The sequence below is a fragment of the Lissotriton vulgaris genome, chromosome 7 (assembly GCF_964263255.1).
Source record: "Lissotriton vulgaris chromosome 7, aLisVul1.2, whole genome shotgun sequence".
Taxonomy (NCBI): Eukaryota; Metazoa; Chordata; class Amphibia; order Caudata; family Salamandridae; genus Lissotriton; species Lissotriton vulgaris.
In genome coordinates, this window is record NC_141695.1 from 196,881,361 (window position 1) to 197,125,153 (window position 243,793).

At 46.1% G+C, this 243,793-nt stretch overlaps 1 protein-coding gene across 1 annotated transcript; it reads left to right on the plus strand.

Annotated features, from left to right (window-relative positions):
* The first annotated feature begins 66,617 nt into the window (after positions 1-66,617).
* LOC147701178 (claudin domain-containing protein 2-like) lies at positions 66,618-238,414 on the plus strand. Its single transcript, XM_086929933.1, has 6 exons — positions 66,618-66,791; positions 185,024-185,231; positions 188,856-188,891; positions 191,439-191,588; positions 219,112-219,240; positions 236,715-238,414. The coding sequence occupies exons 2-6, from the start codon at positions 185,066-185,068 to the stop codon at positions 236,741-236,743; spliced, it is 510 nt and encodes a 169-aa protein (XP_086786059.1). The 5' UTR covers positions 66,618-66,791; positions 185,024-185,065; the 3' UTR covers positions 236,744-238,414.
* The last annotated feature ends 5,379 nt before the right edge of the window (positions 238,415-243,793 follow it).

Sequence of the window (243,793 nt, forward strand, 5' to 3'; positions counted from 1 at the left end):
TTATGCCCAGGGTTACTCAGTGGTGCATGGGCCTAGTCTTTCTGTGGGGTATCATGAATTTGAACATGATTGAGGGCATGGATGGGATTGGATTGTGGTGTTTTTTGTGTGTTTTTCGATTTTGTGGCTATTGTTGGGGCCTTTTGCCGAGGGGTACTCAGTGGTGCATGGACTGAGTCGTTCTGTGGGGTCTCTTTATTATAAACATCATGGAAGACATGGATGGCATTGGATTGTGGTGATTTTTGTGTGTTTTTCGATTTTTTGGCTGTTGTTGGGGCCTTTTGCCCAGGGGTACTCAGTGGTGCATGGACTGAGTCGTTCTGTGGGGTCTCTTTAATGTAAACATCATGGAGGGCATGGATGGCATTGGATTGCGGTGATTTTTGTGTGTTTTTCGATATTTTGGGGTGTTGATGGGGCATGGCCATGTGGGTGGGGGCCATTTTGAGGCCTGGTCCAGGCAGGGCCTGGCCATGTGGGTGGGGGTCTAGGGGCCATTTTGAAGCCAGGCAGTGTGCTTTGTTGTGTCATAGGCCTGCTCCTAGTCTGCCATGCTTTCATCCATTATGCCCAGGGGTACTCTGTCAGTGGTGCATTTTATTGGTATTTCCATTTTGGGGGGTGCGTATAATAAAAATGCTACTTGCAATCTATTAATTGAAGCGCTACATATGCAACGTTTATTTAACTGATGTTCCTCTGGCCTCGTTTTCTTTTAGGTGAAGAAAGGCGAATCATCAGCCTCATCGTTCCTCATCAGTGCCAGGAACAAGTCCTGCTGCGGTGTGGGCAGCACAACGTCACGTGTGGCCACAGACAACTCTGCAACTTGTGCAACTGCGGCCTGCTGTTCTGCCATCTGAAGAAGACGGCCCCGAAAAAAAGTTGCCAGTAGCTCATCTAGCAAGAAAGTTGCCAGTAAGGAGCAGAAGAAGCAAGTGGCACCACTTACCAAGGAGACTGGTGTGCCGACCGCCGCATTTTTGGGGGAAAAAAAAAAACTGCAGCTGCAGTGGGGTCTGCTGGGGACCAAGCTGGGAGCAGCACCTCCGCTCCATTGGGCTCAGTTTCACCACCACCACGCCGACTTAGGTCCAAGCCCTTGAGTGCTGCAGATCAAAAGGGGGTGGTGATGGACGGAGCATCTGAATCAATCAAACACTCACACCCAGTCAAAAGATCTGGGTTTAATCCATCACCATTCTTTAGCCCACTCTGCCACCCCAGTTCAGACATGGCTATATGCAAATCAGTCTGACCCTGTGCCTCATGGGAACAGTGCAGCCCGAACTGCCAAGCCATGTCTTCCCTGGACCGGAAACAAGCTTCCGAGGACCGGTTTCTGGCATTCCAGCCGTCTTCAGCCCGGCTTGCTTGAATCCAGTGGCAAAGTCCAGGGAAGACATGGCTTGGCACTTCGGGCTGGACTGTTCCCATGAGGCACAGGGGCAGACTGATTTGCATATAGCCATGTCTGAACTGGGTTGGCAGAGTGGGCTAAAGAACGGTGATGGATTAAACCCAGATCTTCTGACTGGGTGTGAGTGTTTGATTGATTCAGATGCTCTGTCCATCACCACCCCCTTTTGTACCGCTCTTGGCCACCATAAGTGTGGCAGGGTATGCTCAGACTTGAGTCCCTTGCTCACTTTGCCACTGGATTCAAGCAAGCCGGGCTGAAGACAGCTGGAATGCCAGAAACCGGTCCTCTCAAGCTTGTTTCCGGTCCAGGGAAGACATGGCTTGGCAGTTCGGCTGGACTGTTCCCATGAGGCACAGGGTCAGACCGATTTGCATATAGCCATGTCTGAACTGGGGTGGCAGAGTGGGCTAAAGAACGGTGATGGGTTAAACCCAGATCTTTGGCTGGGTGTGAGTGTTTGATTGATTCAGATGCTCCGTCCATCACCACCCCCTTTTGTACCACTTTTGGCCGCCATAAGTGTGGCAGGGTATGCTCAGACGTGAGTCCCTTGCTCACTTTGCCACTGGATTCAAGCAAGCCGGGCTGAAGATGGCTGGAATGCCAGAAACCGGTCCTCGGAAGCTTGTTTCCGGTCCAGGGAAGACATCGTTTGGCAGTTCGGGCTGGTCTGTTCCCATGAGGCACAGGGTCAGACTAATTTGCATATAGCCATGTCTGAACTGGGGTGGCGGAGTGGGCTAAAGAACGGTGATGGATTAAACCCAGATCTTTTGACTGGGTGTGAGTGTTTGATTGATTCAGATGCTCTGTCCATCACCACCCCCTTTTGTACTGCTTTTGGCCGCCATAAGTGTGGCAGGGTATGCTCAGACGTGAGTCCCTTGCTCACTTTGCCACTGGATTCAAGCAAGCCGGGCTGAAGACGGCTGGAATGCCAGAAACCGGTCCTCGGAAGCTTGTTTCCGGTACAGGGAAGACATGGCTTGGCAGTTCGGGCTGGACTGTTCCCATGAGGCACAGGGTCAGACCGATTTGCATATAGCCATGTCTGAACTGGGGTTGCAGAGTTGGCTAAAGAACGGTGATGGATTAAACCCAGATCTTTTGACTGGGTGTGAGTGTTTGATTGATTCAGATGCTCCGTCCATCACCACCCCCTTTTGTACCACTTTTGGCCGCCATAAGTGTGGCAGGGTATGCTCAGACGTGAGTCCCTTGCTCACTTTGCCACTGGATTCAAGCAAGCCGGGCTGAAGACGGCTGGACTGCCAGAAACCGGTCCTCGGAAGCTTGTTTCCGGTCCAGGGAAGACATGGCTTGGCAGTTTGGGCTGGACTGTTCCCATGAGGCACAGGGTCAGACTGATTTGCATATAGCCATGTCTGAACTGGGGTGGCAGAGTGGGCTAAAGAACGGTGATGGATTAAACCCAGATCTTTTGACTGGGTGTGAGTGTTTGATTGATTCAGATGCTCCGTCCATCACTACCCCCTTTTGTACCGCTTTTGGCCGCCATAAGTGTGGCAGGGTATGCTCAGACATGAGTCCCTTGCTCACTTTGCCACTGGATTCAAGCGAGCCGGGCTGAAGATGGCTGGAATGCCAGAAACCGGTCCTCCGAAGGTTGTTTCCGGTCCAGGGAAGACATGGCTTGGCAGTTCGGGCTGGACTGTTCCCATGAGGCACAGGGTCAGACTGATTTGCATATAGCCATGTCTGAACTGGGGTGGCAGAGTGGGCTAAAGAACGGTGATGGATTAAACCTAGATCTTTTGACTGGGTGTGAGTGTTTGATTGATTCAGATGCTCCGTCCATCACCACCCCCTTTTGTACTGCTTGAGTGCTGCAGAGGCAGCCAGTATAGTTGTTCAATCACCATCGACCAGTGATGTTGGCTCATCACAAGAAAGTAGCAGCATCCCTCGATCAACACAGGTTGTTGTAACTCATCTGACGAGTGTTCAACAACCACAGCCGCTACAACAACAACATGTGCAATTACAAGCCCACGTACATGTGGAAGGAGAGGCGGCGCAAGGAAAGGCGCAAGCAGAGGTGCATGGAGAGGCACAAGTGCCCACAATAGTTGTTCCTCCCGAAGTAGGGGCAAGTCAGGAAATCAACATTCAAGCCTAGGCATCATTTGAGGAAGCCACTCCTCCTGATCATTCATTGTCTTCCAGATCCCTAGCAAGGAAAAGATCAAGGATGGTGTCTACATCTTCTTCAATCCCCCTTCCTTCTGATGATATGGATGAAAATTGGGAACCACCACTGCCGTCTGAGAGTGAGGCACACCATGATCTGACAAAGGTAACTAAGGGTAAAAGGAAGGTCCCAGAAAGTCTCATAGTTATGGAGTGTGATGATGACGCTGAACAAGAAGTTGCAAAAAACACAGTTGATAGACAGAATGCAGAACAATGTCTTACATTCACCCCAGTACAAAGATCTGGGCCTAAATCAATCGGTTTTTTGTACTCCACACCACCCTCGGTCAGACAATGGCTATATGCAAATCAGCCTTAACCCTGTGCCTCATGGGAACAGACCAGCCCGAACTACCAAGCCATGTCTTTCCTAGACCGGAATCAAGCATCCAAGGACCGGTTTCTGGCTATCAGCCTTCTTCAGCCTGAATAGCTTGACTCCAGTGATGTGGAGAGCCTGGGGCTCACGTCTGAGCATACCCAGCCCACTCGGGGTGAAAATTGCAAAAAACACAGTTGATGGACAGAATGCAGAACAATGTCTTACATTCACCCCAGTACAAAGATCTGGGCGTAAATCCATCGGTTTTTTGCACTCCACACCACCCTAGGTCAGACAATGGCTATATGCAAATCAGCCTTGACCCTGTGCCTCATGGGAACAGTCCAGCCCGAACTACCAAGCCATGTCTTTCCTAGACCGGAATCAAGCATCCAAGGACCAGTTTCTGCATATCAGCCTTCTTCAACCTGGATAGCTTGACTCCAGTGATGTGGAGAGCCAGGGACTCACGTCTGAGCATACCCAGCCCACTCGGGGTGAAAATTGCAAAAAACACAGTTGATGGACAGAATGCAGAACAATGTCTTACATTCACCCCAGTACAAAGATCTGGGCCTAAATGCATCGGTTTTTTTTGCATTCCACACCACCCTAGGTCAGACAATGGCTATATGCAAATCAACCTTGACCCTGTGCCTCATGTGAACAGTCCAGCCTGAACTACCAAGTAATGTCTTTCCTAGACCGGAATCAAGCATCCAAGGACCAGTTTCTGGCTATCAGCCTTGTTCAGCCTGGATAGCTCGACTCCAGTGATGTGGAGAGCCTGGGACTCACGTCTGAGCATATCACATATGGCCATTGTCTGCCCTACGGTGGTGTGGAGTGCAGAAAAACGATGGATTTAGGCCTAGATCTTTGTACTGGGGTGAATGTAAGACATTGTTCTGCATTCTGTCCATCAACTGTGTTTTTTGCAATTTTCACCCGAGTGGGCTGGGTATGCTCAGACGTGAGTCCCAGGCTCTCCACATCACTGGAGTCAAGCTACCCAGGCTGAAGAAGGCTGATAGCCAGAAACCGGTCCTTGGATGCTTGATTCCGGTCAAGGAAAGACATGGCTTGGTAGTTCGGGCTGGACTGTTCCCATGAGGCACAGGGCCAAGGCTGATTTGCATATAGCCATTGTCTGACCAAGGGTAGTGTGGAGTGCAAAAAAACGATGGATTTAGGCCCAGATCTTTGTACTGGGGTGAATGTAAGACATTGTTCTGCATTCTGTCCATCAACTGTGTTTTTTTGCAATTTTCACCCCGAGTGGGCTGGGTATGCTCAGACGTGAGTCCCAGGCTCTCTACATCACTGGAGTAAAGCTATCCAGGCTGAAGCAGGCTGATAGCCAGAAACCGGTCCTTGGATGCTTGATTCCGGTCTAGGAAAGACATGGCTTGGTAGTTCGGGCTGGACTGTTCCCATGAGGCACAGGGTCAAGGCTGATTTGCATTTAGCCATTGTCTGACCTAGGGTGGTGTGGAGTGCAAAAAAACGATGGATTTAGGCCCAGACCTTTGTACTGGGGTGAATGTAAGACATTGTTCTGCATTCTGTCCATCAACTGTGTTTTTTGCAATGTTCACCCCGAGTGGGCTGGGTATGCTCAGACGTGAGTCCCAGGCTCTCCAAATCACTGGAGTCAAGCTATCCAGGCTGAAGAAGGCTGATAGCCAGAAACCGGTCCTTGGATGCTTGATTCCGGTCTAGGAAAGACATGGCTTGGTAGTTCGGGCTGGACTGTTCCCATGAGGCACAGGGTCAAGGCTGATTTGCATATAGCCATTGTCTGACCTAGGGTGGTGTGGAGTGCAAAAAAACGATGGATTTAGGCCCAGACCTTTGTACTGGGGTGAATGTAAGACATTGTTCTGCATTCTGTCCATCAACTGTGTTTTTTGCAATATTCACCCCGAGTGGGCTGGGTATGCTCAGACGTGAGTCCCAGGCTCTCCAAATCACTGGAGTCAAGCTATCCAGGCTGAAGAAGGCTGGTAGCCAGAAACCGGTCCTTGGATGCTTGATTCCGGTCTAGGAAAGACATGGCTTGGTAGTTCGGGCTGGACTGTTCCCATGAGGCACAGGGTCAAGGCTGATTTGCATATAGCCATTGTCTGACCTAGGGTGGTGTGGAGAGCAAAAAAACGATGGATTTAGGCCCAGATCTTTGTACTGGGGTGAATGTAAGACATTGTTCTGCATTCTGTCCATCAACTGCGTTTTTTGCAATTTTCACCCCGAGTGGGCTGGTTATGCTCAGACGTGAGTCCCAGGCTCTCCACATCACTGGAGTCAAGCTATCCAGGTTGAAGAAGGCTGATAGCCAGAAACCGGTCCTTAGATGCTTGATTCTGGTCTAGGAAAGACATGGCTTGGTAGTTCGGGCTGGACTGTTCCCATGAGGCACAGGGTCAAAGCTGATTTGCATATAGCCATTGTCTGACCTAGGGTGGTGTGGAGTGCAAAAAAACGATGGATTTAGGCCCAGATCTTTGTACTGGGGTGAATGTAAGACATTGTTCTGCATTCTGTCCATCAACTGTGTTTTTTGCAATTTTCACCCCGAGTGGGCTGGGTATGCTCAGACGTGAGTCCCAGGCTCTCCACATCACTGGAGTCAAGCTATCCAGGCTGAAGAAGGCTGATAGCCAGAAACCGGTCCTTGGATGCTTGATTCCGGTCTAGGAAAGACATGGTTTGGTAGTTCGGGCTGGACTGTTCCCATGAGGCACAGGGTCAAGGCTGATTTGCATATAGCCATTGTCTGACCTAGGGTGGTGTGGAGTGCAAAAAAACGATGGATTTAGGCCCAGATCTTTGTACTGGGGTGAATGTAAGACATTGTTCTGCATTCTGTCCATCAACTGTGTTTTTTGCAATTTTCACCCCGAGTGGGCAGGGTATGCTCAGACGTGAGTCCCTGGCTCTCCATATCACTGAAGTCAAGCTATCCAGGCTGAAGAAGGCTGATAGCCAGAAACCGGTCCTTGGATGCTTGATTCCGGTCTAGGAAAGACATGGCTTGGTTGTTCGGGCTGGACTGTTCCCATGAGGCACAGGGTCAAGGCTGATTTGCATATAGTCATTGTCTGACCTAGGGTGGTGTGGAGAGCAAAAAAACGATGGATTTAGGCCCAGATCTTTGTACTGGGGTGAATGTAAGACATTGTTCTGCATTCTGTCCATCAACTGTGTTTTTTGCAATTTTCACCCCGAGTGGGCTGGGTATGCTCAGACGTGAGTCCCGGGCGCCCCACATCACTGGAGTCAAGCTATCCAGGCTGAAGAAGGCTGATAGCCAGAAACCGGTCCTTGGATGCTTGATTCCGGTCTAGGAAAGACATGGCCTGGTAGTTCGGGCTGGACTGTTCCCATGAGGCACAGGGTCAAGGCTGATTTGCATATAGCCATTGTCTGACCTAGGGTGGTGTGGAGTGCCAAAAAACGATGGATTTAGGCACAGATCTTTGTACTGGGGTGAATGTAAGACATTGTTCTGCATTCTGTCCATCAACTGTGTTTTTTGCAATTTTCACCCCGAGTGGGCTTGGTATGCTCAGACATTGAGTCCCAGGCTCTCCACATCACTGGAGTCAAGCTATCCAAGCTGAAGAAGGCTGATAGCCAGAAAACGGTCCTTGGATGCTTGATTCCGGTCTAGGAAAGACATGGCTTGGTAGTTCGGCTGGACTGTTCCCATGAGGCACAGGGCCAAGGCTGATTTGCATATAGCCATTGTCTGACCTAGGGTGGTGCGGATTGCAAAAAAATGATGGATTCAGGCACAGATCTTTGTACTGGGGTGAATGTAAGACATTTTTCTGCATTCTGTCCATCAACTGTGTTTACTGCAATTTTCACCCAGAGTGGGCTTTGTATGCTCAGACGTGAGTCCCAGGCTCTCCATATCACTGGAATCAAGCTATCCAGGCTGAAGAAGGCTGATAGCCAGAAACCGGTCCTTGGATGCTTGATTCCGGTCTAGGAAAGACATGGCTTGGTAGTTCGGGCTGGACTGTTCCCATGAGGCACAGGGTCAAGGCTGATTTGCATATAGCCATTGTCTGACCTAGGGTGGTGTGGAGTGCAAAAAACGATGGATTTAGGCCCAGACCTTTGTACTGGGGTGAATGTAAGACATTGTTCTGCATTCTGTCCATCAATTGTGTTTTTTGCAATTTTCACCCCGAGCGGGCTGGGTATGCTCAGACGTGAGTCCCAGGCTCTCCACATCACTGGAGTCAAGCTATCCAGGCTGAAGAAGGCTGATAGCCAGAAACCGGTCCTTGGATGCTTGATTCAGGTCTAGGAAAGACATGGCTTGGTAGTTCGGGCTGGACTGTTCCCATGAGGCACAGGGTCAAGGCTGATTTGCATATATCCATTGTCTGACCTAGGGTGGTGTGGAGTGCAAAAAAACTATGGATTTAGGCCCAGATCTTTGTACTGGGGTGAATGTAAGACATTGTTCTGCATTCTGTCCATCAACTGTGTTTTTTGCAATTTTCACCCCGAGTGGGCTGGGTATGCTCAGACGTGAGTCTCAGGCTCTCCACATCACTGGAGTCAAGCTATCCAGGCTGAAGAAGGCTGATAGCCAGAAACCGGTCCTTGGATGCTTGATTCCGGTCTAGGAAAGACATGGCTTGGTAGTTCGGGCTGGACTGTTCCCATGAGGCACAGGGTCAAGGCTGATTTGCATATAGCCATTGTCTGACCTAGGGTGGTGTGGAGTGCAAAAAACGATGGATTTAGGCCCAGATCTTTGTACTGGGGTGAATGTAAGACAGTGTTCTGCATTCTGTCCATCAACTGTGTTTTTTGCAATTTTCACCCCGAGTGGGATGGGTATGCTCAGACGTGAGTCCCAGGCTCTCCACATCACTGGAGTCAAGCTATCCAGGCTGAAGAAGGCTGATAGCCAGAAACCGGTCCTTGGTTGCTTGATTCCGGTCTAGGAAAGACATGGCTTGGTAGTTCGAGCTGGACTGTTCCCAGGAGGCACAGGGTCAAGGCTGATTTGCATATAGCCATTGTCTGACCTAGGGTGGTGTGGAGTGCAAAAAATCGATGGATTTAGGCCCAGATCTTTGTACTGGGGTGAAATTAAGACATTGTTCTGCATTCTGTACATCAACTGTGTTTTTTGCAATTTTCACCCCGAGTGGGCTGGGTATGCTCAGACGTGAGTCCCAGGCTCTCCACATCACTGGAGTCAAGCTATCCAGGCTGAAGAAGGCTGATAGCCAGAAACCGGTCCTTCGATGCTTGATTCCGGTCTAGGAAAGACATGGCTTGGTAGTTCGGGCTGGACTGTTCCCATGAGGCACAGGGTCAAGTCTGATTTGCATATAGCCATTGTCTGACCTAGGGTGGTGTGGAGTGCAAAAAAACTATGGATTTAGGCCCAGATCTTTGTACTGGGGTGAATGTAAGACATTGTTCTGCATTCTGTCCATCAACTGTGTTTTTTGCAATTTTCACCCCGAGTGGGCTGGGTATGCTCAGATGTGAGTCCCAGGCTCTCCACATCACTGGAGTCAAGCTATCCAGGCTGAAGAAGGCTGATAGCCAGAAACCGGTCCTTGGATGCTTGATTCTGGTCTAGGAAAGACATGACTTGGTAGTTCGGGCTGGACTGTTCCCATGAGGCACAGGGTCAAGGCTGATTTGCATATAGCCATTGTCTGACCTAGGGTGGTGTGGAGTGCAAAAAAATGATGGATTTAGGCCCAGGTCTTTGTACTGGGGTGAATGTAAGACATTGTTCTGCATTCTGTCCATCAACTGTGTTTTTTGCAATTTTCACCCCGAGTGGGCTGGGTATGCTCAGACGTGAGCCCCAGGCTCTCCACATCACTGGAGTCAAGCTATCCAGGCTGAAGAAGGCTGATAGCCAGAAACCGGTCCTTGGATGCTTGATTCCGGTCTAGGAAAGACATGGTTTGGTAGTTCGGGCTGGACTGTTCCCATGAGGCACAGGGTCAAGGCTGATTTGCATATAGCCATTGTCTGACCTAGGGTGGTGTGGAGTGCAAAAAAACGATGGATTTAGGCCCAGATCTTTGTACTGGTGTGAATGTAAGACATTGTTCTGCATTCTGTCCATCAACTGTGTTTTTTGCAATTTTCACCCCGAGTGGGCTGGGTATGCTCAGACGTGAGTCCCAGGCTCTCCATATCACTGGAGTCAAGCTATCCAGGCTTAAGAAGGCGGCTGATAGCCAGAAACCGGTCCTTGGATGCTTGATTCTGGTCTAGGAAAGACATGGCTTGGTAGTTCGGGCTGGACTGTTCCCATGAGGCACAGGGTCAAGGCTGATTTGCATATAGCCATTGTCTGACCTAGGGTGGTGTGGAGAGCAAAAAAACGATGGATTTACGCCCAGATCTTTGTACTGGGGTGAATGTAAGACATTGTTCTGCATTCTGTCCATCAACTGAGTTTTTAGCAATTTTCACCCGAGTGGGCTGGGTATGCTCAGACGTGAGTCCCAGGCGCCCCACATCACTGGAGTCAAGCTATCCAGGATGAAGAAGGCTGATAGCAAGAAAACGGTCCTTGGATGCTTGATTCCGGTCTATGAAAGACATGGCTTGGTAGTTCGGGCTGGACTGTTCCCATGAGGCACAGGGTCAAGTCTGATTTGCATATAGCCATTGTCTGGCCTAGGGTGGTGTGGAGTGCAAAAAAACGATGGATTTAGGCACAGATCTTTGTACTGGGGTAAATGTAAGACATTGTTCTGCATTCTGTCCATCAACTGTGTTTTTTGCAATTTTCACCCCGAGTGGGCTGGGTATGCTCAGACATTGAGTCCCAGGCTCTCCACATCACTGGAGCCAAGCTATCCAAGCTGAAGAAGGCTGATAGCCAGAAAACGGTCCTTGGATGCTTGATTCAGGTCGAGGAAAGACATGGCTTGGTATTTCGGGCTGGACTGTTCCCATGAGGCACAGGGTCAAGGCTGATTTGCATATAGCCATTGTCTGACCTAGGGTGGTGTGGAGTGCAAAAAAACAATGGATCTAGGCCCAGATCTTTGTACTGGTGTGAATGTAAGACATTGTTCTGCATTCTGTCCATCAACTGTGTTTTTTGCAATTTTCACCCCGAGTGGGCTGGGTATGCTCAGACGTGAGTCCCGGGCGCCCCACATCACTGGAGTCAAGCTATCCAGGCTGAAGAAGGCTGATAGCCAGAAACCGGTCCTTGGATGCTTGATTCCGGTCTAGGAAAGACATGGCTTGGTAGTTCGGGCTGGACTGTTCCCATGAGGCACAGGGTCAAGGCTGATTTGCATATAGCCATTGTCTGACCTAGGGTGGTGTGGAGTGCCAAAAAACGATGGATTTAGGCACAGATCTTTGTACTGGGGTGAATGTAAGACATTGTTCTGCATTCTGTCCATCAACTGTGTTTTTTGCAATTTTCACCCCGAGTGGGCTTGGTATGCTCAGACATTGAGTCCCAGGCTCTCCACATCACTGGAGTCAAGCTATCCAAGCTGAAGAAGGCTGATAGCCAGAAAACGGTCCTTGGATGCTTGATTCCGGTCTAGGAAAGACATGGCTTGGTAGTTCGGGCTGGACTGTTCCCATGAGGCACAGGGCCAAGGCTGATTTGCATATAGCCATTGTCTGACCTAGGGTGGTGCGGATTGCAAAAAAACGATGGATTCAGGCACAGATCTTTGTACTGGGGTGAATGTAAGACATTTTTCTGCATTCTGTCCATCAACTGTGTTTACTGCAATTTTCACCCAGAGTGGGCTTTGTATGCTCAGACGTGAGTCCCAGGCTCTCCATATCACTGGAATCAAGCTATCCAGGCTGAAGAAGGCTGATAGCCAGAAACCAGTCCTTGGATGCTTGATTCCGGTCTAGGAAAGACATGGCTTGGTAGTTCGGGCTGGACTGTTCCCATGAGGCACAGGGTCAAGGCTGATTTGCATATAGCCATTGTCTGACCTAGGGTGGTGTGGAGTGCAAAAAACGATGGATTTAGGCCCAGACCTTTGTACTGGGGTGAATGTAAGACATTGTTCTGCATTCTGTCCATCAATTGTGTTTTTTGCAATTTTCACCCCGAGCGGGCTGGGTATGCTCAGACGTGAGTCCCAGGCTCTCCACATCACTGGAGTCAAGCTATCCAGGCTGAAGAAGTCTGATAGCCAGAAACCGGTCCTTGGATGCTTGATTCAGGTCTAGGAAAGACATGGCTTGGTAGTTCGGGCTGGACTGTTCCCATGAGGCACAGGGTCAAGGCTGATTTGCATATATCCATTGTCTGACCTAGGGTGGTGTGGAGTGCAAAAAAACTATGGATTTAGGCCCAGATCTTTGTACTGGGGTGAATGTAAGACATTGTTCTGCATTCTGTCCATCAACTGTGTTTTTTGCAATTTTCACCCCGAGTGGGCTGGGTATGCTCAGACGTGAGTCTCAGGCTCTCCACATCACTGGAGTCAAGCTATCCAGGCTGAAGAAGGCTGATAGCCAGAAACCGGTCCTTGGATGCTTGATTCCGGTCTAGGAAAGACATGGCTTGGTAGTTCGGGCTGGACTGTTCCCATGAGGCACAGGGTCAAGGCTGATTTGCATATAGCCATTGTCTGACCTAGGGTGGTGTGGAGTGCAAAAAACGATGGATTTAGGCCCAGATCTTTGTACTGGGGTGAATGTAAGACAGTGTTCTGCATTCTGTCCATCAACTGTGTTTTTTGCAATTTTCACCCCGAGTGGGATGGGTATGCTCAGACGTGAGTCCCAGGCTCTCCACATCACTGGAGTCAAGCTATCCAGGTTGAAGAAGGCTGATAGCCAGAAACCGGTCCTTCGATGCTTGATTCCGGTCTAGGAAAGACATGGCTTGGTAGTTCGGGCTGGACTGTTCCCATGAGGCACAGGGTCAAGTCTGATTTGCATATAGCCATTGTCTGACCTAGGGTGGTGTGGAGTGCAAAAAAACTATGGATTTAGGCCCAGATCTTTGTACTGGGGTGAATGTAAGACATTGTTCTGCATTCTGTCCATCAACTGTGTTTTTTGCAATTTTCACCCCGAGTGGGCTGGGTATGCTCAGATGTGAGTCCCAGGCTCTCCACATCACTGGAGTCAAGCTATCCAGGCTGAAGAAGGCTGATAGCCAGAAACCGGTCCTTGGATGCTTGATTCTGGTCTAGGAAAGACATGACTTGGTAGTTCGGGCTGGACTGTTCCCATGAGGCACAGGGTCAAGGCTGATTTGCATATAGCCATTGTCTGACCTAGGGTGGTGTGGAGTGCAAAAAAACGATGGATTTAGGCCCAGATCTTTGTACTGGGGTGAATGTAAGACATTGTTCTGCATTCTGTCCATCAACTGTGTTTTTTGCAATTTTCACCCCGAGTGGGCTGGGTATGCTCAGACGTGAGCCCCAGGCTCTCCACATCACTGGAGTCAAGCTATCCAGGCTGAAGAAGGCTGATAGCCAGAAACCGGTCCTTGGATGCTTGATTCCGGTCTAGGAAAGACATGGTTTGGTAGTTCGGGCTGGACTGTTCCCATGAGGCACAGGGTCAAGGCTGATTTGCATATAGCCATTGTCTGACCTAGGGTGGTGTGGAGTGCAAAAAAACGATGGATTTAGGCCCAGATCTTTGTACTGGTGTGAATGTAAGACATTGTTCTGCATTCTGTCCATCAACTGTGTTTTTTGCAATTTTCACCCCGAGTGGGCTGGGTATGCTCAGACGTGAGTCCCAGGCTCTCCATATCACTGGAGTCAAGCTATCCAGGCTTAAGAAGGCGGCTGATAGCCAGAAACCGGTCCTTGGATGCTTGATTCCGGTCTAGGAAAGACATGGCTTGGTAGTTCGGGCTGGACTGTTCCCATGAGGCACAGGGTCAAGGCTGATTTGCATATAGCCATTGTCTGACCTAGGGTGGTGTGGAGAGCAAAAAAACGATGGATTTACGCCCAGATCTTTGTACTGGGGTGAATGTAAGACATTGTTCTGCATTCTGTCCATCAACTGAGTTTTTAGCAATTTTCACCCGAGTGGGCTGGGTATGCTCAGACGTGAGTCCCAGGCGCCCCACATCACTGGAGTCAAGCTATCCAGGATGAAGAAGCCTGATAGCAAGAAAACAGTCCTTGGATGCTTGATTCCGGTCTAGGAAAGACATGGCTTGGTAGTTCGGGCTGGACTGTTCCCATGAGGCACAGGGTCAAGGCTGATTTGCATATAGCCATTGTCTGGCCTAGGGTGGTGTGGAGTGCAAAAAAACGATGGATTTAGGCACAGATCTTTGTACTGGGGTAAATGTAAGACATTGTTCTGCATTCTGTCCATCAACTGTGTTTTTTGCAATTTTCACCCCGAGTGGGCTGGGTATGCTCAGACATTGAGTCCCAGGCTCTCCACATCACTGGAGCCAAGCTATCCAAGCTGAAGAAGGCTGATAGGCAGAAAACGGTCCTTGGATGCTTGATTCAGGTCGAGGAAAGACATGGCTTGGTAGTCCGGGCTGGACTGTTCCCATGAGGCACAGGGTCAAGGCTGATTTGCATATAGCCATTGTCTGACCTAGGGTGGTGTGGAGTGCAAAAAAACAATGGATCTAGGCCCAGATCTTTGTACTGGTGTGAATGTAAGACATTGTTCTGCATTCTGTCCATCAACTGTGTTTTTTGCAATTTTCACCCCGAGTGGGCTGGGTATGCTCAGACGTGAGTGCCAGGCTCTCCATATCACTGGAGTCAAGCTATCCAGGCTGAAGAAGGCTGATAGCCAGAAACCGGTCCTTGGATGCTTGATTCCGGTCTAGGAAAGACATGGCTTGGTTGTTCGGGCTGGACTGTTCCCATGAGGCACAGGGTCAAGGCTGATTTGCATATAGCCATTGTCTGACCTAGGGTGGTGTGGAGTGCAAAAAAACAATGGATTTAGGCCCAGATCTTTTTACTGGGGTGAATGTAAGACATTGTTCTGCATTCTGTCCATCAACTGTGTTTTTTGCATTTTTCTCCCGAGTGGGCTGGGTATGCTCAGACGTGAGTCCCAGGCACCCCACATCACTGGAGTCAAGCTATCCAGGCTGAAGAAGGCTGATAGCCAGAAACCGGTCCTTGGATGCTTGATTCCGGTCTAGGAAAGACATGGCTTGTTAGTTCGGGCTGGACTGTTCCCATGAGGCACAGGGTCAAGGCTGATTTGCATATAGCCATTGTCTGACCTAGGGTGGTGTGGAGTGCAAAAAACGATGGATTTAGGCCCAGATCTTTGTACTGGGGTGAATGTAAGACAGTGTTCTGCATTCTGTCCATCAACTGTGTTTTTTGCAATTTTCACCCCGAGTGGGATGGGTATGCTCAGACGTGAGTCCCAGGCTCTCCACATCACTGGAGTCAAGCTATCCAGGTTGAAGAAGGCTGATAGCCAGAAACCGGTCCTTCGATGCTTGATTCCGGTCTAGGAAAGACATGGCTTGGTAGTTCGGGCTGGACTGTTCCCATGAGGCACAGGGTCAAGTCTGATTTGCATATAGCCATTGTCTGACCTAGGGTGGTGTGGAGTGCAAAAAAACGATGGATTTAGGCCCAGATCTTTGTACTGGGGTGAATGTAAGACATTGTTCTGCATTCTGTCCATCAACTGTGTTTTTTGCAATTTTCACCCCGAGTGGGCTGGGTATGCTCAGACGTGAGCCCCAGGCTCTCCACATCACTGGAGTCAAGCTATCCAGGCTGAAGAAGGCTGATAGCCAGAAACCGGTCCTTGGATGCTTGATTCCGGTCTAGGAAAGACATGGTTTGGTAGTTCGGGCTGGACTGTTCCCATGAGGCACAGGGTCAAGGCTGATTTGCATATAGCCATTGTCTGACCTAGGGTGGTGTGGAGTGCAAAAAAACGATGGATTTAGGCCCAGATCTTTGTACTGGTGTGAATGTAAGACATTGTTCTGCATTCTGTCCATCAACTGTGTTTTTTGCAATTTTCACCCCGAGTGGGCTGGGTATGCTCAGACGTGAGTCCCAGGCTCTCCATATCACTGGAGTCAAGCTATCCAGGCTTAAGAAGGCGGCTGATAGCCAGAAACCGGTCCTTGGATGCTTGATTCCGGTCTAGGAAAGACATGGCTTGGTAGTTCGGGCTGGACTGTTCCCATGAGGCACAGGGTCAAGGCTGATTTGCATATAGCCATTGTCTGACCTAGGGTGGTGTGGAGAGCAAAAAAACGATGGATTTACGCCCAGATCTTTGTACTGGGGTGAATGTAAGACATTGTTCTGCATTCTGTCCATCAACTGAGTTTTTAGCAATTTTCACCCGAGTGGGCTGGGTATGCTCAGACGTGAGTCCCAGGCGCCCCACATCACTGGAGTCAAGCTATCCAGGATGAAGAAGCCTGATAGCAAGAAAACAGTCCTTGGATGCTTGATTCCGGTCTAGGAAAGACATGGCTTGGTAGTTCGGGCTGGACTGTTCCCATGAGGCACAGGGTCAAGGCTGATTTGCATATAGCCATTGTCTGGCCTAGGGTGGTGTGGAGTGCAAAAAAACGATGGATTTAGGCACAGATCTTTGTACTGGGGTAAATGTAAGACATTGTTCTGCATTCTGTCCATCAACTGTGTTTTTTGCAATTTTCACCCCGAGTGGGCTGGGTATGCTCAGACATTGAGTCCCAGGCTCTCCACATCACTGGAGCCAAGCTATCCAAGCTGAAGAAGGCTGATAGGCAGAAAACGGTCCTTGGATGCTTGATTCAGGTCGAGGAAAGACATGGCTTGGTAGTCCGGGCTGGACTGTTCCCATGAGGCACAGGGTCAAGGCTGATTTGCATATAGCCATTGTCTGACCTAGGGTGGTGTGGAGTGCAAAAAAACAATGGATCTAGGCCCAGATCTTTGTACTGGTGTGAATGTAAGACATTGTTCTGCATTCTGTCCATCAACTGTGTTTTTTGCAATTTTCACCCCGAGTGGGCTGGGTATGCTCAGACGTGAGTGCCAGGCTCTCCATATCACTGGAGTCAAGCTATCCAGGCTGAAGAAGGCTGATAGCCAGAAACCGGTCCTTGGATGCTTGATTCCGGTCTAGGAAAGACATGGCTTGGTTGTTCGGGCTGGACTGTTCCCATGAGGCACAGGGTCAAGGCTGATTTGCATATAGCCATTGTCTGACCTAGGGTGGTGTGGAGTGCAAAAAAACAATGGATTTAGGCCCAGATCTTTTTACTGGGGTGAATGTAAGACATTGTTCTGCATTCTGTCCATCAACTGTGTTTTTTGCATTTTTCTCCCGAGTGGGCTGGGTATGCTCAGACGTGAGTCCCAGGCACCCCACATCACTGGAGTCAAGCTATCCAGGCTGAAGAAGGCTGATAGCCAGAAACCGGTCCTTGGATGCTTGATTCCGGTCTAGGAAAGACATGGCTTGTTAGTTCGGGCTGGACTGTTCCCATGAGGCACAGGGTCAAGGCTGATTTGCATATAGCCAGTGTCTGACCTAGGGTGGTGTGGAGTGCAAAAAAACGATGGATTTAGGCCCATATCTTTGTACTGGGGTGAATGTAAGACATTGTTCTGCATTCTGTCCATCAACTGTGTTTTTTGCAGCTGAACAACAAGTGGCGTATACTCCTGCTGATGAAGCCTCTCACAACGACGACGCAGTCATCATACACGTCACTCCAGCCTCAGCGGGCATGCAGCAAACAGACATTTTTACCCTATCCCGAAATGCTGCTGAGCGTGATGTTGGCGACGTGTCAATGGGACCACCACCAATGCAGTTAACTAGTACACCACCACCTACAGCTTCCATATTCTCTCGTCAGAAGGGACCTCCATCCACCTCGACCTCCATTGCCTCAATTAGTGGTGCTGCAAGTGCACAACGTCGTAATTTTCGGCAACACACATCCTCCACTTCATCTGGCATTAGCATTCCCAGTATCGCCTCCTCCGCCCCACACAGACATTTGAAGTCCGCAGTTTGGGACATCTTTAGTGTTAGCCCAACAAGGGAAAACATAGCCATTTGTACCATTTGTAAGGTTCGAGTTAGTCGTGGTAAGCTTGGTACCAACTATGGTATCGGAGGCCAGAGAGGTCATCTTGAGAGACACTACACTGTCAAATGGCATGCGCACCTAAGGGAGATCAAGGCAGCCCGAATTGCAAGTCAACAAATTGTATCCGTTGATGTTTCATCTGATGATGACGAGGAGGAAGAAGCGTCAAACATTTCTTCAGTTACACCCAGTACCCCTGTCAGCAGCACACCCCCTGCAAGATATATGAGCCACACAAAAAGTGGGAGAGAGTGAGACACCAATGCGAAAAAGTTCATCATCACTGAGCGTAACTGGGTCAAAGAAGTCATCATCATCCCGTAAAATGGTCCAGCCCACCATTAGAAGCATGTTGTTTTCAGATGTGCCATTTGAACGCAACCACCCAACGGCGCGTCTGTATAACACTAAGCTGGCTAAAATGCTAGCGCTGGACCTTCTCCCTTTTTCTTTTGTGGAGGGGGTGGGTTTTTTGAATTAGTGGCAACGCTCTGCCCTAAATGGAAGGTTCCTAGCCGGTTCTATTTTTCCAGAGTTGCGGTTCCAGCACTACATGAAGATGTGCTGGAGGTGATTGGGGCAGCTTTGCAGAAGAGTGCTGTTCACACTATATATCTGACAACAGACATATGGACCAGTTGCCAAGCCCTTAATTACATGTGCATCACTGCACACTGGGTCTCTTTTTCAGGGGTTAAAGCAAAGGTAAACGCAGGTGTTGACACAGGCAAAGTTTATAAAGCTGCTCGGAAACATGCAACACTAGCCATGTTTGCCATGGAGAAAAATCATACAGGAGAAAACATTTTGCATGAGTTTAACACAAAGGTCTTTCAATGGCTGTCCCCAAGAAAACGCATGATTGGTTATGTTTCCACGGATAATGGCGCCACTGTAGTTAAGGCCATGGATAAGGGTAACTATTTCAGAGTGCCGTGTTTGGCGCACTGTATAAACCTGGTTGTTAAAAAATTCTTGAGTGGAGAAAGTCCAGTGTACAAGTTACTGACCACCTGCTGAAGAATGTGCACACATTTCAACCATTATTTTAAGGCCCGGAAGCAGCTGAGGTGCCTGCAACATGAACGTAAAATGCCAGTGAAAGCACTCATCCAGGAGGTGGTAACACGTTGGAACTCAACCTTCTACATGCTTCTGTATGCGCAGTATGCGGTAGTCGATCAGTATTTCTTTAAACTGGGTACACCTATGATAGACATCCGGATACAGGTGGAGCAATGGGAGCAAGTTAAAAGCCTGACAGACATGCTTCGTCCTTTTGAGGTCTACACGCGTGCAGTCAGCAGGGAGGACTGTAATTTGGGAAAAGCTATCCATTTATTGCGCATGCTAGAGTACCAACTGAACGATTCAGAAAAGGGGGTGGTTCAGAAAAGGGGGTGGTGATGAACAGAGTGTCTGAATTAAGCAGACCACTCTTACCCAGTCCAAAGATCAGGGCTTGATCCATCACCGTTATTTATCTCACTGCACCATCCCAGCTCAGAACCTGGCTATATGCAAATCAGTCTGTCCCTGGCCCAGTGCATCATGGGAACAGGGCAGACTAAACTACCAAGCCAATTCTTCACCAGAAAGGAGACAAGCTACCGGGGACCGGTTTCTGGCATTTCAGCCTTCTTCGGCCCGGCTTGCTTGAATCCTGATGGTGCAGTGAGAAAGGGACTCATGTCTGAGTATACCCTGCCACACCTATAGTGGCCAAAAACGATTCAAAAAAGGGGGTGGTGATGAACAGAGTGTCTGAATTAAGCAGACCACTCTTACCCAGTCCAAAGATCAGGGCTTGATCCATCACCGTTATTTATCTCACTGCACCATCCCAGCTCAGAACCTGGCTATATGCAAATCAGTCTGTCCCTGGCCCAGTGCATCATGGGAACAGGGCAGACTAAACTACCAAGCCAATTCTTCACCAGAAAGGAGACAAGCTACCGGGGACCGGTTTCTGGCATTTCAGCCTTCTTCGGCCCGGCTTGCTTGAATCCTGATGGTGCAGTGAGAAAGGGACTCATGTCTGAGTATACCCTGCCACACCTATAGTGGCCAAAAACGATTCAGAAAAGGGGGTGGTGATGAACAGAGTGTCTGAATTAAGCAGACCACTCTTACCCAGTCCAAAGATCAGGGCTTGATCCATCACCGTTATTTATCTCACTGCACCATCCCAGCTCAGAACCTGGCTATATGCAAATCAGTCTGTCCCTGGCCCAGTGCATCATGGGAACAGGGCAGACTAAACTACCAAGCCAATTCTTCACCAGAAAGGAGAAAAGCTACCGGGGACCGGTTTCTGGCATTTCAGCCTTCTTCGGCCCGGCTTGCTTGAATCCTGATGGTGCAGTGAGAAAGGGACTCATGTCTGAGTATACCCTGCCACACCTATAGTGGCCAAAAACGATTCAGAAAAGGGGGTGGTGATGAACAGAGTGTCTGAATTAAGCAGACCACTCTTACCCAGTCCAAAGATCAGGGCTTGATCCATCACCGTTATTTATCTCACTGCACCATCCCAGCTCAGATTCTGGCTATATGCAAATCAGTCTGTCCCTGGCCCAGTGCATCATGGGAACAGGGCAGACTAAACTACCAAGCCAATTCTTCACCAGAAAGGAGACAAGCTACCGGGGACCGGTTTCTGGCATTTCAGCCTTCTTCGGCCCGGCTTGCTTGAATCCTGATGGTGCAGTGAGAAAGGGACTCATGTCTGAGTATACCCTGCCACACCTATAGTGGCCAAAAACGATTCAGAGTACCAACTGAAGGCGGTGTCTTCTACGTTTCAAAAAGATGGAAAGCAAGAAGCATTTGAGTTGGCAGAGAAGTTATGAAAAGATCCACACAGAACAGCATTACATTTCTGCTACTATTCTGGATCCACGGTGCAAAAAGGCAGTGGCAGGCAGAGTATTCTTTCCTTTTGATGACGCAGCTGTTACAAAGTACAAACATTGGCTAGCTGTATCAGCCACTCGGTTTGAAAGAGAACGGAAGGAAATTGAAGGAAAAGGCAGTACATCAGCATCAGCAGGCCATCCGGAGTCAAAAAAATCCACTTCTGCATCTGTGACTGTGGCAGAAGTGAGTGATTTTCCCTCTCAGCCGTTAACGACACCAGCAACCGTATCATCTGCACCAGACCCAACAGTAACATTGTGTGAAGAAGAGGATTGGCTAACTCAGCTTGGATTTGCTTCTCAAAAGGTCCCAGAAAAAAGTAAGCAAAGTGGAGGAACCCTGGAGAACCTTGAGTCGATGGTGCAGGCCTATCTGACTGACTCAACAGAGGTCTATGTTCATCATGACCCATTGGCGTATTGGCATGGGAAAAGAGATGTGTGGCCAGAGATCACAACCTGGCTATAAATTACTTGTCTTGCCCACTTGCAAGCGTATCTTCTGAACGTGTTTTCAGTGCTGCTGGTGGCATTGTAACTTCCAAAAGGACCCGCCTCTCGCCCAAAAATGTTGAGAGGTTAACATGGATCAAGATGAATCAGCACCTCATTCCACCAGATTACAAAATACGAGAATGCACGCAGGAAGAAGACGAGGAGGATACCAACCTAGATGAGGGAAGTTCTTCTCTGTTAACTGACCTACTCCCCCCTGAATTCGCGGAGTTTGGGGACGAGCTATTCTTCCCTGACACCGAGCCCTGAAAATGAGTCAATGAATCACTAACTTTCTTTTTTGCCCTTATTCACTTTTATTCCTATGTGTCTGTCTTTCTTTGTTTAGCAAAATCTATATAAAAAAACTTTAATCACCTAATCACAAAAACAAGCCCATCAGCAGGACTATCTTCACTTATTTGCTTATTGATTTGAAGGTGCCGCAGTCTGCATTCCTCAGGTTCACAAGTTCACAAGAACATGCTCCTCTATCCTCCTCTCCAGACTCCTATTTCCCTCAAAGCAGATGGCTGGATTATACCTATTGAAGAAAGACTCTGCACTTGTGGGGTTCTACTTCTTCGCGGGTGTGTTGACGGGTCTGGGGCATTGCTGTGAAGGTCTAATACCGGATAAAAGTGGTTTGGAGAAAATCGGAGCAGAAAAAGTTTTTGCGCTTTTGCTCACTTGCCTGTCTTTGGGGTGCTGTTTGGGGGGCTTCCAGGTTTTTGTGGGTGGGTTTTGGGGTCTGGGAGCACTTTCCATGGTGGAAAAGGGGAATTAGGGCCTAGCTGCACAGCGCATTTGGACTGAATTGAAGGTGGGCCCATTTTTGCTTTTTGCCTGTTTGGGGGTGTTCTGCTTTTTTGCGGGTGGCTGCATGGGTCTGGGGGCATAGCTCGAAAGGTCTAATATCGGAATCAAGTGTTTTGGACCAAATCCATGGTGAAAAAGTTTTTGTGTTTTTGCTCACTTGCCTGTCTTTGGGGTGCTGTTTGGGGGGCTTCCAGGTTTGTGTGGGTGGGTTTTGGGGTCGGGGAGCACTGCTGGCACATTCTAATGTTAATTGCATTTGTTTTACAGGGAATCCATGGTGGAAAAGGGGAGTTTGGGCCTAGCTGCAGAGCGCATTTGGACTGAATTCTAAGTAGGCCCAAAGTTTTTAAGTGTGGCTTTTCCCGGGTTTTGCCTTTTGGCTTGTTGGGGGTGTTAAACTTGTTTTCGCCCGGGTTGACAGTTCTGGGACCATTGCTGGGAAGGTCTAATACCCGAAAGAAAGTGTTTTGGAGACAATCCCTGGGGAAAAGGTTTTTGCATTTTCTGAGATTTCGCTCACTATCCCGTTTTCGGGGGGCTGTTTGTGGGGGTTCCTGGTGTTTGTGGGGGGTTTGTGAGTCTTGGGGCAATGCTGGGTATGGAAACTTGTGTTTGCTTGCAAGTGGTTTGAATACAATCCATGATGGGTAAGGGGGGATTTGGGCCTACTTTACTTTCAAAGTACGTTTTGTCACCATTTTCTACTAGGCCTCGCTTTTGGAGATCTGATTGGGGGTCTTCTACATTTTTGCGACTGGGTTTAGTAAGGGTCTTGGAGCACTGCTGGGAAGGTCTAATTTTGTTCTAAAACACAGTTTACAGTACACCTAGCTTGAGGGGAAAGATCCGTTAAATTAATTTGCCCATACTTATTTATCCTTCAAAAGGAGACTCAGACAGAGTACGCACTTTCAAAAATATTGTACTGTCTATTAGGAAACTCAAAGTGTGACTTTTTGCACTACACAGCGTACATACCTTATATTTATTTGTCAGTGGTGTTCTAATATCACTTCCTGTTTTTCCATCAATAATTACAGGCCGGGTGAAGTCAGGCTTCACATTAGCGAGCCGCAATTCAGCATCTGCCAGGCAGGCAGTGGACAGGGTGTCTTCTGGTCACCAACATTGATGGACGGAGCTACAGATGGAATGGAGGAGTCCCGCTAATAAGAGGAATGGTTGGATGCATGCAACTTACCAAATTCAACAGGACAACTACAACAACATACAGATACAGTATCCGTTCTTTTCTAATTATCTTTTAAGTAATGTTATTGCTGTGAACTTCTATGAGTGTGACTCTGCATTCTTTGATCTCTACTTCTAAATTCATCCCTACAGGCATTGTATAGGATTTACTTCTGCTATTTTTCAAACCTAATTTAATGTACGAAGTGTTTCTCTGAGTGCAGAGATAGGCAAGTGAAAACGCATAATTATTACTGCAGCCCTGTACTGTCGCATTCTTTCATTCACGGTTGTCGAAAGTACTACTTACTTTTCAGTAACCATGCATGCAGTAGTGCATGCACTTCCTTTATGTCCCTTAAAAGATTTATGGATAGCTTTGTACCCAAAGATTTGTTTATCTTCAATTATTGTTTGTCCATGCTGTGCTTTTTTTTCTTCTCTCAACAAAACTTTCCCAAAAACCCCCATTCCCATCCATTTTCCAAACCCTAACCCTCTTGCCCTGGGCTGTGTGTTTTCGATTGATGTGTGACTAAATGACAGCAATAATTCCACACACTTGCTGGGGAGGATAAGGTCATAGCAACAGGCTGGGGAAGGAATCCGAGGATATATTCTTACTCAGTTTTACACAGAGTCACTATTGGCAAATGAAAGCAGATTTTCATGTGCCCCATCAACTTGATTGATCATCAAGAACATCCTCCTCCTAGACGTGGCAAATTATTACGCTGCTGTGTCCTTCACCTTCAGTACTATTTCTTGTAGTAGTAGCCAATGTCAAAGAAGTTCAACGCAAGTACTAGTTATACTTTCAATACTTTACCATTTGTTAGGCTACATTGTGGCACTGTTCTAGTGTACTGTCACCTGCTATATTCTCTATTGTACCGTTCTAATTCTACGGTAAGGACAAACAAGGTTTCATTTTCTTTTTTTTCATATGCTGCAACTGCCACTGTGTAACACCACTAGTACCACCGCAATGATGACATTTCATCCGCCCCGGATTGCCAACCTTAATCGACATTTCCTGTGCAGTCAGCCCTGTGCCTAGCCCTATTTCCAAACACAAATTACAGGTAAGATAAGCGTTTGGGGGAGGTAGTATAATGGAGTATTAGGAGAGAAGAGAGACTGACGGTAGTACTAGTAAAGTCCTAGGACTATTGAATTCACTTACTCTGTGAGAGGCTCTTAGTTTTGAAAACATTTGGGCAATTAGTAATTACTTACACAACTTGAATCAAGATGCCACTTAAGTTTCAGGAAAACAAACTTACTGTTAAACCCCCACCCACCAGCCTCAAAAGCAGTAAAAAACACATATGCTAAGATAAAGTTTAAAGTATATTTATATCCCTAATATAAATAATCTCCCATAAGACCCAACCCACCGCCCCTCCCTAACCCCAACGAATGTTCGTGAAAAGTCCAAAAAACCCAAACTCCCAATTCCCACCCCAGAAGTCTTTAAAAAAGGGGCAAGGGACAGTCTCCTCCTACTGCTGGCTGCTGTTCACTTTTCGGGCCAGATCGGCATGCTCCTTGCGGAGGGTCTCGAGCAGGGTTTTGGTGTTCAACAGCTCCTGCTCGAGGTAGGACACCCTGAGTGAAAGGCGGTGCAACCTTTTTTTGGTACTGCTGTGGGGGGCAGCTGATTTGTTTGCTGCTCGGCGGTGGCGGGTGGCTGTGGTACCCCGGCTCCGTACCGCTGGAAACCTGCTGCGCTGACTGGCTGACCCAGGGAGCGCGGAGGAGGATGCAGCTGTCCCGGTCGATGTTGTGGTCAACTGCGTGTCCCCCTCCTCCTGGGCCACCAGCCGCCGATATTCGGCGACAGTCGCCTCCAGCCTCCGTAGCCGGGCCCTTTTAGCCAGCTCCTTCCGTGTTGCTTTGGAAAGAGCATCTATATGAAGAAAGAAAGACATAGTCTGTAACCAATGCTCTTTAAGATTAACACAAAATGATTCAGCAGAAAGTTGTGTCACAGTAGAACTAGCAACTTGCAAACGCAGTACATAACTATTGTGGCCAGTATCTATCTAACCTCCCACTTCTTCATCCTTGCTCTAACATTAGTGGGAGTTTAAGGAATCAATTCTACGAGCACTATGGACTCACTCCATTAGAGTCGACTATGACAGTACACCAGTCTTCTTCTTCTTCTTCTCTCTTGTTTACCAAAATTGGTACGTTAATTTCTGCAAGCCGGCATAATGCCAGCGCAGTCAACTTGCACCCGAGAAAAACAGACCAGTCCAGTATATGCAGGTGGTGATGCTCTTACTTTTCTATTACGGGTGGCACTGAGAATATTCTGTTACAAAGGCTACTGCTTAATTAATTTAGCGTTCACCCTACAGTGCCGAATGAATACTAGAAAAGGAAAATGAAGAAGATAAATAATCTGATTATCTATCGCTGCACATGGTATGTATTTGCTTACATATGGGATGACTTTAGGTGCTTTGCTTTTTATTGAGTGAACAGTGATACATCCACACATGAATGACCGAGTTCTACAAAACTTATTAACAGAGGTAGTGCGTGGCCATCGTAATAGCCGGATATATGCTGTGCTTGCAATACAAACTACTGCTACTATTCATGGTAGTATTCGGACAAAATTAAAACTTCTTTTCCTTGCCTTCCCTACACTGGGACGGACGTGCGAGTGCGGTGTTACATGCTCTTCAAAGTAACACTTAGTTCATCCAGTGACCGTCTACTCTCTCTAGATACACATATGCTATCTAAGAGTCAGATAGTACCATGATCCATGCATCCATCCATTCAAACTATATGTCAATCATTCTTCTTCATGTCTCTCATCTGGATAAACCTTACGTTTTCTCACCGGAAAACAACCTTTTCATTTTATTTGGGAAACCGCTAGCCATACATCCGTGCTAGACTTGCATTAGAATTTCAACCAAAGGATATATTGCGCACACATACAGTTTCTGTTTCACCCACCCAGGCTGTTCTTCTTCCACCCATCCTTGCTTCATCCTTCACCCAGCCATGCATCATATTCCTTCCCAGCCACCCCGGGCACCAATCAAACACGTATCATTCTTCTTTGTCAGTCATCATTACTTTTAACTTGCTCGTCATTCCACAGTTACTTACACCCTTCTTTCGCTTTTTGTTCATCCCATCCATCAAGTTCATCTCAGATCTGATTTGGATTCTCGAAAAAAAATTCACAGCTGAGTTGAAGTAAATTTAGAGGAGGCTACTACCTAGTTGATAAAAACTTTGGGGCATATTATCAAGGGATTTATCTCCGCTTTTTTGGCTTTAAAAGCCAAGAAAGCGGAGATAAAATTATCTCCCTATCAGCAACAGGGTGCTAACACGCAAATTCGCATGTTAGCACCCTTTTTCTCTAAGCTTCCCCTTGCATCGGGGCGTTGCAGAGAAAAATAAAAGGAGAAATGTTGTTAAGCAACATTTCTCCAATTATCAAGGATTTCGCTTACCCTGTTAGTGATAAAAAAGCAGCGCTAACCGCGGTTAGCACTGCTTTTTTTACACCTGGTATTTTCCTGACTTAGCTATGATATCCTATGGAAGGTGGATATCATAGCTAAGTTTGTGAGCCCCTATTATCAAGCTAACGCCAAACTTTGAGAGATTATCGTTGGTTTTCCAGAGATAAACTCTCAATTGGCAGTTAGCGCGAGGATTTTTATCACCACTGAGATAAACCTTGCTAATAGCAAGTTATCTCTGCGATAATTTCCGGCGATGCTTAGCGTTAAAAAATTCGTTGCTAAGCATCGTTAGTGGTAAATATCGCTAAACGTTGGTAATATGCCCCTTAGTTCTAAATTTGAAAGTCTTCCTAACAGTATAGTAACTTAACTGTAGAACATATATACTACACCCGTGCAGAGAGCACACTCTGCAGTCTGCAATCTCAATAAGTAAGGAATATAGGAGCTTACCACTGCCCGCCACTACCGTGGCAACCCTCACAGCAGTTTCCTCCGGCACTTGCACCGCCTCCTCCCCAGAAGTGTCCTCCTCCACCTCTGCGCTGGCCCCGGCACCAGATGCTCCACCTACAAAGTACATTTAAGAATGTTATATGTCATAGACATACACCACTCACTAGTATTTTGTCTAGGAATGAAGAAATGTGAATACAGAAACCAATCTAATAATTTGTGACTGTCTACTCTAAAGTAAAAATGTCCCTTTTTCCAGGGAAGGGTGTTGTCTTGCTGCACTTTTTGGCACAACTGATGAATGCTTGCTTTTTAACCCCATGAGCGCTACGCGTTTTCTCGCTGTGCGCTGAGTTTTAAAAAAACCTGCGGTTCATGTCGAGCTCAGCTCGTCATGAGCGTACGACAGGCGTAACTCATGACGAGCTGAGCTCGTCATGAGCGTCGAAGGGGTTAACACGCACCATTTCTCTCATAACAGACAGAAGATTCTCTTCTAAGAACAAGAGCAAGATCAAATCATCATCACTAGGACAGAGGGATCAACGATTCAGCACCAAAAAGAAAAATTAAAGTACAAACCAGGTGAGGGCTCGGCTCGCCAACAAGAAATGTGTGAAATAAATCACTAAGCACTTTTCCATTTTTAATCAACCGTTTATGTTTTATGACAAGCTTGATTTTAATAAATGTTTTTACTTTTAATAAAGCTTTAAAACTTAAATAGACTCTGTGGTTTTTGCTCAAGAGTGACTGAGCAAAAGGTTTTGCAATTTTCAAGCATGAGTCCGTGCCTCTGACACTTCTGGACTCTGACTCCGTACTCTTGTCCTGCGTTGGATAATCATCATTGGGGATCAATCATCGATGAATTCGGGAGCTAAATGACTCTGCCACACTATTTAGTCAGTAAGGAGATTGGGGGTTCTTCAAAGTCTGATATCACTGAGGTATGTGGAAAGTCTACCTGCGCCTATTATAATTGATAAACAATGCACTATTTAGTGTCCATGATTCTGTTTGTGCAGATTTGTCCCTGCAACAGTAGTAGTATGGATTGTCCTCCTATCCAAACCAAAAGTAAAGTAGTATCTTATTCTTTCTTGGTGGTCATTCACAATTTATTGTTGGGAATTGCCAAAGCATAAACATTTAGAAGACTTGAAAAGACATTATGGGCAATCCAAGAGGACTGCACTCAGTGCATAGAGCTATTGCTAACTAGAATGGGAGTTTCGTTTAACACCTTTTGCCAAATGTGCAATCTTAGTTAGCTAGACAGACAGACTAATAAGAATAATCTAGTAATACCACAGGGAGTCATAGTAGAGGCAGGATAAGAATTTAGGTACAGTCTACAAGAAGATCAAAGACGATTTAGAAAAAATCGAATGAAGGAAAATATAGGTACTCTATATTAAAATTAAAACTTACCGGGGCCAGCAAAGGAGCCCTCGCCTGACCGATCCTGGCCTTCTACAGCAGCAGCAGCCGATACCACATCCTCCTCTGTCCTCTTGCCCTGGGGGGAGCGGATGTACAACATGAAAGAAAGAAAGACCTGAAAACCTGGATGATTGTTGTCAACCAAATCAAACATTTCAAAAGGACAATAACGAAATATGTTGGCGAAATAGCAAATAGACAACTATTCCACGGGATATATTGACCTATCTCATGTGGTCTACTACGATATTAGTATTGCTTGATTTGTAGACCGTCGACTTGGAAAGTTATGTAACTCACTAAACAAACTACTAAAAAGGTTCGCCTAGGACTGGCAGGCAGCAGTCCGCAGCACGCGAAGTGACAGACAAACTCCATGTGATGGCAGATCAGTGACAACACTAAAAAGTTTCCTACTACATTAACCAGTCATTAAAATACTCAAACTATCAATCCACCAAACACTATTTCTTCTTATTGACAGGTGTACAAAGGAAGGACTGGACTTGAGTCTGTAGGGGCAGATTTACAAGCCCCTTGCGGCTCTTTTGCTCCGTTGTTGCGTGACTTTTGTGACGCAGCGGCAGAACAAAAATAGGCGCCATGGTGCGGCGTATATTAACAACGTGACGCATATGGGAGATGCATCACGTTATAAAGCCCTGCGCCATCAGGGGCATTCCAGCACAAGGGAGGGCGCAGGAACGCATCCTAAAAGTGGCTGAGGGAAATCTACAGAATTTCAATCAGTAACTTTTAGGACAATGATGCGTCACTCAAACCCTGCGCCTGCTTGAATCAGACGTACGGCTCGACGCAGCATTGGGGAGATAGGGCACCCCAGAGCATTGCAGGAGCTGCGCCATCGTTGCGACGCAACTCCAGCAATGCGCCGCCTTCACGGCACAGATGCGTAACGCTTCGGTGACGTTTTGGGCCCATGATGCACTGCATTGTAAATACGGCGCACCATGGGTGGTGGTGGCATGGCACACAATTACTGGCGCATCCCTCCTACTTTGCAGGGATGCGCCGGTAATCGCCAATCTGCCCCTTAGTGTCTAGCATTACGCAGTTCTGTAAACTACACTCATACATAATTTCTCAGGCCAATGAAATGAACACAAAATCGAAAACAAATAAGCATAGTAGCAACGCTACTGAGAGGGAGAGCAGTGCACCTGAAATGCACAGAAGATTTTGAAATATAATTTACCTACAATGTAATCGGCAGCATTATTGCTCTTGGTAAAAAACAAAAATTTGCAAAATAATAACACACAGAGCAGGAGAAAACAGAGTAGTGATGAAATAGCTACTACTACTCACCAAGCCCGGGGATCTCGACGCCGAGCAGCTCGAGCAGGTCGCGTTCCCGGTCCAGGAGATCCGTCCAACGGTGGGTGGCCTGGTTGTAGGTGCGCCGGACCCGAGAGTGTTCATACATGGCCCGGCACACCTTCTCCCACCGCTTCCGGCGCTCCCGGAGCCCGTAGCCGCTTGTGATCTTTCCGCCTGCCATGATGGTCCTGGGGAGGCGGCGCTGTACATAGAACACTATTGCGGCCACCTCCTCTGTGCTAAAGATCTCCCGTAGCATCACAAGCTCCCCCCTCAAACGCCCGCACGGGAGCCGGGCACGGGGTGTGCGACCCTTCCCCTTCTCTGGCTGCTTCCTGGCTCCCTTTACCATGGTCTGGGCAGAAAGGAAGGTAAATAAGAAATAAGAAATAGAATAGGGAAGAAGAAAAGAAAACAGTTTCAAAAAGTAGTTTAAAATTAACCAAAAGTAGCAGAAAACACAAAAATATAGCGCTAGAAAAATAGAGGGATAGATAATAAGTAAAATAGATTAAAAAAAACTTCAAACAAGCGAAGGATGGCAGAGATTGAGAGAGGATACAGAAAGCATGCCCAGAACCATAGCAATGAATGAAAAACAAGATGGCCGCGCCCGTTCACGACCGTGTGGGTAAGTTCACGCGAGATTTCCCCCCCGAACTTGTACTAGCGAGCCGCACACTTTGCGAGATTACACATAGCGCCCGGAAACGGAAATACGTCATGCAAACAAGATGGCCACGCCCATGTATGACTGCTAGGGTAACTTTGCGTCGTTGCGCTACCAGCGGCTTGCAAAAACGCAAAAAAACACGTGAACTAACAACCCGCATTAAAACCAAATCGCATATTAGCATGAATTTGCGGCTTCTGAATTCAATCTCGTGCAAATTCGTGCCCCGCGAATCCCGCGAAATTGCAGAAAAATGATTTTTGCAAAACTGAAAGCACTCAGCAGGTGCAAAAGTTCAAGCTCATCATTAGTAACCATTCCCTGTAGTGCTTCCTGACGGGCCCCTCCAGAGTTCAGTTGCCTGAGTTAGCGAGTTAGCGTGCCCCATAAACTATATGAAATAACATTACGTATAGAGAGAGATAAAACTAGGAAAATAAGAGGTCTCTTTTGGGAGAATCTATCTAAAGGCTATGATATCCTTCTAGCAGAGAAAGACTGGCCACCAGAGTTTGTCAGGGAGTGCCCACATGGCGAAGAAATGATTATGCCTGCCTTCTCAAATCACATTCCAATTCATAAAAAATACACACTTGCTAGAAAATGGGCAGTGGCTCAAGCCCCTGCATTATATAAAAATTATGTAGGATGGGATGAGGATTCTCCTCACCATAAAATCCAGTTAAAAAATCAACCTACTGCACAGAGGCAGTATCCTGTTAAGCAAGTAGCTAAAAAACAAGTAAAAGAAATTTTAGATCAACTAGAATATCAGGGGGTGATTGAAACATGCACCTCACAAATAAACAATCCTTTGTTTCCTGTCTCCAAGCCAGACGATTCATATTGTCTAGTTTTGGACTACAGACACCTAAGCTCCTGCTGTAAAATATTTGCAGTACAAAACTCACACAGTGCAGGACTAATGAATAACATCGTGTGCAAGAAATATAAAACAACATTAGATATTTCAAATGGTTTCTTCTGTCAAAACATAGCACCTGAAAGCAGATATTTGACCGCTTTCTCCAGCATGGGGACCCAAAAACAATGTTGTCGTCTTCCACAGGGATTCAAGAATAGCCCAGGATTATTTTCAGCCAGGGTAACAGAGTTACTACAAATTTATGATGATGAGGCATTATCTTATGTCGATGACATCTATCCGTCAGACGATGACCTGGAGACTCACTTGAAAAGAGTGAACACCATAATACTTGGGTTCGCATCTGAAGGGTACAAATGTAACTTAAAAAAATTGCCCATCTAATTGTCCTATTTTTAGGATATGAATTATCAAGTGAAGGCAAAAGCCTAGCAGACAACTTCTTAGAGAAGTGTGCAGTACTCCAAGCTCCAAAAACGCTGAAAAACTTACAATCAATACTAGGTTTCCTGAATTTCGGAAGAACATACATTCTAAATTATGCAGAGAGGGTTAAACCTCTATACGAACTGATAAAACCTGCTTTAAACCAATTAATTGGACTCAAAAACACACAGAAATTTTAAGATCATTACAGACAGATATGTTAACTGAAACAAAACTGCAAACACGCGCAAACGAACGCAATCTTGTAATCCGAGTCATCCCAGGAAGATGCAGATTCACATACCTGACCTCTAATGAGGGAGAAACAGTACCAATGGCTTACAAATCACACTTGTGCACACAAGCTGAAATGAAATTCAGTTCTACTGAAAAAATTCTAACTGCGGTTCAAACTGCTGTAGCAAAAGAAAGAGCCCTAGCCCAAAGGAAGAGGATATCTGTTTTGACAACAGTATCAGCCCTTGAGGCAGTAACAATACCAGGCATTCCAAATGCTATAGCTCTAGATCCAAAATGGATACAATGGGAAAATTCTATTGCTACAGAAGACGTGAAACACGCTTTTGATCTGAAAATGAAAAAACTGGAAATTATGGAATACAAATATGAATGCCCACTGTCAGTAGAAATTCTGCCTCGCGAACAGTACACCTGTGTAATCTACACGGACAGATTTGCACAACACTACGTTGTGGAAAAACAAATTTACAATGCTGCATGCGGGATTGTTAAAGGTCGCTGGCGCTTAGGTAAATTCAGACCGATGGTCCCTAAAACTGAATCACTCAGAAACTGTACAGCTCAGCGAGCTGAAATAAGATCTCTAAAGATGGCGCTTGAAAATGCCGATCGTGAATTCCCGACACTAATAGTGTGCGATTAGCATTACTGCGTCTGGTCTTACAATGATTCCATGCAGACCTGGATAAAAAACGGTTACAAAGATGAGACAGGTGCCACAATAAAGCATAAAAAATTATGGGAACAAGTAGTTCTTTTGCGGAAAGAACTGCAAAAGACTCACGTGATACATACGCAGTTTCTTCAACGTGATGGCGTTCACGTTGCAGGGAATTCATTGGCTGACAGAGCCACAGCGGCAGACGATCACTCGGCTTCCGTAGCTACAAAAAAGTGTACAAAAAAAACAAATAGATGGCGAAATGCTGCTTGCAGTAAAAGCCTCAATGGAAGGCAATTATGCGGCGTTACCCCTAAATTATCCACTCGGCAATACATACATAATTGATGCGAACTCCGTTCGGTTTGCTCAAATCCCTGGAGTGGGGGATAGAGTAATTCCAAAAACGAACCGGAGAGTCTTCTTGATACAAGAAGCACACATGGGATTGGGTCTGAGGCATCAAGAGATCCTGAAATCTCTAATAGAATTACAATCACAATACTGGTGGCCGGGGATGAGCGTGCACATTTATAACTTTGCAATGAATTGTCAGGACTGCAACAGAGATCGCAGTTGTGAACCGGACCAGACACCTGCCCAGACACCACTATTAGACAGCATCAGGCTATCTATGCGCAGACATCCAGAAGGAAAAATGCGTTCCCATAATTATTAAGACGGGATTCATTTAGATGAGACCCCCAGAGCTCGGCTGACGCCAGAACTGTTATAAAAGATTTGCGAGTCTTCACCGGCACATACGCAATTGGCATGCTACATTCTGACCAGGGTCCTGCATTTAGCTCTCGGCTTACAAGGAGGCCATGGCCAGCATGGGCATTGCATTGCGGTATTCTAGTCCATTCCATCCCGAGGGAAATGCGGTAGTGGAGAGAAAAAAACGTGACATAAAGAAATCTATAACAGCGAGGGTATTAGGTTCGGGTGGGTCAAACATCTAATAAGTGTCCAACGTATTCTTAATAACATGCCAAGAAATTCTCTAGGAGGTTACAGTCTGTACGAACTTTTATTTGGTACTAGAATGATCATCTAGGACTTGGATTGTCAGACTTCAGTGGTGAAACAAAAAACCTTTGATATCAAAGATCGTTTGGCTGTTTTACAGGACTTGAATGAAACAAGAAAAAGTCTGAGTAACGAAAAGCTAAAGCCAACAACCACTGTAGAAAAATCACCTGTCCCAACAAGTCCTGTCTGGATTCCAAAGATTGGGGATCTGGTCAGAGAAAAGATCGCGGTGAAGAAGGAATTTGGGCCTTCTTACAGAAAAGCAGTACCTGTCGTAGCTGTCAGCGGAACAAGATCAGTTGTACTACCGCCCCTTTGCTGGTAAAAAGGAGAACAGAGTTGTATCAATCGACCTGGTGAAACCACAACTTTGTGGCCGATAATAAGTAGTAGGCCCAGTGGACTCCCAAGAAATAGCAGAAGACCAAATCTTGCTACAATCCAAGAGGTTCAAACTGAGAGACTAATCACATTTGATAAACCTGCAGTGATTAAAAAAGGACTATGCAACAAAGCCATGGAACTTGTGCCTCTTGAAACCCAAATTGCAACAGTTCATCAAGAGACACCAGTCTACAACGATGTAGCCTCGGACTATACAAATGTAACAAAAGAAAATGCAAAGATCAATGGAAATCCGGAAGCAATCCCACCAATTGACAGAACTGCATCTGGCTACTTTATCAACCTTGATGACTTTTCCGATGATCCAAGTGAACATGGAGACAAGCCAGCAACAAAAACTTTTAAAAAGGAAATCACAGAGCTCTTTCATCAACTATCTAACTTCACCATTGATTAAATTATGGATTGTGTTAGGTGTACTTTTCCTCCTGCTGTGGCTCATCTTGGTTTTAAGTTTGGGTAGATTTATTGATGGAAAATATAGTACAATGGACACAGCAAGTCAGAACATCAACTTAGTCCTGAAACCACGCAGATCCTCTCACATCGAAAAAAGAGAACTATCATCAGTGAACATCACAGCCATCCCTATACCTGGTGGTATACCATGGGACAGAACTGACTATGAAATTTATGGCCCGGTTGAGCTCTTGAAATATCCACACCAATTTAAGATTTCCTTAAGTGACTTTGTATCACCTAGTACCTTCTCTGATGATTGGGACTTTGAAAATATTAATAATATGATGTCAGATTTAGAAATGTCAGCAAAATTTACAGAACATGAATATTTACAGGGTTTGTCGAATTATGAGGAAATGTATTGTTACAATCACTTTGGGCATCATTATCTGCATAAGTCTGCAAATCCTAGAAATGTTTTCAGTTATAATCAATGGGAACATTGTCCAACTCTGCCAAAAGGCAGTTCGAAAATATTTTATGAGAAATGTTCATACTTCTCAGGGTTCAATTACACTAATCCAGAAACGTTTTATTTCAAAATGTTAAATGAGACAGGAGTGAAAAACATGTTGACAAATACTAAACTTATTTATTCTGAAACATTTTATGAAAAAATGTCTACATTTGGTTTTGAATTTTGGAAAAACAACATTGACACAAAAACCATCTGGGGTACAAAAGAATGGCATGTACAGGGTCCAGAATCATTGTTCATAGCCTGCATGATCCCATAACAAATAATGTTCCTGAATGACACAATTCAACAAACAACCTGTCTTGGTTTAGCCAAGATAAAAGATTTAAACAAGCCGTCTATCCCAAAGCCTATGCCTGATAGAAACACCACTACAGATGAGGGGTTAGACGTATCCTATATTTTAAAACAAAACAGAACACTTCCAGATTGGAACAAATGGTTGATCTGGCCCACAGACACTAATAACTGTCAAGATAGATTCCTGAACAAAATACAGGGGTTCAAACAGAACAGGCCAGACCCAAGATATTCCCAGAGACAACAGCCAGGGATAGTTACAACATCCATTGTAGGAAAACTATGCCTCGACAGGCTACAGAAATCCAAACTTCCTGAAATTAAGCAACTCTTAACTTTACCTAAGAAGGTGCTGACTTGCGAGATTTCTTACTGGGACCTCGCAAACCGCGTCAAAAACGTTTCATATACGCCGGTATATACGCAGCTTACAATGAAGCTTGGAAGATAACACAAATTGAAACTGCAGAAAAAATACGAGAAATTGATCGTATTCTTTTGGAAAAATCCCTTTTTGTAGTTGACAATGGGTTAACGACTCTGTCCTCCAGAATTTATTCACTGGACAGCATTGTATCATCTGCTATTGATATAATAGAACAGGACATGATAATGTTACAACATGGTCAATCCCAATTGCCTTCAATTGTACAGCTAGGCTGGCGTCTAATCAACATAACATCATTATTTTCTATCTTTAACCTTACTGATAGGCAAATCTCGTTGTCACAAAAAGGAGCAGATTATACGGTGCTGAGCATTGAAAAACTAGAAAGATTACCATTGACAATGTCAGACAGACCTGTCATTCAATGGATAATACATGGCACCATTACAATCCCGATAACAACTTTTCAGTTTCAATACTGCCAAAAATATATACCAGCAGGCCTGTATGAAAGGTTGGGTAAAGGATACATCAAATCGATCTGGATTTAACCTTTTACACATAAATGTTATAGTGAAGGGAAAAAAGAGGTATTTCTTAGTGGTAACAATTGTAAAAAATCACTAAGCGGTACACTTCTGTGTCAAGGTATAAACTTGCATGGAGCCTGCGAAGGTTCATCAAACAACCTTTCATGTCATCTGCACGGCACCCCTGCTACACAGATAGAGCCCTTTTTCAGACAACTTTCCAACGGTAGCTACGTTATATTAAGTGACCACAGCTGTTGTGGCATGATGCCAGGAAAACCCTGTCTCGTGAGCGTCACTTCCAGGGTCATTTGTTGTATGCAAGTATTGTATCCAAACAGCAATCCAGACATGGAGGCAGCATTATGGCCTTCTGTGAATATCTCTTCTATTCGAATTGATACTTTAAGCAGAATGACGTCTATTCTTTTACAAACAACTGTGCCTTTAACCTCGTCCAAAGAAACGTATGACCTGCAAGTTGCAAGGACAGCGGCAGAGATACATACCCTATTATCGACAAATTGCCCCGTGCATTTCGTAGAAATTTTAAGCCAAATCCTAAACATGTCAGATACCAGTGGCATGGCACATGTATTTAAGACAATTTTTTCAGGACTGTTAGCACCCTTTGAAACAGTTCTGGGCATCTTTCCGAATTTTGGGCATTCTCATTTCGGTGGCCTGCCTCTTATTTTGGGACTCGTAGCTGGAATTTTATTTTTGTTCCTTTCGCTCCGATATGGCAAGCCACGTCACAGACAAAACTCAGGCTACGATGGAAGAAACTATCCTAGCAATACGATACCGAGACCGTATCGCTAAGGTCCTCGGATTGGCTCGGCTAAGAGAACTGAATACTACCTGGTTTCTTTCATTCAGACCTATCTGGCAAAATTGCATCTTACCTGTGCTTCGATGTCTGCTATGCAGAGAAGAATGCGTGTTGGACGTCTGTCTTACACTACCATCAGCAGTACCAATGGATATCGACGCTTTGCTTTGTCCGGTAATGACTCATGCAACGTGTTGTCCCCAGCGGCTACCGATTCTGATGACGGCATTCGTTGAGACTTCACCATTACGATTAGGTGGCGGTGAAGTACGAGATGAAAGCGGCACCACACATGTACAACCTTCTGTGAACATTGCTGATCTGAACACCGATGATGGCAATGCATCGCATAGATGCACTATTTCTGATTTTTCAGCGTTAGCCCAACTTTCACCTACTTTTGTAGACTAATTTTTTGCCGGTCTAGCTAAGGTAATGTTCTCTCCTAACAACGAGAATAACAATTGAAATAGCGAGCACACAGCATTCCCTGAACTCTTAATTCGGCCTTCAGTTTTTATAAACAGCACTGCTGAAAACATTTGGAACTATTTTTTTCCCATGAAAGCGAAAGTATTTTTTCCCAATTTCCAAAATATTAGCTTTTTCTTTGGCACATGTTACTCTGCTTAAAGTACAACTATTCTTAGAGAATAGAACTTCTATTCTTAGAGACTCTAGAGACAATATTTTTGAAATCAGCCTCTAGCACATGTACGAGCTTGTATGAATATGTGATGAAATGGTCTCGACTTAAGAGCCATTTCATGAATGTAAATTTCGTGATTCATTCAGTCAACATTCTAAATGTACAAAATTTTATCTGAATGATACCACTGCTTAAAGCGTACAATATAATACTCATTTTTGTGTATCTATACCATTTCAAATGCATCTGATGTATTTTGGGGTGGGCTGGAAAACACATACATACTTATATGTTTATATATTGCTTAGTATTTAGGGCCAGATGTAGGTCGCCAAATACCGGTCGGTAACGGCCCAAAATCGGTAAAATCGGCCGTACCGACCGGTATAGCGAGAAAGAGATGCAGGTGTCAAAAAAATACTGAAACGGTAAATATCAATCGGAAAAAATCCGACTCGGAATTCTCCAAGTTCATATTTACCGAATCGTTATAAACCGATAGGAAAATTACCGAGTCGGCATACACCGAATCGGTAAATAAGGAATCGGAAAACATGCCCATCGAGATGTAGGAAAGGCCAAAAATACCGAATTCATCGAAATTCGGTATTTAGGAGCCGGTATTTACCATGGACTGAAAGGTGGTGGTAACCATGTGGATGCTATAAAAAAGGTCCCAAAATGCAACCCTCCAGTAAAAATGGCTGCACTCTATGTGATTGCGAGGAGACGAAGGCTACAGGCAGCAGGACTGAGGGTATGGCAAAGGGAGGAGCAGGTGTACAGGCAGAGGATCACTCTGTTCCAATTGACTGAGCCTGAGATACTCCAGAGGTATAGGCTGGACCCCAATACCATCATGGACCTAATAAGGGACCTCCACCCATACCTGGATCATCCAACACCCAGGGCCCACGCCATTCCTCCCCATGTCCAGGTGCTGTGCAGCATACACCTGCTTGCCTCTGGAAGCTACCAGAGTGTGATAGCTGCAGTAGGAGGTGTATCCCAGAGCTGTCTGTCCCGTTTCTTCAGGAAGTTCCTGGATGTCATGACTCAGAGAATGGGACATTACATACAGTTCCCTGACACACCTGCGGAACTTGCCAAAACTAAAACAGACTTCTATGGACTGGCTCACTTCCCGCATGTGATAGGCTGCATTGATGGCACCCACATTCCCCTATGCCCACCTGCAGCCACCGAACACATATACAGAAACCGTAAGTCTACGCACTCCATCAACGTGCAGGTGATATGCAATGCAGGGAACATCATCACCGACATAGTTGCCAAATTTCCGGGGAGCACGCACGACTCCTACATATTCCAGAACAGTGGAATATACACACGGCTACTGAATGGCGATTTTGGAGATGGTTATCTGCTAGGTAAATATGTTATACACACTCTGAAAGGGATCTCAGCTCTATGTGAAATGTGTATGAAACTAATGTACCTCTCGTTCTCTCCCAGGTGATAGTGCATATGCCCTGCGTTCCTTTGTTCTGACACTGTACCTGAACCCAACCAACAGAGCAGAAAGGTGATACAATGTGGCACACAGGTCCACCCGCAACGTTGTGGAGAGAACCTTTAGACTCCTGAAGAGCAGGTTCCGTTGCCTCCATAAAAGTGGAGGTGCGCGACAGTACACCCTGATCCTGTGTTGCAAAATAATAGTGACCTGTGCCATATTGCACAATCTTGCTACCAAGGAAGGCACAGAGGTGGAGTTGACACATCATGAGAACATAGATGAGGACCAAGAACATGCAGAGCCCCAGGCAACAGGGCCAGCCGCACTAGATGGCAGATTGAGACGGACGGAAATTACACAACGATATTTCTAGGTAAAGTATGACACACACACAGGTATACTTCAGGACATGAGTAGTTTATTCTGCACTACTTCATGATTGTCACATGAATGTACATCAATGTCACTGGCTGCACATACTCAGTTGCTGTCACTGTGTGCAGTAGAGTCAGTCTCCTGCATAGTTCAGTGCTTGCGTCCTCGCACTACATTGCGGGATTTAGGTGCCTGTCCTTCAGGTTCCCTGCTGGTGCCTGACTCTGCATGGCTGTGCCTGCTGCTCCTGCGCACCTCCTGGACAGGTGTATTGGAGCCACTCCTGCTGGTTGACCCCTCAGTCTCCTCCACACCCGTGTCACCAGCATTGCCTAGGTTTGAGGCCAACATCTGCTCCATTGCAGAGGTCACTCTACCCATGCCCCGTGTTAAGTCAGTGCAGCAGTGCTCTATTGCTTCCTGCATTGAGATGGAGCGTCTGCAGAGGAGAGCTGTGTTGGCAGCGAACCTATTCATGGCCTTGGTCTGTTGGCGCATGTACTGCCGTTCCCTGGCACGCTGGAGATGTTCCCTGTCAAGCTTGTCGGAGAGGACTCCCATGTATGTTGATATGTCAGAGATCCCTTGTGCTATCAGGCCCAGGCTAGTTGCCATTTGGATTATGCCCTTGTCCATGTTGGACATTGTGGCGCTCGTACTGCGCACCTGCCGATGCATGGCTTGCAGTGATTTGGCCTGCTGGCGTTGAACTTTCACCATCGTGCCCTCCAACCCACAGAACACGCTCTCCCCATCCTGGCCCTCCCCACCATCACGTGCCCTCCTGCCAAGGACAGTAGTGCGCGCTGAGCCTGCAGACATAGTTGGTCTTGGCCTGTCAGCCACTGGCGCACTCTTCTGGGGGACATCTTCCTCATCCTCTGAATCAGAGGTCTGCAGGATCCTCTGCGGGGGCTCCGCCTGGCTACTTTCCCCTCCCGGCATGGGCGTGTTTGTGAGGTCAGGAGAACCAAACAACAGAGGGGACATTGGGATAGGTGTAGTGGGTGGGTCTGGTGATGAGGGGTACTGGGTGGGGTCGTCTCCAACCTTCTCCTGCGCTGTGACGACTTTTCCTTTTTTCTTTCTCCCCTCTTTTAGTTGGTGCTGCCCTCTCCTTCCTCGGCGGTGCAGAACTGCGTGACGACTCTCCTGTGGATTCAAATTGACATAGGGTCAATGTTGTTGTTTGTCTGTGTGTGTTTCTTAATTAAATGGTCTGCACACCTTTGCACAGTCCACATTGCTTGTTTGGGGATGTGTGTGGCATGCCTTGCTGAGTCATGTGTGGTGTACTTTGCATCTGTGTGTACATGACTACGTCTACCATGATGCATTGCTGGCACAAAATCTGAGCTCTCCTGCTGTGTCATGTGTGTACACAGTGGGGTGCAGGGTTGGGATAGCTGGGAGTGCATGTGGGTACATGCCTCTTACCCTGTTTCTTGGTCTCCTATCCCATGGATGCATTCAGGCTACATGGTGGATGCAACTTGCTCCTCTATTGGTGTCAGTTTTGGGGCTCTGCTCCTGCCACCTCCAGTCACACCTGCATCCTTTTTCAGTGCTGCAATCTTCTTCTTGGTCACTATGCGCAGGTCATACCACCGCTTTTTGATGTCCTCAATGTCCCGGTCGGTGACTCCTATGGCATTCACTTTGCCCTGAATAGCTAGCCAGATGTTCCTCTTCACAGTCTCTGCAACATGCAGAGACTGCCTCCCAAATATTTGGCTGTAGTGGCTAACTATTTCATCCACAGCCACCTGTAGTTCCTCTGGGCTGAACTTCAGCTTCCTTTTCCTCTCACCACCATCCTTCTGTCCTTCCTGTGCCTCCATTCTGTCAGTCTGCTTGCCTGTGGATGCTCTGCTCCTCTCTAGATTTGTTTGTTCAGTTGGTTTCCACCTGCATGGGTGTGGCCACTCCCAGGTACTGGGTGGGGTGCTTCTCTCTCATTGGTTGGATTCACAGGGCCTTGGCTGTGGGGTGTGTAGGCTGTCCCTGATTGGTTGACAGGCTCACATGGCGTGTTTCAAACTCCCAAATCGGTAATTACCGATTCGGTGAATCCCATTCATTCCTGTGGGTAATTTGGCCCATAGGATTGCTTGGGTTTCACCGACTCGGATTTTATCGACTCGGTTAATTCCGATTCAGTAAATACCGATTTGGCTTACCTAGTCATACCGAATCTGTAACTTTTACTGATTTTTTAGCAACATACCATTTATTGATTCAGGAATACCGATTCGGTATGAGTCGGTATTTTTGAATCGGTAAATGGAAATTACCTACATCTGGCCCGTAGTAATGATGGATATTATACGTGGAGTGGGTGTTGTTAACGTATCTAGGACCCTAATTAAATATTTCCGATTTATGCCCTTTTGTGGTTATAACAAATCATATCCTTATAAAGGCTAAAGAATCATATCCATATTTAGTAATAGCCAATGCAGTCCAAATACGGCAAGGCTACTTCCTTAGACTCCTAGAAAGTACAACAAGTTATTTAAACAAACCAAACCTCCAGCAACCTGGGAATTCCCCATGCTTTTGTTTTGATTTGTCCTAGAACTCCTGCGAGTCCGAAAGAACGGCCAGTTCTTAGTGACATCTTTTATTGACGTCTTATGTCCAACCTTACGCCAAACATGGCACCTTCCAGGTATAAATTACCAGCGTTTGCCTTAAGCAACACACGGTGGTTTGGAGCAGAGCGGCTATCTACTTAAATGCGAGTGCCGAAGGAAGTCGTCCCTCCCATTTGACGCACTGAGAAAGACGCTGTATTTTCTCCTGCCGAGAAAATCCAGCTCCAGTGTTTCTAGTCACCCTTGCGGGTTACTGGGAGATCGAGTCCTGAGAACGAGATACAAGACCTCCTTCATTCTAAAACCAAGGTACGGAGCTGATTAGACCCTTGGAGAATTCTTTAGTCAGATTCTTGGCAAAACTAGCTTAACTTAAACTGTAACTCCCTTACTCCTTCCCACGTACTAGGCTTAGGTTAGGTTCACTGGGGTAGGCGTATTTAGAAGCACCAGTTGAGTACGTTTAGTCAACTTTTATCATTGTATGTAATTGTATATATTTTATCTGTTTTAAGTATCATATGGCTCAGAAACCATATCAATGCTTTTACAGTATTATCTTATAATACTCCTTTTACTGTACGCACTTTACTTTATAACAAGTATTGCAATTGTGGCAATTCATTTCTCTTGCATGAGAAAGAAGACTGCTTAATAAATAACACCTTTTATTGAAAACGCCCGTCTCTCTATTTCTCTGCACTCTGGTGAAACTAAGTATGCACAATTGACTGAGTGAAATAGCTATCTAATGTTTTCACACGACTCTGGAGAATACTCCTTATTCTGGGGGAGCAAAGTTGTCATGTTTATGCGGTTGTCAGAAACTAATCCCTTCTTGTCTAAATCAGGGAAGTTAACTCCTCCCTGTTCACTTGAGAATGTTTCTAGTGACCTCTGAGCTAGCTGGCATACCTAATTAGGTCTAACATATTCAGTAGAGACATAGTCGATCTCAGTCCTACGTCTAAACTGCCGTTTATGTTATTCCAATGCGCAGAGCCTATTGGGAATATAGGAACTACACTACACTATCATTGGCAGTGCTGGCAGGGGGCAATGTGTGGTGCAAGCTGTGGTGGCCTCCAGACAAGAGCCCTGGCAAATATTATTTTTTACAAATTTAGCACTGAATTATTATACTATGACTCTGGAAGTTGCCTTAAATTGGAACCTGCACTTTGCTGGCTCCGTCAATTTGGGCTCTAAGTTAGTGTGCTACTTGGGAGGCCATCTGGACCCCAATTGTGTTGCTAAATGTGTACTGATATTGTACAACTCTATGCATTTATAAAGTTGTTCAATGGTTTCAACATCACCCTATGTTCCACAAACAGGTTTACATTATTCACAATTTAAGTTTTAATATCTTTCCCTATCTTGTCACCACATAGAACACCACAAAACTACTGTGTTGACTCTTGCACTCACAAAGAACAAAATAGCCGCAAGCCGTGCTAGTCTAAAAAGATTTGTAGCCAGGGTTTGGCTGCTGGCTTGAGTTGGAAACAGAAGCAGGGGCTGCCATCAGCTTTCCCCTTCTGTGTTAGTAGATATGAGTGCCACAGGTGTGTCATCTGACACCAAAGCCCACATCACATAGATATGGCCCACTCCCGGCCCCGTCCAGTGCAAGAGGGGTCATAGTATACCCCCACCATCTTGATGCATCATGCAGTTCTCGGCATCAGTAGGGAGCACTAATAAAACTGCTTAACTAACCTTAGAGCATGAGCCTTCCTGCACAAAAACTATAATTGGTGGCATTTTCCTCTTTCTATGTGTGCCAGCACACATGGAAAGAGGAACAACGAGGAGAAATAATAATAGTTCTCCTCATTGTGCCTCTCATACACCACCTCTGGGGAGGTGTAGGATTTTGATGCATTCCCAGCTGTACAAAATGTTGTAAATCTGGGAATGTGGCAGGTTCTATGGATGTTGCGTGGGAGCACCAAAGCAACACCCATGGAACGCCCCTTTTACCCCGAGTATTGTGTGAAAGAAGTCCATATTTACAAGGCCATGAAAAGTCACACAGGCTGACTTTATGTGGTCTTGTAAATATGAGCAAGCCCATTGCGCGCCAGTGCGTCTATAAAGTGATGCACCAGTGGCACAATAGGCTCGTAAATGAGGCCCTAAGGATACAGCTCGTTGATTAACTTGGAGATAACAGAAAGCCTGCCTCTTAGCAATTTGGGGATTTAGGTGCGGAGAGAAACAGCAGAAGTACATGAGGATTATACATATAGGTATCATGGAATACTGAATACTTTGGGGGCAGATTTACAATAAGTGGCGCATCCCTGTATATTAGCAGGGATGCACCACTTATTGTGCGCCATGCCTCCGCCACCATTGATGCGCCGCATTTACAATGGGCAAAAACGGCACAGATGCGTCACACATCTGTGCCATAAAGGCGGCGCAGATGCATCACACATCTGTGCCGTAAAGGCGGTGCAGATGCGTCACACATCTGTGCCATAAAGGTGGCACATTGCTGGAGTTGCATCGCAAGCACGACGCAGCTGCGATCAGGATTCCAGGTTGATCATGAGCAGTGAAAATTTAGATGAATGGGCCTTTTAGGCATGCATTCAAGTCTCACAGGGAAACTCCTATCACTATAACTCATTAACACAGTACTCTGGTACAACAGTGAGCCATGTATGAACCCCGCTACAGTAGTTCCCTGTCAGTATGAGGTGCACTAGGTGTCCCCCCCCAATTTAGGACTAGATCCAGAACCCACCATTGTCAAAAGACCAGACCTAGGGCAATGCATGCACACTGGATTAGTGAGTGGCATTACTAAAAAAAAAAAAACAGGATCACAGGTATGCAGTTCTGGCATGCAGGGCAGGGGGAATGACTGGACATCATGCATGCAGTTGACATTCCGGTCCCAACACTGCACATCAGCTATGTTGATGTTTTGAATAGGGTTCATATTCTTGTCAGGATTGTTAACAAAAGTGTTTCAAAAGAAGCTAAAGTTGCTGCTCAGATGGTGGTAGAGTTCACATGACTAACAGACCCCAATCTGTAGTCCTTTCACAAACAGTATACTATGGGTCTGAGGCCAGGTGGCTGCAGGAGTAAAACTCATTGTTATTCGAGATTATTGAGCTTCAGTGAAAACAGGAAGATACAGTGCAGACGATGGAACAATACTGGCAATGTGGGAACTGTTCCACATTCCCTGTCGACACCTTATTTGATTACACCATGAAGCCAACAATTAGTTAATTATAAACCTCTGCAACTCCTTGGCATTATAAACTCTAAGAGGAATTGTAGCAACTATATCTTGGGTCTTAAATACTTTACATAAGGACATTTTTTTTATTTGCAAAGCAGTGAAACAGAAGTTATTGCTTACCTTGATTATACCTGAAAGTGCAGAGTCACTCCTCAGGTTTGCCCAAGTTGTATGCCTCGTGCTTTTATGTCAAAATAAAAATACCAGTGCAGACATTCTTCCCATGCATTGTTGGAACATGATATTTCTTCATCAAAATGAAATCAATGCAAGCTTATAGTACACCAGAGAGCACAGCCTTGGAAATTCTATTCAGTTTCTTGTAGTTCTGCATTCATAATGGGAAAAGTAAAACAAATGTCCCAAATGGAAAGTGGTAGGTGATTAAGACCCAGAACAAGCTAATCTCCACACCTCTCACCTAAAATAGGATTGCTGGTTATACATACACGCCTCCTTCTTGACCCTTCTCCCATGTTTGAGTTAAGGCTTGGTCAGATAACAAGCACAGGTGCAGTTTTACCAGTCTTTTGAGTTTGTGCGCTTGGTTATTCTAGTAGTCTCTAACAGGCGCGGTGCCCCGCCCCAGCCTCTGCGTTTCTGAAGTTAAGTAAACTGAATCAATTTACTTAAGTTCAGAGACACCGCTGAGGGAGAACTGACTGACAATCATGTCAGTCAGCATGACGTCAGACCGCCCACCCCCTTCAGAGTCTGAAGAGGGTGGGCGGTCTGGCGTCATGTTGACTGACATGATTCAACAGGCAGCAACACAAGTGCGCATGAGTGGGGATGGAGGGTGAATTTTTTACCCGTGCCCACTCATGCACACTTGTGTTTGCAGTTTTTTTGCGCATGCCCATTAGGAGCCCTTCGGTCTCTTAATGGGCGTGTTGGGGGCGAAGAGTAACCTGTGCCCCAAGCCAATCCTGGTGCTGCAGCAGTGCCAGGATTGGCTGCCAGTCACAACCAGTGCCATTCGTGAGCGTGAAGGCTCCAAGGGGGAGCAGAGTTGGTGTGAACCCCGACCGGCGGTGACTGAGGTACGTTTTTTTTTAGATTTAATTCCCCCCCTCCCCCGCGCGACATCCCCCCCACCCCGCGCAACATCCCCTCCTCCCCCGCGACATCCCCGCCACACGAGCCTGGACATGCAGTGGCAGAGACAAACAGGGACATGGTGTGAGAAATATGTGTGTCTGGGGCAATGGCCATCAATCTGCACTTGTATCAAGGCCGCAGCTCGGGGGAGGACGCCTGAAATACAGCATATGCTGTGGTTGAGAAAGAAACCCTCATAAGAAAGTCTGCGCTGTTTATTTATCCAGGACTCGGGTCATTGGCGCCCGAGCTATGACATTCCGCTCAGCTTTGCTGCAATATTTATCCACTTCTTGTCACCCCTTGTTATCGTGTGTAGCGGCCAGCTTTGGGACTGCACTCCCAACAACGTCCGTTTCAAAACCAAGTAACGCAGATCAGAGTGAATTCCTCCAAGATCACACAGTGTGTCAATGGAAACGCATTGCTCACAGACCCACAGCCCACGTGCATTGTTCTGACATGCAACATGGTGACGTAATCACCTGATTGCGCGCCTCTGCGTTGTCTTTGTTAGGGTAGTTTAGTGGGTTGCTGTTCCTGTTTCTATGGTCTTTGTTTGGCCGCCAGAACTGTAAGAATTAGGCTCACTCATCATGGCATCCAAGTCAGGCATTTACGTCTCACCACTTTAAAATGTCACCAGCCGCCCCTGGTCTCTAATTGTTCTCACCTAAGCATAGCAGAGTTCTGGCCATTCTTCATGCATTGCCCGGAAGAACTGGGACACACACAACATATTTGGCTTCCTTCCTCTTCCAGGAGGCGACACTCTGGCTGTGGGTGCTAATGCGCTCGAGTCATGCCTGTAGTGTTGTGACAGTATGTGTATAAGGACCCTCGGGGTTCTAGGCATACTCAGTAGAGGAAGTACGTAACTGGTTGGGAGGTGTTAAGGTATGGTTATTAATGGTTATGACATAATCAAGAGGACAGATTGAGATTGTATTGAGATTGTATGATGAGCAATAAAGACATACAATCCAGAGCTCCATGTGTGGGGTATTACTTTGCATGCTACCGGGCTGGGGAGGACATTAAGACTGGCGATGAGTGTGGGATCTGTGCCCCAAAGAAAGGAGACTTGAACTCCCTGGAAGTTTCCAAACCTACAGCAAACTTCTTCTGTGTGACACGTGCGCCTAGTTCAATGAGGAGCAGTTCAAAGTTGATGTGCGTGGAATCTAAGTCCCGCTCCAGCCAACTTACGGCTCTCAAGGAAGTTGAAGGCCCTGCAGAGGAGCCCATTCAAAAGCCCACCAGAAATCTACTGGTAAGGCCAACAGAAGAGACACTGCACCCCAGCCTAACACAGACCCATTATCCATACAAAGAGAACCGCTAAAGGAAACTATACGAGAGATGGTGATCCACATATTGGCAAAAACAGACAAACGGCTGTATGACCTTATTATCGGGCGAAACAACCCAAGTGCGGCATAACGATTGTGCTTGTCGAAGATACAGCTTCCTGTAGACACCGTAAAGGACTTCAGGATCGTGAACATTTCCAAAGGCTGCTGAAAGAAGTGTGAAGTACAGTGCAGCAAAATTTCTGAAACCACCACCGCCATTCAGCACCACTAAGAAACAAATTATTGGCGCCAGATGAACTGCCTGGATCGAGACATTTGATGATTTCATAGATGCCCTAGAAGAGGTAGATGATATGAAAAGCATAACATTTTTAAAGAACATCGCCGGTGACGGAGTAAAGGAAGCGTTGAAGAAGATATCACAAGCTGATGAAATTTCATATCCTCAAGTCAAGGAATCGTTGGCAGCCAAGTTCAGTCCAATGCCAAACATCGACTATAACAGGTACATTTTCAGTCAAGCCCAAAGGCAAGCTGTTCAAATGATAGATAATTTTGTTTGATGTACTTATCAAACATTGCACATTTTGTTAGTTTAATGATGAAGAGGAAATATGTGTTTAAGCTATCAATGGCTGTCTTTCAGATTCCTTCAGAAGACGCTAGCTGCAGTCGTCAAACAGTGGGGTTTGACGATGACCTCATATGCTGACGACACGCAGCTGGCGGTGACACTTAGTGGAGACCCTGAGGTGGAGGCTCCCAGATTCCGTGCTGGACTTGTGGCAGTAGCAAGCTGGCTTCGCACCAATTGCCTACAGTTGAATGCCACCAAAATTGAGGTGTTGGTGTTGGGGAAACACGCTGAGCTATGGGGAAACCAGTGGTGGCCACCAGAGCTGGGCGTCACTCCGATCCCAGCCTCCGGAGTGAAAAACCTAGGCATTTGGTTGGACCCTGCGCTCACTTTCACGGACCACACTAAGAAGGAGGTTGCCACGTGCTATTGCATCCTGCGGGGCATAAGGCCGGTTTTAAAGTACTTTGATCCCCCCACCCGGCAGCTCGTGGTCCAGGCATCGATTTTATCCCGGCTGGACTACGGAAGTTCGCTGATGTTAGGAGTGAATCAGGCGGAGGCCTCCAGGCTCCAAAGGGTGCAAAATGCCGCGGCCCGGGCCATTGTGGGCCTCCCCAGACATTGTTCTGTGTCAGGTACCATCTCGGCCCTACACTGGCTTCCGGTCAGACAGCGGATCAAGTTTAAAGCGCTGTGTCTGGCTTTTAAAATTCTGAAACTTTCCTCGCCGCCGGCACTTGCCAATTTACTCACTCCTTACATCCCTCTGAGATCATTAAGATCAGAGGCTCTGCATCTGGCAGGCTGCCCCCGTTTTAAATTGAGTAGAATGGGTGGCCGTTCTTTCCGGGTGCTTGCAGCAGGGTTGTGGAACTCGCTCCCGGTGCACATTCGAGCTCTCAATGATTTGTTCACCTTTAGGCGGGCGATTAAAACTTTCCTGTTTCCCGCCTATGAGTAGCCGTCCCTTTTCTTTTACTGTGTGTTATGTTATAGTGCCTGTCTAAGCGCCAGGATGCCCCTTTGCTGGGGCAGCTGTGCGCTATAAAAATATAAATAACATAACATAACATAACGCATGTTGAGAGAGACAATCAGCTTAGAGAAGGTATTCATGGCCGTCTGGGCCAAAGAACGAACAGATCAACAAGCCGATAACATGAAAGCGTGAACGGTGAAAGATGAATCAGCATTGGCTATGAATAGCAAAGACATACACAGAATAGTCACATGCAAGTCGCCGTCTTCAAAAAAAGAAAGGGTGTGTTTTCGATGTGGATTTTCATATCCGCATAAAGACAAATGTCCAGCCATGGATCAAATGTGCTAGATCTGCAGTAAGGAGAACCACTTCATAATAGTTTGCAAAGTAAAAGGAAATCTAACCATGCCACATGCCTCATTACAGACAGTGGTCCATCATTTAATATATTGCCAGTTGAGTTCAACAGCTTTTCTCCTCTGCCACGTCTTTACTCGGCAAACACAAAAGTATACACATGGGCAGCTTCTAAACCATTGCACGATCAAGGGTCATTCACAGCAGCAGCAGTATCAGTGAAAGCGCCAATTCAAGTTCTGCAAAGAGCTATGTCCAGTGCCTGCCTACTCAGCTTTGCAACTGCTGCTGCCCTGGAACTGATATCTATCAATTATAGCCTCCACATTCAATCTGAAGTTGTTATTTTTTGGCATCGGAAGGCTCCAAGCAATCAAAGTGTGACTTCACATCAATGAGGATGTTTGTCCTGTTGCCCAGCGTCAATGTAGAGTCGCTTTCCACTTGCAAAAAGCCATTGAGGAAGAACTATAAATGCTGTTGAAGCATAACATCATTGAGTGCTCCACTGGTCCTACGCGATGGGTGTCATCAATCGTGCACTTGTAGTGAGCCATACACATCTGAGTTGATATGGACCAAGCCAATAAAGCAATCAAGAGAGAAAGACATCCCAGTCAACATATTGCAGACATGACTATGCAACTGAATGGTGCCAACATTTTCACCCTCTTGACCTGAACAAGGGATATCATCAACTCCAGTTGGAAGAGAATTGCAGGCACATCATCATTTTTTTGACTCATATTGGTTTGTTCAGATATAAAAGGCTGAGTCTTGGAGTGTTGTAAGCTGCAAATATATTTCAGGATGATATACATCAAACAATTCAACCTGTCTCAAATGCTTTCAATTACAGTGATGGCATATTAGTATTTGGAGCAACACGAAAGGAGCACGATAAAGCTCTTACATAAGTGTGCCAGTTATGGGCCAATGCAGGCACATCACAATTTATTTGGCTCATAGTGGTTTGTTCAGATACAAAAGGCTGAGTCTTAGTTCAAGTTCAAGTTTAACATTTGTATAGCGCACTATTCACCCAGAGGGTCTCAAGGCGCTTGAGGGAGGGGGGTACTTACTTATCGAATATCCAAGTTTTTAGTTGTTTTCTGAAGGAGAGGTGGTTCTGTGTAAGGCAGAGGTGGGTGGGGAGAGAATTCCAGGTTTTGGCCGCTAAGTAGGAGAAGGATCTTCCCCCCATGGTGGATCTATGGATGCGTGAAATTGCGGCGAGGGCTTGATTGGACGATCGTAGTTGGCGGGTGGGGGTGTAAAAGGACAGGCATTCGGGTCCTAGGTCGTAGAGGGCTTTGTGTGCGTGGGTGAGGAGACGGAACGTTATTCTCTTGTTGACGGGGAGCCAGTGGAGGTCTTTCAGGTGACCGGAAATGTGAACTTGGCGGGGATGTCTAGTATGAGTCTGGCTGAGGCGTTTTGGATGCGGTGGAGTTTTTTCTGTAGTTTGGCTGTGGTTCCGGCATAAAGGGTGTTTCCGTAGTCCAGTCGGCTTGTGACCAGTGCGTGGGTGACCGTCTTTCTTGTTTCGGTGGGGATCCAACGGAAGATTTTTTTGAGCATAGTAGGATGTTGAAGCATGATGATGAGACGGCGTTGACTTGTCTGGTCATCGAGAGGGAGGAGTCCAGGATGAAGCCTAGGTTAAGTGCGTGGTCCGTAGGTATGGGTGCGTTTCCCAGGGCCGGTGGCCACCATGAGTCGTCCCAGGCGGAGGGGGATGAACCTAAGATGAGGACTTCCGTTTTGTCCGAGTTCAGTTTTAAACGGCTGTTCTTCATCCACTCGGCTACTTCTTTCATCCCTTCATGTAGGTTGGTTTTGGCGGTGTTTGGGTTTTTGGTGAGGGAGAGGATCAGCTGGGTGTCATCTACGTAGGAGATGATGTTGAGGTTGTGTTGGCGCGCGATGGATGCGAGGGGACTCATGTATACGTTGAAGAGGGTGGGACTGAGTGATGATCCTTGTGGTACGCCGCAGTTGACTTCAGTGGCCTCTGATCTAAAAGGGGGGAGGCGGACTCTCTGGGTTCTTCTGGCGAGGAACGAAATGATCCAGTCCAATGCTTTTCCTTGAATTCTGACGTTGCTGAGGCGTTGTATAAGGGTGCTATGACAGACTGTGTCGAAGGCTGGGGAGAGGTCAAGTAGGATGAGGGCAGCTGTTTCTCTGTTGTCCAGTAGTGTTCGAATGTCGTCTGTTGCTGCGATGAGGGCGGTCTCGTTGCTGTGTTTGGCTCGGAAGCCGGACTGTGAAGGGTCGAGGGATTTGTTGGATTCAAGGAAGGCGGCGAGCTGACTGTTGACGGCTTTCTCAATGACTTTGGCAGGGAATGGGAGGAGCGAGATGGGGCAGTAGTTCTTAAGTTCAGTGGGGTCTGCTGTGGGCTTCTTCAGAAGGGCGCTGAGTTTGGCATGTTTCCAGCTTTCCGGGAAGGTAGCGGAGTTGAGGGAGCAGTTGATGACGTCTCGGAGATAGGGTGCAATAATGGAGTCTGCTTTGTTGAAAATGTGGTGGGGACATGGGTCGGTTGGCGATCCTGAGTGGATGGAGTTCATCAGGCGGATGGTGTCTTCAGTGGTGATTGGCTTCCAGGCGCAAAGGTTGTTGGAGGGGGGTTTTAGTTCGGAGGAGGGGGGGGTGGAATGGTCTCAGGACTGGTTTTCAAAGCTGTTGTGTATGTCAGCGATTTTGTTGTGGAAGAATGAGGCTAGGGAGTCGCAGAGGTCTTGGGAGGGAGTGATGTCATTGGTGCCGGCGGTGGGGTTGGTAAATTCTTTGATGATGTTGAATAGTTCCTTGCTGTTGTGGGCCTTGTTGTCGAGTCGATCCTTGAATGCTGATTTCTTGGTGGATCGGATCAGTTGGTGGTGTTTGCGGGTGGCGTTCTTGAAGGTGGCCATGTTGTCAGTGGTTGGTTTTTTTCTCCAGGCTTTCTCGAGGGTGCGACAGAACTTCTTGGATTTCATCGTTGAACCAGGGGGCTTTTTTGCTACCTTGCTTGATTTGATGTTTTTTAAAGGGTGCTAATCCATCAGAGCTGTGGGTGATCGATTGTGTGAGGTTGGTGGCTGCAAGGTTTGGGTCCGATGATTTTGCAGTAGGGTTTTGGTGAAGCGATGTGAAGAGTTGGTCGGTGGTAATTTTGTTCCAGTTTCTGCGGGGAATTGGTTGTGGGTGGTTGTGGGTCGTAGTCTTTTTGTAGTTGAAGTGAACGCATCTGTGGTCTGTCCCATGGAGTCCTGTGGTGTGATTGAAGGAGATGTACTTGCTGGAGGAGAAGTTTGGGTCGAGCGTGTGTCCGGCGTAGTGGGTGGGGGTGTTTACCAGTTGTTTGAGTCCGAGATTGGCGAGGTTGTCCAGAAGGGTGGTGGTGTTGTTGTCGTTGTTCTTTCCAGGTGGAAGTTGAGGTCTCCCAGTAGAATATAGTCCTCGGAGGGGAGGGCGTGTGGGCTGATGAAGTCAGTGATGTCTTCGCTGAATTGTGTGCGGGGTCCTGGTGGCCTGTAGATGAGGGTTCCTCTGAGTGTGGTCTTGGGGTCGGTGTGGATCTGGAAGTGAAGGTGTTCGGCGGCTGCGAGGTTGTCGTCGGAACTGGTCGTGATGCGGATAGTGTTCTTATGGACGATGGCAATGCCTCCTCCAGTTTGGTTGATGCGGTCCTTTCGGATGATCTTGTAGCCGTCCGGGATGGCTATGGCGATGTCGGGTGCTGATGAGGTGTTCATCCAGGTTTCTGTAAGAAAGGCGACGTCCGGCGATGTGGTCTCGAGTAGGTTCCAAAGGTCAATGGCGTGTCTGTGGACCGAGCGGGTGTTGAGCAGGATGCACTTCAGGTGGTTAGTGTCGGAGCTCTGTTTGGAGTTTGTGGATTTGGTGTGGGTCTTGATGCAGTCGAACTTGCAGGAGTGGCAGGTGAAGAGTCCATGGGTGTGTCCTGGGGCGGCTTGGTGGCAGTTTGGTGGTCGGCCGGGGTTAAGGGCTGAGAGGGTTGCGGTGTTGTACGTTATGCGGGTGGAGTGGATGTAGCGGGGGCCAGGAGTTTGGGGCTAGGCGCAGTCCAGGCGCGGACGGGCATAGGCGGGCTTACCTTTGGCGCACCTTCGGCACGCACTGGGCGCGTCCGCAGCACGTGGACGCTGCGCGTGGGTGTCTCTGTCATAAGTGGAGAGTGGAGGGGGCGGAGCGAGGGAGGGTCAGCTGGGAGGCGGGAGCGGTGTGGAGATAGGTGCTGGGAGGCACAACAACAAAATGGCAGCAAAAACAAAAGCGAAACAGCACAGGCAGGGGTATCGTATTGAAGTGGGCAGAGGCACCGGCACAATCAGGCACAGATGATCTTAATGCGCAATGCGACCTTTGCAATAAGCGCTGCAATATTAAAACAGACACAAATTACAATACAAGCAAGGTGAGCTATGCAATATAGCGCTACGCTATCAATCAGGCACTATTCAATTTAAAGTTGCAATCAGTGGGAGCAGAGCACAATTTGCAATAAGCACTACGATATTAAAACAGTCATAAATTAAAATACATGCGAGGTGAGCTATGCGGTATAGCGCTACGCTAACAAAGCAAAGAGCAGAGAAGCGCTACGATACCAGGTGCCAGGGAGCGTGGGGAGTGACCGATTTTGAGTGAGTCTGGACGGTCACAGCACTCAGGCAAACGGGTCAGTCCTCTACTTTCAGTACGAGGGAGAGTCAGCTGGGAGGCGGGAGCGGGGTGGAGATAGGTGCTGGGAAGCACAACAACAAAATGGCAGCAAAAACAAAAGCGAAACAGCACAGGCAGGGGTATCGTAATGAAGTGGGCAGAGGCACTGGCACAATCAGGCACAGATGATCTTAATGCGCAATGCGACCTTTGCAATAAGCGCTAAGATATTAAAACAGTCACAAATCACAATACAAGCAAGGTGAGCTATGGGATATAGCTCTACGCTATCAATCAGGCACTATTCAAATTAAAGTTGCAATCAGTGGGAGCAGAGCACAATTTGCAATAAGCGCTACAATATTAAAACAGTCATTAATTAAAATACATGCGAGGTGAGCTATGCTGTATAGCGCTACGCTAACAAAGCAAAGAGCAGAGAAGCACTACGATACCAGGTGCCAGGGAGCCAAATGCTTTTAATTACAGTGATGGCATATTAGTATTTGGAGTGACACGAAAGGAGCACGATAAAGCTTTTACACAAGTGTGCCAATTATGGGCCAATGCTGGCCTCACTCTGAATGCAGCAAAGTGTGAGTTTCATAAAGACCAAACTCAAATTCTTTGGACATATATTTTCGGATGGGGAATGACTTCTGACCCTGATAAAGTAATAGTACTATCAGCTAACTGTACCCATCAAGATGTCACCATGCTACATTCCTTTCTATGTATGGCCAGTTATTGTACAAGGTACATTCATGATTTTCCTACTGTAATGTGCTCCATTAAAAGCGCTGACCAAACAAAATGCCCCATTCCATTGGTCCGTTGAATGTGATCAAAGTTTAAAAGGAATAAAACATGCAATTTGACCCCTAACCACACACTGAGATCACAGGGCATGCAAGCCTGGTGGGTCAGCGGGCAATCCTTGCTCAACATAATGGCCATCAGTAAGCTCAGAGACACTTTGTGGCCTATGCCAGTTGGAGTCTGTCTGACACAGAACGTGCCTATCCTCAGCCAGAGAAGGCTTTAGTGTGGGCCTGCAAACTCTTTCATTTGTTTCTGTAAGGAAAATGCTTCACCATTATCACAGACTACCAAGCCTTACTCACCATCCTAAAAAATCAAAAAGTTAAGATGCCTCTTCAAATTGAGAGGTGGGGTCTGAGACTGCGAGAATACAATTATGTAATTGTACACAAGCCACTAGCTAGTCACAGTTTGATATCTAAGACAGCTGCGGAGTACATCAACTTAATTGTGAAGTCCAGTGGGCCAGCGGCCATATTGTTGCAAATTATTGCAGCCACTAATGCTGGCACTAATGTTGATAAAAATAATCAGACTGCTGATTCAAGCTTTCTCATTAATCTGTGCGTTTATCAACCATATAATCATAAACAAAAGTGATTTGCGCATCCTTTAGCAACTCATTTCCCACTATATCACAAGTGTTTTGTGTATAAATATATATAATAAATCATAATGCAAGATAAAGAACCAATTAATGGTAATTAATCTTTCACACAGAACAATAACTAAAAACGAGAAAGATGTGCTTAAATTTGATGTATGTTTTTGTCCAGACACCACATTGACTATGCACAAAAGAGAGTTGATCTTTACAAATTTGAATGCAAATTAAAACTGGTTATGTTACGCCTGCTCAGGGAGACCCGCCACAAGCTGCGCCTGATCAGGGAGACCCGCCACAAGCTGCGCTTGCTATTGGGGACCCACCACATGCTGCGCCTGCTCAGGGAGACCCAGCACATGATGCGCTTGCTCAGGGAGACCTACCACATGCTGCGCTTGCTCAGGGAGACCCATCACAAGCTGTGCTTGCTCAGGGAGACCCACCACATGCTGCGCCTGCTCAGGGAGACCCTCCACATGCTGCGCTTGCTCAGGGAGACCTACCACATGCTGCGCTTGCTCAGGGAGACCCATCACAAGCTGTGCTTGCTCAGGGAGACCCACCACATGCTGCGCCTGCTCACGGAGACCCACCACATGCTGTGCCTGCTCAGGGAGACCCACCACATGCTGCGCCTGATCAGGGAGACCCGCCACAAGCTGCGCTTGCTATTGGAGACCCACCACATGCTGCGCCTGATCTGGGAGACCCGCCACAAGCTGCGCTTGCTATTGGAGACCCACCACATGCTGCGCCTGCTCAGGGAGACCCAGCACATGCTGCACTTGCTCAGGGACACCCGTCACAAGCTGCGCCTGCTCAGGGAGACCCACCACATGCTGCGCCTGCTCAGGGAGACCCGCCACAAGCTGCGCCTGATCAGGGAGACCCGCCACAAGCTGCGCTTGCTATTGGAGACCCACCACATGCTGCGCCTGCTCATTGAGACCCAGCACATGATGCGCCTGCTCAGGGAGACCCGCCACATGCTGTGCTTGCTCAGGGAGACCTACCACATGCTGCGCTTGCTCAGGGAGACCCATCACAAGCTGCGCTTGCTCAGGGAGACCCACCACATGCTGCGCCTGCTCACGGAGACCCACCACATGCTGTGCCTGCTCAGGGAGACCCACCACATGCTGCGCCTGATCAGGGAGACCCGCCACAAGCTGCGCTTGCTATTGGAGACCCACCACATGCTGCGCCTGATCAGGGAGACCCGCCACAAGCTGCGCTTGCTATTGGAGGCCCACTACATGCTGCGCCTGCTCAGGGAGACCCAGCACATGATGCGCCTGCTCAGGGAGACCCGCCACAAGCTGCGCCTGATCAGGGAGACCCGCCACAAGCTGCGCTTGCTATTGGGGACCCACCACATGCTGCGCCTGCTCAGGGAGACCCAGCACATGATGCGCCTGCTCAGGGAGACCCTCCACATGCTGCGCTTGCTCAGGGAGACCTACCACATGCTGCGCTTGCTCAGGGAGACCCATCACAAGCTGTGCTTGCTCAGGGAGACCCACCACATGCTGCGCCTGCTCACGGAGACCCACCACATGCTGTGCCTGCTCAGGGAGACCCACCACATGCTGCGCCTGATCAGGGAGACCCGCCACAAGCTGCGCTTGCTATTGGAGACCCACCACATGCTGCGCCTGATCTGGGAGACCCGCCACAAGCTGCGCTTGCTATTGGAGACCCACCACATGCTGCGCCTGCTCAGGGAGACCCAGCACATGCTGCACTTGCACAGGGAGACCCGTCACAAGCTGCGCCTGCTCAGGGAGACCCACCACATGCTGCGCCTGCTCAGGGAGACCCGCCACAAGCTGCGCCTGATCAGGGAGACCCGCCACAAGCTGCGCTTGCTATTGGAGACCCACCACATGCTGCGCCTGCTCATTGAGACCCAGCACATGATGCGCCTGCTCAGGGAGACCCGCCACATGCTGTGCTTGCTCAGGGAGACCTACCACATGCTGCGCTTGCTCAGGGAGACCCATCACAAGCTGCGCTTGCTCAGGGAGACCCACCACATGCTGCGCCTGCTCACGGAGACCCACCACATGCTGTGCCTGCTCAGGGAGACCCACCACATGCTGCGCCTGATCAGGGAGACCCGCCACAAGCTGCGCTTGCTATTGGAGACCCACCACATGCTGCGCCTGATCAGGGAGACCCGCCACAAGCTGCGCTTGCTATTGGAGGCCCACTACATGCTGCGCCTGCTCAGGGAGACCCAGCACATGATGCGCCTGCTCAGGGAGACCCGTCACAAGCTGCGCTTGCTCAGGGAGACCTACCACATGCTGCGCTTGCTCAGGGAGACCCATCACAAGCTGCGCCTGATCTGGGAGACCCACCACATGCTGCGCCTGCTCAGGGAGACCCGACACAAGCTGTGCCTGCTCAGGGAGACCCAGCACATGATGCGCCTGCTCAGGGAGACCCGCCACAAGCTGTGCCTGCTCAGGGAGACCCAGCACATGATGCGCCTGCTCAGGGAGACCCACCACATGCTGCGCTTGATCTGGGAGACCCACCACATGCTGCGCCTGCTCAGGGAGACCCGCCACAAGCTGTGCCTGCTCAGGGAGACCCAGCACATGATGCGCCTGCTCAGGGAGACCCGCCACAAGCTGTGCCTGCTCAGGGAGACCCAGCACATGATGCGCCTGCTCAGGGAGACCCGCAACAAGCTGCGCCTGCTCAGGGAGACCCAGCACATGATGCGCCTGCTCAGGGAGACCTGCCACAAGCTGTGCCTGCTCAGGGAGACCCACCACATGCTGCGCCTACTCAGGAAGACCCGTCACATGCTGCGCCTGCTCAGGGAGACCTACCACATGCTGCGCCTGCTCAGGGAGACCCGTCACATGCTGCGCCTGCTCAGGGAGACCTGAGATCACAGTGCATGCAAGCCCGGTGAGTCTGGGGAAAATCCTTGCTCAACATAATGGCCATCCGTAAGCTCAGAGACACTTTGTGGCCTATGCCAGTTGGAGTCTGTCTGACACAGAACGTGCCTATCCTCAGCCAGAAAAGGAGAGTCTGGCTTTAGTGTGGGCCTGCAAACTCTTTCATTTGTTTCTGTAAGGAAAATGCTTCACCATTATCACAGACTACCAAGCCTTACTCACCATCCTAAAAAATCAAAAAGTTAAGATGCCTCTTCAAATTGAGAGGTGGGGTCTGAGACTGCGAGAATACAATTATGTAATTGTACACAAGCCACTAGCTCGTCACAGTTTGATATCTAAGACAGCTGAGGAGTACATCAACTTCATTGTGAAGTCCAGTGGGCCAGCGGCCATATTGTTTGAACAAATTATTGAAGCCACTAATGCTGACACTAATGCTGATAAAAATAATCAGACTGCTGATTCAAGCTTTCCCATTGATCTGTGCGTTTATCAACCATATAATCATAAACAAAAGTGATTTGCGCATCCTTTAGCAACTCATTTCCCACTATATCACAAGTGTTTTGTGTATAAATATAGAATCATAATGCAAGATAAAGAACCAATTAATGGTAATTAATCTTTCACACAGAACAATAACTAAAAACGAGAAAGATGTGCTTAAATTTGATGTATGTTTTTGTCCAGACACCACATTGACTATGCACAAAAGAGAGTTGATCTTTACAAATTTGAATGCAAATTAAAACTGGTTATGTTACGCCTGCTCAGGGAGACCCGCCACAAGCTGCGCCTGATCAGGGAGACCCGCCACAAGCTGCGCTTGCTATTGGGGACCCACCACATGCTGCGCCTGCTCAGGGAGACCCAGCACATGATGCGCCTGCTCAGGGAGACCCTCCACATGCTGCGCTTGCTCAGGGAGACCTACCACATGCTGCGCTTGCTCAGGGAGACCCATCACAAGCTGTGCTTGCTCAGGGAGACCCACCACATGCTGCGCCTGCTCACGGAGACCCACCACATGGTGTGCCTGCTCAGGGAGACCCACCACATGCTGCGCCTGCTCAGGGAGACCCGCCACAAGCTGCGCCTGATCAGGGAGACCCGCCACAAGCTGCGCTTGCTATTGGGGACCCGCCACAAGCTGTGCCTGCTCAGGGAGACCCAGCACATGATGCGCCTGCTCAGGGAGACCCGCAACAAGCTGCGCCTGCTCAGGGAGACCCAGCACATGATGCGCCTGCTCAGGGAGACCTGCCACAAGCTGCGCCTGCTCAGGGAGACCCGTCACAAGCTGCGCCTGCTCAGGGAGACCCACCACATGCTGCGCCTGCTCAGGGAGACCCGCCACAAGCTGCGCCTGATCAGGGAGACCCGCCACAAGCTGCGCTTGCTATTGGAGACCCACCACATGCTGCGCCTGATCTGGGAGACCCGCCACAAGCTGCGCTTGCTATTGGAGACCCACCACATGCTGCGCCTGCTCAGGGAGACCCAGCACATGATGCGCCTGCTCAGGGAGACCCGTCACAAGCTGCGCTTGCTCAGGGAGACCTACCACATGCTGCACTTGCTCAGGGAGACTCGTCACAAGCTGCGCCTGCTCAGGGAGACCCACCACATGCTGCGCCTGCTCAGGGAGACCCGCCACAAGCTGCGCCTGATCAGGGAGACCCGCCACAAGCTGCGCTTGCTATTGGAGACCCACCACATGCTGCGCCTGCTCATTGAGACCCAGCACATGATGCGCCTGCTCAGGGAGACCCGCCACATGCTGTGCTTGCTCAGGGAGACCTACCACATGCTGCGCTTGCTCAGGGAGACCCATCACAAGCTGCGCTTGCTCAGGGAGACCCACCACATGCTGCGCCTGCTCACGGAGACCCACCATATGCTGTGCCTGCTCAGGGAGACCCACCACATGCTGCGCCTGATCAGGGAGACCCGCCACAAGCTGCGCTTGCTATTGGAGACCCACCACATGCTGCGCCTGATCAGGGAGACCCGCCACAAGCTGCGCTTGCTATTGGAGGCCCAACACATGCTGCGCCTGCTCAGGGAGACCCAGCACATGATGCGCCTGCTCAGGGAGACCCGTCACAAGCTGCGCTTGCTCAGGGAGACCTACCACATGCTGCGCTTGCTCAGGGAGACCCATCACAAGCTGCGCCTGATCTGGGAGACCCACCACATGCTGCGCCTGCTCAGGGAGACCCGCCACAAGCTGTGCCTGCTCAGGGAGACCCAGCACATGATGTGCCTGCTCAGGGAGACCCGCCACAAGCTGTGCCTGCTCAGGGAGACCCAGCACATGATGCGCCTGCTCAGGGAGACCCACCACATGCTGCGCTTGATCTGGGAGACCCACCACATGCTGCGCCTGCTCAGGGAGACCCGCCACAAGCTGTGCCTGCTCAGGGAGACCCAGCACATGATGCGCCTGCTCAGGGAGACCCGCAACAAGCTGCGCCTGCTCAGGGAGACCCAGCACATGATGCGCCTGCTCAGGGAGACCTGCCACAAGCTGCGCCTGCTCAGGGAGACCCACCACATGCTGCGCCTACTCAGGGAGACCCGTCACATGCTGCGCCTGCTCAGGGAGACCTACCACATGCAGCGCCTGCTCAGGGAGACCCGTCACATGCTGCGCCTGCTCAGGGAGACCTACCACATGCTGCGCTTGCTCAGGGAGACCCGCCACAAGCTGCGCTTGCTCAGGGAGACCTACCACATGCTGCGCTTGCTCAGGGAGACCCATCACAAGCTGCGCTTGCTCAGGAAGACCTACCACATGATGCGCCTGCTCAGGGAGACCCGCCACTTCCTGCGCCTGATCAGGGAGACCCACCACAAGCTGCGCCTGCTCAGGGAGACCCACCACATGCTGCGCCTGCTCAGGGAGATCCAGCACATGATGCGCCTGCTCAGGGAGACCCGCCACAAGCTGCGCCTGCTCAGGGAGACCCACCACATGCTGCGCCTGCTCAGGGAGACCCGTCACAAGCTGTGCCTGCTCAGGGAGACCTACCACATGCTGCGCCTGCTCAGGGAGACCCGTCACAAGCTGCGCTTGCTCAGGGAGTCCTACCACATGCTGTGCCTGCTCAGGGAGACCCGCCACTTCCTGCGCCTGATCAGGGAGACCCACAACAAGCTGCACCTGCTCAGGGAGACCCACCACATGCTGCGCCTGCTCAGGGAGACCCACCACATGCTGCGCCTGCTCAGGGAGACCCAGCACATGATGCGCCTGCTCAGGGAGACCCGCCACAAGCTGCGCCTGCTCAGGGAGACCCACCACATGCTGCGCCTGCTCAGGGAGACCCGTTACAAGCTGTGCCTGCTCAGGGAGACCCGCCACATGCTGCGCTTGATCTGGGAGACCCACCACATGCTGCGCCTGCTCAGGGAGACCCGCCACAAGCTGCGCCTGCTCAGGGAGACCCAGCACATGATGCGCCTGCTCAGGGAGACCCGCCACAAGCTGCGCCTGCTCAGGGAGACCCAGCACATGATGCGCCTGCTCAGGGAGACCCGCCACAAGCTGCGCCTGCTCAGGGAGACCCACCACATGCTGCGCCTGCTTAGGGAGACCCGTCACATGCTGCGCCTGCTCAGGGAGACCCACCACATGCTGCGCCTGCTCAGGAAGACCCGTCACATGCTGCGCCTGCTCACGGAGACCTACCACATGCTGCGCCTGCTCAGGGAAACCCATCACATGCTGCGCCTGCTCAGGGAGACCTACCACATGCTGTGCCTGCTCAGGGAGACCCGCCACATGCTGCGCCTGCTCAGGGAGACCTACCACATGCTGCGCCTGCTCAGGGAGACCCGTCACATGCTGCGCCTGCTCAGGGAGACCCACCACATGCTTCGCCTGCTCAGGGAAACCCGCCACTTCCTGCACCTGCTCAGGGAGACCCGCCACAAGCTGCGCTTGATCTGGGAGACCCACCACATGCTGCGCCTGCTCAGGGAGACCTGCCACAAGCTGCGCTTGATCTGAGAGACCCACCACATGCTGCGCCTGCTCAGGGAGACCCACCACATGCTGTGCCTGCTCAGGGAGACCCAGCACATGATGTGCCTGCTCAGGGAGACCCGCCACAAGCTGCGCCTGCTCAGGGAGACCCGTCACAAGCTGTGCCTGCTCAGGGAGACCCGCCACATGCTGCGCCTACTCAGGAAGACCTACCACATGCTGCGCCTGCTCATGGAGACCCGTCACATGCTGCGCCTGCTCAGGGAGACCCACCACATGCTGCGCCTGCTCAGGGAGACCCGCCACTTCCTGCGCCTGCTCAGGGAGACCCGCCACAAGCTGCGCTTGATCTGGGAGACCGGTCACATGCTGCGCCTGCTCAGGGAGACCCACCACATGCTGCGCCTGCTCAGGGCGACCCGCCACTTCCTGCGCCTGCTCAGGGAGACCCGCCACAAGCTGCGCTTGATCCGGGAGACCCACCACATGCTACGCCCACTCAGGGAGACCCGCCACATGCTGTACCTGCTCAGGGAGACCCGCCACAAGCTGCGCTTGCTCAGGGAGACCAGCCACATGCTGCGCCTGCTCAGGGAGACCCGCCACATTCTGTGTCTGCTAACCTGCCCCATTGTACTACTGCAGAGACAAGGAGCCGGCCATTCTCTGTACTTTTATAATGAGCTCCGATCTCTCTAAGGCTGAAGCAGCCTTTAAGCTCCAGTGGCCATGCCAGCCCCGGACAATGTAAGTTTATCTACAGCTGAAAAAACTGCCCTACAGCTGGCCTTTCCCCCAGGCCCCTCGGACAATGCCCGATTACCCGCCCTGCCAATCCGACACTGTGCCCACTCGCTCCTCCAGGACCCTGCCACTGTACCGAGAATGCAGTCACACAAGCGTTTATCAGTGGCATAACAGAGCAAGGCTTACTAAATGACATAACTAATATCTATAGTCCATTCCAGATCCTAATTTGTACTTTGTAATATCATAGAATATCTTTTTTCTTTCCCAATGTGTCGTAGTGATCGTTAGAGGAACCCAGATAAAATCAGTCCTTGGCTGCAGTTTCAGAACTAGGGGGCATATTATCAAGAAAGGGCCTTACATTATCGCCGCTTTTATCGGCAGGAAATTGCCGATAAAGCGGCGATAATGGGCTTGATAATATGCTCCATGAATTCCAATCGAAGCCCATGTTAGATATGACATGGGCTTCGATTGGAATTCATAGAGCATATTATCAAGCCCATTATCGCCGCTTTATCGGCAGTTTCCTGCCGATAAAAGCGGCGATAATGTAAGGCCCTATCTTGATAATATGCCCCTAGTTTCTTACACTTCAGCCAGACAGCTCATGCCACTAAGTTTGAGACCCCAGGGGCTGTGCTAACGCAAATCTGTCTCCTCAACTCTTTGTTGATGGTTCTTTTTGAGCAGCATGGGAGGTAAGGAACTCCTCTACTCATGAACTCCAAGACAAAAATGAGCAGAAACTCAGGTCCACAGCTGGATTCTGGTTAGTCTGTTTATTGTAAACTATGAAAAAGATTCAAATATATCAACCTTAGCATGATAGTATAAAAATACAAAGAGGATAGGATGAAGCCAAATCTCCAGAACCGATTCACCCTATACAACAAAAAAAACTAAAAATTTGGTTATAGCCACATAGAGCTTTCCAAGACAAAAATGTAAGTTAGGTTGCATCAATCTTCCAAAGGAAGAAACATTTCCAGCTCACTATCTGTCCCTACACTACGTAAAAGGGGAAACCTAAACTGAGCATGATTCAAAAGGAAAGCTTGAAGGTGTCAGCCATCAGAGTCCTAGGAGAAAACTCAAACTAAGGTTACCGCAATCACCGAGAGAGGTCTGTACCTCGAAGCATCTGCAAGAGAAGTGTCAGCTGTCTCTAACTTAATTAGTACAAAAGCAACCATCCAGTGCAGGCACCTCCTATAATTTGGGTACCTTTCTATCATCCCAGAGGCCTTCATCGACGCCTCTCTCCACCTCCTGCTTCACACAGTAAACTTCCCACATGCCCTTGGTGCCATCTCCCACGGGAATCCATCTCTTCTTCGTTATCTCATTCCTTCCCAGGCCTCGCTATCGACTAAACAATGAATCCTTCTCTAAACTAACAATGTCTTGTCCACCTACAGTGGGAACAGAAAAACATGCAACATTTTACAGTACAAGCAAAAACAAAGTTAAACACTAGTTGACTAGTTAAACAGTATTCAGGCCTACCATTAAGCTAGGTTAACATAATTATCGACATCATGAACAACTAATTTCCTATAAATTATTATTATAATGACAATGTAAGATTACTTCACAAACACTTTCAAAGAACACTTTGGGGCAGATTTACAAGCCCCTTGCGCCTCTATTACGCCGGCGTTGCGTCACTTTTGTGACGCAGCGGCGGCGCAAAAGGTGCGCGATGGTGCAGGATTTTTACAACATGACGCATCTGGAAGATGCGTCACGTTCTAAAGCCCTGCGTCAGAGGTAGGCGTTCTGGCAGAGGGGGTGCGCTCCGGCGCAGGAACGCCTCCTAAAAGTGACTGATTGAAATCTTCAAGATTTCACTCAGTCACTTTGGGGCCCATGCTGCGTCAAAACCCTGCGCCTGCTTGAAGCAGGCATAGGGATTGACACAGCATTGTAAGAATAGGCCCCCACTAGAGCATTGCTGGAGCTGCGTCGCGCTTGCGACGCAACTCGAGCAATGCGCATCTTTTACGGCACAGATTCCTCACGCATCTGTGCCGTTTTTGCCCCATGGTGCGCCGCATTTACAATGCGGCGCATCCATGGTGGCGGAGGCATGGCGCACAATAAGTGGCGCATCCCGCCTGATCAGCTGGGATGCGCCACTTATTGTAAATCTGCCCCTTTATACTTTAGGTGTCACTGTAAGATTCAAAGTAGTCATATATATATCTCTAACGCAAAAGAAAAATACTATAGAACAGAGAAATACCTTTACATCTTAAACACGGGCTCTTCTAGTCCTAAATCAGTCACACAGAATACACATGAGTGTGGACTGCTCATGATTATAACGCACCCATACGAAAACTACTAAAAGAAGACTTAAGCAAAACATAAGGCGTAAAAATACGCTTTCCAGATGTGTTTTGTGCCACTGCAGAGATTCTCCAATGGAGTTGAATTCGAGTAACTTGTAAAAGATTGCTATTCTTGAGATGGTGTTTATGGTCAACCTTTGTACTCAATCTGCTTTCCCTCTTTCTCCTTCCAAACAATGAAGACAGAGCAGTAAATTGATCTTAAATTGAGGTTATCTCAGTTTACAACAGAAGTTGTTATCTATTAACTCTAGAGTATGAAGCTCAGAGCGATCACGGTTCTCCTTTTCCACATCTCTTGGGATCAGTGTAGAGTGTGGTCTGCAGAAGGAGACGGATTGTTTGGACGGAGACATATTTAAAAGACCTGGATTTTCGCATAAAAGGGAATCAGATCTTCTCCATAACGAGTAAGTCTTACAAAACTGGCTGTGGATGCTTGTGAAGTAGTCATTAATTACACTAGTGTGAGTACTGGAGATAGATCAGCAGAGTTGTGGGCAGTGCAAGAAAGGGTCAGATGTGACTTTTCTTCATTCAGGGTGTGAAGGAAGCAGGATGGGGGCCTGGAGGTGACTATTGAACACACAGGGGAATTATGAAACATTGTTAAAACACATTATAAAGTTGCAGAAAGTTTTTGTAAGGTGGGCCTTCCTCAGGACAGGAAAAGTAAATAGTATTTGGCCCATGGTTTTGATGCATAGTGTCAAGAATGCGACCTCTATATTATTTTCTGGGATGGACCAATGTATTCTTTCTTGTTGCATGGCAAATTCTGCACTGTGCTGTGTTGGAACAGAAAGGTACCTAGCAATGCCTTTCTTTTCTAAATTATACCAAATGCTTTCATTTGTAATATTGCGGGTAGTCTTGGAGGAATAGAGGTGAGCGATGTTTCAGAATGAGATATAAACATGCTCACACAATAAATACAATATGTGTACACTACAGACACGAATGATGCTGCACCATGACGTTAGAAGCGCATCCCATCACAACCCATCTGCCTGTGTACAATTCTAGGTAATCACTGTGGACTCTCTTGCGGTTTTGCAGTTTAGCTCATAATTCTGCCAACTGCAAAAGTGAAAAGTAGTCCAATCTCAGCAGATTTACAAAATCATCTTTCTTGGGAGTCGGCAATGCCATTCAAATTCACAGGTAAACAAAGCAGGTGAGGAGACCCATTGGCTGTGACCATCATATTTTACACCTACTATAGCAGATGGCACAGACTACAGTGCTGATGGTTTCCTACTACTTCAGGGAATGACCAACTCGTTCAGATTTTGGACTCCCCACTCTGCAGATGTTTCTGGGTCCCTAAGCTTGCTCACCAGCAGACTGCCATGCCTGCACTCACCTTTAGCAGTCCCTCCGTGCACAAAGGGCTCTTCTCCACCGTGAATCTTAGCATGTGCAAAAACTTCAAGATACCACTTTTATCCATGATTATAAAGTGTGCCAAGAGTGTCAGGTCTTGGTTATTGTCCATGCAACCTATGTATATGTTCTGCAATGATTCATCAGTTGCTGTCAAGTCAGGTTTACAGTACATCAGCAGAATACTTCAAACAATGCTGATGCACTGAGCAATCATCAACCGTTTAGATCTCATATTTGCCTTTCTTAATGCCTTAAACCTCATTACCTAGACATATAGTTATGTCGATGTTGTTATAGGGACTGGGGGTGAATACTTAGATTGTTCAGCATTCCGTCCATCATCTGTTCTGTTTGCTGTTATAGTGATTAATGCCATGCCAGTTTCCTCCTCTGTTTTCCATATCAATCATGTATAAGAAACAATGGCACTCATCTGATGACAATATTCTTCAAGCATTTTAAGCAAATTAATTACTCAACACAATTGTTGTAGTTTTAGAGAAAAATCAGTGTTGGACTTGGTCCTTTTTATAGGGTCATCCCCAAACTTTTTGCCTTCCTCCTAGCCTTTTTTCTGACAGGGTGTTGGTGGTTTTAGGGCTCTAGGCACTTTAGCACTGCTGTCCAGTGAAAAGGGTGTGTGTTCTCTGTGTTAAATGTAGTAAGATTGGTCTACATCGGTTTGGCCTGTTTAATTTACCTATCAGTCCCTTGTAAAGTGGTGCCTCATGTACCCAGGGCTGGTAAATTAAATGCTACTGGCGAGCTTTCAGCGCTGATTGCACCACCCACCAAAGTAGCCTTTCAAACCTATCTCAGGCCTCTGCCTTTGCAGGGCCAGTGCACGTAGTGTTACTGCCGCTGTGACGTGGCTCCTAAAGTGTGTGCCATGTCCGCGACCCCCCTTTTACTGCATGTCAGTCACCCCTTAGGTAGAGCTTAATTTGTGAAGGTGCAGCACTTATTTCCCAAGATCAAGACTATACATTTCTTCACTTGCAGTTGAATTGCCTGATAACTGTTCAAAATAATTATCTGGGTGACTGCCTGGCCGTTGGCGGGGTAGAATTACACTATTTCCTCTTGTGTGATTGAGAGATCAAAGAAGTCCTAAGGTCAGAAAGAAAGAAGATGTTAATCAAAATGAAGGCCTGCGATATGCAATCTGACGGAGAGCAACACGACTGTGCCTCCTACTGGAAAAATGAAAGGTGAAGATGAGTGTACAGGACTGGCATTCCGGCAGCTTACAGAACGGTTGTAAGCCTCGCTGATATTCGATACCAGGGATGTAAAGTAAACCCCCGCAGTCTACATAGTGTGTGGGTGGGGGTCCAGGGTGAGCCCTGTAATCCTGAGGGGTCCCCTTCAAGTTGAGTGTGTAATTGCGGTATGGCTGTCTTACACTGTCTTTGTAACTGACAGTGCTGTGTGCAGTAGACTAGTAGTGCCAAGCTGCTGAAAGGCTGAAAATAAAAAACAAAAAAAGCATATTGAAAGAAACGGGGGGATGCCCCTTCAGTGACTGAATAAAACCATCCTGTCACTGTGCTCATATGAAGAGTTATGAGGATGGTCAGTTAGTGGCAGAGGAAGCACCCCTTATTTATAATACCAGCCCACTTGGGACCACCAGTTAACCGCCATCACCCGCTTGCTCTGCAAGGACACATTTTCCTTGTTTGACCAGGGCCACTGGAATCCATGAGATGCATCTGGATGTGAACCGTTAAGTAATATCAGTGCTTAGTTTGATCCGGTGGCTGCAGGTGGGTCACCAGCACTTATTTTTGGGCACCAGCACTTATTGTTCCTATCACACTTTGACCCAAGACAAGAGAGAGAAAAAAACAAAAGGGGTGACAAAGAAAAAGATTGAACAGTTACAAATAGTTGAAGCAGAGACAACAAAGAACGTGCAGGAGTGAGAGAGAGTGGCACAGAGTGTCTGGTGGTGGGATAAATGTGCATAAAGGGTGCACAGGCCTACCCGGTCTTGGTTTTTGGCACCAGAACCTTCTCCAGTGCTAGTGGCGGCTTCTGAGCAAAACTTTGAGCCCCGGCACTTAATATTTTTTACAAAATAAGCACTGCCCTATGGTAAGCTCTAGCTCGCCCTGTGGGCCGGTGCATTGTAGGTATTAGATAAGTGTGTAACATTTCCTGGTAGTGACAAACAGTTATTTTTATTCCTCACTACTGTGCGGCTGCCCTCACATAGGAATGCATTGGAGATTCCCTGATAAGTATTTCAGTGCTAATTCCTGATATGAGAGGTGCAGCGTAGTCAAGTTTGGTTTATTTGAAATTATTTTAGAAATGCCACTTTTAGAAGTTGGCATTTCTGTGTGCTATGTGTCTGCCAGCCTGATGTGAATTGCATGTCTGGCTTTTGAGTGACAGGGGCTGGTGAGGTGTGTGTGGCTCCAAGAGGGGCAAAGTGAGTCAGCGCTAGGCTGAATAGGGCATCTGCATTTAGAGTAGTCCCCTGGTCCCTGAATAGGCATGTGCCTAGCCTGTACAATGCTGGCTCTGCTCCCCTGTGGTGTGTCTGATGACAAGCCCCCACCTGACAAAGGGGGAGAGGAACCTTGTAAACAGTGCTCCAATTCCCCCTAAATCAGTTGCATCTGGTTCCCCCAAGCACTGCACGGCAGACAAAGGAGAAAGTAGTATACATGTAGGGGCTGTGACCCCATGTAGTGGTGCTGTTCCTGTACTTGCTGGGGGATTGCTGCTGCTGGGGCCCAAGAGGAACTGCCATGGGGGCTTGCCTCCCTGTTGGAGGGCCCTGTGTTCTGGCCTCCCTGGGCCCAGCTACGCCCCTTAAACGCTGAAGGACTCTTGCCCCCAGGGGAACGCTTTATATCCAATTTGCCAGCAGAGGAGAAGAGCTGGCATCGGCAGCGTGCGGCTGTGAGGGAATCCTGTGTGGTATCCCCCCGAGGTTGCTTTGGAAGCGGGTGCCCACCCCACATTCTTGTGTCTTTAGAGCGGGTGCCCACCCCGCTTTCTTCATGATTTGAAGGCGGGTGCCCACCCTGCCTTTGTGCTGTTTGCGGGAGTCTGCCCCGCTGATTTATGCTTGGAGACCGAGCGGGAGCCCACCCCACATCAGTGCCTTTGGAGAGGGTGCCCACCCCCCAATTACCTTTTTTTAACGCGGGAGCCCACCCCGCGTTTGAGGGGAAAAGCTGATGCCCACCCCGAAATGGCTTTTATCTGAAGCAGGTGCCCACCCCGCACTGTGGCACCGAAGAAGAGTCACCGCCGCGGCCAGGAAGCTAGGCTAGCTGCCGGGATGTGGGCAGGGCCAGCAACAGGAAGGGCCGGCTGGAAGAGGCGTGATGGGAGGCCAGGCTCGACGGAGATCGCACTCCATGTTGCAGGATCCCCGTTACCTGCCCCTGAACCAGAGGAAGTCCGGAGGTCAGTGTGTTCCTGAACGGGGCCCCCGTGAGTTGCTGGAGCCCTGCATGTCGCCTGAAGAAGAGACGGAGTCCCAGAGAACCCAGTGAGTGGGGCTTCAGGTTGGCACAGCGTTAGTGCCCAGTTGCTGAGCGGACCCGCAGGAGGGCCGGCCGCTCCAACGTTGCGGACGATTTTGTTCCAAGAGTCCTGGGAACGTGGGCGCATTTAGTTAGAGTCCTAGTGGGAACTCCCAATGGCACGGTGAATGCCTGTGCTAATTCCTTTGGGCCATTGTTGGGTGCTGATAATCCAAGGACCCAGTGGTGCTGATCGGGGCACATTCTCGGTGCTCATCTCTGCCACAGCTGCCCCACCTGGCAGTGGGCAGCTGCAACATTGGGACACATTGGTTTCAGGGCCCCAGGGGGGCTCAGTAGGCCCCGGGGTGCCCGCACCATTTTTCCTTAGGCAACATTTGTCTTGTAGGGCCCAGAGGGCACAGAAGTGCCAGTGCCCCCCTTTTGTTTCTCAGTTGCACCACCGAAGCGGGCAACTGCAACATTGGGGAATGTGTTGTTTAAGAAAGCCCCCGAGCGGGGCCCCAGGGTGCCATTGCCTACAGCTTTCTTCACAGCTGCACCGCAATTAGCAGCAGCTGCAATGTTTAAGCCAGCACAATTGCGCACTTTGGAGTTTGCAGCAATGGCAGCCAAGCCCTGACATTCTGGACAAAGAACGTTTAGGGCCCAGGTGAAAGGCCAGATGGCCTGGAGTCATTGTGGGTGAGATTGGTAGAGCGCCAGGCTCTGCAAAGCTACACAATGTGTTTTATGCCTAATTTGATTGTGATTGCATTATGTGATTTATGTGATGTGATTTATGCACCCTGATTTATGCCTCCAGTGATATTAGGGTTATGAGGGTATTGTATACTGTGTGTATGCTGGTGAGGCCTAATGCGTAATGTGTTAATGCTGATGTGGTTTGGGCCTAATGTGGTTATGCCTAATGTCATGCTATGATATCTTAGGAGGATGTCTAATGCTAATGTGATAATGCTGAGTTTGTTATGGTACCAGTAGTTTCTGGTAATGTTTTAGATTTACTTACCTGTTCTGATGGTTCTGACTGTGGCCTAATTGGCCTGGTCCTGTATATAATCCCCTATAAATATCGCCTAGTGCCAGCTGGCACATTGTATATGTGTGATCATGATTCTAATGTGTTTATGATAATAGAAAGGCTATTTTTTTATATAACCTTGTGTGGAGTTCCTTTTTGTGGTGTGCCTAGTGCGTTGCTGCTGTGTGTGTGTTGCGCAAACGCTTTGCACATTGCCTCTGATAAAATCCTGACTGCTCGTAGCAAGGCAGTGAGCCGGGGTTACCTTCAGCATGTAACCCCCTTTGCCCTGACTAGAGTGGTGGTTTCTGCCTGGCTTAAGTGGAAGCCTTAGCCAACCAGAAATCCCATTTCTAACAGTGAGAGACTAGCCACAACCACAAATATTTCAATAAAATCAACAAATGTAACACAGAACACAATAACAACACCGATCAGTGTTCTAAGTAATTACAAATGGAAAAGGGGAAATAACTGTCAATATGAGTCAGCTGGGTACATAAATGGTAGATGTACACAGCTATGGCCTTCAATAAATGAAACAGGATCAAGTATGGCTTTTATAATGTTGACAACGTTTCAACCTTAATGGCTACTTTCAAGATAATCATCACGACCCAGACATAAGCGAAGAATCTGTGGGTCAGGAACCTAAACCCAAAGACTTAGAAGGACTCCTAAGCCCAGTTTTTTTATGTTCAGTAGATGAAAAAGGGTACGAGAAAACTACCCCATAGTAAGTAAAGTAATAGTGTGCTGAATAATAGTGTGGAGAAGGAGAAGAAAAAGAAGATATAGCATTGTAAATTTATTTACTGACACTTATAGAGCGCGAACAATTACCCTTGGGTGTCTCGGCGCTAAATGAATAATAGTGAATCACATTGATGTCTTTCAGTAAGTGATTCTGATTCACATCAGGACAGACAGCAAGGGCAAGGCTCAAGTTTTCTGTTATGTCTCTCAAAACCCCATGGTGAAAACCATCCCAGTTATTCAGTTACACATCTGTAAGTTTCTGATATCTGTGCCCCTAAATTCATATGCCTCTGCTCTCAAAGTAAACTCATGGCCAGAGGAATAAAGGTGGACGCTACTAACGTGTAAACAACTGGCCTTTTGTCACCTACTGCCACCAGGCTCGACATACCTTCGCACAACTCCCAACTGAAAAATGAATACCTGGCCTCCTGCCAATCATCCATAACTCCCTGTGAAAATAACTAGCCTTGACCAAATCCAAATATTAAAACAAATACCTGGTCGCTTGACACATGCCCCAACCACGCTCTGCATAATTCCCCTCCCGCAAACTGATATACAGGTACCTGATTTCCTGCCACTTACCATTACCACGCTCTCTGCCATCCCACCCAATCCCTGCCAAAAGGCTGCAGGATGGCATTCAAAACAGCGCTGTGATAGCTGCTTGTCAGTGTGGGTTGACTTCTGCTCCCTGCACGGGTCTACGCTTGTCAGTGTGGGTTGAAGTCTGCTCCCAGCGTGGGTTTACGCTTATCACTGTGGTTGACTTCTGCTACCTGCGCAGGTCATCGCTAACTGCAATTCTGCTGCTGTGCTTGGGTCTCTGGAGACCTGGGCAAGTCGATGAAGCAACAGGTAAGTCAATGTTTCCCTTGTGATGTCTCAGCAGTGGGTAATAACCCCGCACTGTGCCCATTCCAGTGTACATGCACAAACCCAACCTTGTATTCCCTAATAAACAGCCAACATGCGTTGTGGTTATAGTGGTCATTGTTGGCCGCAATTTTAATAAGATTACATGCATACACCTTGCTCATAAAGTGTATGACCCCTGATCATAAATTATCAATTGTGAAATGTCATACTTTGATTCCTAAATCATATACATACTGTTTGCCGTACATTGTATGTACATCACCAGTTCATAAATGACACCGACAGTTCTTTGGTTAGTTCTTTTGTAGTCTTATCTCCTTTCTTGTCCCTTCTGGGTCATACCATTGTTGGGTTGTTTTCCACGCTCTTCGTGTGCGAGGGGTAGCTTCTTCGTGCAACGGGTTTGACTATGCCAGAACACATTGTTTTCAAGGTCACCAGCCAGTGTGCACGCGCAAAACCACCTTCATTATTTGTGGCAGGACCAAGGGAGATCTGTGCTCCTATATTCCTTCCTCTGCCAATACCCTATGTTATCCCTGCTGAAGACTGTCACTGTTTGTTTGCAAGGGCTTCTCAGTAAGGATTGGTAGGTTTCCCTAGGTAAGGCTGAAAAACCACAGCTACCCACATTGAAATCAAGCATTTGCAATGCAGTAGGTCTCACATTTGTTAAAGTTAGAGCTGTTGGCATTGAAAATGACTATGCTTTTTACTCTTGCATTTTTATTTGCAACAATAAATAGACTCCTCGCACACAACAGTACCCATTAATAATTGACCTATATGCAATAATATAGAGCAGGCTACCTGGGAATTAGAACAGCACTGGACTGTAGTTTGGCCGCACAGCTTACATTCCTGCATGCTAACAAGGGACTGTGTATTAGCTTGGGTTGCCGTTTGTGCTGTGGTGTAGAGGGTTAAATCCACTTCCACGATCCATTTCGCACAGACATAAAATGTTCGCCTACTACTAGGCATAATTAAAAGATATCTCTTATCTGGTCATGACACCCCTTAGTATAGTGATAGTGGTGAAAGTGGCGGTGAGGGCTGCATTCAAACATTTGGGGTTCAGCCCACTTTAGGCGCAGGGGGCCAGTGGTTGGCACTGACACCATACGAAGACAGGGCTGGTATGGAGAAAGACCTGAGGGTTGACATAAAAAAATACTTCAGAACTTTATTAAACAAATTGCACAGCCTGTAGGTTTAGGAGAAAGACAGGCAAGAGCGAAAAAATAGGGTTTGAGGTTGAAAGCTCAAAAGAATATATATATATATATATATATATATATATATATATATATATATATATATATATATATATATATATATATATTAACTACTGGCGGTCGCCAGTAGGTATATATAGTTAGGGTTTTTTCTCTATGGGACTTTTGAAAATTCTATGTCTAATAACTTTGGCGTTTGTGGACGGAATTGGCTGAAATTTTCAGGAAAATGGCACATTTTGTTTCTGAGCAGCCCCTGAAAATTTGGGGGGTTTCGTCAAGGGGGGGCCTAGAAAAAAGGGGGGTCCCAAAACGCGTTTTTCCCATTCATTTTTCCATAGGGCGGTTGGCCTCACTTTTAGCTCAAACGGCTGAATGGATTTGCACGAAACTTGGCAAAATTGTAGGGACTGTTAGCCCGATGTGCCTTTGCTAGGTCTCAATATATGTGTTCCAGTGGATTTTGAGAAATTAACGTTTTAAAAAACAGATATATCTGTGACAGCGTCCCGGGTAGCGCTCCGGTTCGCGTACTTTTCGCGTAACGGAACTTCGCAAAGCGAAGCTGATTGGCTCTCCGGTGTCTGTCAACATTCTAAACAGTCCGGACCGGCCGCCATCTTGTCTCTCGGTAGGATCGAGAGACAAGAGGAGGAGAAAAACGAAGGGGGAATTTAATGAAAGGGGGCAAGGTAGACCCCTCTTGACCCCCTAGGAATGATGCTGGGGTTATTAAAGGGTCCCATGGGGAAAATAAAAAAAATTTGATTTTTCGCGGTGGAAGCGCTTCCCGGTTCGCGAACCGGGTCGCGAACCGGTAGCGAAGCGGGAATTCGCCATTTTGTGTTTCGTTTTAATTAAATTACAAGATGGAGGAAAAACAATGTGGGAAATGGGTATAAGGGGGTACAGGAGACGTATCCTGACCCCCTATGTTTTCTGAGGGTGGCTGAGGATGCTCATATATGTTGATACGTGTCTTCCAGCGGCTGCGCGTGAGCGGATTTTTTTTTTATGCTGCGTGACGTCTGTTAACGTTCGATTCGAAGGAAATCAGGAAGTGTTGACCGCCATTTTGTCACTGCGAGTAAATATATTGTTCATTTCAAAGCGTTGGAACATGGAAAAGGGAGAAGGTAGAGATTGTCTTGCTGCGTAGGGTGTGCAGTAAGGCCCCGGTTGTGCTTATACTCACGGTGGGGTCTTTGAACACTTTAGCAAATGATGATCCAAGCTGAGGCAAAGGAGGGTGTCAGTCGGGGGGGAGCAATGGTGCAGTTTTCACTTTCATGTCTAAGTGTTAAAATCTGGTTTGCGATGTCAACATAATCGGCGCCACCTTGTCCTCACTCAGGCACGTACGCTCTAGCAAGCAGCAGCCATTTTGAAAGCGCTATGGCCCCTCTGCTCCTCGCCAGTCCCTAGCGCGTCTCCCTGGCGCTACGAACACCCCCCCTCTCTGACCTCCCCCGTTCTCTCTGTGGAAAATTAATCCGTATTGATAAACATTGTCTGCGCCATCTTGACTTTTTTTCAATGCCACAGTTTTGTCGTGCACGGCAGCCATTTTAGATGCCTTGACCAAACCCACTCTCTGCACGCTGCCGATCCTCAGCACGGCTCCCCACCCTCGCAAGCATCTCCCCCACGCACTGGTCACCCCCGCTCTCTCTCTCATGCATGGGCCATAAACCTCTCCCCATCTGTAGTAAGCTCTTCACAAGAATAAATCCATACATTCCTTAAAGCAACCTAGTAATAATAATTACAGTACATACTACACCATCTGCGCTGCTCTTCCCTGAGAATCACACCCCGTGTCCGCCCGACACCTCCCTTTCACCCTATTCACTACCGCACCCTCTGACACTCCTCTTCCTCTGTGTCCGATTGTCCAGGCCGGTCCCAGGCTATCACCTAGCCCTGCGGATGTAGTTTATGGCCCCAACTGTAAAGAATCTGTAAAAATCGGGTTTTTTTGCGTGGGGAGCGCCCGGTACGCTTTTGTGCAATGGGCGGTGGTAATCTAAATGATGAGGAGAGGGGGGGACGGGGGGGCAGCGTTCAAAGCACATCAGCGTGCATAAACACGAAAATGTTTTTATCTACCACGTACTTGACCTATCTCTCTGAGATGCATTCCCTTGTGTTTCGGCAATGGTAGTCTGTTCATTACATAGATCGCCCGAGGGCGGTAGTACAGACCGTGCGTAGGAAAGGGTCAAAAGCCAGGGTTATAGGAGTATGTAACAAGCGAGCCATTTAATTGAAAAAACTAAATGTGACAAACGGTTGCAGGATCAGTGAAGGTTGATTTTATAATTGAAAGTATAACAGGATCAGTTACAATAAAATCGTCCATACGCACACCATGGGCAAGTATAATGGGTAACTTACTTCGAAGCTTTATTAATAAAAAAATCAATAATGAAAAATCGACATCAATAGGGTTGTCCGTATTCCCAGTCAGTACCCTTCCCCGCCCGCCATGTGCACAAAGACCGCATACATCCCCATTACGTCAAGGCTAAGTAACTAGAACGTCATAAGGAGTTGCAAGTCGCTCCCATACTGGCGCCATTTTGGCAGAGGCCAGGCAGGTGCAGAGTATAGTTCAATGTCTCCAATAAGTAGAGGCAGGACCAGAATCCCTTTCGGCAGTTCTGGCTTCGTCATTACGAGCACTAGAAAACAAGACATTCTGGGCAAAACCACCCTTGACGCAGCTCTTTATGCTACAAGATGGTGTCTTCCATTCAGAAAATATTGTTGGCAGCATTTTGAAAGGAAAGATAAACGGCCGTTCTCCTAGTGAGTCTCACATTGTTACATTTATGAAGAATGTTGAAGAGTAGTATGTTGAAAATCTGAAGCCATCGTTCTACAAACTCCCAACCAGCCTTGGATGGAAAAATCCTGAAGAATGTACAAACTGAAAACCAGTTTTTGTCTGCATAGCATCAGCAGCAACACTTGAGTCAGCTTTGTGTGAAGCCGCCATCTTGATTCAATCATTAGCGTCCCCCTGCACACATTCAGGGACCTGGTCGTGTCTTCAGGTCAAACGGATTGTGGGACAAGATGCAGAAAGGAAGAGGAAAAAAGTTCAGCCGGACCCCGGGAGCCGACCGCCTATGTCGGGGGCGATCTTAGGCCACACTAGGGCAACAAGACTTGGGTAGGGGGCAGGAACCAAGCGCCCCCTCTCAGTCCGCGTCACCACACCGTATGTTGAAAATCTGAAGCCATCGTTCTACAAACTCTCAACCAGCCTTGGATGGAAAAATTCTGAAGAATGTACAAACTGAAAACCAGTTTTTGTCTGCATAGCATCAGCAGCAACACTTGAGTCAGCTTTATGTGAAGCCGCCATCTTGATTCAATCAATACCGTCCCCTTGCACACATTCAGGGACCAGGCCGCAGGACGTGTCTTCAGTAAGCATGGGCGAATTTTGCGGATCTCGCGTTCGCGAATTTTGCGGATTTGCGAACTCGCAATCCACAAAATCCGCGAATTCCCGCGAATTTGCAGATTTTTTTTTTTTGTGTGTTCGCAATTGTTTCTGCCAGTTCGCGAGGATTTGGTACTAGTTCGCAATTGCGAACTTACTTGTCGGCTCGCAACGGTCGCGACTATGTTGTTTCTACGTCTGGTTCATCATCACAGCCTCCCAGCACCCTCTGTTTTACCACTGGCACCCTCTCTTTGACCCATGCCACCCTCTGTTACATCAATGCCACCCTCTGGTTCATCATCACTGTAGAAGATGGGGGGGAAAAGCAAGCCCACCTGCCCTGCTTGAACTGACATGAATTAATTTGGGGTTAGTTTATTAACAACACCTGCCCTGCCCCAACTGACAATAATGAATTAGGGGCTAATTAATGTGTCACTGAAAGAATTTAAAGTTCCAGCCTGGCACCTGCTTGTCTGCGCCTTTAGCTGTAAATCAGTACCTTTGTGGCATACAGTTAAGGTCAGAGCAGGGTCACACAATAGTTGCAAGCAGGCAACCGAATTCTGGAGGGCCCCCTCAGGAAGCACTACAAAGAATCATTACAAATCATGAGGTTGACCTTTTGCACCTGCTCATTGCTTTTGCTTTTGCTGAAATCGTTTTTCGGTTTTTTTCGCGCTATTCGCGGGGCGCGGCGTCGTGCGAAACCGACCGCGGAAGCCGCCAATTCGTGCGAATGAGCATTTTATTTTTTTGAGGCTTGTTGTTTCGCGAGTTTTTTTGCAGTATTCGCGAGCCGCTTGCAGCGCAACACGCGAATTTACCCCAAGGTCGAGTACGGGCGCGGCCATTTTGTTTGCGTGACGTATTTCCGTTTCCGCCCGCTATGTATAATCTCGCGCAGTAAGCGCATTGCGAGTAGAGGTTCGCACGAGATCGCGCGGGAAATCTAGAGGTTCGCACGAGATCGCGAGGAAAATCTCGCGCGAACTTACTTTCGCGCTCGTGAACGGGCGCCGGCCATCTTGTTTTTCATTCATTTCCTGTGTCTGGGCATGGTGTTTAATCCTCTTGGTATCTTTGCCATCCTTTGCTTGTTTTCAGTTTTTTTTTTACGATTTTGCTTCTTATCTATCCCTCTCTTTTCCTAGCTGTATATTTTTGTCTTTTCTGCTATTTTTCTTTACTTTTAAACTACTTTTTTAAACTCTTTTCTTTTCCCCTATCCTATTCTTTCTTAATTTTCTACTTCTTCCTACCTTACCTGCCCAGACCATGGTCAAGCCAGGCGCCGTGAAGCTGCCCAGGCACTTGAGGGCCGCAGCGGCGGCGGGGAGTAGTGCTGGACCCAGTGGCAGGACAGCATGCGGGAGATTGAGGGGGGAGCAGGTGACGCGACGGGAGATATTCAGCCCGGAGGAAGTGGGCGCGCTGGTCTACTTCGTCCAGCGCCGCCTGCCCAGGACCATCGCGGGAGGCGGCAGGATCGCGGCCGGCGGCTACAACATGCGGGAGCGCCGGAAGCGGTGGGAGAAGGTGTGCTGGGCCATATCCCACCTCTACGGGGTCCAGCGCACCTACAGCCAGGTCACCCATCGCTGGACGGACCTCCTGGACCGCGAGCGCGACCTGCTGGACCAGCTCGGCTTGGAGATCCCCGGGCTTGGTGAGTAGTAGTAGCCATTTAATCACTCACTACTATGATGTTTTCTCCTGCTCTGTGTTGTTGTATTGCAAATATTTGTTTTTTACATGGAGCAAGCCAATAATGCCGCTGATGACGATTTCTCAGTGGCGTTGCTACTATGCTTATTTGTTTTCTATTTCGTGGTCTCATTGGCCTGAGTAACTATTATGTATGAGTGTACTTTACAGAACTGCGTAATGCTAGACACTAGGGGGCAGATTACATTTACAAGCCCCTTGCGCCACGTTTACGTTGCCTTGCGTGACGCAACAGCGGCGTAAACGTGCCGCATCCCTGCGAGTCATTTACAGCATGACGCATCTAGGGAGATGCGTCACGTTATAAAGCCATGGGCCTGCACCACAATGGGTGCGTTCCTAGTACGCAGGGTGGGCGGTCCAGTGGCTGTGCGCCTCGCAAAATTGCCTGCGTGAAATCTACAAGATTTAACGCAGGCACTTCTGCGACGCTGCTACGTCAATTCAATTCCTTATGTCTGCTCGAAGCAGGCGAAAGGACTGACACAGCATGTTAAGTATTGGGTGGCCCTGAGCATTACTGGAGTTGCATTGCGTTGGCGACGTGACTCCAGCGATGCGTCGCTCTTACGTGACGAGATGCGTCACGCAAGTGCCTACCCTTGCGCCAGGGCGCGCCGCATTGTAAATGAGGCACATCTGCCGTGTCGCAAGGGTAGTTTTGCGTGACGCATTTGATCTGGCGCATCTCTGGAGATGCGCCAGAACGCGTAAGTAAGTATGCCCCTAAGGGGCAGAATTGCAATTACCGTCGCATCCCTGCAAAGTAGCAGGGATGCGCCATTAATTGTGCGGCCCGCTACCACCACCAAACATGGTGCGGCGTATTTGCAATGCGGCGCACCATGGGCCCAAAACGTCACCGAAGCTTTACTGCTGGAGTTGCGTCGCAACGATGGCGCAGCTCCATCAATGCTCTGGGGTACCCTATCTCCCCAATGCTGGGTCAAGCCGTACGTCTGCTTCAAGCAGGTGCAGGGTTTGTGTGACGCATCATTGTCCTAAAGGTGACTGATTGATATTTTGTAGATTTCCCTCAGCCACTATTAGGATGTGTTCCAGCGCAGGAATGCCCTCCCTTGCGCCGGAACGCCCCCTGATGGCGCAGGGCTTTATAACGGGATGCATCTCCCAAATGCGTCACGTTGTTATAATATTATACGCCGCACCATGGCGCCCTTTTTTGTTTAGCTGCTGCGTCACAAAAGTCACGCAAGAACGGCGCAAAAGAGCCGCAAGGGCTTAAATCTGCCCCTTCCTTTGTACCCCTGACAATAAGAAAAATAGTGGCGGTGGATTGATAGTTTGACTATTTAAATGACTGGTAATGTAGCAGGCAACTGTTAGTGTTGTCACTGATCTGACTGAAATCACAATGGAGTTTGTCTGTCACTTTGCGTCTTGCCTGCGGACTGCTGCCTGCCAGTCCTAGGTGAACGTTTCAGTACTTTGTTTAGTGAGTTACGTGACTTTCGAAGTCACAGGTCCGCAAATAAATGAAAAGTAACCATAATCAATATAATTTTGCGGAAATATTTTGTTATTGTTCTTTTGAAATGTTTGATTTGGTTGACATTGACAAGCAACAATCATCCATGTTTTCTGTTCTTTCTTTCATGTTGTACGTCAGCTCCCCCCAGGGGCGAGAGGAGGACACAGGAGCAGCAGGCGGCGGATGCTGTTCAACAGGGCCAGGATCGGGCAGGCGAGGGCTCCTCTGCTGGCCCCAGTAAGTTTTCATTTTAGACTAGTACCTATTTTTCCTAGCGTTCCTCATTTGACTTTTTTCAAAATTGTCTTTGCTCTTCTTGTAGACTGTATATAAATTCTTATCCTGCCTCTACTATGACTCCCTGCGGTATTACTAGATTATTCTTATTAGTCTGTCTGTGTAGCTAATTAAGATTGCACGGTTGGCGAAACTCCCATGATTCTAGTCAGCAATAGCTCTATCAACTTAGTGCAGTCCTCTGGGATTGTCCATAATGTCTTTTGAAGTGTTCTATCTGGACTCATGCTTGCAAAAATTGCAAAACCTTTCGCTCAGTCACTCTAGTCTGGACCAAAAAACACAGATTGTATTTAAGTTTAAAAGCTTTATTAAAAGTAAACACATTTATTAAAATGAAGTCATAATAAAACTAAACGTTTAACTGATAATGGAAAAGTGGTTAGTGCTGACGATTAATTGAAGACATTTCTTGTGGTCGAGCCGAGCTCTCACCTGGTTTCAACTTGATCTTGTTGTTAGAAGTCCATCTTCTGTCTGTGTGGAGAAAAATGGTGCGTGTTAAAAAAACAGCCTTCATCAGTTGTGCCAAAAAGTGCAGCAAGACAACCTTCCCTGGAAAAAGGGACATTTTTTTTAACTTTAACGTAGACAGTCACAAATTACATTGTTTTCACATGTCTTCATTCCTAGACCAAAGACTAGTGAGTGCTTTATTCTAACATTCTTAAATGTACTTTGTAGGTGGAACATCTGGTGGCGGGGCCAGTGTGGAGGTGGTGGTGCTCGACACGGAGGCGGAGGGCGATTCTTCAGGGGAGGAGGCGACGGCTGTGAGAGTTGAGACGGTGGTGGTGGCGGCCAGAGGTAAGCTCTTATATATTCCTTACTTATTGAGATTGAAGACTAGCTGGGAAGGCAAGAATATGAGATGCATGGCTGGGTGAATGATGAAGCAATGATGGGTGGAAGGACAACAGCCTGGGTGGGTGACACAGAAACTGTATGTGTCCATATACCTGGATCATGCTACTATCTGACTCTTAGATAGCATATGTGTATCTAGAGCAGGGGTACTCATAGTACGGCCCGCCGGCCGGTGGTGGCCCGGCAAGCCTTCCTTGGCGGTGCGCAGACCTTGCAGACAATCACTGCTCCCCCGGCCCCCACAGAGCAGAGGCTTTTTTGTATTTCACCTGTTAGCGCCCCTGCATCTCCACTCTGACAATCACTGCTCCCCCGGCCCCCACAGAGCAGAGTGGAGATGCAAGGCCACAAAGAGGTGAAATAGAACAAAGCCTCTGCTCTGTGGGGCCGGGCAAGCAGTGATTGTCAGGGTGGAGAAGCAGGGGCGCTACAACAAACAAAGCCTCAATAATATGTTAATGGTCTTTTAAAGACCTGTTAAGTACTTTGGTGTTGTTGTCTGTGTGTGCGCGTTGAGGAAGCGGTCTCAACCCGGGCTGAAGGCTGACACAGATAGACACACACACAGTGAGATGACAGAGGGGGAGGGAGACGGAGGGCAGGAGGGAGAGAGAGATGGAGGGAGGGCAGGAGGGAGAGCAGGAGGGAGAGAGATGTATGTAAATGCTGGGTCTGGTGGCTCAGTGGATGAGGGCATCTGCTGCAGGGACCTGTGTGCAACCTCATGGTCACAAGTTATCGTTTTGCTTTAGCCCCGCCCCCTCTGACTCCGCCCCCACCAGTGCGGCCCTCGGCCCCAAACTACACTGTAAATGTAGCCCCTGAGAGAAAGTTTGTGAGTACCCATGATCTAGAGAGAGTAGACGGTCAGTGGATGAACTAAGTGTAACTTTGAAGAGCATGTAACACTGCACCCGCACGTCCGTTCCAGTGTAGGAAAGGCAAGGAAAAGAACTTTTAATTTTATCCAAATACTACCATAAATAGTAGCAGTAGTTTGTATTGCAAGCACTGCATAGATCCGGTTATTACGGTGGCCACTCCCTACCTCTCTTAATAAGTTTAGTAGTACTCAGTCATTCATGTGTGGATGTATCACTGGTCACTCAATAAAAAGCAAAGCACCTAAAGTCATCCCATATATAAGCAAAAACATCCCATGTGAAGTGATAGATAATCAGATTATTTATCTTCTTCAATTTTCCATTTCTAGTACTCATTTCCACTGTAGGGTGAAAGTTAAATTAATTAAGCAGTAGCCCTTGAGTTGTAACAGAGTATTCTCAGTGCCACCCGTAATAGAAAAGTAAGAGCTTCACCACCTGCATGTACTGGACGGGTACAGTAACGCAACGCAAGTCTAGGTCACTCCTCATGGCGTGCGTCTCTTTTTCTCGGGTGCAAGTTTACTGCGCTGGCATTATGCCGGCTTGCAGAAAATAACGTACCAATTTTCCAAAACAAGAGATAAGAAGAAGAATAAGACTGGTGTACTTTCATAGTCGACTCCAATGGAAGTCCACAGTGCTCGTAGAATTTGTTCCTTAAACTCCCACTAATGTTAGAGCAAGGATGAAGAAGTGTGAGGTTAGATAGATACTGGCCTCAATAGTTATGTAATGCGCTTGCAAGTTGATTGTTGTACTGCAACACAAATTTCTGCTGAATGATTGAGTTAATCTTAAAGAGCATTGGTTACAGACTATGTCTTTCTTTCTTCATATAGATGCTCCTTCCAAACGAACAAGGAGGAAGGAGCTGGCTAGAGCGGCCCGGCAACGGAGGATCGAGGCCACTGTTGCGGAATATCGGCGGCTGGTGGCCCTGGAGGACGAGGAAAGTGTGCAGTCGACAACAACAACAACGTCGTCTGCATCGGCCTCCGTGGCCCCACGGGCTGCCACCCAGCACAGTGGTCCACCCAGACTGAGCCGGGCTGCCAAAGGCAAACGCCACCGCCGAGCAGCAGGGCCAACAGCTGCCTCTCACAGGCATTGCACCTGCAAGGCAGTGAAGGCACGCCTGCGCCGCACTACCCTGATGGTGTCCCGCCTTCAGCAGGAGCTCGCCTTGCTCCGCGAGGAGCATGATGCCCTGGCCCAAAAAGTTAACAGCATCCACCCATAGTGTCCCTTGCCCCTTTTTTAGAGACTTTTGGGGGGTGGGAATTGGGAGTTGGGTTTTTGGGGACTTTTGAAGGACAATCGTTGGGGTTAGGGAGGGTCTTGCGGGAGATTATTTTGTTAGGGATATAAATATACTTTTTCAAACTTTATCTGAGCATACCTGTTTTTTACTGCTTGCCTGGTGGGTGGGGGTTTAACGTTGACTGTTTTCCTTACAGTTTAGTTCCATTTTCTTCCTTTAAGTGTAAATGCCCAAATGTTTTCAACACTAAGTGCCTCTCACAGACTAAGTGAAGTGAATCCAAGAGTCCTAGGACTTTAGTAGTACTACCTTCAGTCTCTCGTCTCTCGTACTAATACTCCATTATACCCCCAAACCACCAAACGCTTATCTTACCTGTAATTTGTGTTTGAAAGTAGGGCTAGACCCAGGGCTGGCTCCACGGGAAACACCGAATAAGGTTGGCAATCTTGGTCGGATAAAATTTCCTCATAGCGGTGGTACTAGTGGTGTGACACAGTGGCAGTTGCATGCCTATGAAAAAAAAGAAAATGAAATCTGGTTTGTCCTCCTGAGCAATTCAACGGTACAACTGAGAATATAGCAGGTGACAGAAGTACAGTAGAGCAGTGCCACATTGTAGCCTAACAAATGGTAAAGTATAACTACTAATTCGGTTGAAGTTCTTTCACATTAGCAATGGTTCTTTGTCAAGCAGAGTAAGAATATATCCTCGGATTTCTTCACCAGCCTGTTGCTATCACCTTATCCTCCCCAGCAAGTGTGTGGATTTATTGCTGTAATAATAATTTAGTCACACATCAATCAAAACCACACAGCCCGGGGGAAGAGGGTTAGGGTTTGAAAAATGGATGGGTACGGGGGTTTTTGGGAAAGGTTTTGGGAGACAAGAAAAAATAGCACAGCATAGACAAACAATGGCAAGGGATACTGTATCTATGTGGTTGTAGTGGTCCTGTTGGAAGTGGTAAGTAAGTTGCCTGCAGAAAAAAAATCCTCCTATTAGCGGCACTCCTCCATTGCAGCCGACGCTTCGTCCATCGATGTTGGTCACCAGAAGACACCCTGTAAAAAAAAGCACAGCATAGACAAACAATTGAACATAAACAAATCTTTGGGTACAAACCTATCCATCAATCTTTGAAAGTGCATGCACTACTGCATGCATGTCAGTGAAAAGTAAGTAGTACATTCGACAACTGTGGAAAGAGAGAATGCGACAGTACAGGGCCTGTGTGGAATTATTGATAACGATATTCAACATAAGGTCTCTGTAGCCAGATACCCGAGAGCCTTGCTGGTCACTATAAATCCATTCACAACAACACTCAATGGGGTTGGTCTGGAAGTTGTCAGGTTTACTCCCCGTGATCCAGTCGATGCAAATATGGTTCCACCTCCAAATGTCACCAACACCCAGAAGTGTAAACACAGGGTGTTCGAGCCATTAGGCGGGGGAGAAAAATAACAAACTAAAATAAAAAATGTGGGATGGGTAAAGGTAGGGTCAGCAGGGAAAGGATACCTGTAACAGAAGACAAGACAGGCATCAGTGAAGTGCTGTCCTAACATACAAGGCTACTCTCATATAGTCTCACTAAATAACCAAGGAAGTAGACAAGTACCTGAGCACCAAGAAAACATGACCTTGGATAGGAAATACTATAGCCCTTCTGCCACAATCTGTGAGGAAGGCCTAAGAAACACATAAACATATAGTTAACGAACACACTCCTGTCGCACCAAACACACTCGCGTTATACTAAGACATCAAACCCACTACTCACAACATACCACAAACATGGTAGAGGACTCAATGTACAAAGGGGGTTCCAAATAGTCAAAGCAAAGATGTATGGTCCAACAAAAAGGAAGAGGGAAACGGTAGTGTGTAGGAAGTAAGAACTACAACACTGCGCTCTCTAAGTAATGACCCAGTAGAGAATCTTTGGTGAAGGTCAAACAGAAAAACGTAGTTGCGACCACCACTGAATTCTGCCAACAACACACCCCACGGTGCACTACACAAAGAGAACTGGGGTAGCCTGTAGTTACCTCACTACATGCCCAGTTATGGAGGTCCTTTGAAATACACAGTTATACAACGGAGACGCGTAGTTGTCCTTACTACCGCGCTCCGTTTTAATAGTACAAAAACGATCCCCGATGTGAACGCTAACACGTGGTATAGACCGCCACTGTGCTCCGCCACACACAATTCAACCAAACAGGAATTCAGCAAAGGTAGAATTCTGTTAGAAAACAGTCACAGAACCTCCCTTAACAATCCGTTCAGGCAGTAATCAGCTGACCGCACGGGCGGCCGAAGAGTTTAGAGCGGCTTTACCTGAAGACGCGTGAAGTCCGTCTACCGCCAAGGACAGAACACGGAAGCGATCCCCACTGAGCCTCAGGGGGGGGGGCGGGGGGGGGGAAGGTGATAGTCCACAGGAGACACGATAGAAAAGCATGCAGAGCGTCCGCTCTCATGCCGGTGCAGAACAGAAACCAGAATAACGTGCAACAGGAAGCGCGTCTGTTCCCCAGATAAACTTCCTGCAAGTCTCCCGCCTACTCATGGGAAATGTAGTTTCATAGTACGGTAGGCGCTTAGGGGCTGCGTAACCTGACAGAAGGTATAGTAGATAGAAAAGGAGAAATTGCTTTTTTTCTAGGTGTCCCCTCACTCACCAGGGTTGCCCCTTGGTGACATGCTTCATCATTGGGGCCATCCCAGTCCTCTACGGCCTGGGGCGTGCTGCGACTTGCGAATTACGTAGGAGCACTTACAAATGACTATGTGTGGTGCAGATGTGATAGTGGAGTGGACTAAGTGATGTGTTAAGGGATCAATTTAGAAGCCTAGAGAGAGCCAAGAAATGCAGTCACAGTCAGAGAAAAAGGCAAGGGATACTGTATCTATGTGGTTGTAGTGGTCCTGTTGGAAGTGGTAAGTAAGTTGCCTGCAGAAAAAAAATCCTCCTATTAGCGGCACTCCTCCATTGCAGCCGACGCTTCGTCCATCGATGTTGGTCACCAGAAGACACCCTGTAAAAAAAAGCACAGCATAGACAAACAATTGAACATAAACAATTCTTTGGGTACAAACCTATCCATCAATCTTTGAAAGTGCATGCACTACTGCATGCATGTCAGTGAAAAGTAAGTAGTACATTCGACAACTGTGGAAGAAAGAATGCGACAGTACAGGGCCTGTGTGGAATTATTGATAACGATATTCAACATAAGGTCTCTGTAGCCAGATACCCGAGAGCCTTGCTGGTCACTATAAATCCATTCACAACAACACTCAATGGGGTTGGTCTGGAAGGTATAGTAGATAGAAAAGGAGAAATTGCTTTTTTTCTAGGTGTCCCCTCACTCACCAGGGTTGCCCCTTGGTGACATGCTTCATCATTGGGGCCATCCCAGTCCTCTACGGCCTGGGGCGTGCTGCGACTTGCGAATTACGTAGGAGCACTTACAAATGACTATGTGTGGTGCAGATGTGATAGTGGAGTGGACTAAGTGATGTGTTAAGGGATCAATGTAGAAGCCGAGAGAGAGCCAAGAAATGCAGTCACAGTCAGAGAAAAAGGCAAGGGATACTGTATCTATGTGGTTGTAGTGGTCCTGTTGGAAGTGGTAAGTAAGTTGCCTGCAGAAAAAAAATCCTCCTATTAGCGGCACTCCTCCATTGCAGCCGACGCTTCGTCCATCGATGTTGGTCACCAGAAGACACCCTGTCCACTGCCTGCCTGATGCTGAATTGTGGCTCGCTACTGTGAAGCCTGACTCCATCCTTTTTTCCCCATTGCAGAGACTGAAACCCGGCCTGTAATTATTCAACGAAAAACAGGAAGTGATATAATATTACAACACCACTGATAAATAAATATAAGGTATGTAGGCTGTGGAGTGGAAAAAGTCACAATTTGATTTTCCTAGTAGACAGTACAATATTTTTGAAAGTGCGTACTCTGAGTCACCTTTTGAAGGATAAATAAGTATGGGCAAATTAATGTAGCGGATCTTGCCCCTCAAGCTAGGTGTACTGTAAACTGTGTTTTAGAACAAAATTAGATCTTCCTAGCAGTGCTCCCACCCAGACCCTTACTAAAGCCAGTTGCAAAAATGTAGAAGACCCCCAATCAAATCTCAAAAAACGAGGCCTAGCAGAAAACTGGTGACAAAACTTACTTTGAAAGTAAAAGTAGGCCGAAGTACCCCCTTCCTAATTACCCATTACCCACCGTGGATTGCATTCAAACTACTTGCAAGCAACCAAGCAAAAGTAGCCATAGCCAGCGTCGCTCCAAGACTCGAAATCCCCCCCACTCAAACACATGCAATAGAAATACTGCTAACCCTAACGAACCCTAAGTTAAGAATAGTGGCAAAGGCTTTCTTTAACTATGCCAAATCCCCCCTTTCCCACCATGGATTTTCTTCAAATGACTTGCAACCAAAATTACACATTCTCACGAGTGCTCTAAGACCCCAGAACTCAGTTGGAAAAATGTAGAACACCCCGAAACACATGCAATCCTGCTGCTAGGGCTAACCCTAACGAACCCTAAGTTACAAAAAGTGCCAAAACTAAAGGCTTTTCCGCGCGGATTTTGTCCCAACCACTTCTACCCGGTATTAGACCTTCCCAGGAATGCCCCAAGACCCGGCAACCCACCCGCCAAGAAGCATAACACCCCCAAACAGGCCAAAAGCAAAATCTCATACTTGCAATATTTCTGGGCCTTCGGTCCAAACGCGCTGCGTAGCTAGGCCATAAGTCGGGGTTGGCACGACGGATTTCCTGAAAAGCAAATGCAATCAAGATTAGAGTGTCCCAGCAATGCTCCCAGACCACGAAACTCACCCACAAACAGACGGAACCCCCCCTAAGAGCACCTCAAAGGCAAGCAAGTCATCAAAAACACAAAGAAAATTCCGCCTGGGATTTGGTCCAAAACACTTTTATCCGGTATTAGAGCTTCCCAGCAATGGCCCCAGAGCCGTCAACCCAGGAGAAAACGAGTAGAAGACCCCCAAACAGCCAAAGAGCAAAAGTACAAAAATGGGGACTTAGTCAATTTTTCACAAATTTCCCAAATCACTCCGCGCGCGCTCTGCAGCTAGGCCCTAAGTCCCCTCTGCCACCATGGATTTGCTTCAAACCTCTTGCAAAGTAAAGTATATATAGCCAGCAGTGCTCCCAGACCACGAAACTCACACACAAACACCAGGATGCCCCCCAAACAGGCCCCCGAAAACGCTACATAGAGCAAAATGTCAGAAATAGCCAAAAAAAAAATCGGCCTGGATTTTGTCCCAACCACTTCTACCCGGTATTAGACCTTCCCAGGAATGCCCCAAGACCCGGCAACCCACCCGCCAAGAAGCATAACACCCCCAAACAGGCCAAAAGCAAAATCTCATACTTGCAATATTTCTGGGCCTTCGGTCCAAACGCGCTGCGTAGCTAGGCCATAAGTCGGGGTTGGCACGACGGATTTCCTGAAAAGCAAATGCAATCAAGATTAGAGTGTCCCAGCAATGCTCCCAGACCACGAAACTCACCCACAAACAGACGGAACCCCCCCTAAGAGCACCTCAAAGGCAAGCAAGTCATCAAAAACACAAAAAAAATTCCGCCTGGGATTTGGTCCAAAACACTTTTATCCGGTATTAGAGCTTCCCAGCAATGGCCCCAGAGCCGTCAACCCAGGAGAAAACGAGTAGAAGACCCCCAAACAGCCAAAGAGCAAAAGTACAAAAATGGGGACTTAGTCAATTTTTCACAAATTTCCCAAATCACTCCGCGCGCGCTCTGCAGCTAGGCCCTAAGTCCCCTCTGCCACCATGGATTTGCTTCAAACCTCTTGCAAAGTAAAGTATATATAGCCAGCAGTGCTCCCAGACCACGAAACTCACCCACAAACACCAGGAAGCCCCCCAAACAGGCCCCCGAAAACGCTACATAGAGCAAAATGTCAGAAATAGCCAAAAAAATAATCGGCCTGGATTTTGTCCCAACCACTTCTACCCGGTATTAGACCTTCCCAGGAATGCCCCAAGACCCGGCAACCCACCCGCCAAGAAGCATAACACCCCCAAACAGGCCAAAAGCAAAATCTCATACTTGCAATATTTCTGGGCCTTCGGTCCAAACGCGCTGCGTAGCTAGGCCATAAGTCGGGGTTGGCACGACGGATTTCCTGAAAAGCAAATGCAATCAAGATTAGAGTGTCCCAGCAATGCTCCCAGACCACGAAACTCACCCACAAACAGACGGAACCCCCCCTAAGAGCACCTCAAAGGCAAGCAAGTCATCAAAAACACAAAAAAATTTCCGCCTCGGATTTGGTCCAAACCACTTTTAGTGCTTCCCAGCAATGGCCCCAGACCCGTCAACTCACCTGCAAAGAGGTAGAACAACACCCCCACAAGTGCTGAGTCTTTCTTCATTGGGCGTAAACCAGCCCTCTGCTTTGATGGAAATAGGAGTCTGGAGGAGGAGGATAGAGGAGCATGTTCTTCTGAACTTGTGACCCTGAGGAATGCAGACTGCGGCACCTTCAAATAAATTAGCAAACAAGTGAAGACAGTTCTGCTGATGGGCTTGTTTTTGTGATTATCTGATTAAAGTTTGAATTATATTAACTGTGCACAACAAAGAAAGACAGACACACAGGAATAAAAGTGAATAAGGATGAAAAAGAAAGTTATTGATTCGTTGTCTCATTTTCAGGGCTCGAAGTCGGAATCACGGTCCAGGAATAAGAATAAGGCTTCATCATCATACTCTGCGAATTCAGGCAGGGTGAGCTCAGTGTCACCTGACAGAGTAGAAATTCCCTCATCTGTGTTGCTGGCCACCTCCTCTTCATCCGGCACGCTCTCTCGTACTCTGAAATCTGGTGGTATGAGGTGCTGATTCATCTTGATCATTGTTAACCTCTCCACATTTTTGGGCGAGAGGCGGCTCCGTTTGGGAGTTACAATCCCACCAGCCGCACTGAAAACCCGTTCAGAAGACACGCTTGCAAGTGGGCAAGACAAGTAGTTTAAAGCCAGGTTGGTGAGCTGTGGCCACAATTCTTTTTTCCCATGCCAATACGCCAATGGGTCAAAATTTACATAGACCTCTGTTGAGTCATTCAGATAGTCCTTCACCATCGACTCAAGGTCCTCATCCAAGGTTCCTCCACTTTGCTTAGCTCTTGCTGTGCCTCTGACCTTTTGAGAACCAAACCCACGCAGAGCTAGCCAATCCTCTTCAGCCTCCAATGTTTCTGTTGTCTTTCGTGCAGATGATCCGGTTGCCGGTGTCTTTAACGGCTGAGAGGTCACTTGTGCCACAGCCACAGGTGCAGAAGTGGATTGTTTTGACTGGGGATGGCCTGCTGATGTACTGCCATTTCCTTCAATTTCCAGCCGTTCTGTTTCAAACTTCTTGGCTGACAAGGCTAGCCAACGTTTGTACTTTGGAACATGTTCATCATCAAAAGGAAAGAATGCTTGGCCTGCCAGCGCCTTTTTGTAGCGTGGATCCAGAATAGTAGCACAAATGTAATGCTGTTCTGAGTGGATCTTTTTAAGACGTTCATCACCTTGTAGGAGCTCTAATAATTGCTCAGCCAGAAGCAAAGAGTCTTGGTTTTTGTCATCTTTTCCAAACACAGAACACACCTCCTTCAGTTGGTCCTCCAGCATGTACAGCAATGGGATAGCTTTTCCCAAATTAGAGTCCTCCTTGCTGACTGCACGCGTGAAGAACTCAAAAGGACGAAGCATGCGTGTCAGGCTTTCAACTATGTTCCATTGCGGCCCACCCATCCTCAGCTCCTCTATACCCTCTTTCAAGAAATATTGATCGAGTTCCGTATACTGCTCATACAGACGCTCAAGCATGTAGAAGGTTGAGTTCCAACGTGTTACCACCTCCTGGATGAGTGCTTTCACTGGCATTTGACGTTGATATAGCAGGCTCCTCAGCTGCTTCCGGGCCTTAAAAGAATGCCTGAAATGCTTGCACATTTTTCGGCAGGTCTCCAATACACTGTACGCTGCACTGCCTTTATTACCCAAGAATTTTTGGACAACCAGGTTTATACAGTGCGCCAAACACGGCACTCTGAAATAGTAACCGTCCCTCATGGCCTTAACTATATTGACGCCATTGTCCGTGGAAACATAACCAACCTTGCGTTTTAGTGGGGACAGACAGTTAAGGACCTTTGTGTTAAAGACATCCAAAATGTTTTCTGCTGTGTGACGTTTCTCCAAACCAAACATGGCTAGTGTTGCATGTTTCCGAGCACCTTTAAAAACAATGTTAGTGTCAACACCTGAGTTTAGCTTTGCTTTAGCCCCTGAAAAAGAGACCCAGTGTGCAGTGATGCACATGTAATCAGCGCCTGCGCCACTGGTCCAGTTGTCAGATGTATAGTGTGAACAGCACTCTTCTGCAAAGCTGCCCCAATCACCTTCAGAACATCTTCATGTAGTGCTGGAACCGCAACTCGGGCAAAATAGAACCGGCTAGGAACCTTCCATTTAGGGCAGAGCGCTGTCACTAATTCTAGAAAACCAACCCCTTCTACAAAAGAAAAAGGGAGAAGGTCCAGAGCTACCATTTTAGCCAGCTTAGTGTTATACAGACGGGTCATTGGGTGGTTGCGTTCATATTGCGCTTCTGTAAACAACATCTTTTTAATGTTGCCCTGGACCAAGGATTTACGGGATGATGATGATCTCTTCGACCCAGTTACGCTCGCTGATGAACTTTTCCGCATTGATGTCTCACTCTCTCCCACACTCTTAGTGTGGCTCCCATGGGGTGTGCTGCTGACAGGGGAACTGGGTGTAAGTGAAGTGTTTGAATCGTCTTCTACCTCCTCGTCATCACCAGATGAAAAAACAACGTTTTCATTGCGTGCAATTGCGGCTTCCTTGATCGTGTGTAGGTGCGCAAACCATTGGACATCGTGCGTTCTCCTAAGATGACCTCTCTGGCCTCCGGTACCATAGTTGGAACCCAACTTACCACGACTAACTCGAAGCTTACAAATGCTACAAATGGCTACGTTTTCATTTTTTGGGCAAACACTAAAGAAGTCCCAATCTGGAGACTTGAAATGTCTTCGGGGGCCGGAGGAGGCGGCGATACTGGTGGTGGTGGTCCTGCTGCTAATACCAGATGAAGTGGAGGATGTGGATTGCCGAACTTCAGTACGTTTTGCACTTTCACCACCACGAATTGAGGTCGAGGACGAGGTGGGTACCTTCTTGCGAGGAAGAAATATGGAAGCGGTAGGTTTTGGTGTACTACTTAACTCCAAATCTAATGATTCCATTTCCATTGCCTCCTCGCCGACATCATCATCACGCTCAGCAGCTTCTCGGGATAGGGTCAAAATGTCTCTTTGCTGCATGCCCAGTGGGGCTGCAGTGACCTTTGTGATGACTGGCTCGTCGTCATCGTGAGAGGCTTCATCACCAGCAGTATCTGTCACTTCTTGTTGAGCCTCATCACACTCCATAGGTTTGAGTTTTTGGACGACCTTCCTTTTACGCTTAGGTACCGGTGTCAGATCATGGTGTGCCTCACTGTCAGACCGCAGTTGTGGTTCCCAAGACAGATCACTTGCATCAGAACGAGGTGGGCTTGAAGAAGATGTAGACACCCCCCTTGATCTTTTCCTTGCTAGGGATGTGGAAGACAATGAATGATCATCAGGAGGAGTGGCTTCCAATGATACCTCGGCTTCATTGTCGATTTCCAAATGTGCCCCTACTTCGGGAGGAACAACTATTGTGGGCACTTGTGAACCTCCATGCACCTTTGCTTGCGCATCTCCTTTTGCTGCCTCTCCTTCCACATGTACTTGGGCGTGTACTTGCACATGGTGTTGTTGTTGCGGCTGTGGTTGTTCAACACTTGTCAGATGAGTTACAACAACCTGTGTTGATTCAGGGACATTGCTGCTACTTTCTTGCGATGAGCCAACATCACTGGTCGATGGTGATTGGAGAAGTACACTGACTGCCTCTGAAGCACTCAAGGGCTTTGACTTAAGTTGGCGTGGTGGTGGAGGCACTGAACCCAATGGAGCAGGGGTGCTGCTCCCAGCTTGGTCCCCAGCAGATCCTGCTGCTGCAGGCGTACTTTTTTTTTTGCTCCCAAAAAAAGTGGCGGGTGGCACACCAGCCTCCTTGGTAACTTGCTTCTTCTGCTCCTTACTAGCAACTTTCTTGCTAGAGGAGCTACGGAGAACTTTCTTTGGGGGCGGGGCCATCTTCTTCAGAGCGGGTCAGACAGCAGGCCGCAGTTGCACGAATTGTAGAGTTGTCTGAGGCCAGACGTGACGTCGCGTGACGTTATGCTGCACACACACACCGCTGCAGGACTTCTTCCTGGCACTGGTGGTTCTCTTGAGTCTTGTGCACCTAAAAAAAATGGAAGACAGAGGAACATCAGTTCAGTTATAGAGCACAAAAAAATCGAAAAACACTGCAAAATCAGCACAATCCCAATCCATCCATGCCCTCCATAATGTTTAAATTCAAGACAACCCACAGAAAGACTAGGCCCATGCAAGACTCACTACCCCTGGGCATAAATAAAGGTTGAAAAGTAGGCAAAATGGTTGGAGGCCTAACAACAAAGCCTGCATTCAAAATGGCCACTTGCCTGCCAGCACATGGCCAGTGCCTGTAGCTGCACTCAAAATGGCCACCAGCCACATGGCATGTCCCTCCCCATGAACACCCCCAAAAATCGAAAAACACTGCAAAATCAGCACAATCCCATTCCATCCATGGCCTCCATGATGTTTAAATTCAAGACAACCCACAGAAAGACTAGGCCCATGCTAGACTCAAATACCCCTGGTGAAAAGGCCACAAGTACAGGCCCAAAAAACGAAAATCACTGCAAAATCAGCACAATCCCATTCCATCCATGGCCTCCATGATGTTTAAATTCAAGACAACCCACAGAAAGACTAGGCCCATGCAAGACTCACTACCCCTGGGCATAAATAAAGGTTGAAAAGTAGGCAAAATGGTTGGAGGCCTAACAACAAAGCCTGCATTCAAAATGGCCACTTGCCTGCCAGCACATGGCCAGTGCCTGTAGCTGCACTCAAAATGGCCACCAGCCACATGGCATGTCCCTCCCCATGAACACCCCCAAAAATCGAAAAACACTGCAAAATCAGCACAATCCCATTCCATCCATGGCCTCCATGATGTTTAAATTCAAGACAGCCCACAGAAAGACTAGGCCCATGCTAGACTCAAATACCCCTGGTGAAAAGGCCACAAGTACAGGCCCAAAAAACGAAAATCACTGAAAAATCAGCACAATCCCATTCCATCCATGGCCTCCATGATGTTTAAATTCAAGACAACCCACAGAAAGACTAGGCCCATGCAAGACTCACTACCCCTGGGCATAAATAAAGGTTGAAAAGTAGGCAAAATGGTTGGAGGCCTAACAACAAAGCCTGCATTCAAAATGGCCACTTGCCTGCCAGCACATGGCCAGTGCCTGTAGCTGCACTCAAAATGGCCACCAGCCACATGGCATGTCCCTCCCCATGAACACCCCCAAAAATCGAAAAACACTGCAAAATCAGCACAATCCCATTCCATCCATGCCCTCCATGATGTTTAAATTCAAGACACCCCACAGAAAGACTAGGCCCATGCTAGACTCAAATACCCCTGGTGAAAAGGCCACAAGTACAGGCCCAAAAAACGAAAATCACTGAAAATCTGCACAATCCCATTCCATCCATGGCCTCCATGATGTTTAAATTCAAGACAACCCACAGAAAGACTAGGCCCATGCAAGACTCACTACCCCTGGGTATAAATAAAGGTTGAAAAGTAGGCAAAATGGTTGGAGGCCTAACAACAAAGCCTGCATTCAAAATGGCCACTTGCCTGCCAGCACATGGCCAGTGCCTGTAGCTGCACTCAAAATGGCCACCAGCCACATGGCATGTCCCTCCCCATGAACACCCCCAAAAATCGAAAAACACTGCAAAATCAGCACAATCCCATTCCATCCATGGCCTCCATGATGTTTAAATTCAAGACAACCCACAGAAAGACTAGGCCCATGCAAGACTCACTACCCCTGGGCATAAATAAAGGTTGAAAAGTAGGCAAAATGGTTGGAGGCCTAACAACAAAGCCTGCATTCAAAATGGCCACTTGCCTGCCAGCACATGGCCAGTGCCTGTAGCTGCACTCAAAATGGCCACCAGCCACATGGCATGTCCCTCCCCATGAACACCCCCAAAAATCGAAAAACACTGCAAAATCAGCACAATCCCATTCCATCCATGGCCTCCATGATGTTTAAATTAAAGACAGCCCACAGAAAGACTAGGCCCATGCTAGACTCAAATACCCCTGGTGAAAAGGCCACAAGTACAGGCCCAAAAAACGAAAATCACTGAAAAATCTGCACAATCCCATTCCATCCATGGCCTCCATGATGTTTAAATTCAAGACAACCCACAGAAAGACTAGGCCCATGCAAGACTCACTACCCCTGGGCATAAATAAAGGTTGAAAAGTAGGCAAAATGGTTGGAGGCCTAACAACAAAGCCTGCATTCAAAATGGCCACTTGCCTGCCAGCACATGGCCAGTGCCTGTAGCTGCACTCAAAATGGCCACCAGCCACATGGCATGTCCCTCCCCATGAACACCCCCAAAAATCGAAAAACACTGCAAAATCAGCACAATCCCATTCCATCCATGCCCTCCATGATGTTTAAATTCAAGACACCCCACAGAAAGACTAGGCCCATGCACCACTCACTACCCCTGGTCAAGGCCCCAACAACAGGTCAAAAATCGAAAAACACAGAAAAATCAGCACAATCCCATTCCATCTATGCCCTCCATGATGTTTAAGTTCAAGACAGCCCACAGAAAGACTAGGCCCATGCACCACTCACTACCCCTGGTCAAGGCCCCAACAACAGGTCAAAAATCGAAAAACACAGAAAAATCAGCACAATCCCAATTCATCTATGGCCTCCATGATGTTTAAGTTCAAGACAACCCACAGAAAGACTCAGTCCACCCACCACTGAGTACCCCTGGGCAAAAGGCCCCAAAACAGCCCAAAAATCGAAAATTCCAAAATTTTAGTTGCAGCAACTGTAATGCCCCAAACAAACTTACTTGTAAAATTTCTAATCCAACAGTGATCCAAAGAAAGTCAAAAAGGCCTCAAATCCAAAGATCCAGCAGCATCCACAAAAAGTAATCCTTCCAGCTCCAGATCCTAATGAAAAGTGACCAGGAGATGGACAAAGCACTGGGAGGAGCCTGCTGAACAGGAACAGGAAGTTGAAGACTGTGGAGCACTTCCTTCCTCCCACCCCCCTTCCCCCCTCCCCAAAATGGACTCCTCGCTAAAAAAGTGCAGGCAAATGTCAAACTAAGGAGTTATTCAAATAAAAATCATCATTTCTAGAAGGTTTATGCTGCTTGCTGGTGGATTTCTTGTGCAGAATTGCAAATTTATATTTTCGCTCGCCGCATCTCAAATCTCGCAATTGCGAAGTACCGCGAGACGTGACCTCGCCGTACTCGCGTTGACAAACTATCGCTGGCAAGCCGCGATGACGTAATCGCGCTCGCCAATTCCCGCGGGATCACACAGCAAGATCCAAAATGGCGCAGCACTCGCAAACTATCGAAAAAAACAACTCGGCAAACGATGATAAACGCCGCGCGCCGCAAAAATTGTATCACCAACGCCGCGCGCCGCCAAAAAAATCCGCTGCGTGCGAATTTGCGGATTTTGCGGGAAATTCGCAAATCTCGCGGATTGCGAATTTCCCAAAAATCCGCAAAATCCGCGAGCGTAACGGATTTTCCGCCCACACCTAGTCTTCAGGTCAAACGGATTGTGGCACAAGGCCCAGAATGGAAGAGTCACCAAAAGGCAAAAAGTTCCGCCGGACCCCGGGAGCCGGCCGCCTATGTCGGGGGCGATCTCAGGCCACACCAGGGCAACGAGACTTGGGGAGGGGGCAGGAGCCAAGCGCCCCCTCCCAGTCCGCGCCACCACACCGCCTCTCGGGGGCCTCCGTCAAGCGGTTCAGGGAGGCACCGCAGGCAGCGGTTCTTCAGATCAGTGGCTCTCACCGGCAAGGCTCCCCTCCGTCAGCAGCAATCGTTGGCGCTGTGGTCGCCGCCGGAGGCCCCGCCTAGTCAACGCCCCGGCCTCTCCATGTTGTAGGCCGCAAGAGTGGGCGCAACTCAGCTGGCCGAGCGAGACTTGGGGAGGGGGCAGGAGCCAAGCGCCCCCTCCCAGTCACTTTCTTTGCCATGGGACCTCCTTGGCTGTTCAGGTTAAAACCTCCCTGTCCCTAGCTCCTCTTCCTCTTCTTCCTCCTCTTGTTGTAGGATGATCTGAGGAGGTGGTCCTCTCTTCCTAGGAGGAGGTGGTGGTGGTGGGGATGCACCAGCTGAAGCTACAACATTTGCTATTGCTAAGTGATGAAAAAAGGTCTTCCTCTCACAAAGATGAAAGTCAGAGTGAGGAAACAAGGAGGGGTTTTCATCATTTGGGACAAAAAATTGTTCTAAACCAATGAAAAGTGTTATTTTTAGGTCACATGACCTAGCCTTACATAATTAGGAACCCAAAAGTGAAATGAACCAATGAAAAGTTTTATTAACAAGTCACATGACCTGTTATGCTTACGTTACGCGCTCCGCGCCGCTCCCCGGATCGCTTCCGGGAAGCTGCGCTTCGCGCCTCGCGCACCAGAGCACTTCCGGGTGCACTAACGCAGCGCGTCATATGACGCATTACGCGACAACCTAGGTCCAGAATATAGTAAAAACTTCTCCACCAACCAGCGGTCGGAACACAACCCCTTTCAGCAGTCCAAAAAGTTCTGTTAAATGACAACAGAAGGGACAGGCAACAAGAACCATCAGTCAAAGAGGGGAGGGCAAGTTCTTCTCTACCGGGTCACATTGGGGCTCCACCGGAACTGATCGAATTGGTAGTCTACAGTGTTTCTGGATGTTTCAGACTGAAGCTGGCGTCAGCATGAGAGCACCCCGTGGCTACGTCGTGGCCATTCCGCGAGCAATCATGGCAGTCGCTCCCCACCGGAAGTCTGCAGGAGTCGGGCCCCGGTGACTTTTGTAGAATCTTCAAGGCTGAGGGGACGCTTTTGGGAATGGGGCCCATGCCCTAGCAGTCAAGCGTCCGAGTTCCAGTGTTGCCCAGAGCCATCCTTGCAGGCCATGCCCAAGTCTGTGGAGCCGACCGCCATTTCGTGAGCTCCGTGGCAGCCGCCTGTCGCTGTACCGCAAGATTGGGTGCAATTCCGTTGGATGGTGGGTGAGACGCTGTAATAGCAAGAGCAGGCGCAATTCAGCTGGCCGAGCGAGGCACTGTGTCGCAAGAGCGGGCGCAAGTCAGCTGGTCGAGTGAAGCGCTGGGGTGTAGCTGAGAAACCTCCACCTGGGGAGGTGGGGGATGCTCGTTCGCGCCGCCTCTCCCTTCAAGTGCACCCCACGCCGTCTCCGGGCGCAGGTATATGTGATGGTTGGATCACGGTACCGCAGGACGTGTCTTCAGGTCAAACGGATTGTGGGACAAGGTGTGGAGCAGGCGCAATTCAGCTGGCCGAGGGAGGCACTGTTCCGCAAGAGCGGGTGCAAGTCAGCTGGTAGCGTGAAGCGCTGGGGTGTAGCTGAGAAACCTCCACCTGGGGAGGTGGGGGAGGCTCGTTCGCGCCGCCTCTCCCTTCTAGTGCACCCCACGCCGTCTCCTGGCGCAGGAATATGTGATGGTCGGACTAGGGCACCGCAGGACGTGTCTTCAGGTCGAACGGATTGTGGGACAAGGTCCAGAATGGAAGAGTCACCAAAAGGCAAAAAGTTCCGCTTGATCCCGGGAGCCGGACGCCTATGTCGGGGGCGATCTTAGGCCACACCAGGGCAACAAGACTTGGGGAGGGGGCAGGAGCCAAGCGCCCCCTCCGAGTCCGCGCCATCACACCGCCCCTCGGGGGCCTCCGTCAAGCGGTTCAGGGAGGCCCCGCATCACATTGTTTTCCAATGCAGTCAGGTCCACAAACAGCCCCCACTTACTTTGAGAATAGTGAAGCTGCAGCAGGTGCAAATAAGCTTCAGACAGTGTTACAAGCGCTGCTCAGAACCCTCAACTATGGCACCCAACATCCAGGACTCATGCCATTTGTGCAAGGCAGTGACATCGAAGCATCTCAGGGACCAAGCAACATACCATATCCAGAGTCCTTCCCACAGCCTCTGCCTTCCTTCTTACCTAGTTATTGTTCTTTCACTCCCACTCCAGGCTTTAAAGTCTGTGGATGGAAAACCATGAACCTACACTCACCTATGAAAATCTTACTATTGATGGTTGATTATGAGCCCCAAATACAAAGGCTTGTTTGGATCGATGTTGCAGCAGGCTGCCATGTGAATAGTTATTTAATAAAACGTTTTACCCTGTTACTTGTTGATTTTGAGCCCCAAATACAAAGGCTTGTTTGGATCGATGTTGCAGCAGGCTGCCATGTAAATAGTTATTTAATAAAACGTTTTACCCTGTTACTTTGCTGGTGTCTTGTATATATTTATAATATTTGCATAGGGTTTGTGTGGGGTGGGCGGCGGAGCCGAGCTGTCTTGCAGCCATCATGGTGTCGAGCTCAGTTCCTCTCACTAGTTTCGTATTTCTCATGAGGGGTTGTTCATAATGTTTCTATTTTAGCGATTTTAGCGAGGTCAAAAAGAGATTCCATTAGTGGCCTACTGATTTTGCTTGATTCCTTTTGTTTTTTTAACGATTTTTCACTATCTGCAAAGACTAAACAGAGTATTGCGACTCTGTGCTTGTTTGTAAATAGAGAATGAACCAAGGAGAACCAATTCCAAAACAATAAATGCTAGGATAACAATCAATCAAATGGAGAGGGAAGCAGGCACGACGGATTACAACGGGGGCAAAGGCCTGCGTTACCTACCCTTCACTATCTGCAAAGAGAGAATACTCCTAAAAGAAAAGAGGAGGGGGGGGGCAGCGTTCAAAGCACATCAGCGTGCATAAACACGAAAATGTTTTTACCTACCACATACTTGACATTTTAAAGCTTTTGATATTTGCTATTAAAAAAACATTGAAATTCACTGAAAAAAACATAGGTTATAGACCATATATAGTTAGGAATTAGCATTTACAAAACCTTGAAAATTCACTGAAAAAACCATGGGTTATAGACCATATATATTTAGGAATTAGCATTTACAAAACCTTATTTTACTCACACAAAACCATTGAAATTTCATGTATAGTTAGTTGCACTAACTATATATCGCGCACCCGCAATCCACTGCTGATCATGTCACATATTACATCATTCATGACATGATCAGTGACATCACTGATGACATCACTGATGACATCTCAAATGACATCACTGATGACATCACCGATGACATCACTGATGGCATCTCAAATGACATCACTGATGACATCACTGATGACATCTCATTTGACATTACTGATCTCATCACTGATGACATCATTCATGTGATAATATGGTGAACCTCTTCAGTCTCTAATATAATCTTAGATACACTCAGAGTAAACAGACACTCACAGACTGTCACTCATCCATGCAGTTACTCACACTGTGGTAAATTTTAATTACCTGTGCTTAATTTATGCGGTAAAGTTCAATAAGAATAACTCAGTCAAAATAAGAAGGCAGAGTCCGTGGTATCTGAGGTTTAAAAGTGGGGTTTATTCCTTAAAAAGGAATTGGTTCGAACCAATGGTAGCATGACCCATCGCCACGAGGGTTCAGGGTAGAAATTGCAATGGACATGTACAATGATTTATTAACAAGAAATCGTATATATAGTCATTACATACAGTACATTGAATGCAGAAGGCGTAACAGCTGAGAGAAACGAGATAAGAACAGAAATACGTAACAGAAGGCGTGCACTAGGGCGTACACGGAGGTGTGTGCAAGAAACGCCACATAAAGGTGTCATAAGTGGGTGGATCCCTGGAAGGATCCTGCAGAGTCAGCAAAAACATGTGGCAGGGATGCGCGCGCAGCAGCATGACGTATGATTGACGTGGAACTGGAGGGTGAAGGGAACTTGACATTTAGCCCTACAGTGGAGACAGAAGTCTGGAGTGTCAGAACAACCTAATCCCAAATCATATCTAATATCTTGTGTTTGAGGAACTGTATTATCTAGAAGGAAAGGTCTCTTGGGCAGAGGCTATTCTATACTGACTGCTAATGCGTGCATATGCGACTACGTGTCTACAGGAGATGTGAGGGGCCATGGGCCTACCATGGTAACGGAAGCTATGAATTACTTGTATGGAGACAGAGAGGCCGGGCCCTTTGCTCTGCAGCTGGGAAGGATGTTTACCTAAACTGCTAGACAGGAATGTATTTTTCCAGGAGCGGAGCAGATAACTTGAAGGCTGAATACGGTCTTGGCAAGCAAGGCTGGCCGAGCCTGGCACAGCTCGCCGCGCAGGGAGTAGGTCAAGGGTCAGGAAGCAGCAGGCTGCGGCTTTCAGAGGCAGAAGACAGGAAGAGGCTCGATGGCAGAAATCAGGGCCTAACTCGCCAGAGCTAGAAATCATGAAAGTGCACCACATAAAGACGTTGGCAAGGCACACTTAGGAACGGAATATCTGACCCATTCATGGTGGATCTGAAAGAGGACATGTTAACGTTGGACGCAAACGTATTTGCGTCTTCATAGCTGGTTGTGGAGGGAACTTACATGTACTAGAAGCATGTACATGGAGCCGTTGGGGTCTACGATAGGGGACACAATTGATCATAAAAATTCATATTACCTCATTCCCTCCTTGTCCCCTACGGACCCTTCATGATATATCAAACCTCATTAATCTATCAATCTGTTCATGTAACATCATTTGCTCTTCTTTCTTCTTATGGCGTTTTGAATGAGGACTTGAATGGGGAATACATGATGTGGCGCACAAGCCGCAAATCGCTGGCCCACATTGCAGACATAGGCAACAACTGAATACTATGAGAAGGCCAATACCTAGGAAGGATAGGACCTTCCATCCCCAGGCTGACAACGTTGTCCAGAACCAACCGGACCAAGTCCAGGTGCCTGGATTCTGATGTATCAGACTTGCAATCTTATGAAGGCGTGTTATGGCTCTATATACTGTTGGCGCGTTTTCTGGAATGAAAACACAGCAGCTCGACCCGATGACCTTACAGGCTCCGCCCCTATCGGCCAGGATGACGTCAAGGACGAGACGATTTTGAAGAACAACAATCCGCATCGCAGACTGCTCCTCTGTTAAGTTGCCTAAAGCGGAAGTAGTTTCATTCACTACAGCTTCAAGGGTTCTAGTTAATTTTCGTATCAGTTTACTATTAAAGACAGCACCTAGATAGGGAAAGAAACCTTTATTGAAATCTGTATATTGTTCCCATGCCGTTTCAGTATAGTCGACAATCGGGAGATCTCTCTGTGGTCTATTGTGTACTAGATGGGTGTTTCTATGATAATCAGGAGGGGCTAGGAAAACAGGTGGTAAAAGAAATGCAATGTAACAGGTGCCATCCCAATCTAGAGGTAAGCGTATATAGGCAGTATGACCACAAATGAAGTAGGAATGACGTGAAGCTTTGAAGGTAGACTTGCCCTTATCACTGAATTCGATCACAGTAGTACATCTACTATGACCCAGGTGTACTGAACCATTCTTTCTGACACATAATTCACCCTTGACTGGAAGTACGGACATGACGGGCAAGACTGATTCTGTTTCGGATTCAACACTGAGAATCATGAGGTTAAGTGTAAAGTTACCTAATCCATATACTTCATTTTCTAGATCAGTTCCTGTCCTTTTGGGGAGACCCTCCTTGTCAGGGAAACAGACTTTATGCAGAACGACGTTCAGGTTTCCCCATACCCAGTTACCCTGATATACTACAGAATCTGAATCTAGAGAGTTTATTAAACTAAACCATGCGCCACAGGACCCATTATGTGTGAACGGGTACGGAAAAAGAGGCAGAACTCCTTTGTATTTCTGATAGGGAGGGAGTCGGCCACATATCCAACAATTAGTAGCATTGCTGGTCTGATGGGAATGATGTAACATACTAATGAATGTATTGTTGCGCAGCGCAAGTCTGTAAGAAAGTTCATGTGGGGGCAGTTCACTAAAGGAATGCTCGGCAGTGACGTTGAAGGTAGAATTTTCACGCTTGAATATAGGATAGTATATGTGGAGAAGCACACTTGCAGCAATAATCATAAGGCTCAGGAAAAACATAATCAATAAAGTCACAATACAGTGGCTGCGAAGAGATTTGCAATATTCACGTTTCTTGAGCTGTTTCTGTCTATCTCTCTCTCTGTTGGGGTCTAGGGGATACATGTCAGAAAACACGTCTAACCGATTCACCTAGGGGAGGACTTAAACAATTAAACTGTCTGACTTGCTAGACCTCAATTTTTCTTTGTACTCTTGCTGTGGAGTTTTCTCTATCAGGGGAAGTTTAGAGTCACTAGAATCTGGACAGTCCTTAGAGGGGGAGGGTGAGTCAGTCTCTGGCAATGCACGAAATTTCTTCACGTGACTGGAGTGCAGCCACCCTTTGCGGCCCTCGATCTTGATTGCAGTCCTCGTCGTGAGAAGTACCAACTTCGGCGCCTGCCACCTGGGCTCCAGCGGACTTTTCCTGTCGAAGTTTCTTACAAGTACAATATCTCCGGGAACAACGTCATGCGGCTTCACCTCGGTGTTGTCGGGAAAGGCTGCAGCGACCTGTGAACGACATGATTGTAGTGCAGACATCAAGGAGGCAAGGTAATCTGTCAACATATTACAATCGACATCAGTAATCTTTCTGGGCAAAGGCGTCCCCCACATATTCGGTGGTCTACCAAAGACCACCTCATACGGGGATAGCCCTGTTCTGGAATGGGTGACCATCCTCATGTAAAAAAGGGCGACCGGCAAAGCTACGATCCAGTCGACACCTTTCTCCTTACAGATTTTTGCTAAACGAGTTTTCAGGGTCTGATTGTGTCTCTCTACGAGACCTGCTGCTTCAGGATGTCGGACACAGTGGAACTTCCACTGGTAGCCTAGCAGGAGTGATACCTGCTTCATAAGCTCGGACGAGAATGGCTGACCGTTATCTGAGTATACGACACGGGGCAAACCATATCGAGGGAAGAATTCACGAACCAGCTGCTTGGCAGTGGTCGGAGCAGTGTAATCTGAGACTGGATATGCTTCTGTCCAACGGGAAAGTGCACAAACAACTACGAGGACATATTTAAAACCTCGACAACGTTCCATCTGAATATAATCCATCTGGAGGACTTCAAAAGGGTGATCGGGAGGATGAAAACCACCTTGCTCTACGGGAACGCCTTTACCTGGGTTGAACTGACAACAAATCATGCAAGTACGCACTTTCTGTTTGGCTGCTGCTCATAAGTGTTTATTGAACCAGAGATGTTGAATACTGTCTAACATGGCTTTTTCTCCTAAATGTGCTGGACTGTGTACGGTATTAATGATAACTTGAACCATAGAGTCGGGGAGAAACCATGTGGATTTTCCCTTCGTCATCCATCCTTGATCTGTCTGGGTCCCTCCTAGTTCAATCCATTTCTTAATTTCATCTGGTGTAGCATGTGTCTGTATGTCAATTACATCTAGGGCGGGATCCTTAACTGTCATGCAATATGTCGGTGTCGCGACTATTGTCTTTGTCGGGTCAATGACGTGAATCTGATTCTGAGCTGTATGTTTTGCGGTTCGATCTGCCAGGTCATTACCCTGGGAAATAGTATCTGTAACTTTTGTATGTGCCTTACATTTCATGATGGATATTGCTGTAGGCAGATGTATTGCATCTAATAGAGTTTGAAAGAGGGGGCCGTGTTGAATTTTGGCACCGTGAGAAGTCAAAAAACCTCTCTCTCGCCAGAGGACACCGAAGTCGTGAACAACTCCGAATGCATAACGGGAATCTGTGTATATGTTAACTCTCTTGTTCTTGGCTTGAATACATGCTTGTGTCAGAGCGATGAGCTCTGCTGCTTGTGCTGACAGGATGTCAATACAATTTGTTTCTATGACTTCAGTTTCTGTTGTGACTGCGTAGGCGGCCACTAATTCTCCTGTACTTGTTCTCATGCATGAACCATCCACATAAAGTGTCAGGTCAGGATCTGATAATGGAGTGTCTGTCAAGTCTTGTCTGGGTTTCGTCGTAATAGTAATGACTTCAATGCAATCATGTGCCAATGGGTCTGTTTCAGTTAATGGCAAAAGTGTAGCAGGATTCAATGTATTACAACGTCTAATTTCTATGTGTGGCTGGAATAATGTCAATTCATAACCTGTCAATCTTGCTATAGTCAAGTGTTGAGTCTGTGTTCGATTTAAAAGAACTTCCACGGAGTGTGGAACTTGTACTGTCAATGGATGTCCTAACACTATTGAATCACTTTGTCTGATTGCTAGAGCTGTTGCTGCAACTGATTTCAAGCACGCAGGCAGAGCCTGGGCTACTGGGTCCAATGTGCTAGAGAAGTAAGCACACGGTTTGTGTGAACCTGCTTGATCCTGCGTGAGTACCGATAATGCAGTACCTTCACGTTCTGTGACGAAAAGTGTAAAGGGCTTACTGTAACATGGTGTCGCTAAAACTGGTGCTTGACATAAGGCTTTCTTTAAGTCGTCAAAAGCTTGTGTATGTTCCTGAGTCCAAGGGAGGACAGTCGAAGACGGTGCCTCCTGAGTTGTTAACTGAATGAGTGGCTTTGCTAGAAATGCATACTGAGGGATCCATTGTCTGCAGTAAGAAGTGAGGCCTATAAAATCCCGCACCTCCTTTTGTGTCCTGGGTGGTAACATACTGGCAATTAACTGGATGCGATCGGGCGGTAGCTGTCTCCCCCATTTGGACAGCAAGTGACCTAAGTAAACAACTTGCTGAACACAGAATTGCAGCTTCGAAGGGGATACCTTGTGCCCCTTGTCAGCCAGGAAATGTAAAACCGTCAGTGACGCTAGTTCACATTCAGGTTCGCTTCGGGCGGTGATCAGCAGATCATCGACATACTGTAGTAGGGCAGTGTTATCAGGCATGTGTATACTGTCGAGTTGTCTTTTTAGTGCTTGACTATAGATGCTGGGGCTTTCTGTGAATCCTTGAGGTGCGCGTGCAAATTTGAAGCTTCGTCCATTTAAACAGAATCCGAAAAGGTATTGGCTTTCCGGATCAATAGGGACACTAAAGAAGGCGTTCTTAAGATCAATAACAGTAAAGAACGTAGCTTCGGAATCAATAGCTGTCAATAGAGATGAGATATCTGGGACCACAGGGTACTGTGGTACAATGCATTTATTCAATTCGCGCAAATCAATAACCAATCGGTAAACTGGTGGTGCATTGGAATCTGTACGTTTAAGAATTGGAATGATAGGTGAATTACATAAATTCGAGTTGGTTTCTACAACCACTCCTTGTGCAATGAGCTCTTCGATGATTTTCAGTAAAGCCACTACAGCATCGGGGGGTAACTTGTATTGTCGAATTCGTGGTAAGACAACACCTGGCTTGAGTGTGACTCGATACGGTGTAATGTGCATACAACCTACATCAGTGGGGCCTTGCGCCCATAAATGTGCAGGTACATTCTGTAATCGAGGATCAATATCTCTCTGTACATAGTGACCTTTAAAGTCACGTAGGAACAACCGTACTCCTTCCGGAGAACAGCAAATAACAGCTCCTAGGGCTTTCAGAGTCTTGATACCTAACAAGTTTTCTGGACATGACTTCGTGAGCAGTAAATCTGTAGTACGTGTTAAGGGACCAACTGCAAGGGGAAGTGGTTGCGATACTTCATTAATAATAGGCTTGCCTGAAAAACCAAGGGAAACATTCTGTGAGCCTGAGAGGGGTGCCCCTGGGACTTCGTCATGACTTATCGTGGTACAGCTTGCCCCTGTGTCAATTAAAAACTTTCTGTCTTTCCCTAATACTTGACTGTGTACATAAGGACCCTCTTGATCTACAGGAACCTCAATAAGAGGCAAGCCAACTTCCCTCTCTAGGCTGTTTCATGTGTATCGCTGATAATCGGGATAATCAGTCTGGGCATACTGGTACATCTGCTGTGATGCATGTTGAGTTGCAGCAATCGGTTGTGGTTGTGGCACCGCTACTGTCTGTACTGTCTGTTGTGAGGCTTGCATAGGCTGGATATTCTGTGGTACTTGTTGTTGGACCTGATCCTGTCTAGGGGGACGCGGCCTCTCTTTAGTTTTTCCAGTAAGTATATTATGTTTCAAAACTGCACAATCGTTTATATAGTGACCTGGCTGTTTGCAATAGTTGCATGTCCCTTTAACAGGAGCTGTTGTATTATTAGACTGTGTCGTGCCCTTTTTCTGACCGTCAGCTGGAACTGACTGAGCAACTAACATTTTCATTTTCGTGTCTTTCATGCGTCTCTGTTCGTGTTCGTGTTCCTCTCTAATTCTATTCTGGTGGTACTGTAACATTTGTGAAGGTGTATTTGCTTGCCATGTGCTCTCGACTTTCTGTACACGATTCCTAACTTGGGGCAGGGAATTTTCGACTAACTTTGTTACGAAAAGATGTGGATATGACTCGCTACTTGCTTTCAGGCCACTATTAATACCAAAACATTTTTCAAATCGAGAATAATAATCGCTAGTGTCTTCATCGGGTTTCTGTTTACAGGCTGAGATAGCATCCCAGTCCTCCTTTTTAGTTGCTAATAAACGTGGCAATACTTGCACTAACAACCCTGGTAATTTTTTAGATTTGTCCCCAAGCCCTGTTCCTGGGGTACGAGTCTTTTCTTCGTCTTCTAATGCAGCCCAATCTATCTTTTGGTCTCCCACCTCCCAATCCTTTTCTTTCAATTTCTCGTAAATACCGGAAGGCATTAACACTTTCAATATTTTCATAATGTCGGGGTAGGTGTAATCCCCCATGAGTAACATGTCTTTGATTTCGCGGTGGAAACCTGCTGGATCTTTATCGTGACAGGGCACTAATTTCTTCATTTCTAACAGTTCCATTTTCGTTATGGGCGTGTACACAAACACGCGTCTAAAGGAATTATCAGCATTCTGGACTGGATGCACTTCTCGCAAGGGGTTCTGTCTGTCTATGTAATACGTTTTTCTGTCTACGGGTGGAGCTGGAACAAACCGTGTATTCAGAAAAGTATTATACCTGTGTCGATGTTCTAGAATTACTTTAATCAAGTCAGTACCTAGACCTCTCCATTGTGGCGAGAGTAGTTCTATTAAAATGTCAGGTAAGGGACCTGGATCAGAATGATGGCCTTTGAATAATGTAATGAGATGCTGGACCATATATATACCAGCTAATTTCTGTTCATCAGGGGAAAGGGTTAAAAAGGTCTGCACTAAACCATCATCACTATATTTATCAGGATCGTCAGTCCATTGTACGGCTGACCTGGCCAGTTCTTGTTCATCCATGGAGTTGAGTACATGGTACCCCATGCGTTCTTGAAGTATTCTATCAGTAGCCTGGAATAGATGTTCGGGGGTCTTTGGATTTGACATGGCAGCTTGAAAGATTCTTTTACTTTCCGGACGTACCGGACGCATTGAATTATTATAGGGCCTTCCCTTACCTACATATGCTATCATTTCTCTAACTGGTAATTGTGCTTGTCCTGTTGCTGTTTCTGGTGTCTCCTCCTCCCCTGAGGATTTGACTTTGTCTGAATCTATCTCTGGTTCCTGCGATCTTCTTTCGTGTATTTTTATTACTGCATTTCTGATTCTTTGGTACATGTTCTTTATACAACTCTGTTTATCATGTTTCCCATCGGCTATATTCTGACCCCATTTATTGAGTGCTGTCATCTCTTCCTGGTCTACACCAGGCCTATCTTGTTCTCTTATTAGGCAGTTTATGAAAAACCGTAATATCTTGGCTTGAGTGTCAACTTTCTGGAACGCCATGGCCTCGCCAATACTTTCAGGGCCTTCCCCCGTTTGAACAAAATGATATATTCTGTCTAGATGATCAACCATTCCTGGTAGTAACAATAAAAAGTTGGTAACTCGTCGTAATCGTATTGATGCGAGCATCATTCTGTCATCATTTTTACCGGGTACTGGATCATATCTACAGTCTGAGAGACGTTCTTTAAATATGTCATAATCGACTGATTTAGGTGTACGTTGTTGCGCTAGATCCCTATAAGTCAATCGGAGTGCTGGTGGCGGTGTTTGAAAACCTGTCGCACCTCCCGAGGTGCCAGGACCAAAAGGATTTGACGGGTGTATGATCGGAAGAATAGGTGCAGGAAGGGTTGGGGGAACAGGTGCAGGGGGCAGAACGGGAGAAGGAGTTCGTTGCGGAGGTGGGAGTAGATGATTTCGGGGTGGAGTCCCATCAGCGGGTAGAGGTTGAGCATGTGCGTTTGTATATGCGGGAGCTACGTCGTCTAGATAGGAAGAAAGGAATATGTCCTTTGTGGTCTTGTGATGTACTTTAGTCGGGAGCAAGGGAGGGGGCAGATCCTTCGGCATTTCCGGGGTGGCCTTAGGTAAACCCTCGGCCAGCAAAGGGTACATACCATTCATAAGAGTGTTTCGTTGTCTGTCTACTTGTTCTGTTTTTACTCGTATCCCCTCCTCAACTAATACGTTTTCTTGGGCCTTATCTGAATCCTCTTTATGTTTCTCTGCTTTTCTGAGTGCCTTCTCTGTGCGCCTATGCGATTCTTTACGCCATAGTTCAATGGCATCTTTCTGTGACTGTCTGGCTTTCTTTTTCCATAACGCTTCCTCTACTCTCATGATGCACTCGGCATCCCATGTCCCTGCAGCGGGCCACCTTTGATTCTCTGCTAAATCTTTAGTATAGTCTACCCACAAATCGAGATATAATACAGCGTCTAGGCCGTGCTTGTGGTACATAAAGTGCCCTGGAGTGTCCCTAGGTGGAACAGGCACTGCTTCTTCTAGAATCCCTTTCCTAGTTCCTATCTGTCTTAGTTTGGAAAACAGCGGCATGTTTCAGTTCTGCTACTCTGGACTTGATACTTGATACTTACTCGAACTTGAACACAACTAATACAGAAAACACAATAATGCAGATCAAACAATCACTCATACCACGACATTAAAACATACTAAAACATTTCGGAGCGAACAATAATGATTAGAATAAAACTAACTAATTCCATACTGGATATACTGCTAAACAGTACAGATACACCGCTAAAACAGTGCAGACCGGGTCTGCGTACCCAAACCCGTCTTGACCGGCACAAGTTAATGCGCTCGTCTAGATGCGTCCCCAGCAACGGTACTCACCGGGAAGCACGGAACAGAAGGCCTCGGAAACTCGACACTGGACTGGAATCGACTGGACTCGACTCGAAACGTAAGTACTTCGGAACTTCGGAACTGGTGGGCCTCCGGATACCTCGGACTTTGCTCTCTCAGCTAGGCTCTGGTCGGGATCCTCCGCACTCCTCACCGCCTCGTCTGGGTGTCGATCGCAACCTCAGTCACCTCCGTTGGCCTGAGGGAGATACAGGAAATCCTGCGGGTACGCGTAGTTGTCCGTCAGCGCTGTGGCAGGGGACCGGGCCTGCAACGCACCGCCGGCGCGTGGGGTGGGGGAGGGTCCCTGTTCGGGCGCCAATTATGTGGTAAATTTTAATTACCTGTGCTTAATTTATGCGGTAAAGTTCAATAAGAATAACTCAGTCAAAATAAGAAGGCAGAGTCCGTGGTATCTGAGGTTTAAAAGTGGGGTTTATTCCTTAAAAAGGAATTGGTTCGAACCAATGGTAGCATGACCCATCGCCACGAGGGTTCAGGGTAGGAATTGCAATGGACATGTACAATGATTTATTAACAAGAAATCGTATATATAGTCATTACATACAGTACATTGAATGCAGAAGGCGTAACAGCTGAGAGAAACGAGATAAGAACAGAAATACGTAACAGAAGGCGTGCACTAGGGCGTACACGGAGGTGTGTGCAAGAAACGTCACATAAAGGTGTCATAAGTGGGTGGATCCCTGGAAGGATCCTGCAGAGTCAGCAAAAACATGTGGCAGGGATGCGCGCGCAGCAGCATGACGTATGATTGACGTGGAACTGGAGGGTGAAGGGGACTTGACATTTAGCCCTACAGTGGAGACAGAAGTCTGGAGTGTCAGAACAACCTAATCCCAAATCATATCTAATATCTTGTGTTTGAGGAACTGTATTATCTAGAAGGAAAGGTCTCTTGGGCAGAGGCTATTCTATACTGACTGCTAATGCGTGCATATGCGACTACGTGTCTACAGGAGATGTGAGGGGCCATGGGCCTACCATGGTAACGGAAGCTATGAATTACTTGTATGGAGACAGAGAGGCCGGGCCCTTTGCTCTGCAGCTGGGAAGGATGTTTACCTAAACTGCTAGACAGGAATGTATTTTTCGAGGAGCGGAGCAGATAACTTGAAGGCTGAATACGGTCTTGGCAAGCAAGGCTGGCCGAGCCTGGCACAGCTCGCCGCGCAGGGAGTAGGTCAAGGGTCAGGAAGCAGCAGGCTGCGGCTTTCAGAGGCAGAAGACAGGAAGAGGCTCGATGGCAGAAATCAGGGCCTAACTCGCCAGAGCTAGAAATCATGAAAGTGCACCACATAAAGACGTTGGCAAGGCACACTTAGGAACGGAATATCTGACCCATTCATGGTGGATCTGAAAGAGGACATGTTAACGTTGGACGCAAACGTATTTGCGTCTTCATAGCTGGTTGTGGAGGGAACTTACATGTACTAGAAGCATGTACATGGAGCCGTTGGGGTCTACGATAGGGGACACAATTGATCATAAAAATTCATATTACCTCAACACACCTAGTCAGTCATGCAAAGAATCAATCACACTTCCATTTCCTCAACTATACAGTTATACACACCTTACTTATTCAAACATATACTAACACATATTTACTCTGTTGTACAATCCCTGATACAAGTTCACAATGATCCATACAGCCACTCACACATTCACTGGCTCTTATGCACAGTTATTTATATATGTCAACTCTCACATGTACTGTGTTTTACATATGTACTTACTTTGACATGTAGCACTGAGATATCCATTCACTCACTAATACACTAATGCACACAGTCAACCGCCCATACAGCTGTTTCCACATGCACTTTTGAACCCATGCATCTAGTGAATCAACTGCTCACACATCTATGCACATAGTCACACAACTCACAGCCACCCATACACACACTCACTCTCCCATACAAATACTTGGGCAACCAATCAATAACCCATATACTTAATCATAAAGCTACTGATCAACACATGCAGCAGTTTACAGAACAACAGATATAATGATGCACGAATTAAGACAGTTTAGTCACTAACCCATGCACTCAGTGAGACACATTTAATCACTCACTCATACAGTCAGTCATGCACCTACTAAATCCTTCATCCAGACACTTATACATCCACTCATTCTTCAATATGTAAGACATATTTTGACTTTTCAGAAACATACAGTCACTGGATGTTGTCATCAGTGATGTCATTTGAGATGTCATCAGTGATGTCATGAGTGATGTCATTTGAGATGTCATCAGTGATGTCATCAGTGATGTCACTGATCATGTCATGAATGATGTAATATGTGACATGATCAGCAGTGGATTGCGGGTGCGCGATATATAGTTAGTGCAACTAACTATATATGAAATTTCAATGGTTTTGTGTGAGTAAAATAAGGTTTTGTAAATGCTAATTCCTAACTATATATGGTCTATAACCCATGGTTTTTTCAGTGAATTTTCAAGGTTTTGTAAATGCTAATTCCTAACTATATATGGTCTATAACCTATGTTTTTTTCAGTGAATATATATATATATATATATATATATATTCGAACACTTTTTCACTCCGATTTAGGCTGAAAGACAGGCCAGCACACAGGTCTCCGATTCCAGAATGTCTTTATTGCATACCCCTCACCCGTAACAGACGCGTTTCGCTCGGAACGAGCTTCGTCAGTGTCAGTTTGCGTGTTTTTACTAGCGCCATTTTAAAGACGACTTCACATTGTAATACAACAACATAGAAGAAGGCATAATACCTAAATGCTACCTTAGTGGCGGCCATCTTATAGTGTATTACTTCAAACATATTGTTAGTGTCTTTCTTACTGGCGTTTCTTAAATAAAGTGCTCTACTGCATACCTTTCTTAAAAAACATATGACAGCAAACTGATCATACATTACAGTTACTGTTCACTTTGAACATTACTAAAGTGCATTGTTGATATTACATTTGTTTTGCAATTGTAATGCCCTGAATGGGCATTATCAAAGTTATATAACAGTTTTGTAGCCCTGAATGGGCATAAATTGATACAAGTTATTCAATAATACAAAGTTATCGCTTCTGCGGAGTTCATTATTGAGTTTAGTTAGTTTTTGTTTCTTCCGATGATTTAACAGTTCTTACAATTCCTTGTTCATTTGTCTATATCCAATCAAGTTATGCACAATATCAGATGTTCAGGCATTATAGATGAACCCACATCTCCTCATCGTTGTTGAGCCCCCACGGTGCCATGGTCTTAAGATCGATTATGTACTTTGATTCCAGAGTACGAAGTGCTTTGGTTCTATCACCCCCTCTTTCTGATCGTTCCACTTGGTCAATGCAGTAGAATATATATAGCTGTTGGGATAATGGCAGGCAGTAAATGCAATATGCCACAGATGAGGGTGATATGGCGTCTACTAATTAAGAACAAATGTACAGCCACAAAGAGAGAGGGTTCTGGAGGTTGCGCCTGAGCTTTCCCTGTGGGTGTGGGAGGGGTCAGGAAAGAGAGAGACATGTGTTTTATTTCAGTGCAAGGTAGAGAGAACGCAGCCTCTTGATACGAGTCCAGCTGAAAGCACACATTCGTTCTGAGGCATTAAATGATGAAGTAGAGAAGGCAGATAAGGGGGGCACGTGAGGGGGGAGAGGGGAATGGAGGAGGAAAGAGAGATGGAGATAGAAAAAACGAGAAGTGTGTGGTGGTTTGGAGGGCGAAGGGAACATGTTAGACTGGAGGGGGTGAGGGAGAGGGTAGAGGGACAGAGAGGGTAGAATGGCAGGAGAAGTCGGAAGGGGAAACTGCAGAGGAGAGGTGAGATAAAGAACAGGTGAGGGGGTTGGGGCACACACAGAGGGAGAAAAGGAGGAAGAGAGGAGATGTATAAGTAACAGAGTTAAGGAGTACGTCCATGCGTCAGTGCGGTGGGCACCTAAGTTAGAGAGGAGAAAGAGGGAGGCACCACAAGAGGGTAGAGTTGTGGAGACTGAGGGCGAGAGTTAGATGGGAGTGTAAGACAGATCCACAAAGTGTGATGGTTCGAGTGAGCGCCTTGACAGCAGCAGGGAGGGCGCAGTTCAGATGACCACAGCAGGGCAGCAGGTGGACAGCTATCTTCCCACAGGTGCTGAATTATGGAGGTGCCGCGACATCCAAGCCTATAATTAACTTTATATTCACCTGATGGAGTGACTGGAGCTTCCTGCGGGAGCAAGCTGTGGGGGGCAGTGCCCTCATCTGCAGCAGGCAAGAAAGCCTTAGTTGGCGCTGAGAGGAGTAGCAACAACGGAAACATGGTGTTCTAGAGGCTTCTTTTCATCCAACCTTCCGTGTTGCCAACTGGACCAGGAGGCCATGAAGAAACAGAGCTTTTCCACCCAGGCTCTGCCCTTCTTGGCTGCAGCTTGCCCTGCGAGGAGGGGCAGTGGAAGTTTGCACCCAGCCTTCTTTTGTGTTGCAACAGCCCAAAACCCCTAAGATGGAGCAGGGAAGGGAGCGGGTTCCAAACTGTGCCTTCAATAAACTTCCAGGCCAACAGTTGCAGCGGCCGGACCCAGGGATCTGATCATCCACTCCTTGAAGGCTCCGACCCGAACATCGCCCAACTGCGTGCAAAGGCGCATTTTGCGCAACTAGCATATTGTAAGTAGCTACAAATGCGCACTACCGCTGGACCGTTCTCGCGGGGCAGCTTACGGACATCCAAAAGGACACAGAAGAGAAGCAACTGGGAGAGAAACACAGCATTGGGTACCCGGCTTTTAAATATCAAAGATTCGACGATTATATCAAAACAACTTTGAGTGGTGTTTTTTAGAGGCAGCCCGTGGTGTTACTTTCAGACTGTGTGCCAAGAGATGTCACAAGATAATCTAGGGGTCGTTTTGGCGCAGCAGCTCCTTGGGCTTTTCTACGATGAGCAATAGGCGCTAATGTGATTCTGCGCACATGGGGCCTCATTTATGAAAAGTGACACATCGCTGCGTGAAAACAGCGATGCGTCACTTTTCACTGCGCACTCCTTACGACATTCCTGATGCGTCATATTTAATGTATGACGCATCATGTTGCAAGGAGTTACAGATACGTCAGTATTTCTGACATATCTGTAAGCACAAAAGTGACGCAACTCCAGCAATGCGTCCTTTCACATGGGGAAGCCCCATGTGAAAGGGCTTGCGTCAGTCTTATGCCTGCTGTGAGGCAGGCGCAAGATTTTGACGCAACAGCGTCCTAAAAGTGACGCAGTGAAATCTCATAGATTTCACTGCGTCACTATTACGAGGCTTTTTGCGGGGGAACGCCCCCTCTGCATACATTATACCTGACGCAGGTATAATGTGGCGCAGGGGTTTAAAAAGTGATGCATCTACCTAGATGCGTCACTTTTTAAATATGGCGCAACGAGGCGCATTTTTTACACCGCTGGTGCGTCACAAAAAGTGACGCACGGGCGGCGCAAAACTGACGCAAGGCCTTCATAAATAAGGCCCATGGTGCTGGTGCAGTGAGGTCGTGTGAGGTCCCACAGCTGCCCGAGAGGGAGAGTAGACACGGCTGGGGGATGTTGTCATCTCATTGCCCACGGCCCCCGCAGCACCGTCAGGACTCTCCGACCGTCAACCCCCAATAGGCTTTTAAGAAGTGCGCGTGTAGTTACACTCCAGTTAGGGACAGATGCCGCATCTGAGAGCCGGGGAGACGCTGCGAATTGCCCAGGATCACACAATCCTCTCGAATGTGGGCGACCAGGGAAACTCTGGCTTCAGGCCGGTGTCTGGTGACGGGAGAGCAGCGGCCACGCTGGGTTTCCTGACACATAGCTTTAACCATAATGGGAATGCAAATTAACAAAAGAACGCTGGTTCTTATGTAAACCTTCCTCTAGTAACAGGAAATGGCATCACACGCAGTGGGCTGAGACAAATAAAAAAAAAATCACAAACCAAAACGAGTGCAAATGCTTGTTTTTTACAGGCCTTGCTAAAAAGGAAACCTCCAGTGCATAATTAATCATGGTCCTACGGGGGCTGAACAGGCTGCTGATCAGTCTCTCGAGGCAAGAAGAGCTTCGACCTCATAGGAGTTAATTTTCACATGCCTTCGCTCGTTGAATCACTACATAGGCTCCATTGTCAAATCCAGGCAGCAAGAAGCAGAGATGTGCCCGCTCGTAGGAAACAAAGCAACTCCTATCACGCTGATGATAGTTGCACAATAAAGAGGGAGCGCTTTCTTGCTTTTAAGGCAACCATGTTTTGCACGGAGGCAAACTAAACCACCGCCATGTTTGGACAGACGCCACTGTACAGAATGCAACAAACAAACAAGAAAAGGAAAACAAAAGCATTACCTGAAAAAGGTCACATCCATGTTTACAGAAAAGAACTGTTCCCACTACCTGCACAAGTGCTGAGGGGAACAAAGAGTGCCTATGGAATGAATTACTGAAAACTGTGACTTGAAAAAACGGTTCACAACCTCTCTTTCCTTCTTTCATTTAGTTGCTTCCCTGTGAAATGGATCCAAAAAAAGAACAAGCCCGAGAGTGGTGCATGTGCCACAGCGAGACATCTGGATTTAATTATGGCACCCATGTCTGGGCACGATAATTGAAACCACATGGTGGCCGTGCGGGTAACTGACACCAATAGGCCACGGGCGGAGCAATGCGCCCGCCTTTGGCCAATTGCGTGCTGTCTTTGTTAAAAAAGACGCACGCAAATGCCAATAGCCAGGGGCAAAAGTAAAAGCACACACACAGCGTGTGTGAGCATCAGAAGCGATTTCTGAAAGCCCCTACATGAGTCTTCGCCAGAACAGGGCATGCGCGCTGTTACAGGCTCGACCTAAACATTACCATTTTCAGTGGAATAATGAGATGAGTTGTAATATTATTGAAGAAAAATGAGAATATGATATATATGAAAATTAGATTTATTTAAGAAGCAAGAAAACAGATGTTGCTCAGTCAGAACCTCCAAGGTAATCTGACCGGAATCTAGAATGCAAAAGATAAGATGCAGTACATACCTAACAGACATTTAAAGTAGTACACATGTATATAGAAAATGTAACACATCTTAAAAATGTAAACATAATCCCTCATTTTAATGGTAGCTTTAATAACTCTACAATTAGTTCTAATTCTAGAAGAAATAGAATCTGCTTTATCAAAATTGTTAGTTCTGCAAGGGTTGAAACCTAAAAAAGGAACATCACATTTTGCAATTCTTCTAACATTCCAAATTGTTCCATCTTGTGTCATTACACTATTGAAGTATGTTTTATTTACTTCAATAGGAGACCCAAATTTAGATGACCCTTTAATATTGAATCCTGGTTTGCGTACTTTTACCCAATCACAAACAACGAAAGAAGGTTCTCTCACTTTCATTCTAGAGTCATATACATTTTTCATCTTGTCTTGTTTCATTTGTACATCATATCTTGTTTGTTCTAAATCAAAATCACAATTTTCCTTTGACATTTTATCTTTAATCCACTAACAACACAACTTCGACGCAGGATTTCTACCTTTGTGGAGATAAAATGGACTCAAATTTGTAGTAGAGTGTGGAGTAATGTGATAGATCCACAATATTTCCCTCTATACAATTTTCCAATCCTTGCCTGATTTCCTAGCCATCTCAACACCGTCCTTAAGAACACGGTTAAACCTCTCAACCTGACCATTACTTTGAGGTTCATAAAGAGCTGTAGTATGATGCTTAATATTATGCAAAGTAAAAAATGCCTCCATTACATGAGACTTAACCCCTTCCGTGCTCATGACGAGCTCAGCTCGTCATTAGGCACGGTGCTCGTGAGCTTGTCATGACCACACCCATTTACATTATGGTCCAGCACAGCAAAAGAATCTCCCAAGCAGTGATGGTGTTAAGTTGTACACCGTTATCTGTTATAAGAATCTCAGGGAACTCTTCTCTAGAGAAAATCCCTTTAAAAAACTCTATAACAACTGAAGTAGTGACATGGTGAACAAACTTAACTTCAGGCCACTTTGAATAATAGTCGATAATGACTAATGCAAAACGAGTCTCTTGGGGCAATAAGTTGAATGGACCAAATATGTCAAAAGCAATTTTTTGCCACAGAGAATCTGGCCATAGAACAGGTCATAGAGGAGCAGGAAAAACTTTCAACATTTTATCACTATTTACGCACTCAAAACACTCCTTCACTGTTTTATCAACAGATTTGTCCAACCCTGGCCACCAAAAGTTTGATCTAATTAACCTTTTCATAGATGAAATTACAGGATGCCCTTTATGAGCAAGTTTTAAGATAAGATTCCTCATTGACTCAGGAGGAACACACTTCCCATTTTTGAAAAAATTAAATTATTTTCAAAAATGAGTTCTGAGGAAACTTGCAAAAAATGATTTAAGTTCAGTGGGAATACTTTTATCATTCGGCCATCCTTTAAGAATAAACTTTTTGACTTGACAACAAATTTTATCAGCTACCATGCTTTGATTCCACATTTCTTCAGAGATTGAGGAAAATTCCGGAGAGACCAAATCAGACATGGATGCAACCATTTCAGAATCAATAGAATCTTCAACTTCAGGCATCTGACAACTAGGAAGACGAGAGAGACAATCTGCTGTAGCCTTATGTCTTCCCGGAACAAAGGCCCTGTTGAAAAAGCCAAATCTCAACCCTGATGATTTTTCCAACTACCGCCCCATCTCCCTCCTTCCTGGCATCAGTAAGCGTACTGAAAAATGGGTGAATAAACAACTAGCATCTTATTTGGAGACCAATGACTTGCTACACCCCACCCAAACAGGATTCCGGAAGGGACAGGGAACCGAAACAGCTTTGTTGAGGGTGGTTGAGGCTTCCAGGAGGATTCTGGACGCAGGTGGCAGCGCAGCCATTATCCTCCTGGACCTCAGCGCCGCCTTTGACACGGTTAACCACCGTGTCCTCTTAGCCCGCCTAGAGAGAATCGGAGTCACAGACAAGGCCCTTGAGTGGCTCGGGTCCTTCCTTAGCAACAGATTCTTTAAGGTCTTCTCGGAAACCAACTGCGCCCTCCCAGTGCCATTACAGTGTGGGGTACCACATGGCTCCTCCCTCAGCCCCACACTGTTTAATGTGTACATGGCACCTTTAGCAGAGGTAGTAACTCCCTTCGGAATCCAGCTTGTAAGCTACGCTGATGATACCCAGCTAGTAGTCTCCCTAAACCAGGTGGAGTCCCCCCCGACTAATCTTTGCAGCTGCCTGGGAGCGGTTGCAGAGTGGATGGATGCATCCCACCTGAAACTGAATGGGGGGAAAACTGAGCTGATGAGGCTCGGAAGGAAGGCCACTTTTAACACCTCTTCTATGTGGCCTCCTTGTATGGGGGCCGGGCCCATCCCAAAATCCGAGATAAAAAGCCTTGGGTTCTGGCTCGACACGGAACTGTTTTTCAAAATCCAGGCAAGAAAGACAGTGGCTACTTGCTTTGGTTTAATGAAAACAATCCGTAAAATTCTCCCCCAGTTACCCGAAACTGCTAAGAAAACCATAGTCCAGTCCCTCATTCTATCAAGGCTGGACTATGGGAATGCACTCTACCTAGGAGCCCCCACTTCAGTCACCCGACAACTTCAGATTGCCCAAAATTCTGCTGCAAGGCTACTCACTGGTACCAGCCATTGTACTTCCGCGGCACCTTCATTAAGGACCCTGCACTGGCTCCCAATAAAGGAGCGGGTCCATTTCAAAACCCTCTGTTTGGTCCATAAAACTCTCTATGGGAATGGCCTTTCCATCTTAAACGATATGGTCAGACCATATAACCCATCTAGGGATCTTGCTCAAAACAGCAAAACCTTCTCATAATCCCCAGGACCAACAGAGCCCGATCAGGGGACCGTCTCTTCTCGTGAAATGCAGCCAGGCTGTGGAATGCCCTCCCTCTCCCACTTCGCCAAGAACCCAGCCTGCTTGCATTTCGAAAAAAACCTAAAAACAGCACTGTTCCCCAAGACATAGATAAGCTGGCTCCCTATATTTCAGTTTCCTTGTCAACTCCTTCTGTTCAATATCAAGCACTGGGATGCTTCCGAGTAGCCATGTGCTATAGAAGAACCTCTTCAATTCAATTCAATTCAACATATTCTATAGAAAAACTGCTGATCCTTACCGTAGCATTCCACCCACCACCAGGAGATAAAATTGAAACAAAGGGTTTATGATCAGTCCTGAGAATGAGTCTGTTACCCCAAATAAAATTCCGGAAATGCTCAATTCCCCAAAGACATCCCAAACACATCCCAATAACTTTCTCAATAAAAGAGTATCTTCTTGCAGTCTCACATAAAGTGCGAGATGCTAAGGCTACACACCATTCATCTTTTCCAGCTCTTTGTGAAAGTACACCACCCAAACCATAAATACTAGCATCAACTGCTAGTACACAAGTTTTGTTCAAACAAAAAAGTTTTAAATTAGGAGCTTCCACAATTTCTTTTTTTATGAGTTGAAAAGCATCTTCTTGCTTCTGTGTCCAACAAAATTCAACACTCTGTCTGTTAAGTTCTCTCAACGGCTCCATCTTGGTAGCAAAATCTTTAATGAATTTGCTGTAATATTCGCAAAACCCAGCAAAAGATAAAACTTTTTCTTTACTATCTGGAGCTGGGGCATTGACACTAAGGACTTCTTCGGAACAACACCATTCCCTGAAAGTGTGTGACCTACGTACTCTACACTTTCATGAAACATTTAAAATTTTTCTAATTTCAAAGTCAATCCATTCATTTCCAAACGACTACAAACTTCTTTCATGTTTTTCAGAATTAGCTGAAAAAACAAGAATATCATCTTGAAAGCATCTAACAAATGCATCTAAGTCTTTAAAAAGGTGATGCATTGCCCTTTGAAAAACTGATGCTGCCAAGGCTAAGCCAAAGGGCATTCTTTTATATTGAAAAAGACCTTCTGGTGTTATAAATGCAGTACGTTGTTTTGAATCTTCTGTGAGAAGAATCTGATGATACGCAGAGCGTCAGTCAAAAGTAAAAAATATTTTGGCACCTTCAAGCATGGAAAAAACATAATATTCGGCAAAGGATGGCAGTCCACAATTAAATTTGAATTTAGTGCTCTTAAATCAACACATAGTCTCAAACCTTTATCTGATTTTCGTGCGAGAACAATTGGAGAAACCCAATCTGAGGAATCTACCTCCTCAATTATTTCTTGACCAATGAGTCCTTGTAATAGTTTCTTTAAATCCTATCTCACACTTAAGGCAAGGATCTAAGGGGTATATTACCAAGCAATAGCGATAATTATCGCTATTGCTTGGTTAGAGACAAAAATTTACCGCTGAGCTGCGGCGATTTTTATCGCAGATAAACCTTGGTATTACCAAGGTTTATCGCAAATGCGATAAAAATCGTCCTCAATGCATGAATATCGCTGAAGAGTCAGCGATATTCATGCATTACCGAGCTAATGCTCTTAGCCATGTTATCAACCTCCCATTGGATAACATGGCTAAGAACTGCTCAGGGCAGGTGTTAGCTTTTGGAGATATTCGCGCTTAGCGCGAATATCTCCAAAAGTTGGTAATAGCAGATAGCGATGTTAGCGACTGTTTCCAGTTGCTAACATCTTGGCACGCCCACTTTGCATGTCATTAGTGATAAATATCACTGACATGCAAAGCGGGGCCCAAGATGGTCGCTATCTCCTACTAGCTGTCGCTAACTGGTGTTAGTGACAGCTAGGTAAAAGGGAGATAATTTTATCTCCGCTTTCTTGGCTTTTAAAGCCCAAAAAGCTGAGATAAACCCCCTTGATAATATGCCCCACAGTTTTTGTTTGACAGGCAATGATCCATTTTTTTATTTAATTTTAAGAGAAAAATTGTTAAGCTTACCTAGTTTCTCAGAGAAAACTCCAGGAAATAATTTAGTGATATTATCACTTCTTTTATGAACACACTATCATTATCTTGAGATATTAATAACACAGGATCTTCACTTCCAGGATTTAATATAATACCCAGAGACCACTGATCCCTCCATCCCAAAACATTCACACCTTTGATTGCAACATACAATTTATTGTTGGTGGTGCGCTCTTTGAACTCAATAACGGTATCAACAAAACCTTCCATGTCTATAATAGATCCATCAAAAGCCCTAGCAATGATGTCACATTCCTTTAAATTTTTAAGAGAAAATGTGTTTTTTAAACGATCTAAGAAGCTCCTTAGTGACAATAGTCCATTGAGAACCGGAGTCAGCCATAAACTCTAATTCAACATTTTGTATATGTACAGTACATTTTGGAGGTTTGAGTTTATTGGAATTACATTCTACTACTTCTCCAGGCATAGATAATAGCATTCCAGTCTCACGTGTACCTTTATTATCAGAATAATCACCAGAATTAATATAAGACACTTTTCCTTTAACACTAGAAGTGTCACTTTTTTGTATCTTTACAAAAGGCAGCAAAATGTCCACATCTCCTACACGTTTTGCACTCTCTGCTAAGAGCGGGACACCCAGCAAAAGATGCGGCATGATTGGGATTCCCACATCTAAAACAATGGAAACCTTTTTCAGACTTCCTAATAAAGGTTTGGCTTAAATAGTTAGATTTAGAAGCTTTATCACATGATGATGAAGTATTGGTACTAACATGTGGTGGATCATGTGGAACATCTCCCTTTACAATACATATATCATCACTGGAATTTTTACTAACCTTATGTACACACTTAACCCCCTTTTCATATTGTTCCATGGCTTTGGAAGTTTTAATGACCTCAGATAAGTTGGGATCACCCATAATCCACAATTGTTCTTGTATTTTTTTTTACTTTTGATGTGTACTATTATTTGATCGCGAATCATCTCATCAGTCATGAGACCAAAATTGCAATGTACAGATAACCCACGTAACCCTGTAAGCAAATCTTCAAATGTTTCATTCTCTTCTTGCTCTTTAGTGTAAAACTTATATCTATTAAGTGAGACACTGAACAAGAGTTTAAGTCTAGTTTCTAATCTATTCAGTGCATCTTCAAAAACAGTTCTATCACCACCTCCGTCCCCTTGTGGAAGGATTCTAAAAACAAGTTGACCATCAGATCCCAGACAATGCAAAATATATATATTTTTTTTTCTGCAGAGAACCTTTCACCATCTATGGCTCAATAGCTTTAATGTAGGTCATAAATTCCTCCTTCCACCTGGACCATGGTTGTGGAGGATCTCCCTTTACCTGAAGAAATTTTGCTGGAGGATCAAGCTGCATATTGATATCTGACTAGTTATGTACAACCAATGAACTATGTAGTAAGGTAGTTAAATAGTAATTAGTTAAATAGAAAATATCACATAAAAGTAGACTGCATATTTCCTAAAAAGAAATTGTATATATAAACTTGTTAAATCAAACTTAAAATGTGTGCCGAAATTTGGCTATGCAAAGATTAGAATTAAATTATGCAGTAACACTGTGTGCACATAAAGACATTGTGCACAAGGTAAGTCCAAATATCCTACAAAGTGTTAGGAAAGTATCATAAGAATAATCAAATAAATACCAGAAAAAATATATAGCCAAAAATATTGGAAATAAAGTTCTGTTCCCAAGGTTGTAATACATTAGGGAATCATAAAGATGGCATCATTAGAATGGCAGGTGGACAAAGTCCGCCCCCCATCCTCACTGTACAAGGGACCGCCCGTCATAATGGCGGGGGTCCCGTGGGGGCAATTAGGATGCGCTCACCACAGTGGCGGGCGCATTCCGTATTTTTAACATTGCAGCACCGCCCGCCGCAATGCTAAAAATATATCTTGTGCATTTCAAAGCACAACGTCACAGGCACCTGCCTTGTTGTTCTTTGAAAGGCACCCCTCACGTGCACCCCCACCCTCCTCTGAAGTCCATAGGGGCCCGCAACGGGGCCCCAAAGCATACTCTGCAATGCCGCCACGGAAGGCATTGAAACATGCACAATCTAATATGGCTGGCGGTGTCCTTCTGACACCGCCACCATATAGAACCCTTTTCCGCCCAGTCGACATGTCGACCGGGCGGAAAAGCGGCAGACGGTCTTTCCGTCCGCAGCGGACCCCCCAGCCATTTTAATTTGGCGGGGGGTCTTTTCTAAGGGGATGGCTATCCTAATGGGGCCCTTAGTGTTCAAAATTGTAGATGTTGAAGTTGTATACAGTTAATGTTCAAATTGTCGTAGGTGCTGTAAATATACAGTTATTCTTCACACATTGTAAAAATAAACAAAGAAAGGGAAAAAATATACCGCTGTATAATTGCTGCTGGTCGCTGCAATATCGTTGTGTTTCGTAATTTTTGTAAACAATCTCCGCCATCCTCCCTCCAAAATAATAAATGCGCTCCGTGAACTCAGATTCACATTCAAGTGGCAAATTAACAAACAAAATGGCTCCCGTACGTGATCTCAGCGTGACCCGGTGTGACTCAACAAACGCGATGACGCGAAGGGTCACAAGCACGGTGACACGGAGGATCACTCGTAGGAACAGGAAATAGTAGAATGCAGGTGAAATCCACGCGAGGCACTTGAAAAGAAAACAAGGAGCAATGGACCGGAGAGACAGCAACAAATCAAGTAAACTTTTAAAAATAAGTATCTTCATCGCAGCTCACTCAAAATTTTCCGAAATTCCACAGGATAATAGCGAATTAGAGAAAGATAAATCCAAGCAATCCAAATATTATAATTCAAAGGCACACAAGGTGAACATCTCCATACGATAAAAATCAGGACACAAAAATAAAAATTAAATCCATAGTCCACAGTCCTCGTCGCCAAATTTGTAATATTATTGAAGAAAAAATTAGAATATGATATATATAAAAATTAGATTTGTTTAAGAAGCAAGAAAATAGATGTTTCTCAGTCAGAAGCTCCAAGGTAATCTGACTGGAATCTAGAATGCAAAACATAGGATGCAGTACATACCTAAAAGAAAGTTCTAATGACATTTAAAGAGGCATACATGTATATAGAAAATGTAACATGAATGCATGTTTTGTTTCTGGGCTGAGAAAGGAAGACCTGGAATAAGAGTAATGAAGATTATTGGTCAGTCCTTACCAAGTGATCCAATATCCAAGCAGAGGACGGTTGGTCTTAATACAAAAAACAACATAAAAATACAACTCAAATGCTGCAAGTGAAAAATGTAATCAATAATGTGACATCATACAATCATGTACAGAAGACAATACTCTGGTACCAAAATCTGCTGATGCCCGACCCCCTAAATGAAGACAGTGATGTGTCATGAAAATGTGGGGGGCTGGACCTATGTGGCTGCATTGCAAATGTCTAAGTGTGGGCGGAAAATCCGTTCCGCTCGCGGATTTTGTGGATTTTCAGCAAATTCGCAATCCGCGAGATTTGCAAATCTCCGCAAAATCCGCGAGCGGAACGGATTGGGTCAAAAGTTGAAGCTGACTTTTGTAACTATTTTAGAATGGCGCCGGCAAGCTGCCAGCAAGCTGCCAGAGCCATTCTAAAATAATTACAAAAGTCAGCTTCAACAGGAAGCACTAATAGATAAAGTAAAGCAGGTGCTCGAGTTGAAGGTCAAATTAAGTTACACAATCATTAATCACCCCAAGTTTGGGGTGATTAATGATTGTGTAACTTAATTTGACCTTCAACTCGAGCACCTGCTTTACTTTATCTATTAGTGCTTCCTGTTGAAGCTGACTTTGCAGCTATTTTAGAATGGCGCTGGCAGCTTGCCGGCGCCATTCTAAGTGGGGCTGAGGGCAGAAGGGCACAAAGTGGGACACAGGGCAGAAGGGGACAAAAAACAAGTGGGGCAGAGGGCAGAAGGGCACAGAAACGAGTGGGGCATAGGGCAGAAGGGGACAAAAACGAGTGGGGCAGAAGGCAGAAGAGCACAAAAACGAGTGGGACAGAGGGCAGAAACGAGTGGGGCAGAGGGCAGATGACCACAAAAACGAGTTGGGCAGAGGGCAGAAGAGCACAAAAACGAATGGGGCAGAGGGCAAAAGGGGACAAAAACGAGTGGGGCAGGGGGCAGAAGAGCACAAAAACAAGTGGGACAGAGGGCAGAAACGAGTGGGGCAGAGGGCAGAAGACCACAAAAACGAGTTGGGCAGAGGGCAGAAGAGCACAAAAACGAGTGGGGCAGAGGGCAGAAGGGCGCAAACACGAGTGGGGCAGAGGGCAGAAAGGCACAAAAACGAGTGGTACAGAGGGCAGAAGGGCATAAAAAACGAGAGGGTGGCAGTGATGAACCAGAGGGCGCATCACGGTCTTGCCCAAAAAAAAACCTGCGAACACGCGCGAACATGCCAAAACCCCCCGTGAACACGCAAAGCGCCCCGCGAACACACAAAAATAAAAAAATCCGCTAATTCGCACAAATTCGTGAATTTTGTGGATCGCAAATTCGCAAATCCGCAAATTCACAAATTCGCAAAATTCGCCCATGTTTTAAAGAAACACCCTTAAACAATGTCCAAGAAAAGTCCATGGCCAGGGCAGATTTACATTGGACAAAAGCAGGAAGACTGACCTTTTGAACTACATAAGTCTGGATAATTGCCAACTAAAACAATCTTGAAAGAGCTGAAGATGAGGGGTGAAGACCTTTCCTTGCAAGACCATATGTAACATACAAGGCATCAGGCTTGAGTAAGGAAAGAGTCAGGTGTAAATGGATAAAGATAGCCCAATGAACATAATCAAAATGAAGGTTCTGTTCATCTTAAGAAGATGGATTAGGGTAGAAAACTGAAAATACATTGTCTCAGCTCTGTGGAACTTAGACGAATCGTTTGGAAGAAAAAAGGGACTTTGTCATTACAGAGTCAAAAGAATGGAGGACAAGTGAGAAGGGATCCACTCTGCCTGATCCTCCTACCTGAACAGATGTCGACTCAGAACAGAACTTTGATTGAAAGGAACTTAAGATTCACAGATGTAACGGCTCAAATGACCGAACATTAAAGCATGGAGAACTAAAGGAAGGTCCAAAGATGGTACAGGACAGCAGGTAGCTGGTCGCTGCAGAAAACAAATCGCAACAGCTGTGACGCAAACAGAGAAATGGAAGTTTCCTCTGCCCTTCCCCCAAAATGCTTGAAACGCAGCCCATTGGAAGCGTATTGTAGAAGCAGCCAAACTCAAAGACAAACCATCTTGTAGAAAATTGAGAACTTTAAAAGGATCACAAGAAACTGGATACAGTTACCTATCTCTACACCAATTTTCGAAGTTTCACCAATAGCAGAAGACATCTTTCTGGTAGAAGGTTTCCTAGACAATTGAATTGAGCCACATCTGAAGAACAACCGTGAGGGAGAAAGTTCAACTTTTCAAGTGCCAGACCCCAGAAAACGTTGTCTGAGGGAGTCCAGCTGAAGCCTCAGATGTCTCAATTGAGAGGAATGAATTGGGAACCTTCACTGAGACTGAATCTAAAGAGCCAGGAGTAGAGGAAAGCAGGGCTTTCTGGGGCACTCTGGGACCACCAAGAGTACCTTGGCCCGATCCTGCTGAATCTTTTTCAACACCTTTGAGATCAATGGAAAGGGAGGACAAGTATAGAGAAGACTCTGAGCCCAGGGATTGGACAAGGCATCCTGAGCCCACCTGGGGGGAGTCAGACTGAAGAAATAAGGAAGAAGAGAGTTCTCCTCCATGGTGAAAAGATCTAACCATGGAATGCCGAACTTCTGAGTAATCTGAGCGAAACGATTCAGAGACAGGCAGATAGGAATCGGGGAAGGACATTTCCGGCTCATGCAGGTGGCAGGCCCATTCTCCTTCCCCAGGAGATAAACAGCCAAGAGATGCAACAGATGTCTCTCTGCCCAAAGGCCAATCATCCGAGAAAGGGGACAGAGATGGGATTCATAACCCCCTGCCTATTGACAAATGCCCTGACAACCTGATTGTTTGTCTGAAGACATACAGATTTTGAATGAAGAAGAGGGGCGGTGTCCACACAGCTGCTAGCTCCTTCAAGTTGGAAGATCAAAGCAGTTCAAGAGAGTTCCATTTGACCTGCACTTGCACCAAACTGAAATCTGTGGTGAGGGTTGAGAATGTAGAAGGATTGAGAATGATTCCACTGCCTAGGCTTGTAGGGAGAGCCACTATTAAAGATTCTGAGAGATGAGAGGCGTGAAAGGAACAAAAGCTTCTTCCTGAGATAAGGAGTTCAAAAACTATAACAGGTGGTGAATTAGGGGATACAAATGGAACCGGCCCCACAGGAAAAAGGTTACAGTCAAAGTCATTTCTCCCTGGCTCCGTAACCAGAGGCTCGCTGGAGCAGAGGACTGAGACAGCAGGCAGGACAGATGAGACATCAAGTTGTTCTTGTGGTTTTTGGCAAGAAGAACTTCCCCAAATCTGTCTGAAACAAAGTCCCCAGTGATGTGATGGAGAAGACTGGAGGTGCAACATCTTGTCAAATGTCAAATTTCAAATGTCAAATGTCAAACTTTCTTATATAGCGCACAAATCAACGTGAGGTCTTATGGCGCTAGCAGCAAACGAAGACGGTAGGTCAGACAGCAGTCCGCGACTAGAGGCTGCTAAGGAAAAAGCCAGGTTTTTAGTTTCTTGCGGAAACATTTGTGGTCAGTTGTGGAAGAAATGTGCTCAGGTAATTTGTTCCATAGTAAGGGGGCCAGATATGAGTAGGCGCGACCTCCATTACGTGAGGTTCGAATACGGGGCTGAACAAGATACGGTTTGGAGCATGACCTTAAAGTTCTACCAGGTAAGTACCATTTAAGTTTATTTTTAAGGTAGTATGGGCCAGCCCCGTACATTGACTTATGAACAAGACTTAGAATTTTGAATTGGCATCTTTGACGAATTGGAAGCCAGTGGAGGGTCCGCAGAGTCGGGGCAGATGGAGTTCTCTGAGGGAGATTAAGGACCAGCCTTGCTGCCGTATTCTGAAAAATCTTGAGCTTGGTCAGCAGATCATCATTCAAAGCTACAAGCAAGGCATCCTTGTAGTCTAAATGGCTGATAACAAGACCTTGCACCACCGTTTTCCTTGCTTCCGTAGGTAGCCATTTGAAAATTTTGCGAAGAGTATGCAGAATCCTATACCAGACCCCTAATATCTGATTAACATGAGGTTTCAAGGACAAAGACTTGTCAATGGTGATCCCCAGATTACGTACAGATGATTTGGGAAGAGGGCACATGCCTAGTTCCGGGCGCCACCAATCCGGCAACCAAAATTCCTCAGCCCTTCCAAACAAGATAATTTCTGATTTGCTCCTGTTTAGTTGTAACTTGTTTGCACTCATCCACCTGTTGACTTGAACCATACAGTTCTTAAAGCGGGCTCGGGTACTGACGAGTTCAGAGTCACAGGTGACCAGCAATTGGGTATCATCAGCGTAGGACACGGTCTCAAAACCATGTGCTCTGACGATACCAGCTAGAGGAGTAAGGTAAAGGTTAAAGAACATAGGACTGAGTATTGAGCCCTGGGGAACCCCAACAGTTACCGGGTAATTACAGGAGGTCATTGAGTCGGCAACCACAGTGCTAGACCTGTCAGCTAGATAGCTCTCAAACCAGGCAAAGGCTTTTCCTCCGATACCCACCTCCCACAGCCAATGTTTCAAAATGCTGTGGGAGATGGTATCAAAGGCGGCAGACAGATCTAAGAGAACCAGGATCACCAATTCCTTTTTCTCCAGGGTAAGCCTTATATTGTCAACGATCTTAATAACCGCAATCTCCGTACTATTGGAGGCCCGAAAGCCAGATTGTGAGGAGTCGAGTAGACTGTGTTTCTCCAAATGGCAAGTGAGCCGTTTATTAATAAGGTGGTCTAACACCTTCCCAAAGTAAGGCAGTAGAGAGATTGGACGGTAGTTGGATGGAAGATTGGGATCTGCTAAAGGTTTCTTAAGGATGGGTTTGATATGAGCTTGTTTCCATTTCAGAGGAACCTTAGCTTGTTGTAGCGACATGTTCCAAATTTGGGTTAGAACATTGGTGTTTAAAGGCATAAGCTTAGTACAGGCTCGAGGGGGGAAAGGGTCAACAGGAGAGCCTGATTTGATTTTTGTCAGGCCTTCTAACACCTCAGTAGCAGTTATGGGGTCAAATTTTATGAGCACAGGGATATTTATTGTTTCCGAAGGTGAGGTTAGCAGAGGCAGGTCGTTGATTGAATAATGGGAGTCTGAATCATCAAGGAGAAAAGAAGAAAAGATGGTTTTAATTTAATTATCGAAGAAGAATGCGATGGAATCTACCAACTTTCGGGAGGGGAAACAAGAGGACTATTCCACACAAGGAGCGGTGAATTCTTTTAATATTTTATAAAGTTCCTTGCTTGATTGAGCGGCATTATTTATTCAGTAGGTCAGATAAGATTTTTTGCTAATTTAATATTTTTTATGTAATTACAGTGAAGACACCTATATGACTTCCAATTTTCCTCAGTTTTTGTAGTTCTCCACTTACATTCAGTTGCTCTACTTAATTGCTTATTAATTTCCAGTACGGCCGTGAACCACGGAGTTGCTTTACTTTTGACTCTTACTTTAGACAGTGGGGCAGCTTTATTCAGAGCAGCCACAATAGCTGATTCCAGCATATTTGTGGCCTGTTTCACTGTCTCTAAGGAAGAGATCTGCAGAGGCTTAAAGTGCGTGTTGAACACTTCAGGGGTAAGTTTACGCCAAGGACGAATTAGAGTGTTACTCTTGTGATCTAGTTTCCTGTTAAGGTTTATGGACATGCCAAACTTTAATAGGTAGTGGTCAGTCCATAGTAGAGGAACTGGGGTTTCGGTTGTTAATTTGATTGAATTTGTAAATATTAAATCTAGCGTGTGACCAGCTAGATGTCTGTCCTGTGTGTTAACCCAATTGTATTCATTGCTTGGGTAAAGTGGTAGGTGTCGGGGTCTAACACTAAGTCTGCATGGTAGTTAAGATCCCCAATAAATAAAAAGTTGTCAACTACAAGTACATGAGATGCTATAGTGTCTAACAGCTGGTTAACAAATTTGGTTTTTGGACCAGGGGTCTATAGACCAGAGCTCCTCCCCATGTTTCAGTGTCTGGGATTACCAGTCTGAATACCAGTATCTCTAGTGTTGGCGTGGTGCAGGATTCTAGAACATTAATCACACAGGGGACTTTGGTTGCGATTGCGATGCCACCTCCTCTCCCGACCTCCCTATCTTGTCTAAACAGGTGATACTGAGGAGGGAAAGCTATTGTGACGTTGGGGGAGGCCTGACTATGAAGCCATGTTTCTGTGATGAAGGAAATGTCAGGCAACGCTGCCTCCATCAGACTTCAGAGTTCTAATGCATGCTTGGGCACAGATCTTGCATTAAGGTATAGAGCTTTTAATGCTGTGCGGGTACTGGTGACATCTGAGACCCCTGTCTTGGCATTCACAACCGGTCCGTGATCGCGCTTCACTGCGATTGAGAAGAGGTGATTGCTGACTAACAGGAGGATGGTCCATTTGTGGGGAAAGTAAATGGGCCTGCAAGTTAAGGGGGTTTAAGGCTCTCAATTCCTTGCTAAAGTAGCACAACATAATGTCGGTAGACTTACCGAACCCAAAAGGCAAAATTGAGCAGGGGTGTTGGCGGCAGGCGACAGTCAGGTGCGGACGGGAGCAGACAGGCTTGCCTTTGGCGCGTGCCAGCACGCCGTTGGTGATCTGCTGCGCGCGTCCGCACCCTGCTCGGGTTTAACTGGCGGTAGGGGACGGGGCCAAAGTAATGTTTTCGTCAGGTGCTGCTGGCAGATCGCTTTCGGTCCCTCCGCTCAACCACAACTTGCCGTGGCGGACCGGGGACCAGGTGATCAGAAGAATACAGTGCGTGATGCAGGTATTTAAATATACTTATAAAAGCCCCAGATTTAAGGCTACACTTTTGTTATTTCAAAAAGAACAAAGAAAAAAACACAGGTTTAAAAGCATCAGGCACTAGCGGGAGCTGCAGGTATTCACTACTGTGGATGTGAGGCGCTGCGCGCATCCGCGCCCTGCTCGGGTTTAAATGGCTGGAGGGGGCGGGGCCAAAGTAATGTGTTGGTCAGGTGCTCTGGCAGATCGCTTTCGGTCACTCCGCTCAACCGGCACTTGCCACGGAGGACCGGGGACCAGCTGATCAAAAAGGATGCAGTGAGTGAAGCAGGTATTAAAATATACTAATAAAAGCCACAGATTTAAGGCTACACATTTGTTATTTCAAAAAGAACAAAGAAAAAAACACAGGTTTAAAAGCGTCAGGCACTAGCGGGAGCTGCAGGTATTCACTACCGTGGATGTGAGGCTCTTGTAGTTGAGATGGTAGCTACACCGCATCAGAAAATTGCAGACCAGTCTCACATGATCGATTGCCATAGGTAGAGAAGAAGACACAATCAGCCAGTCCCCAAGATATTGGTTTACTTGTATACCATGAGAAGGCAAAATGCCCACCAAGGGTGCCAAGAGCTTAGTAAAAATGCTTGGGGCTGTGAAAAGGCTGAGAAGCTGGATGTGGAACTGGTAATTCCCATTAATGGCAAACTACAAGAACTGCTGGTGCAGGGGGAAAAGGGGCACATGGAAATTTGCGTCCATAAGGTACAGGGATGCTAAAAAGTCTCCTAGATGAACTAGTTTCAGAATGGCCTGAATCGTTATCATCTTGAATGGACAATGTGGAATGAAATTATTTACCCTTTGAGGGCCAGAACTGGGTGCTAGTCTCCCAATGCTTTCTTCACCAAGAAGAGAATGGAATAAAAGCTGAGCCCCATCCAAGTGGGGGTAATGGGATGAGTGATGACTTTTCTAGAAGGAGCTGAACACCAAACAGTAAAGCTTGGCTGTGGATTGGATGCCTTAGTTGGGGAGTTTGACAGAAACCGCCCTGAGGAAGGATGGAAATGTCGATATAAAAACCCTCCGAAACAGGCTGAAGAGCTCAGGCATCCGAAATTGAATGACTCCATTTCTCTCGAAAGAAGAGTAAGCAACCCACCACTGGAAATACTACATAGGTTTTTGGATGAGTATAACACGAGGAACCAGATTGCTGAGACCAGGGCTTATCACTTGCAGCCCCCACTTCCCAGGTCACAACCCCTACCACAAAAGGTCAGATTGGAGGGTCTAACAGAGGAAGGACACAAAGGCCCTGCAATATCCAAATCCTCTGCCACATGAGAATTGACAAGATGGGGCTAGAAGTTTTTTTTTGTCTGTTGATCTTTTTATCATGTTCTCGAGCTGGGAGCCAAAGACTGTAGCTCCTTCAAAAGGAAATTTGATTATTCATAAGAATACACTTCTATGCTGAAGCCACCTTCCAAGTCCCCATCATAGTTTGATGTCTGGCACTGATTCCTGCCTCAGAAGCTGCTGCAGAAGCACATAAATTATCAAAGGAAATATCGAGCATAAAGCGGACCTGAGACTCCATATTCATCAGAAGGAAGGACCTTCTCTCATATCCCATACCAGAGCATGAAAATTGTCAGGAACACAGTCAGGGACTTGGGCAAGGACTGGGAATGGGGTAGAAAGTGTACACAGAGGAGTACAGCGCTGCCCAGGATCACACAGGAAGTCAAAGAGGAAAAGGATATCAAAGGGAAAGCCTATATAAGTGAATAAGATCGATAAAACTCAGAAAGGAAGGGCACTCAAAAGGCAATTTAGCATTCAGACTAACTACTTCCAGGACAGACGTGCAAGATATATATATAATACAACATTATCAATAAAAGGGAGTGTGGGGTAAATCACTCAGGAGCTACACACGGTAAGACTGTAGCTCAGTAAGTTTCTCACCCACAATTGTTGTTACAGATACTGACTGCAAACACCCACATATAGGATATGCATGCAAAGCTGTGGAGCTTATACCAATGGTGATGTTATAAATGTAACTCACAGACAATACTCACAGTGAACAAGAAACACCACCTAGGTAGTTAGCTCTGCTCACGGATCCTGGCGATCAAACAGGAACATGCAAGGCAGTAACAGCAAAGGGGTAGAACTAAACACAAGCACAATAGACAAGGAGCTAGCAAGGAGGAGTGCTTAACAGGAAAGGAAAGAAATCACAGGGCATACTTGGCAGAAAGCAGGCAGCAAACATGCAAGGTAAAAGAAGCAGGTCAGCAGAATAGAAAGACAGCAAACTAGAGCTGTAACCAAGGCAATGGGAAGAAAGGCAGGGACTGGAAAAGGATATACAGAAGGAGAGGCTACACGGGTATACTCGAATAATGCAGGTTAAGGAATCAGGAAAACAAAGTAGCATATAAGGCAGTGCTGGGGCAGGAACAAGAATTGAGCTAAGGATCAGGAGCCAAGGTAGCACTGTAGGCAGTGCTGGTTCCGGTACAGGGAATGCTAAAGCTCAGCAAACAAGGAGTCCAGAGAGCACTGCTAGCAGTGCAAATCAGGAACAAGAAATAGCTGAAGCCCAGGAAAAGGAACTAAGAATAACTATAGCTCAGGAACTCAGGAAACAAGGTAACACTTCAGGCAGTGCTAATTCAGGTACAAGGAATAGGTATAGCCCAGGAAACAAGGTAGCACTGTAGGCAGTGCTAATACATACACAAGGAATAGATATAGCTCAGGAATCGTTGTTGTTGTTGTTGTAAAGCTTTATTCGAGGTATATACTCATAAAAGCACAAACATACATTTAAAAATACATATTAGTTAAAATCAATGTTTCATACATGTAAATACTTTTAAAACAGTTGTGCAAGCTTTAACAATAAAAAGATTGTTTAAACTTTAAAACAAATATCAGATTGTATTAACAGATATGGCCCTCCGCCTAATGGACCATGCCCACCCCAAATACCTTGCTGTTCCCAGAACAATAGACATGTCAGTGGATGTACAGATGATTCTTGGCCCCTCAACACCACTAGATGCCCCAAGGTTTCGACAAACTGGGGCTAGCCATACTCTCCTCGGGATAGCATAGGCCTCACACAGAAATAGAAAATGGCCTATGCTTTCATTAGTTGCACCACACACCGGACAGCATGAGGTATTCGAGCTCCGCCATCTACCCGTCAAGGATCTCAGGGGAAGGGAACCAGACCTTAACTGGAAAAATAACTTCCTGTCCATTGGGAGAGTAATACTGTCCCAATAATGTTCTAATACAGGTCTCATTTTAATTTCCAGAAATCTCCCCCCCATTGTATCAAATGTTGTACTTCTCCAGAGTCTACCATCTATGTAGTCCCAATACAGGGTCTTAATGGTGTTTTTACTTGGAAATACTTCCCCAGATGGGTTATCCCAGAGATTAGGGAGGCCGAGCTCACCCAAAGCAACCCTGTGTTTCCTCAACCATGGTATTTTGTGGAAGGTGTTGGCTTTAATTAAGGCTAGAAACCCGACGGCATAATTCCGAATCTGTGGGGTAGTCTAGAGGCGTCTCCAATAGAGAATAGGCCGTAGTCAAGCTCGGTCGCTAACAGATCTCCTCCCTAGATCGAGACCGAGCGGGATTAATGGCGCACTGCAAATCAGGAACAAGAAATAGCTGAAGCCCAGGAAAAGGAACTAAGAATAACTATAGATCAGGAACTCAGGAAACAAGGTAACACTTCAGGCAGTGCTAATTCAGGTACAAGGAATAGGTATAGCCCAGAAAACAAGGTAGCACTGCAGGCAGTGCTAATACATACACAAGGAATAGATATAGCTCAGGAATCAAGGAACAATGATTAACTATAGCTCAGGAATCAAGGAATATCAAAAGTACTGGGAACAAGGATCAGAATCACTGGTATACAGCTACAATGACCGACCTTGGCCTGAAGGGAGCTGGGGCTTAAAAGAGCTCCCTGTACTCACATGCAGAAGGTGTGAGCCGGCTAGCAGCAGCCAGCCACAGGTGAGCTGAATTCCTCCACCCATCCTTGGTCTGCAGGAGTGGAGACGAAGAAGTGAGCAGGGAATTCTAGGTAGTGGAGTTCCAAACATGAGAAGGTTGGCTTTAAGTATGAGCAGGCTTGCGGTCGTAAAACCTAGCATGGATTGGGAATGGATGTCAATTCCCAAATAGTGTCCAAATGGTTGGAAGTAAGGTAATGACTGCAGGGGAAGGTCTGGACGTTTACTAGAAACACTGGAACGTTCCACTATGCTGCCCCCTGGTGGTGGGTACGAGAGCACAGGAGGCGAAAAGTGACAGTGCACCCCCCCCCCAAGAACTGTCTCCCGGAATCTGGAACTGGATTTAAATCCTTTGCTCCTAAAAAGTACGTTAATTTCCATCAGAGATGTAGTTCAAGAAAACTGATGTTCTGGTTCTGGAAGGTAGAACAATAGGCTGAAAATTAAGAGCAGCATCCAAAGCAGAACTTTGATGAGGGAAGCACTCTGATGCAGGAGGTAGAATAGAATGCAGATCTGAAGAGTCCAAATCCAGTAACAGGGGCCTAGAAGCCTGAATTAAAGGTGTTTGAAGTCCTGATGGTGGCAGGCTAGAGAGGCACTGTAAAAACAAAGGAAGATTGACTGTAGGGTCAAAAGAAAATAACGGATTGGCAGGAGGCACAGAGATCAAAGGCTAACTGGCTGAAGCCAAAGGAGGTGACAGGAAGCAGACCTGAAGTTCTGACCCTGGATGAAAACATACAGAAGTCCCACATGCAGGGGACTTTGAAGCAGGTATGCAGGAGACCCAGTCCCTTGAGGCTTAAATGTTGAGAGTTTTGTCTCTGATGCTAGAAATTCAGTCTCTGAATGTATACATACTGAGACCTCTGAAGGCTGGCAAACTGGAAGCACAGGGTTAATATGTAGGCATGATAGAGGCTCAAGGCCAGAAGGCAGGGGGCCTGGAAGCACTTGTGCTGAAGGCAGGATGTCTGGAAGCTCTGATGCTGAAGGCAGGGGTCTGGAAGCTCTGCTGCTGAAGGCAGGGGTCTGGAACCTCTGGTGCTAAAGGCAGGGTGTCTGGAATCTCTGGTTCTGAAGGCAGGCAGCCTGGAGGCTCCAGAAGTTATAGGCAGGCAAGCTGCAGCCTCTCGCTCAGATGGCAGGAAGGCTGCAGGCTGAAGTTCAGGAGGCAGAAGGCCGGCTGAGGACTCTGGATCTCTGAAAGCAGCAGGCCGGCTGAGGACCCTGGAGACTCTGAAAACCAATGAGGAGTGTAATTCTATTTCTTGGCCCTCAATTTACAATATTTAAAATACTGGGGTATGGAGAAAGTCGCTACCCCTCTTAACACAATAGTGAGTAGAGGTCCTCAATTTTGCAGTGTCGGCAAATTCTGTCTGAAATTAAAGTTAATGAGGAATGTAAGATGATATCTCTTCCGTTTTTGTCTGTACGATTTAGTAATTTGACGTTTATACCCCGTAATGTCCCGCTTACCTGTCCTTGAAAAAAAAAAGCAGTGCATAAGGGAGTATGCGCCACACCATTGCGCTTGTTCACATTCCCCGCCTGTGCCACAGAATCGGTCTGTGGAAGGTCACCTAGGACCTCTTCAGGAAGTGAACATAAAGGTCGGTCTACTCATCTGATATGCTGTGTATTCAATGAAGTTCAGATGCGGCCATGTGAAAAATGATATATTTAAAGGAATGAACAAAATCAGTGACAATGGACAAGGCGTGCTACTACTATGGAACCGGATATATAATTACAATCAGGTAAATACTAGAGGTCTCCATCTCTTATCATGCACATATTCAAATACTCACTCTATTCATAGCTTATCCAATGGTACCAACAAGTTTGTATTTGATTCAGGAGACATATGGGAACATACTAATAATTTTCTGCTGAGAATATTTGAATCTCATCATCATAAAATTGCCATTGTGTGAATAATACACAATGGAAACCTTAGTGATGTACCTAAGTATGAGAGACACAAGCACAGTATGGGTAGGACCCCATCAAGGGTCATTGGCACAATGGCACCTTAAGATGGTCTCCGTTCGGGAATCTTATTGAATGCACAGCACACCAGACGAGTAGTCCGGCCATTAAATTCACTTCCTGACTAGTCTTACGTGACCTGTCGCAGCCCGATCCCATGGCTCAAATAGGGAATATGAATAAACGCCACGGTGTGGAATGCACTCATGTATACACAGCTTACACTCGGGAACAGTCTTTTGGTACCTATAAGAACATTAGAATCAGGAGACGTACAGAGAAAATATAAATAAGGTATCAAAATATTACAACTTTATTATTATGAAAAAAATATTGAATTATGTGGATAACACAGAATTAAACCTCTAGAGACAGCCATACATAATGAGAGACACAAAAATGGTAGGGATAAGATCCCATTTCGAGCTACAGATACAGTGGGCACCTCGAAATGAAAGAAATTAAATTAAATTTGATTTGCAATGCACACTAATACACAAGGGTGTCTAGGTGCAGCGGCTCTGCAGTATTGGCTAACCAGAAATAGATGCTAGATTTGTGTGTTTGGACTAGTTATTGAACAGCCAGGTTTTAGGAGCTTGTGGAATGCCAGAAGATTGCTTTCCTTCTTGAATGCCAGAGGGAGTGAGTTCTACAAGCTAGGTGTGGCTATGAAACTTCTCCCCCCAATGAGGCAGTTTTGGCCAAGAGATTACCATACTGCAGGAGGCGATTGAGGGGAGTTGCCTCTATGGGACATACCACCTGAAACTGATGTAAAATAATCGGGGCCAAGTCCATGTAATGCTTTAAAGGCGATGCAAAGGGCCTTAAATTTGATTAGTCTTTAACTGGTAAGCAGTGCAAAATTGGGAGGGCATGAGCCACTAATTGATGTTTTGGGATGGCAAGCAGTGGATAAGCTGCTGCATTTTGGAGGACCTGCATTTTGTTGAGGAATCGTGATTGTATATTGAGAAATAGCATGCTACAGTAATCAATTTTTGACCGGATAAGTGCCGCAACAACAGCTTTCTGAAGCTCTTATGAAATGAAAGGTAATATTTTCCCAAGAGTTTTAAACGTAAAACAAACAAGAAGAGGTGATTGAATTAATTTTCCCCTCGTAGGACAGCTTGGTGTCAAAATACACTCTTACATTTTTCACCTTTGTGACTGAATTGGGGATTTCTCCCAGTTCCTGTGGCCACCAACTTGGTGTCCAGATGGAGATATTGCGTCCAAAGGAATATACGATGTTACAACACATGCAATTACAATGCATCCTTTTACAACGCAGTCTTTACATCGCAACTACCATTACATTGCATGATTTTACAACGCATGCCATTACAACACATTTTTTTAAACTACCATTACAACACATTCCATTCCAACACAACGCATACCATTATGATGCATACCATTACAACGCATAATTCTTTTAGGGCAACAGAAGTGTAAGTGTTGGATAGTGTAGGTGCAAAAATTACTATTCCCACTCCATTGAGTGCAACAGTAGGGAAAGTGTTGGATAGTGTAGGGGAAAAATTACTATTCCCATGTACCCCAAAACCCATACCCACCCTAATACTAAAAAAATGTCCATTACTTACCTTATAATGCGTTGTAATGGCATGTATTGTAATGGTATGCGTTGTAATGGCCTGCATTGTAGTGACATGCATTGTAATGACATGCATTGTAATGGCATGCGATATAAAGGCAGTTGCATTGTAACAGTCACGTTGTAAAGGTAGGTCATTGTGATGACTGCGTTGTAATGGATATTTCCCGTCCAAAAACAAGCACCTCAGTTTTTCCTGTGTTTAGCTTCAGGCAGTTTGGGACATCCAGTTTTCAACTTCACGCATAGAGTCAAAAAATCTAGACGCGGTGTTCATTGGGTCCCCTGCAAAGGCTGCCACGATTTGCGTGTCGTCGCCAACTGAAACCATCTTCAAACCATAGGACTTTTTAAGTGAGCAGAGGGGGGTGACATAGAGATTAAAAAGGGTCTGACTCAGCGAGGAATCCTGTGACGCCTCGCAAGTAAAAGAGAACAAAGGCGACCTGTGTCCACCAAGCTCCACCAGTTGCTCCCTATCACTGAGAAATGACTTTAGTAGAGCCAAAGCCCTACCCCTACTGCCTAAGGAAAAGAGTCGGCTGAAAGGAAGAACTGCTGAGAGATCCAGCAGGATCAAGGCTGTCTATCCGCCTTTGTCCAGGACCTCTCTTATTACAGATTGATCAAGGCCAACTCCATATTGAGAGCTGTCAAGAAGTTTATTGTCATTAATAAACTGGGTTAGCTCTATATCCATAACCTTCTCCACAATCTTGGCCGGAAAAGGTAGTCGAGAGATCGGCCTATAGCTACTCAAGTCTTTATTATTATTTGTTTTTTCAAACGCGGGAGAATGGATGCCCTCTTCCATTGTATTGGATAATACCCATCAGAAAAACTACAGTTGAAGATATCTTTAAGGTAATTAGCTGTGACTTCAGGAATCGAGAGGTGGACTTTTGGGGGGCATGGGTCCCAGGGCAATCCAGATCTTGTCTGACTAAGAATAGTCATGATCTGTGTATCCAAAATGGGATTAAAAGTATTAAAGCTAGGGATAGTGTCTACTGGAATGCATGAACAGCTTAATCCCTCCATTGTAGTGGGAATGGGGCCCTCAATGCTTTAACTTTTGCCTGGAAGGAATTTCTAGCAGGTTGCAAAATTCTTGATCTACACCCTTGTTTTTCTGTATGGTAAATTTGCACAACTTCTGAACTGCAGAAAAGAGTTCTTTGGAGGAATTAGGAAAGTCCTAATTTTAAAAGAGAAATAGTATTTTATGTGGTTAAAATTGTTGTTTTGTATTCCACTATGGCTTTTTTATATGAGATCTTGTCATCAAGATCATAATGAGTTTGCCATTCCCTTTCCAGCCTTCAACAGGCTTGCTTCTGTTGTCTCGAACTATCGTCAAACCATAGCTCGGAGGGGGAGATCCTTTTATTGGTTATGGTTTTTAAAGGTGGTATGATATTTAGGTTATCGGTAATCCAATTATGGTAGGCATTGGGGGCCTCATCCAGCTCCACTGGGAGACCGGGTTTAGAGTAGTGTAGGTGGGTCTTGAGAGTTTCTAGGGTGATTTTCTGTCAAGAGTGTTTCAGCAATTTGGCCTGGGAGGGGGGTGCCAACTCAGCTGCTGCTTCTGGGCAGATACTGAACATCACAGCTGAGTGATCAGACCATGCTAGAGTGTTAATGGAAGGGAATTTAAGATAAGGGTTGTCTGAAAGAGATATACAAACAAAAGTGCTGAAAAGTGGGGCACAAGTCTGTATTCACTTCACTATGTAGAGGTGTTACTTGCGATTTGTTTACAATATTAAGAATTTTTCTAAGAACAAACCGTGAGCGTTGCCTGAGCCTCCCTTGAATGTTTCTTGATTGTTTGTCTTCATGTTTCTGTAGTAGGATACAGGCTTGTGTCCCACTTTAAGCACTTTTGCTTGTATATCTATAAAAATTGTTAAACATTAAATATTAGACCCTTGTCCGGCTGGACAAGTTTAACCAATACAGTACTGATTGGGTATGTATTCATTTCTTAACACTTATCTCTAATTCCCTAGGGACCAATGTTGATATATAATTAATCCCCGAGGTCCCTGGCTGACTTTACTTGTGTCCCCTTGTTGTTTAAAAAGCACTGTACCATTGTGGCACCTTTGGTTTGTGCAACCAGCGAGTTGCACTGTGCTCCACAGTAGGGTGGAGTTGGAACACGAGGTGAAGGGAGGCCCTTAACACAAGATTTTCATGATTTTATGGTGACGCCAGTTAAATTAATAGTCTTAACTTTGTTCATCTTTAGTCTTTTAAGAAATTCATGGAGTTGTTGTTGCTTTTATGTGGTGGCATCTGATGGGCGTGTGGAATGGATTATGATAGTAGATATATTGGTGTCTTGGCAGGTGCTGCATCTTCATTGTACACATAAAGACTGGTGTGTTGCTGTGTTATTGTGGATGTGTTGGCATACAACACTGATTGTTCAGGCAGAGAAATATGCTAATTTTCTGAGGATCACAACATGTGAATAAGCAGCATGTATTTAAAACCTGAGCATCCTGGTTGTGAAATTTGAAATTTAGTAAGTAGGTGTTAGAAAGTGGATTATTAGTTGAATGGGATTTTGAATCTATTTATCACAATCCTTGCCAGGTTAAACTATAAACAGCACTAAATAAACTGGTGCTTAACCCTTAACGTTGATGCAATGTGTAAAGTATTTATGCAGCACTCAAACTGAAATAAAGTGAAAACACAACACAAGAAAAATCCCAAACCTATTTAGAAAACTAGAGTAATTTGTAATAAATAAAATCACTGAAAACAATGAAAACCGAGTCAGTAGAACCTGTGTTATGAGTAGTTTTTAAGGGCGAAAAGAAGGAGTCAGGTCCTGATTGGGACTGAGGGGGGCTGGACCATAATATAATGAAGGAAAAAAGACGATGCCCACACCTCATGAAATACACAATTATTCAAAGAAGGAGGCACGTGTAACTGAATTGCACATGTGAAGGTACATTTATTTATACCAACTACTAGTATTTTTTTAATTTTTTGGCAAAATATTTTTTGAAAAGCAGAAAAAGGGAGGAACCCATACAATCAACACAATAGTTATACAAATACAAACAATGATTATCAACAATGACAATTGATGAGAAACATAAGAACACAGAACAAAAATATTAACACATTTGGTAATTCATGGTTAGATGTGAATGCCTGTTTTGAAACCACCAAAGCAAAGTGAACAAGGGGCAAGAGCTTGCACCATGTCCATTAATATAGATACATTTAATGTATTACTGCGCTCTTGCGTAATGCCGACGCGTTTCAGGTTCGAGCAGAACGTATTCGAACCCTCATCAGGGCTTTGTAAATAGTCTGTGGTTATCAGGCTCCCAAGTACTGTTCAATGGACAGGGGGCGATGTCACAAAGGTTTAAATCTCTATGTGCACCGTCCGGCGCCCCTTAGAGGGAGGAGATCGAGGATAGAAGTCTTTGTGTCCTTGCGTTTTATGTGCAGAAAAGCGGTGTCCCTCTAGGTTGAAATCAGCGTAAAGCATCTACCTGGGTTAGCTGCGGAAGTCGTGGCGGCCCAGGGATCGAAAAGCGGAGTGATTCAAATTGTCTCCGTTTCCGCGGCGTGCTGTCCTCGGACAGTCAGTGTTCGAGTGTGAGGCTTCTCCAAGAATGCCTGACGTCAGGTGCACATAGAGATTTAAACCTTTGTGACATCGCCCCCTGTCCATTGATCAGTACTTGGGAGCCTGATAACCACAGACTATTTACAAAGCCCTGATGAGGGTTCGAATACGTTCTGCTCGAACCTGAAATGCGTCGGCATTACGCAAGAGCGCAGTAATACATTAAATGTATCTATATTAATGGACATGGTGCAAGCTCTTGCCCCTTGTTCACTTTGCTTTGGTGGTTTCAAAACAGGCATTCACATCTAACCATGAATTACCAAATGTGTTAATATTTTTGTTCTGTGTTCTTATGTTTCTCATCAATTGTCATTGTTGATAATCATTGTTTGTATTTGTATAACTATTGTGTTGATTGTATGGGTTCTTCCCTTTTTCTGCTTTTCAAAAAATATTTTGCCAAAAAATTTTAAAAATACTAGTAGTTGATATAAATAAATGTACCTTCACATGTGCAATTCAGTTACACGTGCCTCCTTCTTTGAATAATTGTGTATTTCATGAGGTGTGGGCATCGTCTTTTTTCCTTCATGAGTAGTTTTTAAGGCTTTAAATGAAAATAGTGCTAGAAGTTGCAAAGCGCCAACTCCTGGTATCTGGTAATGCGGAACCGGTATAGTCACAAGTTTAGGCCAACCCGATGAAGCACGAGCTGGATTAAATACCAGGTTTGTCCCACTGGAAGTTTTACCTTCTGACACTGATGCAAACACAGTGAAGCGAGGCTTTGTGGGTTTCCCTGTGTCATGATACATACAATGTGTTGGATCTGGTGAAGCTTGCAGTCAAAACTGTGCAGCTCTGCGGCGTTTTGCATCGGATCTGATGTAGGTGGCAATCAGGAGCTGCACAGTGAGGCTATGTGAGGCTCATTGTCGCCCTGGGTTGCATATGGTGTCCTTTCTCTGAGTCTTCACAGATCCAAGTCAGGTTCTTGAGATGCCACTTTTATGTCCAATGCCAGCCTGTGGGTGGAAGACACCCTTTGTCTAGCCCTAGAACTGCTTCTGGGCAGTTCTTCTCCTTCACTTGAGTTTGACTCCAGTCTGTCTATTGAACTAAAGGGCAGGCAGGCCAGGTTTGAGCTGCAGTTGCCAGTTTCAGAGTAGTCCTCTTCTGAAGTGAGGAAGGGGTACAGCCCTCAGGCCACCTCTTGAATCTCATGAAGGGGCTGAGTACAACCTGCCTGATCACTGCTCAGGAGAGAAGAACCCTTCCCCACACAAGGCCCTATTATCAACTCTCTGAAAAAAATGCACATCGCACCACAAGAGAGCCATTAACGTTCAGGCCAGGACACAGGAAGAAAGGCACATTTGGCAAAGGCAGGAAATTGCCAAAGTTCTAATAGAGGATTTAAAATTGCAATTAAAATGGGTCAAAGACGTTTTTTTCTAGCTATCACCAACCTGAATTTAGCACATATTAAATCCTTAATAAAAAATATTAAGTCCCTGTTGCACCTTGCATTTCTGTTTAAAGGTTGCATCATGGCACAAACAAGCACAGTCCCTTACGTAAAATGGGCCACGTTGTACTACTGCTATTTAATACTAATCCCAGTATCTACATGCGAGAAGGAAGGAAAAAACTGCTTTTTAATCAACAGAGAGAACGTAGTCATGAAGAACATTGTGGGCCTGATTCACTAAGGTAAACTTACACTTTTATGTAAGTTTACTACTTTTTAGTATTCACAAACTACGTGTGGAGTTTTTCGACTCTGCACTCCCTATGCGTTTGTGTGCTGAGCTCTACACCCCGAGAACTCCGCACACATAAATGTACGTAATTTGTGAATGGATGGATCTTTTGCAGCTATACATCCCTCACAAACTTACCCCATATATCATTTTCCTAATGGCCTCATTTATTTAGTTTTAGAACTGAGCCACCCAATAATCCCCCCGGGACTGGGTTGTATTAACAATATAAGCTAGATGTCCAGGAAGGAATCATTCAACAGTATACTTTTATACTTCTTTGTGTCACATCCGTGAACACTTAATTAACTATGGCGACCAAAGGGCTTCAGAAGCAACACTCAAAGTTGTATCAAAAATAGAATATTTTTATATTTTCTGTTTTCTAGTATATAAATAACTTATTTTAGACAATCAAGGTCTGGAAACACAAGTACTACCACAGCAAGTATAACAAAGTAATCTTGTAGTACATAAACACCTTCAGCAGATAATGTGGATACATTCGAAGAACCACATATAAATAAATTATACACAGTAGAATTCACACATTGAGTTTTAAGTGAATTAAACACTATATTACGTGAAAGGTGTTAAGCGTCGACGTTTCTTTATTGAATGGCATACACTGGCCACTCTTGGTTGATCCCTAGTTGCATATATCACCTGTCTTGTGATATCCTGTTTCCTCTGTTTCCTGCACACGGCTGTGTGTCAGTTTTTCCAGACTATTTCAGACTTGAGCTAGTCTATATATTGCATGAGTTACTATATATAGACATTTAGTCTTGAGCGTTTTTAAGAACAGAATTAAGCTTGAGAATGGAGCTGCGTTTATTTTATTATTTATTTGTGTATTTTATAGAGCGCACAGCTACCCCGACGGGGCGTCCCGGCGCTGAGAACTTTGAGGGTGGAGGGCACAGGGGGATGTTATAGGGAAAACAGGTGGGTCTTCAGTGACTTGCGGAATAAAATTTCTGATTGGGAAGAGCGTAGGGCCAGAGGGAGCTTGTTCCAATGCTGGGAGGCACAAACCTCAAAGGTTTTTCCGCCTGCCCGTGAGCGTTTGAAGCGTGGAGTTTCCAAGAGAAGGAGAGAGTTGGACCGTAAAGTCCTGTAGTTGGTATACGGTCGCAAGGTGTTTTTCAAGTGGGCAGATCCCATACCCCTCGATGCTCGGTGGGCCAGCGTCATAGCTTTGAAAATACACCTTTTGGCCATTGGCAACCAATGCAATTTGCGGAGGTGGGGAGAGATATGGTGTCTGAAAGGTATTCTTTCCACTAACCGGGCGGCGGCATTTTGGACCGTCTGGAGTTTTTGACATTGGCCTGCTGTGATGCCTAGGTAAAGGGCATTGGCATAATCAAGATGGGAAATGATCAGTGCCTGGATCACAGTCTTACGGCAGTCCGCTGGTAGGTAGTTGATGAGACGCTTGATGGTTCTGATCTTGCCAAAACAGGAGGCTGTCACTGTTTGAACCTGGGTATTGAAGCTGAGATGATTATCCCAGCGGACTCCAAGATTTTTGACTGAGTCTTTAGGTGTGGGGGCTTGGCTCAGATCTTCTGGCCACCATAGACTGGGGTCCAGAGGGGATGATGAATTAAAAAACAGAACCTCCGTTTTTCCAGCATTGAGTCGAAGGGAGTTGGCATCCATCCACTTAGAGATGTCTCTGAGGCAGGTTTTTAACGGATCAAAAGCTGAGGGAGAAGGGGAGTCGAAAGTGAAGAGAAGCTGAATGTCGTCAGCGTAAGAGGTGGACTTGATCCCAGTCTGAGCGATCAGTTTTGCCAGGGGGGTGAAATAAACATTAAATAGAAGCGGGCTGAGCGAGGAGCCCTGCGGGACTCCCCATTTGAGTGGTCTGGCTGTGGAAGTGTAGGGGGGAGTGAAAACCTGCTGAGTACGATCAGAGAGATACGACGTGATCCAATTAAGTGCAGTGCCACCTACGCCTAGGTCCGCTAGCCTCCTCAGCAGGATCCTGTGGGAGACGGTATCAAATGCTGCTGAAAGATCCAGCAGCACCAACACCGCCCTTGACCCTTGGTCGAGCGTCCACCTCACCGAGTCAGCCATTTCAATGAGGGTTGACTCCGTGCTGTGGCCCGACCTAAAGCCATGTTGGAAATCATGAAGTAACCCATTGCTTTCAATGAAGTTCGCCAGCTGGGAGTGGACCAGTTTTTCCAGAATTTTTGCGGGGGCCGACAGAAGGGAAATGGGCTTGTAATTGCAGGGGAGGTCCGGGTCAAGATTAGGTTTCTTAAGAATGGGAACCAGGGAGGCATGTTTCCACTTGGCGGGGAAACTACCCAGTCTGAGGGAGTCATTCCAGATGTGGTTCAGGTGGGGGTTCAGAAGAGGTGCCAGTTTTTTATATTGCTTAGCTGGCCATAGGTCGTTGGGGGAACCTGATTTACACTTTAGTAATTCAGTCAAGGTGTCTGCTTCGGAGAGGACTGAAAATTCAGAAAAGGTAGCCTGGGGTGTCGAGGAAGTAGAGGGTACCTCTTCCCAGTCTTCTTTGTTAGGGGTGGGGAAGGAGGAATAGATTATCTCAATTTTGTCCTCAAAAAATTGTGACAGTTTGTCACATAATGACTGAGATGCAGGCTGGGTTCGAGTCAAAGCATTGGGGTTAGTAAAAGAACGAACTATATTAAAAATCTCTCTGGAACCGTTACTGGCTTGTTTGATTCTGGAGGCTAGAAAGGCCTGTTTATGTTCTTTGATCATTCTCCGATATTCTTTGAGTGCTGTTTTATATGAGCTTTTTCTTTCAAGGGAGAAGTTCTGCCTCCAGAGACGTTCAAGAGTTTTACAGGCAGCCTTTTTCTGCCGGAGCTCGTCCGAATACCAGGGTGCTGAAGGTGCAGCCCGATAGGTCTTAATAGGTTTAAGAGGGGCTAAGACATCTAGGGCCCGGCAGACCCAGGCGTCCAGGTAATCGATCTTACGGTCGAGGTCAGGAGACTGGCTGGGGTGGGAGTTTTTTAGTTGTTCCGAGAGAGTGTCCGGGGTGATGCGGCTCCAGTTTCTTCCTGCAGTCTTTGGAGTAATGGTAGATCTGACGGTATAGGGAATATTGATTTCAAAAGGGATGAGGAAGTGATCCGACCAGATAACCGGGATAGGGGGAGTCACCTGGATAGAAGAAAGGTTGGAACAGATCAGGTCCAGTGTGTTACCCGCTTTATGCGTAGGTAAAGTAATTGTTTGGACGAGGTTGCAGGCCGTCAACGTGGAGATAAAATTTTGACTGTGCAGACAAGATTCATCGTTGACGTGGAGGTTGAAGTCTCCTAAGGCAGTGAAATTTGCATAACGTGTGCTGAGCTGAATAATGTTATCCGCCAGCACCGGCAAATGTGAGAAGTTGGAATGGGGGGGGCGGTAGATAAGAATACCGGAGCAAGAGGAGGATGGGGAGAGTTGAATGTTGAAAGGCAGGCCTTCTATACTGTCTGGCAGGTCAAATGTTGGGAGGGAAATTGTCCATTTGGAGTTATGAATTAGGGCAACACCTCCGCCCTGTTTGCCGCTGGGTCTATTAGCACATATAATACTGTAGCCCTCTGGTACGGCCTGTATGATTTATTGACTCCTGATGTTGTCTTTATTATTTAGTTTTCTTTTTGTTTCACTTGTTAGTCCATAAGTAGAAAGGTACATTGGTTGATACAGTGTAAAAGGTTCTTTTTGACCACTGTAAGATGGCCGCCACGTTACCAATGGTATGACGTAATCATCAATTGGCGTTCTAAGTCATGCTGTGTATGGGAGTAGGTTGTTGCCGCGATTGTTCACGGGGAACACGGACTTTGTTGAGCCTGTGATCTGCAACTGGCTTAGTAAGTTCTCACCAGTACTTTATTACGTCCGAACTAGACTATCGGGAGTTTGGCTCATGATCGAATTTCTAACCGTGACTTGTATTCATTGCTTACAGGGCATCTGGTGGCCTTTTGATCCGTAAGTTGGTTACCGATCACGTTTGGGTGTATTGGTTTTGGGCATATGTTAATGTAAGGTACTGCCGAGCTGACCCGACCCTTTGTTATGTTATTTTATGGAACGACCTGTGTGGCGTATCTATTTCGTGAGTACTATCTTAAAACAGTAGTATATATAATACTTATCACGAGTGGCAGTCAATGCGTTTCACAGTCACCGTCCACTGCCTTGCTTGCCTTCTATCAGCCCAATCACCCGTTATATTTAGTAGGATTATTGAGTCCACTATAAAATATATAGTGCCTTGGTATGCACTTTATAAGAAGCTGTTACTTTGTCCCGTTAACTAGATCAATAGTGCACCCATTGTCTCACCTGGGGTGTAGTTGTTCCTGGTATTGTGCATGTAGTTATGTGTTGTCACACTCTCATTTTTGTCACATTTAGTCACTTTATTGTTTTTTTGAGCTGAGTATTGATCTCCTTGTACCCTAGGGTTTTATGCACATTTATGTTATTATGTTTATGTTAGATCCTTCTGTGCAACTCTTCTGTCCTGAAGATGGTCCTACGGATCGTTATGACCAACAAGGACCGAAACGTCGACACTTAACACCTTTCACGCAATATAGTGTTTAATTCACTTAAAACTCAATGTGTGAATTCTACTGTGTATAATTTATTTATATGTGGTTCTTCGAATGTATCCACATTATCTGCTGAAGGTGTTTATGTACTACAAGATTACTTTGTTATACTTGCTGTGGTAGTACTTGTGTTGCCAGACCTTGATTGTCTAAAATAAGTTATTTATATACTATAAAACAGAAAATATTAAAATATTCTATTTTTGATACAACTTTGAGTGTTGCTTCTGAAGCCCTTTGGTCGCCATAGTAATTAAGTGTTCACGGATGCGAGACAAAGAAGTATAAAAGTATACTGTTGAATGATTCCTTCCTGGACATCTAGCTCATTTATTTAGGGCTCTTTGAGGCGATGGTTCCCCTTTGGAAGGTCATTAGGCTTTAAGCCCCATTATGTAAATTAACAGCACTGAGCCCAGGTTTCCACCTGCCTTACCGTGACCTACCACAAAGCACCTTGATGTAACACAGCTATCAATTTTCCCTTTGAAGGCAACTGCATCACGGAAGCTGTTGTTGATGTCATTGCTGTGAGTGCCAGAGGTTAAGTGCTTCCACCTGATAAGTGACAAGTGCCAGAGTGTGGGTATGTTTGTGGCCCATCCTATCATATGTTCTTGTGCCCACTGTAAAGGTTTAGTACATTGCTTGGGTCAGGTAGATTAAAACCATTTTATGGTTTCCTTCTGGGTGCCAAAAATTCACTTCGCTCTTGATGCATTCAGCTGAAGGCCGACCTCAATAAAGATAACATCTGTCAGCAGGAGCCTGACTCCCTCGCAGGAGGTGTTGAGTTTACAGCACCCTCCTTCTTTTAAACTCCTTCTTGTTGTTTGTGGCACTAAACCTGGCACTCAGGAGGCTTTTTGTGACATTTCAGAGAATCTGCTTTACTGGACTTAGACTTTGGTTCGCTTGTGAAAGATTGTGTACATAAAGTGGTTTTTATGGTCAACCTTTGCCACTTTTTGTTATCTCTAATGAGATAGTTAAAGCTAGGGAAAACTATTTTCAAATAAAGGAACGCGTGTGAACGTCTAAGTCAAAGGCCATGAGAAAGCAAAGTTAAACACTCCCAAAAGAACGTAAAATAGTCGTGAAACACTTGTAATTCAGAAGTGTGTGCAATTTCCAGAAGCCTATTTTGTATAATGACTACTCAAGTTTTCAATGTAATCGGTTTACTATGTAATTGTATGCTTATACGGACCAATCTGATGCTAATAAAGAGATTTAAAAAAAGAAAAAAAAAGAAAGCATGGTCGAAACATACAAGTGTCGGACTTGATTCACAATCAATTTGACATAACTTAAACATAGCTATACATAAATTATGCATATTGTAAGATACAAATGTAGGTGTTCGCATGTGCTGACTTGGCCCAATTTTGTCTGTTTCACTTCTCTGTAGCATTACACTGTGGGCCCAGGTGTTTGTGAAGTCTTACATTTTTTGCTTAGACTTATTTTTATTTTTAGTAAATATGTTTTCTTGTCTACTGGCACCCAGTGAATTATGGAAATTGAAGAGCATTTTTATACACTTTCTTCACCACTTAGCCCTAAAACCTTGCATCACATCTTAGATGTACAGATTTACTAAACTTTCCAGTCCATTATGAGTATAAATGAAAGTGGATTGGTCCATACATGGAGCTAAGAGTGAGTAAAAGAATACTTCTGCAGTACGCGTTTACTTAATATGTGCATTTGGGTATCAGTTCCAAAACATGTGTAATGGGAATAAAATGAGTATATTTATGTCATATACAAATAGTAAAATTAGAAAATACGTTTCCCTCTTTGCAGTTTTCCTAAAAGAAGTTGGACATTTCAGGCTGATTCATTACGGCCATGCAAAAGTATGCAAAAAGCACACAAAAAACCTGGGGGCATATTATCAAGGGCTGCAATTTTTTGCCGCTAAAATGCCGATATACTTATCGCCATATTAGCAAGCTGTCGCTAACAGGCGTTAGCAACAGTTTTCTGGCGCTAGCTGCCGGAATTTCCATTGCCTCGCATGCCAGCAATACTTATCGCTAATGACATGCAAGGTAGGCGTTCCTGCTCAAAATTTCACAACAACTCATGCTAACACCACTTCACCCTATTATCAAGGATGGCCCGGACCTGAAGAAGCGCTAAAAAAACTTGTGCTAAGGCCCGGTAGCTGCAGGAACCTAAGACCAGAAAAAAGCAGGTCTTAAAAATGGGATAACAATTGGGGCCTCATCAATGGAGCTTTTGGTGCAGGACAGCGCTGCAAGCAATGTTGCAGCGCTGCCCTGCGACAAAACTACAGTGCGGGAATGAAATAAAATGAATAGGACACTTATATAGCACATGAATACCATGAGGCCTCCCAGCGCTGAGCAGACCAAAGATCAAGAGAGATTTAGGGAAACAGAAGAGTTTTCAGTTGTTTTCGAAAAACAAGGTGGCTGGGTTCCCTGCGGAGATGCAGCGGTAGTGCGTTCCACAGTTTGGCTGCGTTAAGGCAAAAAAGTCGGCCACCACTTCTGGCCCTCATGATTCTTGGGACTTCAATTAAGTGAAGCTTGTCTGAGTGGAGTTGCCTGCTCGCTTTGTAGGGGTAAATATTCGTTGAAATTAATGTGGGCCTGTTACCCTGCAGGCACTTGTGGACGATACAGAGGCCTTTAAAGCTTACTCTTTCTTTTACTGGCAGCAAGTGAAGAGCAAAGGATTGGTTTGGCTGAGAGACGATTTGACATTCCCAGCAAAAGGCTGGCCGCACAGTTTTGAACTGTTTGCAGTTTAGTGGTTACTGCAATCGGGCCCCTAAGTAAAGTGCATTTCCATAGTCTATCATTGAGAGTATCAGAGACTGGACTAGGATTTTCTTGACTGGGGGAGGAAGGAGAGGAAGCACTTTTCTGGCCATTCTAAGCAGGCCAAAACAAATGGCGACCGTCTTTCTTGCTTGCACCATGAGTGTTAAGATCTGGTCTAACCAGATGCCCAGACTCTTGATTTCAGTCTTGGGGATCAGGACTGGGCCCATGCATGCTGGCCACATGGTTTCTAGTGTTACATTTAAAGCATTTTCCAGAATCATGTTCACGGTTTTTTCACCGTTAGGCTTCAGATGGGACGCCCCCATCCACTTAGACACTTCCGTTAGGCATGTGTGAAGGTCAATAGGCTGCTGCGTTGCTCGGTTAAGCGGCACAACCAATTGGGTGTCGTCAGGATACGTCACCATTTGGATTCCAAATGGGGTCATGATTGCCGCCAAATGGGTCATATATATGTTGAAAAGAGTTGGGCTCAACAATGATCCCTGGGGGACACCAGACAACAGAGGCAGAGGTTCGGAACTCATGTCTCCTTCAAAAATCTGAAAATGCACACAATCAATAAGATAGTGCGCATACCTGTGCCCCAGTCATAAAAAGTGTTGCTGCGATGCGACAAGACAGAGTTGCAACACTTCTCACTACACCCTTCTTGCAACAACATGGATGTGCTGTAATCACTGGACAGTGCTCCATGACGCAAGTAATGACAGAAACGTCAGGAATCCTTACGTATCCGCCTGTGCTAAAGTCACGCATTGCTGCAGTCATGTCACCACCATGTCGCAACTCCAGCAATGCATGGGGCCAGCTTATCCCTATGGCATCAGGCAGGCGCAGGGTACTGACGCAGTGCCGTTCATGAGGGGTGCCTGAGTGTCGGCGTCGGGGAGCCATCAGTGGTGGTTCCGAGCTGCTGTGTCATCGTTGGGAAGCATTGGTGGAGTGTTGGCGCGGAGGGAGTTGTTGAGACGTTCCACCGTGGCCTTGATCCAGCTGCGACAGGGTGCGATGATGGCACTGCTTCTGGTGGGCAAGGTGAAGACGTGATTCATTCAATGATGGTAGTGCCAGGAGAGTCTGTTGTTGTGGCTCTAGTTGAAGTACCCTCTGGCGGAGGTGACGTGCTCGACCATGTGTCCTGCAATGTGGCCTGTTTAGGGGACTTGCTGTTTGCGTCCGATGTCGGTGACAGGAGTGGGTGGTGCTCTGGTCACTGGGGTAGCCCAGGTGGAACTTGAATTCACAGAGTTGGATGTAGTAGGTGGAAGGAAGACACTGTTGTGCAATAAGGTCTTCAACGGGATTGGAGAATGGGAGGTCATGGCCCGTGGGGCCTGCACATGAGGGTGCCGCAGAGGATGTTCTTGGGCTTGGTCCCGATCTGGGACTTGACTTGGTCCATGGTCACCCTTGGCACATTAGAGAGCATGGTCAGTCGGAGTATGCCCTGTAGGTGACGGCAATGCCTCCTCCTTGATGGCCGTGTAGCCCCTTGCAGGTAAAACTGCATCCGTCAGTGATGGTCCGGTAAGGAGCAGAGGTTAGTCCTGGCAGGCGAGGTGGCATACAGGGTTGATGGTGAGGAGGGTGCAGGCACCGTAGCGGTGGAGTGTCCAAGAGGAATCCACCATGGTGCTGAGCGAGGTCCAGGGGCAGACGGACGCAAACGACTTAGCCAATGGTTTGCCCTTTGCATGGGAGATGACCATTACAACGCAGTACATCGTTAACAATGCAACTACAACAACATGGGTGCCTTAACATCGCATTTGAATACAACACATTCTCAGGTCAGTAATGGGATCATTTTGGGGTAAAATATGAAACATTTGGGGGGTATTTTGGGGAACAAAAGGACATTTTTGGGGTGCGCATTTGTCTCAAATGTGATTTTTGGGTGTCTTTTGGGGTTTCACTTTTGGGTTTGTTGTGCTAAGGTTAGTTTTGGTTTGCACTCACTGAAGCGGGAACAGTGATCTTCATGTGTCCGCTCTGCAACACCTACTGTACTGTTGCAATGTGGCTAGTATTGGTATGCATTGGAAAGGAATGCGATGTGATGGCATGCATCGCAATCACGTTTGTACCTTTGGCACACGAGTGGTACACCCACTGTGCATGGGCGCACACCGGACAACATTAAGAAGTGCGGGGTCTGGACAGCTGTGAGGTGGTAAAAGCCATAAAGAACACTGGCTGGTGCAAGGGCGCGGGGATGTGTATGTGAGCGGGTGTTGTTAAAAATGCATTGAGGCAAGTCTTACCTCCAAACCGTCTCTCGTGTCTTCTTAGCTTCTGCTCTTCTGCGTCTGCTTCCATGAAAATGAAGTAGACAGCCAGGCTCCCTCCCCTGAGTCAATCACAATGCTGCGATGCAGTGGTGGTATTGGCAATTGGCAATGGGACAAGTCATGCATCCAGGTTCCGGAGGGGTGGGCATGTTATCCATACAGTCTGTAATGCAGCCTGCATTGCAAACAGGGAAGAGCGCAGGACTGTGTTGGGCGGCCAGAGTGGGCTGACCAAACAGTCATTGCGCGCTTGAATGTGCATGCCCATCTGCCCATGCCCTGTTCCATGTTTGGTTACATAAAAGGGTGAACCTAAATGTCACTGGAACCTCGGTGTAAGACAGTACAATATAAAGGTGGTCCCAGTAAGCAATTATTCAACAACTAACAATATATAGACAAAAGTTAGGAAACATACTCAAAATGACCACATTGTATGTTAGATTGAGACAGTGTTATTTAATCACACTGACCATATACCATTTTCATACATCAATTATAGAAGGGAATGTGAGAAAGTGTTGGGAAAGTTTGTGGTTCAAGTGAGGATAAAGGGATATAAAAAGAAAGACTATTGTGCAAATCACATATTCTTGTTTACATAAAACAATGGCTCATCCTTTAGCCAAGACCTTATTAACATTATCCATAAATGATGTTGCAATGATTAAAAGGAATATCACATTGACACAATCACTGTTAATTATGCTGGCAAGATATAAAGTGTCGATGTTTCGACCACCGAAAGAATGCATGTTCTTGTTCCCTTACAGAAGGGTCTTCCTCAGGACTGTGATGGAGGGGGCACCTAGGAATTAAGCATGAAAAATAGCTTTGTTCTCAAAGTAGTTAAAGGGGGGGAGGGGAACAATGGTACCTTAAATTACCATAGATCACCCCACACGGTAGGCTAATTAGAAAATCACAGGGAGCGCAGGCTCCAACCACTCGAGAGTGGAAGAACAGCACCTGCGAGAGTAAGATGCAGTTTGTCAAGACCACCCAACAATAATAGGAGGGATGGAAGGCTTAGGGATGCTGAGGAATGAAGCCACTTACTTCAAATGTACAGATATCTGACGTGTCCCTTCCAATTATTCACCTGATCAAAAACCAGATTACCTGGTTTGATCACTCAGTTCAACAATCTGAACAAACGGAGGACAGAGCACTATCGCTACAGTAGACCCAGAAATAGATACATGAAAAGTTACAAAACTGACAACCCACCTTGAGTGGTAAAAAAGTACCTGTAGGATTCCTCAAGTCCAGAATTAGCCAGTTACGTGCACATTCTAGAAACAAGGATGAAAAGGGAGTTCCGGATAAAAAACCGACCTGGTAATCCAAGTCAGGCACTGATTAAAATGAGGCCACAGGACTTAAAAGCGCTTAAATGAAAAAAGCTATCAAGCCAAAAGAAACTCACCGCTCCATACGGGGAAGTCTCAGAGCATTTTAGGCGAGCCAACGGTGCATCCTCTCTGGTTAAAATGAAGAGAAGGCAGCAGTTAGAGAATAACCGACAGACAAGTCTTGTCCAGCTCAAAAATCTAATTAAAAAAGAAAACGCTCCATCGAAACACTCACTGCTACTCGTCGGTGCGGCTCTGTAAGCAGGAAGGGAACCGAGGCTGTGCCCCGTCTAACGCTTAAATAGGAAAGCTCGTCTTCACTGGTGTGTGTTTGACGTGAGTTAGCAGACACTAGATGCTAATCACAGTAGGCACAGCAACGCGTCACTTCAAAAAAAAGGAGGAAAAAAGACTTCAGTGTGATCTCAAGAACGGGCCCTCTAATAAATTGTATGGCAAAGGCGTAGGATGTTTTTAAAGATTTACTATAAAGAAGTTAAATCAAAACCACTGTGTACATCTGTACCACTCGCCCAGGAGGGTCTACAATTGATAATACGAACATTCAGCTTTAGATTTCAGTTTTTACAGAATAAAACACATCAAAGGAGGGTAATTAGTGACACTGTACATCATATAGTGTTAGAGGAAATCACGGTGTAATCAAACCTGTGAATATAATTACAACCTGGTATTGAAATAGACATCAAATACGATATTAAAGGGAAATCAAAGGGAAAAGTCCACAAATCAGGCATTATGTCTATCATCTAAGAGATATAGTGCTATTACTGAGTGTTTCATATTGTGCCACTGCATCTGATATTGCTGATTTAGATTGTAGCTGTATCATTTCACTCAGATATAAGAAAGGCTAGTTGGGCATGACTAGGATCTGTTTCATTCAACCCATTCTGTATTGAGTCTAGGCGTGACATCCATTTACGCTCCTTCATATTCTATTTGAACTGATATTTCCACCTCTTGGGCCCAAAGTGGCTTTCGCAAGGACTACCCACTGGAGCTCCTCAGTATTGTGTGCCGCAGCTCTAAAGTGTTCAACGAGGGGCGCTGCTTTTATGCCACATCTTATTCGGCTACAATGTTGTAGTATGCAAGTTTTTTTTCGCTGTGTTTGGCCCACGTATAATAGGTTGCAGGGACAGAGAATTTCATAAATCACATTATTGGTATTGCAATTCGTGAATGATTTGAGATCAATCGTGTGATGTTTGTAGATGAACTTCTTGGTTTGGATCGTTGTCTGACAAGCCTTACACTGACCGCATTTAAAATGTCCCAGTGTTTCTGTGCTCTCTTTATCAACCTTCTGGGGTACCCCCTCTCTATTAGACGATTGCTTACATCTTCTGATTCAGCCATGTAGACTGCCTTCTTGGAACAGTTCCTATGTATGCTCAAAAAATGCCCGACTGATAGGTTGTCCCTTAGGCCACGCGGATGGTGACTATTGCATCCGAGGTGAGAGTTGCGTTCTGCCAACTTACGATACAATGTGGTGTACAGTTTGTTGTCCTCATTGCGGATGGTGATATCTAGGAAATCAATCTTGCTAGAGTTGGACTGCATCGTGAACTGGGTGTCCTGACTCCTCTGGTTAAGCCATTTGTTAAAGACACTTAGCTCGCTTGCATCCCCAGTTCAGATCACAAGTATACCATCGATATACCTCCTCCACATCGTCACCTGGTGTAACGACCGGATTCTCGAACCAGATGGGATCAGCTCCTTAGAGCACCTCCAACCCAGTCAGAACGTAATCACCTCCCTTCTTAGAACGTATTTACAATAGGTATATATATATATGTATGTACATCAATCAATCAATCAATCAAAGACATTTATAGAGCGCACTACTTACCCGGAGGGTCTCAAGGCGCTTGGGGGGCGGGGGGGGGGTGCTGCTGCTGCTCGAACAGCCAGCCAGGTCTTGAGCTTCTTCCAGAAGGAGAGGTGGTCTTGGGTCAGGTCAGGCGCAGGTCGGTGGGGAGGGAGGTCCAGGTCTTGGCGGCCAGGTAGGAGAAGGACCTTCCTCCTGTTGTCGTTCTTTGGATGCGGGGGACGGCGGCGAGGGCGTGACTGGCTGATCGGAGATGGCGTTTGGGAGCGTAGAAGTTGATGCGGTTGTTGAGGTAGCTCGGGCCTTGATCGTGTAGGGCTTTGTGTGCGTGGGTGAGGAGGCGGAAGGTGATTCTTTTGTTGACGGGGAGCCAATGCAGGTTTCTCAGATGTCCGGAGATGTGGCTGTGTCGTGGGATGTCGAGGATGAGTCTGGCTGAGGTGTTCTGGATCCGCTGGAGTCTCTTCTGGAGCTTGGCGGTGGTTCCGGCGTAGAGGGCGTTGCCATAGTCCAGTCGGCTGGTGATGAGGGCCTGGGTGACCGTCTTCCTGGTCTCGGTGGGGATCCACCGGAAGATCTTCCGTAGCATGCGCAGGATGTTGAAGCATGACGAGGAGACGGCGTTGACTTGTCTGGTCATGGTGAGGGAGGAGTCCAGGATGAAGCCCAGGTTGCGTGCGTGGTCTGTCGGTTTGGGTGCCGTGCCCAGGGCGGGGGGCCACCAGGAGTCGTCCCAGGCGGAGGGCGAGGAGCCCAGGATGAGGACTTCCGTCTTGTCTGAGTTCAGTTTCAGGCGGCTGGTCGTCATCCACTCGGCTACGTCTTTCATCCCTTCGTGAAGGTTGGCTCTGGCGGCGGCGGGGTCATCTGGTCAGGGAGAGGATCAGCTGGGTGTCGTCAGCGTAGGAGATGATGTTGAGGTTGTGTTGACGTGCGATGGCCGTGAGGGGGCTCATGTAGACGTTGAAGAGGGTGGGGCTCAGCGAGGATCCTTAAGGGACGCCGCAGATGACTTTGGTGGCCTCTGACTTGTACGGTGGTAGACGGACTCTCTGTGTTCTTCCGTCGAGGAAGGAGATGATCCATTCCAGTGCCTTCTCTTGGATTCCGACGTTGCTGAGGCGCTGCACTAGGGTGCGGTGGCAGACAGTGTCGAATGCCGCGGAGAGGTCTAGGAGGATGAGGGCCGCTGTTTCTCCGTTGTCCATCAGGGCTCGGATGTCATCGGTGGCCGCGATGAGGGCAGTCTCGGTGCTGTGGTTGGCTCGGAAGCTAGACTGTGAGGGGTCGAGGGATCCATTCGTCTCGAGGAAGGCGGCCAGCTGTTTGTTGACGGTCTTCTCGATGACTTTGGCTGGGAACGGGAGGAGCGAGATGGGGCGGTAATTCTTGAGTTCGGTGGGGTCCGCTGTAGGTTTCTTTAGTAGGGCGCTGAGTTCGGCGTGCTTCCAGCTCTCCGGGAAGGTGGCGGTGTCGAAGGAGGTGTTGATGATGTCCCGCAGGTGGGGTGCGATGACAGCGTCGGCCTTGTTGAAGACGTGGTGAGGGCAGGGGTCGGTCGGAGATCCGGAGTGGATGGAGTTCATCATGCCGACGGTGTCTTCGGTGCTGATCGGAGTCCAGGCGCGGAGGGTGGTGGTGGGGGGCGGTGGTTCGGTCGTGGCGTGCGTCGGTTGAGTGCTGAAGCTGTTGTGTATGTCCGCGATCTTGTTGTGGAAGTAGGAGGCGAGGGAATTGCAGAGGTCTTGCGATGTGGTGATGTCGTTGTTTCCGGCGTTGGGGTTGGAGAGCTCTTTCACGATGTTGAAGAGTTCCTTGCAATCGTGTGGGTTGTTGTCCAGCCGGTCCTTGAATGCAGTTTTCTTGGTGGCGCGGATCAGTTGGTGGTGCTTCCGGGTGGCAAGCTTGAGGGTGGTCATGTTGTCCGGTGTTGGTTCCCTTCTCCAGGCTTTCTCAAGGGCTCGGCAGTTCTTCTTGGAGCTCTTGAGTTCGTCTGTGAACCATGGGGCCTTCTTGCTGCCGGGTCTGCTGGGCGGGGTCCTCAGTGGGGCGAGTTCGTCCGCGCAGTTGCTGATCCACTTCGTGAGGTTGTCGGCGGCCTGGCTGGGGTTCGCTGAGCTGGCGGGAGGGTGCTGGCTCAGGGAAGCGGCGAGCTGGTCGGCTGTGATCTTGTTCCAGCTTCTTCGAGCAACCTGTTGCTGGTAGTGGTGGATCGTCGTTTTTCTGAAGGTGAAGTGGACGCAGCTGTAGTCCATCCAGTGGAGTCCAGTGGCATGGCTGAAGGCGATGTCTTTGCTGGATGAGAAGACGGCGTCGAGTGTGTGTCCGGCGAGGTGGGTGGGGGTGGACACCAGCTGCTTGAGTCCGAGGTTGGCGAGGTTGTCAAGCAGGGTGATGGTGTTGCGGTCGTTGATGTTCTCCAGGTGGAAGTTGAGGTCCCCCAGGAGGATGTAGTCAGCGGAGGGGAGGGCATGCGGGCTGACGAAGTCGGCGATGTGCTCGCTGAATTGTGTGCGTGGTCCCGGGGTTCGGTAGATCAGGGTGCCTCTGAGGGTGGTGTTCGGGTCGGTGCGGATCTGGAAGTGTAGGTGTTCGGCGGTAGTCAGGGTGTCGTCGGTGTTGGTCGTGATGTGGATGGTGTCCCTGTGGATGATGGCGATGCCTCCTCCCGTCTGTTTGACGCGGTCTCTTTGGGTGATCTTGTATCCCTCTGGGATGGCGATGGCGATGTCGGGTGCTGAGGAGTTGTTCATCCAGGTTTCCGTGAGGAAGGCAACGTCAGGAGCTGTGGTGTCGAGGAGGTTCCAGAGTTCGATGGCGTGTCTGTGGACGGAGCGGGTGTTGAGCAGGATGCACTTGAGGTGGTTGCTGCTGGTGTTCGGCTTGGCGGGTGCTGGTGCGAGGCAGGTCCGGATGCAGGTGAACTTGCAGGCGTGGCAACTGAAGGGTCCGTGGGTGCGTCTCGGGGTGGCTCGGTGGCATCCCGGGACTCGGCCGGTGTTGAGCGCGTTGAGGGTGGCGGCGGTGTACGTCCGGCGGGCGGGCTGGCCTCTGCGGGGACCAGGGGTTCGGGCGCTGGGCGCGGTCCAGGCGCGGACGGGCGCAGATGGGCTTACCTTTGGCGCGCCTTCGGCGCACAATTGGCGCGCCCGCTGTGCGTCTACGCTGCGCGTATGCACGGTCGCCATTTATGGCGAAGTGGGAGGGAGGGCGAAGCAGCTGGGAGGTGGGAGGGCACAGCAGGTAAGGGGGGGTGGCCACACGCAGGCGGCGGGAAGCGGGGAGCGGGTGGGGGGGGCACAGAGAGCGGCGCTAACACTGCAGGGCACAAAAAATGCTAACAGAGGGCACAGAACAACAGGGGAAAACGATACAGGCAGCACACAATATATAAATTAAACACACGCTAAATATGACGGCAGGGGGCGGGGTCGACGGGGCAGGCTCAGCGAGGCTGAGGACAGTAGTGAGGGGGCGCACACGCTACAGCTGGTGGCCGAGCGGCGCGGGGGTGTCCTGAGGTCAGGTACATCTCGTACCTAAGGATGGAGAAAATAGCAATACACATGCATAGGTTTTCTACAATATCCCATTCATACCAGCTAGTCTCACAGCCACTTAGGCCCAGACTAATCTACCCTGGGGCAGTTCTGATTATGTACCATTACACACTGATCACCATCAGTGCTCACTCGACACGCAATCCGGCGTGCCTTACACACTGAGCTGCAGCCCCAGTGCTCTCTTTCTCCCAATCCGGTCCACAATCCGGCAGACCTAGACACTGGTATCCCTCCCAGTGCTCTCTCACTTACAACCCGATCCGCAATCCGGCGGATCTAAGCACCAGTCTCCCACCTGGTGTTCTCATTAACGCCGCTTACCAACGACGATCACTCTCCTATGAATACCTCTGGAAGGAATCTCTCATTGGCTACTAGGGGTAATACTACAATAACAGGAATTAGCACAACTTGCCAAATTGAATCATGTACCTTCTGCTCTCAGCATCAAATGGTCCCTCTCTCCCTCATTATTCAGTCACCTCTTACCTGACCGGGATTTACATCCGTTCATGAAAACGATGTCTGACTAGAAGACCAGGTTACCCTGATTGAAGAAGAATACAAGGCACATGTTTGTTCACAAAGAACTGGGGTATTTTATTACAATGATTACAAACACAGCACTATACTATAACATATATCCTGCAAAGAAAAGTGAAAGGTTAGAATGTGCACATTATAGGGCAGAGATCACCTTGTGAGCACGAAGTCGGGGTTCAACAGTCATTTAGGTTCCCTTCTCGTCTGTGCCTTGGCTCGTCTCGGAATCACACCTCAGCAGTCACGAGTACACGTCTGCACCGCTATGCTCTGTCGTCTCTACTTTGCTCCAAGTCACTGGAACCTTCCTCTTTATTAGCTGCTGTCTCTCTCTGTCTCCAATCGCTCTGCGCTACTTCTCCTTCTTCTTCAATCTTTCTCAGAGAGTATCAGCTTCATGATCTTTCTCGGACTTCAAAATGGCGACTGTCTGCCTGGAAATAATTAATGGCATTGATGCTAACGGCTAGCTGCCGCCTACAGACTGACTGACTCACTGCCTAACACTTTCGCTAATATGGAAGCTTGTCCTTTCATGGAAAGTTACGGCCAGTAACCTGCCGCCCACCAAATTCTTGTACCTCCCCGTACCAAGGACACGTTCCCAGCTGGCCAGCCTGATGTTGTGTCTTCGGAGTGGAGAAAAATACAGTCTTTCGATAAGGGCCAGCCTGAGCCGGTTCTCTCCAAGCGAACAACACTTGGAAACTAAAACATTACACTTGGCCTAGAAGCATCTCAAGCTGCCGGGGCAGAAAGCAAGATGGAGTCTCTCCCGTTTGAGGCCTACAAGGCCCGAAATAAGCATAGCTCCATAGAAGGTATACTAACGCTCTTGCAAAAGGACGGATTATCACTAATACTAATGAATCTATCCCCTAGCTTAATTTTATAAGCCCTGATCTAAGGAAAAGGGTACTAAAGTGCATTACTGTGCCTTATGAATAGGCCCTTTTATAGTTCTAATCCCTGCACTAGAAGGGTAATAGGCTGGAGTCACCTTCAATCATTCTCCCTCAAAAGAGGGCCGAAAAAGTTGGTCAGAACACTTCACCCTTGACTCCAGTCTATTAATCATTCTCTATATGGAACTAACATCTGTGGAAGAATAATAGGAAACAAAACTAACTGATCTATTCCTCTTGCCAAATCTACAGTATTGGAGTAGAGAAGGAATGCACTGAATAAAGCAGCAAATAGCTACTAAAATACAAATAGAAATCATAATACCCCCTAATATCTGTCGTAGGGAATGTAAGTCAGGTAACCAATTGAATAGCCAGTCAAACCAACCCTGGTCAATATGTTGTCTAACCTCTGCAGTCAAGTCATGGAGTTTGTCAATATGGGCCTGGATTGATTTAGTATGGTCCGACAAATTGAATCAGCAAAGGCCTTCAAAATCAGAACAGTCATGTCCATGCTTTAACAAAAGATAATCGATAGCTGCACGGTTCTGCAGAATTGCTCTGCGTTCACCCTGGGCATCTAATAGCATATCAGATAAAATGGTAGAAGTTTGGTTAATCGATTTTACCATCCAACAGGCCATTTTCCCGATGGATTTAGCGTTGTAAACAGCCAATGCTGGGACACCAATAATTGAAATAGCTAAACTAAGGTATTCAGATTTGGAATAGAGATGTAGGGAAGAATCACAGTCCTCATGTAACATCATAGCATCACGAACTACACGAGAATAGGTATTGGGATGTGAGGAAAACATTAACAAACTCAGTCTAGTGATGGCACACGGGCCTCCGGAAATATTTGCAGGAATATAGGGCCAAGAGGTGTTGCCACAGGAGAAGAGCCAACCAGAAGGTAACAGCATTGTACGGTAATGGCTAGGAGCAACTACTATACTTTTACAGGTCATGTTATTTTTAACAGAAACACATGATTTTGGGGGTCTTCGTGAGCACAGCAATTGTTCATGAGTCGAAAAAGAAGTGGCAGCTCTAAGTCTTAGCTTTACACATTCAGTGATTGCATTAGGATCACAAGTCAAGAAAAAGCACAAGTCACCCTGCGTGATATTATACGTAGTAATCTGAGAATGAATTGGGGGAATAGAATCTGAGAGAATAGTACATAAGGAACAAAATTCATGGGCCGCAAAATCGCCCAGAATAACATTGGGTCGGGCATTTGATATATTGAAAATATCCTTCAGAGTTTCCATGGAGGCAGGGACAGCAACCAAACAAGTCGCTAAAATGTCAGTTACTGAGCGCATGGGTGTCAGGCAAAAATGCGGAGAATTAGTAACTCGTTTAGCCAGAGTTGTCCAAAAGTTTGATGATGAATCCCACGCAGCAAAGGAACGCGGTACTCGGGTTCTCGAATCAACCAAAGTCTGTGGGTTCCCTCCTCTCCCGACGTAGCAGACCAAAAGGAGTCCAACGCCGGCACCTCCTGCAGCAGCAGTCCAGAGAATGATCTGAAAGAATATCAAATACAGGCATTATTCATTCTCGTAGGTAACATTTGTCAGCCGGGACAGCTTCCCAGCTATCTTTCCCTGGTCTCATCACCAAAATGGTGTTGTCATGACCGGTTGCAATAATTTCGGCTTGTTCAGGGGGATTTTTAGGCGATTGCACCCATATTGGATTATCAGAGGAACCAAAACCTTTTTGGCCTCGCACAGTTAGTAGAGTTGGGGCAGTGCCTTTCTGAATTTCACCACTGAAAACAGGCATAATTAGCAATTGAGCAACTCGGTCAGTCTTTTGAATCGATAAATCAACCTCACTGCTGTTCAGCAGGAGGACCTTAATCTCTCCCTGATAATCACTGTCAATCACTCCTCCAAGTACTTGAACACCTTTTAAGGCAAGGCCCGATCTAGGGGCAATCAGTCCAAAACTTCCAGGCGGCATACAGACACCAACGCCTGTCTCAACAATGATTCGATCCTTACTCTTAAGTACAGTGTCATTCATGGCATGCAGGTCCAAGCCTGCGGAACGTGGGCTTGCTCTGCATGGAGCCAAGGCTCCGGGAGAAATTTCCCAGTACATTACAGTATTGCCAATGGTGTTCGGTTTCGCATCAACATTTGGGGGAAACAAACGCATCAAGGGGGATTCAGCATTTAACAAGGGACGATTATTCAGAAGTAACAATTCATGAAATAAGTAATCCCTCCAATTTTTGTACTTATTGTCAGTTAACTTTCACAACTGTTCTTTAAGTAAGCCATTCATTCTTTCAATAAGGCCTGATGCCTGTGGATAATAAGGAATGTGAAACACCCATTCTATATTGTTTTCCGCACAAAATTCCTGTACCAATCTTCCACGAAAGTGGGATGCATTATCAGATTGAATTTGAAATGGAATGCCATAATATAATATGATTAATTCCAATGTTTTAATGGTATTTACTTGGGTAGCTCGTTTGCAGGGAAAGGCCACCAAAAGGCCACTGTAAGTGTCGACAATTGTACAAACATATTGACAATTCTTGCTCACAGGGAGCGGGCCAATATAATCAATCTGCCAAATTTGAGCGGGCAATTTTCCTCGATGTAAATGACCTTTAACAATTTGTGGTACTTTTCGTTGTCTGGAATGTTGACAGATGGGACAATGCAGAATAGTATCTTTAATGTAATTTAAAGGAATATAAATTCCTCGATCGGCGGCCCACCTGCTAGTGGCTCTCTCTCCAAAATGTCCTGCTTTCTGGTGGGCCCATTTCGCCAATCCCGCCAAATCAAAATCTTGCATGTCAACCACTGCCTCAGCAATTTTAGATTTCTCATCTGCAATATTATGAAAGAATTTGTCAAGGGAGTCTATCGGGGTATGAGCATCCACATGAAAGATTGTCACAGTACTCTGTGGGAGCATTTCCCAAATTTCTTGCCATAATTATTTTCCCCACAATTCTTTTGAATGCAATTCCCAATTATGAGAATGCCAAGTTGGTAACCATACCGCCAGTCCATTAGCTGTGGACCAGGAATCAGTGAAAATATGACATGTGCCAGGTAGTTCCCGTTTCAAAACTTGGTAAACTGCATATAATTCAGCGAATTGACTACTCTTTCCCTCACCGGTTGTACTCAGCAACTTTTGTGTGATCGGATTATAGGACACTGCCTTCCAATGCCGTTTCTCTCCAATGAACCCCGCTGAACCATCCGTAAACCACACATGTTTTCTGTCCTCCGCGGACAAATCATCAAATGGCTTACCCCACTTGACAGGAGATTCCTGTACTACAGGTACGGAGCAATCACTCCCAGTCTCATTCGATGGCGCCTGCGCCACTTGCTCATGTAATGCTGCCACACCTTTTGGACCCACACGTGCCCTGTCCTGAATGTACCATTTCCACTTAATCACACTCGCCTCTAGAGCATGTCTAATTCGATGAGTTTTCGGCGAACTCAAAACCCACTGCATGATAGGAATTTCAGGTCTCAAAATCACATCATGACCTAAAGTCAATTGCTCGGTATCCACCAGAGCCCAATAACAAGCAAGTAACTGTTTCTCAAAAGGTGTATAACGCTCACCAGCCTCAGGTAACTTTTTAGTCCAAAAACCTAACGGCACTTTTTGTCTGCCTTGCTTTTGCCACAGACTCCAATTTGCATACAGACCTTGTACGGACACATTCAAATCCACATCACCCTCGCCCACAGGCCACAGATCCAAGGCATACTGAATCGCTTCTTTTGCCAAATTAAATGCATTCTGTTGTGGTTCACCCCATTCAAACGCATTCTTTTTGCGAGTGACTCGATATAAAGGAGCCAATATCTGACTCAAATGGGGAATATGTTGACGCCAAAAACCAAACAAGCCAATGAAGCTCTGAGCTTCTTTTCTATTCCTCGGAACTGCAAAATCTAAAACTTTCTGTTTAACCTGCGGGATCACCTCTCTGTGACCTTCATGCCAATTGATACCTAAAAACTTGACATTTTGGGATGGACCTTGTAACTTATTAGGATTAATTTCCCAACCTTTTTCACGTAAGAAGTCAAGGATTTGATCTAATTGAGTCTGAACTTGATCTTGTGTTTCGCCTTGAATTAAAATGTCATCAATATAATGACACACTTGAATTTGTGGGTGTACAGTTACTTCGGACAAATGCGCCGCCACCAGCCGGTGACAGATTGTAGGACTATGTACATAACCTTGAGGAAGACTTCTAAACGTCATTTGACGCCCATTCCAGGTAAAACTGAATTGTTCCTGACACTCGGGGTCAATCGGGATTGAGAAGAAGGCATTAGCAATATCAATGGACGCATACCATGTACCTGGATGCTTTTGAATTCTTTCAATTAAAGTAATAATGTCTGGTACTGCAACCGTTAAAGGGGGTGTGTGTTTGTTCAGTTCTCGATAATCAACGGTCATGCGCCAAGAATTATCGCTCTTGCGCACGGGCCAAACGGGATTATTCCAAGCAGAAGTAACCGGAGTTATAACTCCTGCGTCAACCAAATCCTGAATTGTGGCACTGATCTCTTCATGGCCACCTGGAATACGATATTGTTTCTGAGAAACCACTTTTGTAGCTTGGGGAATTTTTATGGGGGGCATTCGTAAACGGCCAACCCGTACGGGTCTGGACGATATGTAGTGTTTAGTTCCAAATTGATAACAACCATCATCCAAATGAAAGATCATTCCTTTTAAAATGTCAATTCCAATTATATACTCCAAGAGTGGTACAACTAATACAGAATATTCTCTTCGGGGAATTCTACCTATTCTCATCTCAAGTGTAGTTTGCACTGCGGGAGTCTCCTTTCCACCTAAACCAGTAATTGTGAAAAATTGGCCTTTGAATTTCTTTAATTTACCATGAATTAGAGTGGCCTCCGCTCCTGTATCTACCAATGCTCGGGCCCTTTGGATATTCCGATGTTTCCAAAAAATTTCAATATCTACATAGGGTCTATTATCTTTGTGAGCCCACCTGCGTACTGGAGCTTCACCTATTTCCTAGTCATTTTTACTGTGCTCTGTCAACCAGGACAAATCAGGGTAAATGCTCTCATGTTTCTTAGGTATCAAAACATCCTGTTCATATCCATCTCGATTACAAAATGGATTTTTGTCATCTCCATAGTACTGTGAATTATGATCAGAAAGCCTGTGTCGATCCTCCCTTCTCCTCAACTCAGGGGACTGATCCCTTTCATCTCTATATCTGTTGTAGACACGATCATCTCTCCCCTTTTCTTTTTCCCCCTCTCTCCCCCTTACATTTTCACGACGAGGGGACACATCTCGCTCATAGCGCCGTTCATCACGGCGGTCAGAATTCACACGATGTCTGTCGTCACCACTGTCATCAGAATATTCACGATCACAATCATTCTTACGCACACGACGGGCACTCTCCTTTCGATCCAAACCTCGCTGACGAAACATGTCCCTTAAGCGATTATTAGGTTCACCGTCTATGTCCTCCTTTTTCACACCATCAGCCAACAGTGCAAGAAACATATCACGTCTAGAGAATCTATAATCTCCAGCAGTACGACCCTCCAGTCGAGATTGTCTCTCAGGTTTAAACCAGTCACCCAACTCACCAAGCTGACGGACAGATTCAAGCACCATGGACAAAGGATTGCCAGTTTGATTAATTAACAAAGTCATCATAACTTGCTTATAAGCAACAGGGGAAGAACGGATGATGCGATTCCGCACAGAAGATGTCAATAAGCCATCCAACAACCTGTCAGCAGTACTGAGAAAAATCGCAGTTTTCATCACCTCCTCTTTTAAACGCTGCGACGCATCGCGCAAAGTGTACCACGGCTTGTCATTGACAGGCCAATCAGTCTCAGCAGGGTATTTGTGATTACAGCCATCAGTCGCTAGCTGGAGTAGACTAATTTGGCCGACACCATTAAAATTTCGAAAATGATCCTGTACAGTAGAATCAGAACTCAAAGAGCAAAAACGTAAACAATCACCTGCATCCAACATGATACCTGCAGCGCCCAATTCATAAAGGCGCACCATCCACGTAAGCAAGGCCTCACCAGGCCATTGTCGAAATCGTTGCAAAATGTCACTAACTTCCTGTTGAGTAAAATCTTCAATACTATCCATATGAATACCATTAGGATTACGAAGGAGCCTGTTGTAATTTGCGTCGAAAAACCGGGTGTGCAGAAACCTCCGGACGAGCCTCCGAAGAAGCCCGATCCATAGATTTAGAGGAACAATCAGGAACAGTTACGTCACCAGAACAGGAAGAGCGACCACGGTCGCTAGAATCATCGTCTTTGTCACAAGAAGCAGATTTACAATCACGTCCGGAGCGAGAAGACTCGCGCTTGTCACCCTCCTCAGCCGAGGAGCCAGAATCATTCGAATCCCAGATATTACCATCCCACTCGTCGGGATTCCAATCCAGTCCGGCTTTCGCCACGACCAGACGCACCTTCCGTTTACAAACATGACCACGACGGTGTCTATATTTGTATTTCGCAATTCGTACAGCAGCCCTTTCGGCTATAGTCTGATAAGTCTCAAGTTTGTCGGCAAGCAATTTATTTTGACATCGCAAAAGAGTATGCGCATTCTGCACTTCAACAAACTTTTCTTCCATATCCACAAATCGTTTTTGTAATTTCACAAATTTCTCATGAAGAATTCTGTATGCAGTCAAAACAATCCAACCTCTGCGTCCTAAAATTGGAAGCTCATCACCCTTCACTACTGGTGCCTTTTGCAAGCAAGAAACCACATCAGCAGGCTCCGCTTGCTCCAAACAAGAAGTCCAATTCTCACTCAAACCAGTAGAATCGGCCCACTCACGGGCCAATGCCTCGTAAGGCGTTGATTCCCAGCCGGGAATTTCAACAGGAAATTTGAAAGTAGATTTCGACTTTCGCGAAAACATTTTGAAACACAAAAATTATATACACAATTATCAACAAAGAAAATATGTACTAGCCGAGCGCAAACCAACAAGATCAAAAGGATACAGCGCATACAGGCTTCGTAAACAGTTCGTGACGCCAGATGTAACGACCGGATTCTCGAACCAGATGGGATCAGCTCCTTAGAGCACCTCCAACCCAGTCGGAACGTAATCACCTCCCTCCTTAGAACGTATTTACAATAGGTATATATATATATATATGCATGTACATCTCGTACCTATTGATGGGGAAAATAGCAATACACATGCATAGGTTTTCTACAATATCCCATTCATACCAGCTAGTCTCACGGCCACTTAGGCCCGGACTAATCTACCCTGGGGCAGTTCTGATTATGTACCATTACACACTGATCACCATCAGTGCTCACTCGACACGCAATCTGGCGTGCCTTACACACTGAGCTGCAGCCCCAGTGCTCTCTTTCTCCCAATCCGGTCCACAATCCGGCGGACCTAGACACTGGTATCCCTCCCAGCCGCTCCTGGACTCACCCATGGACCCTTCTCTTGCAACTCCTGCAAGTTCGACGGCACCAAAACCAGCTCCTCGTCCACCAACACCAATCAGAAACCTGACACCAACCACCTAAAATGCATCCTGCTCAACACCCGCTCGGTCCACAGACACGCCATCGACCTCTGGAATCTACTCGACACCATCTCACCGGACGTCGCCTTCCTAACAGAAACATGGATGAATGCCTCCTCAGCCCCAGACATCGCCATTGCCATCCCGGAAGGCTACAAGATCATCCGTAAGGACCGCATCGACAAACAGGAGGAGGCATCGCTATCGTCCATAAGAACTCCATCCGCATCTCAACCAGCTCAGACGTCAACCTTGCCAGCGCCGAACACCTCCACTTCCAGATCCACACCGACCCCAAGACCACACTCAGAGGCACCCTCCTCTACCGGCCTACAGGACCCCGTGCACAATTCAGTGACGACATCACTGACTTTATCACCCCACACGCCCTCCCCTCCGAGGACTACATTCTATTGGGAGACCTCAATTTTCACATGGAAAAGAGCAACGACAGCAACGCCACCACCCTTCTGGACAATCTTGCCAACCTCGGACTCAAACAACTGGTCACTACCCCCACCCACATTGCAGGTCACACACTCGACCCTATCTTCACTTCCAGCAAACATGTCTCCTTCAGTCACACCACAGCTCTTCACTGGACGGACCACAGCTGCGTTCACTTCACCTACAATAAGACCACAATCCACAACCACCCTCAACCCACCATGCAAAGAAACTGGAACAAAATCACCATCGACCAGATCTCCTCATCGCTTCTTCTAAACCCCCCCGCCCACTCCTCAAACCCCGACCAAGCAGCCATTAACCTCACCCAATGGATATCCAACAGCGCCGACATCCTAGCACCGTTGAAAAAACGTCAAAGCAAACCAGGCAGCAAAAACGCCTCCTGGTTCAACGATGATCTTAAGAAATCGAAGAAACACTGTCGCTCCCTCGAGAAGGCCTGGAAAAAAGACCCAAACACCAGCACCAGGGACGCCTTCAAAAACGCCACCCGCATACACCACCAACTAATCCGGTCTGCCAAGAAAGCTGCATTCAAAGACCGTCTAGATAACAACGCCCACAACAGCAAGGAATTATTCAACATCGTCAAAGAATTTACCAACCCATCAGCCAACTCCAACGACATCACCCCCTCCCAAGCCCTCTGCGACTCCCTAGCTTCCTTCTTCCACAACAAAATCGCAGACATCCACAACAGCTTCGACAACCGACCCGAAGACCAACCCACCCAACCTTCTGCAGGACCTTCACCCCCCTTGAACATCCTTAATGACTGGAACCCAATCTCCACTGAGGACACCATCCGCCTGATGAACTCCATCCACTCAGGATCCCCATGCCCTCACCACATCTTCAACAAAGCAGACTCCATCATAGCACCATACCTCCGAGATGTCATCAACTGCTCCCTCAACTCCGCCACCTTCCCGGAAAGCTGGAAACACGCAGAACTCAGCGCCCTTCTGAAAAAACCCACAGCTGACCCCACCGAACTCAAAAACTACCGCCCCATCTCGCTTCTTCCATTCCCGGCCAAAGTCATCGAGAAAGCTGTCAACAACCAGCTCGCCTCCTTCCTCGAAACCAACAAATCCCTCGACCCCTCACAGTCCGGCTTCCGAGCCAAACACAGCACTGAGACCGCACTTATCGCAGCAACAGACGACATTCGAACTCTACTGGACAATGGAGACACAGTTGCCCTCATCCTCCTCGACCTCTCCGCTGCCTTCGACACAGTCTGTCATAGCACCCTTCTACAGCGCCTCAGAAACTTAGGAATCCAAGGAAAAGCACTGGAATGGATCACCTCGTTCCTCACCGGAAGAACCCAGAGAGTCCGCCTCCCACCATTCAAGTCAGAGGCCTCTGAAGTCATCTGCGGCGTGCCACAAGGATCGTCACTCAGCCCCACCCTCTTCAACGTATACATGAGACCCCTTGCGGCCATCGCTCGCCAACACAATCTCAACATCATCTCCTACGCGGATGACACTCAACTGATCCTATCACTCACCAAAGACCCTAACACCGCCAAAACCAACCTACATGAAGGAATGAAAGAAGTAGCCGAGGGGATGAAGCACAGCCGTCTGAAACTGAACTCAGACAAAACAGAAGTCCTCATCTTAGGCACCTCCCCCTCCGCCTGGGATGACTCTTGGTGGCCAGAAGCCCTTGGAAAAGCACCCATCCCGACGGGCCACGCACGGAACCTGGGCGTCATCCTGGACTCCTCACTCTCGATGACCAGACAAGTCAACGCCGTTTCATCATCTTCCTTCAACATTCTTCGCATGCTCAAAAAAACATTTCGCTGGATCCCCACCGAAACTAGAAAAACGTTCACCCATGCACTGGTTACGAGCCGCCTGGATTACGGAAACACTCTATACGCCGGTACCACCGCAAAACTCCAGAAAAAACTCCAACGCATCCAGAACGCTTCAGCCAGGCTCATACTAGACATCCCGCGTAAAGAACACATCTCTGGTCACCTGAAAAACCTCCACTGGCTCCCCGTAAATAAGAGGATTACTTTCCGCCTCCTAACCCACGCACACAAAGCACTTTACGAACTTGGACCCGAATGCCTCAACACACGACTGTCCTTCTACACCCCCTCCCGTCAGCTACGATCCTCCAACCAAGCCCTCGCCACTGTACCTCGCATCAACAAAACCACCATGGGAGGTAGATCCTTCTCCTACCTGGCAGCTAAAACCTGGAACTCACTTCCCACTCACCTTCGCCTTACTCAGAACCACCTAGCATTCAGAAAACAACTTAAAACCTGGATATTCGACAAGTAATTCCCCACCCTTCCTCTAGCGCCTTGAGACCCTATGGGTATGTAGCGCGCTATATAAATCTCTTGACTTGACTTGACTTGACTCACTTACATCCCGATCCGCAATCCAGCGGATCTAAGCACCAGTCTCCCACCTGGTGTTCTCATTAACGCAATCCGGCGGATCTAAGCACCAGTCTCCCACCTGGTGTTCTCATTAACGCCGCTTACCAACGATGATCACTCTCCTATGAATACCTTTGGAAGGACTCTCTCATTGGCTACTCGGGGTAATACTACAATAACAGGAATTAGCACAACTTGCCAAATTGAATCATGTACCTTCTGCTCTCAGCATCAAATGGTCCCTCTCTCCCTCATTATTCAGTCACCTCTTACCTACCGGGATTTACATCCGTTCATGAAAACGATGTCTGACTAGAAGACCAGGTTACCCTGATTGAACAAGAATACAAGACACATGTTGGTTCACTAAGAACTGGGGTATTTTATTACAATGATTACAAACACAGCACTATACTATAACATATATCCTGCAAAGAAAAGTGAAAGGTTAGAATGTGCACATTATAGGGCAGAGATCACCTTGTGAGCACGAAGTCGGGGTTCAACAGTCATCTAGGTTCCCTTCTCATCTGTGCCTTGGCTCGTCTCGGAATCACACCTCAGCAGTCACGAGTACACGTCTGCACCGCTATGCTCTGTCGTTTCTACTTTCCTCCAAGTCACTGGAACCTTCCTCTTTATTAGCTGCTGTCTCTCTCTGTCTCCAATCGCTCTGCGCTACTTCTCCTTCTTCTTCAATCTTTCTCAGAGAGTATCAGCTTCATGATCTTTCTCGGACTTCAAAATGGCGACTGTCTGCCTGGAAATAATTAAAGGCATTGATGCTAACGGCTAGCTGCCGCCTACAGACTGACTGACTCACTGCCTAACACTTTCGCTAATATGGAAGCTTGTCCTTTCATGGAAAGTTATGGCCAGTAACCTGCCGCCCACCAAATTCTTGTACCTCCCCGTACCAAGGACACGTTCCCAGCTGGCCAGCCTGAAGATTGTGACTTCGGAGTGGAGAAAAATACAGTCTTTCGATAAGGGCCAGCCTGAGCCGGTTCTCTCCAAGCGAACAACTAAAACATTACACTTGGCCTAGAAGCATCTCAAGCTGCCAGGGAAGAAAGCAAGATGGAGTCTCTCCCGTTTGAGGCCTACAAGGCCCGAAATAAGCATAACTCCATAGAAGGTATACTAACGCTCTTGCAAAAGGACAGATTATCACTAATACTAATGAATCTATCCCCTAGCTTAAGTTTATAAACCCTGATCTAAGGAAAAGGGTACTAAAGTGCATTACTGTGCCTTATGAATAGGCCCTGTTTATAGTTCTAATCCCTGCACTCGAAGGGTAATAGGCTGGAGTCACCTTCAATCATTCTCCCTCAAAAGAGGGCCGAAAAAAGTCGGTCAGAACACCTGGTTGATGTAGGGGCTAATGCTGCTGAAGATAAATGATTTCTCGAAATGATGCATACAGATGATTGAAAGATCCGGGGCGAAGGCTGCCCCCATCGCCACCCCTTTAGTTTGTAAAAAGTAGCTCCCCTGAAAGGACAAAAAGTTCTTCATCATGGCGTTGGAAAGTAATCCGATAATGAACTCGGTGGGTACCACCCTTGGTGCTGGTCTTTGGTCCAGTACGAGCCTCATTACTTCAAGAGCAGATTGTTTGGGTATGCTTGTATACAAAGATACGATGTCGCACATCACCAGAAGTTGTTCTCTGGGGTCAAATGGAAGTTGGTCAACCAGGTTGATTGTTTGCATGGTATCTCTCAGGTAAGCCTGGGAGGTTTCTGCAATCTGTTTCAGAAAGAAATCTATGTACCTACACAGAGGCTCCAGCTTAGATCCACATACCAAAACAATAGGGCATCCTGGTGGATTTTGCATATCCTTGAGGATCTTGGGCAATGTGTATATTGTAGGGAGCCAAGGCTGTCTTTGGTTGAGATATTGGAATTCAAGGTTGCTCAGGAATCCCTGGTCAAGACTATCTTTAGAGAGTGTTAGTATCTAAAGGGCAAGATCTTTTGAGGGGTCTTATCTCAATTTACATTAACTTACTCCATCCTGTAGTTGGTTCATGAGCTCAGTCCTGTACTTCGTTACGCCCTGCACCACAATGGCACTGCCTTTGTCTGCAGGCTTAATCACAATGTCCTTGTTGCTTCTAAGCACCAAAGGGGCTTCAGTCTCCATCTTGGTGATGTTGATATTGGTATATTTATGTTCCTTGAGTACTTTCGACACACCTCTAAGAATCACATTCTCATATGCTAAGATTTAATTTGTTATGGCATTGGCTGGTGGAACAAAGATGGATTGAAATGTCAATACTGTTTGTGTTTATGAAGTGGATGTAGGAGAATTTAAAAAAAAACATACCTCAGGCGGATTTTTCGAAAGACCCTATGAAGTTCTGTCCGGATAGCAAAGTGATTAGGGTGGGCTGTGGGCACAAAGGAGAGACCCTTGCTGAGAACCCTGTCTTCTTCATTTTAAGGGCATAAGAAGAAATGTTGACTACTGGATTCTGTGGTATTAGCACCATATGGAGCTGCAGCAACATCTTTCTGCCTACAGAGCTCCAAGACGGCCTTTAGGGGCTGGATGCCTATTCTTTAGGCAAATCTAAGAGCAGCGTTGCAGCATGCTCTGAACTTACCTGTAGATGTCTCTAAATGAGGCTGCTGACTTGGTGAGTGATGGAAGCAGACCAACATAGACAAACTTATCCACCTTATCCACCTTTCCTAGTATCCCCCATCTATCTTAAAGGGCCTCCTTGCGTGCACACTTGTTTTCATCACCATGCAGAACCCAAGAAATGTGTTAATCATTACATGCTTGGAGTTTTCCATCAATGATAGCAGCAATGAGTCATTCGTATATAACAATATTGGGACCTTCTCATCTAACAGCTCTGGACAATCAATGTCCATCGCCTCCTAACAGGCAATAACGTAATTTATAAATCAGCTAAACAGGAGACGGTCAATGACACAACCCTGCTAAACTACAAGGCGGATGAGGAAGGGAGGAATTACATTCCCCTTCTGGACCAGGTCAGACTTGCGCTGCATTGCAAAATTGAAGACCTTTGATAGCTGCCAACAGGGTTAGATCAACACCAGCAGATTAAGCCTTTTTCTACATACCAGATCAAAGACAAACCTTGTTAGCAATGGGGTTTCTGGTTGGCAGAGGTATGCACCATGTCCAAGCAGGAACCACCACTTTACTACGGGTAAGCTGGGTACACACTAAGAGATAGCCTGTGGTTAGCTTTGCACAGAGCAGTCAGGCTTATGTAAAGAGGCAATGCGTAAAGTATTTGTGCAACACACACACACAGTAACACAATGAAAACATCACAAAAATACACCACACAGAATTAGAAAATCCAATAAGCAGAGCCGAAGTTATGAATGTAATCTAATTACAGTGCTTAGAGTAATAAAACCCCAACCGTGGACATCTGATCCCGCTAGCCAGGGCTAAATCCAATATCCAAGTTGTCTGCAATGGAGAGCAGGCTGACTACAGGACTCATGCAGTTCAGATTCATGCCATTAGCAAAGACTTTGTCGACAAATCCCTTGGCAATAAAGAAGATGGGTCATCTTCTAGCCTTGCAGTCTGTTGTTGTCGAGACACATAGTCCATTGAAGCAATGTCATCGGGCAGCATGCCCAGACAGAGCCCAACCATGGAAACGATTCAGGAATATTCACCCAAACATTTTCCCCACTCCATCTAAAATAGAGATGGGCCTATAATTTGCAACTTCCTTTCTTATGCAGGGGGCCAATATAGCAGAGAGACAGGACTGAGGAATTCAGTCTGACCGGAGCACCGAATTATAGACCTTCACTTAGATGCCAGCCCAGAAAACTGGGTCTGCTGACAGAAGTTCCACAGGAACCATATAAGGACATCATGCTTTATTAGCCTGTTGCTGCCTTATAGATCTCGCTGGCTCAGGGCAGAGAAGGTGTAAACTGCCACTGCTACCAGCATCATAAGTTTCTGGCATGCACCGTATAGGGTCAGGATCATATCTTCTACATAGCATTGTAAACTGAGCAACCCACACATTAGCTTCGATGCAGTGTTCAATCTTGTGACCATGCTTGTTACCCCATCATCTAGAATTACTTGGCGTTATTGCTCCTACAGCAGCAAATAAAAATGTTCCATGCTCTTGCTGCATCCTCTGGTTTTTTTTTTGCCTGACAATTTTTTTTTATGTTCTTCTTAAATCCCAGAAACTTGCTTCAGAAGTAGGCAACATTCTGCACATTGTCAAAGCCATTGAAAATATTTTCATATAAGAGTAATATTTCTATGTCAAACCAATCCAGTAGGTTGCTACTCTTTATTTTTTTCTTCTTGGGATGGATAAGTATTATCTGAAACAATGCAATCTTCTCCATCTTTGTATTGAAAGATACTAGAATTAGTGATTCCATATTTAACTCATAGCCTGCTAAACCCGCTTACTGACCTTACTTTAAGTGTTTTTTCCGGAGTCATGGGTGGAATTGGATCTTAATGTGTGTAGACATCACCTCAACAACATCTACCATTGTATCTGCAAGTAGGTCATTCATGATCCTTTTCTGTTGTAGGGTGTATCTTCAGGTCGATCACTCTGTGCCAAGCATCTCCCTGCACCACGGCTGTAGGTGCAGTTTGCAGGGCTGTTCATCTGCGTGCGCCCATTCAGAATCGCAAGTCTGTACTCAACAGAAGAGAGGTAAAGATATCCCTCCTTTGAAAGTCAATTCTTCCAGAATAATTGGGTCTGGTACCCCCCAGCCTATATCCTCTTATTTGCACCAACTCTCCAAGGGGCGTATTATGAAGAACGGTGTTCAAAATTATCGCCGGTTTAGCAGCAGAAAACTGCCGCTAAAATGGTGATAATGGGCTTGATAATATGCCCTTGAGAATTCCAATAGAAGTCCATGTTCTGGTGTGCCGCACGTTGCACTATACGTAATTTGCTGCACTTTGCTTTCTCATATTGTCATTGAATTCGAATTAGAATCAGATTCATTTTAAGTCTTAGGACTTGTTTTAAAACAGTTTTTTCTACATTTTAACCTGTTGCTCTTATTGCCTTTTTTTAAAATTGTTTTAAATTGCCTGCACCTTTAAATTTAGTATTTCACTTGGCTATGTGCATTGAGAGCACTTTCCTCCTGGTCGGGCCGGGTAGGGACGAGACCCTCGTGAGGCGCCATTTTCGGGGAGTGCACGCTCTAGTGGTCTGCCCTCCCTGCACTCATGGACATAAATGGGGCAGCAGTGTGGACACACGCAGGGGGCGCACCGCTGGCATGCCAAAGGCAAGCCCGTCTGCGCCTGTCAGCATCCAGGAAGCGGGCAGCGCCCGCCACTTTGCCGGTTTCTGCTATGAAAGGGATACGTTATTCAGTTTAGCTAAGGAAATGAAATGTTCAACATGTTGGTACACCCTGTGAAGATTTTATTTGACCCAGCTGCGCTTGGACTCCTGCTATACTGGCCCCCCACCGGCCCATGTATAGTTCCGCAGTCACTGAGACAACTCAGAAAAAGTTTACGGCAGCCCTACTCAATACGAGATCACTTCAGAAACACAAAACTCTAATATTTGATCTACTGAGGGATGAGGATCCAGAGGTACTCTTCTTTACAGAGACATGGCTATTGCCTATAGCCAACCCCACACTAGCATCAGCCATCCCTATCAACTATAGGACCCTTAGGAAGGACCTCAACTCTGGTAGAGAAGGAGGGATAGCAATCATATTTAAAAAAGAATATGAATGCACCTGTGTTGAGCTAGCAGACCACCACGAGATCGAAGCTTTAGGTTTCTGCCTTACCCTCTTGCCGAATCAGTCGCTAGCAGGGGTCCTTGTGTAGCAGCCAGCTGGCCCTACCAGCAAGTGCCTCCACTCACTGCAAAACGCACTGGCACCTTGGGCAATGAGGTATGCTAATTTCATGGTATTGGGTGATTTTAATATTCACATAGACAATACCACATGGCCAGAAACCATTGCTTTACAGAAAATTATGAGTTCCCTGAGACTCAAACAAGAGTTCTTTGGACCCACTCACCTGACCGGACACTCTTAACCAGGTTTTTTCTAAACTGAACTCAGTAACTGCACAGTCAACTCCTCTCCAGTGGACAGACCACTATCTCATCTCTTTCACGTGGTCTCAGATGTGCAGTAAGCTGCCCACAAGAAATAGTGCAACCTCCACCTGCCTGGCCTATCATAAGCTACAACCAGAGGTCATTAACCGTGCCCTGGCTTTTACCTCCCCAATCATGACAGGGAAAGTAGAATGTGACACCTCTCATCGAAATAACTGGATCAGTGAGACGGTGAACGCACAAGCATCTATCAAAAAGACCTCCCAAGCGAGATCTTGTCCGAAGGCCCCTTAGTATAGTACCGAGCTTAGCTTCTGTAAGGGACAATGCAAGAAGCTGGAGAGAATTTGGAGACGAAAGTTCTGCACAGACAACAAACTTGCTTACAAAGCTGCACTAAAGGTATACCAAGGGAATCTGCACCTTGCTAAAAAAAAAAAGCTTTTTTGATACTAGGATTATGGAGTCAGACAACAAAGTAAAGGAAATTTTAAAAATTGTTGATTCCTTTTTGCGTCCCGTATTCTCCTCAAGAGCCTGCACTTCATCAGTGGAATGGTGCAAAGAGCTCGACCAATATTTCTATGAAAAAATGATGTCCCTCCAAAAAAGCTTTGCGAATCCAGCACCCTTCTCTCAGAGTCAAGGGCTGAGTGTAGCTCCTTCCACATATGCCACCTTAGATGCCTTCACCTCCATCTCCCTTGCTCAGTCCTCAGCAGCATTAAAAAGCCTCAAATCTGATTCCCCCCTCAATCCTTGCCGTAGCATGGTTCTAAATATGGTGGCGCCAGCAATTAATCCCTCTATAAACCACATCTTCAATTCCTCATTGGCTACAGGGGTGTTTCCCTCTATTTGGAAAAAAGCTAAGGTCTTGCCACTGCTAAAGAAACGTACAGAGGACCCTAAGCAAGCAGTAAACTATAGGGCTATTTCCCTTCTTCTTGCCTTCTCCAAAATTCTGGAAGCCAATGGTATTCTTCACCTTATGCAATCCGGCTTCCGCCCCCAATTTAGCACTGAGACTGCACTCCTGGAAGTTACGGGGCACAATCGAAACATCCTTGATAGGGGAGGCAAAGCAATGCTGATACTGCATTTGACACGGTACCTCATCTCAAGCTGCTGTAGCGCTTACACGAAATAGGAATCAGACATCAGGCCTACAGCTGGCTGGCATCATTCCAGGAGCTTTTTTGGGGAATAGTCCCTACCATCCAATACATTAACTTAATACCGCATAAGAATATTCCTGATGCAAAACAACTAGCAATTTCTCTGCAAGAGTCTTTCATCTAAGAATAGGAAACTGAGATGAATCAACGTGCTCCCCACTCTTTCACTAACGAGAGCGAGTGTGCTCAATGAAGAATCAACAAAGGAATTGTCACTTTGGGCCTTAAGAAAGGGCGTTACATTATCACCGCTTTTATCGGCAGGAAACTTCCGCTAAAGCAGCGATAATGGGCTTGATAATATGCTCTTGTGAATTCCCATAGAAGCCCAGGTTCTGATGATAACCTGGGCTTCTATAGGAATTCACAAGGGCATATTATCAAGCCCATTATCGCTGCTTTAGCGGCAGATTCCTGCTGATAAAAGCGGTTATAATGTATCACCCTTTCTTGATAATATGGCCCCTTATTCTTCCCTGCATGAGACCTCCGAAAATGCACGTTTCGCCAACAGGGACGAAACCAAACAGGCAAAGTTACAAACACTCTCTCCCATACAAGTTTGCTGCAACTGCGGATCTTACCAACAGGAGAGAGAGGGGCGCACCTACTCAAGCCGCTGTGGTCCCACTCAATCTGTTGCTAAGAGCACCCTTACCTATACTTGTCCGTTACCAGGGAATCCGTAGCCGAACCTAAAACCACAAAATAATTGGCAGCTTCCACGAGCCCGACCCTCTGCTATATCCTGTATTCCTGATGTTACTTCTTGTTCATGTGAGATGTCAGACCAGGAAGGATGACATGAGCTGGAGTTCTTGCAGCACCTAGCTCCTTTCTTACTCGGCTGCCAGTTGTCAGTGTACACCGAGTTGGTGCGCCCTGACAACCTTATAGTAAATTTTAATCATCACTTTTTTCACTTGCTCTGCTGCCCTCACCACCCCTTGCTCTACAATTTGGTATTTAGTATATTTCTCTCCTAATACAAAAACATCCCTGAGCTCCACCCTCTGAGTGAGGGGGTTGTAGCCTGTATAGTGATTAGGCATCACGATATGAGGAGGTTCCCCAATGATGAAGCATGCCACCTATGATGGTTGGGGGAAAACGTCCTACAAAAAGAACATTCCTTGGTGGTTCATTTTCCAGTTAGGCTAGCAATATACATAGACCCAAGTGGTTCTTTCTGTGTTTTAGTACCACATACAGTCCCATGATCCGAAAATGGTCTTTATTACTAAGGATCAGTTGTCAGACTCAATGTGAGTAAATTTCAACTCAGCTCTTTACAGTAACTTGTTCTGCCATACAATTTGGCTCCACCCTGTTTAGAAATGGATGTAGGTGAAAAGTGCACTCGAAAATCTCCAATATTTCAAATATATCTCGATATGTGTGCTATGTTGGATTAATGCGCTGTTTAGGCCATGAGTGGTAATAGTCCTATACAGTGGTATTGAGAAAATATGTGCATAATCTATAACTTTTTTGAGAAATTAGTCAGAAAACGCTTTTGATGTAGGCTTAGACCTCCTGACTGCAGTGTTGGTGTTACTGAACAATGGTGCAGGAGTTGAGATCTCAAAGCTCACCTGTCTGATTATTGTCATTTATGCAGACGCCCCTTTGAAGAGGACGCGCCCACCTTGGTGAACTAAAGATGTCCGTCCTGCAAGTGACCGGTTTGGGCTTCATCGTCCTCAGCATCCTCTGCTGCGTGATCTCCCTGGCAACGGATTACTGGGTGTCGGGCCCAGAGTTCCACATGGGCCTCTGGAATCTTTGCAACAACAAGTCTGAGTGTTCTTTTCTTCCTCAGTTAGAATGTAAGAAAAATGTTGTAGAACTCAAAATGTATTACACAAACTATAAGTAGGCAATCTGGAACATTTTGAGTGGTACAGGGACTACTTGGTGTACACAGGAACTTGATGTGTGACATTAAAGCACTTTCTTTTCTAAAACATTCAAAATTAAAATTCAGACTTTCAAAATCTCCAAACACTAGGATGTAATACCTATAGGGGGTCAAGAGGTTTGTTGTATCTAAATCATTCATCCATTTGAACTAATAATTAAAACATGATCAAAGATTTGTTCTAAATACACATCTTCACATGAGTAGCATTAGTCTTCATTGGCAAGTCCTGAAGGTCTTGGATGATTATACTGCACTATCTTAATTGTTGCATCCTAAGCATTTTAGTATTTTGTTAAGGCCACCCTCTTTACTACTACACGACTGTAATAAAAAAAAAATCCACATCCTTTCTGCCTCCTCTATGCTATGGTTATATTTTTTAAATATTTTTTTTATTGGAAGCATATGTAACAAACTTTGATAAAAAAAGATTAAAGAAAGCATGTACCCACCTAAATATTGCCCCCATCCGCATAGAATAAATTGTTTGCATTGTTTAAATAATTAACCATCGCATGACATTTTAATATAACAGAGGAGCTGTATTTAAGGCAAGTCAGATGTATTTCAGACAAGAATAGAATCTGTTTTTACTTTTAATGCACATACCAGGAAAATATTCTTACTGTCACAAAGAAAATGCACTATTGGCTTTGAATTACTGTAACATGCAACTATAGTTTAAACACACAAGGATGACTGAATAATAAAGAATGGAAAAGAAAAAAGCACCGGAAAAGTAAAGTATTGTCCCACCTGCCCTAGCACAGAAGTGTACTTCTTTTTAGGTTGATGTGCATATGTGATTAGGTAAAAATGTTGGCCCTCACAGTGCAAGAGAGCTACTGGTTGAAGAGTGCTGAATAATAGCCTTGTAGTGTGCTGTGGTGAATGGGAGCAATATATGAATGACAGCTAAATAGACCAATGAAGGACAAGGGCTAACTCAAAGCCCCACTTTATATGTACAAATGTTTTAATTTTATTTCAAAAAAATGTCAGTTGATACGGTTGAACGAACAGATAAAGGTGTCTCTAGGCCAGACCTAAAACGGTGAATACATTGTTAGCTTTATTTGTGTTTGGTTAAAAGTAATGAAGAGGCTAGCAGTTATTAGGGTCTAAAAATACAAACTAAGGAGCTAAAAGGAGAGCCTCTTTTAGGGCGTCTTTATAGGGGTGATTGTACTTTACATATTGCCCTAGCCAATCAATAAAGGAATAAGATCCTGCACTATTCCTGTGAGAAATTGGATTATTGGTTGCGGGGGAATGTGAGCCATTCTCAAGAAACAACCACAATCTCTAAACCTGTGCTTAACCCTCTGGTAGCTTAGCACAAAGCAGTAAGGCTTAACTTAGAGGCAATGTGTAAAGTATTTATGCAGCACCTAGAGTAAAATGTAATACATTATTTTACACCAAAACATAAAAAATCCAATAACTTAACTGGGAGGGATGCAATTTCAAAGGTTTAGCTAAAACAAATAAAGCCTAGATGCACAGAAGACCCACTGTGGTAATCTGATCATGCGGGACTGAGACAAGGTCACAAGTTCAGGCCGACTGTGATGGAGCATGGGCTGGATACAGAGACCAGGTTAGGCCTGCTGGTAATTTTACTTCATGTCCTGTTTAGAGGGCATTGCGCCGTTATGGTTTCAAGGCATGATGTGGGGTCCTGCGTTAAGTTCCGTTGCACTGAGTAGGTTCTGATAATAGCGCTGTGAGGCAAGGTATGCGTCGAGTTACATCAACCTGCATCAGTTCCGATGAGCAGCTGCAAGGGTTGCGTTTGGTTGTGTTGCTTTGAGTTAGTTCTGATGGGGACCACAGCTGGGCTGGCAGAGCATGTGTATCCCCACTTCCAAGGGTCCATGACTGGAGAGTCACCACTTTGGGGTTTAGGACTCACAGTAGGCAGAGTCCGGGAGTAGGATTGAAGCGCTTGGAGTCAGGGTGTAGGTCCAGTCTTTCTTCCACAAGGAGCAGGGGAGCAGAACAGTCCGTCTTGCAGGCGGAGCAGCTGCACAGTCATTTTTGCAGCAGGGCAGCAGAGCAGTCCTTCTTCTTCGTCTTCCACTGGTCCAAAGGTGATGTGAAGAGTGGGTATGAGGGCCCTAATTTCATACCTGGTGCCTTCTTTGAAGTAGGATAGGTTTATAGAGATTCACTTTGAAAAGTGCTTGGAATTGCCTGCCTCTCTGTCCTGTCTCTAGCCTGGCTACAGGCACAATGGGCTAGTGTGACGTCCTTTGTGTGAAGGAAGGCCACTGCCTATTGATTTGAAAATGGGCTGTTCCCAGCGCTGCCCACCCCAGCCAGAGATGGCAAATCCAGGCTCACCTAATATCTTTATTGTGTGGCTGTCTGGGAGAAATATACGAAGACCAGCTGCCAACCACACCCAGTCATGTGACCAAGGAGCTGGCTGCAGGCACCAAATAGTTAGGGCAGGAAAATATCAAATTTCTAAAAGAGGCATTTTCAAAATTGTGACTCAAAATACCATTAAACAGGGTTTTAAATTACAATTTCTCAGACACCAAATATGACTTTACCACCTGTTCCCGATGAAAGGTTAGCACTTATCAAATGTAATAAGGAAACCAAATGTTATACTATGGGAGAGGTAGACTTCACAGTAGTAAAAAACAAATGTGTACGTTTTTCACTACCAGGACATGTAAAAAATTAAAAGTACATATCTGACCTTTCAATTACAATGCACCCTGCCTTATAGGGTGCCTAGGGCTTATGTTAGAGGTGGCTGATATGTAATGAAAGGGGGGTTACGGCTTGGCAAGAGGGTTCTTTTGCTAAGTCGAATTGGCAATTTAAAACTGCATACAGGTTGTAATGACAGACCTTGGACATGTTTTAAGAGGTTACTTGAGTGGGTGGCTCAATAAGTGCAGCTCGCTCACCAGTAGCATTTCATTTACAGACCATGGTATACACTTTACTAGGGACTTTTAAGGAAATTAAATATGCCAATCAGATGTAAGACAATTTTACCATGTTTAAGGGAGTGAGCACATGCACTTTAGCATTGGTTAGACCTGGTAAAGTGCAGCGACTCCTAAAGCCAGCAAAAAAAATTTCAGAAAAATAGGAGGGGCAAATGCAAAAAGTATCGAGTTGACTCCTTATACCAGACCTTTCAACCTCATTAAAAGTAAGGGATCATGTTTATCCTGTCAACAGCCCCTACATTCTCCTGAATGTTATAGTGCCTCTCCTTCCCTCAAACCTGCTGAAGGACAAATGTATTTATGTCATCCTTTCTCTCTTTCCACTCACTCACATCGTATCTGCCCCATTACTTTGTATTTGATTTTTCTCAAAGGTTCTGTGCTTCCATGTTGCTCCCTCTTTTTCTATGTTTTTGTAAGACTAAGGCCTATTTTTAACGCACACTGACACCCCTCTAAGAAAATCAGGGTTATATACCAAAAAATCTTAAGCAAAATAAATTAATAATATACCCATGAACTAAATCAATCTTTTTGTTTCTTTTCCTTTACAGTTCCCCCACACAGAACTGACTATACTGCACCAATAGGTAAGTGTTAATCAATGTTTTCTTCTCTCAAGTTTCCACAACCTATATGCGTAGCAAGATATTTGGCAGCGTTACACCGCAAGGGGTGCAAGGAAGAAGACAAAATTCTATGTCAGAGATATTTGAAGACACAGTTATCATCACTGCTCCAGTTTATTAAAGAATTAAAGACTTGGCTATTTAAGGAGCACTACATCACAATTCATTACCAGTCCCTAACTCAACTACCCTTCCTAACACTCGCTGTCTTTATGCATGCGTTGGACCATGAACAACCCACCACTGCCTTTTGGATAGATTGGTGCTATAGAGAGATATAGCAAATTATTTGATTGGATTTAATATTTTGCTTCAGCAAAGTATTGTTTCCATTTTCTATAAATATTTGAAGATAACATGTTTTCATGGAGCTTTCAATTTCATGGTAGTCTGAAAAAATCAAGCTCCTAAACATCACCTGCCAATCATGGGTCTTCTCCTTAGTTCAGAGCATGGCTTTTGGGTAGTCCTTGTTCACTCCTGTATCTTGGAGTGATGACGCATCAGAGCTAGGCCACTCGGCCGTCCAAAGTCCTGTGTGCTTGGTCTGCACAACACTTAAGTGACTGAGTAGGCTTCACTTATGTATCTGATATTTCATTATTAGTTGGTTCATATCATCCGCATGTGCTGAGGGCAGGATCACACTGATGCCAGCAAGATCCTGCCCTGCAACCATGTGGGTCATGTTATGTTATGTTAGTTGAATTTATGAAGAGCGCACGATTACCATTGGGTGTCCTGGCGCTGAGTTCAGCCTAATCGGTAGTCAAAGCATTTAATGAGAGAACATCCAGGTCTTCAGACCCCTTCTGAAGGAGAGAAGGTTATCAGCGTTCCTCAGATGAAACAGCAATTCATTCCAGGCCTTGGACATGCAGGTAACAAAACTCTTTCCGCCCCAGCTGGTTTTCTTGAAGGTGGGTACTTGGACAAATTTAGCTCCCAAGGATCGCAAGGTTCTACTGGGGGTATACCATTTTAATCTTATTCTCAAATGGTCGGGCCGATACCATTAGGGCCTTAAAGGCTATACAAAGGACCTTGAAACGGACCCTTTATTTAACCGGGAGTCAATGTAATCGAGTTAATTCTCCTTAGACCGAGACAGAAGTCTTGCAGCTGCATTTTGGACTATCTGAAGCCTATTGAGCAGTTGTTTTTGGGCACTCAAGAGAATGCTATTACAGTAGTCCAAACGTGACATAACCAGAACTGTGACAACTGTTGTGAAGTTAACGTCCGAGAGATAGGGTTTTATTTTCCTTAAAGTTCAGAGAATTAAGAAGCAAGAGGATAAGATGGAGCTAATGTGATCACAAAAAGTCAATTTATTGTTGACTATTACTCCTAAATTTTTCACTTTCATGTGAGTACATCTTATTTTTTTATAGCTCATCTGCTAAATAATTTTGTTTTCCATTTCTGCTCTGAATAAAGGTGTGCACATAGATAATGTGTGGGTAACTCATGCAGTGTGTAATCACAGAAACATATGGCCTTAACAAGGGAGACGGGGATCAAGGGCACCCCGGTCTGCCTTCTGCTTTTCCCTGTGCCCCTGAATCTGACTACTCAGGAAAGAAATTAGAAGAGGCAGCAAAGGATTGAGAAAGCCATTTTGGGTAGGTGAGGTGTCTAACACAGTTCAATGATTAGGGCAGTGAATGATGTTTTACTACAAAGTCTTAATGCCTCCCTGGATAAACTCATTGTAAAGGGAGATATCCACCCAGACAAAACAAGTTAGGGATAGGTGAATGGATCAACCTAACCAATTTAGGTGCAGCAGGGAGATCCACCTAGGCATGTGAAGGATAGTTTCAGTCATCCATCCACACAACTTGAGTATAGTGGGATGATCCAACTAGATACACTGAGGACAGTGAGCTATGGGTAGAACAAATGTAATGTAGCTGGAGTGATCTAACTGCCAAGTTAAGGATAGCTTAATTGATCCACCAATACAAGACAGGTATGGGGTAGCTGTAATGATCCATAAAGATGAATTTATAGTAGGAGATTCAACAAGACAAGAAAAGAGTACCAGGGGTGATCAAGCCACACAACTTGGTATGGTCTTTCTCCTACACAACTTAAGGATGGTGGGTAATTTGCTTAAATGAGTTAAGATTTGAGACATTGGAAGATTGATCCTCCTAGGTAGATTGTAGCTGGAAGGATCCACTTAGACCTGTTGAGAGTGGCTGAGGTGATCCACTCAGACAAGTTAAAAATATCAGATAATCCACCGAGACAGGCTACGGGTAGCTGGAGTGAGTCAGCTAGACAAAACAACTCATGGGAGGCTGAAATGGTCCAAGTAGATAACTTAAGGATAGTCACCATGACAAGTTACGGATATAAGGTGATCCTCCTGCTAGCTTAACAGTAGTGATGGTGATGTACACGGACAATTTAAGCTTAGTGGGACTAATTATGTACCATCAGGAATGAGTCCTGAATGTTGTGCTCTTGCTTATCTGAATATTTCTTGATTCCTCCCAGTTTTCATAGATTGCGCTCGTGCTGCTACTATCCTGACATTAATATTTCTGGTGGCAGCAGTGGTCATCCAGTCTCTAGTCATCTGGTTCAACAATCGCCTGAAAGTTGTCAGAAAGCAAAAGCTGACGTCAGGATTTGTTTTCCTTGGAGGTACGCATGCAATGCTTCAAATTCTTGTAAATCTTCGATAATCCAAAGATATGTTTTATACTTTCAATTGGGGAACAATAGAGCACTAGAGGAATAAGCCTGCAATGTACTTTACCGAAAAAACACTGGAAAGAAAAATCCACCATAGTGAGTTAAAAATGACAGACATTTCATCAGCATATGTTGGCACACATGGTAGTCTCCCTGATGTAGCAGGTTACAAATACTATGGGCCTCATTTACAATTTTTGCTGCATGGCAGCACAGCAAGTCACTTTGCTGTGCTGCCCTGCTGACAAAAGGAAAGGGCGGGAATGCACCAAATCTATAAGATACAGCATATTCCTGTCCTCTTGCACAGTGCTGGCATGCAATTGGCTGTCATGTGTTAATGCAGACACTCTTGTACCATGTTGCAAGGGTGTCGCATTGTTGGAATGATTGTTGTTGTGCAGGAAGGCATACCTTTTCCTCCTCTATGTGTGATGCATAGAGAGAAGAAGAAAAGAGAAATAAAGTTATTTCTCCTCATTACATCTCACCTGGGGAGGTGTCGGCTTTTGCCGCATTCCCAGGTTTACCGGTCCTTGTAAATCCGGGAATGTGTCAAAATCCATAGGTCTTGTACAGGGATCACTGAAATAATATCGACTGACAAAATATCGACTTGCCAAAATATCGTGGACAAAATATCGACAGTCAAAATATCGAGTTTGTATCTACAAACAGGTAAGTACAAAAATATCGAGTACAAAATATCGTTAACAAAAATATAGATGTAAAAAATATCGACTTTATTAAAAACAGTGTTAAATTAAATTAATATTACATTTTAATTACTAAAATATACTTAAAACGACTTAAATTAAATTATAATAATTAAATAATAAATGAAAATAATAAAAATAATTTTTTTAAATCTTATTTGTTGACCCTGAACCCTAAAAATACCCCTTTACCCAAAAACCCAAAACTGACCCTGAACCCTAAAAATACCCCTTTACCCAAAAACCCAAAACTGACCCTGAACCCTAAAAATACCCCTTTACCCAAAAACTGAAAACTGACCCTGAACCCTAAAAATGCCCCTTTACCCAAAAACTGAAAACTGACCCTGAACCCTAAAAATACCCCTTTACCCAAAAACTGAAAACTGACCCTGAACCCTAAAAATACCCCTTTACCCATGAACTGAAAACTGACCCTGAACCCTAAAAATACCCCTTTACCCATGAACTGAAAACTGACCCTGAACCCTAAAAATACCCCTTTACCCATGAACTGAAAACTGACCCTGATTCCTAAAAATACCCCTTTACCCATGAACTGAAAACTGACCCTGAACCCTAAAAATACCCCTTTACCCATGAACTGAAAACTGACCCTGAACCCTAAAAATACCCCTTTACCCATGAACTGAAAACTGACCCTGAACCCTAAAAATACCCCTTTACCCATGAACTGAAAACTGACCCTGAACCCTAAAAATGCTCCTTTACCCAAAATTTATCAATATTATTTAATTACCAATTAATTATTAATTAACAATAACAATAAAGTAAATATATTAGAACATTAGGTGTAATTATTTTAATAATTAATATTATTTTTTCAAAATTAATTACTTAAAAATAACACAAAATTATATATATTAAAAATGTACTCTAATTAATGTAATTAACTAATTACAATTAATTAATTAACAATTATTTACTAATACAAAATATATTCAAAATTATATTAATTAATTAACTAATTAATATTAATTAATTATCAATTAATTATTAATTAAAAATATTAACAACCATATATTAATTAATTAATTATTATTAAATTACTTCCCCTATAAACCCACAACCCGCTACAGAATTACATTACGCAATTATTATCAAAACAAAATTCATGTAATAAAATATTTTATAACATTAATACACACTATTCACACATATTATTACATAAAAATACACTATAAAATATTATATATTATTAAAAAATCGATATTTTTGCTATCTATATTTTATACAGTCGATATTACTTCACTTACCTGAAAAACGATATTTTTGTAGTCGATATTATGTCCAGTCGATATTTTGTCCAGTCTATATTTAAAACTCGATATTATGTCCAGTCGATATTTTGGAGTCGATATTTTGTCTCTATACCCTTGTACAGGAATACCCACTGCAATGCCCATGGAACGCCTGCGTTACCTTACTCCGTATCTATAAGGTCATGAAAGTGGCTTTGCATGGCCTAGCAGATAAGGGGCTGCACTCCGCGCCATTGGTGAGTCAAAAAAAGTGATTCACTGGTGGTGTAATAGGTTTGTAAATGATCCCCTATATTTGTTCTTTCCTAGAAGTTTGCAGCCATATTGACTTTGGTGTTTCATAGAGGTTGTTCAGTCAGACATTATGGTAGACCTAGGGGAGATGATGCTAAGCAGGGCATGTCTCTGCAAATGGCATGTCTTGTATCTAGGCTACGCTAAATAGAAGTTATGCTGTCAGAGGTGCATACGGGGATCCCACTGTTTACTGGTGAGGTCTCCTTCAGTATAACAGACATCATTTTCCTGAACTTCACCTATTTCTCAGCATCTCTTGTTCCAGTATTACAGCTGGTATCTGTTCAGATTGTCATCCTAATCCGTTACAGATCTTCAGGATATTCACAAGCGGTACTTTCACATACAAGGAATCTGAATGAGGATCATTTATATAGTCAGTGGCTACCTAAAACATGAAACGGAACAAGCCCCATGGGACACCCTTGCTTCAAAGTTTGTAACACGACTCAGCCACTGTGGCAAATTTATAATACCCCCAAACCCTTTGTTCCTCTATGGGTATCACATATCTATGTCAATTATGAAGGTCTCTTACTATCGCTTTGGGAATTTCTGTAGTGTGCAATTACGGCAAATTATGTGGTGAACTTTAATTTATGACAATATAAACAGTGACCCCTCACAGCCTCAATACTCTAATCTGACACAGCTCCTCATTTCTTTAGGCCCTAGACAATTTGCTGACAGTAAAAAACTCATAGCTGTGGGGTCCACTTATATGCAGAAGAAGCCCTACAGGTATTAAAGCAACCGCCCTGGAGTGCCCTATCTCCTACACAGTAGGACTCATCACAGCATCCATGAGGACAAGGCAGCCCAGACCCGCCTCCTTACTGAGTAGGCAGTAATGTACTTTCAGACTTTCAAAGTTACTGCTTCTTCAGGATCCACAATCCTGCAAGTTTCTTTTCATGTCCCCAACCTAGTCATCCCCACTCCCTTCTCGACCGGGGCAAAACGGCAGTCTTCATCCTCCTGGACCTCTCGGCTGCATTTGACACCATCTCCCACTGAACCCTAGCCACCAGACTCCATGACACCGGCAACCGCTACAAGGCACTCAACTGCATCCGCTCCTTCCAAACTGGCAGAACTCAGCGAGTCAGACTCCCTCGCTACCTCTCGGAACCAACAGAGACCAACTGTGGAGTGCCCCAGAGCTCCTCCTTCTGTCTCACCCAATTCAACGTCTACATGCACCCCCTCACAACCATCATCAGGAACCATGGGTTCAACATCGTCTCTTATGCCGATGACACCCAGCTGATCCTCTCCTTCACCAACAAACCCAGCATCATCAAACCCAACTTCAAAGAAGACATGAAAGCTGCCACCACCTGGATGAAGAAAAGCTCCCTGAAACTCAACTCAGAAAAGGCAGAAGTCCTCATCCATGGCTCCGCCGCCGCCGCCACATAGAATGACTCCTGGTGGCCCTCTGCCCTTGGAAATCCCCTGACCCCGAAGGACCATGCACGAAACCTCAGCATCATACTAGGCTCATCGCTCACAATGAACTGCCAGATCAACCTCAACCTCCTCGACCAGCTTCAACACCCTCTGAATGCTTCGAAAGACTTTCAGATGGATCCTAACCGAATCCAGAAAAACTGTCACGCACACACTCATCTGCAGCAGACTTGACTACGGCAACTCTCCCTATGCCGGAATCAACAAGAAACTCCTTCAAAAACTCCCGACTGTCCAGAACCTGCAGCCAGACTGACCTCTACAATTTGAAACTCCACAGCCATTCTCAAATCCATCAGGGGCGTGAGACACAGGAACAGAGTTAACCCATTTTCAGTAGGTTCTTATGGCATTGGCGCATGGACAGGGATGGTATTTCTTATCAATACCCCAAAAGGGATTGCCTTCTTTGCTAAGTACTCATCCAGGTGCCCAACCCAGAGCCTTCCCCTCTCAAACCTGAAATTGTTCTCCCCCTGAAAAATGCTAGTCTTTTATCATGCCACACCTTCCCATCACAGAGTAGTGCAGAATTACTCAAAAGTTTCACCACCTTCAGAGGAGTAGAGCATTTACTTTCTCCTTTACAAGTTAACCTCCCTTTTTTACCTTCATAAAGTCACCAACACAAAGGTTCACTTTTTCACACCATGTAAGTGATCATATTTTTGCTTATATTTAGCTTGTTTCATTTCCATGCAATTCCTCACTTTTCTTGGTGACCAAGAAACAATCATCGTGCATCCTATACACCCCATATTAGCTTTAGTACATGATGATCTCCCCCTCATCAGTTCAAAAGGGCTATAGGCTGTTGAATCCCATTGGGTAACCCTGTAGGCACCCACCGTTTTCTAAATCCCTCCCAATCCATCCCATTAATGTTTGGCAATTCAATTATCCCGTTTATGACTCTACTGAAAGGTCCAACACTTCCATTGTACTCGGGATGATAAAGGGACATGGTCTTGTGTACAATTGCAGTATTCTTCATGACATTCTTGAAACTATCAGCCAAGAACTGTCCTACATTATCAGAAATAATATCCTTTGGCAACCACTCAAGGGTAAACACCTCTCCTAAGAAGCACAACAACGATTCAAAATCTGCTCATTGCACTACTTTGATTTCAGGCCACTTGGTAAAGTGATCAGCCAGCACCAGAATGTATTTGTGCAAACCATTAACATCTTTCACAGGTCCAAAGATGTCAATATCTACTTTTTCCCAAGGCATAGTCAGGACTGCAATAGGGTGCAAGGGTGGCTTAAGTGTGATTAAGGTTTTGTCAGAATTAATACACTTCACATACTCCCTCACCACCCTCTCAATTTTCTTATCCACCCCTGGCCACTAGCATGATTGTTTTACTCTACACTTGGTTTTTACTTTCCCAAGGTGACCCTCTTGACAAAGGTTTATAACCTTATTCTGGGATGCCCTTGGTGGAAATAACATGCCCCATCTAAATAGCAACTTTTCATCGACAGATAACTCATTCTTTACTTCCCAAAATGTAATAAGGTCTTTACACAACAGAGTTTTCTCTGGCCAGCCATTTTGGACATACTTAAAAGCAGTTGTTAACACATCATTGTGGAAGATTGAATTGGCCCATTTCTCATGGCCAGTACTTTGCAGTTCTTCCCCAAAAACAGTTGCCACCAACCAATCAGCCTAGTCATTCTTTACCTCACCATCCGCAGGTAATGGACATCTGCTTAAAAAGTCTGCAATTATGTTATGCATCCCTGGCACCTAACTTATTTCATACATAAAATTGAAGAACTGCATGGACGTGCATGAACTACTGAGAGACACATTTCTTAAAACCTGTGACGTGAATGACTTCTGTGAGAGGTTTTTGGTCCGTTCGCGCTATGACATTAGTGCCCCAAACAAACTGTCTAAAATTCTGAGCCCTCACACACGCCCCAAGGTCTCCCTCTCAATAACAGAGTACTTTTTCTCTGTTGGGGTGAGTGCTCGGACAGTAGACTACAATGTCCTCTGTTCCATCTTCCTGCACCTAGGACAGCACTGCCCCTAATCCCTTCCCACTCACATCAGTGGTGATGGCACGTTTGAGCTTGGGTTCAAAACTTTGAAGGGCTAGTGCAGAGCAAATATCCCCCTTAATGCTGTCAAAACAGAATTGGCGTCATCTCTCCATAACAACTTGCACTGGTTCTTGAGTAGTGGGCGAATGGGAAATATTTTCACTGAGACTTTATTAACAATCTTGGAATAGAGCTCAACTAATCCTAAAAAGGATCTTACCTCATCCTTACTTTGGGACACAGGGCCCTTCTTGATAGTATCAACTAGTTTTAGACTTAGGACTGATCCATTGCTAGCTGATCTCATGCCCCAAATACCTTTACAGTGTTGCTTGTGAACCTGTACTATGGGCAACTTAGCAGTCAACCCATAAAGTTTCAACATTCTTAATACTTCTAGCTAGACCTCATCATGCTCGTTTCTATTCCTACCCATGACCAAGATGTCATCCTGGTAGAAAATCACATTTCATATGCCTTTTAACAATTGGTACATGAGTTGTTGGAACCTGGCGGTGGCTGGCGGTAATCCAAAAGAAACACAGCTAAACTTGAACACACCAATCGGGGTGATAAATGCAGTGAGATGTTTTGCTGCTGTTATAGAGAGGGACCTGGTAGTACACTGAAGTAAAATCTATAGTTGAACGCCATTCCATATTTCTAGTAAAGGACGACAAATCAGAAATCCTGGGCAGAGGGAATATATCCATTTAAATGTTCTTATTAAGTTCCCTTAAGTCCACACACAAACTGATGTGGCCATTCTCCTTCTTTGCCACAACAAGGGGGTGGCTACCAGGTACAATGACTTGGCTTGTTCAATTGCTCCACTGTCCACCAATTTGTTGAGCTCATTAACTACCTCATCCTTAACACTCATAGGTATGTTCCTTATTTTATGTATGTAAGAGCGAACATCTTCTTTCAAAATTATTTTGTGCGCAAAACCCTGATGTTCCGCCCAATGAACCAGTGAAAAGCGTAGGAAAGGTTGTATGTCAATACAGCGTGGGCTTTTACCCCTCGTGCCATTACAAAGCGGGCTTTACAACGCAAGTTGTTACCACAACTTGCGCTGTAGGGTGCTGGACTTAGGAATAGTAAGATTTACTATTCCAACACCAGCCTACGTACAGTAGGGAAGGTGTTGGAATAGTAAATCTACTATTCCTTAGCCTAGAGCGCCCTCCAGTGCAAGTCGTGGTAACGACTTGCATTATAAAGCCGCGTTGTAATGGTAGTGCAGTGTAAAAACCACGTGGTAATGGATGTTCCCCCCATAGGGGATGTCATTGCTCATTCGCTGCTTTCCTTCTTATCACTGCCCCCACTTAAGACAGGATCCGGACTGTTGGAATTAAGCAGGATGCCCACATCTTCTTGATCCCACCACCCCAGAACACAAGGACCAGACATGGACGCATAGAGATTACACTCAGCATGTCTCCCTATAAACTCAAATAGCAGCTTATGGTATCACAATAAATTAATAACCTCGCCTGTGTAACTCTGTGGCTGAATGCCTGCCTTCTTCAAACTCAGCACCAATTTTCCCACGGAATAAATCTGACCTTGTGCCTTTATTAATACTGGTGTAAGGCGATCCAGAATCTGCTACTAGGGTCACTTGAACACCACCAGCCAACACATTGAGCATTGGTTTTTTCCTGTGTTTGCATCTACCCATTTCATCCACTCATGTATACTAAGAACCCGGGAGTCCTCTACATCAGAATTAGTCCACTGACCATCTTGTTCGCACTCTTTGACCACACACTATACAGACTTTGATTTGCGACACACACTTGCAAAATGTCCCATGATCTTACATTTTGCACACTTCTGGCCCAAAGCAGGACACCTCTTATCCTGGGCCAAATGAGAGGTGCTACCACACCTGTAACACTTTCCCTCAAATCAGTCATCCTCCACCTTGGATTTTGTTTTTCTACACTTTTCTCCTCCTTCTTTGATTGACTTGATCACATTTGTGGGGATTCCTTCCCTTAACAATTTTGACTATATCCTCACCACCCTCCTTTTTACTAGAAGAAAACACAGATTTATCACACCTGGAAGTAAGCTTGGTCTTGCTAATTATGGCTGTAACTTCCTGCAAACTAGAGTTCCCATAAACCCATAACTTATCTTGTAGGTTGGGATTATTGCAGTGCATGATGACTTGGCCATATACCAATTCATCTTTAATCCTCCCAATGTTACAAGATAATACCAATTACCTTAAAGCAGCCACTAAGGGCCAGATGTAGGTAAATGCATGTTTGCGATTCCTTAATAGCGATTTTTAGGGAATCGCTATTAAGGAATCGCAAAATGCAATGTAGGTAGGAATCGCAATATTTTTTGCGATTCCTTAAATTTCCTTAATTGTGAATCCCGAATTGCAATTCGCAATTAAGGAATACCTTCCCATTCATTCCTGTGGGCCAAGAGGCCCATAGGAATGAATAGGAATTGCTCCCTCAATTAGCGAGTCACCAAGAGGCACTCGCAAATTGCGGGCAATTTCAAGGGTGCCAGGGTTCCAAAAGGACACCCAGTTGCACCCCTGAAATGTGCATGTGTGCACATGTGGGGAACATACATGCCCTTAGGGCATGAATGTGTGCCACATAGCACTTAAAAAAAGCAAAAAAGTGTTTTTTTAAAGGTAATCCCTAATTATCACCAACTTGAAGTTGGATTAGTGATTCCTTAAGGCTAAAGTGCACTTTCTTTTGTGCTACTTACATTGCATTTAAGGAATCGCAATTTGCGATTCCTTAAATGCAAGAGCAAAATAAGGAATCGCAATTTTGCGATTCCTTATTTTGCTAGAAGGTTTCAACTTGCCTACATTGCTCGCTGCCAAATAGCGATCGCAAGCACTAGCGATCGCTATTTGGCCACATACTTCTGGCCCAAGGTCTTCTATTTTCTCATTGGGACATTGTTTATGATGGTGGAAATTACACACTATGGGTGCAAAATAAGCATCTAAGTCAAATACGTCTCCTTCATCCCCAGAGTAAGATTTCTTTTCCATGAGATTGTACACCCTCAAATACCAAGGCTGAAGGCAGTGCAAAAGAATTTTTCTTCTTTGTGTCTTTAGACATATCCTCACTTTCGGAACTGTCGATGTAGTTAATGAAGCAATCTTTCCGGGGCATATTACCAAGAATGGCATTAAAATTATCCCCGGTTTAGCGGCAGAAAACTGTCGCTAAAGTGGCAATAATGGGCTTGATAATATGCCCTGGAGAATTCCAATAGAAGCCCATGTTCACACCAGAACATGGACTTCTTTTGGAATTCTCAAGGGCATATTACCAAGCCCATTATCGCCGTTTTAGCAGCAGTTTTCTGCCGCTAAACCGGCGATAATTTTTAACGCCGTTCTTTATAATATGCCCGTCCATTCTTCCAAACTCGAGTTATTCACTTCCTCATCTTTCACCATGAAAGACTGTGGAGCAGGAAGATTCATTGCAGCCATAGCAGTACAGTATTCTCAACAAGTAAACACAAAACAACAGTTGGACCCCTCACCCAAACATGTTGAAGCTAAAATACAAAAGTTACCTAAGTAGCTACAGCATAAAAGTAGCCACTGCCACGAATTCCACAATTAATGATGATCACTTGCTCCACACTCACAGCTGGTGTGCATGTCACTGTATACTTGCTGCACTTCAGAGGTCTCTCGATTGGTAACACACAGTGGAAAGTGTGCATGTCACCCAAATAATTAACCCCAAGCACAAATGAGTACTTGATCCTTGACACACGCTTCACACCAGGTCTGCATGTTACTGGATTAAATTGCTGAAAATTCCCTTCTGGGGCAATATGCATGGTGTGTGTATCATCTGAAAAAAAGCTGGATGCTCCCAAAGGTTGCTGAATTCAGCAACCGCTGTTACTATCCAATGCAGGAAACTATTGTTGCTATCTTGTGCACAGTGCCGGGCTCGATCCAAGATAGCCGACACAGCGTGACGGATGTGCTCATGCAAGCGCAACAGCTGTGATCGTCCCTCCTTGATGGTCCTTGTGACGTGGCAGGAGGCTGTAGCTGCACACACAGATGGCTGCGGAGGTGTCCCTCACATGTCTTCCTCGCGGCAGTCCAATAGCAGTAATGGACACTCACATGTAAGAGTGTGATTATAGACCAAAACATTGATCCGCCCCAGAGAAAATAACACAGGGATGTGAATACTTCACAAGCAAGTGAAGAACATGCCCACAACAAAGTTGTACTTACGCTGTACTTCTGTTGCAGTCTTCATTTGAAGGAGGTGTTCATAAATGGTTGGGTGGCTCCGAGCTAGTTTGCTGAGTTTCAAGTCACCCTTTGCCGCAATTGTAATGATGAATTTAATATATAATATAGCCTTTGGATATAAGGCTTTATTCATCAACTCAAACCTCCGATACAGCACAAGCACAGAGGTCCTTGTCCACCAACGTCCAGCTACACAATGGCAACCCTCCTGTGTGACCTCATACCGTTACAAGAGCTCGGTCAAAGGCTGGATCTCCAGAACGCATCAGAACTCACAACATACTAGCTTGCAAGGTCACTTGGAAATGGGCTTACCCCTCTGGTTTGGAGGGTGTGATATCCAGGTTATCTATTTGTCATGGGAGAAGTTCTAGAATGTAGGATGTGAAGGATGACAGTTGGATCTAGTACTGGGTTGTACTGAGGTGCCACAAGCTTGTTCTGTAATAAACTCAGGGGCTTATTTATGAGAGGTTTGCGCTGCCAGAGTATCACTTTTTTTTACGCTCTGGCTGTGCGAGCCTCTTAATCTTATCTATGAGGCGATGCAAAGCCACTCTGCGTGGTGCGCCTTCCTGCACAAAAACAATCTGCCTGCAACAGAGGCACACTTGCACCATGGTGCAGGAGTGCCTACATTGGCGCTAGGCAGCAAACATTGGTGCTAGGCAGCACAGGGGGAAGAATCGGAATCCACTGTATTTCATAAATACAGTGCATTCCTGGCATTTCACATTGAGGTAAGGTAGAGCGCCAAAAAGACTTGCGGCACTGCCCTATGTCAATTCCTCATAAATGGCCCTCAATCCTTACCTGAATGCTGCGTCTCTTCACTACAAATTTGGGGACAATGATAGGATGTGGTCCTGACCTGACATTCTGTTCGTTTTAAATGTCCATGCTTGAAGGGAGAATGCAAGCAGGTGCCGTGTACACTGTATCAGGCAGAAAGGTTTTTCGTGTCAATGAAGTACTGGGTGCACAGCCTATTATAGGAGCACTGAGAAGCAATATCAGTGGTGCAACTGGGTAAGTGGAAAACCTAATAACCACTCAAAAGTTCAACCAGAGAACTGGCAAAACACAACAATATACACACGAAGATACCCTATGCACACACAAAGTATTAATGTACACGTAGGTGGTAGTACACGCAAAAGTAAACAAATGATGTAGCAGAGAAATGGTCCAAATCCTTGGTTCTTTAATATCTGTATGCTTTACAACAGCCAGCCGACACGTGTTTCATCGCTTACGCGAATCTTCAGGGCTCAAAATGGCTGCGTATATGCCAAAGGTCGCTCTGCCGGTGATACTTCCAACCCGGTGGGGCCCTAGACCAATTCAATTTCAAATATGGAAGTAAAAGACGTATACTGGAAGCTCCGTATGCCTCAGCATATATCCCGGGAGCTTAAATCCTTATCATTGATATGGAGCGAGTAACTCTATGGCAGCAATAGCAGTCTGGATTCCTTCCTTAAGGATTTTATTGCCACGCTCAACCAAACCGTTGGAAGCGGGAGAATACTTAGCAAACTTCAGATGTTTAATATCCAGGGAACCCAAAAACGAACACATTTTCTCAGAAACAAAATGCGTTCCATTATCCGTGACCAGACATCTGGGAGCACCCTCCACTAAAAATAACCTACTTAGAAACAAAATAGTGTTTTCAGTATTAGGAGCATCAACAAACTTATAATACATCCACTTAGAGTGATAATCAACTGCAAGAATCAAATATCTGAACTCTTCAGAAAGAACTAAATAGGGCCCTGAAAAATCGAGACCCACCTTGATTCAAGCTTCCTCAGGAAATTCAGTGGAATGTAACGAAAGATTAGGTAACTTCCAGTGCTTATCAGAAAGTAAACACTCCTCACAACCATCAATCAAAGCTCTAACCTGAGCTTCCAAGCCCGGCCACCAATAGTGTTGTCTAGTTTTCATGCAAGTTACGCCTAAGTGACCCTCATGACCTTTTTTAATAATAATCTTCCTCAAACTGGATGGGGGGACAAACTTATCACCTCTAAGAATAATACCATCCTTCACCGAAATTTCATCTGCAACCAATGCAAAGTTCCTAAGATCACCAGAAAGATTTCTAATCTCAGGCCAACAACCTTTGCAAAAGGACAAAACCCTAGACAGCACCAAATCATCTAAACAAGCTTTCTTCCAATCCTCCTCAGAGACAAACGAACCACAATTTTCAACTGCATCCAAAACTGCCACACATTCTACCTCATCCTCATCAAAATTTTCCTCATCATCCTCCTCCATCAACATCCTTGATAAACAGTCAGCACGAAAATTTCTACTTCCCTGAATGTGCTTGATGTCAAAATTGAATTCCTGCAATTTGGAAACTAACCTGGTTAACCTAGCCGACATTGAATTACTATTAGAAACCTTGTTAAAAATGAAAGCAAGAGGCTTATGATCTGTCAAAATCTGGGAACTTCAGTTCCCAAATATACATTTTAAATTTCTGGACCGCCCAAACACAGGCCAGTGTCTCTCGCTCAATAGTGCTATAGTTTTTTTCAAAAGATTTGAGCGACCTGGAAGCAAAAGCTACCGTCTGTTCATGACCATTTACCTGTTGGCTAAGAACTGCACCCAGTCCATTCATACTGGCATCCACAGTGATCATTGAAACACAATCATGGCGAAAAGCATGCAAAGCTTTCGCTGAAATAACCAAGTCCTTGACTTTTTCAAACACACCATTTAATTCCTCCGTCCAAATAAACTTTTGACCCTTTTTTAGAAGACAGCAAAGAGGATCAACCATCTGAGCGTACTTACATACAAATCCTGCATAGTATTCTGCTAAACCCAGAAAAGAGCGCAGAGCATCTTTATCAGTAGGTGGTTTAGCCTCCTTGAGAGCCCTAATGACCGAAAATTTAGGTCTAATACCTTTATCTGAAATCGTATGACCTAGGTAATCCAGCTCATTAACACAAAACTTACACTTGTCTGCTCTTATAGTCATACCACTATTTTCCAAAGTTCCCAACACCTTTTTTAGCAAAATCAAATGTTCATCAGTAGTTTTCGAAAAAAACAGGATATCATCAAGGTAGGCCTGAACTCCCACCAACTCTTTGAACCAGGAATCCATTACTCTCTGAAAAATACTGGCGGCTGAGGCCAGCCCAAAAGGGAGTCTCAGGAACTTAAATGCACCAAAAGGTGTAACAAACGTAGTAAGTTCCTGAGACTCCTCACTCAGAGGAATCTGGTGGTATGCGGATTTCAGGTCGATAAGGGAAAACCCCCAAATTTGCCGGAAGTTCGTGAATCTTTGGAAGGGGATGTCAATCCACCACAATATTCCTGTTTAAACCCCTCAAATCCGCACAGAGCCTAATCTCCCCAGTTTTTTTTCTTGCGACAACAATCGGGGCGACCCATTGGGAGGACTCAGTGGGCTGTATCATTTTCTGATTAGTCAAATCCTTCAACACTTTTTTTTAACTCCTCTCTAGCACTCAACGGAACAGGCCTGACCTTATGCATGACAGTTTGAGCATTAGGAATCAATCTGATATTATGCACAACATTTTTAATACAGCCCACCCGATCTTTAAAAACCTCCTTAAAGTCTTCAAGTAAAGGTTTGCAGTCGAAGTCAGAAACCCCAACACTCATGACTTCCATACATCTCACCTTAATGGGATTAACGTCCCCAGCACCAAATACAACCCCATTTTGGCAAGATCCTTCCAGCCCACAATGTTTTTCCCCTTAACAGCAACATAAACTTTAGTCATTATACAACAACCAAGTACTTCCACCTTAGACATAAAGAACCCCAACATGTCAATGTCCTTCTCCCCAAAAGCCTTCGGGTTAATGTCTGGAGAAGTTAAAGGAAGATCTTTACTCCAATTTTCATAAAAATAAGAGTCGCGCAGAATAGTCACTGGAGAACCTGAATCAGCCATAACCCGGGTGTGGATTCCATCAATCAAGGAATCACAAAAAGGACCTTTAATTTCCAACAAATCATCTTTGTAATCCAAAGTCAGCAGCAAATTGACAAAAGAATCTGAACATGACTCCAAATCGCAACTTACGTTGTTGACTTGAACTGACTTTTTTTGATCCTTACAACATTTTTGAAAATGCCCAAACCTCTTGCAATTTGAACAGCGCTTATTTAAGGCAGGACAATTAGGAAAATTACCAATGTGGAACTTTGAGCCACATCTATAACAGAACATTTAAGCCTTCTTCTGCATTGAAAATGTTTTTTAACAGCAATTTTCTCCCCAATAGCCATAACCCCTTCATCAGCTGAATCCTCTTGATGATATATCACATTAACTTTGGAAGAGGTGCTAGCTTGCAAGGCTTTAGTAGAAATTGCAGATCTTTCAATACCAAGAGCCAAGTCAATCCCTTCAGAATGGGGAGGTTTTTTGCAGCTTAGAATCCTTTCCTGGATTTTGTGAGAAGAACAATTAAAAACAAATTGGTCCCTAATCATGTCATCAACAGTAGGACCAAATTCGCAAGTTGTAGCTAACACTCTCAGTGCTGAAATGTACTCTTCAACCTTTTCTTCCTCCCCTTGTTTCCGTTTATAAAACTTATGTTGTTCCAACATAATATTAGGAGATTCAGAAAATTGCTTCTTGAGCCTTTCAATAGCCTCCAAATAGATATTCCACCGTCTATCACCAGATTGACCAGCAGGAGGAGGAATAGGAGGAATACTCTGAAAAATGCGCTGAGCAGCTAAACCCAAACTGCCAAAAAGAAGAGCAAATTTCCTTTCCGGGGAATATTCTGTTGCATCTATAGCAACGATATGGTTTTCAAAGAGGCCAAACCATTCTGTCCAAATAAGATTGGGTTTACCAGGTTTGGCCAAAAACGGAGGAGGTTGGGTAAGTTGGTTAATTTGTTGATTCACAGACATTGTCAAATGTCAAAATAATAAAATAAAAATAATGTGAAAGATAAAATAAAAGCCAACTCCAACTTGAAAACCAGAATTAAAATGTTACCAAAGGAGAATAAAAGGTGTGCGCATCACCGTGACACGCAAATCTTCCAGAATGAAGTCAAAACCGATGAGTGTATAATAACGATATACAGATAAACAGGTCTGCCGCATGACGATCCGCTCCGAAGACCGTTACTAGGGCAACAAGGCTTCAACAAGCATAAAGATGGCCGTTCCGTAACGTGAACGACGTCCGCACCCAGAATACTTTGCGGCAACGCGCTACGTGAAACGTCACAAAAGCGCAAACAAAGTCTCGTACTGCATTCAAACGTTGGGCTTGGCGTTCGCCATCAGCTCGAGCCGTCAACGAATGCCGGATCCCAGGAACTCAAAAAAATAAGCAGAGAGATGGATCCCACCAGACTCTCATATCAAGCGAAAGTCCGGAATTTAAATGCTGCGCCTCAATATTTCCAGCGAAGGAAGCAGGAAGATGACGGATGGCTTTCCAAGCGCGGTTCCAGCAAGATATCTTGCAGGTGGCTGAAGACTCCCAGCGTCGCCAAATGTAACAAGAGGGAATCCAGACAAAGCAGGTAGGATTTCTTGTTAAGTAACATTTATTGTTATTTCAGATCTTCAGCCACAGCGCAGCGCAGAGCAGTACGTTCCCATGAACCAGGATCGTCCAACTGACACAGCAGAGGGAATCCTCGGGAACGTACACTCCAGACAGAATACAGAGCCGGCATTCCTAACGTGGAACATACTAAACATTCCCCAACCAATTCAGACCCACTACATTGTTGCCAATTGTTTTGCTCCCGAGGTTGAAGATGTGGTGGGGACAGAGGTCCGTGGGTGCTCCAGAGTGCACAGAGTTCATGATAGAGATTGTAGATTGAGTTGTGAGAGGGTCCTATTGGGTGAGCATGTGTTTGGGGTTTGTGTTCGTGGGTGTGAGCAAGCTGATGCTGTCGGTGGCAGGGGGTTGGATGTTTTCATTGATGACAGATCTTGCCATGGAAGTAGTCTGCCAGGGTGTCACACAGTTCTTGGGAGGGGCTTATATCATTCTTGGTGGCTGTGGTGTTGGAGAACTATTTCACAATGGTGAGGAGTCCCTTGCTGCAGTTTGAGTTGGCTGCTATGGGATCTGCTAATGCGCTCTTCTTTGTTTCTTTCATGAGGCGGTGGTACTGGTTGAGTGCTGTCTTCAAGGTGGTGTGGTCTCCGGTCTCTTTACTGGTGAACTATTACCTTTCTAGTTACTGGCAGTTGTATTTGGTGGATTTCAGCTGCGCTGTGAATCAGCTGGCTGTATTTGAATGAATGAGGGTAGTCCATTCTTTGTAATTTCAATGATGTATTTATTTCAGTAGTATTAAGGAAGAGAGCCCCACCAAGAGCAGTCTGTGCTCTGCTCAGCCCATTCAGCAACTGCTTCAATTATACCAACATTCTAACATTCAACATTCTAAACTTCACACATCCTGGCAGAGCAGCATACTACATCTTCTCCCTTCTTTGAAATGAAAAGGGAGAACTTCAAGAGGAACAACAATAGGTTACAAGCAAAATTTAAAATGAAAACATCTTGAAGGGAATGAATGATGAATACATTTTTAAACATGTAATGACAAGTTGATGAATTTCAAAACATGTAAATGAGTGGATGAACATGAATTAAGAAAGAACCCAACCCTTCTTTCTCCTTTTACGGAGAGAACAGATTTGAATAAGATGCAAATGTTGCAAGGTAAATGGAAGAGTGATGTAAAGAAAATTAAGAAGAAAGATGAAATTTGTGCAACAATGGTGGCGCAACCATGAAAAATGAAGAATAGACATACTAATCACCACCAGGGCACACTGGTTGGCCAGACCAGTGTGGAGGTAGCGAGCAGAAAAGAAATGGTAAAGAACACTAAGTGTAGTAGATAGAAAGGAAAAGCACTTTAGATATGTGAGGGAGGTGTGTAAAGTACACCTAGGAGAATTTTGAAAATAAATTCACTAAACAGTATTAAAATGTAAAATCACATACAAATACTATGTAGGGTGAAATGCATACTGTAATATATCCCATGCACAGGGGATGTCAGAAAAGTACCGCAATATAACGTGATAAGTAACGCTACATAATGTAAATAAGCACTGTAATGTAAAGTGCAAGCTGTGCAGAAACGGCACACGCCAAAATGCATTGCCTGAAATTGTGAAAATGGATGACCACATGAAGCAGTACAATTTCCCCCAAATTGAGTGGAAGGTGTAGAAGAGACCCACACAGTACAAAGTAAAAATGTAAAATGCATCATGGGCATTAGAAGTGGAAGTACCACATTAAATGAAATGATGAACAAAAATGCGCATAAAATAAACATATAATGTAAAGTGTAAAACAATGTAATGTGTCAGTGGGTGTAGTTTAAAGTATCACACAACGTAAAGATGAAACTGACATTCAGAACAGAAGAAGGTGTGGAAGCATACCACACAGTAATATGTAATATGAAAAAGCTTAAGAAGTTGGTGTGAATAAAGCTGCCACACAGTAAAAATGCAAATTGCAGTAACAGTTAGTGCTAATAACGTGTTAAGGAAAGTACATGGAAATAATGTTAAAGTCATGAAAATAGTGAATGCTTAGCAGGTAACCAGGCAAGGTTGAACCTGATGGAAACAACTTCAATTTAAAATAACAGAAGAAACACTCGAAAATCTGTATTTAAAGAGGTGGAATTTTGTTTTCCTTGAGAAGACGCAGTGGTGAAAAGAAACCGCTAGATGGCAGTGTTGTTAAAGTTAAAGTAGAGTACTTCGAGTACGTACAGCAGATCGAGTGATGAAGAAAGTTTCCAAATCCATGTGAGGAGGCAGCAGGTTTAAAAATGAAAAAAAAAATTGAACAGTACCTGCGGAAAATCCATAAAGACAATCCAATGTTCTTGACTAAAATAGATATGCAGGTGGAAGGCACGCCGGAGACCCTTGGGATGCTTGGCTGGAAAAGAGTGGAAGCATGCCTATCGCTGTAATGATAAAGCTGAATTGCGATAGGCAAGTCTAAAATAAAGCGTGCCTATCGCTGTAGAAAATGCTGAAGTGCAATAGGCAAATATATAACAAAGTGTGCCTATCGCTGTAATAATGATGCTGAAATGAAACCGCAGATAGAATGCAGGGGACTGCACATGAGATGATGAAAGATGCCAATCTAAAATGGCTGCACGCCGACGTTAGAGATGCTGGGTGGCTCCCGGCATCAGCGTGCTTCAAAGTATTTCATAAGTGGTAGGAAGGCTGACTCACGTCATAGAGGAAGATGACTAGATCGCAATGGCACGGGACACAGGTGAGGCTGCATGTGCTGTGCACGTGCGCTCATTGTGAAGCTTGAGCGTAGTTTGAAATTGGCAGGGCGGTTTAACTGCAATGTTGTGAAAGCAAGTATAGACATATTTTTAAAAAAATGAAATAAAATGCCACCGCTCGCCAGACGGTGTAGAAATTGAGAAACTGTTACTCTGAGAAAATGTGCCGGGTCACGATAGGTGCCACAGTACACTCAAGAGGGCACTCTGGCAATCGCTGGGAAGAGGGTGGGCTCACCTGCAGTGCGGTTCATCCTGGAACTGTTCCCTACCTTTGAGTCCAATGCTAGACTTGTGCACTGGTGGGCTGTCAGCAATGTAGAAAATGTTCTTAGGCTGTCAACAACGCAGGAAATGAAGCCTAATGTAGATTGAATTAAGCAGACAGCAGGGGAAGTAGGCAAAGACAGCACGGCTGACACATCTGGAGTTTAGGGCGATCGGTGTCGCAGGAACTGGGATGCAGGCAGGTGCTGGCATGCAGGTAGATACAGTAGACAGAGAATTGAAGGATCTGCAGATAGTAAATGGCACTAATTTTTTTTTTTTTTTTTGGTAAACCTTTATTAGCATTTCTCAGTTACATTCAAAGTCTACCAACCGACCCGGTTAAACAAAGGTACAGAGGTAGTGCAATCAAACAATATAGAACAGAATCAATGCAGAAGTACACCTCACAGTATCCATGTGTAACTCAGGAGAGTGTATTAGAACATAATCACAGGATTAAGGAAGGTTTGTTTTTTTAAATTAAGAGAAAGCAGGATCTGATGCCGCACAGTTAGACCTTGCCAATGCTAGGGTTACGCCTGAAATAGGATATTTGCGGCAGGACCATCATAGGCAGGATATTCGTGTCAGGACGTTAAATCAGGATATTCAGAAAACATTTCATATCCCCACCCAAACAGTGCCTGTCCGCCATGTCATAGAGCATCAAAAGCGGAAACCCTTTTACTGAACTAGGAAAACGCACGGGAAAATACCTCTAGACAGACCCGCAGAAGAAAGGAAAAGAATAAAAGAAGAAAGGAAAGAGAAACCAAAGTATTAACAAGAAAAATAAAGGCCATAGAACTAAAAAGATGAATCGAAAAACAAAAACACCCCACCCCCATCCCCCACCCTGCACCCCTGCATACGGCTACGGCCTACCCCCCCTAGCAGCATGCCTGTCGCCCAATATCTAAACCCGAAATATAGGAAGAAAGAGATAAAGAGGAGAGAAAGAGACGATATTCCACACGAAGTAAGAGGAGGAAAAGAAAAAGAAATGAACGAAAACCCCACGAAATGGGAAAGAGAAAACATGGAGGGTCCCCAGTACAGGCCCCCGCCCCCCCCCCCCCTCCGCCGCCCCGCATCCCTGCAATAATACCGTGGTGGATGGTGAAATGTCAAAGACATAAGCAGATTCAAGATCACAATTACAGCCCAGCCCCGCAAGCCACCCAGGCAAGATGGAAACCTCCCCATGCTAGAACAAAGGAACTGAGTGTCATTGATGGACATGCACTTCAATGTCCAGAGACAGAAACATATCGCAAACAGTATAAGCGGGAGAAGGCAAGTAGAACAACACAGTGATCGGGCAGACCAGATCAAAAGGAATAGGAAGCCTTGCAATGTTCCGAGTAACTGCACCGTCAGGAATCATCCGCAGCCATTTTAACCGTCTGCAATCCAAAGAACAGTGCGTAGGAGAACCAGGGCAGCCATTTCGCAGTTTCAAAGCTCGACACCAGGAGAGGCGAGCAAAAGGGAAATTAGTCAAACATAGCCGATCAGGTGTAGAAAAAGCAATCAATTAAAAGCATACAAGGAGATTTACTTGCGTGAACATTCTTCCACGCCGCCGAGAAAGTCTGAGCAGGGTCCCACCACAAAACCTGTCCAACGAAGGCCGAGCAGGGGCCACATGAACAGAGTCTCGCAGCAAAGATACCTGCGGCAAAGTGTTCTCCCCATTCCGATGACACCGGGCCCTCCCCTGTAGCAGTCCATTTCCAATTCCGTCCTTTCAGCGCACGGGGGGCATCCGCACCACTCCCCTCGATCCACCGTGCGCGTTTCCAACGCCGTCTGAGGACACACCACATTAAAACACTACTCACAGGGGGGACCCCCAACACGAACGCCGCTTAAACAAATGCCAGGGCCGCCCGCCCCGAGTCCGACAGAGGGGGAATGGTGTCGTCAGTACCCCCACGTTAGTACCCATTAGTATCTTCGTCCCACTGCATGGCGGATAAGTACATTCGGGCCCCCACAGTCAAAAAGGCGCCACAGTGGTACAGCGCCGCAGCCAGCCGCAAGTAGCTGAAGTGCGGGGAGTAGGCAGTACATTGCAGGCCAAGCAGCGCTCCAACCGAATAGCCAGCGGCAGTTGGTGGACGAGCAAGCCCATCAGGGGGAGAAGGGGGGGAGACACCAAACCAGCGCTGAAGAATGGCATGTGTTCTGCTCTCCCGGTAAACGGGGTAGCGCTGGAGCCAGGTTCTCGGGGGGCGGGCTGACCTGCTTAGCGGTTGACCGGTACCTTCTGGACCCCTGCGGCCGTTGTTATTGCACTCGCTGGCGGCGGCGAAGTCACGCTAGGTCCCGGCTGCAAGTCTCGTGCAGGCCAAAATCACGGAGGTCCGTAACTCCGCTTCCGGGGCATGGAAAGCGCTCGGGTCGGACGCATCTGCTCAGCGCCCCTTCCGACACACGGGAGCACCGGAGCCGTGCGGGGCGGGCGAAGAAATCAGGCGGCGGGAGAGGAGAGCCGGCGGAGCCGGGAGCCCGGGCGACCATCTTGGCCGCCAATCCGGCTCCGCCCCCGTAAATGGCACTATTGATGTTGAGGGTGACCGGTGATAGGTCACTGGTGGAGCTCTGGTGCCAGATGAGTTGAGCTGCTGCTTCTGAATTGTTGAATCTTGAGGTAGCTTGAAAGTTGACGCGCAGGGCCTTTCCAAATCGTCACGAAATGTAATGGAATGAATGAGGTTAGTCCATTCTTTGTAATTTCAATGATGGATTTATTCCAGTAGTATTCAGGAAGAGAGCCCCACCAGGAGCAGTCTGTGCTCTGCTCATCCCATTCAGCAACTGACACAATCATACCAACATTCTAACATTCAACATTCTAAACTTCACACATCCTGGGTGAGCAGCATACTACACTGGCTCTTCTGGCAGGTCCATTAAGTTTGGCTGACTGGGCAGAAAGATTGTGTCAGTGCATTCTGTGATCCACTAGGAGAAGTTCTTCACAGCCTGTTCTGGGTTGGATGTTGTGTCTGGGGGGGTGGGAATTTAGACCGCTGTTCCACTGGTCTTCTGATTTCTTTTTCCAGTTTCTGCGTGTGGAGCTGGGGAAAATTATGCCAGTGGTGGTAGGTCCTGCGATGGTGAAGTAGGCACTGTAGTGGTTGGTCCTGGAGAGCTGTGAGATGTGGTAGTACTTGACTCTGTCACTGGATATGAAAATGGGGTCACACGTGTGTCCTCCATTGTAGGTAGGGGCGGTGATGCCAATGTTGCTCATGCTTTTCAGGAGTTTGCTTATGCTGGTGTCACTGGAGCTATTGAGGTGGAAGTTAAGATCTCTTAGGGAGATGTAGTGCTCAAAGTCGTGGCAATCGGGGTAATGAGGTCAGCAGAAGCTGGGGCATGGTCATGATGGAATTATTATGCCACTTTCCATTTTATGTAGTAAACGAATGAATAATTGTGTGTTATATTGACTCATAAACTTTTTTAATGTTTATTGATTTTCTGACCTGTGATGATAATTTTTTTATATATATATGAAATGTATGCCTTTTTTAATATATATATTAATAAATATTAGAAACTGATTTCACTGGTAGCTCTCTTTCCTTAATTAATCTATGGTCATTATTGTATTTTAATTATGATTGCCTAGGTTGTTGTTTACCGATCAGTTATTTTCCCTGACCTAGGAATCTTGAATTCTATATAATCAGGGGTCCTTGATACTTATACATTACATGATGGTCTGTAGGCAAGGGTGTTTTTTCCATCTGTGTGGAGTTGGAATTTGAGATGCTCCATTAACGGGGTTGAGTTGTATGAAGAGGTTGTGCAGCGGATGGTGTCCTTGTAGATGATGGCAATTCCTCCTCTGTGTTTGTTAGTTCGGTCCTGGTGTCTTATCTTGTATACTATCGGGTGGCGATGGTGATGTCTGGCATGGAGGTGAGGTTCAGCCAGGTCTCTGTGAGGAAGATGAGGGATGATATTGCGTCCCAGATCTACATGGCATGTTTGAAGAGCGGTTGTGCATTGATTGCATTCAATGGGAAGATATATGTGTCACACAAAGGTGATGATTTCTTGGAGTGGGTTGATCAAGAATAACTGCGTTTGTCGTTCAATCCCAATGAAATTCTTCTAGCTCAAGTTGAGGAAGTTTTATCGGGAAATTACAAGTTTACCAGGGAGTTTGAAAGTTTGTTTTAGAACAGCCTTGGCAAACATAAAATCAGGTGAAGGGGGGCTGTGAAAGTGAAGTAATTCCTTTGAGCATACAGGAAGCAGTAACAAATTAAAGTTCTGAAATGAAAGTTGCGTGATCGAGCCAGTGGAAGCAACGGAGTGGCTGGCTCCTATTGTGGTGGCACATAAAGGGAATGGATATATACAACTTTGTGTGGACCTACTAGCACTCTACAGGGAAGTGATAGTAGACAAATTCCATTTACCCAACATTGAAGGGATGATGGCAACATTCTTAGAGGCAAGGGTATTTTGTGTTAAATAGAGAAGCCAAACTGGAGACTCTTTCAGGTAAAACACGCTGGTTTATTGGAAGGAACAGCTTAGAGGACACTTCACCAGCTGACCAGATGGAGGAAGGGTTTTACATTGGCTGAAGGCCATGATGAAACAGGTGAGAATATGCAACATGAGTGCTCAGAGGAATTTAAGTGGGTGAAAGAAGAATTGAGTCATGCTCCTTCTCTAGAAGTAGATGTTCCCTTATGTGGCACTAAGTTAGTATGTGATGCCAGTGCTAAGGGTTTTTGGGCTATTGTCATTCAGACAAAGAATGGTCAGGAACATCTGATTGAATGTGTGTCTCCCGTGCCTTAATAGAAGCGCAGTGTAGTTATTTGGTTATGGAGAGAGAGTCTTTGGCAGTTTATTGGGCTGTCAAAAGGTTTAAACAATTTTTGTGGGGAGTGAAATTTACAGTTCAGACTGACTACAAACCCCTGGTAGAGGTTTTTACATGGAAAGGGCTGGATTACATATTCTCTCGGATTCGGTGGTGGGTTGTGGGACTGAATGAGCATTGTTTTACTATAGAGTACATCCCCGGTGACTACTGTACTGGCAGTCAAGACTGGTGAATGTGTGTGCTCCATCTGAGGAAGAAGTAGAAGACACAGTTGAAGAGGAGATTATCCTTTTTTGGGAAATTACTCAGGGATGCATTGTCGAGAGGGAATGGTTAGAAGTCTTAGAGAAAGATGAAGAAATAAAACAGATAATTCAGTTATTATCCACTGAAAGACTTATTGTTAAAGAATTGAAAAAAATGCAAAGTCATTGGTGGAAACTAAGACATGACCTTGTGGTCGACAAAGGGTTTCTTCTGAGAGGGACGACATTGGTATCACCTAAGAGCTTGCAGCAGAGAGTGTTGCAACTTGCACTTGAAGGACACATTAGAATAGTAAAAACAAAAGGCTGGCTTCAAAGAGAATTCTCGTGGGCAGCATTGGATCACGATGTGGAATGCATGATGAGGCTCTGTGTGGAGTGTGCGATATGTGACAAAGGCCTGAAGACTAGTAATATACCTATGGTGTGCAGGAAGTTACCATCTTATTCCTGGGAGGAGGTCCCAATGGACCTGTAAGAGGAGAACATGTCGTCTCCCATGTGTTGATTCTCATGGATCTGTATTCCAGGTGGGTAGAGGTGTTGTGGCAGATTTACAAACCCCTTGCGACAAGCGGCGGCGTAAACCATGCGCCATGTTGCGATGTATTTACAAAGCGACGCATCTAGGGAGATGCGTCTTGTTGTAAAGCCCTGCGCCACATTAAACCTGTGTCAGGTTTAATGTATGCAGGGTGGGCGATCTCTCGGAAAAAGCCTCGGAAAAGTAATGCAGTAAAATCTACAAGATTTCACCTAGTCACTTTTCCGACGCTGCTGCGTCAAAATCCTGCGCCTGCTAGAAGCAGTTTGTAAGGCGTGACGCAGCATGTTAGGTATGGGCAGCCCCTGAGCATTGCTGAAGTTACGTCATGACACGACTCCAGTGATGCACCGCCCTTACGCCATCAGATGCGACACTCATTTGTCTATCCCTGCGCCACGGTGTGCCGCATTGTAAATGCGACGCATCTGTGGTGGCCCAAGGGTGGAATTGCTTGTTGCATCTTTGCTAGTGCATCCCTGTTGATATGTAGGAATGCGCCAGTCCTTGTATATCTGCCCCGTTGTGCTTACATGGCATTTCTTCTGCTGCCATAAGATTTTTAGAGAACATATTTAAGAGAGAGAGTTATCCTCGATACTTGCTCAAAGATAACAAAGTACAGTTCTGTTCTCCAGAGATGGAAAATTACCCGAAAGAATGTGGGATAGAACACAAAACATCAGCTTTGTATCAGCCACAGACCAATAGTGCCATTGAGAGGGTAGTAAAAACATTGAAGGAGGGGATATGTTTGGCTAGAACAAATGGTCTGGATTGGAAAGAGGAGTTGGCATGGAGAATGACTGGATACCGTACGTCTCCACACTCTAACACAGGCAAATCCCCATATGAATTTTTCAAAGGTAGAGCTCCTTCCAAAAAAGTGTGTCCAGGTTGGATGTGTAAATAATACCCCCGGTGACTGGAGAGAGAAAGAAATTGACTTGCAGAAGAAAAGGAAGGACAGTTGTGACAAACAGAAAAATGTGGGAAACATAAGTAGTAGAAAAACCTTCAAGAATGCAGTTAAAACACATGATGGCAAAATCTGGTATGAAAAGTAGCTGTTCTCCACCTTGAACTTTCAGTTCTTTATCATGAACCAAATCATGAAGAGACATGTGATGCAGATGAGGGAAAAGGGGTCAGGTTCGAACTAAAGAAGGGCCTAGATGTAGGTAATTTCATTTTACCACTTCTTAAATACCGAATTTTACCGATTCGGTATTTAAGAAGTGGTAAAATAGAGGGGGGGGGGGGGGATGTAGGTATTTCAGAATTGGTAAATACCGAATCGTTAAGATTCAGTATTTACCGATTCTGTAAATACCGATTCGGTAATGCCCATTGATTCCTATGGGCATTAACGCCGACAGCAAGGGTGCAGAGGCCAGAGGGTGGTACTTTGACACCCTCTAGCACCCCAAATACAGGCTTGTGTGCAATGTGGCACACATACATGCCCTAAGGGCATGTCTGTCAGTCACAATGCACAGGTGTGCATGCACACCTGAATTCGGTATTTTACCACACAATAGGATTGTGTGGTAAAATACCGACTCTTAAGGGCCTGTGGCACTGTAAACTGTGCCACCTACATTTGTAATTACAGAATCGGTATATTTACCGATTCGGTAATTTACCTAATCGGTAATTTTACCGAATCGGTAAATATACCGATTCTGTAATTTTCAGCCCCCTACATCTGAAAACCCTAATACCGGTCGGAAACGGCCGAAATCAGCCGTTTCCGACCGCTATTAGGGCTCCTACACCTGGCCCCTTCTGTGGTAATGCACAGTAGGAGCCAGAGTAACCGGATAATCAAAATACATTCTTTCTGAGGGATTTTCTAGTGCGATAGACATGTTTGTCCTTCTAGTACATTAACATTATTCATTATATGTACACTTCTTGTTTAATAACTTTTTGTACATTTTCGGAGTACCAATTTAGTTTGTGGGAGTTAAAGGTGGGAGAAATGTGGGAAGTCATTGAGGGGAGTTTATTTATTGTTTTCATTATTCTCATGTTTGATTTTTGTTGCGGGAGGGAGAAGTGTGGCAGATAAGCATACGTACATTGCTCTGTATTGTAATATTGTGAGGTAATAGAACTGGACTGCAGGAGTCTTGGAGGTGGCAATTAGAGAGATGAGCTGTTGGTTGAGGTGTCTGGAATACAGACTCATCTTACCTTATCTACTTGTCTGTCGTCCTTCTGGGAAGCCCACAAATCCCAGAATGTAAAGTGTAATCCTGGATTGGACCTGAGAAACTTGAGGGTTTTAGCTAAGTGTGCAGGCATCAGCTCAATGTATTATCTAATTTTATTAACTTTTGTCCAGAATGACGGAAGTGTTGCCAGTGCAGCAAACTCTCACTAAAGCTTTATCTTCAATGAACAAAAATAGGGCATTTCCATGGCATTTACTGTTCGGGTTCTCAGTGGTTGACCTGTGAACCCAGTAGGATATCAAAGTTACCAACTGGAATAGCAGTGTCTCTTAATTTTCAGCCAGTTGACTGTTCCAAATCCCAGTTTTGGGCTTTATCCATTCTTGGAATGAGCCTACAAGTTCCAGCATGCAAAGTGGAAGGCCTAAAAGTGATCTTTGTTGCCATGGTAACGTGTTAAATACCCGAATGCAAAAAAAAGTAAAAGCGCATAGTATAGTCTGTCTAGCATAATGTGATGGCTTCATGCAACACCTCAATATATTTCTAATACTATTTAACTGTTGGTTGTGTTAGTTGTCAAACATGCTACAGATGACATCAATATATGATCTGTTACCTGGAAACGAATAGATCTGGATGGAAGTTAACACTGTACCGGTTTTTAGATGGTTTAAATTAATAATGTCAATTTATGTAAAATTTCTCTCATGGTTACATCAATAGGATAAATATATAGATTTATTATTAACTAATATATTAAGCAAACTCCACCAGATGCAGTGCCAAATCTTGCCTGTGGATATTTCTAGATGTTCCGCACCAACACTATTATTTAGAAGTAACAGTGCATTTAACCCTCTTTTTCTTCCCTTCAGTTACTGCTGAAATCGCCGGCCTGGCCATTTTCAGACCCTTTCCAGGCTTCGAAGTAGATGCAAGTGACTTAGAACTTTCCTGGTCTTACTTCCTGGGATGGGCGTCAGTAGGGTTCAGCATTGCAGCAGGTGAGATATAACCTAAAATTATTTTTCAGAGAGACCAGTTGACCCCATGTTGAAAGAAGAGGGTTTCCTTTACGGAATACGGGTAGTAAAGGGAATCATGCAGTACAGAGAACCGTCCAATTAGAATAGCTGAAACTCCAGGATATTTCATTAAATCAGATTGGCTTCTCATTTTATAGACTTGTTAGAGTGGGGCAATTTTGAAGTGTCCTGAAGGTTCATGATATATTTGAGCACCAAAACTTCTCTTTTGGAAGTGACAGAACACATCAAAGGTAAACTGGATATGGGTGGCAAAGTTGTGCTGACACATCTATCGGCTGCATTTGATACAATATCACACTCTCTGGTTCTTCTCCATTTACAGGCTGTTGGTTTGCATGGCCTAGCGTTGAGCTGGATCGAATCCTATTTTAGAGGATAAATGCCAAGAGATCTTGATGTCTTCTTTCTTGTCAAGCACGAAGGCTCTAGAAATAAGGGTGCTGCAGGGCTCTATCTTGAGCCCTACACTTTAGTTTTATGATCAATTTGGCTCGGTTGGTGAGTGCTTTTCACCTGTAAGGATTCGTTATATATGAAAAGCACTCACTTGAGTGCTCCCTACATTTCAGATTCGGTATTTTACGAATCGGTATTTAAGAATTCGGTAATTTACCGAATTAAATTACCGAATCTGAAATGTAGCCACCTACATCCCAAATGCCTAATACCGGTCGGTAACGGCCGAAATTCGGTAATTTCGGCCGTTACCGAACGGTATTAGGGTTCCAACATCTGCCCCATAGTCCTTTGTGTTTTAACTGTGCGCAAACCTGCATTAACAGACCCAGCTACTGGATTTCCTAAGGTGTGTACTAATCCTCAGAATGTTTGGGCCGCTTTACCTTTGAATGATAACCCTTTTCTCACACAGTATCTACTTTCCTATGGTCATATGGTTTTGCATTTTCAGTGGTAAGCAGGAAAGACACGCAGAGAATGTTCTTAAAAAAAGCCCACAATGCAAGCAGCCATTTCACAAGGACCAGGAGTTCTGTGTACAGTTCTCATCAACCACCAAAACACAGCAGGGAGATTTTATTCTACACAGGTGAGGCCAGCCACCAATTGTCTTGTAGGGCATGGGACTCCACAGACACTGGGCACAACTAGTTTGTGAAGATGTCAATCTGTAACTAGAAATGTACCAGGTGGCATTGAGTCAAGCACTTTAAAGTTAGAGACAACATGCGACCAGGCATTGAGATGGTACAACTGTGGTCATGCAGGGTGCTGCAGCTTCCAGATCCACAAATTCTGAAGCAGTCACTGGGGTGACGCGACTTACGCGAATGGCTGCCGAGACCTTCCTGTTCGACAAGCAGCTTGTAACGTCCACCTCCCCTGGGTCTATTGCTTCAGTCGCACCACTTGGGGATCCGATCTGGATTAATCTGCAGTAGATGACCATTTGGGGTGGAGGGAGGGGCTATTGTCACAGTACTGTCAGCCCGTTACCAGGACTAAAAGAAGACTGAAAATCCCCGATTTTGTACAGACCGCGTAGTACATTGTTCGATGCATATACATTTTTGTTACAGCCTTAAAGTCAGGCCCGGACTGGCCGTTGCGGGCACCGGGCAATCACCCAGTGCGCCGCAAGGGTGGGGGCCGGTTTGGGGCCCCTGGGGGCCGTTTTTGCAGCGTTGCTGCAAACACGGGCCAGTAACAAAATCGGCCGAAAACCGGCCCTGGCAACGAGCGCGGTTGCAACCCCAACCCCCAAGGGGGTGGGGGGGCCGGCCGAGCACTTTGCCAGGGCCAGTTTTGGTTCTCAGTCCGGCCCTGCTTAAAGTACGTGAAAACAGGCGCTTTTAACTACTACAGTTGAGAAATTAAATTATACCACATCGAAACTCACCAGTGGCATTTGCAGAACAATTTGTTGCTTTGTTTTTTTAGATTATTGAATTGCAGAGAGCTGTATTAAATGTGTCGTCAGCCTTACTGTGTCAAATAATGTTGTTGAACGTATTAGTACCAGGCGCCCTGTAGCTGTCAAGCACCACAGCGTTGCCCAGGTTGCTTGTCGCCCTATTTTGCTGTTCGGAGTGATGGTTTAGTTCATTTCCGTGTATGTCCAAGAACACCTTTTTCTTACGAGTTCGCTCTGGACTTACTGGTTTTAAATGTACGCATTTCGGTGCCTTCATTGAAGGGTAGTTGGGCCGTTACTATACTGCTAAAAATGTTAGGACGTTTAAAATATTTTTTATACAGAAGTGATTTGTTAGTGTGGGGGCTGTAATGTTCCTGGATCTGGCACGCCCCGACGCCAGGAGCGTGCAGCGTTGGGTCATGTGACTCCCTATAATAAAGAGAGGCCTCGCACGCACGTAGGCATTCAGATGTGCGCACAGAGAGCCAACAAGTTAATCCCAGAGTCGGTCTCAGTTATTTCTAGGGCCACGTGTCAGGCCTAGTTAGACTTAGATGCCCCGGAGTGTAGGTCCCAGATGGCTGTCCCTAAGGCGATCACTCCCTCACTGCAGAACACAACAATTGGCGACGAGGGTGGTTACTGAATCCTCGCTTGGGGTGTGTGCGTGCCCACCATCTCGTGAGGCGGCTGCGGGCCTGTCCTTTGGCTCGTGGTGCTCGTGCCTTGCGGTGCCACACGCCCCCGCACAGTGCGCCTGGAGGGGAGACTTCCATGTGGCTCACTGGTTAGAGGCGGCAGACCCGAGAGCAGAGGACGGCCCGGGACCAGGGTTCGATTCCCGGCGCGGCAGGTTTCTGGACCAGGGTCAGCGGACTCGATAATTCTCTCGCCTCGGTGCCCACTCTGATCAGCGGTGCCCACTCTGATCAGCGATCACACTCGGCAACTCTGGGCATTAGCTTGCCTCATCTTCACTAACGGCCCCACCAGACCGCCGGGGATGCCTGGTCTCACCCTGGAGATACCCATTAAGGGACCATCTCTCAGGGAAGCCAGGAAGGGTTTCGCAGCGGTCGAAGCGCCTTGGGACCCTACGGGGAAGTAGTGCGCTATATAAATGCCTATACATTTACATACATTTACATTTACATTTACATCCCTGGGGGATCGCAGGTGAGCCGTGCTGCCCAGCGTCCGCCTGCAGTGCACAGTGGTACGAGTGGCCGAGTGCCGACCTACTCCCGCAGGAGATCTTCGCCCAGCGCCGCATCGGGCCCCTCGGCACGTGCGTGAAGCGCGCTTCGGTCCGCCTGGCCCGACGATCGGGGAGGCACCCAGCATCGTCTCGCACTTCGCTTGGAAGCGGCGCCGGCCGGTCCCGCTGCTGGCCCAACTTGCCGGTGGTAAGCGCGCCGGTCGCACGCGCCTTCCCGGACTCACTGGGTCTCCCTCCGCAGCCACCGGCTGTCCTACTCGAGAGTGTCCACATCCCTGCACGCAGAAAAGGTCCACAGCTAGCCCGCTCCCACACCGGCTCTGGTGCTGCACCGGCCCGTCGAAGGCCTGATCAAGCACGTCCCGGGCGATGGCTACCATTCCGCCCATTGAACCGTTTGTGGTGGAGGGTGCGCCCTCGACCCTGGCCCCGAAATGGAAGGAATGGGTGGACAGGCTCCTAGTCTTCTTCGAAGCCACGAAAGTCCACAAGGAACAAAAGCGAGCCATGGTGCTTCACCTGGGTGGCAAAGACATTCATTCAATTGCTCGGACACTCACAGAGGCGACCCCCAAGACTCATCACACGTTGATCAATGCCCTAAATGCCCACTTCGAGCCCATGGCGAATCAGGATTATGAACGTTTTGTATTCCGACAAGCACGGCAAATGCCAGAAGAGTCGTTGGACGCATACCATACCAGACTCAAAAAGTTGGCACTGACATGTGGGTTCCAAGACATAACGGAGGAAATCAGGGGACAGATCATACAGGGTTGCGCCTCTGCCAAACTGAGAGAAAGAATACTGGAAGAGTCGGGCAAGCCGCTGGCCGACATCCTTACTCTCGGCCGCACGAAGGAGCTTTCCAAAGCTAGGGCAGCGCACATGGAGGCCGCGCTACAGGCCACGGGAAAGGTGGAACCTGTTAACAAGTTACAAGTCCAAACACCATCCAAGTGGCACAAAAAGGCAGCACCCGCCCAGGGTGGAGCATCCGGACACTCGTGCGAATACTGCGGCAGCCCGCGCCACCCGGCGCCAGAATGTCCAGCACGGGGTAAACGCTGCTCAGGATGTGGCAAGATGAATCATTTCGAGAAAGTCTGCCGATCGAAGAGGTTCCGCAAACCTCGCCAGGCCATACAGACCGTCACGGAGGGGGATCCGAGCCATAGTGACATGGATGATGACCAGGAGGAAGAGCGATCCGTGCACAAGGTGCACATGATCGGCACCGCTACTCGTCGCACCAGAACACTGCCTCAATGCTCAATGCAGGTGGCGGACCAGGACATAATGGCGGTAGTGGACACGGGAGCGTCTATAAACCTCATGAGCGCCTCACTATACAGAAACATGGCCACACCTCCGGCTTTGAGCCCCACTCCCATTACGGTCTTTGCGTATGGACAAGACCTTCCCCTCAGGATCCGGGGAAAGTTTAGAGCGGCAGTCCGCCACAGGGACAAAACCATCAAGGCAAACATCTTTGTATCGGAAGAAGGACAAGGCATGCTACTGAGCTGCAGAACGGCCGAAGACCTAGGTGTGGTAACATTTGCCTTCGGAGTCCACGAAGAATCAATACAACAACTCCTCATTGACTTTCCGGACCTCTTTGAGGGCATTGGCCGATTCAATGGCCGTGAGATACACCTACACGTAGACCCCACGGTGCAGCCTGTAGCTCTGCGACACCGCCGCATTGCATTCCACCTTCGGCCGTTGGTGGAAGAGGAACTCCATAAATTGGAAGCGGCTGGCATTATCGAGAAGGTCTCCGGCCCCACCCCCTGGGTGTCGCCCATTGTAGTCACCCGGAAACCGAAACAGCCAGGGGCGGTCAGGATCTGCGTGGACATGCGCCTCCCCAATGCGGCCATAAAGCGGGAGCGTCACATCACCCCCACGATTGATGACCTCATCGGGGAAATGGCTGGAGCCTGCTGGTTCTCAAAGCTGGACCTACGGTCGGGATATCATCAGCTGGTGCTAGACAAGGAGTCGAGAAACATTACCACTTTTTCCACCCACATCGGGCTTCGGAGGTACACCCGGCTCAGTTTCGGGGTCTCCAGTGCAGCGGAGGTGTTCCAAAACGTCATCCAGGAACTGATCGCTGACATACCGGGGGTGATAAATGTCAGCGATGACATAATGATACATGCCCGCACCATCACGGAACATAATCACTGGTTGTCTCAAGTGTTTCGCAGGCTCCGTAATGCAGGACTCACACTCCATCGGGAAAAGTGCGAATTCCTACGAACCAAAATAGGGTTCTTTGGATATGTCTTTTCAGCAGATGGTGTCCACCCAGACCCTGATAAAGTAAAGGACATCAAAGATGCACCACCCCCCACGACCGTCACAGAGGTCCGGAGCTTTCTTGGCATGGTGATTCATGAAAGACCTGGCCAACCTCACCCTTCCCTTACGCGACCTTACCAAGGACTCCACCCCGTGGACCTGGGGACCGGAGCAGGAGAAGGCCTTCCAAGACATTAAGGCATCCCTGTCCAGCAACACCACGCTGGCATTCTTTGACCCGCGAAACATCACCCTCATAGCAGTGGATGCCGGGCCGGTAGGGCTAGGAGCTGTCCTGATGCAACGGCCGAGGGATGAAATGGATTGGACCCCGGTTGCCTTTGCAAGCCGATCCCTCACAGACACCGAGCAGAGATACTCCCAAATTGAGAAGGAAGCCATCGCCATAAACTGGGGGTGCCGGCACTTTCATCTTTATGTCTACGGCAAGCCGTTCACCGTGGTCACCGACCACAAGTCGCTTGTGGCTTTGTTCTCAGGCACTTCATCAAAGCCGCCCCCGCGCATCGAAAAGTGGCTGCTGCAACTGCAGGAATATAACTGTAACATCGAATATCAGCCAGGCGCAAAGAACCCGGCGGACTACCTCTCGCGCCACCCCAGGCCAGCCACACCAGAGGAGATGGATGAAGCCGAAGAGACAGAGGTGTATGTGAAATGGGTAGTCGCGCGGTCATGCCCACGTCCCCTCTCCCTAGAAGACGTTGTGAATGCTACAGCACAAGACACCTGTCTCCAGAGGGCCAAGGAGATCCTCCGAACGGCGAACTGGCACAAAGCTAAGGAGAGTTGGAAGGTACTTACCCCAGAGGCGCAAAGAATTATGGAGAGTCTGCACCACGTCCGGGAAGAACTCAATGAGGACGACGCGGGGTGTCTGTTGCGAGGACATCGCCTGGTAATACCCACAGCACTGACTGGCCAGGTCATACAACTAGCACACGTGGGCCACCAAGGAATGGTCAAAACCAAAGCACGGCTACGGACAAAGGTATGGTTTCCCCTGATGGACGACATGGTAGAGAAAGTAGTGAGGTCATATGCTGCCTGTCAAGTAACCGGGGATGCACCTCGGGAAGCCCCGATCATAGTGGAGCCCCGACCCCAACGCCCGTGGGAGAGGGTTAGTATGGACTTTGGCAGCCTCCCAGATGGAAGACACACGTTGGTAATGATCGATGATCACTCCAAATATCCTGAAGTGGAGATAATAGCAAGCACCAATGCCGAATGCGTAATCCCAAAGATAGAGAAAATCATTGCCACTCCTGGGGCCATTCATGAGCTCCGCACGGACAATGGACCTCCATTTCAAGGACAGGACTTGGCCACCTATCTCTCATCACTTGGTACTCGTCACCGACACATAACACCCCGCTGGCCTCAAGCCAACGGGGAGGCAGAGAGATTTATAAGAACCCTGAATAAAGTTATTCGTATAGCCCATGATAAAGGTCAGTCAGTGGAGATGGCCATCTTCACATTTCTCAGAAGCTACCGGCAGACCCCACACTCAACCACGGGGATAGCCCCGGCCCATATCCTCATGGGGCGGGTAGTGATGGACTCCATTCCCCACCACCCACAGTGGTCACCCGAGGAAGTGAATGAAGAAATCATTGCAAATAAAAGAAAGACCACCTTCGACAAGATCAGTCAGAAAAGAAGAGCGGTGGTGACGCAGTTCAACAGAGGAGATGTGGTGCTCCTTTGCAACAGGGTAATGAGTAGCAAGTTCAGGTTGAACTATGAGAAAGGGCCGTGGCGAGTGATTGGAGTAAAAGGCACCCGCCTCACAGTTGTTCGAGGACGAGAGACAGTAACCCGCAACGTATCGCACTTCAAGCACTTCCATCCAGAGCTTACAGAATCTCGTCCCCCACTGAGTGCCAAGCGAGCTGAAACAGCAACTAATTCTCCTCTCTCAGAACTGACACGCAGCCACGAGGTCACACAGAGTAGCAATTTGAGAGCTGAGAGGGAAGAGGCGGAAGGAGGTGCTGATGCCCTTGAGTAGTTGCCAGATCCGGAGGGGCCCAACAGAGAGGCGCCAGGAGCAGACCCAGGCCCCGGAACCGACATGCTGAGTCAGAGAGGGTCGCAACACCGGCTGAGAAGCAATCCCACACCCTCCTGTCGGCTGCGCGACTATTTCACGTAAGACTGTTCCAAGTAATGTTTATATAGCTGCAGTGCATATGACTTGGCGTCACTTGGTCGCCAGAAGATGTAGAAGTTGAAGGTGTCCATTCCAAAGACATCACAAAAGACTGTTGTTGTTGTTGTTGTTGTTTTTCCTTATTTTAGGAGGAATGTTATGTTCCTGGATCTGGCACGCCCCCGACGCCAGGAGCGTGCAGCGTTGGGTCATGTGACTCCCTATAATAAAGAGAGGCCTTGCACGCACGTAGGCATTCAGATGTGCGCACAGAGAGCCAACAAGTTAATCCCAGAGTCGGTCTCAGTTATTTCTAGGGCCACGTGTCAGGCCTAGTTAGACTTAGATGCCCCGGAGTGTAGGTCCCAGATTGCTGTCCCTAGGGCGATCACTCCCTCACTGCAGAACACAACAGGGGCCCTCCATTGTTTTAGGGCATATGCTTAGCGCCTATTAGGAAATGCCTGTAGATCCATCTAAACATCCACACATTTGCCGTACCTGGCCAAATATGATCGAGTAAGGATTTTTCCCCCCTGTCTTTAAAGTAGTTCCTTCTGGAGATAGTAGTCTTCCAGATGGTATACTTTTCAACATGCCTCAAAGATCTTATTCCTCAAACTGAAAGATGCGTGTGAATGTCAGATCTGGACCTGAAGTATTTTGAATGCGGCCAGTGTGTCCAGTTGTACCGCGCGAGTTGTAATGTAAGTTATACACTTCTCTCCAATAATAGGCCTTGCAGGCGGTACACTCGAGCCCCGCCACCCCCGAGTAAATAATATCTGCGATGAAAAGCAGTTGCCCTACAACAGGTTTAACCATTCAGCCAAATTTTTTAAGTATTGGTAACAATAGGTCGAACAGAGGTCAGCGCTGTCAAGCCAGACCTAAAAGGATGAGAGCAACACACCTGACAAGAAAATGTGTACTCGAATAATATTGGAGCCAGAGTTATCAATGAAAGGTTCACATGAAACACCTTCAAAGGTACTGCATGATTCTGCCCTCTCCTGCAAGGGATCCTGGGAGTACTATTGACAAATAGGAACATGACAAAGATTGGGCCCTGTGCACACATGGCCCAATCTATATGTATAAGGCAGCAAGGCACTGATTGTAAGTGTGGAATAGAATCCAGAGAGCAAACCCTTTCAAACCTTGTCTCAGTATCGGAGGCATATTAATCTGAGCCACTTCCTGCTAAAACAGGAAGATAAAGCGCACAGCTGTGTGCAGCTGATAAAGAGGCCTGACAAGAACATGGCAGAGCCAAGCAAGCAAAACACAGCCCAGACATTGACTGGTAAGGAGAGCAGGGCAAACAATGCAACCTGCAAATTTCAAAATGAGGACCACGCCTGCGATCTGCCTATTATTGTGACTAGCACAAATAGCAACTCTGTGCCTCTTGAGTGGAACTGACCACAGTGAAAAGAAGGTAGGCTGAAGCAACCTTAACAAGCATTGGCATAGCCAATAGGTCTCGCCTTTGCAACGGTTGATGTTGTTGCACCAAGGATATTGTGCTGCATTACTTAATTCTTATAAGGTCCATCTCTTGCAGCTAGAGCACAGTTTTATTGCCCGCCAGGGAGTTTCGCTCCTCTCAGTTGGGCTTGGTGGTGGTGGCAAGGTTCAATCGCCCAAGGAAAGGCGGTTGCTCTTTCTCTTTATTGGCGCCCACTGCCTGGAACACGAAACCTCTTGAGATGCGCCTTGAAACGTCTGAAATGGCATTTCAGAAAAAATAGAAGACTTGGCTTTTTGATTTAACTTAATTCACTGCTCTAATTTTCTAGCGCCAGGACACTCTTCAGAGCATGTGTCAGCTCTGCAAATTCTTGTTGTTGTATTTGTATTCGGCTACTCTAATAATGGCTTAGAAACGTGTACATTATGTCACCAGATGTTGGCAAATGCCACCAATAACTTTTGTCATCCTCAGAGTGAAATGTTACCAGACAGTGCCATGCCTCCAAGAACAAAATGTTCCAGTACTGTTTGACCAAGCTTAGGCCTTCTGGGATATGTAGTCCCACTCACCTTCAGCTGCTCCACTTTAACTCACGTAAATGAAATCAATGATTTCTGAAACAAACACCCAGGACTGCAGCACTGCATCTTTGGTTATAGCATGGAGTCAACCTTGCTGCTGTCAGCTTGGCTAACCAGGAGTGATTTTTCCAATCCTGTTTTTTAGTATGCAAAATGCTGTCGGCTAAACGGCAAGGACTGATTATAGGTGCACTAGGTGCAAGTTTACTAGATGCTGCAGTGACATTTAGTAACCTTTTAATATTTTCCAGCCTTGGGCTTTCTTTTAATAGCCTAGTGTATTCTGGGAGAGGTAGTCTTGTTTTATTGTAGGTGAATCAATGAGACCCATGCACTAAATAATTTGTATAAGGAAACCCAATAAATAGAGCATGGTGTCCCTGTTCACACAGAACAACTGGTAACCTTATCCTTTTGACAAGAGTTCAGGTACCACTCAGCTAATTCAAGCCCATGATGCCAAACACTGTTGAATAATACATTAAAGGCTGAGATGGAGAAATAGACAGATGTGAGATAGAGAGGCAGCTCACATACTCAGGGGTCCCCTTGGAAGCTGGAGGTCCTGGGCAGTTGCTGACTTTGCCCATGCCTTCAAACTTCTCTAAAGGAACTCAGCACTTGTAGTTCTGATTTTCCATTAGAAATGCAAGGCAGTGAGTATCAGACTGTCAATAAACAACAGGCTTGCAGGAGCCTGACCTGGGACAAACTGAGCGCTCTGGGCATAGGTGATACCCCCAGTGGTAAACAACTATAAAGGTGCGAACAGCTGCAATTTTAACTTTTGCTTCAGATGGTGTGCCACACTTTGACAACTAACTCCACCGTCTTTACTTGCCTGGATGCAGAGCTATACCTGTTATAACTTCTACATTTATTACCGATAATCTTCATTATCCTTTAGCCTCGTCGCAGTGATTACCTTTGAGGTGCTCCCACCTCGGCATAGGAGAAGGGAAACCTGGAGGTATGCTGAAAGCTGACCCCGCCCGCCCCTATGTGGGCACTATAAAGGTATAATTTACCCAACCTCTTTCTTGACTTTACAAAGCACAGCCGAAGGCCAGCATTCAGGGGCGAGCGACCAAGTGTGGTGACTGTAATGAGGACAAGTAGATCTAAGGGAAATGAAGATTACCAAAATGAATGTAAACATTATGCCTGAATCCCTGACCCTTGCCCCAATTATTAGTTTTGAGAAATACCAAAGTCATACAACCCCTGCAGTATCAAAACATAACAAATAAATGAACACAGCCACTAGTACTACCAAGAATGTATTAGTAAATACAACTAAAGAACAATATTACAATATGAGAATAAATTTGAGGTAGATCTGAGCTCAAGACACCCTGTCCAAAGTACTAATCTTCCAACCCTAGACCCTGAATGGTGTAATGGTTGACTAAAGCATGTGGAGAGGCCCAAGTGGCTGCTCTGTAAACATGCAATAGAGAAACCCTGTGAATCTATGCCCAAGACGATGCTCCATCTCTAATGTACCTACTGAACCTACAATTCATTCCTGCAGTGAAATGATAATCTGACAAATAATAGACCAGAGAAGTAGTGGACCAAATGTAATGTAAATAGAAGACGCCTTGCGACTCTGACCAGCAAAGGTGATAAAAAATATCTGCATCTATCCAAAAAAACCTTCTTGATATCGAAAGAATGTCGAAGAACTTCCATTTGGGAAGAAGGATAGGGACAAAACACAGGGAGCATAGGCTCCTGATCCCCATATGCCCTGGGTGCAACCTTTTAAGAAATTGAGGATTAGGTTTCAGAATTACCCCACCATCCAATGCTCTGCAGAAGGTAGGCTTACATAAATAAGTATCACGTTCACCAATCCTACAAGCCTAAGCCTAAGAAGAAAGATGTGTTAATTGTCAGTAATTTCACCTCTGCCGAGCCAAGAGGTTAAAAAGGAAAACATTGGCGAGATCTTAAGGCCACAGGGAATTCCCAAGAGCACACAAATGACCTGGAAATAAAATCTTTTCTCAGACTTCTGCAACTAAGCCTCTCATCTAAACTAAGATCCAGACCCCAATGGCCCCCAATGAACTCCACCCTCCCGAAAAGGCTCCTGAAGAGCTTTAACTACTGATCACTGAAGGTTATTGGTTAAAATCCTTAAAGTCCTCTTAAATCCTTCACAGGGAGAAGTGTGGCTCACCGGTTAGAGGAGGCAGTCCCTTATGCAGAGGTCAGACCCGGGACCAGGGTTCAATACCCGACGCGGCAGGGCCTTAAGCTCAAAATGTCCACGGACTCGATAATTCTCACCTCGGTGCCTACTCAAATCGTGGGTTCACACTCTGCAACTCTGGGCAATAACTTGCTTAATCTCCACTAGGGCCTCACCGCGATGGGATGCCTGGTCTTCACCTTGGGGATGCCCAGTAGGGGTAATCTTGCAGGGAAAGGCTAGGACGGGTTCCCAAAGCAAGCGCCTTGAGACCTTACGGTGAAAGGCGCTATATAAGAACGTATGATTTACGATTTATTTATTTATTTACAAAGAAATTGAAATTCATAAGATAAGCCACACTGAATAGAAGATAACTATCTAGAAAAACACCAGTTCTGAAATGTTATCAATGTCTGGATATGGCTGCAGAGATGTCTGGAACTTTGAATAGAATCAAACTGACGGGGAGACCAATGGGCTGTAGCCAAACCCTCTGAACGTATAGAGTGACAAATGCAGACATTAAAGAGGAAACAGCCCAAAGAGGAAAGGCAATGAGAGGGATTTTCCAAGTAATAGAAAGGATTGAAGTAGAAAGAACAAGGCTCTGAACAGCCAGAAAGGAAGGTCCACTGTGACATCACCTGCCTCCTCCTGAATGCTCAGCACAGAATGGGTAATAACGGTACTAGGAAGAAGAGGATAGAGAGGGTAACAAGGCCAATGTCTAGACATGGCTTTTGATCCTGAGGATCTCTGGAGATAGGGACATATCTTGAGACATTAGGAGTGCTCTGCCTGGCCTGGCCTGTTTGTCTGGGGTTTTCCTGACCTCTGACGCAGACAGCTCACAGAGAAAGCAAATGTAGTTCCACCCAGGCACTTAAAATATTTGCAACCAGATTCAGAGATTTGATCGCCTCCCTCCTGTTTACATAGGCCCTAGTCATCAGATTGTCGTCCAAACCAACATATATTTAAGTTCTAGGAAAAGTAGGAAATGGACCTGTGCTGAAGAACTGCAGTCAGTTCCACCAGTTCTATCTGATCCTATGAAGTTGCATCCCATTGCTTTGCACCTGCACCCATTGTTACTACTGGAGGGAATCCTTGCTGGAGTGCCACAGCTCTCGTTAGAGATCTTGCATTTACTCACAACTGCATTAAAAAGGAAGTTACCAGAACTATTTTCTCGTAATATTGAGAGGCAGGATTCTAATACTCAAGAAGATGAACAAGAAGCAGCTGAAGATTAAATCTGCTAAAGGGCTATTGGCAACCATGATGCCACGTGGCATGGTGCAGTTAACCAGAGGCTTGCATAAGAGTCAATCAATCTGGGATTTGTGAAGCATGCTACTCACCCGAGAGGGTCTCTAGGCGTCGGGAGTGAGGACCGTGTAGCTCCGTTTCACCCAAAGAGCCAGGTCTTAAGGTTCATCCTGACTGCTTGCAGAGTGGGGGAACGTCTAATGCAGTGCTGGGTTCGTTCCAGGTCTTTGCCGCGATGTAGGAGTAGGCTCTTCCACCCGTGCTGGATGTGTAGATGCGAGGGGTTTCAGCACGGGCGAGGTCGGCGCAGAGGAGGAGTCTCTTGGGTGCGTAGAAGGAAACTCTTTCGTTGAGGTAAGCGAAGAGTGACATGTCAGTCTTCATCCTCTGATCTTCCTGGTGGATAGGTAACAAACCCTGCTCGGAAGTGGGTTCCTTCAAAAACTATATTATGCAGGAATCAGGAGACATTTTGGCAGATTAAAGAGCAATGCATGCCGAATTAGGCATTCTTGGACAGCCACCACTTTTTCCAGAACTTCTTCTCTTGATGGAGCATGAAGTTAGCCACCTGTAATACTTGTAGGTGTAACCGGCTCACATCTTTATTCTTAGTAAAGCCAAGAAGGCATGTAAAAGTCAACAGAGAGGAAGTGAAAGATTGTACATGTGCAAAAGCGAAGAGTACAACCCTCAATACGCATGCGTGTAGCAGAAACATTATGAGACCTTGGAGAATCTACTGCAGCTCCATGGTCCATAACCTGACAAGCTCCAATTACCACCGCCCAGCTTCAGGGACCTTCCCTGTGCCCGTAAGTAAGGATGATGGGACCCATGCCCGGAAGAGATCCCATATTTTAGATTCTAATTTCGGCCATGGGACATGAGGAAAGAATAGGAAGCGCACTCGGCTAGCAGTGCCTTATTGCCTTGTATACCCCGAATGGATATTCGGAGGCTACTTTCAGGTTCCCTCTCTTCACTCCTGAGGAAGGAGAACCTCAAAAGGGGACAGAGGCCAGGTAGATGTATAGAGGGGTAATTGGAGATTGCTCTTTGACAGTCGAGTGTAAGTACTGAGCCTGCGAATGGCTCTGTGCCTTTTGTGGCCCATTCACCTAGGTATACATTTTAGACAAAACTTTGGACTAGGAAAAATAGATCTGTCAGTAATTGAAAAGTCAAAATTACTCACAGTACGAGGTTATTTCTCACTGATACCCTTTGTAAAATGAAGTGGTCTCATATGTAAGGGAAACATTGATGTTCTGCTAGGAAACTTTCTAGGTATCGCCTTCTGACAGGTCTCCACTGCGCCAAGACGCCTCCGGGCATTAGCTCGCGCTTTATAAAGACTTTTCATTCATTCATTCCTTTATACGTCGTTCGCCTGACTCGTGCTCTACCTCGAACCCTCTCACTTTCATTCTCACACTCTTCCTGTTTCTGTGTCCATCTCCTTCCCTGACTATCTCCTCTTTTTCTCTTATTTGCTTTTAATTCTTTCTGTCTCTCTGCTACACATCACTGAGGCCACTTCAAAGCACCAAACTTGGGAAATTACAGGTACATGGCAGGCTGTTGCATGAGGTGGACCGAGGTATGGCATTCTTTGGTCTCCTCCATGTGGTTCTTGAATTTGGTCTATAGTTGCCCCACTCTGGGGTTTGGGTATTTGCTGGGTGCAGTTAATTCCACCCCTTCATGGGCTGCCTTAATGCGAAAATTAGGTCCTGCTGATTTTTTCCTGAATCTCCCTCCTATCTGTCCCCAGACATTAACATGTCTGCTAAAGCTGTCTGCAACATGGGAACAAGAGCATGAAGGGAAGTGTATTTATCCTAGAAAATGGAAGTAGAACACTAATCAGCTGTACCACTGAGGTTGAGAAAAGAGGAAGAAAACATCATTGTTGTGCACCAAGAGATGATTACCATCACGGGGTGCCTACAAGGACCACATTCGAGGTTCACATAGACCCACTGGACACCCACCTCACTTTGCCATCAAAGACTCACAGTCCGCCTCTGAGGGCAAGTGGAAGCAGAGATACTGAAGCTGGAAAGCAGGGCTAAACAAACATGCACAAGATCACACACCACGGTGTCCCTAATCGTCACCAAACCGGAAGGAACCTCAACCTGTGTCTGTATGACAATGCTATGTAGCGGGTGTGTTACGTCACACTCAACAATGAGGCACAATAGCAGACCTGAGGGGGAAGCACTGGCTTTGACAAATGTACCTGAACATAGGACACAGCTAGCTCAAACTAGGTGAAAGCTCTGTTATTTCGAAATAAAAGAATAGGTGTAGTTGCTGCCCTGAAAAAAAATGCAGACTAAGCACCTACTGAGAAAAATATTAATTTATTACATCTGTACTTGATTTTTTGAGGCATTTATTGTATAAGGTTGTCAAAGGACGGTTGAAATATTCAACTTCTGGGGAGCGTCAAAGAGGTCTACTGTTTCCAAGGATGGCCCCCTAGTTTGACAGCTTAGTGCCCAACGTAGTCACCTTCTGTAGGACACTGGACACTGGTTCAAAAAGGACTCTTATGGCAGCAAAGCCCAGCACATGCTGAAATGATTGAAAAACCCAAGGGTCCTTATCAGATGATCCGGTGATGTCCTAACTTGACCTGAATTTTGTAGGATAGTGGGTGATAAATTCTCTCCACCCAACATAACCCTGATTGTGTTACTCATCACCAACCCTAGCTGAGCCTTGACACTACTGAGCGAAAGTCTTGCAAAGTAGAATGGAAGCCATTGTGATCATGTGGGGCTGTCATGATTTGATCTGTACACGCTCCTGCATTAATAAATCGCTTACTGACCACAGGGTTATAGGAAAAAGCAAAGTATGGATACAAGTGTAAGCTTAATTCCCAGGCATAAATGCACAAACAGAGCAAGAGCTGTCAGGGTGAAATGTTGAATATTGAAAAATCACGGTGAGGCACCATGGTAAATAAAAAGTGAAAACCTCTGCAATGCCCCTGATGGGCATCATCTCCTAGAAGTTGATGATGGACAGTCTTGCTACTCCACCATTAAGATTGTGCCTACCACCACTGCCACTGTCATTCCGATACTAGAGTAGAGCATATCTAGGCACAAAATCAACATAGAAGTCAAAACTGACTATTGTCCTAGATTTGAGAAGAGTTTCAACAATATCTTTGAGAAAGAGAAACCACTCACCACTTTATCACCCTACACTGTCCTCAGGCTAATGGAGAAGGCCAAAGACACATTAGGCTCCTCAAGAAAACCCAGTGCTGGACACCAAGTAAGAGAACCACCAATATTGGCAAGTCCATGAGAATAACTTAATTGGTGTATCCCCAGTATTAACTCTAACTAGATGCCTCATAAGGCAGGTGCCTACACGGCACTTGTGAAGTCCAGTGGGTTCTGTTCAAGCCAGCGCTCAATTCTAGCAGCAACTCAGTAATGGAAGATGAGTCAGAACCTGGAGTGGAAGACCAGTTGCTCACAGGAGACTGGCCTGACGTCTTGCTGGTCCTAGTTTGTGTTTGCCATTTGAATCTCCTCCTAGAGGCAGCAGTCATCAAAGAGACAATGGTCACCAGCCCATAGTGGAGGTCTGCACCCTCTAGTGGGTCAGGAAATACCCCAGGCCTTTCTCAAAGTCTGTCGTCCACTCTCAAACACATAACACTAGCCAACACTGCCTTGGGGTGCCAACCCAATTGGACACCTTGCAATGTGTGTGGCTCCTGCCTGAAGCCTGTACAGTACCCAGCAAGAGCAGGGTATGGAGTCGCCCTCCCAGAGCACACCACCTGAAGATTGGTCCTTGATTGACTCCACAGTTGCTACTCAGGTGGGTTGAGACCTTCTGATATCACTCTGGCACTGGCCAGCCCCATTTACTGGACTGTAAGAGGGATGCTATATTTACACCCATCTGTCCAATCATGGACTCTGTAAGGTTCAAGCTTCATCATGAAGCACGCCCGCCCACACTGGCAGCTTCAGATCAGTAGTAGTGTTTCTTACGATCAGACAGGCAGAACTACCTCTTTGTTTTTTCTACCAATGCATTTGTCTGCCAGGCCTGGTAGAGACATAATGCCAATCCTGGCACCTGGGTACACGCAGCATGAGTTACATGAGTTACAAGGGGTCGTAACATCACCCCCCCCCCCCCCCCCCCCACTTCAGCCTGCCTCTCACTTGCTTGGTCAGTCGCACTGTTCCAATCCCACCTTTGCTTTCCTTTCCTCTCAATGTGACACACTCTCTAACACACATATTTTTCTCTCTCTCCCCAGGTTTGTTGTCTCTGTATTCCTTCGCCTGAACACTGCTCCAGAAGTCATGCACCCGATGTATGTTTGATAGACAATGAATTGAAGCCAGCACCTTTGCCTCAAGCACATACCTGTGACCTGTTTATTCTCTTAAGTGATATGTGTGTGTGTATGAGCCCTGATGTTCATGCTCAGGCCTGCAGGATATGATTCAGGGGGCAAAGTGAGTATGTATTCTTAAGCAAGAACAAACAATCAGTGATTGACAGCTCCACCTGATCTGCCCATTGAAGTATATTCAGTAAGGTAAATCAGTACAAACACAGCTACAAGATTTGTGTAGACCTCTTAGTTGTTAGTATACTCACAAAAATGCACAACGCTGCTTTTTGATCCATATCCACTACTTGATTAATAGTCGTGGCAGGAAAGCAAATAGCACCTACATCCCTCCCATATACTCAATTTGCACATATACTTAATTTTTCTAGTGACAAATACCAAATAACCCATAATAAATATATAGTCATATCATATTTCATTTAAAGTACAAGTGTATACAGCATCAGAAATGGAACACACCACTATTGGGCCTCACCAAGAGAATTGCTCCAGTCTACTCTGCAGAAGAATGTTCTGAATTTAAAGGGCTAGGGGAGGTGTGAGGCAAGTCAAAGGCAGGAAAACTGCAGAAGCAGAGAACCCTAGGATGCTTTCTCCTCTGCCTGCAGCCATGATCCTCACACTTTGGTGGGGCAAGAATTGTCATAGCTCTCTTGATAACTGCAGCTCGATCAAACCGTTGAAACGCAATTAGTTCCATATACAAGTGACTTGGCACACACAAAATGTCCCACATGAACATGGAGTACAGAGGCACGAACACCGTGTCTATACCCTCGATTTATATCACTAAATCTTTTTACATTTAAGGGTTCAGCCCCTCTCAAGGGTTTCAAGAAAATGCCTAGTATAGAAATATAATCAATGTTGTTTTTGTAACAACAGAAAAGTCACTTTACCTAAGTAAAAAGTATAAACAGTTTGCCAAATATCTCTTCCAAGACATTCATTCTGACTTCAGCACTAATGGTCCATTCTAACTAATACCTGTATCATACATCGTTATTCATATCAATGCACACACAAACCAACAACAATGTATGACAGCATAATATGCTACTCATACAATAATAGAATACAGGGACAATGTTTCAGATTGTACAATTTTACTTCATAGGACTGCTTCAGGGACGTCCTGACTGAAAGTTTGTTTTGTAGAACAAATTCTAGGGCCAAGGTCAAGAGTAGCGTGATACCAGAAACAAGAAAATCTTTTCGCTAGAAGCAATATTGATTTTTTTTCTCACAATCACATGATGTCAGTGATAGACAGAACATGATTCCTTTGTCGATTTCTATTCCTCTGTTTCATATCTTTATTTATAAAAGCATGAAATACTAGGCCTGGACATGGTTAGTTGTGTAGAGTTGCACAGAGGCACGATTTCCATTAAGTTCCTTCTTTAACATTTAATACTCAGAACCTGCCTTACAGAAAATTCAATTTTCATTAACATTAAGTCAATGTAACGTTAACAGAGAATATGCAAGTTCCCTCTTAGCTCCTTCAAGGCAGCATAGAGGGCTGCTTATCTATTGTTCTATTCTGTATTTTCATTGTGGTTATTTAACTGACTAATAAAGTCTTGGGTTCTAAATCATTGTGAACGTTTTTTAATTTCCAAAATATTCCCATGAGAGATGCTGATTTGTTCCCGTTGCAAAATTTACTATATTTTCCACTATACATTTGAATTACCTTAAAATACATTAGTGTGAGCACACAACGCATAGCAGTAAACTCGGCAGTGGAGCCACCAGGCTGGTCAGTGATAGACAAACTGGTATTGGGGTCACTAGATTCATCATGGAAAGTGTATTGATAGGACCAGAAAACATGATCTACCCCAGATGGTAAGAATTCTGCTGCACCCCTGATTTTCCATCGGGGTGATTTCTCAGGAATTTTCTTTTATCACTGAAAAGCAGAGAGCCTACTAATACATGTATGTGTGTGCCAATGTCAGCATTCTATATAGCTTTCAAAGTTCTCCAAAGCAAGGGTCATTTCAAACAAGCATTGGCAAAGCTAGTAGGTATCCTATGCAAGAGCTATTGGCTTTGCCAATATATTTTAGCCATGTTGTACACCGGAGTGGCTGCTGTTCCGCATGGCTTAACATTAGTAGGGTAAAAGAGAGTGGCATAGAGTTGAGTGTCATAAAGTAGAGTGTTATGGAGTGGCCTAGAGTTGAGTGGCATAAGGTAGAGTGTTATGGAGTAGCATAGAGTGGCGTACAGTAGAATTGAGTAGAGTGGAGAGGAGTGAGGTGGAGTGTCATGGAGAACTGTACAGTGTTGTGGAGTGTCCTGGAGTGAGTAGAGTGCCCTAGAGAGTACAGGCATAGTTTTGAGTGGCGTAGAGTGGAGTGGAGCAAAGTGTCAGAGTTGAGTAGAGTGTTGTAGAGTTGGGTGGCATAGAGATTTGTGAAGTGATGTAGAGGGTGATGCGTACAGTGGAGTTGAGTAGAGTGGCATACAGCAGAGTAGATGGTCATAGGATAGAATGGCATAGAGTGCAGTGGAGTTGTGTGGCGTGGAGTGGCATAGAAGGACTTGTTTAGAGTGTCGTAGAGTGGAGTAGTGTCATATAATGGCATAGAGTAGAGTGCTGTGGAGTGGCTTAGAGTGAAGTAGAGTGGCAGTGGAGCAGGTTTTAATGAAGTAGAGTGTCACAGATTGGAGTATACAAAGCAGCATGGGGTGGCATAGAGGGAGTTGTGCCTTAGAATGCCCGAGAATAGAGTAGAGTGGAGTAGCATAGAGTAGAGTGTAGGTGGAGCCGAGTTAAAAGAGGTAAAGCATCATTGAGTGGAGTAGAGTGTCTTAGAGTGGAGTAGCCTAGAGTGAAGTGGGGTAAAGTACAGTGGTGCAGTTTAGATTGGCATTGAGTGCAGTGGCGTAGAGTGCGTTGTTTTTGATTAAAGTTGTGTAGAGTGCTTTGGAGTAGAGAGCAGTGACTTAGAGTAGTGTAGAGTGAAGTGGCATTGAGTAGAGCGGTGCAGAGTAGATTGCAGTGGCGTAAAGTGCAATGGCGTAGAGTGGTGCACAGTGGAGTAGAGTGGCATAGAGTGAAGTAAAGTGGCATAGAGCGGAGTGGTGCAGGGTAGAGTGCAGAAATGTAGAGTGCCATAGAGTGCAGTGGCGTAGAGTGCAGTGGTGTCTAGTGCACTGGCATAGAGTGTAGTGGTGTAGAGTGCAGTGGCATAGAGTGCAGTAAAGTGGCGTAGAGTGCAGTGGGGTTGCTTGGTGTAGAGTAGAGTGCAGTGGCATAGAGTGTAGTCCTGAGGAGTAGAGTGTCAGGGTGCAGGGTCATAGAGTGCAGGGTCAAAGAGTGCAGGGTCATTGAGTGTTGTAGAATAGTGGTTCAGAGTAGAGCAAGGCTGATAATAGTGACAGAGTACAGTGGTACAGAGTGGAATAGAGTGGCATAGAGTGCAGGGACACAGAGTATAGTGGTGTAGAGTGGCATAGAGTGCTGTAGAAGTGAGTAGAATGTTGTAGAGTATAGTGGCGTAAAGTTCAGTGGTGCAAAGTAGTTGCCGTAGGTACAGTGGTGTAGAGGCATTGGATTTGAATAAAGTGGTGTACAGTGTATTGGCGTAGAGTGCAGTGGTTTAGAGTACAGTGGCATAGCATAGACTGCAATGGAGAAGAGTGGCGTATAATGCAGTGGAGTTGAGTAGATTGTTTCAGACTAGATTGGAGTGGTGGAGGGTAGAGTATAGTGGTGAAGGGTAGAGCACAGTGGCATATACTGGAGTGGTGTAGAGTACAGTGCACAGCGTTGATTGCAGTGGCATAGATTGGAGTGATGTGGAGTGCAGTGGCATAGAGTGCAGTGGTGCAGAGTAGATTATTTTAGATTAGAGTGAAGTGGTATAGAGTGGAGTGGTACATGGTTGAGTGGAGTAGTGCAGGGTAGAGTGGAGTGGTGCAGGGTGGAGTTGACTTGACTGGAGTGGTGTAGAGTACAGTGTCATAGAGTGCTGTGCTGCACAGTAGAATAGAGTGGTGTTAAGTGCATTGGCATAGAGTGCAATACAGTGGCATAGAGATGTGCAGATTAGAGTGCAGTGCCATAGAGTAAAGTGGTGCAGAGTAGAGAGGCATATAGTTCAGTGGAAGAGTGTTCAGTGCTTCAGAGCAGAGTGTTGTAGAGTGCATTAGTGTTGAGTAGAGTGGCATAGAGCACATTTGTGTAGAGTGTAGAGTGTAGTGGCGCAGAGTGGTGCAGAGCAGAGTGGCATAGAGTGCAGTGGCATAGAGTGTACAGATTTTAAGAAATGTGGTGTTGAGAGCAGTGGAGTAGAGTGCAGTGGCCTAGAGGCAGCAGTATAAATTGAATGGCGGAGAGCCGATTGCCGCAGAGTGGAATAGAGTAGAGTAGACTGCAGTAGTATGGAGAAGATTGTTTCAAAGTAGAGTGAAGTGATGAAGAGTGTAGTGGTATAGAGTAGAGTGTCATAGAGTGTAAAAGTGCAGAGTAGATTACTGTGGCTTAAAGTGGATTGGCATAGAGTACAGTGGAGTAGAGTGGAGTGATGCAGAGTATAGTGGCGTAGAGTTCAGTGGTGGAGAGAGCAGGGTTGCAGAGTAGAGTGACGTAGAGTGAAGTGGCATAGAGTGGTGCAGAGTAGAACGGTGTAGACATATGTAGAGTATAGTTGCATAAAGTACAGTGGTGCAAAGTAGTTGGCGTAGGTACAGTGGCATACGGTGCTTTGGTTTTGATTAAGTGTTGTATAGTGAAATAGTGTAGAGTGCAGTGGTTTTCAGTAGAGTAGCACAGCATAGAGTGCAGTGACATAGAGTGGCGCAGCATAGAGTGCAGTGGCATAGAATAGTGGGGTAGAGAGCAGTGGCATAGAGTAGAGAGGCATCAAGTAGAGTGATGCAGGGTTTAATGCAGTAGCGTAGAGCGGAGTGGTGCAGAGTGGACTGAAGTGGCATAAAGTGTAGTGGCATAAAGTAGATTGTTTCAGAGTAGAGTAAAGTGGTGTAGATTTGAGTGGTTCAAGGTAGAGTGGAGTGGTATAGAGTAGTGGTGTAGAGTGCAGTGTTGCAAAGTGGAGTGATATAGAGTGCACTGGTGAAAGGTGCATTGGAACATAGTAGAGTGGGGTGGAGGGAAGTGCCATAGAGTAGGGTGGAGCAGAATAGAGTAGAGCGGTGTAGACTGAAGTGGCATGGACTGCAGTGCCAGAGTGCAGTGGTGAACAGTAGATTAAAGTGATGCAGAATGCATTGGCATAGAGTGCAGAAGAGTGTTGTAGAGTGGTACAGATTAGAGTGCAGTGGAATAGAGTAGAGTGGCGCAGAGTGCAGTGGCAGAGAGTGCTACAGAATAGAGTATCATTGAGTCTGGTGGTGTAGAGCAGAGTTGCATAGAGTGTATTGATCTAGAGTGAAGTGGCATAAAGTGGTGCAGAATAAAGTGGCATAGAGTGCAATGGTGTAGAATAGAGTGGCATAGAATGCTGTGGCATAGAGTGAAGTATAGTGACATACAATGCAGTGGTGCAGAATAGATTGGAAGGGAGCAGTGGAATAGGATGTATTGGTTTTGAGTAAAGTGGTGTAGAGTGCACTGGCATAGAGTGCAGTGGTATAGAGTGCAGTGGCATTGAGTGGAGTGGCGTTGTGTGGAGTGGAGTGCCAAAGAGTGCAAAAGTGTGGCGTAGACTGCAGTGGTAGAGCAGATTGTTTCAGAGTAGAATGACGTAACGTAGAGTGCAGTGATGTAGAGTTCAGTGGCTTAGAGTTCAGTGGCGTAGAGTTCAGTGGTGTAGAGTTCAGTGGCATAGAGTGCAGTGTTGAAGAGTATACTGTCGGAGATTGCAATGGTGTATAGTGGAGTGGCGTTGAGTGCAGAGGCACAGAGTAGGATGGCGTAAAACACAGTGGTGCAGAGTAGAATAGAATGGTATAGAGTGCAGTTCCACAGAGTAGAATAGAGTGGTGTAGAGTGCAATGGCGTGGAGTATAGTGGCATAGAGTGATTTGGCGCAGAGTAGATTGGCGTAGAATGCATTGGTTTTGAAAAAGTGGTGTAGAATGGATTGGGGTACAGTGCAGTGACATAGAGTGTAGTGTTGCAGAGTAGGGTGGCATAGGGTGGAAGGGCATGGAGTGGTGTAGAGTGCATTGGCAAAGAGTGCAGTGGTGCATAGTAGAGTAGTGTGGGGTAGAGTGCATTGGAATAGAGTAGAGTGGAGAGGTTTAGAGTAGAAAGGCTTAGAGGGGAATGGTGCAGAGAAGAATGCAGTGATGCAGTGTGAAGTGGTGCAGAGTGAAGTTCAGTAGCATGGAATTGTGCAGCGTAGAGTGAGCGCGGTAATGTGGAATATGCATGGTATGGTAGCATACTGCCATTACCGACACAGCTTTACTGTTTAGGTATACAGCAAACATACAATAATATGTAGAAATGTCATCACCTGATGTATTGATTTGATCGTCAGCACTGTTCATTTACAGGCATATAAGCTTTGTTGTGTACTAGAAAAAAAATTAAACAATCTATACAGCCTTCCCCACGCAAAGCATGATTTTCAGACAAATCCTCTCACTTTGAAGTCAGAGAAAGAAAACTAAACACCTAGCTCCCTGGAAGACACAGCCTGGCATTTGACCTCTATCTTTGAATGCACTGCAAATGTAACAAGATAAGAATAATGAGGAAAAGTGTTCTTCTGATCAGCATCATTTGAACCGAGACTTCATTCCTTTTTCATTGCCATCTCGTGCCAAACACTTCCACACAACCCACCTGGTCGTTTCTGCTGATTCCTGAGGAAAATCTAACTAACACGACAACAGCCATCTTGCAAACTGCATTTCTGCCCAGGAACTGTTGCACACCCAACCCCCCCTGTTCTTGCAGTTCAACAGAAAGCCATGAGTCACTCACACCCTGTGTAAATGGTTTGTTTTCCATCTCCTGCTCCCAGCCTGGTAAACATCCTTAACACTGT

What these genes read in the sequence shown, in the direction of transcription:
- LOC147701178 (XM_086929933.1), top strand. Translation starts at nt 185,066, where the DNA reads ATGTCCGTCCTGCAAGTGACCGGTTTGGGCTTCATCGTCCTCAGCATC. An exon ending in TTTTCTTCCTCAGTTAGAAT is followed by an intron (nt 185,232 to 188,855) that starts GTAAGAAAAATG and finishes TTTCCTTTACAG; the next exon opens with TTCCCCCACACAGAACTGAC. An exon ending in AGGATTTGTTTTCCTTGGAG is followed by an intron (nt 191,589 to 219,111) that starts GTACGCATGCAA and finishes TCTTCCCTTCAG; the next exon opens with TTACTGCTGAAATCGCCGGC.